Source organism: Heteronotia binoei, chromosome 8 (genome assembly GCF_032191835.1).
Source record: "Heteronotia binoei isolate CCM8104 ecotype False Entrance Well chromosome 8, APGP_CSIRO_Hbin_v1, whole genome shotgun sequence".
NCBI lineage: Eukaryota > Metazoa > Chordata > Lepidosauria > Squamata > Gekkonidae > Heteronotia > Heteronotia binoei.
In genome coordinates, this window is record NC_083230.1 from 9,310,615 (window position 1) to 9,598,972 (window position 288,358).

The 288,358-nt window shown below is 44.9% G+C and overlaps 3 protein-coding genes, 1 non-coding gene and 1 pseudogene across 4 annotated transcripts; 2 read left to right on the top strand and 3 right to left on the bottom strand.

Moving 5' to 3' along the window:
• The first annotated feature begins 11,154 nt into the window (after nucleotides 1-11,154).
• On the top strand, nucleotides 11,155-42,713 carry DLD (dihydrolipoamide dehydrogenase). Its single transcript, XM_060244739.1, has 14 exons — nucleotides 11,155-11,342; nucleotides 15,991-16,063; nucleotides 20,642-20,721; nucleotides 21,885-21,953; nucleotides 25,465-25,534; nucleotides 29,177-29,277; nucleotides 29,918-30,061; nucleotides 31,740-31,841; nucleotides 33,290-33,480; nucleotides 35,593-35,763; nucleotides 38,334-38,523; nucleotides 40,967-41,104; nucleotides 41,619-41,708; nucleotides 42,333-42,713. Exons 1-14 carry the CDS (start codon nucleotides 11,304-11,306, stop codon nucleotides 42,396-42,398), a joined length of 1,524 nt encoding a protein of 507 aa, XP_060100722.1. The 5' UTR covers nucleotides 11,155-11,303; the 3' UTR covers nucleotides 42,399-42,713.
• Nucleotides 40,432-40,504, bottom strand: TRNAT-GGU (transfer RNA threonine (anticodon GGU)). The gene has a single exon. It is a non-coding gene; the product is annotated as a tRNA-Thr (tRNA).
• A 6,786-nt stretch (nucleotides 42,714-49,499) lies between the features above and the next one.
• Nucleotides 49,500-208,427, bottom strand: LAMB1 (laminin subunit beta 1). Its single transcript, XM_060246076.1, has 34 exons — nucleotides 208,005-208,427; nucleotides 195,055-195,154; nucleotides 185,646-185,818; nucleotides 177,533-177,668; nucleotides 168,070-168,143; nucleotides 164,562-164,750; nucleotides 164,413-164,476; nucleotides 161,683-161,885; nucleotides 159,785-159,905; nucleotides 158,457-158,645; nucleotides 149,983-150,162; nucleotides 148,946-149,058; nucleotides 146,828-146,907; nucleotides 139,428-139,563; nucleotides 138,107-138,265; nucleotides 135,366-135,493; nucleotides 135,096-135,216; nucleotides 128,835-129,039; nucleotides 126,732-126,875; nucleotides 126,177-126,408; nucleotides 117,261-117,424; nucleotides 108,885-109,109; nucleotides 105,790-106,007; nucleotides 103,478-103,574; nucleotides 82,429-82,798; nucleotides 73,994-74,178; nucleotides 71,815-72,050; nucleotides 65,403-65,606; nucleotides 64,887-65,031; nucleotides 61,655-61,862; nucleotides 61,277-61,418; nucleotides 54,812-54,988; nucleotides 50,198-50,357; nucleotides 49,500-49,887 (listed from the first exon to the last, which is right to left on the bottom strand). The coding sequence occupies exons 1-34, from the start codon at nucleotides 208,425-208,427 to the stop codon at nucleotides 49,754-49,756; spliced, it is 5,835 nt and encodes a 1,944-aa protein (XP_060102059.1). The 3' UTR covers nucleotides 49,500-49,753.
• Nucleotides 178,053-178,144, bottom strand: LOC132576717 (U2 spliceosomal RNA; annotated as a pseudogene).
• A 32,741-nt stretch (nucleotides 208,428-241,168) lies between the features above and the next one.
• ERGIC2 (ERGIC and golgi 2) lies at nucleotides 241,169-280,505 on the top strand. The gene is made up of 14 exons (XM_060244738.1): nucleotides 241,169-241,275; nucleotides 242,397-242,542; nucleotides 246,770-246,878; nucleotides 251,115-251,161; nucleotides 255,587-255,657; nucleotides 257,216-257,256; nucleotides 258,169-258,270; nucleotides 260,912-261,007; nucleotides 264,300-264,355; nucleotides 266,756-266,854; nucleotides 270,459-270,556; nucleotides 272,597-272,759; nucleotides 275,390-275,469; nucleotides 279,593-280,505. Exons 2-14 carry the CDS (start codon nucleotides 242,437-242,439, stop codon nucleotides 279,656-279,658), a joined length of 1,134 nt encoding a protein of 377 aa, XP_060100721.1. The 5' UTR covers nucleotides 241,169-241,275; nucleotides 242,397-242,436; the 3' UTR covers nucleotides 279,659-280,505.
• The last annotated feature ends 7,853 nt before the right edge of the window (nucleotides 280,506-288,358 follow it).

Sequence of the window (288,358 nt, forward strand, 5' to 3'; positions counted from 1 at the left end):
GCTGGGTGTGTGTGCGTGTGCCAGATTAGGCTCTCCGCACATGACTTCAAATAGAAAAACAATTATTTGTATTAATTTTGCTGGCCTGAATTGTTCTCCCTTGGCCGAGCGCTGTTTTTTTAAGTTGATAATTTTTTATGGCCCGCAAATGATGTTATAAATATCCATATGGCCCTTGGCAGAAAAAAGGTTCCCCAGCCCTGCACTACAGAAAGATTCCAAAGGTGGATCGAATAGTGGTGTGGTAAATATAGGTGGATTTGTAAACCCGTTATTGTCAGCAAAGGGTTCATTGAAGTTTCAAAATGATCGGACTTGTCTTTGTTAAAAACTAAGTTGCATTTATTGATAACTACAATGTTACTCTTAGCATGGATTCATTGGAACTGATAACAAGCAGCTTGAATCATTGGCATTTATGAATACACTTCAAAGGATTTGGGCTTTAAACTATTTCCCATAATAAACTACAGACAGTCTCCGCAAGTAACACTTTCACATGCCCGCTTATCTCTCACAGTTGATGGTTACATCCCCCCTCCTGGTGATGTCCTTGCTCTGCTCAGGAGGTGCCTGGGAAGTTAGCTGAGCACTCTGCACTTCAAAGGCCTCGCTGGCCTCTGGAACCTTGGTAACATCCATTCTCACCCACCCCCTGTTACTATGCAAGGCATTTGGATTAGTAGCATAGAGATTTATTAAGCATTCAGGTTAGTAAGCAGTAAATAATAAATTCAGGAATCAAATATCACTTCAATGAAACATAGGGCGTTTTCGCACTCACCTTCAGCCGGCACGACCCCCCTCTTCACCGCGCAGGATCTGCGCGGATTTCGCACTAAATGCCGCGGAGCAGCCGGAAGAGCCGAAAGCTCCCGGCGCAAAAGCCGCTCAAACGTAAACCGCCAAAAAGCAGTTTCCGTTTGCGCGGCTTTTGCGACGGGAGTTTCTGGCTCTTCTGGCTGCTCCGCGGCATTTAGTGCGAAATCCGCACAGATCCTGCGCGGTGAAGAGGGGGGTTGCGCCGGCTGAAGGTGAGTGCGAAAACGCCCATAGTCTGACAGTTATGGCCAGGGAATGACAAGTCTGAAAAATCACCACTTCATGAATGGGCCTGTGGGCCAACTCAGTTTCCTCCAGCTGTTCCCTCTCTCTGTGACCTTCTACAGAGAGATATTTTCTTAAGTGGGGGTTCAGTAGTTATATTCTGGGTGGTGGTGGTGGATAGTCACTATGACTCTTTGGAGTCATCTTTCAAAAGGGGTTAGAACTGCCTCCTCCCTCTCTGTTTTTAGAATAAGATATAAGTCTCTACAGTTCTGGAAGGCTTTTTGCTGATTTTACTGCTGTGTGTATTGGACATGGATTGCTATAGTGATGTGGATTATGGTTTTATTATTGTTCTTATTACATACACATTGAAGCACATTTTTGTAACTTACTTGGGGTTCCCTGCCACGTAGGAAAAGGCGGTCAGTCTTTTAATTAATAAATAATAAAGCTTATTAAAGCAACTGCAGAAGCACTTTAGCACATCCTCTGTATTGCAGGGATCAACACAACCCATATTACCGAGGTGCCGGTTTAGTTGTGCAGCTTTGCCTAGGTAGTATGATAAGAGTGGAATTATACCAGGCTACTGTGGCGACAAGGAAATGAGGGGCAACGGTACAGAAAGGCTGAACAAAGGCCACCTCTTAAAAATATGGTTTCACAGTTGTAGAACTGAAAAGCCTTCTACTTACAGTGTCCAGTGTAATCATCTACTGTTGAAGAGATGTTTATGGCTCAGTAGCAGTGAGTCAATATCATAAAGTTTGTGGGAAACATTTTCAACAAGCTAACTCTGAGAAGACGTAGACAAAAATTACACAAGTGTCTGAAGACATGTTATCTCTTGGAATTCTTTCCCAACTACTATTTGATCTATTTCTAGCATTCGCAAGATGATCTATTGCTATAAATTATGTTCCTTCACATTCCAATTCTGTTCGCAAATTATGTGCATGTTCACAAATTATGTTCCCTCACATTCAAATGTCAACACCTCTTCTAGCTAGTGCGGGAGAAAATTCATTCCCTCCTACCTACCATATTTTTTGTTTATTTAAAAAAAAATTATTAGACACTTTTTGAGCTTGTGGAACTCAAGGTGGCTTAGCATGTAATTAGAACAATTATATATATATATAAAAAATAAAAACCACAATTTTAAATCACAGTTAGGACTGTTAATAATAAAAAAGCAAAATAGTTAAATGCCATCATAAATAAAGCCATCTTCAACTGCCATACAATCCAACAGGGCACATCCAGCACCATTTCCATCACTATCTTGTTCCTCTCTTCTCCAGAGAAACTGAAAAGGACTGGGGAAATTTTTATCAGTTTCATTAATGATGTTTAAAGGTTTTTTTAAGAATTAAATGAATACTGTACACATAAGTACAGGTGTGAAAAAAACCACATTTCCTTACTTAGAGCTGCCGCAGTACCAATTATGGTATTGAAAAGGGATAGACAGGTAAAAATCTTTCATGGCATTTTCACTGAAGCAAAAAAGGGACAGTGAAGGAAATCTGTATCTGTAAAACTGGCAAGACTTTCCCTCTCATGAACCCTTAGAAGTTAGCATGTGATGAACCCCATTCTGAAGTGTGTACTATTCCATGTGAAAAGTAGGCTTCCCAACCCCCTCACCCTCTCGGGGGACCCCTGAATTAGCAGCTTCCTCCCCCGTTCTCCAAAAATCTGAAAGCGGTGGGGGTGGGGAAACGGGGCCGTGTCTCTTTCCCTGCCTGCCTGCCCCCCTCGCAGGCTTCAGGCTTCTCCCTTCCTCCGGGTCACAAAGACCCGCCCACCGCCGGCCTGCTATTCGCTCCAGTCCGGCCTCCCTTCGCGAGGTGCATGCTGGGACTCGTAGTCCTTGCGTCCTCTCCGGCTGCCACAGGCGTCTCCTCGGGGAGTCTGGCCGGCGGAGGGGGGGGGAAGCTCCACCCCCAGAGGACCATGTGCGTTTCTACCTCTGGAGGCTTCAGTCGCTGATTGAAAGGCTTCCTCTTGGGATGGGGTGTCTGTGTTACTTTGGAGAAGTTGGCAGCAACTCGTGAGTAGAGAGGCCAATCCCCCTTCAGTGTTGCCAGAAATGGGGGGGGGGGGGTCTGCTGAGCACTTCATTATTCTCTATGTGGAGATCGATTCTCATAGGGTATAATGGGGAATTGATCTGGAGGTTTCGGGGGCTCTGGGGGCGCTGTTTTTTGAGGTAGAGGCACCAAATTTTCAGTATAGTATCTAGTGACTCCCCCCAAAGTATCCCCCAAGTTTCAAAATGATTGGACCATGGGGTCCAATTCTATGAGCCCCAAAAGAAGGTGCCCCTATCCTTCATTATTTGCTATGGAAGGAAGACGTTTAAAAAGGTGTGCGGTCCCTTTAAATGTGATGGCCAGAACTCCCTTGGAGTTCAATTATGCTTGTCACACCCTTCTTCCTGGCTCCGCCCTGATGTCTCCTGGCCCCACCCCCAAAGTCTCCTGGCTCCACCCCCAAAGTCCCCAGATATTTCTTGAATTGGACTTGGCAACCCTAGTGACAAGTAATGGTTGGAAGGTGCTCATTTTTATGTGTTCACAAGTTACATACATACACAAATGGAAGCATAAATCCATAGAAAGGTTGAAATGTGATTGTAAATCCATGTTAATGCATAGCTGCCAACCAACTGAGAAACCACATACAAAGAAACCTCATACAAAACTGCACTGCTGTTTTTCGCATATACATGCCAACAACAAGAGAGAGGTTCAAAAGCACTCCATGCGCATCTGCGTTAGATTTTAAAATGCAACTGTGTAGCAATAAAAGCTGATCTCCTACAAATACTTTTTTGTCAAGTCAGTGAGAATGTTGAAATCATGGTCTGTTAATTTTTAGACGCTTACTCTGTGGGTCAATTATTTCCGAAGGAAAAAAGTCAATTAAAACGCTACAGCCCTCATTTGCTGAAACAAATTTACAAAACATCATACAGGTTTGAATATATGAGATATTTGCGTGTATAATTGGGAAAATTTTGATTTTGAGAACTCCCTATAGCATGGTCAGGAGATCTGAGATCTGGCCTAGTTCCAAAGATAATGCAAGAGCCCCATGAGGGAAATTTTGTTATGTTTTCTGTGTAGTAGGTGAAAGAAACACAACAGCAGTCACAGGAGTAGGGAAGAAAATAGCAGAAAGATGTGGAGAAAATCCCACTTCCAAACTTACTCTGCCTTTTAGGTAGGGTTGCCAATCCCCAGGTGGGGGCAGGGGATCCCCCAGTTTGGAGGCCCTCCCCCCACTTCAGGGTCATCAAAAGTGGGGGGGGGGGAGGGAAATGTCTGCTGGACCCTCATTATTCCCTATGGAGACCGATTCCCATAGGGAATGGAGAATTGATTGGCAGGTATCTGGGGCTTTGTGGGGGATGTTTTTTGAAGTAGAAGCCCCAAATTTGCAGCATAGCAGTCAATGCCTCTCCGCAAAGCACCCTCCAAGTTTCAAAAAGATTGGACTGCCGGGTCCAACTCTATGAGCCCCCAAAGAAGGTGCCTCTATCCTTCATTATTTCCAAGTTGGGAAGGCATTTAAAAGGTATGCAGTCCCTTTAAATGTGATGGCCAGAACTCTCTTTGGAGTTCAATCATGCTTGTCACAACCATGCTGGCTCCACCCCCAAAGTCTTCTGGCTCCACCCCCAAAGTCTCCTGGCTCCACCCCCAAAGCTCCCAGATATTTCTTGAATTGGACATGGCAACCCTGCATTTAGGACCCACATGTAAAAGGACTCTATTTTTCTACTCCCCAAACAGACCATGAGGTGGTCTAAGTAAAATGAAAGTCAGCAAAAAATTGAATCTGGGTTATCCTCATGAAACACATTAAAGCTGGTACTTCAGCTTTTAGAAGAATCAAGCAAAAACCACTGCAGATAGCAGATGTCTGCATCTCCTATGTAGTGCAGGTCATTATGCTGAGAAAGTAATTTTCTAAATGCTGCTCGCAGAATTGCAAGATACATGGATACCACATGCTACAGTTCACTGAGGAATTAAGGAGAGAAATAACTGAACAAAAAAAGAAACGAAGAAATGATGGAACATTTCATCATCTTCACCTTGATTTTGTCAAAAAAATTCTTAAAATGGAAGTTACTAATCGTTTGAATTTTTTTCAATTTCTGTGCAATGTTTATTGATATGATTAAAGGTCTCCTAGGATGTGTTTGTGTGTGTAAATCTTATCCTTATTCTTCACTGTAAGTAATATTGATTTATAATGCAGTTGTCTTTTAACCATGGTTTATAGTTCTGTCATTATTAAAGTGACTTTAAAGAAAAACAAGGGGTTTTTTTTTTACACTGGAAATGAGTGAACACTGACACCTTGTGGAAGAGTGCAGCATGTAGCTGAAATAAATGAAAAGATGAACTGCAGAAAGCCTGTTTATATTTTTGTGTTTTAACAATTTATTGATAACATATGTTTACAAATCTTAATTTTAAATTTTCAGTGCTAACCCATATGGCATTTCAATCCCCCCTCCCTCCAATGTTGACTTCCCCGGAGTTATAGATTCAAGTTCAATACTAAAGGTACTTCTAACTGATCAAAGTTCAATATATATATATTTTTTCCCATTAATGCTAAAAAATTGTCCAATGTCTTTTTACGTTCCACTCTTTCTCCATATACCCTTTAAATTTCTTCCACTCCTTTTTGAATATCTCTAAATCAGAGTCTCTTAACGTTCTAGTTAGTTTGTCCATTTCACTCCACGATAAAACTTTCATAATCCAGTCCCATTTCTCTGGTATTTTTTCTTGCTTCCATAGCTGCGCATACAATGTCCTAGCAGCTGATAGCAAATACCAAATTAGAGTCCTGTCTTCCTTTGAAAATTTTTCTAATTGTAATCCAAGCAAGAACGTCTCTGCAGTTTTCTTAAAGTCGTAACCCAAAATTTTGGAGATTTCTTGGGTCGTTTTCGCACTCACCTTCCGCCGGCGCGACCCCCCTCTTCACCGCACAGGATCTGCGCGGATTTCGCACTAAACGCTGCGGAGCAGCCAGAAAAGCCGGAAGCTCCCGTCGCAAAAGCCGCGCAAACGCCAAACTGCTTTTTGGCGGTTTCAGTTTGAGCGGCTTTTGCGCCGGGAGCTTCCGGCTTTTCTGGCTGCTCCGCAGCGTTTAGTGCGAAATCCGCGCAGATCCTGCGCGGTGAAGAGGGGGGTCGCGCCGGCGGAAGGTGAGTGCGAAAACGACCTTGTTGTATCATCTTCCAGTACTCTTTCGCTTTTTCACAAGTCCACCACATATGAAAGAAAGAACCAAGCCTGCTTATATTTTTGACCATGTATTTGAAGAAATGATCTTCTCATGCTCGCAATCTTTTTGACCCACCTTTTTCTGTCCTCCAGTGTTCTTGAAGTGCAAGGAATGTGGAAGAAGTCATCAAGAACAAAAACGTGCAGCATATGGAAAAACTTCTAATATGTGTAATATTAGAACTTCTAATATATGGACATAGGAGGCAAGTGTGAGGTATGGAAGAAAGGAGGAGGAAAGCCCCTGTAAAGGCCCCTCCATTCTTCCTGGGCCCCCAGCTGCTGCTGATTATGAGGATAAATTGTGTGCCATCAAATCACTACTGACTCACGGGGGCTCAGGACAGGGTTGCCAACCTCCAGACTGGTGGGTGGAGATCCATGGCAGCCATTTTGTGATGGCACTCAATCTCTGTTTTCAAAATTCCGAAAGTGCTGGCAGACTCAACAAGACTGAGGATTCCTTGACTATTAGGACCATTATTAGGACCATTATTTTATTTTATTTTATTTTATTTATTTTTATTTGATTTATATCCCGCCCTACCCCACCGAAGCGGGCTCAGGACTATTAGGACTATTAGGACCATACAGCATTATACCTAGGATTGCCAGATCCCCTCTGGCCAGTGGCAGGGGATGGGGGGGGGAGAGGGTTGCCAAATCCAGGTTAGGAAACTCTTGGAGATTTGGTGGTGGAGCCTGGAGAGGAAAGTGGTCTCAGTGATGTACAATGCCATAGAGTCCGCCCTCCAAAGCATCCATATTGTCCAAGGGAACTGATGTGTGTAGTCTGGAGATGAACTGCAATTTCAGGGGATCTCTTGGTCCCACCTGGAGGTTGGCATCCCTACCCCATTGAAGTCCCTCTCCACCTCAAACTTCTTCATGTTGTGGCCACAAAATATCCAGGTATTTCCCAACCCAGAACTGTCAATCTTATCACAGGAAGAGATGAGCAGACGTGGTTTGTCATTGACTTCCTCTGCTTCGCTTCCAGACTATGATGAGATTGGGCTAGTCTGGGCTATTAGATCTCTGTAGTACATAATACAATACTCCAAACAGTAACATTTCCTAGCATAATTCTGACTCTACTTATATTGTTTCTTCCTCCTCAATAGAGCCTGAACTAACGGAGCTGTATGTTTGCATTTTTGGTGATTGGCAATCTCTTCCACTCTGATATATAGAACACACTAGCAAAAACAGAAGAGGTGGGCACTGAGCTGTGTGCCTCATGGATGGGATGATTCATATCCTTGAAGAAAAAGCAGATATTCAAATTGTTATCTGCTTCTACCACACAACCGGCTTCAGCAACATCTACACAGGCTCACACATGTTTTCGGCAAATTTTACTTGCCGGCAGGGCCGACCCATCCACTAGACAAATGAGGCATTTGCCTAGGGCGCCAGCAAAGTGGGCGCACCAAATTTGGCCCTCCCCCTTCCCCATGCCCAAGGCAAATCCCTCGTTTGCCTTGAGGGCTGTGCTCCCACGGCTGCTCTTTCAGCAGTGTTCCTTCCCAGCCCCAGCTGCCCCAGCCCACCTCACCCCCCACTGATACTATGCCGGAGGGCCAGCATAGGAGCCACAAGCCTCGGGCGCCATTTTACCTGCCAATCAACTTTAAATCGCCAAGGAAACCGTGGTGCTCCACCGCCCCTTCTCAGCCATTGAAATGGTGCAGAAGGGAGGGAGGAGGAAGCTGGGGAGCTGGGAAAGGACCCCTGCAGCCCTCGAGCCACTGGGCGCCCAGTTGCTGGTCCCCCATGTGGGTGGCGGGGTGCTGCAGAGGGGGGCGGTGGGCCGAGAGTATGCCTAGGGCACCATGCGCCCTAGGGCTGGCCCTGCTTGCCAGCAACTTTGTATGCTAAATTTCAGGTAGTCCTATGCAGGTTTCTTTAAGTAAACACACTGGTTCTAATGGTCAAGGAATCCTCAGTCTTGTTGAGTCTGCCAGCACTTTTGGAATTTCGAAAACAGAGATTGAGTGCCATCCCAAAATGGCTGCCACGGAGTGCTGGAGCCATTCACAAAAATTGGGAGGTTGCAAGCCAAACATCCTTCTATGATGAAGGCAGATATATTTGAATGGGTGCACCTGAAGACCTATAGGTGATCTATCCTGAGCTTTTTGGAAGCACCTCCTGCTCCAACAAAGCAGAGGAAAACCAGAATTGGCTTCTTTGCTTTGGGGAAGAGATGCTTTGTCAAATAAACAAATCGGCACTAGGAAGCCCATCAGCAGGCACCAAGACACCTATGGGTGCCCACATTGGGGATCACTGCAACAGATTACTTTTTGTATTTTCTTCACTACAGAGACTTTCTTTTTTTTTTTTTGCTGTCAGTAATTTAATTTGCACCCAACAGCATTTTGACAAGGTAATGGATATGGATGCCATATCCAGGATACTATTTGACTATTACAAAAAGTCCACATTTGACAACCAGAATCAATTTATATAATAACAACCGTCACAGAATCAAGTTTGAGTCCAGCAGCTAATTCCAAGGAAGTTTTATTAGGAATGTAAGTTTTTGTGTGCTAAAAGCACACTTCGTCAGACAATGTGTTCTCTTGCTTCAGGCCAACATGGCTGCCTACCTGGATCTGTCACAGAATCCTTAGTTACACACTAATTCTGCTTTAACGCAACCCGAATTCAAATTTAATTGTTTACTATGGAGGTGTCACTGTTGAAGCCAAGGGTAGCCTAGTCCAATTCAAGAAATCTCTGGGGATGGAGATCTTTGGGGGTGGAGCCAGGAGACTTTGGGGGTGGAGCTAGGAGCAAGGGTGTGACAAGCATCACTGAATCCCAACGGGAGTTTTGGCCATCGCATTTCAAGGGACGACACACCTTTTTAAATGCCTTCCTTCCCTCCACCCTCCCCTTCTCTGATTTCACCTCAGAGGCGGAGCGGAGCGGGCGACGCCGCTGCGCTGCTGCCGCCTCTTCTCCGCTTCACCGTAACTGCTCCTCCGAGATGGGCTCAGGCTGAGCCCATCTCGGAGGAGCAGCTACGGTGAAGCGGAGAAGAGGCGGCAGTGCAGCGGCGTCACCCGCTCCGCCTCTGAAGTGAAATCAGAGAAGGGGAGGGTGGAGGCAGGCCAGGAGCGTGGCGAGCCGCGAGTCCGGGTCCTAGAAGGACCCAGATTCGCAGCTCGCCATGCTCCTGGCCTGCCTCCACCCTCCCCTTCTCTGATTTTACCTCAGAGGTGGAGCGGAGCGGGCAATGCTGCTGTACTGCTGCCGCCTCTTGAAGCCAGGGCGGGAGGGTTGGGAAGCCTACTGAAGCCATTTACAGTAAACAATTTTATTGTGAGAATATTAAATGTACAAATAACAGAGGTAAATAAGGTTCAAAACAGGAATAATAACACATTGTGATATACAGACCAGTTTCCCACTCACCTTATGCCGCTCTCACGTTCCTCTTGTCAGCGGGGCTGCCTTCCAATTTCACACCATCTGCCCCGGGGGCTGCAGCTAGCATCAGCTTTTTTGCGCTGCAAACAGAAACCTCTAAAAACCAGTTTCTGTTTGTGGCACGAAAAACCCGATGCTAGCTGCAGCCCCGAGGCTAGGGTTGCCAATCCCCAGGTGGGGGCAGGAGATCCCCCAGTTTGGAGACCCTCCTCCCGCTGCAGGGTTGTCAGAAAGGGACAAGGGGAGGAGAGGGAAATGTCTGCTGGGAACTCTATTATTCCCTATGGAGATTTATTCCCATAGAAAATCATGGAGAATTGATCTGCGGGTATCTGGGGCTCTGGGGGGGGGGCTGTTTTTTGGGGTAGAGGCACCAAATTTTCAGTATAGCATCCAGTGCCTCTCCCCAAAATACCCCCAAGTTTCAAAAAGATTGGACCAGGGGGCCCAATTCTATGAGCCCCAAAAGAAGGTGTCCCTATCCTTCATTATTTCCTATGGAAGAAAGGAATTGAAAAGGTGTGCCGTCCCTTTAAATGTGATGGCCAGAACTCCCTTTGGAGTTCAATTATGCTTGTCACAGCCTTGATCCTGGCTCCACCCCCAAAGTCTCCTGGCTCCACTCCCAAAGTCCCCAGATATTTCTTGAATTGGACTTGGCAACCCTACTTCCCGGCGCCGTTTCCCCCCCCTCCCCCTAGCTCCACCCCAGTGTCACCTGGCTCCACCCCCAAAGTCCCCAGATATTTTTTAAATGGGACTTGGGAACCCTAGTTGTCAGAAAGTGGGGGGAGGGGAGGGAAATGTCTGCTGGGAACTCTGTTATTCCCTATAGTGACTTATTCCCATAGGAAATAATGAAGAATTGATCCGTGGGTATATGGGGCTCTGGGGGGGCTGTCTTTTGGGGTAGAGGCACCAAATTTTCATTATAGCATCTAGTGCCTCTCCCCAAAATACCCCCCAAGTTTCAAAAAGATTGGACCAGGGGGTCCAATTCTATGAGCCCCAAAAGAAGGTGCCCCTATTCTATGAGCCCCAAAAGAAGGTGCCCCTATCCTTCATTATTTCCTATGGAAGGAAGGCATTGAAAAGGTGTGCCTTCCCTTTAAATGTGATGGCCAGAACTCCCTTTGGAGTTCAATGATGCTTGTCACAGCCCTGATCTTGGCTCCACCCCCAAAGTCCCCAGATGTTTCTTACATTGGACTTGGCAACCCTACAGTCAACTCTTGCAACTGGACGGGAGTTCCAAGCTGATAAGAGAGGGGAAACTATTGCTGAAAACTGCTGCACCAGGAGTCCGCCTCCGCCAGGGGGATCCCTCGCAAATGCTGCCATGAGGAGCCCTCCGAGTCTCGACGCTCCCAGACTCCTCCCGCAGCTGCCCCAGGACGCCGCCTCCTCGCTTCCCCGCTCAATGCGCTTGCGCGAGTCCTCCGCGTCCTTGTGGTCGCCGCCCTGCACGGCGGGCCGAGGAGTGGGCCAGGCAAGATGCAGAACTGGAGGCGGATGTGCTGCGCTCTCGGCCAGGTACGGGTGCCGCTGGGGAAAAGGGGGCGCGAGAGGAGCTCGCCTCTGGGGCCTCACCTGCCGCATTGGGCGGCCCCGCGCCGACCTTGGTGGGACGCTGAGGCTCCTTGGCCGCTCTAGCCCGCCTCCTCTCTCTCTCTCTCTCTCACTGGCCGCCTTGTGAGGAGGTGCAGTCGCCTTTTCTGACGGGGCTCCTGTGCCTTTAAGGGCAGGCAGCAGTGCCACAGGTGGGCTTTCTTCAGCTTGCCTGTAGGGTTGCCAAGTCCAGCTCAAGAAATATCTGAGGACTCTGGGGGTGGAGCCAGGAGACTTTGGGGTAGAGCCAGGAGACTTTGGGGGTGGAGCCAGGAGACTTTGGGGTGGAGCCAGGAGACTTTGGGGTGGAGCCAGGAGACTTTGGGGGCGGGGCCAGGAGCAAGGGTGTGGGAAGCATCATTGAACTCCAAAGGGAGTTTTGGCCATCACATTTTCACACCTTTTCAATGCCTTCCTTCCATAGGAAATAATGAAGGATAGGGGCACCTTCTTTGGGGGCTCATAGAATTGGACCCCCTGGTCCAATCTTTTTGAAACTTGGGAGTTATTTTGGGGAGAGGTGCTGGATGCTATACAGAAAATTCAGCGCCTCTACCTCAAAAAACAGCCCCCCCCCAGAGCCCCAGATACCCGCGAATCAATTATCTATTATTTCCTATGGGAATAAGTCTCCATAGGGAATAATAGAGTTCCCAGCAGACATTCCCCTCCCCCCACTTTCTGATGACCCTGAAGCAGGGGGAGGGTCTCCAAACCGGGGGATCCCCTGCCCCCACCTGGGGATTGGCAACCCTATCTACCTGTCATGCACAGGAATTCCGAAGGCCGCTTTGATTTCCCAAATGAGCAGAAATTGAGAAGTATTTTAAAGGCTAGTAACAAGGTTTTGTGCCAGCAGACTTTTTTCTGGAGTATGCCTTTAGATGCAATGTAATGAATATTCGTTCCCCACTGTCTAAGTTGCATTTGATGAAGTTTCCCCTAGTCACAAAAGCTACGCTAGAAGAAAATTTAGGTATTCTTTAGGGTGATGCCTAACCTCATGTACTGTGACAGACTATAACTGCAGTTCTGAGTGGAGTCATAATTCTATTGGGGCAGCCTTTCTAGGGTGTTGCAGACAAAATAAATAGGACTTGAACAAGACTTTAGTCCAGCAGAATCTTTCATAGAGTAAAACCCACTTCTTCAGATGTCAGGCATGCATCCCTGCTATGTAGTTTGAAATTGTTGAACTGGAATGGGTTGAGCAATTTCATACTCCTCTCTGCCCCCCATCCCAACTGTTTCATTGTTGTTAGGTACCTTAGCAAAACCTGAGATTCCCCATCCTTTACAAGTGTTGACTCATGAGCAGTCTCTATTTTTCCTAATTAGGCATGCATTTTACGTAATTACAATTTTACCTTGTACTGTCTGCATTTCATGGTCCCTTGATTCTGCTGTTTGTTTTCTCTTTCCATACCCCCTTTATGAAACGGCTGCTAGTGAAGAGCCACTCACATTGTCTCAAGAAGTAGGGTCTTCTAAGGAGCCACAAGAATCCAGTTCATTTTTATTTGGAACCATGCTATAAAAGGGGGGAAGGCAGCTGTTAGTAAAGTGATTGACCAGTTGACAGGTATGCCAGGTACATAATACGAGAGTCATTCTGACATGTTATAGTCTTTCATGGTGGTTTTTGCCTATTCAGGTAGGAAGCCAGGGCTGTACAACATGGGGGGGCGGGGAAGCAAGGACACAACTGAGAGGTTAGATCATCAGCCAAGCTTAAATTTTTCCCTGCCCAATCACACCACAGATTAGTGTTGCCTCTTTTGCACAGAGGTCACATACTGACTGTTCAGATATTAGTAAAAGACAGAATGAACTTGACATCAGTGTGTGGCTGCAGTAAAGCAAAGTTCTGAAGTCTCGTCTTCTCTGTTGAATATTTTTGCGGTAACAGATAGCTTTTATTTCTGACTTTGATTGCTGAATGCTGCTGCGTTCTTTTGAGGACATCCGTCGCTGCTGGAGGGGTGTGTGTATTCCTTTGACCTCATCAGACTAAGATTTCAGAAACGAAAATGTGATTTCCCCCCCCCCCTCCCCTTCCATGGTACTTTAAATAAAGGGCATTTATGCTTAATAAAACCACTTTACGATAAGATATCTGGCCATTTTCTGGGATCCTCTCACTTGCTCCAGAGCTGTTTGGAACCTGTTAGCCTTTGTGAATCAGTTGGTTTGGATAACATGTTGCTGTATGCTGGTATTGCACCCAAAACCATGTGCAGATCTAATAGTGCAATCCTAAAACGAGTTACTCCTTTTAAAGCCTGTTGACTTCAATGGGCTTATAAGGCTGTGTAACTGTTTGTAAGTGTTGAACAGAAGTAAGTTATGGCTCACAAACTTATCTGCTCACAAACTTGGCTTTGTCTATTGATCATTTTAAAAAATTTCAAATTGCTACTCCTAGTAGCACTATGAACTTCGTTGGCCGGAACTGACAAATTCTTTGCCCATGCGAATGTTGCAAGCCTCTGTCTTTTTAAATCTATCAGCTAGAATTGTTATGCCTATTTATTTATTTTATTACATTAGCTTTATTTCCTGCCCATTCTATGAAGACTCAAGGCGGCAACATAAAATGAACAATATTAAAACAGTAAAACAATCAGGTAAAATCACAGTGGTGCTGCTTCATCTATTCAAGGCAGGATCATATAGCATTTTCTTTTCTCCAAAAGGGCCAGATCCTAGGTGGTTGGTACTAATATGAGATAGATCCAGGTGAGGTGGCAGCCCTCACCTCACCATCATTTAGATGGCATATGCCATCTGAAACAATTCAGTCTTGCAGGCCCTGCGGAACTGCAATAAATCCCGCAGGGCCCTGATGGCTTCTGGGAGGGTGTTCCAGATTATTGGGGCTATCACCGAGAAGGCTCTTGCTCGAGTGAAATTTTGAGAACTTGATCGAAGTGCTCTCTGGGGAACATGTGGGGCAAGACGGTCCTGCAGATAGATAGGTCCTAGGCCATATAGGGCTTTGAAGGTTAATACCAGGACCTTGAAACAGATTTGGTACGCAACAGGCAGCCAGTGCAGTGCCCTCTGCACAGGCTAAATGTGCTCCTGCTAGGGATTCAGCATTCTGCACCGTTCGGAAGTTGCAGCTTCCAAATCTGAGGCAGCCCCATGTAGAGGGCATTACAGTAGTCAGTTCTCAAGGTGACCAAGGCGTGGATCACCATTGCTAAGTCACTGCACTTAAAGTAGGGGACCAACTGCCATATTTGCTGAAGATGATAAAAAGCAGCTCTGGCAGTGGCTACTACTTGGGCCTCCATAGTTAAGGAGGACTCCAGCACTCCCAAACTCTTAACCCTCAACGCTGGCATCAATGGTGCCCCATCGAAGGTTGGTAAAGGGATCACCCTTCCCGGGCTGCTGCGACTTAGATAAAGAACCTCCATCTTCATCGGATTCAGCTTTAGACGACTCAGCCGGAGCCATGATACCACGGCTTGCAGCGCCAGGTCCAAGTTCTCCAGGGTGCAGCTGGACCGGCCGCTCATCAGTAGATAGAGCTGGTGTCATTTGCATACTGATGACACCCCAGCCCATACCTCCTGACCATCTGGGCAAGGGGGCGCATATAGATATTAAACAACATTGGGTAAAGAACCGCCCCCTGGGGCACCCCGCAGATAAGTGGGTGTCTCTGGAACGACAGTTCCCCGATTGCCACCCTTTGTCCCTGACTTTGAGGAAAGAGGAAAGCCACTGTAAGGCAGACTCCCATATCCCTTTGTCGGCAAGATGGCTGGACAGCAGCTGATGGTCGACTGTATCAAATGCAGCTGACAGGTCTGATAGCAGCGGTACTGCTGAGCCACCTTGATCCAGATGTCCTGGGAGGTAGGAACTCTATAGATGAACATTAAGAGTATCACCACTCTTGTCAGTGTTGATCTAGACCACTGATCCCCAGCGTTGTGTACCAAATATTTTAGAAAGTGGGTGTGGCCAGGTGGGTACCTTGCCCAGCAGAGCTTCTGATTGGCCCTTGAAAATCTGTTTGGCTGGGGAGATTAAAATAACTTTGTTTCAATGGCAACTTCCACCAGAGTGTTGGTTTTATTCTCTCTCTTCCTTCTTTCTCAGTGTATTTTTAAAATTACACCTCTTTTCCGTGGACTTGGGCTTCCTCTGCATAGTTGGCTCTGGCGCTTGTGGCAGTGGTTTTATGGTTGTGCCCATCACCCTGTTTCAGAATTCCAAAGGGGCCCATAGGCTCAGAAAGGTTGGAGACGTCTGATTTAGACTTTGTTAAAAGCCAGACTTTCCAAGTTTGATAAAGAGCTGTAGAGAGTTGGTAGATTTTCCCTCCCTAGGACTAAATGGGTGGAGATGGAAACAGAATTAATATTTGAATAATGTTACTCTTACTCATCTTAAAAAAAAAAAAACTTTCGTACAATAAAATAAGCACATTTTTAAATCATTGTAAAATGCACGTAGACTCTGAAATAGTCTGTTCTATCATATCATATACAAATCCTGTAGTATAACACTTTTCTTATGGAATAACTGAAACTTCTCTTTTGTCTGTTATCATTAGAGAAGTCATTTTAGCCGGATCCGTGGCTTACAAGGTATTTCTGTATTGCCTGTAAGGACTTACGCTGATCAAGGTAAATATTATTTAACTTAATTTTTTTTGCAAACTCAAAAATTGCAGTACGTGTTAAAATTGTTTTGTTCATAGCCCCACAATTTCTATCTGTTTTGCAGGATAATATACAAAAGCATCTACTCTATAGAATTGTATCACTGTGTGGAGTAGGGGTGTGCACCCGAGCTGTAAATATACCCCAGAAATACCTTCTAGGTGTTTTCCAGATATATTTTGGCGTCACAAAAGTACCTGGGTTTTCTTGGGGAAACTGGGGGAAAGAATCCCAAGAAAATGCCGGATATATAGTGGCAGATCCAAAAACAATGGAGAGGCAGGAGCAGACGATAATGCCATCTTGCAGCTGTTTGCTGGGCTTCTACTGAAGAAGACAAACCGAGGATCAGCTGTGCTGGGGGGAGCAGACTGTTCTTGCTGGCTAAGCTTGGGGCTGGCATCTGGACAACCCAGCCCCAGAAACCGTTTTGGGACAGGGAGCAGTCTGCTGGCTGCAGAACGTCAGATATTGGGGCCAGCTTCTCCTGCAGCACAGTTTAGAGAGGTTTAAACCACACTGCAGGGGAAGCCATCCCAATTAGGTCTCTCTGTGGCAGGGTGAACTCTCCCCATGGCACATAGATCCTGGGGTCAGCTTCTCCTGTAGCTCCATTTAGAGAAGCCATCCCAGCCAGGTCTGCTTGTGGCAGGGAGAGACCGCGCCGTGACACTGAGATCCTGGGGCCAGCTTCTCCTGCAGCTCAGTTTAAACTGCGCTGTAGGAGAAACCAAGCCAGCCCCAGAATGTGCCCATCACGGAATGGGACTGGCTTAAAAAAAAAAATCAGTATTTTTCTTCTTGGGTCTGTCGGACCTGAAAAAAAAATCAGGGTTTCTAAAAAAAAATCCTAGATCCCAATATCATACCAGTATTGAAATCCAGGATTTTAAGGAAATACAGAAATTTTGGACGCAAACAAAAAAAAACCCAATAAAAAATGCAATAAAAAGTCCCTAGTGTGAAGTCCAGAGGTGGCTTCTCAAGCTGCCTTGTCTTTTGGAATGCAAGTACTTGTACAGAGAATGCATGCACTGTGTGTTGGCTGAGAAGAGTTCATCCATGTTAATGCAGCTTTGTTTTCTTTGAAAGGCAACATTCAGGAATCCAAGTCTTTCTTTTTTTAATTAACAGTTTTCATTTTAAAACCATAAAAGTCTAAGCCTTTCTAATAGTACAGTGCTAAGAAGAGTTACTCCAAGCCAGAGTTACACCAGTTACTCCAGTCTAAGCTCTTTGACTTTAGTGGATTTAAAGGGACTTATTTCTATATAGGATTGCTGTGTAAGTTTCTGCTTCTTTATATTTTGAAATAAAAAATGACTGTTTGCTGTATATATTTTTTTTTCAGTAAGCATGTTGTCTGTGCAGCTGAGCACATGTCATGGACATTTCCCCCTAAAGACTAAATGTCCCATTTTAAAAATATTTTCCTAGAAAAAATTGGCAGTCTGACTTTAATATTATAGGGAAATAAATCAAGAGCAGGTCAGCATTATTAAAGGTGGTAGCATAGCTCATTATATCAGAAGGAGAGTAAGTGCAATTGTCATGGAATTAGGACTGGACTGAAGCCTCAGTCCTCTGTTAAATCTACGCTATTTTCTATGGTAATTAGCCTGTATGGTTGAATCTTTTCCAAGAGGCTTTAGGATGCTTCTGGTGATGTGACCTTCCTTGTACAGATAATGCTATACTTGATTTTTGTGTTTTGGAATGTTTATATACTATCAAGTTCCAAATAGATAGGATATCTGAAACTAGCTTACTGGACTCACTGACTCAACCTTGACTCTCTGGGTCACCCTAGCTTGCCTTGACTTTTCTGACCCCCAGAGATAGAGAGAGGGCTGAACTTTGTCGTGTATATCAGGTATACACCAGATGCTTGGCACTAGACTTGACTGACAGTTACATGAGTACCTATGGATGGAAAAGGTACTTAATGCCTGAATTCAGTCTTGTTCAAGGTTGTTCTGGCCAACCACCCTTCTTTTCTGGGTCTTGATGAGAGCTCCCAAGGATATTCTTTATAGAACTATCGTGCACAGTGTTTAAGTAATGAATCTGAATGAATGTTGTATGCTGCATACTAGATTCTTGATGCAATGGGGAAGCCAATTAATCTCCCTCCCCAGTAAACACAGTGGGGATCGGAGTCCATGAATGGACTCCGGCACTCCCCATTCCGCCAACAACAATATATAATGCTGATGTATCTGCAGCAAGCTTTCTTGTTTTTCATAAATGCAGATAAGACTTTTGGTAAATTTAGAATTAGTGGAACGCTGGTCATCCTGTGTTATCAAAGGCATGTTTGCCACCTTTTTGTGTTAAAAATTCTAGCAGTAGAATATAAAATAAAAGCTGATATTCAAATAAAGGGGGTGGGAATTGCAGACTGTCAAGTTAAGATCTTTATGTATACCTTGGCCCTAGGAATGTTAAACATCATAATAGCTCATTTAAAATGCTGGAAGCAGTGGGATTTGATAAACTCCTTCGTATATTAAAGACTTGTAACTCTAAATAATCTGTCAGATAAATAGACTTTTTATAATTTTTCTGGACTGTGATCTCTGCCTATCTTAATATGGAGAACAATGAGTAGGATTCAAATGAGTTTCTTTGTCTAATGGAACAGGCAGAAAGGCCTCACTTAGTGGTTGAGAGGTACTGGATCCAACCCAATATGCTTGGTTGTATTCATTTATCAGACAGAAATGTGAAAAAAATAATGATAACTTGCTGTTTGGTAGAGTAGATATAAGTATTCATCCAGCTTACTCTCAGGGTTCCTAGTTTAGCAGTTGTTACACAAACAGAAACTTGCTTTATTGTACAGATCACATATGACTGCATTGGTGTGATTATTTACTTCAGATATCTGCACCCTGTCTTTCCTTAAAACGGGCTCCAGATGACTTACAACATGGAGATTGTACGCAAGGGGTCCTCAGCCTTTTTGAACCTGAGGGCACCTTTGGAATTCTGACATGACATGGTTGGCCCAGCAGCAAAATGGCTTCCACAGGAGGCAGAACCTGCCACAAAATGATTGCCACAGCTTAGCCTTGGTAACACAGTGTAGATCCTTGTGTTGTGGTGGCAGCTGCTGCCAAAGCAACATCAAACATGTATGCACAGTTAACTAAATTTCTAGGTGACAATCGGAATTTTTTGCTGAGTAAAAGCCCTGCCTGGTCCCACATACCTCCTAAAAATACTTGGCAGGTCCCCAAAAAGGCGTTGGTGGGCACCAAGGGGCCTGCATGCACCATGTTGAGGTGCATCCATAGAATAACATCAGAAATAAAACCAAAATAATACGACTCAGAAAACAGTGCTGAAAACTAGAACAAAGCAGTAGACGAGTGCACCTTTAAGACCAACTAAGTTTTATTCAGAATGGAAGCTTTTGAATGAGAGCCAGAATGAGAGCCAGTTTGGTGTAGTGGTTAAGTGTGCGGACTCTTATCTGGGAGAACCGGGTTTGATTCCCCACTCCTCCACTTGCACCTGCTGGCATGGCCTTGGGTTAGCCAGAGCTATCGCAGGAGTTGTCCTTGAAAGGGCAGCTGCTGTGAGAGCGCTCTCAGCCCCACCCACCTCACAGGGAGTCTGTTGTGGGGGGAGAAGACATAGGAGATTGTAAGCCGCTCTGAGTCTCTGATTTAGGGAGAAGGGCGGGGTATAAATCTGTAATTCTTCTTCTTCTTCTTCTTTGTATGCTCTTAAGCAGACTTCGTCAGACAAAATGGGAATGGCAAGCAGCAGTTCTTAATATAAGTGGGCAGTGAGTTAGTACGTAGAATCATTTGGATGTTTTTAGCAGATTAAAAGAATCACAAATAGGGATCTGTGTTTGTTAGTGTTAGAACAAAGCGGGGCTGAAACAACACTGGCCATTGGGAAAAAAGGAAGACATTAAAATAAAGTGGCAAACTATAATGTATGTTATAACCTCTCGAGAAACTATGCCCTCTATTTAAACTAACAAAGCCAGAATGTTATCTAGATTTATGGCACTTCGCACCTACGACAGCAGTCTGCTTTTTATCACCCTCCAGTGTTGTTTCAGCCCTGCTTTGTTCTAACACTAACAAACACAGATCCCTGTTTGTGATTCTTTTAATCTGCTAAAAACATTCCCATGATTCTATGTGCCAACTCACTGCCCACTTATATTAAGAACTGCTGCTTGCCATTCCCCTTTTGTCTGATGAAGTCTGCTTAAGAGCATACGAAAGCTTACATTCTGAATAAAACTTAGTTGGTCTTAAAGGTGCACTTGTCTACTGCTTTGTTCTATTGCTTCAGACTGCCTCCTGAGTTTTAAAAACTGTCAGAAAAATCCAACAGTTCTCTCATTTTCTGTTTAGATTTTTTCCTTTATTTAATTGGAAATAAACGAATCTTTATTCCTTCTTTCATTTAATGCTAGGTCATTTAATGTTTATTTGTGCAATAGAAACTATTGTGTTTATTTGTGTTTGTAGAAATTAATTATAATACAAGGTATTTTCCAATATTTTCTGTTAGTAGATGCTGATATTACAGTTATTGGATCTGGTCCTGGGGGTTACGTTGCTGCTATAAAAGCTGCTCAACTTGGCTTTCAGGTGAGGAGGCATGGTCACATAAATCAGGTATTATAGTGTTAACCCAGATAATCTTGCAAAAGGTTCTAGCAATGAGATCAGAAGGCAAAATGCTTCTTAAAGTTTTGACTGCATTTTGAAGATTTTAATTGCATTGAATGCAATACATAAATCTTTGCACATACTGGGAAAGAAAAGTGCATGTTTGAACAAGTGCTGTTGTGCATTTTAAAGCTTTGTGTAAACTTGATGCATAAATGGACCACTTGGCTAAATGCATTTCATATCTGGAGGAAGGGCTCTATGGGTTAGTGAATTGTCTAAGTACTGTTTTTCTAATTCAATCATGTAATGATGTAGCTGGTATTATTTTATGGGTGGTTATGCCAGTGAAGGGGGGTGTCACCCATTCTTTCGACAAGGAAGTCTAATGCTGTTTCTAATAGTTCTGACTAAATTATTTCTATCTTGCCTACTCATAGGATCTGTCAAATAAATGGCCATCAGATAATATTGTCAAGCATTGTATATTCATCTTTTATTATAGTATTCAGATGATAGAATTGTTACTAACCCTGAACTAAACCTATGCACATCAAAGTAGCAACCCCCACCTTTCTTCCCTCGCTGTTACTAACAAATGCAGGAATGTCCTCTTTGAAGAGAAGACCTCTTGGGACTTGTTCTCAGGCGCAGCCAGGCCTGAACCCAGGTTGTGCTAGCTGCAATATAGATAAGGAGCCCAGTGTGTGAATCTCACACGTGAATGTAGGATTGTTTATAGAACCTTTGATGTGCCATTTTAAAGCATGTATTGTAGTGTTACAAAGTATCAGTTCCAATCCCCAGCTCGGCTGAGCCACATGGATTATCGATAAACCAAACTTTGTTTCAATATTCAAGGACTGGTTATTTTTGAGATCTCATGATTGACAAATATGCTTTTAAATAGCCGGGTTCCACATTTAACCATAATTGCAACATTCCCTTAGAGGTGTTCTTGGCATCAGTTGTGAAAACTTGCTTTGTGATACATAGCACGTGGAAACTGCTACCCAGCAAATAAAACATTCACAAATTAAAAGATTATCGTAGGAATCTACTAAGACCCATTTGAGTTTCAGGGTGAAGATTATAAACAAAACCGTCTGTAATTTATAAAAATGCCCTTTTTTCAATTCTAGACTGTTTGTGTGGAGAAAAATGAGACCTTAGGTGGAACCTGCTTGAATGTTGGATGTATACCTTCCAAGGTGAGTACTAGCCTCTCATACTTTCAGGATCACCACTGAATACAGGATGAAAGTATAAAAAATATTATTCTGTAGATGTGCTACTCGGATTTATCTGATTCATGGTAGGGAGCAAAACAAAACGTGGTCGCATCAACATGAGTTGTGAACAGGGATCAGAGTGAGCTGGGGAAAAGGAGGTTCATTGGGGTCTCACAAAGCCCTATATGGCCTAGGACCTGCCTACCTGAAGGACCGTCTCTCCCCACATGTTCCCCAGAGAGTACTGAGATCGGGAACTCAAAGCCTCCTGGTTATCCCCGGGCCAAAAGAAGCCCGTTTAAAGTCTACCAGGGACCGGGCCTTTTCTGTTATGGCCCCTTCCTGGTGGAAGGGTGAGGGCCCTGCGGGACCTTGCTCAGTTCTGCAGGGCCTGTAAGACAACCCTCTTCCAGCTGGCCTATGACTAACTGGCAAAAGAAACTGAGTGTGGTTTTACTAAACTTCTGCTGTTCTTAATGTTTAAATGTTTTAAATGTTTTAACTATTTTACTGTTTAAATGTTTAAATCCTATTTATGTTAGATTCTACGTTGTAAGCCGCCCTGAGCCACTCGCTGGGAAGGGCGGGATAGAAATCATAAATAAATAAATAAAAGCCAGTTTACTTGTGGTGGTTGCACAACTCAGTGAGTCAACTGAGAAGGGATTTAAATCCCTTCTTAGTTCACTTGCAAGCTTGGAAGTGGGGGGGGGGGGGGCGGGGAGAGTGAAACAGACAGGTAAAATAGCTGCCAGCCATTTAAATCTAACAGATGACAGGTGGCCAGCAACCATGAAACTGGTCAGTTTTTCTCCACCCTGCTTTGGGGGGGTGGGGGGAGCAGAGTGTGAGCAAAATGGGTGGGTTTAATGGCTGCCAGTCATTTAAACCTAACAACTGATGAGTGGACCCCTTGGGCTGTCGGGTTTAAATGACTGGCAGTCATTTCATGGGTGGTTTTAAGCTCTCCCTGCAGGCTTGGCTGGGGTTCTCCTAGGCTGCCTGGTTGAAACCAAACTGCATGACATAGCCTGCAAAGGAGCTGATCCTGGGAAGCAGAACTCTCCCTAAGGCCAGCAGAAAGGAAGGGGGGAAATTCTGAGAGCCCCCTCTCTCCTTTCTGCTGGCCATGGCTCCCAAGGCCAGCAGAATGAAAGCGGGGAAGACTTGGGATCTTCCCTCCTTCCTTTCTGCTGATGGGGTGCCCAGCAGAGCCCCAGCTGAGTCTGTGGGGAGAGTTCCTCCTGCTGGATCAGTTGTTTTGTGAGCTCTTTGGGGCAGTCCAGTTTAAAGGGACTGCCCAACAGAGCCCCATCTGAGCCAACAGGATCGGCTCCTTTGTGGAAGCTCAGCTGACAGCTCTGTGCTGCCTAGTCTGGAGCTAACACTTCTTTGTTTAAACTGAGCTGCAAAGAGGAGCCAGCCAATGACCACAGGGGACGGTGAGAGCTGACAGGGTCTGTATGTGGGGGGGAGGTCTCCTCGACACCTGCGGACCCGGCTTGAGGAGCCCACCCACTGCGGAGGCCCAGAGCTATCAGCTCTGCCACTCGGTGCTATCCTGGGCTGACTCCTCTTTGAGACTTCAAACCCGGTGTGTATATGTTGGGGAGAGACTTCCTCCCACACCCCCCCCCAGTAGATCTTGGGGCCAGCTTCTCTTGTCCAATGGTTTAAACCACCGGGCAGGGGAAAGCGGCCTCCAAGCCAGGGCTGTGTGGAAGGGGGAGGGACCCCCCCCGCCCCGATCCTGAGGCCAGCGGTTTAAACTGCCAGGCAGGAGAAGGAAGCCTCCAAGCAGGTCTCTGTGTGAGGGGGAAAGACCTCCCTCACACAGATCCTGGGGACAGCTTTAAACCCCTTCTCAGTTGACTTGTTGAATCGTGCCACTGTGGCAGTGTGATTTTACAAATGAACTGAGAAGGGATTTTAATACTTTCTCAATTTACTCACTGACATGACTCGGTGAGCCAGCTGAGAAGGCAGTTTAAATCCCTGCTCAGTTGACTTGTGAGTTGTGCAGCAGTGGCGTCTGTGGGTCTTGGAGAAGGCATTTAAAGAGACATTCTCTTTGCCTTCTCCAAGCCCCTCCTCCAGCACTAATGTGTCTGCCCACTTGAACCCCCCTGGGAAGTTTGTGGGGCTCATGAGTGTCAAGTCTCCAAATCAATAACGAGTCGTTGTTGAAACAAAGTAGCTAGTTTATTGATGAGGATGTACTTGGCTAAGTTCAAATTGAAAGACTAAAGATCATACAGTACAATGCCATCATATAAGGTACACTTCAAAGGGATTCTTAAGGGAGGGGCACTATGCAGGGCACATTCACACATTGATGTTACAATTTCTTTCTCAGGCCGGCTCTGGCCTTGAGCGTCTCTGGCTCCAACCTCCCCCGATGCCCAGCCTGAGAAGGCACAGATAATTTCTTCACATATTCCCATTTCAAAGCAAGGCTACATAACAAAGAAAAGGGAAGGGGGGGTAGGGAGAGGTTTAGCTAGCAGCATTGGAATACAGAGAGGCTTTACCCAGAAGGCTCTTTGCTTGAACCAAAGTTAAGTACAGGCTTGACCAAGGTTTTACAGAGACTTGACAATGAGGGCAGGATGGGCACGAACTGAGGTTTGCGAACGATGAACCAGCTTTGTTTGAGACAAACTTGCGTTCATAATTTGGTTCATGCCCATCTCTAATTGTGGATTTCAGAACCTGGTAGACAGTGTTGCTTGTGACAAGCACTATGGCACAAGCAGCATAGATTTCCTGGTCTATATCCTGCTCCAAGGTGACTTTTTAAAACATTGAGTGAAGCTGTCTAATGAGCAGCCCAAATCCAGTAGCTTCCGCTGCCCACTGTATGTGGATCTATGTGGATTACTGGCAGTCCACAAGCAGCCTAGGGCTGGATAGTATAGATCTCTATGTACTTCTGAGAAGTTCTTGTGGGTTTTCAACCTACCGTCTCCTGCAATCTCTTTCTTTTGATATCCTTCACTTCCAGTAGGCAGTTAAAGAAGGATTAAATGCTGGCCTGGGAGAGGGAAACTGAATTTTAGAAAACTAATCACTGTGATTTCCCAATGCTGCTAACTAGAGAAGAAGATTAAGAAAGCAAGAATTGTTTTTAGTATCTAGAAATTTAATGTCTGCATTTTCTGGAGCCAGAGTTTTTTTTTTGTAAGTGTACATTTGTATGCAGTGTGTATAGGGGCATGCATGAAACACTGACGGCTGGTGTATACATGCTCATACTCTTGGTTATTGTCATGAGCAACTGCTGAATGTAAACTAGCTCCATTAGAAAAGATTTAAGTGATGCAACTATTCACATATGTAAGCATTGCAGTCATACATATGTCTGAAGTGATATTGATAGCCAAACCAAATTACTGCGTTCTGATCTTATAACTAGCACTCGTGTCAAACGCACGAATGTTGGCTGTGTGGATTGTGTTTAATTTTTCTGCTTGCTTGTTTTGATTTGTAGGCCTTACTGAACAATTCACACCTTTATCATTTGGCCCATGGCAAAGACTTTGCTAATAGAGGAATTGAAAGTAAGTATTCAGTACATTTCTTGGTAGGCCAGCAAAATGTTTGTGTTGGTGGGGGGGTCAACTAATGTTACCTTTAACAATCATTGTAAAACTCCACAGGTACAAGGGGAAAAAATCAGATTCTTTAAAAATAGAAAAATATGAACTATTCTTTGTTTAAATATATATAAAAGTACTGTTCAGCCTACCAGTTAGTTAAAATTCTTCTCACAAGGCTTGGTGTCTGTGTAGAGGTGAGGCTGGGAGAGATCAGAAAGAAGGCCTTTCCAGCAGCAGTGGTACCTTGCTCACGATTTTATTTAGGGAGGTCATATTTGTAATTGGTTTTACAATCTGCTTCTAATCCGAGGAGACCATTATGAGAATAGGTGATGCTTCTAAATGAGTGATACTTGTGGGCTTTTATGTGTGGTTGTGCTTCTTTGTTGGTTGGTCTTTAACTGTGTAATTTTAGTGATACCCCCCCCCCGCTCCCTTCTATGGTTGTGAGCAGCCTCAAGCAAATCTCTGAAGAGGTGGCATGCAAATAATTTAAACAAGTGCTCGTCAATTATCCCAGTGCCTTTAGTCAGGTTATAGAAAGGTGGGAGCAGATTATTTCGTTCTGAGATACCAGTTAGAACATAATGTGTGCTCTGTTTATTTTTCTGTCAATAAAAGAGCTGGAGACTGAGGCTTGGATCCAAAGAACTGTGTAAGATGTTTCCTGTGTGCAGCAGGGCTTTCGTTTTGCTTTAGGCCCTTGAGTTCTCTAGAAACCTCTTGCTGATTGGGACTCCTGTGGAACAGTATGTGATGCCTTGTGGATATGGAGAAGGGAATAAGTGTCACTCAGTGACTTCTGACTCCATCCTGCACCAGCGAAGGATCTTTGAATCCAACACTTACTGTGTGTGAATGTGGTAACGAAAACCCAAACTGAATATTCAGGGAAAAGATCTGTGTCTTTACCACATTCACACACAAGTATAGTTCTGTAAGTAGCACACTTAAAACTCTTTTAAAAACCTCCTGCTGAGGCCTAGGGAGGAAATCATCGCTGGCTTTGTTGCTGGTTGAAGACAGTAATTTCCATGATTTTATCATGTTTTTTTTTAAAAAAAATTGGCTTTAAGAGTTGGGGCATCAGTGGAACCTGATTATCAGTGAAGGATCATTTCTGTTCCTTGTAGTAATTGATGCTTCAGTTTGATGTTTGTCCTGTGTGATATTCTGTGTTATATCTATGAAGAGCATCATAGTTTCAGATGGCTGATTGCTGTAGGATAGCTTCTTACATTAGTAAGAATGATTTAGACCAGTGGTTTCCAATCTGGGGAATGGGGTCTCGTGGGGACCTGTGGAGTTATTGCAAAGGGGCTGTGAATCCACATGCGTATTTCAATTCAATTTAATTTATTATGGTCAAGTGACCAGCAATAAGAAGAAGATGATGATATTGGATTTCTATCCCGCCCTCCACTCCGAAGAGTCTCAGAGCGGCTCACAATCTCCTTTCCCTTCCTCCCGCACAAGACACCCTGTGAGGTGGGTGGGGCTGGAGAGGGCTCTCACAGCAGCTGCCCTTTCAAGGACAACCTCTGCCAGAGCTATGGCTGACCCAAGGCCATTCCAGCAGGTGCAAGTGGAGGAGTGGGGAATCAAACCCGGTTCTCCCAGATAAGAGTCAGCACACTTAACCACTACACCAAACTGGCTCTCAATAACAACATACTTCCGCTTATTTATGGCTAAAAAAGAATATTTTGCTACTGCCTGTGTTACAGATTTCTTAGTCTCTTCCAGTAACTATTTCAGCAGCACAACATCTGCAGATTTCAGATAATTATCTATAGGTTTAAATTTAGAGCATAATGGAAATATTGACTGACGTCTCTCTTTAGAATAGAGCTCACAGTGTAGAAGAATGTGAGTGACAGTTTCAGCTTCCTTTTCTGAGTATATACAGCATCTTTGGTGGATAGGCCAGCGAAGGAACCTTCCTTGTAAAACATTAGAAGAAAAGGCCCATCTGTACTTTTCATACATGATCTTAGATAAATATGGGGCTGCAGCAAATCCAGACCAAGATTTTAGCTTGCTATACATTCTAGGTAAGAGTGCTTCATCAGTTTGGACCTCAATGTCAGTCAAGCGTTGGTGTACCAAAGATCTGGCTTTCTATAAACCTATTTCCAAGAGATTAGTCGGACATAACCCAATTGATCTCAGTTTGTTCGTTATTCTGATAGACCAATCAGGATAAGGGGTAGATGCTAAAAACAAAGGGATAAGTCCTGGAGGCTTCAGATGGATTCTTAGCCAATAGTAAATTGAAACCTTCCAGATTTTCAATTCCACTCCTGGTATCCCAGCCTCTTGTCTTAAGACTACATTGGATGTGCATTTTGGTACAATAAAAAGGTCTCTGAGAAATTTAGATTGTACTTTCTCTAATTCTCTGTGATTGTTACATGCATATTAAGAATTGTTATTTCGATCTTTTTTGTCATTATGTATTTTCTCAATCAGTGGATACTAATAGTATAACAATTGTCATGTGAGTGTCATGGGTCAGTCAGGAGAGAAGGACTCCTCAGGAGGAGAGGAGACCTGCATAACCAGCTCTTAAGCAGGAGAAGCCTGCCAGCAAGAAGAGGAACTGCAGGCTTGTCAGAGTTCACCCACTAATATGTGGAGCCACCAGCCCCTTCCTGCTCCTTTCAAGGGATGAAACCCTGGTGGTTCTTACCAGCCCTCCAGTTTCACCCACACCCTTTGAGTGCTGGAGATGAAGGCTTAGGATGGAGCTCCAGGAGAGACGACAAAGTGCATGTCTCATGGCCTGATGCCTGCTGTTAGCTGATGATGAGTTGGTTGCAAGTAAGACCTTGTAGCAGATGCCTATAAAACCCAGTCAAGGAAGACTGCTTGATGTGGAAGCAATTTGTCACCTCCTGGTGGACTCTGCTTCCACAGCTCCTGACTCTGCTCCACTCCAGTGACTTTCGGATTGTCTTTGGACTTGGATATTGGACCTGCTTGCTATTTTATATGACCTTGGACTGCTAGACCTCACTTTCTGGACCATGCTTTGAACTGGGCTCTGCTCTCGAGTAACTGACCTTCTGGACTGAATCTTGACTCTGGCTTTGGACTCCGACTTTGCAGCTGGACTCATAAGAACATAAGAGAAGCCATGTTAGATCAGGCCAATGGCCCATCCAGTACAACATTCTGTGTCACACAGTGGCCAAATATATATATACATACACACACACACACACACACTGTGGCTAATAGCCACTGATGGACCTCAGCTCCATATTTTATCTAACCCCCTCTTGAAGGTGGCTATGCTTGTGGACGCCACCACCTCCTGTGGCAGTGAATTGCACATGTTAATCACCCTTTGGGTGAAGAAGTACTTCCTTTTATCCATTTTAACCTGACTGCTCAGCAATTTAACTCTGACTGTGGGAGGTCCCCAGAATTTCTTTTCTGTTAGAAAGGGGCCATACTCACTCAAAAAGGTTGGGAACTACTGGATTAGACATATTGCTGTGGTACATAACTGAACTTTAAATTGCCCTTTTGTGCTGAGTGTTCAGGACTGTAAAATACCATCCCCCCTCCCCAGTACTGAAAAAAGAACATTTATAGTTACAGGGCTCCGGCTGAATTTAGAGAAGATGATGGAACAGAAAAGCGGTGCAGTGAAGGCTTTAACAGGTGGAATTGCTCATTTGTTTAAACAGAATAAGGTATGTCTGGCCTCTGGACGACAGCAGCTTGTCTGTTTTTTTAATGCTGGTAAGAAATAGAAATAGATCCTCTTTGTCCTCTAGCATTTTACTTATTTTAGAGATAGTTTTGCGTGAGTTTTTTGCTTCGTTTAAATGACTGATCAGGCTGCCAGGATAACAGCTGTAACTTGCTATTAAGCATGTGGGGATCCTGATGGTGCTTTTGGATATGAAAATAGGGCTAAACTAATGGTGAGTGCTGCAGGAGAGTGTCAGGAGACTGGTCCTTTTTGCTATCTCTTGTCAGTTCAAACAGTAGTTTAGGCCGAGGCCTAGGGAGGAAATCATGGCTAGCTTTGTTGCTGGTTGAAGACAGTAATTTCCATGATTTTATCATGTTTTTAAAAAACAATTGGCTTTAAGAGTCGGGGCATCAATGGAACCTGATTATCAGGGAAGGAAATTTCTGTTTAATCATTGGAAGTAATCTTAAAGATAGCTGCCTGAACTGTTTTACTGCTTTTTTAGATAAAATTTCAAATATTTTTTGAAGGATAAGCTGTTGGGATGCCTTAACTTGCGTATGCTTTGGGGTCACAGTGAAATATTTCTTCGTTCATTTGCTTTAAATGGAATAAATGTATTTTCTTTTGGGAAGGTGACACATGTGTCCGGTTTTGGAAAAATAACGGGGAAAAATCAGGTCACAGCAACTAAAGATGACGGCAGCAGTCAGGTTATTAACACGAAGAATATTCTTATTGCTACAGGCTCAGAAGTCACACCTTTCCCTGGAGTTACGGTATGCCTTGATTTTGATTTTTTTTCTACGAGCAATCTGCTGTTTGTTTATGGGTTGAATTTTTGTTCTTCTTTTCAGTTTAAAAAAACCTTTGTTTCCAAAGCTGGTGACAGCGCTTAAAAACTAACAGAACTATCACTTAAAATACATCAGCTCCCGGAGGAGGTGCGGGCCCTGCGGAACCTTGACCAGTTCCGCAGGGCCTGCAAGACCATCCTTTTTCAGCTGGCGTTTACGGACTGCTGATTCATGATGTTTCAACAAAGGGATCCGCTAATATAGTTCTGTTCAAGGACCCTCGCTATCATGTAAACTGACAGGAATAGCACCAGGAACACCATTGCTACTGTCAGATTAAGTTAAGTTATCTGGGTATTAATTGGGTTTTAAATAATGTTAATTTTAAAGTTTGTATATTTATTGTATTGTATATTTTATGAATGTTGTTAGCCGCCCTGAGCCTGCTCCGGCGGGGAGGGCGGGATATAAATAAATTTATTATTATTATTATCATCATCATCATCATCATCATCTTCTGTGAGGTCTTGATCCAGGAATGGGAGTGCTGCCTCATTCTTATGCTGGCCTTTCTTGAAGAAGAGTTTTTTTATTTAAAAAGGTTACACATACAACAAAGAAAAGAAAAAATAATACACTTATACACATATACACACAAGCATACATACCAAACAAAACACAAGGAATACAATACTACAAAACCCAGTCATACATACCGGGAGAAGGAGAGGTTTAATTAGTCTTTCTTATGGCCAAGGGGTGCTCTCAGCCAGCACCAGGTACAAGAGATGGATGTTTTCTAGGCCTGTAGCTAGGCAGTGGTGGGGAGGGGGTAATGCACCCTACTGAATCTGCTATGCTCCCCACCCTCAGGCCCCCTGAAGGTGGTGCAGCTGTTCCCGAGGTGGCAGCTGGAGCTAAGGGACTCCTGCGGCTTGCGTTTTTATTTTCCAGTGCTGGCGTTGAAGGGTTTTGCGGGGGGGAGGGGGGGGCAGATGCAGAGGGAGTGATGTTTTCAGATATGTAACATGGTATTGTATGGTAGGTGTTAGATAAATCAGTGGCATTTTGTATATGGCTTCCAATAATATACCGAGTTCGGTACAAGGTGCTGGTTATTACCTTTAAAGCCCTATATGGCCTGGGACCTGCCTATCTGAGGGACTGTCTCTCCCCACATGTTCCCCAGAGAGTACTGAGGTCGGGAACTCAAAATCTTCTCGCTATCCCCGGGCCAAAAGAAGCCCGCCTAAAATCAACTAGGGACAGGGCTTTCTCTGTTATGGCCCCTACATGGTGGAATCAGCTACCGGAGGAGGTGAGGGCCCTGCGGGACCTTATTCAGTTCCGCAGGGCCTGTAAGACGACCCTCTTCCGGCTAGCTTATACCTAGTCTACATCTAATCTGATACAGGAAATGATAGGTAGCTTACCACGTAGCTCTGTTATACATATTGTTTTACTGTTTAATGTTTTTAGGTTTTAATTTTCTGAATGTTTTAATTCTTAATATTTTAAATGCTAGTTTAAATTATGTCTAATTCTTTGTTGTGAGCCGCCCTGAGCCACTCGTGGGAAGGGCGGGATATAAATAATTAAATAAATAAATAAACAAACTGTTTTTGTTTGAAGGTGCTAAATTCCTTCTCCGTTTATTTAGATCGACGAGGACACAATTGTATCGTCTACTGGTGCATTATCTTTAAAACAAGTCCCTGAAAAAATGGTGGTCATTGGTGCAGGTGTCATTGGTGTGGAACTAGTGAGTAACATGCCTTGCTGTTCTTAAAATACAAATTTTCCTGCATCTATAAACTCTGTGACCTATAAGTGGCTTGCTGGGATTATTCTCATGGCTTTGGGGCTACTTGTAGGCTCACAGGCCGACTGGGATTGTTCATAAGCACTGGTTGTGTTGCCAGCTTTCTCTGTGTGGGTGCTGCTTCGCACAGCAATTGTAGTCTTTTTAAAAATTTACCATAATTGCAGAATGCATGACAGCTGTGTGTTTACTCCTGACATGCTGGTGGAGCATCGTACAACCCAGACCACCATGTTAGGTTGCCATTTTGCATGCAGGTTCCCAGATTAGTCACTTTTGACCCAGTGAATGTTTGTGCAAGGTAGTTATGTAGCAGGGAATGAGAAGGACAGGAAGGTTTTTAATAATAGAATTTTCCTTTTAATTCTGTCAGTTTTGTGATTTAGTATGCAGCATGTGGCTCCCAAACATTTCGAGTTTCCTTTGTTCTGTAAATGAAATGGTGTAAGAAATGGTGCTTGAGCTGGGATAAAGCAGGCCAGCTTGAGGAGGTAGCCAGGTTTGAAGAAGCCTCATGTGACATACCTTGAGAAGGTATCAAGGGAGAAGTAGTAGCTGTTGAAACAAGGTTGGTGAACACAGGAAGAGATCAACCAGCAATGAGGCTGGTGAAAAGAAGAAAGGAGGCAGCTTTGGAGAAACAGAGGGGAAGAGGAAGTAGCAGATCTGAGAGATGGAGTGGAAACAGAGAAGAGCCCCGGTGAATGCAGCACATGTGCAGAATCTATCAATATATATGAAGCACTTAGCAGTTTTTCAGCCATTCTAGGATTATGGGAGATTGTTTGCATTGCAGATCTTTGTGGGGGATTTCACAGAAACAGTAATGTTTTAAAAATGCAAGAACATTTTAGTGGAAGACATGACAGGGAAAGTAAAGAAGAGAATTATATAGTGATTAAAATCTGATTTTTAGAAGGCTTCAAGACTTCTTGTTTCCAGTGCAGCTGCATATGTTATTCAGAGGATGGCAACTTTATAAACTGCTATTTTTTTATGCAGAAGTTTTGAGGAATTATTTTTTGGGCTGCATCATTTTGCTGAAAAAATGTAAATAACGGCTGCAAAGTGTGGGGGTCGTTCTTGCATCTTGTTTGTGTCTTGTGTGCGAGAACACAGCTGATCTGTTAACTTGCTATTGCATTTAAAGTCTTATGAACTTGACCAGTTAGTAAAATTGTCACTGAAGCATATAGGCATTCTGTAGACAGTGCTTTCCGCAGCAATTGTTACCCTGTTTGAAAATCCCTGTTGCGCTTCTGTTTATCCTTGGTGGGCATTGCTGTTAATGGATAAATGTATAGGCAACGCAACACAAAAGTACAAAGTCGCTCTTTTCCTTTTTCCTGCGAGTTCTGCTTCTTAATCATGGCTTGTGTTGACCGTAGGGCTCGGTGTGGCAGCGTCTAGGTGCTGATGTAACAGCTGTGGAGTTCCTTGGCCATGTTGGTGGTTTGGGCATTGATATGGAGATCTCGAAGAACTTCCAGCGAATTTTACAGAAACAAGGGCTTAAATTTAAACTCAATACCAAAGTTACTGGTGCAACCAAGAAACCAGATGGAAAGATTGACGTTTCGTAAGTACTGAGCATGCTTGTGTTGGGCTTGTAGCAATAGGATTGCTTTCTCATTTAAAACCAAGGTAATCCAGCAATCAGAATCAGAGCTAGAAACATTCCAGAGATCTAGTATCCTGACACCTTAGATATCTATGGCTGGTTGTTAGGATATTTAAAATATATTTTCAGTGGTGTGGAATTAAAAAAAACAAAAACCTTGCAGTCTCTCTCATGGATATAATAAAATTAATATATACTGGGTTGGATCCAAATGACTGTAAGTTTGACTCTGACTACATAATAGATTTTGGCAATATATCCTTTCATAGTAGCTCTCTGAGCCTTCTGCACATCACTCCTGAGAGTGGTGGTACCCCCAGGGTTTCAGCGGAATGAGACATTGGGGAATTGGTTGCATTGGAATGATGGAATCAAGGGAAATTGTTCTGTCTTTTTGCACTGAACTCAACACATACCATTAATATCTTGCTGTTAGTATCAGAGAGAATGAGTAACAACTAGTTAACAGTCTTTGATTAAAGTTACTACTTATGTCAACTGTGTCTGATGCTACACAGATTTACTTCACAGTAAAGTTTCTGATGTTAAAGGAATACATTTGAGTCTTGTTCCTATTTATCCAAAAGTGTGCAAATCCCACTATAATTATCTTCCATCCCCAGCTTCCCTTTATCTTTTTCTTGGCTGAGCAGTCCCTTTTCTTTCTTTTTTGTTTCTCTATCTGTCCCACCCAGTTGTTTATATTGATATATGCTGATCCAGCATAGGAAACTGAGGGCCAACTAAAATCCTTCTTTTGTTTTTAATCTGATAATGGCACATGAGACGCTGATAATAATTCAAAACTAACTACTTTATTTCACTTCTAAGAGGAAATGGTCAACTAGATATCAGGTTTAGGACTTAGAAGGTGAACAGACAACAGGGTTGAGGTAACTTTGTATAAATGTAAACAGTAGATACTTTGTCATAATCAAGTAGCTGGTTATACAGACAGGTCTTTAAAACTGTGGGGAGAGATTTCTTGGTAGTCCCTGCTTAATTAAACAAGCATAAGATTTGTTTCATTTTATTTCATTTTAACTCTGAATTTTTAACTCGCATGAAATTGTGAAATTATGTTGTGTTGTCATGTCATGTGTGCCCTGGGCCCATTTGCAGGGAGGTCAGGATATAAATGGAATTAAATAAATAAAAATACTTAAATTTGAAAAGGCAGGCACATTCACACAAGTTCCAGCTTTCCTTCTTAACCTCTTGATAGGGATCACCCCCCTTTAGTAAGGGCTGTTTTCCTCAGTGGAAGGCTACTCATCCCACTTTCACTAATACAGAGTCTTTCTTGATTTTCTCCCACTGCCTAATTTTCCTTCACTTTTTTCACTTCACCTTCAACTGTCATTCTTAACTGCCACTCTTAACTGACATTGTCAGCTGTGGAGTGCATTTGACTCCCCTGTCACTTAGGGTTCTCAGACTGAATTAAAGCATTAACCATTTACTGTCTGCTACATCCACATATTTTGTGGGATTGTTGTTCTTCAGAACTGAAGGTGAAGGCGATCATACAGGTCTGACACATTAGACAGTTGACTCCATCCCAGCAAATGTTGGTTGGTGGAGATGAGTATGCACTCCTGTAATCTAGAAGCTTCACACATTTGAGGTACATTTAAATGTGGCATGGAACACAGGTGGAAGTGGTATAATACCATCCTGGTCATTTGTGGCACAACTAATGAGCTGCATGCTCAAGACAGGATGGTAATGAGGTGGAAACGGTAAATGTGGATGTATAAGATATTGTGCTTTTTGTGGTGAAGCTCAGGAATATATTTGTTTATTTAACTACTATACTATGCTGGCTCTCACTTCTGTACATTGGCGTAACAAGATTTTACAAGAATGTAAAAAAAATCTTGTTCTCGAATGGCTTAACCCTACAATGGCTAATAACTTTAAATAACTTCCTATCAGATTGCCAATTTATTTTTCATGTAAATATTCTATATCCATTAGAAGGAAGTAATGTGGGTTCAGAGACACATGACACATTAACAGCAGGTAATATCTGTTTCTTAGGACTTTGTTTCTTCTTTTATTCCTCAGGATTGAAGCTGCTGCTGGAGGCAAAGCGGAAGTGGTCACTTGTGACGTTCTCCTAGTGTGTATTGGCCGACGCCCTTTCGCTAAGAACCTTGGCCTGGAGGAAGTGGGTATTGAACTAGATAACAGGGGCAGAATCCCAATCAACAACAGATTCCAAACCAAAATCCCCAAGTAAGTGAAATAATAGGAGGGTAGCTTCCTTTTGGTTTTTATGTCATGTGTTATTGTTTAGAAGTTGGGAGTCTGAATGTAAAATACAAATTAACTTCCTATTAAGAACATAAGTGTGAGAACATAAGCCACAGTGTGTGTATATATATATATATAATTTTTTTTGGCCACTGTGTGACAGAGTGTTGGACTGGATGGGCCATTGGCCTGATCCAACATGGCTTCTCTTATGCTCTTATGTGACACAGTGTTGGACTGGATGGGCCATTGGCCTGATCCAACAGGGCTTCTCTTATGTGACACAGAGTGTTGGACTGGATGGGCCATTGGCCTGATCCAACAGGGCTTCTCTTATGTGACACAGAGTGTTGGACTGGATGGGCCATTGGCCTGATCCAACAGGGCTTCTTTTATGTTCTTATGTGACACAGAGTGTTGGACTGGATGGGCCACTGGCCTGATCCAAGAGGGCTTCTCTTATGTTCTTCTGTGACACAGAGTGTTGGACTGGAGGGACCACTGGCCTGATCCAACATGGCTTCTCTTATGTTCTTCTGTGACACAGAGTGTTGGACTGGATGGGCCATTGGCCTGATCCAACATGGCTTCTCTTATGTTCTTCTGTGACACAGTGTTGGACTGGATGGGCCATTGGCCTGATCCAACATGGCTTCTCTTATGTTCTTCTGTGACACAGAGTGTTGGACTGGATGGGCCATTGGCCTGATCCAACATGGCTTCTCTTATGTTCTTCTGTGACACAGAGTGTTGGACTGGATGGGCCATTGGCCTGATCCAACATGGCTTCTCTTATGTTCTTCTGTGACACAGAGTGTTGGACTGGATGGGCCATTGGCCTGATCCAACATGGCTTCTCTTATGTTCTTCTGTGACACAGTGTTGGACTGGATGGGCCATTGGCCTGATCCAACATGGCTTCTCTTATGTTCTTCTGTGACACAGAGTGTTGGACTGGGTGGGCCATTGGCCTGATCCAACATGGCTTCTCTTATGTTCTTCTGTGACACAGTGTTGGACTGGATGGGCCATTGGCCTGATCCAACATGGCTTCTCTTATGTTCTTATGTGACACAGAGTGTTGGACTGAAGGGACCACTGGCCTGATCCAACATGGCTTCTCTTATGTTCTTCTGTGACACAGTGTTGGACTGGATGGGCCATTGGCCTGATCCAACATGGCTTCTCTTATGTTCTTCTGTGACACAGAGTGTTGGACTGGATGGGCCATTGGCCTGATCCAACATGGCTTCTCTTATGTTCTTCTGTGACACAGAGTGTTGGACTGGATGGGCCATTGGCCTGATCCAACATGGCTTCTCTTATGTTCTTCTGTGACACAGTGTTGGACTGGATGGGCCATTGGCCTGATCCAACATGGCTTCTCTTATGTTCTTATGTGACACAGAGTGTTGGACTGAAGGGACCACTGGCCTGATCCAACATGGCTTCTCTTATGTTCTTCTGTGACACAGAGTGTTGGACTGGATGGGCAATTGGCCTGATCCAACATGGCTTCTCTTATGTTCTTCTGTGACACAGTGTTGGACTGGATGGGCCATTGGCCTGATCCAACATGGCTTCTCTTATGTTCTTCTGTGACACAGAGTGTTGGACTGGATGGGCCATTGGCCTGATCCAACATGGCTTCTCTTATGTTCTTATGTGACACAGAGTGTTGGATTGGATGGGCCACTGGCCTGATCCAACATGGCTTCTCTTATGTTCTTCTGTGACACAGTGTTGGACTGGATGGGCCATTGGCCTGATCCAACATGGCTTCTCTTATGTTCTTATGTGACACAGAGTGTTGGACTGGATGGGCCATCGGCCTGATCCAACATGGCTTCTCTTATGTTCTTCTGTGTCACAGAGTGTTGGACTGGATGGGCCATTGGCCTGATCCAACATGGCTTCTCTTATGTTCTTCTGTGACACAGTGTTGGATTGGATGGGCCATTGGCCTGATCCAACATGGCTTCTCTTATGTTCTTATGTGACACAGAGTGTTGGACTGGATGGGCCATTGGCCTGATCCAACATGGCTTCTCTTATGTTCTTCTCTTATGTTCTTATGTCTGAATGTAAAATACAAATTAACTTCCTATTAAGTTAATGACTGGTTAAGAATATAGTTTGAATGTGGAAAGCTTTATAATTTATGAAATCAGTTGCTGTGCTCTTTTCTTTTCCCATTCTACTCTGCACAGCACTGTATAGATTGAGTATGCTACTACCTGTAAGAATAATTTATATCTGCTGTGACAGCACAGAAAGGGCAGTCCAGAGGGATCTATGTGGCCCCCTCATTTGCCTGCTGGTTACAGGAATTTTGTAACTACATAGTGCTTCTTTTATCTTGCTCGTTCTGTCCTAGAAAACTAAAGTTTCAAATGAAGGTTTCAAATATCAAAGATAGGACCCTTCAGGATATTGCTTTTTGTTAACTTGGCCTGTTCCAGCTACAAATGCATTCATGTCCCTAGAGCTCTCAGGGCTTATTTTCCTGTACTTAAGCAGCAATATTTAACTTGGTTTCATTTCCCTGGCAGCATCTACGCTATTGGCGATGTAGTGGCTGGACCTATGCTTGCTCACAAAGCTGAAGATGAAGGGATTCTGTGCGTTGAGGGAATGGCTGGCGGTGCCGTTCACATTGACTACAACTGTGTGCCCTCAGTGATTTATACACACCCTGAGGTTGCTTGGGTTGGAAAATCAGAAGAACAGCTGAAAGAGGAGGTACCATGCCTGCTTCCTTTCACTCACAGTGCAGTTGTGGGATAAATACGAAGTTCTTAACTGTAGATAAAGCATACATAACTTAAACTTGGTTTGCAGTTTGAGAACCGTTTTGCTGGCTCTGTTTTGTTTTTGTTCATAAATTTGGCTTTTGGCTAGATTTTGTACTGACTAGCAGTTCCATGTGCGGTTTGGGGCGGGACGAAGGGCTTGCTTGAAAATGCAAACTGCCTTTTACGGAACTGACCTGGCAAAAGGGGAAATGAACCTTCAGTCAGGCACACTATCGATATTGGAGCCTGTGGCTAGGAAGGCAGGATGCAGAGAGTTAAGCCACAGGTGTGGTGGATTCTGCATCCTAACCCAAATACCCTTTTGTTGCTTTAAATTAAACTGCATCCATTGCTTTTAGGGATTTTTGAAAGATCGTCTTACTCCGATATCTAGTATCTCCGATACACTGCAGCATAGATATACATTTAGGCAAGCTGAAGGTGGGGACTCAAAATGATGTATATACATATGAAGCTGCCTTCTACTGAATCATACCCTGGGTCCATCAAAGTCAGTATTGTCTACTCAGACTGGCAGCGGCTCTCCAGGGTCTCAAGCTGAGGTTTTTCACACCTATTTGCCTGGACCCTTTTTTGGAGATTCCAGGGATTGAACCTGGGACCTTCTGCTTCCCAAGCAGATGCTCTACCACTGAGCCACTGTCCCTCCCTAAAGTCAGTATTGTCTACTCAGACTGGCAGTAGCTCTTCAGGGTCTCAAGCTGAGGTTTTTCACACCTATTTGCCTGGACCCTTTTTAGTTGGAGATGCCAGGGATTGAACCTGGAACCTTCTGCTTCCCAAGCAGATGCTCTGCCCCTGAGCCACAGCCCCATTCATGGCTCTCCAGGGTCTCAAGCTGAGGTTTCTCACATCTATTTGCCTGGACCCTTTTTAGTTGGAGATGCCAGGGATTGAACCTGGGACCTTCTGCTTCCCAAGCAGATGCTCTGCCACTGAGCCACAGCCCCATTCATGGCTCTCCAGGGTCTCAAGCTGAGGTTTCTCACACCTATTTGCCTGGACCCTTTTTAGTTGGAGATGCCAGGGATTGAACCTGGAACCTTCTGCTTCCCAAGCAGATGATCTGCCACTGAGCCACAGCCCCATTCATGGCTCTCCAGGGTCTCAAGCTGAGGTTTCTCACACCTATTTGCCTGGACCCTTTTTAGTTGGAGATGCCAGGGATTGAACCTGGGACCTTCTGCTTCCCAAGCAGATGCTCTGCCACTGAGCCACAGCCCCATTCATGGCTCTCCAGGGTCTCAAGCTGAGGTTTCTCACACCTATTTGCCTGGACCCTTTTTAGTTGGAGATGCCAGGGATTGAACCTGGGACCTTCTGCTTCCCAAGCAGATGCTCTGCCACTGAGCCACAGCCCCATTCATGGCTCTCCAGGGTCTCAAGCTGAGGTTTCTCACACCTATTTGCGTGGACCCTTTTTAGTTGGAGATGCCAGGGATTGAACCTGGGACCTTCTGCTTCCCAAGCAGATGCTCTGCCACTGAGCCACAGCCCCATTCATGGCTCTCCAGGGTCTCAAGCTGAGGTTTCTCACACCTATTTGCCTGGACCCTTTTTAGTTGGAGATGCCAGGGATTGAACCTGGGACCTTCTGCTTCCCAAGCAGATGCTCTGCCACTGAGCCACAGCCCCATTCATGGCTCTCCAGGGTCTCAAGCTGAGGTTTCTCACACCTATTTGCCTGGACCCTTTTTAGTTGGAGATGCCAGGGATTGAACCTGGAACCTTCTGCTTCCCAAGCAGATGCTCTGCCACTGAGCCACAGCCCCATTCATGGCTCTCCAGGGTCTCAAGCTGAGGTTTTTCCCGCCTATTTGCCTGGACCCTTTTTTGGAGATGCCAGGGATTGAACCTGGGACCTTCTGCTTACCAAGCAGATGCTCTACCACTGAGCCACAGCCCCCTCCAGGGTCTCCAGCTGAGGTTCTTCATGCCTACTTGCCTGGATCCTTTTTAGTTGGCGATGCCAGGGATTGAACCTGGGACCTTCTGCTTCCCAAGCAGATGCTCTACCACTCAGCCACCGTCCCTCTCCTCATGTGGGCCCCTCATTTGTATAAATACATACATATCTGTCTTCTTCCTTCTTCTTTCTGTTCCATACACACACATGCATATCCATCCCCTAGATAAGAGCAGAGTCCATTCCTTGAGTGTTGTGTGTGCTGAGTAGTTTTTGGAATGCAGGAGTTGTCAGGCACCATCTCCATTCTGACGTGTCACATATAGACAGAGGTTTGCCATCTCAGCAATAACTAAGCTTTCCTGTTGATGTCTGCTGTAGGAAAACCTCTGTCTGTGTAGACTTGGTCTTCCAGGTGCAGACTTATAATAATCTGTAGTAACTTTTTACTGCATTGTTTCAGGGGACAGAATACAAGGTTGGAAAATTTCCATTTGCAGCAAACAGCAGAGCCAAGACCAACGCAGACACAGATGGCTTGGTCAAGATACTAAGTCACAAGTCCACGGACAGGATGCTGGGAGCTCATATTCTAGGCGCGGTGAGTGTGGGATGAGAATTGTTGCTGCTTGAATTTTGAGATCTTTTGTATCTGGGGTTTAACTAAACAGTACTGAGCTGTGTATATTCCTGGCCCCGAAGTCTTGGCGGGCATTGTAGGAATTTGAAATTGGTTTATGTCTCTGAGACAATCCTTGTAGGCCTCTAATCTTTCTCTCCTGTAGTTAGCTCTGCTTCCTCTTCCACCGTTCTTGGTGTTCTCTCTATTCTTTCTTCACATCCGTGAGGAAAGTGCTTAAATGAAAGAAAAAAATCTGCCACAAATTTTATTTTTAAAGACAGAATCTGTTAGCTGTGATTCCTTTAAATTAGTAACAAGCCTAAAGCTTCGCAAAACAAGTGTGCGTAATTTGCGTGGCTTAAAAAGATACATAAAGGTTTCCTTGCCTCATAGTTTTATTTTCTAAAGTAAGTGTTTTGTTAACTTTATTTATTGCTTTGTGGCACTTGACTCTGGGTGTTCTTTGTTTTGTTGTTTGCATTTCTGCTTATAGGGTGCTGGAGAAATGGTGAACGAAGCTGCGCTCGCAATGGAATATGGAGCATCGTGTGAAGATGTCGCTAGAGTCTGTCATGCCCATCCGGTAAGTGGGTAAAGCATTTATTGTTTTGTGGGTTAGTTAAGGATCCAGCTGATGGCTTCTGTGGCTGTTATTCTCTCCTCCTGTCTGCTATTGGTTTTTATTTATTTATTTATTTTATGATTTATATCCCGCCCTTCCCAACAAGTGGCTCAGGGCGGCTCACAACACAAAATTTCACATACATACAATTTAAGCATAAAACAGTTAAAATAATTAATACATTTAAAATTTTAAAACGTTTAAACCATTTAAAACATTAGGGACAGCAGACATCTAGTATAACTACACTTGGTTTCTTGTACCAGCTAGTTATAGGCCAGCCGCAAGAGGGTTGTCTTACAGGCCCTGCGGAACTGGGCGAGGTCCCGCAGGGCCCTCACCTCTTCCGGCAGCTGGTTCCACCAAGAAGGGGTCATAACAGAAAAGGCTCCGTCCCTGGTAGATTTCAAGCGGGCTTCTTTTGGTCCGGGGTAACTAGGAGATTTTGAGTTCCCGATCTCAGTACTCTCTGGGGAACATGTGGGGAGAGACGGTCCTTCAGGTAGGCAGGTCCTAGGCCATATAGGGCTTTAAAGGTAATAACCAGCACCTTGTACTGGACCTTTTTGTTGTTGTTTCCAACAGACTGTATCGGAAGCATTCCGGGAAGCCAATCTGGCCGCATCGTTTGGCAAGGCTATCAACTTCTGAAGGGAAAGGAAATCCCTCATGTATAAAGCACATATTTTTTTGGTGAAAATGGACGGATATCGCTGTGGAACGTTGAGACTGTTGAATACTTCTAGAACTGAATTAAGTGAACTTTTTGTTTAAAACATGGCATCTTCAAACAAATGAGGTTGGGAAATAATGATTTCACCCAGCGGCTGTGTATACAGCACGTTTGTATTGTTAGCTATATATTATGTTCTGCCGAGGACAGACGACAGCCAAGGCATCTTAAGGTTGTGGGCCACCAAAAGGTTCCATCATGTATTTGGGTAAAATATACTGGCTGATATTCTCCAGCGTTGTCGCTCTGTCATTGCTAAGGAACTGGTTCTTCAGCGTGTCGACCCGTTAAAATACGCTACTGTCAACTTTGTACGTTGCAGTTGTGGTTTCCAAACTCTTTTTAGCCTGGAGGCACCTTTGGAATTCTGAAACAGCATGGTGGTCGCAGCCATAAAACGGCAACCATAAAATGTGGGAGTCAGAGCCAGTTACAAAATGTATGCCGTGCCTTAACCTCATGTTGTAGTGGCAGCTGCTGCTGAAGCGACATTTTAAAAATCTCTGCAGCCAGTCAGAAGCCTTGCAGGGCAAAAAACCCATCTGGCCCTGCCTACTTTCTGCAAACAAAGGTGGGTGTCATGATGCCCATGGGCATCGCATTAGGATCCATGTAGTGAAAGGGGTAGAAGAAGAAGATATTGGATTTATATCCCGCCCTCCACTCCGAAGAGTCTCAGAGCGGCTCACAACCTCCTTTCCCTTCCTCCCCCACAACAGACACCCTGTGAGGTGGGTGGGGCTGGAGAGGGCTCTCACAGCAGCTGCCCTTTCAAGGACAACCTCTGCCAGAGCTATGGCTGACCCAAGGCCATGCTAGCAGGTGCAAGTGGAGGAGTGGGGAATCAAACCCGGTTCTCCCAGATAAGAGTCCGCACACTTAACCACTACACCAAACTGGCTCTCCAATGTAATGTAATAACTTTTTTGTTACCTTGAAGTAAACCTAGGATCACGCTATATCACGTACACCTAGGATCACGCTATATCATGGAAGACTTCGAAGAGGCTTATAAAATTGTGCAAAATAATCTCTGATCTTGAAGAAGCAAAAATGAATTAGAAAACGGTTGGGAAGAACCCTCTTGTCTTGTTCCGTTTCGCCTGTGAAACTTCTCAGCTTCATTTAAAAATCCTAAATTATTAGCAAAAAATTGCAAATGAGTCAATAGTGTCATTGGGAGGGCTTAGCGTGCTGGACAAAAGCGAGAGTTACATTTCCCTTCATGCAAGCTATGTTGGCAACATAACGTTAACGCTGTATGATTTACCCCCCTCTCCCCGCCCCAGGATACCGGCCAGTGTTGGGTCGCTGGTCAGAACCTGTAGACTTGTAGCATCGACAGTAAGGTAATAGCTAAAAACACTTGTAAAGCTCCCCACTTCTTTATTTGACGGTCTGCTTCCCTTTTCCTGCATGCTGTGATCCAGGAAAGCAGGAAGTTGTTGAGCCTTATGTGAACCTAAAATACCCACTCCTAGTGGAGGCTGCCTGCTTCACTGCTCCTCAGATCATGCCTTCTTCAGACTTACTGCTTTTGAAGCCACAGCTGTAAATAAAACATAGTGCCTATTAATTGTATAGTTCTTTCATTGTTCAAAGAACCAATTGAGTATATTGTACCTTTTACCCTCAAGTTATATATATGGCCTGAGTGTGTCGATTGGAATCTACAGCCATGCAGTCCAACCCCATGTCACCCTCATGCCAATTTGCGGCCCCTTGCAGATCTTATGGAAGGAAATGCTGACACATACCATGCAGTAGGTGCAACATAATCTGCTTCTCGTTGCATGCAGCCTGAGACAGACAGCAGGACGAGGAGAGCTGCTCAGCAACAGAAAGGGCAGTGACCACTTTCCCTGCAGAAGTGCCTTCTTTCCTTCTCTTTTGGCCTCACAGTCCCTGACCTTTGCTAGTTGGTCCTCCTGTGCTCTGAGTCTATGCACACTTGTAGCGCAGAGCCATAATGAGATCATGACTGACTCCTCCTGTATGACTATTGTCATGTGAGCATAAGAACATAAGAGAAGCCATCTTGGATCAGGCCAATGGTCCATCTAGTCCAACACTGTGTTACACAGCGGCCAAAATTTTTTTTATATATATACACACACACACAGTGGCTAATAGCCACTGATGGACTTCTCCATATTTTTATCTAAACCCCTCTTGAAAGTGGCTATGCTTGTGGCCGCCACCACCTCCTGTGGCAGTGAATTCCACATGTTAATCACCCTTTGGGTGAAGAAGTACTTCCTTTTATCCGTTTTAACCTGTCTGCTCAGCAATTTCATCGAATGCCCACGAGTTCTTGTATTGTGAGAAAGGGAGAAAAGTACCTCTTTCTGTACTTTCTCCATCCCATGTGCTTGCTGCTTGTTAGGTTCTGTATTGCCCTGAAGACTCAAGGGAGGTGGGAAAAAATTGAGATGAGACTTGAACCAGTGCCTTCCCACATCACAGCTTATTTAACCAAGATAGTGCTTGTGTTCTTTCGTCATACAAACTATTTCTAGCAACCATAAGCATGTACCATGTCACCTTCAGAGATCTAAGAAAATAGTTAACCCTGGGGAAATTGGGGAGAATCCTTTCAGCAATGTGTCAATAAAACCAAAGGAAAGAGCAATTGCAGAACAAGGGGTCATATATATATATATATAATCACAGAACCTATATATATATATATATGTGTGTGTGTGTGTGTGTGTGTGTGTGTGGGTGTTCTGTGATAATTATACTAGAGTTGCTGGAATTATGTTTCTTCCATTTTTTTAGCAGCCATTGCCACCACCCCTCTTGTTTACTGCTCTTTTAAAACTTCTGTGAAAGTGGGGTTCCCTCCACTCATGCCTACAAAACCTCAGATTGTGTTCTTTCATCATACAAACTATTTCTAGCAACCATAAGCATGTACCACGTCACCTTCAGAGATCTAAGAAAATAGTTAACCCTGGGGAAATTGGGGAGAATCCTTTCAGCAAAAAAAAAAAAGTCTTGCATGACCTCAGCTGTGTTGAGATAAACACTGGTAAATCTGAATGGCTGGAACTTTTTTTTTTGGCGGGGGGGGGGGGATGTAGTTTCGGGAGTTTTTGCTAGGATAATTCATGACACTCTTCTTGGCTTTTGCTTCATCAAGATGTGGTAAGACAACAGTGCCGCAGGGTGCTTTTTTGTTCCCACTGTCACCAAATGGATGATTATTTATTTAGTACTAAGTTTTACAGGTTCTTTTTTTCAACTGGGGAAATGAAGCAAAACCAAAACAATATGTCCTTGTTCCAAAGAATATTCAGTGAGACTACTCAACATTGACCCAGACTGGTACGGTTCCTTTTCCAGGCAAAGACAAGAGAAACTTAGTTCAACCCCATCCCCTGGTATCTTGTGCTCAAGGTGGCATATCCTCCCTTGTCTATTTTGTCTTCCCAACAACCCTTGTCTGTTTCATCCTCTCAATAAAGACAGTCCTGATTCAACATCAACGAATAAGCATGGTAATGGAAACTGACGCCATGACTCTGGTCCTAGCCCAGCACTGTACTAAGAGAAGGTAGGTTATTGTGCCTTTGACTGTTAATATCAAGAGAGAAAGAGAGTATGTGGAAGAATCCGCATGCTTCAGCAATTGGGAGAGGACTAAGGAGCCCAAGGTTCAAATTCCAACCTTGTGGATCAGTAAAACTTTGCACCATCAGAGGCAAACACTGGCAGTGGGCTTCCTACGTTGATTAGCATCCCGCAGCAATTAAGCGAAATTATTTAGTACGTTTTTAATCTGAAACCAGGTCTATGCCATGTTACAATGATAAAACAAGCTAATTTTTTTTTTAAAAAAACCAAAATCCATAAATACTAGCACCGGAGACTAAAAATTGGGTAGCAGAGTAAAATGCACAACTAAATCATCCAACTTTGTGGAAAAGTAACAAAATGTAAATCTTTCTGACCACTTCCGGAAGGCTGTTCCCTTCTCTGAAGTCCCCGTGTCTGTTTTCAAGTATGTGGCTACCCCTTTTCTTTGCAGAGACATAAGGGGAAATATGCAAGCAGTTTTTGCCCAGATTACATGGGATTGAGTGGGAAAAGGGAAGCTGTAATCAGAGAGGAGCTGAATTGGTTAACCTTGCCTACAGTGTTTCAGCAGGCAGTGGCAGACGGTTGCTCACAATTCATTCAGTGTGGTAGCTGGTTATGAGAAAGTACATCTCTTCAAGCATGTGTACAATGCTTTTCCCCTCACCATTGACTGTTAAGATCCTGGCACATCCCAAAAAACATGCAAATTAGGATTAAGTTTTTGTGTGTGCAGTCACATGGTGAGGTTTCATATCACATTTTTGGTGTTACTTGTATTGCACATCTTACCTAGTCTTTCTGAATCTGGTTTAGAAGCAGCTTGAATACGGGTCAAATCAGCACAAGGTAGAATCTGTTCTGATTTGCTAGATTATAGCCCAAAGGAGCTGATTCAAGCAAGAGGGGACAAGAACACTGAAGACCTGAATTCTAACAATTCAGATTTAAGATGTCTGGGTTTTGTGTTCATCTGATGCCAAACGAGACTGGTCATTTTGGAACCAGAACATTTACTAGCAATTGTTTAAAAGGGGGAGGGGAATAAACTTTGGAGGAAACTTTTTATGAATTGTTAAATTCATTGCTGTACTGAGCCATGAAGAAGATGATGATATTGGATTTATATCCCGCCCTCCACTCCGAAGAGTCTCAGAGCGGCTCACAATCTCCTTTACCTTCCCCCTCCCCCACAACAGACACCCTGTGAGGTAGATGAAGATATTGGATTTATATCCCGCCCTCCACTCTGAAGAGTCTCAGAGCAGCTCACAATCTCCTTTATCTTCTTCCCCCACAACAGACACCCTGTGAGGTAGATGAAGATATTGGATTGATATCCCGCCCTCCACTCCGAAGAGTCTCAGAACGGCTCACAATCTCCTTTCCCTTCCTCCCCCACAACAGACACCCTGTGAGGTAGATGAAGATATTGGATTGATATCCCGCCCTCCACTCCGAAGAGTCTCAGAGCAGCTCACAATCTCCTTTCCCTTCCTCCCCCACAACAGACACCCTGTGAGGTAGATGAAGATATTGGATTTATATCCCGCCCTCCACTCCGAAGAGTCTCAGAGCGGCTCACAATCTCCTTTCCCTTCCCCCCCCCCCCCCCCCGCACAACGGACACCCTGTGAGGTAGATGAAGATATTGGATTCATATCCCGCCCTCCACTCCGAAGAGTCTCAGAGCGGCTCATAATCTCCTTTCCCTTCCTCCCCCACAACAGACACCCTCTGAGGTGGGTGGGGCTGGAGAGGGTTCTCACAGCAGCTGCCCTTTCAAGGACAACCTCTGCCAGAGCTAAGGCTGACCCAAGGCCATGCTAGCAGGTGCAAGTGGAGGAGTGGGGACTCAAACCTGGTTGTCCCAGATAAGAGTCCGCACACTTCACCACTACACCAAACTTGCTCTGAAAAGTAGCAGTAAATGTTTTATATCCCCCCCCTCGCCGCCGCCAATCCAGTCTCCAAACGGGAGCTGGATTCCAGTGACTACCTGCCAGGGGACCCACTGTTGAAGCAGCTGTTAGCCCTCCTGACCTCAGAACCCCCAATCACCACGGAAGGATCGGACATCAGGGGCCAACATGAGGAAGATCCCGCCAGTGTGGCTGGGAGCAAATCAGAAAACCAGACTCCAAGGAGAGAACCAGGGGCCGGCATGCTCACCAATGAAGGAGTTAACCATTTAGCCACCTGCATTGCCCCCAGCCTGCCCCTTCCTTAGGATACTTGGAAGCACCTGTGGGCAAGCGTGCAACTGCCTGGGTGGGGGAGGGGGAAGGGCATGAGGTATAAAGGCTTTGGGGAGAATTCTGGCTGAGGAGGAAGAATGTCAAGCTTACATGTAATGGGTTCAAGATGAGGTGGGGCAAGTAAGAGAGAAGCAGACCTCTTTGAACGTGATCTGGTGGTGGGAGAGGAGGGAGAACGAGTGATTTAACTACCTCCCTCCCAATGTCTTGAGGCCAAGCGATCTTGTTGAGCAGGAACATACCTGCACTCTAGAGCCCTGTCACTCTCCCCGAGATTCAGACACCCCCCTTTTGAAATTTAATTCAGACATCTATACTAAACGAATGTAAGTTTAGGTGTCTGAATTAAAGCAGGGGGTGGGGGAGGGAGCAAAGGTTCTGCTGTCTTTTCATTTTCTGGAATAGCTGAAACAAGATCAAAACTAGCTCCATTTCAATTCTAGCTTCTACAAGGAATGATAAATAAAAGCACTAAGGGGCAGTTGTCAGATACAATGAAATAAGTGTGATTGTATCTCTTTTTAAGATATCCTTTTGACTTTTTGTTTTTCATAACAGAAAACCATGGAGGTTTGATAGCTACATTTCAGTGTTCTTTATTACAGTACATTTTAGAATATGAGAAAATGAAACTTGTGCATTAGATGTAAGTTCTGTAACTCAACATTTAATAAATTTGCTTTTAATGGGGATGTGCCAAATTCACAAGGGTCTTGAACCGGCAACCAACAGTGCATAAAGCGGAGTTTCACCTTAAGAGAGGTAGATTCAGGTAGATAGCCATGTTGGTCTAAAGCAACAGAACAAAGTTGGAGTCCAGTGGTACCTTTAAGACCAATGAAGTTTAATTCTGGGTGTCAGCTTTCGTGCGCATGCACACTTCTTCAGAATGGCATAAACTTTGCTTAGGATGGCACTGCAAAGGCATCTCTCTGGCTCTGTTAGTGTAGTTGGCCGGTGGATGTCCTTGCAGTATCCTGCTCCTCAGGGTTTCACACGGCTAGTTCTCTTCGAGCCCATTTGCTCATTCAAACAGAACTGCCTGTCTTCAACTCCTTGGTGATGCAATGGAAATGCACACCACAGTAAGCAAAGGCCTCTCAGCACAGAAAACTGGTGCATGGCGCCTGAGCCCACAGAATGTAACCCTCTAAACAAAAATTAGCTTGTTAAGTCCCATAATTTGAAGCTAAGATTTTATTAGCAGAATGTTTTTAAAATCACCATTTGGGATAATGAAAGTATCGTTTAAATGAATCGCGCTTTGTTACAAAAGTATTGTTTTATTTTATAAACAAGAGAGAAGTTCTTTGGGATTTTAAAAAAAGATATTAAAACTAGTATTCAGCCTGATTACACTATCCATTTAAGACATGTAAACTTTAAGAGGAAATGAAGGCCTTTTTCTTAAGAGATTCCTTCTTTCCCAATTACTAACAGGTGCTGTAAACAGCAACTTTTTGGCTAATGGCCTGCAGAAGGCCACGGACAGTTTCTTCCAGCTGTACCAACTGTTTGGCCTTTTCTTCCAAGACTCTTTGGTTCTGTTCATATGTATTTTCCAATTCTGCAAAAAAAAAAAAAAAGACATCAGAGTCAGGTTATTCCAACAGCAAGCTCTGATTATGAGATAATCTGGGGGTGAAAGAAATGGAAAATAGAAGCCAGTATTCTTGTACCAGTTGACTGGCCCTTAATAAAGGGAAAGGCTTCTAATAAAGAATAAGAACAGCTGCTTCTCATCATGCTTGACTGTGATGCTGAGGAGATGGGGATGGGGAAGCACAGCCCAGAGCTGTAATTGAGAACACATGTCTGGTGTCTTTGTTTCTGGAACATTTAAAAGCCTTTGTTGTTTTGGGGTGGTTTTTTTTTACCTCTGACCAGCTGAAGTTTGCTGTTTGCTTGATCTAGCAGCACTTTTGCTTCATTCTGCAGTGCTTCTGCTTTCTTCTGGGCATCTGCAGACTCCCCTGTTTTTTTGGCAATTAGGATTTCAACCGTTCTGTACTTGTCGTTGACATCATTGTCCAAGACCTGCAGTATGAGTTTCGGACACAAGATGGAAGTATTTGTCAGACAATGCAAGAGGCATCACTGAAACAATGGAGAGGGGCCCAGTGCTATGAGCAGGGTCTGTAGCATGCAATTGTTCTCTGTGAATCAGAGCATCTTTCCCCTTCCCTTGTCACCTTTTCCTTTGTGAAGGAAAATGCACCAGTTGTGGCACGATATTCCCATTCTTTCAAATAAGTCTGTGAGGGTGCTCCGACTCTCATGAGGAATGCCATGTGTTTGTTTTGTTGTTAGTGGCAATGGTTGACCTAGCAAGAAAATGCCACAGCTGTTTTTCATCTCTGTTTTAGAAGTGTGTTCTTGACAGTGAGGAAACTATAATCATTTTAACTCAAAGGAAAAATGGCATAAACTCTAAAGACACTTTTTTGTGTATTATTTCACTCTTAGGAATGCATAACATATGCAGATTTCTACTGGTATCAGTGTCCTCTGAGGTGCCAAACAAGTACCGTATTTTTCGCTCCATAAGACGCACCTGAACATAAGACGCACCTAGTTTTTAGAGCCGTTTGTGTGAATTTAGAGGCATTTGTGTGAATTTTTTGCAGTATTCGCTCCTTAAGACGCACACACTTTTCCCTCCACTTTTTTGGGGGGGAAAAGTGAGTCTTATGGTGCAAAAAATACTGTACTTGTTTTAATAAGCATTCATCTTGGATCATTTGTACCCACTATCAGAAAAGTCTGGGACTAGCAAATGCTGCTCCCTATAAAGCAAGCAAAAAACTGTGGGTGACTAGAGGAAGTTTATAAATTAGGGATATGCAGTTGTATGTGTATTCAAACAACGCCTTGTTAGTATCTTCTAGAATATATTTGAAGGCTCTATATCAGGGGTGTCAAACACGCAGCCCAGGGGCTGAATCAGGCCATTGGAGGGCTCCTATCAGGCCCCCAAGCAACTGGCTCTTGTCTGCTTCCTTCTCCCTCTCTTGCTTCCTTCTGCATCTCCGCTTGCTTTGCAAGGTTTGCTCAATCACACAGGAGTTACAGAGCAAAACCTCAATTTTCGCCATTGGCTGAGGCTCCTCCCCCTCCTGATCCCCTGGGGTAGGAGGGAAAGAGCCAGAGCTTCTTTTGCCCAGTTCCCTGGATCCCATAGGAGAATACAAAGAAAGCACCTTTACGACCAACGTGCTAATGTTTTAAGCATGCCTTTAAGTTTTTTTTCTTTCAAAAAATCTTTAGTCGCGTTTGTCTGCATCCTTTAAAAAGTTTATATCTCTGCTACCTAATCTTAAATAGGGACACACATGGCCTGGCCTGACTTAGCCCAGCCTGAAAGGTCTCATTTATGTCAGATCCATCCTTCATAACAAATGAGTCCAACATCCCTGCACTAGATGGTATCTGGGATTTCCTGGGATACTAGGAAATGGGTCCCCAAAAAATCCAGGAAATATTGGGATGCAGCATTTTACAGCTCGCAGGCTTTTTTCCCCCTTGAATTTTTCAGTGTCTCTCTTCTCAGTCCCCAGCCCCTGTCCCCCTAGGGCTTGGTTTCAGCTTTCCAGGTTGGTTTGGCATAGATTCTGTGCTCTGGAATTAGTTCTACAAGTCTTGCAACATAGTATTCTTTGCGCAAGCTGGTTTGCGTCAGGACTGTGGTTTGCAGTGGATTCTCTGTTTCAACATTGCCTTGGCTTCTTCAGTTGGATTCCCTAATTTTGCAAGGGTCTTTGGCAGGTTTAGAAGATTCTCTGGTTTGACACTGGCTGGGATTCTTGGGTTGTACATTTGTTGTATTAGGCCTGCCATGTAGTCCTGCGCTTCTGTTGGGATTCCCTGTTTCTGCATTGGTTCTTTGGCTTGTTGGTTCTGTTTGTTGAGAGGACTTTGGCCGCAGGTTGCTTTGCTTGCTCTTGTGTATTTGGTAGGGGTCAGCATTTGGCATAGACTGAATCAACCCCCCCCCCAAAAAAAATTTCCTTACAGGAATTTTTCAGGAATTATTTAAGCCTAATACAGATTGGAAAATCTGATCAGCTACCAGTATAGCTGAGCCCAAACAAAGCTGATTCTCCCCCCGCCGCTCCGCTTTTATTTGGCTATATTCAGATATACCAAATGGCTGGTGGGCTCCTCTTCTGAAAGCCACCCCAACTGACCCTCTCTTGCCTTGCTGCTGCATGCAGACCCCGGAGCCAGCATCTCCTGCAGCACAGCTTAAACTGTGCTGCAGGAGAAGACAAGCCAGCCGAGACTGTGTGCAGTGAGGACACACCTCCCGGCACACACAGATCCTGGGGCTTGCTGCCAGGGGCAGGCGAGCTTTTAAAAAAACTGGTATTTTTCTTCTTGGGTCTATTAGACCCCCCCCCCCAAAAAAAATTCCAGATATGGTATTCAGATCCAGGATTTTTCAGAAAGCTGGGATTTTTTAGGGGGGGGGGGGGTCCAATAGGCCCAAGCTGAAAAATACGATCTTTTTTTGTCACGCCTCAAGTCTTTGGGGAAAAAAAGGAAAGAGAAATACACTAAAAAAAAAGAAGAAGAAAATCTACCTTGTCCAATGTACTAAAGTCAAACTGTGTGATTTGCAATTTGTTACAGTCAGGCTGGAGGAGGTCGCTGGAAAAATAATTCAATGGGACTTGCAAAGAACTGGATATAATTTTATAAGCTTTTAACATTTGCTCTTATGTGGGCGAAGAGAACGATACAAGGGAGTTTAGACCATGTGCATTAGGCAAGAAGCTGATCACCTGCAGGGCTTAGCTGGGAATGGGATCCCATGTCAGTACTCAATCGGCTAGATGGATTATGAAAGGTGAAGTTGAGAGTGTTACTTGGCCACCGCCAGAGGCAGGAGTCTGCACTTCACAGAGGAAGCAATGAATCCCTCCCCCCCGAAGCAACGGAGGATGGCTGAGGGCACTTTGTTCAGGGGCCCACAGAACTGGACCTCTTGGTCTAGTTCACTTGAAACTTAGAGGGCACTTAAAGAATGGGCACGAGCAGCTTCACTGCAATTTTGGTGCCATTTGGTTAAAATAATCAGCGCTTCCAGCCTTCTGGAAAGATTCCCTATAGGAAATAAGGGAGCCAATAATATTGGAATCCCCCCCAAACCCAAACAGCAAACCAGTATTTGGAACCCATATAACTGGGAATATTGATGTTTTCAGCTCCCTGATATCTGGATTTAAAAAGATGGATTTCTTTTCAAAGGTGTATGTCGCTATACTAAATCCTTTCTTAAAAAGAGTACTAACTATTGTTTTAAATCCAGACAGTTTGCATCTAGGTTGAGTTTTACAAGAATCATTAAATGCATTGTGTTGCGTTTTACGCTCCAGCGGGGATTTTTTTAAAATGGTTTGTTAATTTTAATTATTTTTATGCTGTTATAACGTTTTACTGTGTAAGTGCTGTCAGCAGGCCTTTGGAGAGGTAGCGCACAGATTTTGCTGAATAAAGGAATGTTGCCTTTCTTGGCAATTTGAGCACCGACCCAACTTCCTATTTGTCCCTTGTGACACAATGGGCGCATTCACACAAACTAAGTAATCCGCTTTGCAGCTGAATTTTTACAGTGTAAGAAGAGGAAAATGGACTTGCAAACAGTCGCCACGTGAAAGCACCTATTGTCTCTGTTGCAGCTGTCATCTGAGCCTCTCCTCACTGATGCCTAGCCGCACAATGGTTTATAACTATTTGAAATGCTCTTTTTGCTGATGGTTAAAAGCAGAATCCAAGTCCCTGCCTCAAGAAAGCTCACATTCAGGATTATTTCATTTATTCTATTTATACCTCACAAGTGGGCTCAGGGCAGCCTACAACACATAGTAAAACAATAAATAGTAGTTCATAAAACATCACAGATGCATCAGTTAAATCATGGAACAATTCTATGCAAAACTGAGCACACAAATGTTTGGTTTGCTCATGGAATGTTGGGGTGTCAGATGCTTCTTGTTCCCTGGAAGGTTGCCAAGGGGTGTTGGAGCCAAACGAACAACAAATTTGGATCAGGGATCCAATTGTCCTTAAAACATCTCTATGCTGCCTCTCTAGAGAACCTGTTCAAGGTGACTTACAAAGGAAAAGATAATAGCAACACAAAAAAACGAGAATATTGGAAAATACTGTTATCAATCCCATAAACTGTTTCAAAAATCCAGCATTAAAAACTCATAAAACAGAAAACAGCACAGAACATTGAGCAGTTTCAAATGAGTCTCATAAAACAGTTCTTAGACTAGAAGCAGATCAGTGTTGAATGGCCAAACCAAGTCTCCAACAGCCTCAATGATAATAGTTGCTAATAGTTTAGGCCAAAGTGATCTTGTTGAGCTTCCTAGGCTTTGCAAGGGAATGGACAAAGCCTTGCAGGGCAACCTGGAAATGAAGCAAATTTCTTGATGTCAAGATTTAAAGCCCCTCCCAAACCTCAAGGAGGAAGGTCTTACTTTTTTAACATCTCCTGCGGTTCGACTGACAGCAGCGACTGTTTCTTCAACTGCCCTAATGTCCTCTGAGTTTGTAGCAGCTTTTTGTTTAAGCTGTTCCACGTTCCTCTCTAGTTCAGCAATGCGCAAAGTAGCATTGTTCAGGGTTTCTTCTGATGCGGCAGTTTCAGATTCAATCTAATAAACAGTAGAATGAAGCAAGAGAATATTCTTCAAAACTCCAGTGCATCTGGAATAGGCTGATTTATTTCACCATCTCATTTTGTTTTCCAGTGTACCTTACTGGGGCACCTACCAAGAACAGCTCTCTTCACAGTCCACTTTGGTTTAAAAGGAAGGAAGAAAAATCTCAACATGCCGAGTGACAAAAAAAAACAACCTAGAGAGCATTAAATTTGCCATGATAGATGCTTGAATAACACCCTAGGGTGTTTAATAATCTATTTCTGGAGATATCTAAATACATGGATCATAGAATCATAGAGTTGGGACCTCCAGGGTCATCTAGTCCAATCCTCAGCACAATGCAGGAAACTCACAAACACCTCCCCCAAAATTCACAGGATCTTCATTGCTGTCATATGGCCATCTAGCCTCTGTTTAAAAACCTCCAAGGAAGGAGAGCCCACCACCTCCCGAGGAAGCCTGTTCCACTGGGAACCGCTCTAACGGTCAGGAAGCTCATCCTAATGTTGAGCCAGAAACTCTTTTGATTTAATTTCAGTCCATTGGTTCTGGTCCTACCTTCCAGGGCCACAGAAAACAATTCCACACCATCCTCTATATCGGGGTGGCCAACGGTAGCTCTCCAGATATTTTTTGCCTACAACCCCCCTCAGCTTCAGCCAGCACAGCCAATGGCTGGGGCTGATGGGAGTTGTAGGGAAAAAACATCTGGAGAGCTACCGTTGGCCACCCCTGCTGTATATGACAGCCCTTCAAGTACTTGAAGATGGTGATCATATCACCTCTCAGCTGCCTCTCACCTCTCCAAGCTAAACATCTCCAGCTTCTTCAACCTTTCCTCATAGGACTTGGTCTCCAGACCCCTTACCATCTTCGTCGCCCTCCTCTGGACCCATTCCAGCTTGTCTATATCCTTCTTAAAATGTGGTGCCCAAAACTGAACACAATACTCCAGGTGAGGTCTTATCAGAGCAGAGTAAAGCGATACCATCACATCAGGTGATCTGGACACTATACTTCTGTTGATACAGGCCAAAATTGCATTTGCCTTTTTAGCCACCGCATCACACTGTTGACTTATGTTCAGTGTATGATCCACTAAGATCCAAAGGACCCCTAGATCCTTTTGCACATACTACTGCTAAGACAAGTCTCCCCCATCCTATAACCATGCATTGGATTTTTCCTACCTAAATGCAGAACTTTACATTTATCCCTGTTAAAATTCATTTTACTGATTTTAGCCCAGTTTTCCAGCCTGTCAAGGTCATCCTATATCCTGTTTTGTCTTCTTCTGTGTTTGCAACCCCTCCCAATTTAGTATCATCTGCAAATTTAATAAGCATTCCCTCTATCCCTTCATCCAAATCATTGATAAAGATGTTGAACAAAAGAGGTCCAAGGACAGATCCTTGAGGCACTCCACTTGTCACTCCTTTCCAAGAGGATGAGGAACCATTCACAAGCACTCTTTGGGTGCGATACGTCAACCAGTTACAGATCCACCTAACGGTAACAGGATCCAAACCACATTTAACAACTTGTCAACAAGGATAGTATGTGGAACCTTATCAAAAGCTGAGCTTTAGCTTCCCTAACTTCTTCTCTACAAGCACCGGTGATTTGTTCATATTCATCCTTGGTTATAAGGCCCTCCTTCCAATTCCTAAAGGAGTCTTTTTTATTTCTCAAGACTTTAGAGAGCTTCTTTAAGCTTTTTCCATCTTTTCTTCTCATAGGAATCGTCTGTGATTGCGCTTTCAGTATTTCGCTTTTAAGAAACTCCCACCCCTCCTGAACCCCCTTCCTCCTAAGTATTTCTGACCATGGGATTTCACCCAGCATAGTTCTAAGTTTATCAAAGTTTGCCTTTCTGAAGTCCAACCTATAAGTCTGACTATGTTTAGCTTTTCCCTTCCCTAAGACTGTAAATTCCAAAATCACATGGTCACTACTGCCTAGGGTGCCCACTATTTCCACATCTTCAATCAATTCTTCCTTGTTGGTGAGAATTAAATCAAATATGGATCAGGTCCATAATGACAATGAAACAGATTTTCCTACAAACTTGGGGGGCACTCCAGGTTTGTAGAAAAATAAGGTTGACAGAAGGGGAAGGGGAGAGTGGTAGAGGTGGGGGGGGCAAAGAGAAATGAATAAGTTGGTAGAGAAGAGATTGGGGCAAAAGCAATGAGGTAGGCTTGACAGATAAGGGGAGGGGAAGAAAGAGAGGGAAGATTGTTAAAGAAGAGGGAGAGAGAAAGAAGCAAAGAGAGAGAAGGGATGTACCCTCCCCACAAGTTTCTTGCAGGTCCTCACTTGTATATTCTAATAGAAAAGTTGGCCAAATCTGAGGATACTTAAATCTAGTGAACAGAGCTGAATGGACAAGACAGATTATTCTAAAAACTTTAAAAAATGCCCCATGTTTGCAAAATAATTTGAACCCTTAAACCTCCCCTCCCCCCCCCCCAAATACAGGGTTTTAAAACCCCAAAATGATAAAAGGAACACCTGTAGCTTAAAAAAAAATTGATGCCCTCAGCATTCTAGGCTTGATTTCTATCAGTAAAAGGCAGGGGGAGGGGTCCTTCCAGGGCTGTTTGGGAGGACTCATTGGGCCGGGCCGGGCCAGGCAGAAACCACTCAACTTCCCTGGCAAGGGAGATGCCATGATAGACAGACAGACACCATCCAACTTGCATCATTCACCTAGATCTGCCTGCTTGCCACTGTTCAACAGCAGCCATCCTATGTAAACCACTGTGGTATTGGAGCTTCAGCGATGGGTCTGGGAAACCCAGGTTCAGGTCACCATGCTGTCATGGAAGCTCACTAGGTGATGTTGTGCAAGTGACACACATTCAGCCTAAGCTACCTCACAGGGTTGTTATGAGGATAACGAGGATAGGATAATAAAGTCAGCTGCTTTGGTCCCTACTGTGGACAATAAAGGTAAAGAAGGAGGCACCAGATCACTACCAACCCATGGGGTGACGTCACATCAGGACATTTTCTTGGCAGACTATTACAGGGTGGTTTGCCATTGCCTTCCCCAGTCACCTACACTTTACCCCAGCAAGCTGGGTACTTGTGGAGAATGGTGGTGTATAAATGAAGGAAATAAATAATACATATAGCTGAAGATGGGAAGTAGATAAAAGGCAGGTTGGTGAATAGCTGAGAAGAAAAGAATGAGAGAGGGAAAAGGGAGAGCATTCAGGAGCAGCCAGGATGAGGAAAAGGGGAAATAATGTGGGAAGGGGAATACAGGGGAAAGTTAAGGCCCCCCCCCCCCCAAGTTCTTGAGGGATCCCTGGCCCAGCAGCACCACACAACTGGGCCACAGCTTTCCTAGGTAGAAACTCCGGTGAGGGGAGTTGAGGACAGATGGACTGATAGGTTGTCTGTTCGGTGGGAAGGACAGAAGGAGGCAGGAAAAGTGGAGAGGCTATGAGGGCTTTCATGGAAAGGGAAGAGAAGGGGGTTCCCTCTTGTTATACTTATATTCTGCCTTTGCATAGCCCATGAGACTGATCATGCCTGGTTAGCGGGGGCTCCAAGCCCACTTGGCTAGGCAAGAATTATTTAGGTCATTTTTATATTGGTATTGTTGTCAGTAGATAACACACAAAAATCCTATAAATATTACCAACGAGTTGCTGCTAGCCTGCTAAGATGTAACGATAGTATGCAACTGGCTCTTGCAATGAAATTATGCCGGATGTGGCAGCCAATAGTATGTGTATATGCTAACGTGCCAATGTGTCATTGTGACCATTTTGAAAGAAGGTAGAGCAGCTTGGTATCGCAGGCTTTTTGGCTTAGCTCCATTTAAGTGTTTATTAGATATAACTGTCTTGAATGCCATCTGTTGAAGCCAGATATCATCAAGGAGATAACATGTCTGTGGTCATTTGTCCACATGCTGGGATAGTAAGAAACATGACAAAAACTCAAGCAGCAAATACGGCCGACAATACTCAGCTGACTGTCCGCCTTGGCTGTGAAGGATCTCCTCTGTGTCCCCCTGCAGCTCTCTTTCCTCAGTCCATCTGTGCAGAGCTCTTCTGGTTCAAAAAGGGGGTTGGCCCCTTGTTGATGTGCAAAGTCATCAACAATCCAGTGATTTGATTTTTCCACTTTCCATAAATTTTCTATACAAGGCCATATCAAATTGAAATGGTCTGCTGAATACTTTCATGTTAGCTATTTACAAAGGCAAACAGAATGAATTGTGGGATTATTACTGGGAGAACATAAGAACATAAGAGAAGCCATGTTGGATCAGGTCAATGGCCCATCCAGTCCAACACTCTGTGTCACATAAGAACATAAGAGAAGCTATGTTGGATCAGGCCAATGGCCCATCCAGTCCAACACTCTGTGTCACATAAGAACATAAGAGAAGCCATGTTGGATCAGGCCAATGGCCCATCCAGTCCAACACTCTGTGTCACACAGTGGCCAAAAAATTATATATATGTGTGTATATATATATATATGTATATATATATATATATATGTATATATATATATATATATATATATATATATATATATATATATATATATATATATATATATATACACACACACACACACATATATATACACACTGTGGCTAATAGCCACTGATGGACCTCTGCTCCATATTTTTATCTAACCCCCTCTTGAAGCTGGCTATGCTTGTAGCCGCCACCACCTCCTGTGGCAGTGAATTCCACATGTTAATCACCCCTTGGGTGAAGAAGTAACTCCTTTTATCCGTTCTAACCTGACTGCTCAGCAATTTCATTGAATGCCCACGGGTTCTTGTATTGTGAGAGATGAAAAAGGAAGGGGGCATATACTTTTTATTTATTATTTTATTTATTAAAAATTGGTCTCCAAAGATACCTAGAAGCTCTCAACAAGTACTGCCATGCTAATTTGCTTAAAATTAATTATACGAAAACAAACATAGTAATATTTTCCAAAAAACGGTCCCCCTTCAGATGGCACATGGGGAATGTCAAAATCAAACAAGTTAAAAGTTATGAATATCTTGACATCACATTTAACTACCTCAACTGGGCAGCTCACAGAAGTAGGGCTATAAAACTGGCAAGGATCTCCCTTTCGCAACACAAGCCTTTTTTCTTTACTAATGGCAATCAATATGTCCCTGCTGCAAAAAGAATATTTAGCTCCAGAATCCGACCTCAGGTCCTGTTTGGAATCTCTGTTTGGTTCAGTGCCCTCAATCACGACGTTGAGAATAACCAAGCAATTTTTATCAGACAAATTTTGGATGCCCCTAAATTCGTGCTTTATTTTACAATCTGCTCTGAAGTTGGACAAAATCTAACTGAGACCAAAGCCTGGATTTTAACATCACACTACTGGCTCAGGCTCTATTTTAGAACTAAGCCAGGCTCTCTCTTATCTCTTTTGCAAAAAGAACTGCACTTTGCTTCTTGGAACTCCAAGATGATATCTAAATTAAGCCAATTTGTTATCCTTCTCGATGATTTATCATTATCTGAGGCATCTTATATTTCTAAATTAATCAAACGACGATTACTTGACGCTGAGCAGCAAAAACTATTCCCCCACCCAACCCCTTATCTATTCTCCTGCTATGCTCGGTCTCACAAATCACTTCGGGAAAATGCCCCAATATTTTTATAATCTTGATATATATAATCTCCAACACGGAGTCTTTCTTCTGGCAAGGGCTAACGCATTCCCCTCTAGAATGCTCTATGGCAGATACCGTCACATCCCGAGACAAGAACGGCTATGTCCTTGTAGTCTTAACTGTCTGGACGCAATTGAGCACATAATTGTGGAGTGTCCTCTGCATGAGTTACCCCATGAAAAACTGCTCTTAACTTGGCTGTATCCCAAAAGGTATCTGAATACTAAGCTGAAATGTCAATTTCTTTTAAATTTCATTTATTTTAAATGATTTGGTCCCTGAGATTACTAATGCTGTCACCAAATTTCTTATAGAAGTTCTTAAAAATTTAAAATTTTAGATAGCAATGTTCTTTACTATACTTATTTGTATGGAATCGGGTACAGAGACATTTCAAAACCACCTTAATTCAGGAGCTAGCCTCCGAATTTGCTACAATAAAATTTGAAAGATCTGTGTGCTGCATGTCGTCGTTTCACACTTTATCTTATGGGAAAGTAGAGCTGTCTACACTGCACTTGCATTGGGAGCCTCTATAGCCATAACTCAGCCTTCAGAAACGGCTTCAACAACAGAATTCGACAGTGAAAACTCACAGAGGTAAGAAGGTCTTGTGTCCCCTGGATATCTTCATCTGCTAGTTTGATGGCCTTTTCAGCTGCATTTTGGGCTTTTTCAGCTTCTTCCAGAGCCTCTTTCACCATGTCTGCAGTGACTTTAATATCTGTTGCACTTTTACTGGAAGTTGGAATTTTTTTTAAAAAAAAAAATGAACAATGTTAACAGTACTCAAAACAAGGAATTTTCTCAGCATTTCATTCAATGTGTGCAACAGGCTAAGCTTGTCATTTATGTCTAAGCCCTTCGTAGCATTAAGCATTTAGATGAAAGGACAAAGATGTGAGACAACTAGTCCCTTCCATATCCAACTTATGCAAGGCAAGTTCACTATCAATCAGGGCGTAATAAGCTACCTCGTTTGCTTAGCTTCATGCAACAGCATCTTTGCCCGTGCAATATCTCCAGAGCTCTGTTGTAGAACAACCTCAACATCAGAAAGGCTTTCCACCCGCTCCCGAATACTGTCTGCCAGGGCCTGTAGCTGGTCAGGTGTGCTGGGCATCTCCATGGTGAGCACTTCATTAGCAACGGCTTCGATGCTGTCCAGATCAGCACCGTCTTCTGTTAAAATGTCAAAACAAACAAAAAGAGAAGCGAGTATGACATCGGGAGACTAGCAGTTCCTCTGCTGTTATGGTGTGCCAATATGTAGGAAGCAAGAAGATGTTAATTTTCATTTGCCAGACCTGAAGAACTTTATCTTTGATTAACTGGAAGATGCCCTAGGCTTTCTGCAGAAGAAAGGTTCACCATATGACAAAAGGTCAAGAAATCACAACAGGGTGACACATCAAAAATGTTAGTGGGAGAGGGGCTGTGGCTTAGTGGTAGAGCACCTGCTTGGGATGCACACAGTCCCAGGATCAATCCCCTCCATCCACGGCTGGCCCTAGACTGTCTGACACTCTAGGCAAGGCAAACTTCTGGCAACCCCCCTGCACTGATAACTACACCGAGTCACATGGGGGCACCCAATTCAGCGTCCCCGGAAGGCCGGTGCCCTATGCAATTGCCTCGTTTCCTAGTGACAGGGCTGGCCCCGCCCCTATCTCCAGTTAAAAGGGTCAGGTAGCAGGTGATATAAAAGGCCTCTACTGGAGACCCAGTGCCAGTTGGAGTAAAAATACTGACTTTGACAGGCCAATGGCCTGACTCAGTACAAGCCAGCTGTTGTATTCAATGCAGCCCTGTAGCTAGGGGCTATGGGGGAAGGGGGCTGTGGGGGGCCTCAGGGGGAGAGGGCCCTTTAAATTGCGCAGGAGGCTGGTGACTGCTCCTGCCACCCCTGAGTGATTTAGAGCCCACTGGTCAGCTGATTTGTGAGCCCTTTAAATGGCACGGGAGGGGCAGAGGCTGTTCCTGGGCACTCCTCCTGCATTATTTAAATCATGTAGACGGGGGAAGGAGAAAGGCAGCCCTGGGATGGTGACGGCCCCCCAAAAAAAACCCTGTCAAGGGGCCAGGCCCTGTGGGCCCCCTGGTTAGCTATGGGCCTGATTCAATGTAATGTGAGAATTTGGCCCCAAGCATGCAATGAATTCTGATCACATCTACCTACCAAAGATAGTGATCTGGCTACCATTATCCTATGATGGAAGTAATGTGTGCAGAATTACCCACATTCTTTCAGCTTGCATTCAGCCTTCTTCAATATTGGGCTATGCGACAGATCATAAACACTAAAAAAATGGTAAAATTAAGGTATTTTCTGCATACATGCACTGTGCAAAAAAATCAGTGAGGAAAACACAGTCCCTTTCAGCGTCCCATTCCTCAGTGCATCTAAATCTGGGGCAACAAGTGCCTTGCTTACTACACTGTCATTTTTTTCCTCACCAAGTATTTGTTCAAGAATGATGCTACATAGTGGTGTGCAAGGAGGCTCATCCAAGAGTATCTTGGCTAGTAAGAGAAGCTGAAGTTGTTTTATAAACTGTTTTTCTATTACATGCTCTCAGCCAGCCATCTTGGATGCTCTAGCTTAAGTCATAGCAGTATTTTCCTTCCCTGTACAAAGAAAAAGATTTACACCTCATTGGTACTGCTTCATCTAATCCAGCGTCACTTATTTGCAGTTCGATACAAATATAAACACAATTTCTTCTCCGGAGAAATCCAGATTCTCTGGAGTCAGGTGAAACTAGGAACTTCTCATCAAAGAATGACCACCCCTTTGCTATTTGCAGATAACAGATCCCCAGAAACCAATATTTTGAGAGAATGTGACCTTAGCCTTCAACTGGAAATGAGTTTTCCTGTCTGCAAAGGGTAATATTTATGGGAATTTAAGTCACCCTGTCCTGATGTTACAGAACAGTAAAGCAGACATACCACCAAGTCATTCAGACTCTAGAGAAAGGGAAAGATGCAAAGGGACCCAGGAAGAAGAGGAGGGTGAGATTGGGGTAGATACTGTGGAAAGCAGCAATCAGAAGCTGCCATCAGCTAGAAAATGGAGACAAGAATTAGTGGATTAATATTTAAGATGTTCCACCCACCATCTTTGCCAGTAGACAACAAACCCCAGCTTCTTAATATTTTACTGGGACCGAACAAATTCTTAGTACAAAGTGGAAACGCGTCAAAAAATCTGAGCTGCCCATTTCTCTGCAGTCTTCAGAATAGTCATTGGGATTAGGGTTTGTAGAATCTTTCGGGCTCAAGTGCCGTGTTCTACTGGAGAAAGTTTTCCTTCCAGACGTTTCGTTCTCAGCTGCGGAGAACATCCTCAGTGGCGTTGCAGCCGGAGCAGGCGTTCTTGGCTGCTGTGCATTGAGAAGGTCAGAACAGCAGCCAAGAAGGTCAGAACGCCAAGAAGCAGCCAAGAAGGTCAGAACAGCAGCCAAGAAGGTCAGAACGCCAAGAAGCAGCCAAGAAGGTCAGAACGCCTGCTCCGGCTGCAACGCCACTGAGGATGTTCTCCGCAGCTGAGAACGAAACGTCTGGAAGGAAAACTTTCTCCAGTAGAACACGGCACTTGAGCCCGAAAGATTCTACAAACCCTAATGATGATGCCAGCCGTGAAAACCTGAAATCTTTGAGTAATTGGGATTCTTTAATTGAAATGCACAGAGGGAATTAAATTAAACCAATGGGCTATGTCAACAGTGACTAAAATGTGAGGGGGGGGGAATTCTACAGGCCTTTTAGTGAGTGACAAACATCTCCCTCCAGTCCTCTCCCTCCCATGTCCACATGTCTTTTTAAATTTCAAGCTGCTTGGGGAGCCAGTCTGTCTGGAAAGTGGGGCCTGCATGAACACAAGCAAAGGACCTTGGGAAACAGCAAACAGGAGCAGCAGGCCCTGGGCAGCAAGGAAAAGCAGTTTAGAATGGGAGTGGTGCAGAAGGATGAAGGGAAGAAGAGAAGGAATCTGCAGCCTGGGACTGACACATAGCGGCTAGGAGATGCAGGAGTGGATGTTCACCTAGAGATTTGAAATAATCAGTCAAATCTTTGACTGCAGGCTTCTGATAAAAAGCCAGATGCCTTGAACTAATGACTCGGGGGAAAGGAGGAAGAGAAAGAGCATTTATTCAGAACAGAGATGCACCAGGAGTCCAACACTATCGAAACGGTCCTCACTCATCAGAAATTCTCGGATCTGCTTAATAAGGTTCCTTAGGTCCCTGTTGCTTCGGTCCACTTGCTCCCTGGTTGCATTGGTCTGCAGCAGAACTTCTTGCGCGTTCCGTTTTGCTTCGTCAGCCCTCACTTTTGCTTCAGACACCTAAGCAGACGGAGTAAAATGGACCCCTGTTTACAATTTCTAGCAAAAATGGTTTTTAATACGCAAACCCCATACTGAGAAATTTATTGACACTCTAATTGTGTGGGAGAAGATGTTCTTCATAAAACCTAGTAAATGCTCTTAAGATGAGTGTACCCAAAACATCAACAAATCCCTTGAAAAAACCCAAGCTTCTGTAAACAGTTTACAATCCAGATTCATTTTTGAAAGCACTGAGCTGAATGTGGTGTAAACAGAATGAACCGTTTTGTTCACCTCTGTCTAGACTTGCACAAATGCTTTTATATAGCTTATTTCCATTCTGATCGTTAGGATTTGAGTTACTTTTTTTGCGTGTGTGTTTAAGTTACCATTATGGAGAGCAGCTCAACGTCTTCTAGAGCAACAAGTATGTCTCTATCAAAATCCATGGCTTTTTGCCAGGCATTGTGGGCCACAGTCACTAATCCGTCACAGCCGGGTCCTCCGCATTTCTTCTTCCCCTCCTCGGTTACACAGCTCAGGCCGCCACACTCTGAATCAGCACAGGAAGCCCCTGGGGGAGTTCCACATGTCTGCAACAGACAGGATTAGACAGAAGAAAGAGTCAGAGGTTATCACTCTTTCAAAACAGGATGAAAATAATTACCATCAGCACAAGCAGAATGGAAATACAACTGCAGTTACATTCCGGAGGGGACTCCAAAAATGTTTTCGTTTTCTCCAAGCACTGCTTTGAGCTAACAATTAACGACATTCACTCATAATTTATGTAATGTTTTTAATGTATCATTGGGGGTGGTGTATTTATTTCTCAGCTGGCGTTTGACTGTGATAAATAAGAAGATGAAGAAGATGATGATATTGGATTTATATCCCGCCCTCGACTCCAAAGAGTCTCAGAGCGGCTCACAATCTCCTTTCCCTTCCTCCCCCACAACAGACACCCTGTGAGGTAGAAGAAGATATTGGATTTATATCCCGCCCTCCACTCCAAAGAGTCTCAGAGCGGCTCACAATCTCCTTTCCCTTCCCCCCCCCCACAACAGACACCCTGTGAGGTAGATTAAGATACTGGATTTGTATCCCACCCTCCACTCCAAAGAGTCTCAGAGCGGCTCACAATCTCTTTTACCTTCCTCCCCCACAACAGACACCCTGTGAGGTAGATGAAGATATTGGATTTATATCCTGCCCTCCACTCCGAAGAGTCTCAGAGCGGCTCACAATCTCCTTTCCCTTCCTTTCCCACAACAGACACCCTGTGAGGTAGATTAAGATATTGGATTTATATCGCACCCTCCACTCCAAAGAGTCTCAGAACGGCTCACAACCTCTTTTACCTTCCTCCCCCACAACAGACACCCTGTGAGGTAGATGAAGATATTGGATTTATATCCCGCCCTCCACTCCGAAGAGTCTCAGAGCAGCTCACAATCTCCTTTCCCTTCCTCCCCCACAACAGACACCCTGTGAGGTAGATTAAGATATTGGATTTATATCGCACCCTCCACTCCGAAGAGTCTCAGAACGGCTCACAACCTCCTTTACCTTCCTCCCCCACAACAGACACCCTGTGAGGTAGATGAAGATATTGGATTTATATCCCGCCCTCCACTCCGAAGAGTCTCAGAGCAGCTCACAATCTCCTTTCCCTTCCTCCCCCACAACAGACACCCTGTGAGGTAGATTAAGATATTGGATTTATATCGCACCCTCCACTCCAAAGAGTCTCAGAACGGCTCACAACCTCTTTTACCTTCCTCCCCCACAACAGACACCCTGTGAGGTAGATGAAGATATTGGATTTATATCCCGCCCTCCACTCCGAAGAGTCTCAGAGCAGCTCACAATCTCCTTTCCCTTCCTCCCCCACAACAGACACCCTGTGAGGTAGATTAAGATATTGGATTTATATCGCACCCTCCACTCCGAAGAGTCTCAGAACGGCTCACAACCTCCTTTACCTTCCTTCCCCACAACAGACACCCTGTGAGGTAGATGAAGATATTGGATTTATATCCCGCCCTCCACTCCGAAGAGTCTCAGAGCAGCTCACAATCTCCTTTCCCTTCCTCCCCCACAACAGACACCCTGTGAGGTAGATTAAGATATTGGATTTATATCGCACCCTCCACTCCAAAGAGTCTCAGAACGGCTCACAACCTCTTTTACCTTCCTCCCCCACAACAGACACCCTGTGAGGTAGATGAAGATATTGGATTTATATCCCGCCCTCCACTCCGAAGAGTCTCAGAGCAGCTCACAATCTCCTTTCCCTTCCTCCCCCACAACAGACACCCTGTGAGGTAGATTAAGATATTGGATTTATATCGCACCCTCCACTCCGAAGAGTCTCAGAACGGCTCACAACCTCCTTTACCTTCCTCCCCCACAACAGACACCCTGTGAGGTAGATGAAGATATTGGATTTATATCCCGCCCTCCACTCCGAAGAGTCTCAGAGCAGCTCACAATCTCCTTTCCCTTCCTCCCCCACAACAGACACCCTGTGAGGTAGATTAAGATATTGGATTTATATCGCACCCTCCACTCCGAAGAGTCTCAGAGCGGCTCACAATCTCCTTTACCTTCCTCCCCCACAACAGACACCCTGTGAGGTGGGTGGGGCTGAGAGGGCTCTCACAGCAGCTGTCCTTTCAAGGACAACCTCTGCCAGGGCTATGGCTGACTCAAGCCCATCCCAGCAGGTGCAAGTGGAGGAGTGGGGGAATCAAACCCAGATCTCCCAGATAAGAGTCCGCACACTTAAACACTACACCAAACTGGCTCTCCAAATAAATAATTCATTCACTACATTTCCTTTCATGGAAATGTGGAATTTCTTTCTTTAGGATACAACAAGCTGGGGTGAGGTGAGGAAGAAATAATTTCAACACATAGTTCGATAACCAGTTTTGTTTACACTATTCTTTAGAATACTATACTGGTTTCCTTTTGGCCAATACCCACTGAACCAAAACTAAACAGGAATCTTGTGACATCTTGGACACTAACAAAATTTTATTCTCACATAAGCCTTCATGGTCTAAAGTGCTTGGACATGTTAAAAATTTTGTTACATCTTTAAAGTGCCAAAATACTGTTTAGTTTTGCTGCAGCTTTCCTCACCCCTCTGCACTTTTCTCATTGGTCATATAGCTGCTGACTTAGGTTTTCCAAGTCAGATTGAACCCATACAATTCAATGACACCATTGTGGGTCATCTTACTGATGCGCCCCCACACTGGGATTGTGCTGGATAATGAGCGAGTGGGAATTGCTTCTTTTGATTTCTATCAAAGATAAGAAGAAAGGGATTACTAGTGACTCAGGAAGTCAGGATTACAATGAATCCATGTGCCCAAGGAATCAAACTACAGAAAACTGGTCAGCTATATGTTATTTTAATTATGACTGATTTATTAATTTTGATTTCTGACCCACCCTCTCCATAAGCGGGTTTAGGGTAACAACAACCAAAACAATCAAAATACAATTCTAAAAAACAAATCCGACAACATAAAGCAATTACAAAATGGTGATCATAAAACTGTGTTGTCCTTAAAGGCCCCTCACAGCTGGGATGAGTGAGAACTATACAGGATCTGACAGTTGAATTTCAGCAAAGGGCATAAAACTTTGTTTGAGATAACCACATGAGGCAGTTTAAATGTCACCATTTTTCTCAAACTCTTCTTCCTTGGGCTTTGTTCTACAGTCATCCCAGTTTCTCCTGCAGATATATGTGATTTCAGCTCTCCCAATGGAGCAGCTAGAATGCTGGATTAGGGCTTGGAAGACCTGATGTACCACAGTGTTAGGGTGATAATAACAATGGAGAAAAGGAGAACCATGTTATTAAGCCATCCTGAGCTCCCCAGAGGAAGGACAAGATAAAATGTGGATGGCAAGCCCAACCTCTAAAAATTCTCACAGGGGACACTCTAGGATGCACAGAACCCTGCCACCCCCCCCCCCACTGCCCTCCTCCATAGCATCTGCCCTGCTGCTCGCACACTTCTGCTCCCCCACGGCCGCGGGAAAAGCCAGAGAAGGGAGGGGAGGGCGCGTGGCTAGCACGTGGCTCTCTGCAGCACTCTCTGAGGCACCTTGTCAGCTAGCCACCATTGCTCTGCCTCCCTTTCAGAAGCTCCAGAAGGGAGGTGGAGGGATGCCGGCCAGCGTGCAACTTCTCTGTGGTGTTCAGAGAGCGCCTCAGAGGCTATGCACCAATCAGGTGCCCTCCTTGCCCTCCTCTGGCTTTGCCAATGGGAGGGCGGAAGGGTGCAGGAAGCAGTGTGGGAGGGCGGAAGGGTGCAGGAAGCAGTGTGGGAGGGCGGAAGGGTGCAGGAAGCAGTGTGGGAGGGCGGAAGGGTGCAGGAAGCAGTGTGGGAGGGCGGAGGGGTGCAGGAAGCAGTGTGGGTGCCGCAGAGGGCAGCATATGGTGTGGTGGGGGCATTTGTCTATGGCACTGGGCTGGGAGGGGGGAGGGCCCAATTCCCCCCCTGGCCTGGCGCCCTAGACAAATGCCTAATATGCCTAGTGGCAGGGCCACCACTGAATTCTCATATATAGAAACTAGTCAATTTTTCTAGTTGAAAAGGATTGTGCACTCTAAATTATGTAATGAAGAAATACTGTAGCCAGATTTTAATGAAGGGCTGGAGGTCATGGCTGGTTGGTTGAAGCAAAGCCAGCTGAGACTGAATCCATCTAAGCTGGAGGTTCTGTAGCTGGGGAGGGGGGATTCAGGATTGGGGTGCCAACTCCATTAACACTGGTATTTACTGTTAAGGTCAGACAACTGGTCCCCTTCCTGCCTTGCCCTGACCCAGCCACAGTAACCCATGCTTTGGTCATCTCTAGGCTAGACCAATGTACCTTGCTGTAGGCAGGGCTACTCTTGAGGCTGACCTGGAAGTTACAACTGGTCCAGAATGCAGTGGCATGGGACCCCATTAATAGCACATATTCAACTGGCCATCTCCCAGCTGCGTTGGCTCCAAGCTGAATGCCAGATCAGGTTCAAGGTTCTAGTACTAACCTTCAAGGTCTGAAATGGTCTGGGATCAACGTGCCTTTGGGACCACCTCTCCAGTTATGTTCCCCGAAGAGCACTGCGCTCAGCTGAGAAAATCTTCTGGATGTCCTTGGCCTGAGAGACATCTGGTTGTCCTCTACTAGAGCAAAGGCCATAGAACTCTCTGCCAAGCAAGAGCCATGTCCTGTGGGACCTAATTCAGTTCTGCAGGGCTTGTAAGGGAGAGATGTCCCACTACGTTTATGGTTGACGACAACAACAGTTTTCAATCAATAGTTATAACCAATGTTTTTGATCAACTTGGCTGCCTTTTCCATCCACTTCCACCCTGAGTTTAAGAATAATTGTTTTTTAGACAGCTTTTGGAATAACAGGGGTGGAAGCTGTCAAAGGGTCAAAATTACTGATTTTACTGACCAGAACTACAAAAAAGAGAGTGCGCCCTTGCTGGCCACGTGCGCTGTTGGTGCTCTCCTCTGTTGCTGCCACTGCCTTGCTGCTCTTCTGGTGAGAGGGACAGAAGAGCCCGCAAGTAGGCCTTGCTTCTGCTCCCCCCTTTGTTTGAGGATTGTTGTTCTCACCCGGAGTGCCTGCGAGACCTTTCTGCTTCTTCACAGGGCTGGAAAGACCGAGGAAGTCCCTCAGGGACAGGGCCCCTCCCCGGATGGATGGATCAAAGAGACCGACTCCAAGGAAGAGGAGGAGCCATATCCCATCTGTGGAGGACCGCCCCAATCCTCAAACCACCGGAGAAATTACATTTCATGCATTGTCTCCCCAGTTCTGCCATGTCCCAGGGAATGCATAATGGACTATATCAGGGGTGGCCAACGGTAGCTCTCCAGATGTTTTTTGCCTACAACTCCCATCAGCCTCAGCCAGCATGACTGATGGCTGGGGCTGATGGGAGTTGTAGGCAAAAAACATCTGGAGAGCTACCGTTGGCCACCCCTGGATGATATAAATGTGCTTATATCTGCCATAGGCTGACTCTCTGTCAAAATTAGTTACTTCATGAGTTTAGTGGCAGCTTTGTTGACATTTGGTCCATCATTACTTAGCATTAGCAGCTCTGACCAAGGAAGTTGTGCCAAATCCAAAGCACCATCCAGGTTACTGTAAATATCTTTAGCTGTTGCTGAGCCCATAAAAAAGGTCACAATCATATTTTTTGTTGAGTTGAACTGAAAAAAAAGGTCTTCTCACGGGGAAGTCATGTTTCCCCCCAAATGCAGTAACAAAAGCAACCCCCCCCCCCAACAAACTGCATTCATAATACTGACTTTACTGACCAGATTAAAAAACAACAACTGACAAAGTAGTTTTTACTGACCATTTTCCAACCTTGGAGTGATTATTATATTATTTTAAATATTTTTTTATTTATTTTAAATTGTATTTAAATGTTGTACACCATCCTGAGCCCCAAGTATCTGGGGAAGGCTGTCGAAAAATCAAATAGAGAGAGAGAGAGAGAGAGAGAAAGAACTTCTAATTGGTGGGAACTCTGGACTTCTACTTTGTTCAGAGTTCCTACCAATTAGAAGTTGGGTTTTCTATAAACATGTTACATCTTCAGTGTGTCCTTTCCAATTCTGTAATGCACTGAAATCTCCTCAGTACTACTAAGCCAATGCCAAGCTATTTTCAGGGAGCATCTCCCATCCCACTCCTGTCTTGCTGCTCCAATTTATTGTTGTCTCCTCTTCCTTTGCTGCAGCCATTGCCCAGCTGCTTACCTTTTCAGCTACTTCTGCCAGATCCAGACTTTGCAGTTTTCCTGCGAGTTGATCCAAGAGCCGAGACTGTTCCTCTTCTTTAACCTTGAATTCTGTTTCATTGATCAGGCTTTCCACTTCCAGGCGCAGCTCGGCTGACTGCTCTATTACACTGCCCGGAAGAAGAGTGGAGGCATTCACTCTCTCTTCTGCAGCCAAAGACATCTGGAAATATTTGGTGATGCTGTCTAAGGCACCTGCAGAAATCAAACAGTACACTCATCAAGGCTGCTTAGCTTTGTATGACACAATGTAAACCACATACATGCAGAGAGAGTCCAACTGAGGACAAAGGTGCTGTATTCTCACCTATTGTTGACCCATGAGTTAAGGTTGTTTCACAAGCTACATACAGCCTATTCTCACCCTGCTACTGTTATTATCACACAGTTCCCCCAAAAAGCCAGAACTTAGCAGAGCACATGTTTTGCATACACAAGGCCCCAACTTCATTCTCTGGCACCTCCAGTTTAAAAGGATACCAGGTAGCAGGGCTGTGAAGGGCACTTCTCTTTTAAAGAGCTGCACTAATCTCACTCATAATGGATTAGAAGTACTAACCATCTGATTCGGCATCAGACATCTCAATATGTTCAAAATTAAATGGCTTTCAGTGAACCCAGTTATGTACTGAGCCTGCTTCAGCGGGGAGGGCGGGATATAAATTAAAATTTATTATTATTATTACTGATTTGCTGCCAATTGCCCCAATCCATTTAGGGCCTATGCACACAAGGTAGGAAACGTCTACATGTGCATCCATAGACAGCAAGAAAATCTATGCACAAGCAGCTGCCGTACATGCAGCTTCTCTCACTCCCTGATGCAGAGGCCAAGAGTTGTGTACGTGGAGTCCTGTGTAAAAACAGCCATTGTGCCAAATTTACCACACCGCTTCCTTTGCACCATAAATGGTTTCTGAAAACAACTTCAGGATTGGGGGTAGGTGAACATATGAAGCTGCCTTCTACTGAATCAGACCCTCGGTCCATCAAAGTCAGTATTGTCTTCTCAGACTAGCAGCAGCTCTCCAGGGTCTCAAGCTGAGGTTTTTCACACCTATTTGCCTGGACCCTTTTTTGGAGATGCCAGGGATTGAACCTGGGACCTTCTGCTTCCCAAACAGATGCTCTACCACTGAGCCACCGTCCCTCCCTAATTCCCTAGGTGGAATTCTATGTGGACAGTCCTGCCTGGCTGCTACATGCAATTCAGCTATGGCCCTAAGTTTATATTTCTCACCAAGTACTTTATTTATTTTATTTTATTTATTTATAATTTGTATCCCGCCCTTCCCACCAGATGGCTCAGGGCGGCTTACAGCATATAAAATCTAACATGAGAACATAAAAGTTTAAACATTTCATACAATTTACATAATTAAAATATTAAAACATTCTGCAGTCTTATAAAACTACGCTCGATTTCAAATTTCAGTGCCGGTTAGTTGTAAGCCTGCCAGAAGAGGGTTGTCTTACAGGCCCTGCGGAATTGAGCAAGATCCCGCAGGGCCCTTTCCTCTTCCGGCAGCTGGTTCCACCAGGAAGGGGCCATTATGGAGAAGGCCCTACTGTGGATCGTTACTACATAAATATCCTACCACTCTGCTCAGCAAAATCTGACACCTTCCTCCAATATAAATGCTCAGTGGAAGAGAAACCTGTGTCAGAGGAATGGTTCTTAGGCTGAAGGAAGGCCCCAGTCTTTCTTAAATGGAATGAAAGGATTCTGTTCAGGAAGGATAGGGGTAGGAATGACATGTAAACAAGAAGAACAAACTTATGCTGCCACCTTGGTTTGTTTGAGATCAAGAAGGGCCATTGCTCAGTGGTAGAGCGTCAGATAAAATAATCAGGTGTTAGGTGATGTGAAAGGCCCTAAAGGCCTGAGACCTTGAAGAGCACGATACGGAATTACAGAGAGACAATACATTGGTCACCAATGTTCAATTGATTTTTAAGAGGGCTCCCACAACTAACGCTGTACCGCTGATTTAACTAAGAAAACCAAGGACAGTCTATTGCACTGAAATCAATGGGAATTAAACATGTTCACCTTTGGTTAGCTCATGCCCCCAGCTCCTTCACCTTCTTATTAAAAAGAAACATACAAGAGCAATAACAAACATGACAAAACTGACCCCGAATATCGGAGTTTTTCATTAACTCCAGTTGTTCTGCAATTGTCTTCACAACATTATCGACATTCTTTGCATCTGACTCTAGGTCATTCAACTGACTGTCCATGCTTTTGCTTTCTGATGCCACCTTGGATAGTTTTTCTTCTATTTCTTCTATCTTTTCTGTAACATCTGCTGTTAGTTTCCTGTGAACCAAAGACATTCACTGTTACAGAACAAAAACTACTGGCCTTGGATTTATTTTTAAAAATGCACTAAATGATAGCCTAATTCCTTCCTTTTGTTCCTTACAGCATGATTAATTGTTTTGTTACAACTTCCTCAACCTAAAATACTGATTTAGTAAAAGATGCCACTTCTCATCACCATGACTTTATAAACCCAAGACAGCAAAAGTCTAATAAAACAAATGGGTTGTATGAGATTTAACTTGAACTGGATTCCAAAAATACGGTGTAAAGCCTTTAACTGCACTGGTCAGAGTGTGGACCGTTAGAATCCATACATAAGTACCAATATTTTTTTTAAAAAAACCAACCAATTATTTTTACAGACTATAGGGCTGACAAGTTTCAGGGGGGTGGAGATAAGATTCTTTACTTGTGTTTCTGTAAAACACAAACTAAAACAGAAATCTGTGTAATAATTTTAAGTGGTTGCGTGTAAAGTACATTTAACAAGAATGGATATAAGCAATTTCAGACTGCAGGGCTCACATTCGTCTTTAACCCCAGGATTCAGTTCTTAAAGGTCTGTAAATTAAATTAAATTAAATATTAAATTTATTTATATAGAGTCAACCCCATAAGCAGGGGTCATTTTGTAGGAAAATAGGTGGTGGAGCTCATTAGCATAACTCTTTAGCATATAATACCCACCCCCGACAAAAGCAACCTGATGCAAGAAAGGACACCCCCGGGTGAGCAAGACCTGCTTGGGCTGGCTAGAGAACCAGCCAGCCCAAGCAGGCCTCGCTTACCTGGGGTTCTCCTGGGCTGCCCCCCCCCCCGGTCAAAAGGCCAGCAAGCCACCCAAAATTACATGAGGTGCAGAAAGGGTGGCATGGGCTTCTTCAGGGGTTAATGAGGGCTGGTGGGGGTGTGGCAAAGCTCCTGGTGGTTGGTTGGCTGCCCACTCTCCTAATCCAGGCATTGTTATGCAGCTGCACTTATTATTCAATGGACAAGCTAGGTAGTTGGAGAGGAAGAGGTGGAACCCTCAGAAAGGTTCAGGAGCTGTGCTCCTGTGAGCTCCTGCTGAATCTGAGGTCTGCCCATAAGAAAGTAAACAGAATATGAATGTATTTCTGTGGGATAATTACAATGAAAAATACTCTGCTAGCCTCTTTGCCCAAGATGTTGGCACTCTTCTTTTGTAGAGCTATTCTTGAAAATGAAGAATCTACTTACTTTTCAGGTTGGTTCCTACTGACAAACCATTACGCAAACTTCAGCTAAGTTTACAAAAGCAGGCCACAGTCACTTGCTATAACCTGAAGAAAACCAGCTTCAATGTATTATTCTATCTTAAACTTGCTGGTATCATCAAACAGAATCCAGGCCCTGAGATATGAACGCTATTGGTTTCCTTCTTCCTCCATCATCATGTATCATTGGGAAACAACATCAGGGAAGGCTTTGTTCTCTATGCCCTATTGTTGCCCTCCAGAATAACTAGTTGGCCACTGTGTAAAATAGGATGCTGGACTAGATTGACCAGTGGTCTGATTCAGCAGGGCAATTCTTATGTTTGTATGACTGGTTTTGACCCTATGCAAATGCAAAATGGAAGTCTCCTTCTGCACACTAAATTCTGAGATAATCTGGCAGATTTTATTGCAATCTGAAGCTGTACAAAAGGTCAGCTATTGCCAGAAAAATCCTGTTTCTACATGCCCATCATGTCTTACAGCCTTAAAGCATTTGTTGCAATTTCTGAGGAGTTACTATAAGGGCTTTGTAAGCTCCATTGAGTTCAAAACTTCAGAAGCTGAAGGGAATTGCCGGAAATTTTTTTAACATGCCAACAGCTCACAGAGATACTCACTAATGGAGTTCTCTGTTGACTGTTACTACATTAAAAAAATTTTTGGCAATTCCCTCTGACTTCTGAAAGTTCTACACGTTGAACTTCATGGAGTTTACAAAGCCCTTATAGGACACCTCAGAAATTGTAACAAATGCATTGGGGCCGTAAAACCTGATGAAGGCATACAGAAACAGGGCCCTTGTGACCAGCCCCTATTGTCTTGCAAATTTCATTATTGTGTTTTTGAAGGCTGCAATTGTCCTTCATTCTCGTTTTGGGGCTGAGAAAGCTCTTGAGAACTGCTCTTGAGGGAGGAGCTCTGCCAGAACTGCGGCTTGCTCATGATCACCCAGCAGCTGCATGTAGAGGAGTGGGGAATCAAACCTGGCTCTTCAGATTAGAGTCCTTGCACTTAACCACTATTCCAAACTGGCTCCAAACTGAGGGAACGACACAAAACTGAAGAAAGAGGCTCATAACAGCTCTGAAATTCAAGCCATGAGAGTAATGTGGCAGTCCAGATTGGAGACAGGGGAAATAGGAGGATAAGAAAGCAGACTGTTTCCCCAATCTGATCAAGAACATCAGACATAGTAATTAACATGTATGGCATCCCTTTACAGCCAATTCTCTCAGAGCTGTTCTCTCATGAGCAGTTCTCTCAGAGCTCTCTCAGCCCCATCCACCTCACAGAGTGTCTGTTGTTGGGAGAGGAAGGAAAGGAGATTGTAAGCTGCTCTGAGATTCCGAGTGAAGGGCAGGATATAAATCCAATTCTTCTTCTTAGGAGCAGTCATTTTTTAATTTAAACCCCTGCTTTCTGCTTTTCATGAAAAACAACTGAGGCATTGGAAGCTCCCCAACAATCAGCTGTTTGGTTTAAATGGCTGGAAGCTATTTAAACCCCTGCTTTCTGCTCCCCATGAAAATCCATGAGGAGCAGGAAACAAAGGTTTAACTGGTACCCAGCCATTTCACACCATGCTTTCTGCTCTTCCTGGCTTTTTGTGGGGAGCAGAAGCGGTGGTTTTAATGTCTCCCAGCCATTTAAACAAAGAAGAAGAAGATATTGGATTTATATCCCGCCCTCCACTCCGAAGAGTCTCAGAGCGGCTCACAATCTCCTTTACCTTCCTCCCCCACAACAGACACCCTGTGAGGTGGGTGGGGCTGGAGAGGGCTCTCACAGCAGCTGCCCTTTTAAGGACAACCTCCCCGTATATGTAAGTATAATCTATCTATAGTTGTCAGGGCTGTTGTGCTGCAAATCAATCACGTTAGATGAACTAAATGTAGGATATGAAGCAGGGACAAACTTTAGTCCTTTAAATATTTAAATAATGTACTCGAATTTGAATAAGTTTTTCCAGAAAACCCACCTCACTGATGACAGCAATTCCTTAGCCATGAACTTATGTACAGGAGAGTTACTAGCTGAAGTGTATAATGCAATCCTAAGCAGAGTTACGTGCTTCTAAGCCTACTAACTTTAGCAGATGGGGGAGAAGGCTGTAACTGTTTAGGACTGCAGTGTTAATAAGCACTGGATCCTTATTTCTGCAGCCTCACTTGGCCTTTCCTTCATCTGATTGTTTGTTAAAGACCAGAAGTCCTTGTTCCCCTTTTGTAAGATCACTCCAAGAGATTCTTCACTGCTACACATAAAAACCCCCCCAACTCTCTTCAACCATTCAGTGGGGAAGGGACACTGCGTGGAGTATGAACATTTTGCTGGCTCCTAGTCTCAATCTTGCTTTTGTCTTTTAAAGGCTTAAAAAAACATAAGCACACATTTTCTTTGGCCTTCTCAGTGATAATTGTATAAGTGCACACAATTCTTCTGAAAGTTTAAAGAGATTAAACAGTATGATTGAAGACCAGATAGGCAAAAAACCCAAAACAGAGTGGGAAGAGAAACCTATATTGCTAACACCTGGGGAAAAAAACTGCCTTCCAACACACCAACTAATCCAGGTAGGATTTTCTTATAATTTGGTAGCATTCTGAGAACAATGAACTTTTCAGATATGAAAGTCTGCCTGCCAGCCTGGAGAAACGCCACTTGAGCAAGTCTCTGCTGTGCCCGACTGCCAAGCCCAGATACTAAGATTTATTTGAAGCCATAATTCTTTTTTAAAAACCACATAAAATGCAACAGTACTTCACAGATAGCAAAGTACAGATCAGGGTGGGTGCAACTTCTGTCTAGACAACTTCAGCAACATGTCATTCTGGCACTAACAGTTCCAGACAAAACTTCTAGGATAGGGCAGTGGTTTTAAAACTGCCTTCCAGGAAATGTAGGCAATTCCTTTGAAGCTGATCACAGGTTCTTTGGTGAAAATATCAGTAATGGTGAATAAATTTTTTCTAGAGGAATGTTCATAGACCACCATCTGTTGTATCCTACAATGCCCAGCTTCAGGGTAGCACTGCATGTCTTCTAGGGCTGCTTTCAAATGGATCTTATGCTTTGTCTTTGCTTCCAAAATGGACCACTATTTTGGTAGCATCCATACAACATTGTTCTCTAACTGTCCACTTTGCAGGGTTTCCGTTTCATTAGTACATTTTGTCTCAAACTTGTTTTACTATAATCTTTTCTGACAGAACACAGTTAAAGCAGGTATGTATTTTCAAAGGTCCTACCCACACTGCTCTGTAGCCACAAAGGGGCCTGTGGGAGCCCTGCCCCCTGACTTCGGGCTGGAGGCCCCCTAACTCAGGGCCTCCGGCTGCCACTGCCATGGCTGGAGGGCCACGGCAGTCCTTTCTTGGCCCACTGGGGCATCCTCACTCTCCTTCCCCCCCCCCAGCCTCTTGCACTATTTAAAGGGCCTGCTGATCAGCTGATCGATGGCCCCTTTAAATAGCGCAGGATGCCGGTGGCTGCTACAACGCCCTTCCTGCATGATTCCAATCGCGAGGAAGGAAGGGGGAGGAGGCAGCAGCAGCTGCTCTCTCCTCTGCTGTCCCCTCCCCCACGATTGAAATCATGCAAGAGGGGCAGTGGAGCAGCCACTGGCCTCCCATGCTATTTAAAGGGCCCACTGATCAGTTGCCCTGATCCACTGCCCTTCCCCTGCTATATGAATCATGGGAGAGAGGGCAGCAGTGGGGAGACCAGCCGAGAGAGCGGCTGGTTGGGAGCCGCAGCTGCTGCTGCCTCCCCCCCTTCTACTGGGGACTCCCCTGAAAAACTGAGCCCCCCCCCCAATTTGCTAATCCTGGCCGCAGCCCTATACCCACATCAGCACCATTTTTCTTCTGTGAGTCCTTAGGTTGCCATTTTTCTGCTGAACCACTGAAGGGCTTTTTAAGCACTTCAAAAATCATAAATCTTTATAGTGCTACAACACTATAGCAATTACTAATTTTTAAAGCTAGCCTTCTGGTGGCGCAGTAGGAAAAATGCAAGATAATTGGATGACGGAAAGAACTACACAGAAAACCCCCATGTGTACACTCCATGAAATTGTCTTACCTTCCCTCCTGGAAGCATGCCACCATTGTGGTGAGACTCTGGGAGGGAGGGGGAAGCTCCTTCTGCAACTTGGTTACAGTGATCCACACAACAGTAATTTCCAGACTAGACTACTGCAACTTGCTCTATGAGGGCACCCTTGTGCCTGATCCAGAAGCTGCAGTCTATGCAAAATGCAGCAGTGTGCCAGTCGTCTGCGACACCTGTGTGGGCTCACATACAGCCGGTGCAGTGCAGACTGCACTGGCTGCCAATCGAGTTGCAGATCCAGTTCAAGGTGTTGGTTTTAACTTTTAAGGCCCTAAGCGGCCAGGGACCAATGTATCTATGGGATCACCTCTTCCTCACAATCAGCCGACCACCACCTGCTGGTAATCCCTGGCCCAAAAGATGTTTGTCTCGTCTCAACTGGAGCCAGTGCCTTTTCAGTCCAGGCCCTGACTTGATGGAATCAGCTCACCATAAAGATCAGGGCCCTGCAGGACCTGTTACAATTCCACAGGGCCTATAAAATGGAGTTGTTGCACCAGGCTTTCAATTGAGGCAGCGGGTGTCTAACACGATTGGCTCCTCCTGCTCGAGCTGCCTGTTTCAACTATTGACACAAAATGCCAGGAAAATGCTTGTGCCTGGCTTCGATCATTTGAAATCGCAGTGTTCAAACCTGATTTAATAAAACTTGAAAAACCAGCAACCTGGGATCACAGTTGGCTGGCTAATAATGTTTAGTGAAACTTTTTTTTAAGTCATAAACTTTTTGTACACATTATAAAGAAGTACAGCTTCTTTACAAGAAAGGTCCAGCTAATGAGCATCCGGATATAGGCTCATTTCATAAAAAAAAAACTTTCTCAGGAGTATTCCCATTTCCTTCAAGGTTATCAGCCCCTTGCTACAATACAGTGTTAATGCTCTCCTCAACATCTTTCAAAATCTTTCATCCTCTCAGTACTGCTTGTTTATATTTATATTAGGAGCAAGCCATGCCTGAATTTCTCCTCTAACCAGATGCAAAAGCCTTCTGGATTTTGCTGGCAAAATGCTTTCTACAATATTTATATTAGGAGCAAACCGTTCCTTTTGATTGCAAAATGCTCTCAGTTCACGCATTAATTTAGGAGCAAGCCAGTCCTGAACCTTTTATCTTACCAGATGCACAAGCCTTCTGGATTTTGCTGGCTAAATGCTCTCTGAATTATTTTTATTAGGAGCAAGCCATTCCTGATTGATGGCAAAATGCTCAATGCCGCTTAAGTGTTCAGTTTAGAAATAAACCAGTCCTGAACCTCTTCTCCAACCAGATGCAAAAGCCTAGAAGTTTATATCACCTTTTAAAACGTTTTACCAAACATTATTAGCCAGTATATCACAGTGTTTGTTTTTAGTAAGACTTGAAGCAGATTCGGGACAATATGGCATCATCTTAATGGTTTATACTGTTGGTTTGATGTAACTTTAGTTTTTTAGACATGGTTATATCAACTCTTATGTTGCAACCTGCCTTGAGCCCACTTCAGCAGGAAGGGTGGGTTAGAAATTGAATAAATAAATAAATTTGCCGCCCTTTGTGAACTTCAAAACTGGAAAAGTGTGTGAGACTCCATGAGCCAAAAACCTCTATTTTCCTGGTTTGTGCTCATCCCTAACCTCTCTACTTGCAGCGGTAGTGAATGCAGAATGGAAAATCTGTGCCACACGGATGCAGGCTATATCACACTCACAGATAAAGTGTCATGACACAGCAGCCCTGATCAATTGGAAAAAATAGGTTAACCTAACTTGTCTCTCATGTGACCACTGCACAGCAGTTGAGCATATTGAAATGACTGGTGATATCAACAGACATCAGTCTTTGCCTTTTTTCCTTCACTGAATGGAGCTCCATATAACATTTTCATGAGAGACTTTCATTCCATTATCCCTTATAATTATGCCTAAATATGGGGGGAGGGACAGCGGGAGGGCTTCTAGTGTCCTGGCCCCACTGATGGACCTCCTGATGGCACCTGGTTGTTATTTTTTTGCCACTGCGTGACACAGAGTGTTGGACTGGATAGGCCATTGGCCTGATCCAACATGGCTTCTCTTATGTTCTTATGTGACACAGAGTGTTGGACTGGATGGGCCATTGGCCTGATCCAACATGACTTCTCTTATGTTGTTATGTGACACAGAGTGTTGGACTGGATGGGCCATTGGCCTGATCCAACATGGCTTCTCTTATGTTCTTATGTGACACAGAGTGTTGGACTGGATGGGCCATTGGCCTGATCCAACATGACTTCTCTTATGTTCTTATGCGACACAGATTGTTGGACTGGATGGGCCATTGGCCTGATCCAACATGGCTTCTCTTATGTTCTTATGTGACACAGAGTGTTGGACTGGATGGGCCATTGGCCTGATCCAACATGACTTCTCTTATGTTGTTATGTGACACAGAGTGTTGGACTGGATGGGCCATTGGCCTGATCCAACATGGCTTCTCTTATGTTCTTATGTGACACAGTGTTGGACTGGATGGGCCATTGGCCTGATCCAACATGGCTTCGCTTATGTTCTTATTTATAACAGCGCATTTGTTCCATGCTGATCTCACTTAGATACCATGAATATATGTTAAGTCTTTTCTCAAAGACCATTATTTTGGTTTTATGATAATTAATCTCCAGCCAGATCTGTCATTTCTCAACCTCCCTTGCTTCATATAAACAGAATTCTCTGTCTGTCCTGTGCCCAGGTGAATGTAAGGAATCGACGAGTGTGTCTCTATGTTAACTGCTATGCGGACTTGCCATTTCCTTCTAAAACTTTTCATGACCATTGTATGGTAAAGTTTTAACCCCTCTTGCTGTCAGTACAATTCTCATTAAAATTACTACACAGTATTCCCATCGGTGGAAATTTACAAAATTTTACTTACTCTGCTTCCTCAAAGAGATCTGCAATGTTCTTCAGAGGCTGAGTGGCTGGATTTTGAGCAATGATACTGTTAATCTCATTTAGTTTTTCCTCCACAGAGCTGAGCGTCCGCTTGTAAGGACCACTGACCCCTGTGATTTTCAAAGCCTTCACTCTCTCCAGGAACTGCTGTGTCCTATTAGTTAGCTCAGTAACGATGATATCCCAGAGAGCAAAACATTGGTGGCATGGTGCGCAGTCTGGGAAGATGCCAGAGTAGCCTCGGGTGCACTTATCGCATCGGAGTCCTTCAACCCCATCATTACAAACACACTGCCCTGTGGTGCGATTGCACTGTGGGGTCTGAACACCACGGGCATCACAGTCACAAGCTGAAAGAGACAAAAATATATGCTAACAGACAGAAAGACGGATTACAGTGAATAGAATTAGGTAACTCTCCTGATACATATCCATTATTTCTTCAGACATAAACTTGGATCCCCTTTCCAAACTAATGCTACCTCCCATCTGTTTCAGCCCAGCACCAACGATCCATTTGGTAAAGGACTGGGGCAGAGTGAATTCCAACACTGTGTGCAGTGTGACGTGAAGTTGAACTGGGAAGGTCTGAGATCTTTTTAGCTGGTTTTCCCACTCTGGTTCAAGCCAGAGAACAGATGAATATCATTTAGGCTGCTCTGCTTTCATGCCTCTGGATTTTATTGGCTGGCTGTTATAGTCGTTAGTTTTAATGACTTTATGCTTTATGACTTCATCTTTGCGTTGTGAAACACCTCAAGCGGTTCTCTGAAAAGGTGGCATGATGGGAACTTGCTCCACTCTCAGACCAACCTTCTTTATAGGCTTGCTGTGAGGATAAAATGGGATAACCCCACCCATACTGCCCAAACTCCTTGGCAGAAAAGACAAGACACAAATGTATTAAATAAATACATCCTGTGAATGTGCACGCCAGTGTTTTAGTTTGGTCAAAAGAATGTTCCCCTACTTCCTCTTACAATATAATGGTATACTAGTTTTTGTGAGCTGCCTGCTGATAACGGGATATGGGAATTTGTTTTTGGGTTTTTTTTAAAAAAAACATACATTTAAACTACAGTGAGTTATGAGTGCAACATATATCCCATTCAGTCCAATGGCAAAGATCCATAGTACAATGAATTCTCTCTGGCTCACCCTCAATACCTGCTATAGAATATGCAGAACATCCTTTGGGAGGAGAGCATCACATCTCTCAAGACGGCCTCAGAACTACTGTGAAGAAATGCCTCGTCTTCTGGAAGGCCAGCAAGGAGGCTTTCAAACTTTCTTTCCCTGGCAGGCATAACTCAGAAAATAATGCTACATGTTTTAGAACTCATCACTAACCCCAGACTGGTTACAGCGCCAAAAATGTAGCATTATTTTCTGCGTTATGCCTGCCACAGAGACCCTTAGCTTCAGGTGTGATGGTGATTTGTCTCACCTGGGCAAGGATTTCCCCATGCTTTTCCGTTTTGGCCATGGAACTCCCACAATCATCCTGAAGCTGTTGGCCAATTTTGAATTTCCTAGCTTTATTCTCTAATCAGTTATTCCTGCCAGTATAATGTCGTGGTTAAAGTGTCAAGAGTCTGATCTGGGAGACCCAGGTTTAAACTCCCACTCTACCAGGGAAGCTTGCTGTGTGACTTTGGGCCAGTCACACACTCTCCATCTAACCTATCTCACAGGGCTGTTGTGTCGATAACATGTAGGAAAGGAGAAAGATGTAATCTGCTTCAGTTCCTCCATTGTGGAGAAAGGTGGGATATAAATAAAGTCAGGGCTTTTTTTGAGCAGGAATGCACAGGAACTCAGTTCCAGCTGGCTTGGTGTCAGGGAGTGTGACTTAATATGCAAACGTTCCATTGTTTCACACAGGGCTTTTTTTGTAGGAAAAAGCCCTGTGTGAAACAATGGTGATGTCAGGGGGTGTGTTCTAATATGCAAATGAGTTCCTGCTGGGCTTTAAAAACAAGCCCTGAATAAAGTAAATAAGCAAACATGGACAGGCAGGCCAATTCTTTTATTACTAAGATTCGTGGTAACAGCAAGCCAAGTGATTGGTTCGTTTTGTTATATTTGGTTTGGATCAGTGTCATATGGGGAGGCCCCAAATAGACCTGGTCCCAGTTTCTTTCTAAAACATGTCAGCTGCTTATAAAAATATGACTTGCTACAGAAAGGATAGGAGAAAATATCTGAGGAGTGCAAATCTTTTGGAGTTATAGTTCAGGGTTGCCACTAAAATTTTATTTTTCATTTCCCTGACTTACATTTGTCAATTTCCCACAATTTATTTATTTAGTTAGTTAGTATTCCACCTTTTCTCATAAAGGGTTCAAGGCGAATCACAACATAAATTGAACAATACCAGCCTACAATTCAAATTTAAAACAATACAACAAAAACCTGAACAACAGAACAATAAAACAGGATAAAGTGCTTCACAGGCAGAAAGGGCACATTTCACAAAATACGGCAGTTTTGGGCCCAAGAAGAAGTGATGGTGTTTGTAATAAGATTCAGCACCACAACAGGGCTGTGAAGCATGATATCACAACAAGGGAGGCCGACTGACAGAATAGTTGGTGGAACAGGACGCCCGCTGCCTCAACCAAAAGCCTGGCGGAATAGCTCCATCTTACAGGCCCTACAAAATGGCAGTAACTCAGGTAGGGCCCGGATCTCCATAGGGAGCTGATTCCACCAGGCAGCGGCCAGAGACGAGACAGCCCTGGCCCTGGTCGAGGCAGGACAGACATTCTTCGGGCCAGGGCTGGTCAGGAGGTGTTGTGTAGCAGCCAGCAACGCCCTCCAGGGCATATATGGGGAAAGGCGGTCCCTCAAGTATGTCGGTCCCAGGCTGTGTAAGGCTTTAAATGTCAGTACCAAAACCTTGAAGGGGATCTGGTGCTCAATCGGTAGCCAGTGCAATTGGCGCAGCACTGGCCGAATGCTTGCCCATAAAGGCAATGCAGTTAACAGCCACGCTGCCACGTTTTGCTCCAGCTGGAGTTTCCGGATCAGCTCCAAGGGCAAGCCTGTGTAGAGTGAGTTATGGTAGTCCAGCCTGGAAGTGACTCTTACATGGATCACTGTAGCTAAATCCTGGGGGGATAGGTAGATGCCAGCTGTCTGACCTGCCGAAGATGATAGAAGGCTGATCGAGCAACTGCTGTGATCTGGGCCTCCATAGTAAGTGAGGCGTCCAGTATCACTCCCAGACTTCTGAGCTGGCACAAGAGATGCACCCTCCAGGGCTGGGAGTTGGTGGCCCGACTCCAATGCCCCTCAGTTCAGGTACAGGACCTCCATTTTAGCTGGATTAAGCTTCAGCCAGCTTTGTCGCAACTATCCAGCCATAGCTTAGAATGATAGAATCATAGAGTTGGAAGGAACCTCCAGGTCATCTAGTCCAACCTCCTGCACAATGCAGGAAACTCACAAATACCTCCCCCTAAATTCACAGGATCTTCATTGCTGTCAGATGGCCATCTAGCCTCTGTTTAAAAACCTCCAAGGAGAGCCTACTACCTCCCGAGGAAGCCTGTTCCACTGAGGAATTGCTCTAACGGTCAGGAAGTTCTTCCTAATGTTGAGCCGGAAACTCTTGATTTAGTTTCAACCCATTGGTTCTGGTCCTACCTTCCGGGGCCACAGAAAACAATTCCACACCATCCTCTAGATGACAGCCCTTCAAGTAGTTGAAGATGGTGATCATATCACCTCTCAGCCGCCTCCTCTCCAGGCTAAACATCCCCAGCTCCTTCAACCTTTCCTCACAGGACTCCAGACCCCTCACCATCTTCGTCGCCCTCCTCTGAACCCGTTCCACCTAGTCTGGACGCGTGCACCTGGCAGACAGCAGACCTCTCGGGATGACAAGTTCGGTTGGCACACTTTGGGCTCCACCCCTCTGAGCAAGGAGTCTCCAATCTCCACCACTTTCCTCTCCCTATATTGGGGAGCAGAAGCCCCAGGATTCTTATTCACAGGATCCTGAGAAACTTTGTTCAAGCTTCGCAGAGGCTGGAGAAGTAGCCTTTGTTCCAATGGTTCAGAATCAGTTACTGTGGAGAGATCCTGGAACCTATTGCTGAGGAGCAGAGGCTCAGAACATCTCCTGATTTTCTTTCTCCTTTGGGTTACATTTTTCCAGGAACCCTCCTCGTGTGTTGGGTTCTCTTCCAATTGATGCGGTACCACTTCCTCTCCCTCCTCTTGTCCTTTCAAGAGCGCCTCAAGCGTTCTGCCAATAAAATCCTCTCCTTCCTTTATACACTGCAGTGTGGACAACCATGCCTCCAGTCCCTGTATCTTCTCCTCCAGCAGGGCCGCTAACTTACACTTGCTGCAAGTGTAATTGCTGCTATTCTCAGGTAGAAATACAAACATCTTACAGTCTTTACATATCACTGCTACTGCTCCCTCACCAGCCATGCTGCTGCAATCCATTTCAAATCTCTATTTATCTTTTCTTCTCTGCACGTTCCTCTAATGCAGCTGAGCCACTTCTGCCTTTGGCAAGGATGAGCCTTGCAAATTAAAGGCTCAAGCCCCCACCCACCTCAAGTGGGTGACGCACGGAGGTCTGCTCGCCAAGAGCCACCCTTTGTCCTCAACCACGGAGAAAGGAGGAAAACCACTGTAAGGCAACCCCCTGAACTCCAATGTCAGTAAGACGGTGGGTCATTAGATCATAATAGACCGTGTCAAACGTTGCTGAAAGATCTAATAATAACAGCAGCGCTGACCCGCCTTGATCCAGATGCCCTCTGAGGTAATCTGTTTCCGTCCCAGAACCAGAGCGAAAGCCGGACTGGAAAGGGTCAAGGATAGAAGTATCCTCCAGGAAAGCTTGAAACTGCTCTGCCACAGCTTTCTCAATTACCTTGCCCAGAAATGGAAGATTCGAAACTGGGCTGTAATTGGCCAGGACCATAGGGTCCAAAAATGGCTTCTTTAATAGTGGACGTACCACTGCCTCTTTGAGCCTAACTGGTAATGTCCCTGATGAAGGGACAGACTTACAATGTCAACCAGAGGGCTCCAGACATCGACACACCTGCTTTAACAAGCGAAGATGGGCACGGGTCCAGGGGACAGGTGGTAGGCTTCACTGCAGCCAAGATCCTATCTACATATTCCAGAGAAAGTCAATTGAAGTGGTCCTAAAAAGGGCCAGAAGACGGACAGTGGGCTTCCAGTTCTCATCCTGTATCAACTGTGGCTGGGAGCCCCTGGCAGAGAGTCAGGACTTTATCTGCAAAATAAGTTGCAAAAGTCTCATAGCCAATGTCCAATTCCCTAACTTTTTGGTTGCCTGTTGACACTGTTGTTATTCAAATATACCATTCAAATATAACCATGTTAAAAAATGAACAGGTCATTTTGTCTATTGCTAAACAGTTAAACTAGCCTTGCTTTGCAAATGCTACAAGCAGACCTTGGAAATCATGCAGGGACAGAGCTCAACAAACACATTAGGCTGGTTGCTGGGGGTGGAGCTGAGAAAAAGGTGAAGCTGGGAAAGGGCATCATTAACTTTCACTTGGTTGCTGGGGGTGCAGCTGAGAAAAAAGTGAAGCTGGGAAAGGGCATCATTAACTTTCACTTTCACTTGGTTGCTGGGGGTGCAGCTGAGAAAAAGGTGAAGCTGGGAAAGGGCATCATTAACTTTCACTTGTATTCTGCTAGTTCTCTATTCCAGTTGCCACAAGAACAGATAATGCTCTCGCAGCAGCAGATCAAAAATACACTGTTTGAATATATTTTAATCACAATTTCCCTGACTTTCCAGAAAGTGGAAACCCCGTAGTTACTGAAATGTATTTACATTTCTTGGCAGCCATTTAAAAAGGATAATTTGCTGTAAGCAAAATCTGCTGTCTTGGAGAATAGTTCCAATACATAGATGAATACATGCAGACATACAAATATGTTGTCCTACGGTTCAACTTACACTGGCACAATTTAACAGTTGATTATTTGTTCTCAGAATTATATCCCGACACAAGGAATTTTATTTCCATCAAAGCAACCTCAGTATTCTCACAGAGAATTGAGATGCAAAGTAAATCCCCTCAGGCAATTCATTCCTCTTTGAAGGAAGGACGAATGGAAGGAGTCACTTAACCCTTTCCAGGAGTAACAGTTACTGCTGGGAACAGAACACTGTTCAGGGTTGGGGCATACACACTGAAGAGTGTTGCATGCTGCTTGTTTTGAAGTGGGAGGCGCATGGACATGATGCGATCTGAGTGACCTGTTGGAAGGTTTTCGAGTTTGGAGGCAATGGAGTTCCTGACCATGAAGCCAACGCCAGAAAGGCGGCTCTCAGCCTTTGACTTACCCAACCAGTAGAGGGTATAGCCAGCACTGTGTTCTTGAAGACTACCTTCCTCAGGGAAACGGACCTCACTGAGAGCTGCTATGTCGATATTCAACCTGAGAAGTTCGTGGGCAACTAGAGCAGAGCGTCGTTCAGGGCGACCACTGCCTACTGTGTCAAGCATGGTTCTGATGTTCCAACACGCAAGCTTTAGTCTTTGCACACTTTGTGAGGCAGGTGCATGCCTTTTCTTTGTTGTTATTTTTCGACTGCAAGTAAGGATGCCCGTTGACCGCGGCTAGCCAACTGGGGTGGGGGAGACGAGCTTTGTTTAGGCCACCTTTTCTAGGCCCCTCTCCGTGTGGAGCAAGCAGTGCTGTCCCTAGATAAGGCTGCTTGGTCGTTCAGGGTGCTGCCGAAAGATGCTTTCGTCTCCGGGTTAGCATCAGGCGACCAATATCCTGAACCGCCTACATGCAGGATCGGGACTGCGGCTTCCAGTGGCACCTTCCACCTGCCGTTTCGCCCCTTGCCTATCGCTGCAGGACTTGATGCGTTGTGAGTTGTGTGTGTGGATATGCCCTTCAGGCCTGCGCAGAGGAATTTTTTAGGTGAAGCGCAGTGTGCGCGGTACTGGCTCCACCCTTTCACCTGGGGGTCATCTGCCATGGCCCAGTAAGCCGGGACGCTGGCAGTGAGTCCTCCAGGTGGTAGGTGTTACATTAACGAGCTCTATCTGCCCGGGTTTGATGTTAGAGTTTTCCTTCTCTTAGGCTGACGAGGTTGGTGGGCCCAGCCTGCCCATCCGGTTATACCGCCGGACACTTCGGTCGCACCATGACGTAGCAAACTCTGTGAAAACGGGGGGGACCAGCGAGAAGGTGTTGCTACGGATGCAGTAATGCAGGAGAGGCCATTGCAGTGACCATCTGCCAGGCATAGCCAGACAGTGACCACGCGGCATTCACTACACCGGGAGAGGAGAGGCTATGTATTGCGCATGCACTTTCCCTGGGGGGGTAGGATTCCCAGAGGGAGCCCACCCCCCACCACCCCCACTCAACATAATGGCTAATTATTAAAATTCTTCACTGAAGTGCAACAAAAACAGGAGCCAGCTTTGAAGCAGCCAGTATAGGATTACACATTCAACCCATTTCAGAATATCAGTTACCGGTACTTATTTCTGGAATATATCTAAAGCCACAATGTGAAATCAATGGATATATATATAATCATTATATATTTATAGAAAAGGATCAAGATTCCCCCTCAAATAGCTACAACTGTGAGGTACAGCCAGAAAGACCCCAGTAGGCAAAACTTGTTGCCATCTTTATTTACAGTGCCTGTGGAGGCAGTAAGAAAGAAAACCTAGAAATGAAAAGTATTTATTACCGTGATATATATTTTAGGTCTTGCTTTGTGATCAACCTCTAATAATAATTAGAGTAGCCTTTGTAATTATGTCAGGACCCCAACTGTTGGCTTCCAAATAACCATGCAATGACCTGACCCTGTCATATGATCAGGGTCAGGATGCCCGCTGCCTCAACCAAAAGCCTGGCGGAATAGTTCTGTCTTACAGGCCCTAGGAAATGGTAGTAAGTCAGGTAGGGCCCGGATCTCCACAGGGAGCCGATTCTACCAGGCAGGGGCCAGAGATAAGAAAGCCCTGGCCCTGGTTGAGGCAAGATGGATGTTCTTCGGGTCGGGGTGGTCAGGAGATGTTGTGTAGCAGACTGCAACGCCCTCCAGGTTGTATATGGGGAAAGGCCGTCCCTCAAGTATGTTGGTCCCAGGCCGTGTAATGCTTTAAATGTCAGTACCAAAACCTTGAAGCGGATCTGGTACTCAATTGGTAGCCAGTGCAATTGGTGCAGCATCAGCCGAATGCTTGCCTGTAAAGGCAATGCAGTTAACAGCCACGCTGCCACATTTTGCACCAGCTGGAGTTTCTGGATCAGCCCCAAGGGCAAGCCTGTGTAGAGTGAGTTACGATAGTCCAGCCTGGAAGTGACTGTTGCATGGATGACTTTAGCTAAATCTTGGGAGGATAGGTAGGGTGCCAGCTGTCTGACCTGCCAAAGATTATAGAAGGCAGATCGAGCAACTGCTGTGACCTGGGCCAAGAGGGAGAGGGTAGTCAAAACGTCCATTTGGAGCTGTTCTTTTGTTTGGGCAACAACCAGCCAATCATCTATGTAGGGGTAGATGGATATTTGTTGTCGCAGTGCTGCCACCACCACAGCCATACATTTTGTAAATACTCTTGGTGCTGTTGAGAGACCAAAGGGAAGAGCGCGGAATTGGTAGTGTTGATCTCCGATCGCGAATCTGAGGAATCTTCTGTGATGGTGGTTGATGGTGATGTGAAAATAGGCGTCTTGCAGGTCTATAGATGCCATCCAGTCCTGCTCTGGAATCAGTGGTAGGATAGACTGAAGGGTGACCATGCGGAATTTTTGGGGGTGGATGTGAAGATTGAGCTTCCGGAGATCTAATATGGGGCGTAATCCCCCGTCTCTCTTTGGCACCAGAAAGTAGCGGGAGTAAAATCCCGTATGATGGTACTGTGGTGGAACTGGTTCTATAGCTCCCTTGTCCAGCAAGGTCGCAATTTCCAATTGTAGAGGTGCGGATGCTGCGGTAGTTATGAACCTGTACTCTATGGAGTAGCCCCTGTGGATGATCGCCAGGACCCATGAGTCTGATGTTATGGACTCCCACATGGGGTAAAACGGCTGTAGTCTGATGTCTGGATAGTGCTCTGGACGTCCGAGGAGGGTAGGGGAGTCAAAAAGACTGCTTTGTAGTTGGTGTCGTTTTCTTTGATGTTGGAGGACATGCTCTCTGCTGGAAAGGTTGTTTTGGCTGGGGGGGGCTTGCGTCTCCAGGGTTCGGCTTGTCGTGGAGATCGAGAGGGTTTGTGGTAGTTCGGCTTCCAGTTTTTCTGTCGTGTGGATTGAGATTGTGGTTGGGTAACCCCTAATCTCCTAGCCCTCTTTCTGCTATCGTCAACATTGGTCAGAATGTCATCTGTAGTGGCATTAAATAGGCCCAGCCCGTCGAAGGGTAAGTCCTCTATCTTAAACTTTATGCCTGGCTGCAGTGATGAAGACCTGAGCCATGCATGTCGACGCAAGGCGATTGCGGTGGCGAGGGTTCTGGAAGAGCATTGGGCTGCGTGGCGTGCCGTATTAATTTGCTGCTTACTAACTATCGCGAGCTCTTGTAGGGCATGAGAGGCTTGTTTTTGTGCTGCTTCAGGCAGAGAGGGAACCAGGGTGTTGAGTTGTGTAGTTAGATTGAAGGCGTACGCTGAGGTATGCCATATAGTTGTGAATTTTTGTAGTGGCGGTAGTAAGGGAGCAGATTTTTCTCCCAATCGTGTTGAGTTTTTTGCCTTCCCTCTCCGGAGGAACAGGGTGTCTTGTCTGTTTAGATTTACATGGTGAGTGAACTAACATAAAATTCGGTGCAGGGTGATTGAAGAGGAATTTGGACTCAGGGGCATGAACCTTGTAGAGTGATTCGACCCGTTTTGAAGTTGGTGGTACTGATGCTGGTTTGTCCCAAGCCTCTTTCAGGGTTTCGAGGTGGACTGGAAGCATCGGAAAGGAGGAGCCTGCAGGCAGGTCAGCGTGCATGAGGTCGTAGACTACATCTGAGACTCTAGGCACGTCAGTGGTTAATTTAACACTGAGGGAGTTCGCCATGTTGGATAAGAGATCCAGGTAGGATTTAGGTCCCTCTGATGGGGATACGTCAGTCTGTTTTGCGATGAATGGTGAATGGAGACCTAAGGTTGAGGAATGAGAGGAGTCAGAGTGCTCTGCCTCGGATTCTTCCTGGGTGTCTAGGTCCAGAGGTTTGGTAGTCAGTTCTGGTAGCGAGGGCTGTGTCCGTGGTTTGGTGGGACCGATCAAGGTCGATCTGGCTGGTGAAGACGGTCTAGACTTCGTGGTATAGTGAGCAGAGACCTCTCGGTACCGAGGGCGATGTTCATAGTATGTATGTTCTCGGCGTGGAGGGGTCTCACAATACCGAGGACGGTCGTCTTTGTGTGTACGGTCTCAGTATTGAGGCGACTCAAGGTGTCGAGAGTCGTCATGGTACCGAGATTCGTCATGGGTATGTCGATAAGAACCTGTGGATGGCAATCTTCGGTACCTACAAGGGGATGGTGACCTGGACCTCGATGGGGTATAGTAGTAGTAGCGTTCCATGTGACTGCTTCGGGACCTTTTGGCTCGGATACGGATGGGCAGTTCTTTCAGAGTCGACGGCTCTCTTTCAAGGGAGTGTACTGATATTGTCTGTGGAGGTATTGAGACCTCTCGGAGCGCGCGTCCAGGATGTTGAGGCGCTGGCTTTTAGTCAAGTCCGGGGACTCGGTGTTCAGTATCTGCTCTGGTAAAGATTCGTGGATCGAAGGTGACAGAGAGTGGATGCGAACTATCTCAAGGGGCATAATGGCGGGCGTCGAGGTTGCTTTCGAGGTCGGTGTGTCGGAACTAAAGCACCGGAGCTGGCCGCCGGGTGCGGCATGGGAAGCCTTGCCGAAGAAGTTGGGTCCGGTGGCTTATGGCTTGTCTTGGGTTTCTTAGGAGTTTTCGGGGTCGTAGAGTCCTTAGAAGTCGATTCCGAGTGGTGACGCTTCTTGGAATCGTCCGACTTCTTTGAGTGTTTTCCGGACTTAGGCTTACTGGGAACCAAGGCCACGGAAGCTGCTGGTGGCGCCATTCCCTTTTGAGCTAGGGATGGTGGCGAAGTCTGAGGAGCCGAGGCGTGGGACATAGCTGGGCGCAGAGATGACTCAAGCAAATGGCTTCTGAGTCTTGCGGCGCGATTTTTTTTCGAGCTTGTTTGCCGAATTGGCTACAGTGCACGCAAGTATCAATGTGGTGTGCCTCGCCGAGGCAAAAAAGACATAAGGAGTGGCCGTCTGTTGGTGGAATTTTTGCGGCACAGCGGACACACCTTTTAAAAGTGATTTTGTCCTTTCCTTCCATCCTCCCGGAGGGGGGGGGGACGGGAAAAGTTCGAAGAGATAGTAAAAGATTTCTTTCTTTTTTTCTTTTTTTTTTAAACGATACCAGTGAAGAGAAGTGAAGTAGCGAGGAATGAAGACAGTGAAGGAATCGGATTGCGATGAAAAGCAGGAGACTCAGCGAGGAAGGTGTATTCCGGATGGCGGTAAAGAAGAAACTGAGTGGATTAGGTGCCTCCCCTTCGTCCAGACATGCGCAGGCGATGCCTCCTCCCCGGAACGAGGGGAGGGCGCACTAAAATTAATGCTTCAAGATTGCTTTGAATTCTCCGATCCTGACGGATTACCCATATGTGGGACTGCACAGAGGCCACGAAGAAGATCTATGACATCTTGCGATCTGGATGTGTGTGTATGTGCGTAAGAATCCAATTTGCCAAGGAGTCATCATTTGGATGGACATCAAAGCAAAGTGGATCAACCAGGGAGTGTTCTTTATTGCATGGAGCTCAACTGGAGGATGGAGGGGTGAGAACAACTTATGACTACAGTAAACAAGTCTGCTTTATTAGGGTTTGTCATGATGACTGAATGCAGCCTTTGTCAGCATGCTGCTGCTGCTGCCGCCGCTACCACCACGAAAAAATCTGGAAGCTGCCTTGCAAGTATTCATAGGACTTTTTTAAAAGAAACAAGTACATGCCTACATACACCTTTTAAAAACTTGGGAGTTACGATAACTTCTGCTATAGCTTTAGTGACAACGATGGAAAATAATAACTGCAAAACTTTTTCTACCGTCAGTTTCCCCTATATTTGTTTATAGTTCAGCATGGCAAAGAGCCGTATTCTTACTGGGTATCCATTAAATACAGCTGTGCTATTTTAATTAAAACCACACACCAGGTTTTCTTGGCAACATGCCTAATAGTAAAACCAAATCCCTGAATTATTAGCATAAGCATGTCTTCACATGGACTCATTCAGCATGCTCTTCCATGAAAAAGAGGAATCTGGAGGATTTGGACTCTTTAACAGCAAAGTCAGTTTTGCTTACAGAAGAAGAATTCTAATTTGATTCCAGAGCAGTCAGCTACACGCAATATTGTTCTGTATTCCAGCTAATTCCTTATCTGTATGATGCCAGAAAGGACTTTTTGTGCCTTTTCACGTAACTATATCCACTCTGCTTTTATATACAGCTTTTAAGTACTCACATAAATAGTCATCCCATTCAAGAGACTAAATGGAAGATTTTATTACTAATACAACCAGATACATGGTCAGATTATACATTAAATTAAAATCTAGTTTGCTTTTTTAAAGAAATACCTATAGTCGGTTTCCTAACACCTAGTTCAACAGATCCTGTTAGAATGTCAAACTAGAATCGGGAGATCACAGTTCAAATTCCCTCTCTGCCATAAAAGCTTGCTAGGTGATCTTGGGCAATTCAGACATCTAACCTACCACACAGGGTTGCAAGCAGGCCTCAGTTTCGGCCAATCAATGCTGCTCTGGAAGCTCTAATGTCCCCCCCCCCCACGTCCTCCTTACTTACCTCCACTTTGGAACGCTGTAGGGAGGGAGGGCAGACAGAAGCAGCAGCTTAACCCCGCCCCCAGCAGTCCTCAGTCATGCAAGGAAAAGCTGGGGGTTACATGTGGTGCTACCCTCTCTCTGCTGCCACCAGGAGCCAGTCCAGAAGGCGGGGTTGGGGTGGGAGATGGGGCGGTGGGAGGTTTGTTGGCATTTAAGGAGTGGGGGCTGAAAGATGATGACTGCAGATTTATACCCCACTCTTCTCTCTGAATCAGAGACTCAGAGCGGCTTACAATCTCCTATATCTTCTCCCCCCACAACAGACACTCTGTGAAGTGGGCAGAGCTGAGAGGGCTGTCACAGCAGCTGCCCTTTCAAGGACAACTCCTGCAATAGCTATGGCTGACTCAAGGCCATTCCAGCAGCTGCAAGTGGAGGAGTGGGGAATCAAACCTGGTTCTCCCAGATAAGAGTCCGCACACTTCACTACTACACCAAACTGGCTCCCTGGGTTGTGCAAGGCTGGCCCTGACCGTCCACAGGGAGATTGTCCCCAGGCAGCCTGGGGACTCTCTAAGGAGTAGTGAGTGGCTCTTTGGCCTTGTGGGGGCGGGAGGGGTGCCCTGAGAGCAGCCAGGCCACACGAGGCATGCCCCAGCTATCCACGGGGAGATTTTCCCCAGACAGAAAGAGGAAATCTAGGCACTTTCAATGCTAGCCATTTAATCTTCTCTTAGTGTGCATTTCAAAATGACCTTCTACATTAGCTAGCATCTTCCGTTCTTTCTTGCCTTGGAGTTTCTTGTAGGCTCTACATTCATTTTATGTGACTAGAACTCACACCAATTTCAGCTTCCTTTCTCCCCACAGTTTCCAAAACTCCTTTTGGAGTGGACCTTTTGCCAGCTCCATGTTTGATCTGGGTCTCTTTTTAAAAGTCTCTGGGGGATAGGGTTGCCAAGTCCAATTCAAGAAATATCTGGGGGCTTTGGGGGTGGAGCCAGGATATTTTGGGGGTGGGGCCAGGAGACATGGGGGTGGAGCCATGAGCAAAGTTGGAACAAGCATAATTGAACACCAAAGGGAGTTCTGGCCATCACATTTAAAGGGACCGCACACCTTTTAAATGCCTTCTCTCCATTATAAATAATGAAGGATGGGGGCAACCTTCTTTTGGAGCTCATAGAATTGGACGCCCTGGTCCAATCCTTTTGAAACTTTGGGGGGGGGTGGGTGTTTTGAGGACAGGCATCAGATGCTATGCTGCAAATATGGTGCCTCTACTTCAAAAACACCCCCCCCCCCGAGCCCCAGATACCCATGGATCCATTCTCCATTATTCTCTGTGGGAATCCTTCTTCATAGGGAATAGAGTACCCAGTAGACATTCCCCCCATCCGCTTTCTGATTACCCTAAAGTGGGGGGAGGGTCTCCAAACCAGGGGATCCCCTTCCCCCACCTGGGGATTGGCAACCCCACTGGGGGATCTTTGTGGCCCGCCCATTCCGCCTTCCCCTGTAACGTCCTCTCTCTCTTTAGGTTTATGCTCCCTCCCCATTCTGTTTTCTTTCCCTCCTTCTCCAAAGAAAAAAGAGAAAGATATGTCCTCCTGGACAGGCAAACTTGACAACGGTCAGAGAGAACATAAGAATGACTCAGTAAATATAAAAGACTAGAGGATTTCCCCCTCCTGTCCCTTTCTTTTTGCAGAATCATGGAGGGGGGAGCTGAAAGATGCTTTGAGGATTCCTGCTTTGGTTTCTCTTAAAGGTATGCTATCTTATTCTCTCTTCTCATGCCCTGCCAGAGGGAAAGCCACCAATATTCAACCAGGATCCTCTTCAGTTCACCCCTTCCTCATTAATAGTTTTATTCAGGGCTTTTTTTGAGCAGGAACGCACAGGAACACAGTTCCGGCTGGCTTGGTGTCAGGGGTGTAGCCTAATATGCAAATTAGCTCTTGCTGGGCTTTTTCTACAAAAAAGCCCTGTGCAAAACAATTATGATGTCAGGGGTGTGGCCTAATATGCAAATGAGTTCCTGCTGGGCTTTTCCTACCAAAAAAGCCCTGGTTTTATTGATTTTTTTTTAAATGGGGGAGGGGTTTCCTTCCAGCTTCTCTTTCTGCGGTCTTGGCTTTCTGTTTGCTGCCATGGCAGCAGGAACTTTCCCATCCAGACTAGCCAGCTGCAGATCCCCCACCATGGGGTGGAAATGCAGAAAGCATAACCTGCAGAGAGTGATCCGAATCACTCTCATTCCTTATTGTCCTATTGGGGTAAAAGTTGTCTTAAAAGAAGTGGGGGGGGGGGGAAACTGAAATGAAAATTAAAGGTACAAAATACTTGCAGAAATCAGGATAAACCATAGCACTTTGGGGCCAGAACCAAATTTAAAAACCTTTGTGGAAAAGCCCAACGAGATTTTACTGTGGTGTAAACTTGTCTGGACTAGAACCTACTTCATCAGATGCATCTGAACAAGACTTTTTTTTGGTAGAAAAAGCCCAGCAGGAACTCATCAGCCGCACCCCCAGATACCAGTCCAGCCAGAACTCCATTCTTATGTGTCCTTGCTCAAAAATAGCCCTGCATCTGAAACTCTAACAGCATCCAATAAAGTACATTCTATTCAACAAAAGATTAGGCCACAAGGAATCTGTTGGCCTTAAAGGTGCCCAAGAGTATTTTTAATGAATTGTGAAGAAATAATGGGACCCTGGAAATAATTCCTTTTCTGTATGCCACCCAGTCAGGAGACATAACAGTGCTCCAGTGTAAAATGTCTTGGGTCAAATCTTATTTAAAGAAACATACACAGATTGGTTAAGAAATGGTGTCGTTTATAGAACACCGGAAAATGGATTTTTGTGACTTTGTAAGACAGGGGTGTCAAACATATGGCTGGCAGGCCGGATACAGGTCCTTGTACAGGCTTTGTATCTGACCCACAAGCAACTGGCTGTCTCTTGCTTCATTCTCCAGGGCTGCTGCTACCACTGCATTGCAACTCACTTTTGCCTAGTTCCCTCTTGTGCTTCCTGCTCCCTAAGCCAAGCTTCCATTCCCTCAGTAGGCCGAGTAGGAAGGGAGGGGAAGAGCACGAGAGAGTGCCCTTGCATGAGAGAGAACAAAGTCGGAGTCCTGCGGTGCCCTTAAGACCAGAACAAACACACAAACACACACACAGCTCCTGCTTCAAAAGCCAAACCTCCCCTCCCTGCATTGACTGAGGACAAAGGGAGGGAGATGGCGAGCGAGAACAAAGTCTGAGTCCCATATTGCCTTTAAAACCAACAAAGTTTTATTTCAGGTATAAGCTTTTGAGGGAGGGAGGGAAGGTGTCAGTAATGACAGTTATGACCGTTGCTTTCACTGGTATTATTTCCTTTGCTTGTTAATGTTCCATTATCATCATACCATTGCCACTGCATTTATATGATGTACTAATGCCATACTGCAAGTGTATCCACAAATACTAAGCCCACTGATTTTGTAGCTGTTTGGTATTTTGTGTCCTGTGAAATGTTCCAGGTCAGCAGGTGGAAGAAGAGCATGGGGACACACAGCTAATCTACTGTCCCCGGGTAACGCTGAGAGCAGCCAACTGAACTGGAGTGTGTAGGATATGACCTTGACTAGGAGCAACACAGAGGCCTGGGAAAAGAATTTTCATTTAATTCAAAAGACTTTTAGCGGGCATGGGAAAAGGGGAGCCTTATTATGCTGTAACCTATAAGTGCCAAGAGTCTGCCAGGTCAACTCAGTCTGGCAAGACCTGATCTTGCAATGCATGTCATTAGTGGGTGCTTCAAGTCTCATCATTAAAAGCGTCTTTGAACCAACCTAAGGACTCTTGTGATTGAGTTTGGGCAAAACCTAACAGTGGGTGGATGAATTCTTCTGACAAGCACAATTTACATTGAAATTGCTGTGCTCCACTGTTTTCTTTAAGATTTGATCTCTCTCTTTTTCTTTCACACACACATATGCACACACACAGCTCCCTCAGTTGCTGTTTCCTACTTTCTCTTCCCACCACTAGGGCACGCTGCCACCACCTGATCAATTTAGGGGTTCCTGAAAGGAACAGGACTCCCAGTCCCCCTTGCCAGTTCTGTAGCCTCAGGGTTCTCTACCAACTCAGCACCTGGTTAACACAGAGACCACAGTCCTTCTTTGGGAGACCCCTGGAGGATTGGCACCCTTGCCAACTGTATGCCTTTCCTGGACTCCCCTCTAATAGTAGTGTGGTCTAAGGCGGTTGGGGAACCTTGGTGGTACAGAGGGACTACCTTTTGAACAAATAAAACATTTATTTAAAACAAGCAACTATTTACAGGCATTTTTAAATACAGGGTGAACAGAAGTAATAAATGAAAGTAGGGATAAATGCTCCTTCTCTCCCTAATATACAACTGGCCCCGACCATACCATCCAGAACCGACTCACCAGCCTCCACGACTCAAATCAAAAACTCCAACTTTCCCTCCCAAAATCTATAATATAAAACCCCGTTCCCACCCAGGAACTGGCTTACTTCCTTGCAGCATTCTGCCAGACCAGCCAGACAGACTTTCTGTCACTCTAGGAGGTCTCCTCTGAATTGCTGCTCCCAGATAGGAGGGGAGGGGGAAGGAACATAAGAACATAAGAGAAGCCACGTTGGATCAGGCCAACGGCCCATCAAGTCCAACACTCTGTGTCACACAGTGGCAAAAAATGTTATATACACACATACACTGTGGCTAAAAGGAGAAATAGACTAGGCCGAAGCCTTGCCTAGAGTTTAATAGAGTCCTCTAGCCAACTCCCAGACAAGCACAGGCCTAAAATGGTGTTTCTCCACAGTAGCCAATCTTCCAAGAGCTTACAGAGCTCTTATGACAGGGCCTACTGTAAGCTCATGGAGGATTGGCTACATCAGGGGTGTGTAGGCTTGCCAATTCCCAGGTCCCAGTGGGAGTTCTTCCGGTTTCCCGGGCTCCTTCCCGCCCCCAGTCAGCTGGCCAGTGGAGGGAAGCCCCACCCCCAGAGGACCATGTGCCTTTCTACCTCTGGAGACTTCAGTCTCCGATTAAAAGGCTTCCTCTTGGGATGGTGTGTCTGTGTCACTTTGGAAAAGTTGGCAGCAGCTCCTGAGTAGAGAGGCCAACCCCTCGCTTCAGAGTCACCAGAAACGGGGTGGGGGAGGGAAACGTCTGCTGAGCACTTCATTATTCCCTATGTGGAGACCGATTCTCATAGGGTATAATGGGGAATTGATCTGGAGGTTTCGGGGGATCTGGGAGGGCTGTTGTTTGAGGTAGAGGCACCAAATTTTCAGTATAGTATCTAGTGCTTCTCCCCAAAGTATCCCCCAAGTTTCGAAACGATTGGACCATGGAGTCCAATTCTATGAGCCACAAAAGAAGGTGCCCCTATCCTTCGTTATTTCCTATGGAAGGAAGACATTTTAAAAGGTGTGCTGTTCCTTTAAATGTGATGGCCAGAACCCCCTTGGAGTTCTATTATGCTTGTCACACCCTTGTTCCTGGCTCCACCCCCATGTCTCCTGGCTCCACCCCCAAAGTCCCCAGATATTTCTTACATTGGACTTGGCAACCCTAGGGATGTGTAGCCTAATATGCAAAGGAGTTCTTGCTACAAAAAGCCTTGCATTTATGGTTTCATCTGTTCCAATTCAACATGTCCTCCTTTTCCTCCCTCCAACCCCACTTCATTCTCTCTTTGCTTTTTTTAACTGTTTCATTATCATCACTAGCACTTGGGTGGATTTTGCCCAGTCTGAAATCAACACATTATTTCACTAGGAGAGATCCCCCTCTCCATTTTTAACAGATGAAGAGGAGGAGAAAGGAAACCTAATAGTACAGTTTGCAATCTTTATTAGTGGAAAGGAGCAAGAGTCCAGGTCCACCTAACAAAACTTGTGGCAGAGCATGAACTTTCATGAGCCATTTCTCACTTTTTCAGATACAGAGAGTCCATTCTTATATCTTGGAGAGTGGAGTGATATCAGATACCAAATGACAATAATAAGCCTTGGTAATGAGACAGGTCTCATTACCTAGGTCTCAACTCACTTCTGGAGGATGCATTGAGATTCATTATGATTCAATATCAGTTGCAATTCAGCAGTCTCTCTTTCTAATCTCCCTTTGTAAGGTCAGCAACTGAATGTCCTGGAAGGTTAAATGTCCCCCCATTGGTTTCTAATGTCAGACTTTATGTCCATTTAGTCGTTGCATCCTCCAAGACTAAACTGAGACCTAGGTTTCCCGTCTCATTACCAATGCTGGTATCTTCATGCCTACTACCCCTCTGCGTACCATACCTAATCCAATCAAGGCTGCTATTGTCATTCAGCTGCTATTGCTATTCGGCATCTGAAATCACCTTTATAAAGTTTGTATCCCCAGTATTTCATGTTACGTTTTATGGCTCATGTGGCACAACCTAACGATGTGACATTTATGTCAGATTTGGCTCTCATAATAAATGAGTTCAACGCCTCTGCTATATGTTGCTTTCCTTTTATAAAATTAATACACACACCTACACCAAGAAGAAGAAGAAGAAGATATTGGATTATATCCCTCCAAAGAGTCTCAGAGCGGCTCACAATCTCCTTTACCTTCCTCCCCCCCACAACAGACACCTTGTGAGGTAGATGAAGATATTGGATTTATATCCCGCCCTCCACTCCGAAGAGTCTCAGAGTGGCTCACAATCTCCTTTACCTTTCCCCCCCCCCACCCCGCCCACAACAGACACCCTGTGAGGTAGATGAAGATATTGGATTTATATCCCGCCCTCCACTCTGAAGAGTCTCAGAGCGGCTCACAATCTCCTTTCCCTTCCTCCCCCACAACAAACACCCTGTGAGGTGGGTGGGGCTGGAGAGGGCTCTCACAGCAGCTGCCCTTTCAAGGACAACCTCTGCCAGAGCTATGGCTGACCCAAGGCCATTCCAGCAGGTGCAAGTGGAGGAGTGGGGAATCAAACCCAGTTCTCCCAGATAAGAGTCCGCACTACACCAACCCGGCTCTCCAAACTAGTTGCAAGTTTGTTGCAAGTTTGTTCCAGTCTGGACTATCAACCATTTCACAATGTGGCTTGTCTATAATTATAAACTGGTATACTGTATACAGATTTCTACAGCAACCTAATTAATACACCTCAGTCATTCTTGCCAACCTTAAAAAGTCTGTGTAAGTTTGTCACCTGTCATTAATGACATTTTCTTCTACCCCACATACAGCAGTTCACAAACTACCACAGCAGTTTGTTTATGAAAGATGGTGAATACACACCTTGTACTAATGCATGGAACTTTTGGAAGAGATATTAACTAATTTTATTCAGGCTACTGCAGTGGCGCTAACTCTGTGGCTCCTAGAGAACTACATTCACAACAGCGTCAACCAAAAGAACCACATTTACTTCTATCCCTGGCATGAGGCGTGCACCTCAGGGAATCTTGCAGCTTACCCATTCCTCCAGCAGCTGTATTCAAGGTGGAAACTACCTGCCAAACACGTCCCACCGGGCAAGGGCCTTACCCACCGTGCTGGAACATGGGACTGGTGCCACATTAGGGAACAGTGCTTAGAAGAGCCACAAGTGACATACCAGAGAATCATATGCAATTCCCAAACTATTGCATGAGTATCACCAGGATACTGGATAGCTGGTGCTAATCTGGTTGTGACTGCAGCACTTACATCTCTCATTTTTAACCATTTTATAGTATATCTGTGTGTGTTTTGAAACCACTTAATCAAGCTATCATTTGTTACAAAACTTCAACAACCTACTTTGTAACCAGCTAGAGCAAAATTAAATTTAGCTTCACTAAAATAGTGCTAGAGAAAAACCAGCTAAGATCAATGAGCTTCATTGTTAAGTACTGTAGTTACAAATATTGCAACACGAGGGCTGCTGAACGCCCTACAGAATCTTGTTCTCTCTTGTTCCTCAAAGCTTTTTCTCAAGTAAATGTTGCTTTGTTTCTTTCTATGTGCACAAGCATAAGGCAAGCTGGCGAGTTATCTAGATTGTAGATGACGCAAGAAGTTACAATAACAGATAGAGATATTCAGCAATCGGATGAGATCCTTCAGACAGCATAAGCAATGAAACTAAACTGCTCACCTTGGCACTCAACACTGGGGTCACCCCAGTAAAACTCCTGGCATTCACTACACGTGCGCCCTCCAAATCCTGGCATACACTGGCACTGTCCAGTGAACTGTTAATGCAGAAAAAAAAAAACACAAGGAAATAGTATTTTGCCAGATGAATACATTGCAAAAACTTTATCAAGCCTTGGAAGTACTTTGTCATCTGGATGATCACTGCGCTATAGTATCCGAAATGGTAAAAACGTGATCAAGTCAATATTCGGCAACTTTAACTTGCTGATGTTTTCAGACGGAGATTCTGTGGTTAGTGGGAGCTGGGCTGGAGGTGGAGCATCGACTGCCAGCTCTTGATAGGACTCTATTAACAGCAGCACCAGCCGTCAAGAGTCTGGGAGTGATGCTCGGCCCCAAGGCAATTGACTCCTCTCTTGTCCCACTCAGACCACAGTAATCCCTGCAATGATCACCTCTAGATTAGACTACTGTAACTTGCTCTGTGCTGGCCTGCCCTCCGGTCTGACCCGGAAGCTCCAAAGGATCTAGAATGTGGCGCGCGTCCTGACAGGAACGCTACAGACACCACGCATTTATCCTGCGCTGCACCAGCTACGCTAGCTTCCAGTTGGCTACCAAGTCAAATTCAAGGTTTTGATTATGACCTTCAAAGCCTTTCGTGGTCTGGGACTGATGTATCGACAGGACTGCCTCCTCCAATCTGTTCCAAGAAGGGCATTACAATCTAGCGGTTAGAATTTGCAGGTGATCCCTGGCCCTAAAGAGGTCAGGCTGTCCTCTAGAAGGGCCAGGACTTTTTCAGTCCTGGCCCCGACCTGGTGGAATGTTCTGCCAGAAGACACCAGGGCCCTGCGAGATTTTTTTACAGTTTTACAGGGCCTGTAAGATAGAGATGCTTCACCAGGCTTTTGCCTAAGGACAGTGATGGTTGCCAAGCTGGCACCTCTTTCCTTCATCCCCTTTTCAGGGGTCCCCCCACTCTCGATGCAGTGTCTGGGAATCTGGATTTGCAGCACACGAATAAGGCCATCAGGATTTGTATTTGTTTTTAGCTGGAGTAGTTGTGCTGGTTAAATGACTGTATTTTTATCCTCTGTTGTACATCACCTAGAGCCCAGCACTAGCTGGGATAGAGTGATTCATCAAGCTGAATAAATAATAATAATGCAATAGCTCTGTCTCCATGACAGAACTTTCTCTGTGGCTTTGGGGACTCAAAAGGCCACATACAGTAACTGAACCCATTCCCTACAACCCGGATAATATTCCCACCTTCCCTGGGTCAAAGTACTCAAAACTAATATTCCAGACAGCAGGCACAACACAGAAAAGATGATGCCCGAGCACACCGAAAGAGGTGACTCAAGCAAATGAGTCAAACCACATTAAGAGCTGGGAAATTCAAGAAAAGTCCCCTGGTGGTCACCGGCCACACTGACGTGCAGGAATAAATACAGCAATTCACCAAAACTGCCCTATGCAGAAATGCAATAAGCACCCACTACACGCCATTCAGTGCAGCTTTTGCAGGGTTGCAGCCAATACCCCTTCTAATTTTTTCTCTCTACTGAGCAGAGCAGTTGACATCCTGAGCAGCATATAACTGCTGTAATCTTCAAATGAGCAAGACCCTGTGGGGCTCCAGACTGCTGCCGAGCGGGGCTTCCTGCGTTAATGAGCGGCCACTCAAGCCATTCCTTCAGCAGCTTGCCTTGAACCCCAGTGGGGAGACATGAGAGGAGGGTGTTTGGGGTAGCCAAAAACCTTGAACCATTGCTAAGGTTATTAACATTACCTATTTCTCCAGCTATTACAGTGTGGTGCCTGGATCAGATGGGCAGCTGCATACACCTTTATTAAACTGATAGGAGTACAAAATGCAGAATATCTCAGAGCCAAACTAGACATGATGGCATCCTCGTGCCTGCCATGAGGTTACTGCCACCATTTAAAATTCACTGTGATGCTCATCCCCCCTCCTACATACCTTTTCAAGAGCTGAAGCAGGTCCAGGGAAGAGGACAAACACTCAGTCTGCTGCACCGTAGGTTCAGGCCCTTGAGGCGTTTTAAAATGACTTTAAAATGACTGCGGCATCCTTGGGCTGGCCACGAGGATGTCATCATGTCTAGCTTAACCCAGAGTTACTGTTCCCACTGGTGGCAAAACCAGCGGTATTCTCAGCTTGATAAGATAAACCATACAGATTACTCTTGCTGTACTTCCCTGAGTAACTGGGAGGCTCTCAAACAGTCCACTCTAGCCCTGATCGATCTATGGTAGCAAGGCATCTTGTATACTTCTTACCTCATTACAAGACGAACCGAAGGAACGTTCCATATCACAGACACACGGTTCGCACCCTGTGCCACTGGCTAACTTCCACGTGTTCGGGGCACAGCGGTCACAGTTCTGTCCAATCACATTGGGAAGACACTGGCACTGGCCCGTTTCCTTTTCACATTCACATTCGTTGATGCTGTTGCAACGCTCGTGTACTGTTCCCAAATAATTGCAAACGCATCCTGGAGTGAAAGAGGGCCAAAATAAATTCACAGTAACACGCTTGGAGGAGAAATCAACACACATGGACATTTAGGATATACTTGTGGAGTTCGAGCTCAAAAACTCATTTTTGAACGTTAGCCCTTTCAATTAAAGCGATAAGCTCGCTCACTTTGTTCTGTGGTATAGACACTTGATCGTTTTGATTTGTGAGGTAGGAACTGAGATCATTCACACACAAGTTTTTTGCCCTGACATGGATGATATTGAGAAGCAAGTCCCTTCCCAACTACCCCACAGCATTTATTTATTTACTTTACTTCATTTATACCGCACTTTTCTCCCAATGGGGACCCAAAGTGGCTTACGATATTGTCCCCTTCTCCATTTTATCCCCACAACCATCCCGTGAGGAAGTTGAGGCTGGACGTGTGTCACTGGCCCAGCGAAGGAGGGAAATCAAACCTGAGTCCTAGTCCCATAATCTAACCACCACATCACACTGGCTCAGACTTCCTCCATCTTTCCTGTGATCTTTCCTAAATCTGTTTTGTTGTGATGTTTTGGAACAGATATAACAGCAAAGCCAAGGTGTGTCTTGACGAGGACGGGCTGGTGATGAGGATGGGCTGGCATCGGAGCCTACAACCGGCCCCTCTAGAGCTCAGGAGGTTGACAGCTTTCTGCCAGCAGCCCCCACCCCTGACCCAGCAGCAGAGGAGGAGTAGTGGAACCCGCCTGATTCTCCCCCATTAGTAGTTCAATTAAGGGAATGGCTACGGAACAGCCTAGAGAAAAGACGCACACCAAAGGGGAATGCATTCAATTAGTCTTGAGTATTAGCAGGAGCTTCCCTCCTGTTAAATGGAGTACTACCAGAGTCCCATTTAGCACCTGCTCGGGATTGGGGCCTCTGTGGAAGCAACTCGTCTATCTCGTGACTCGCCGCCACCTCTGTCTGCCTTTGAAACCTGATCCTTCGGCTTCTTTACTCCTGCCTTCGAATGACCCCGCTCTCGGTTTGGGTTTTGAACACTGCTCTCTTGGTTCCTGTTCTACTCTTTTGATACTGATCTTGGATGGACTTGGACTCTGTGCTTTGGACTTGCTCTTGAGTTCTCTCTCTGCTTTCTGACTAAGACCCCGGTCTCTTCCCCTGCCTGCACCCTAGTGCATGACAAGGTGCCATCCATGTGTATGGAAAGGTCTAGATCTTCCCAGCCCCACTCATAACAGCATCATTGTCCCTGGCCCAGTTGCATCGCAGTGCCCTCCCGTGCCACCTGGAAGCTTTTGTGTCGCTTCTTTTAAAAATGATAATTCTTGTGTCAATATAGTGTTTCATCAATATGGCAATTGCTGATTTCTTTTAAAAGCTCTCCAGGGTGTAAATGGCCGCTCTGGGAAACTGGAGCAGGGAAAATGTGGCAAAATCTGCAGTGTGGAAGTCCCACAACTACAGGAGGAAACAAGCCCACTGCCACATGGAAAATAGCTAAAAGATATGGTGGTGGTGGTGGTGGTGGTGGTGGTGATGATGATAAATAATGCATCCAAAGGCCATGTCTGCAATCACACACACACTAAATACTGCACTTTCAATCCACTTTTCAATGCACTTCCCAACTGGATTTTATTGTGTGAACTGGCAAAATCCAGTTGGAATGTGCACTGAAAGCAGATGGAAAGTGCATTAGCTTGTGTGATCCCGTCACTAGAAAAAGCAGGAACCACCATCGTTTCTCACTGTTCATTGCCTCCGTGCCTAAAATGAGAGTGTTACTGCTCACAGGACTGTTTCGAAGGATAAAAGAGTGAAGGAAATGTTATCTACTGTCTTTAGGGATGGGCATTCCATATGTTTAAACAACGGTTTCAGAGTTACACCTCACTGTATGGAAAGAAATTGCACAACAGCATTTAAAAGTACGCAGCAATTCCTTAATGTATATAAATCCCTCAACGTAGGCCTCACAAAGGCCTCAGTTCTTCATGATATGCTAAAGCTAGCCATCTTCTTTCTCCCCACTATTGAGCCTTTTCATTTAAGTATCACCATTTCTAAACATTGTGCACATCTAAGATTGCCTCTAAGTGATTAATTCCCAGGGTCAGGGCCGGCCCTTCCACTAGGCAAACTAGGCACCTGCCTAAGGTGCTGGCCTGCCGGGGGTACCAAATTGGGTACCCCCCATGTGACTTGGTGACATTATCAGTGCGGGGAGGGGGAGGCAGAAGTTAGCCTTGCCTAGGGTGCCAGACAGTCTAGGGCTGGCCCTGCCCAGGATATTAGGTTAAATCAGAAGAGGCTCACCATCTGCAGTGGGCCTATTCAAACTAGGCTTGAGTTTTCTTCCCATATGCCCCCCCAGAGAGTGCTGCGATCCGGCTCTAGAAACCTGCTTGTAATTCCTGGGCCAAAGAAGGCCCGGTTGAAGTCAACTAGGGACAGGGCCTTCTCGATCACAGCCCCTTGCTGGTGGAACCAGTTACCGGAAGAGGTCAGGGCCCTGCAGGACATTGGACAGTTCCGCAGGGCCTGTAAGACAGTCCTCTTCCGGTTGGCTTATAACTGACCGGCATTGAAACATTGAAATATTCTGACGGAAGACTATAAGATAGCACACTGAGACTGATTGATGTGTTGATATATTAGTTGTTTTAATTATGTAAATTATTATTGTATTTTAATTCTTGAATTTTATTGTTAGAATTTTTATGTTGTGAGCCGCCCTGAGCCCGCTTTGGTGGAGTAGGGCGGGATATAAATGAAATGAAATGAGTTGTCATACTGGCATTTTCATTTGCAGATTCATGACATTTGGTGCTCTAAAAATGCCCTAAAACTTAAAAGGAGACTAGCAAGGTTCAGAAGCAAAGGCCTTCCCTTCACTTACTTCTACAGTCCTGCTGAACTGCCCGTCCATAATAGCCATGTTTACACAGTTGGCAGTTTTCCCCCTCTGTGTGATACAAGCACTTCAGGCACAACCCTGTCTTTTTGTCACAGGCCTCTGGATCGGTCAGTTCAATGTTGTTGTTACACTGGCAAAGCGTGCAAGCCCCTCCAATCTCCTCAGGGTTTCCAAAGAATCCAGAAGTACATTCATCACACCTGCTCCCTGTTCAACAAGCCAAACACAGAAGAAATCGTCAGCATTTTTTTCAGCTCACCATACGATAAGTAATTGGCTGTGAAGGAAGACCAAGCCATCCGCTGAGAACATATGAACATATGAAGCTGCCTTCTACTGAATCAGACCTTTGGTCCATCAAAGTCAGTATTGTCTTCTCAGACTGGCAGCGGCTCTCCAGGGTCTCAAGCTGAGGTTTTTCACACCTATTTGCCTGGACCCTTTTTTGGAGATGCCAGGGATTGAACCTGGGACCTTCTGCTTCCCCAGCAGATGCTCTACCACTGAGCCACCGTCCCTCCCTAAAGTCAGTATTGTCTACTCAGACTGGCAGTAGCTCTCCAGGGTCTCAAGCTGAGGTTTTTCACACCTCTTTGCCTGGTCCCTTTTTTGGAGATGCCAGGGATTGAACCTGGGACCTTCTGCTTCCCAAACAGATGCTTTACCACTGAGCCACCGTCCCTCCCCCGGCACTAAACACGGCACTAAATTACCACAAACAAGGAAAGTTCAAAAAAAGGCAGTTCTGGTCAAATAACAAGGACAAACAAAGGGAAATTCAACCATGCTCAGTAGCCAATTTCCAGGGGGTAGAAAAGTCAAATAATGAAGGGTTGCCAATCTCCAGGTAGGATCTGGAGATCTCCCAGAGTTAAAGCTGATCTCCAGACTACAGAGATCAGTTCCCCAGAAGAAAATGACTGCTTTGGAGAATGAACTCTGGCACCCCATTGCTACTGAGCTCCCTCCCCTCCCCTCCCCAAACTGTACTCTTCTCATGGTCCGTCCACCAAATATCCAGGAATGCCCCAATCCAGCCATGGGAAACCTAAACCCATGGCAAGTGAGCATGCAGCTTGCAGTGGCCATCATTATAGTGAAGAGGACTGAGATGAAGACCTGGAACATTTGACTGCTTTCCCCCTTTTCTTATTGCTGAAAACAGAGATGGGGTCTATTCCCATCCTAGAACTTTATTACCTGCCACTATTTTAAATCTTTTCTCTACATTTTTGTGTACTGGCTTAATACCCTTAGATCATTACCGGTGTTAAGATGTTCTCTCCTGGATTTTGCGATGGATGCTTCATTTCTGTAAACTGCTTTGGCCACTGATCATGACTGAAAACTAGGTTATAAATTTAATAAATAATTCACTCTTTTCATTGACTGCTGTGTCCCAGAAAGGCCTTTGTGTCAGTTTAAGTGTTACAGGCCTTGCATGGTAATAAAATAACTGAATTCTACAGTGTTCTCTCCATCTTTCTCCCCAGTGAAGATTCAAGCAGCTTATACTGTGGCTTCTCTTCACAACAGCACTGTAAGGTACATAAGAACATATGAAAAGCCATGTTGAATCAGGCCAATGGCCCATCCAGTCCAACACTCTATGTCACACAATGGCCAAAACCCAGGTGCCATCAGGAAGTCCACCAGCAAGGCCAGAATGCCACAAATCCTGCCACTGTTGCCTCCACCCCCAGGCACCAAGAATACAGAACATCACTGCCCCAGACACTGTGTTTCATCTATACATTGTGGCTAATAGCCATTGATGGACCTCTGTTCCATATGTTTCTCTGTTTGATTGATTTTCCAAAGTGGAAAAGGGGAAAGGGAAATGGAAAATAAAGATTAACGTTATCATTAAAAAAAATTTGTAATCCAGTCTGCATGTTGACAAGTCTTTCAAATAAAATACCGCTGATATTGTTATTCATTTTACACTATATCTTCCTGATCTATAAAAAAACATTATGAAGATTGTAAATCACCTTAGGCGGGCAAGGCAGTTGGCCCCCTTCCTGGAGCGCGACGACCTAGCAACAGTGATCCATGCTACGGTCACCTCGAGGTTGGACTACTGTAATGCCCTCTACATGGGGCTGCCCCTGTCCCGAACTCGGAAATTGCAGCTGGTGCAGAATGCCGCGGCCCGGCTGTTATTGGGCCTCCCAAAGCGGGAGCACATTCAGCCGGGTCTTCGGACTCTGCACTGGCTTCCAGTGATATACCGAGTCCGGTACAAGGTGCTGGTTATTACCTTTAAAGCCCTATATGGCTTGGGACCTGTCTACCTGAAGGACCGTCTCTCCCCGCATGTTCCCCAGAGAGTACTGAGGTCGGGATCACAAAACTTCCTTACTGTCCCTGGGCCGAAAGAAGCCCGCTTGAAATCCACAAGAGAAAGGGCCTTCTCTGTTATGGCCCCTACATGGTGGAATCAGCTACCGGAAGAGGTGAGGGCCCTGCAGGACCTTGTTCAGTTCCGCAGGGCCTGTAAAACAGCCCTCTTCCGGTTAGCCTACACCTAGCTTGAGAATTTTAATGCAACCTGCCAGATCTCTGTATATATTGGAATATTTATTAATTTTTATGGTTTTATCTGTTTTATCTGTTTTAAAGTTATTCCCTTACATGTTTAAATATTGTTTAATTTATGTTGGAGCTAATGTTGGAAGCCGCCCTGAGCCACTTGTGGGAAGGGCGGGATATAAATTCTAAATAAATAAATAAATAACTTAGATTATCTATCTAGCCATATTGGATTACCTTTCCACATTTTAATGTACATCGTAGTGGGTTAAAAAAAAAAAAAGAATAAGAGTTCACACCAGTATGATTTACGTGTCTAACCACGTATATAGCTTCTCCCAGTACTTCTTTGCTTCTTCCTTAGATTTACTAGTCAACAACTGGGATAGATAGTCTGTCTCCGCCGTTTCCAAGATTTTCCCCATCAAGTCTATTCTCTTGGAGATTTCCTGAAGTTTCCATTTCTGTGCGAAAAGGATTCTAGCTGCTGTATTGATATGAGCTATCAAATGTCTCATCTCTTTTGTATAATTACTGGGAAATATGTTCAATAAAAATAGTTCTGGCTTGAATGAAATCTGTGTCTTCAAAATTTTCTGAAGGAGTTCATGGACCATCTTCCAGTATTTCCCCACCACGTCACAGGTCCACCACATATGGTAAAACGACCCCACATTCTTCAGACATTTCCAACATTTATTAGACATATTAGAATACATTTTAGACAATTTCTGGGGAGTCACATACCACCTATAAAACATTTTATACAGATTCTCTTTGAAAGCCACGCTGTAAAAAAGGAACATCTGTGTATGATGAAATGTGTACCATGTCCACCTGGCTATATTCCATAATAGAATCTCGATTGGCATGTTCAAAGTCCTGATACTTTACGGTGGCACCAGTCAGGCATCTATTTGCCTTTCAAGTAGAGTGGAAAGACTGGTTATTGTACATATTTCTGGATCATCTGCTGGGATGATTAAATTAGAATTAAAGTTCCTTTTTTCAGTTGTTATAGTTGGTTCCAAAGATGGACCACTTGGCCTGACTAGAGGAGAGACTCCTTTGTCTGGAGACTCTTCAGGGTTAACGGGATTAGGATTAGTATCTATGTGCAAAGTCTTTTTTAGACCTTTCAGAGTAGATACTAGGAGTTCTAATCGCTCTATCAACGAATTTTGCTCGCCAGATGGTAATACTGCAAAAGACGAAATCAATTTGGTTCCCACCTCCTCTTCTGGCCAATTCGGGTCCAAACCCCTTAAATTGTTTCTATTATCAGAGCACATCAGTAGATGGTTATCAGGGGCAGAGGGGATTGGAAGACTTTGGTTCCGATACTTCCATCGGTGATGGTAAATTTGTGGGTACTGATTGGTCTAGAATCCTGTATGAATTTGTGGTTTCCACTGTGATCCTCAAAGGATGGATTTTAGTGGCCTTCTTGACATCTGCAGCTCCTGATTTTGATTTTATCCTCCAAACTATATACCACAAGTTAGGAAAGGCACAAACAGGTATAAGAAAAGGCCTGCATGGTTAACAAACAAAGTTATGGAAGCTGTAAAAGGTAAGAAGGATTCCTTTAAGTGGTGGAAAGCTAGTCAAGTGAGATGAATAAAAGGGAACATAGGCTGTAGCAAAACAAATGCAAGACTGTGATCAGGCAGGCAAAAAGGAACCAAGAGGAGCATATTGCAAAAAACATAAAGACCAACAATAAAAATTTCTTCAAATATATTAGAATCAGGAAACCAACCAGGGAGGCAGTGGGGTCCTTGGATGACCAAGGGGTCAAAGGAATACTGAAGGAGGATAGGGAAATGGCTGAGAAGCTGAATGCATTTTTTGCCTCCATCTTCACTGTGGAAGATGAGAAGTGTTCACCCACTCCAGAACCACTAATTTTGGAAGGGGTGTTGAAAGACCTGAGTCAGATTGAGGTGACAAGAGAGGAGGTCCTACAACTGATAGATGAATTAAAAACTAATAAGTCACCAGGTCCGGATGGCATACATCCAAGAGTTCTGAAAGAACTCAAAGTTGAACTTGTGGATCTCCTGACAAAAATATGTAATCTTTCATTGAAATCTGCCTCCGTTCCTGAGGAAGGTAGCAAATGTCATTTCCATCTTTAAAAAGGGTTTCAGAGGAGATCTGGGAAATTACAGGCCAGTCAGTGACTTCCATACCAGGAAAGCTGGTAGAAACCATTATCAAGGACAGAATGAGTAGGCACACTGATGAACACAAGTTATTGAGGAAGACTCAGCATGGGTTCTGTAAGGGAAGATCTTGCCTCACTAACATGTTACAGTTTTTTGAGGGGGTGAACAAACATGTGGACAAAGGGGACCCAATAGATGTTGTTTACCTTGACTTCCAGAAAGCTTTTGATAAAGTTCCTCATTAAAGGCTCCTTAGTAAGCTCAAGAGTCATGGAGTAAAAGGACAAGTCCTCTTGTGGATCAAAAACTGGCTAATTAATAGGAAACAGAGAGTGAGTATAAATGGACAATCTTCACAGTGGAAGAAGACGGTAAGCAGTGGGGTGCCGCAGGGCTCAGTACTGGGTCCCATGCTCCTTAACTTGTTCATAAATGATTTGGAGTTGAGAGTAAGCAGTGACGTGGCTAAGTTTGCAGATGACACTAAATTGTTCAGGGTGGTAAGAACCAGAGAGGATTGTGAGGCACTCCAAAGGGATCTGTTGAGGCTGCGTGCGTCAATGTGGCAGATGAGGTTCAGTGTGGCCAAGTGCAAAGTAATGCACATTGGGGCCAAGAATCTCAGCTACAAATACAAGTTGATGGGGTGTGAACTGGCAGAGACTGACCAAGAGAGAGATCTTGGGGTCGTGGTAGATAACTTACTGAAAATGTCAAGACAATGTGCAATTGCAATAAAAAAAGACCAACGCTATTCTGGGAATTATTAGGAAGGGAACTGAAAACAAATCAGCCAGTATCATAATGCCCCTGTATAAATCGATGGTGCGGTCTCATTTGGAATACTATGTACAATTCTGGTCACTGCACCTCAAAAAGGATATTATAGCATTGGAAAAAGTGCAGAAAAGGGCAACTTGAATGATTAAAGGTTTGGAACACTTTCCCTATGAAGAAAGGTTAAAACGCTTGGGGCTCTTTAGCTTGGAGAAACGTCGATTGCGGGGTGACATGATAGAGGTTTACAAGATTATGCATGAGATGGAGAACGCAGAGAAAGAAGTACTTTTCTCCCTTTCTCACAATACAAGAACTCATGGGCATTCAATGAAATTGCTGAGCAGTCGGGTTAGAACGGATAAAAGGAAGTACTTCTTCACCCAAAGGGTGATTAACATGTGGAATTCACTGCCACAGGAGGTGGTGGTGGCTACAAGCATAGCCAGCTTCAAGAGGGGTTTGGATAAAAATATGGAGCAGAGGTCCATCAGTGGCTATTAGCCACACCATATTATTGGAAATGTCTGGGGTAGTGATACTCTGTATTCTGGGTGCCTGGGGGGCGGGCAAAGTGGAAGGGCTTCTAGCCCCACTTGTGAACCTTCTTTCTTTTCTGGCCACTGTGTGACACAGTGTTGGACTGGATGGGCCATTGGCCTGATCCAACATGGCTTCTCTTATGTTCTTATGTGACACAGAGTGTTGGACTGGATGGGCCATTGGCCTGATCCAACATGGCTTCTCTTATGTTCTTAAACTAAGGAATTTCTAAAATGTCTCCATAGCTTAATCCCTAGCCTGAAGTACCTGCTTGCATTGGCAAACATGTATGAAGGAATTTTGTTTGACTGCAACTGTAATAGCTAACGTTCATGGCATATGGACCCAACAAGCCTTTCCATCTGGATGAGATCAATATGTGATGCGGCAGTCTTGAGAAGAGAAGCCAGGTATCCTTTTACTTTCCATTTTGTACCCCAGTCAATTAATCTCCCCTTTAATGGGAAAACATTTATGACAACACTCTTTGGGTCATACACCAGCTTGTTCTCCATCTTATTTAGGGGAGTCATTGACTTATTTAGGGGAGTCATTGTTTATATGACCAGAATTGTAGACTCCATCCACCTTATTTAATTTTGAGTCCTATATCGTCTTTTTTGATGAGGGGTTTGTCATAAGATTCCCATCTCCCTCCTGCGGTAGGGATAGAATTCATTCTTGTTGATTAAAAATAATCTGTAGAGACTTTGCCATTAAATTTGCCTGATGTACAAGTAACTCCATCTCTTCTGAGCGCCTAATTTTTGATGTTTTTAAGGTAGCATTAGGGAGGGGTGATAGATTAGAAACATTAGGAGCATGAGTTTCCTCAAGAGAAGTTTAGTTTGGTGAGCAATCAGGAACCTCCTTATCCACTTCCAAGCAGCCAAATCTGTTTTGGAGCTTAATTGGGGCATAGAAATAATCCATCTTGGTCTGTTTAGGGGTTGGTGATAAATTCTCCCCTTCAAATGGGTCTGCTCTTTCCTTTTGCCCCATTTCAAACGGTTAACATAGAGGTCCAGGATTAGCCTGGGCAGTTTTCTCTGTCATCCATGCCCAAACTTCACTCTATCTCTCTTGTTACTTGTTTACTGGCCATATGACGAGGATAAAATATATGAAAGGTTTTCCACCCTCCACTTAAAACAACGTACTAGGTAGAGCTAGAAAACACTGGGTTATCTAAAATATTTTCCAGCACACAAGTAAGAGCTCCAAGTTAAATCAGCAGTTTAGCTAATTAGTAGAGTCTCAATCAACAGTTTTTCTAAGGCTTGGCAAATTGCCTGGCTGCCCAGCTGTTCCAGTTAGCAAATATCACTATTTCAGGGACGAGATAGCAGTATTAAAAAGAAAAGAAGCTTGTTTCTAAAAAGCCTTTTAAAACCTGAAGGAGTCCGAGCGCAGAGAACATGCCGTCAGCTATCGTCCACACCCTGGAGTAATTTTTCAGTGAAGGTGAATACATTGTCTAACTTTGTTATTAGTTGCAATTCAGCAGTTTGAGTTGCCTTAATTAATTTCTGAAGAATGATTTTAAGAAGGTAGTTGGTGGTATGATACCTAGAGTTACAGTTCCATCATGTTTAAAGTATTTTATCTTAAAGCTTTTCATTATTTTTGCATTGAAAGGAGGCCTTAAAGCCTGCAAGAAATGTAAAGTGGGGAAGAGGTGGGGGTGGCAAGATATAAAGCTGTGTATTTAAATTTAAATTTTGAAAGAAGAAAGTGACTTCAGTAAAAGAGGCGGGCTTGGGAGAGTGCCCTGAAAGCGACATCATAGGAAAGAGTGGGTTTTTGGTGCAGTGTGCTGGAACTGATATAATCAAAAGTGGGTGGAGCTTGGGAAGTGCCATCACTTGACCTTTGACCTGGAAGTGACATCGCAGGACAGGACATGAAAAAAGTAATGTTACATCCTTGCTAGATTCTCCTCCCCCAAACTCTCCTGGCTTCACCCCCAAAGTCCCCAGGTACTTCCTAAGTTGGATCTAGCAACCCTTGAGAGAATGAATGGTTGAAGATAACCCAGCGAGCTTCCATGGTATAGTGGGGATTCAAACCTGGTTCTCCCAGATCCAAGTTGACACTGACGTCTTTGTTGTTTTATTTTTGTGACTCTAACTTATATTCTACATTTTGAAAACTAGCTTCTTCAGATATAAGCATATTCTTTCCTTGCTCTGTAGAATCAACCTGGTTACCAAGAACTTTGATTAGGACACATGAGAAATTGTCCTAAAATACTCATTCACCTCTGTTCTCTCTCATCTCCCTGAACAGACAGATAACAGTATTGGGTCACTGAATTCACCAGATACTTTACCTCTATAGCCTTTCTCACAGACACAGACCACCTGCAGTGTGATAGGATCTTGGTAACAACCACTGGCAAATTGGCGGCCACTTTCCGGCCCATCTGGACAAGGGCAAGGGCGGCAGTGATCTCCAGATCCCAGGACAGGATCACCATAATAACCACCAAGACATCTAATTTTAAAACAAAAGATCCATTAAGAATACTAAAGGAATATCATGCACATATCTGCATATCCAAATGGACCAGTGGCAACTGATTGCATAAAAGGGAGTCAGAGTTGCCACTCTCCAAATGCTATCTAAGCAAAAGCTGAATAGCAGGATTTTACAGATGTTTGACTTGGCTCTTTACTAGTGTTAGCGAAAAAATGCCAAGCCTCATGTTACGTAAACACACTTTCATTCACAAGTTGATATGTATTCTGGAAGGTTTCACAGAGAGAATTTTTTGTTGAGGAAATCCAATCACAATACTTTTTAGCAAAGAAATTTGGATTGGATCCAAAGAACCGTAACCAGAAGGAAACATTCACTGAGACGATCCTCTGAAAAAGTGTTGACGCAACACTTCAAAGGCATAGTCTGTAGACATTCTCATACTTTTGGTTGTACAAGAGACTGCAGAATACCTTGCATGTGGAAAAACATTTTTGCTGTTAGTGTCAAGTATAAAACAGCCTGTCTATGAGTGAACAATGTCTTCCACATACAGAAATACACCTGTAAATTCAAACTGGAGGTGGTGGGGAGAGTGTTATAGCATCTGCATACACCACCATGGCACACAAAGCTAGAATAACCTCAGCATCCTTAATGTCCCATAGTTGACACATGGACACTGTGCACAATCAGCTGTAACTGAGAACCTTTTCCTTTCTGTATGTTTGAGACTGACCAAGAGAGAGATCTTGGGGTCGTGGTAGATAACTCACTGAAAATGTCAAGACAGAGTGCGATTGCAATAAAAAAGGCCAACGCCATGCTGGGAATTATTAGGAAGGGAATTGAAAACAAATCAGCCAGTATCATAATGCCCCTGTATAAATCGATGGTGCGGTCTCATTTGGAGTACTGTGTGCAGTTCTGGTCGCCGCACCTCAAAAAGGATATTATAGCATTGGAAAAAGTCCAGAAAAGGGCAACTTGAATGATTAATGGTTTGGAACACTTTCCCTATGAAGAAAGGTTAAAACGCTTGGGGCTCTTGAGCTTGGAGAAACGTCGACTGCGGGGTGACATGATAGAGGTTTACAAGATTATGCATGAGATGGAGAACGCAGAGAAAGAAGTACTTTTCTCCCTTTCTCACAATACAAGAACTCGTGGGCATTCAATGAACAGATAAAAGGAAGTACTTCTTCACCCAAAGGGTGATTAACATGTGGAATTCACTGCCAGAGGAGGTGGTGGCGGCCACAAGCATAGCCACCTTCAAGAGGGGTTTAGATAAAAATATGGAGCAGAGGTCCATCAGTGGCTATTAGCCACAGCATATTATTGGAACTGTCTGGGGTAGTGATGCTCTGTATTCTTGGTGCTTGTGGGGGGGGGGGCAAAGTGGAAGGGCTTCTAGCCCCACTTGTGAACCTCCTGATGGCACTTGGGGGTTTTTTTGGGCCACTGTGTAAAAACAGGTTTCCTACCTGTAACTGATGATCCTCGAGTAATCATCTGTGCATTCACACTCATGGGATGAAGCGCCAGTGCTGATCCCTGATCGGTAACTCCAAAGTCTGGGATTTTTTTGCTGCCCGACCCCGGTAGGCATGCGCGACAACCCCAGTGCACATGCCCACCAGATGGGCGCAAATATCCCGCCAGTTCCTTCCTGCCGTCATCTATCAAGAGTACCATGACTGACAGCAGAGGGGAAGGAGGGCGGGTAGTGTGAATGCACAGATGACCACTCGAAGATCATCAGTTACAGGTAGGAAACCTGTTTATCTTTTTCGTGGTCTCTGTGCTTCACACTCAGGGGAGATTAGCAAGCTAGGGTTACCTGGAGGGGGAGCTGGCGGTTATGCAGAAGTAGCGGCTTGAAGGACCAGGGTACCCAGCTATGCTCTGCAACGCTTCCGGAAATCCAGGGCATAATGTCGCATGAAGACATGAGGAGATGCCCAGGTTGCAGCCAAACAGATGTCCGCCAAGGAAGCACCCTTCAGAAATGCTGTGGACGTAGCCATAGCCCTAGTGGAATGCGCACAGAGTGGCCCTGGCAAGAGACGCTTAGCCAACAGGTAGCAAAGTTTAATGGCTTCTGTGATCCACTTAGAAAGTCTCTGTGCAGAGATCCTGAAACCCAGCCATGGGGCCGCGTAGGAGACAAACAGATTGGGATCCTTCCTAAACGGCTTGGTGCGATGCGCAAAAAACAACAATGCCCTCTTAACATCCAAGGCGTGCAGACGTCTTTCTTCTGCAGAAGGAGAAGGGTAAAAAGTAGGCAAAAACACTTCCAAATTAAGGTGGAAACTAGACACCACCTTAGGGAGGAACGATATGTCCGGGGCCAAGGACACCCCATTACCCTGAAAAGAGATGTATGGAGCATTACACTGTAGAGCCACTAGCTCACCTGCCCTCCTGGCCGTAGTGATGGCCACTAAGAAGGCAGTCTTCCAGGCTAGAAGATGCAACGGGCAGGTAGCCAAGGGTTCAAAAGGCTTACTTGAGAGCCGGACCAGCGGTAGATCCCAAGCAGGAGGAGGAACCTTAGAGGCGGGTGAAACCACAGAAGACCCTTCAAAAAACGTTTTGTATGCTGGTGTGTAAAAACCGATGTGCCATCCACAGGGTCGTGATGAGCCGAGATGGCAGCCAGATATACTCGAATCAAGGAATGATTAAGTCCAGCATCAAGAAGAGACAGTAAAAGCTCAAACACAAACTCAAGACCAGCAGAACGTGCACTGATACCTTTGTATATGGAGCAGAGGTCCATCAGTGGCTATTAGCCACAGTGTGTGCGTGTATTTTGGCCACTGTGTGATACAGAGTGTTAGACTGGATGGGCCATTGGCCTGATTCAACATGGCTTCTCTTATGTTCTTATGTCCCACAAAAAAGACAGGAACTTAGCCCACTTTCCCGCATAGGAGCGGCGAGTTGACAACTTTCTACTGTTCAACATCACATGTTGCACTCTGTCGGAGAATTCTAGAAGCTGACCCTCCAAGCCGTCAATTTGAGGTGAGGGATGTCGTGGTGAAACAGGCGGCCTCCTTGAGCCGAAAGGAGGTCTGGTTCTAATGGAAACCTGTGGTGACAGCCCCCTGCCATGGCTAGGAAGACAGGAAACCAAGTCTGTCAAGACCACCACAGAGCAACTAAGATGCACTCCGGATGCTCCTGGGCCAATTTGTGAAGCACTATGGTGAGAAGAGGCAATGGTGGAAACAGGTAAAAGAACTTGTCCACCCACAGAAGTAGAAGATGGTCCCCTAGGGACCTTGGGTCCGTCCCTCCTCTGCAGCAGAACTGTTCGCACTTTCGATTGTTTGCCATGGCAAATACGTCTATTCTGAGATGACCCCACTCCTGGAACAGAGATTTGAGGTATCTCCAGTTCATCTCCCATTCGTGATGGGAGATGTCTCCCCTGTTCAGGGAGTCCACTTGAACATTGAGCTCCCCGGGCAAGTGGGTGGCTACTATGAAGGTCTGAGAAGCTATGCAGGTCTCCCAAAGCTGCATCGCCAATGCACACAGCTTGATGATTTCTATAACTGACAGCCGTCGTGTTGTCCAACATCACAGCTACGGTCTGACCATTGATTAGGGGTAGAAATGACCACAAGGCCAGATGAACTGCCATGAGCTCGAAGAAACTGATGTGATGGTGAGCCATTGACAGGGGCCATGGGTCACCTATGCAAAGATCTCCGAGGTGCACTTCCCATCCCCACAGCGAGGCATCCATTGTTACCGTGAGCGAGGGGAGGGAGAAATGAAATGGAGCTCCTCCGCAAAGATTGGACTTCATCCTCCACCAATCCAGAGAGCGTAGCACCAGCGATGGAACTTGCAGAATCTTGGATGGGAGATCTCTTACCAGATTGTAAGTCCTGATGAACCAGAGCTAGAGGATTCGCATCCTCAGCCTCGCGAAGCGCAGAACATTGCTAGTAGCTGCCATGAGGCCCAAGAGACATTGGATCTGCAGAACAGAAGCGCATCTCACCGCCTGAAGGAGTTGAACCAGGGAGATGATATCCAACGCTCGGGAATCTGGAAGAAACACTAGGTGTTGGATGGTGTCCAAAATCGCTCCTATAAATTGAACTCTTTGCGCTGGGATCAGATGAGACTTCTTCTCGTTCACCAGAAGTCCTAGTGCACTCAAAAAGTTGAGAATCACTTGTGGATGCGCTCTGAGAGAAGCTTCGGACACAGCAACCACCAACCAATCCTCTATGTAGGGGAAAAGGATGATACCCTGGAGACGAAGGTAAGCCACCATAATAACCATGGTCTTTGTGAAGACCCTGAGGGCCATAGAGAGCCCAAAAGGGAGCACCTGGTATTGAAAATGGTGTGTCCCAATGGCAAACCGAAGAAACCTCCTGTGACTGGGGAGGATGCTGATATGGAAATAGGCATCCTTGAAGTCCAGGGTGGCCATCCAATCTCCCTTGTTGATGAATGGAAGGATGCTTTGTAGAGTCAGCATTCTGAACTTCTGATAAGCGATGAATTCGTTCAGGCCCCTCAGATCCATGATCAGACGAAGTCCACCATCCCGCTTGAGAACCGTGAAGTACCTGGAGTAGAACCCCTGACCCTTAAGATTATCGGGAACAGGTTCTATAGCTTGCTTGCTGAGCAGATTTTGAACTTCCTCCAGTAGAACCACTGTAGGGTTTGTGATCACCAATCTGGGATAAGAAGGGGGCTGAACAAATTCTATCGCATAACCCTCCTGTATGAAGGACAAGACCCACTTGTCAGTGGTAATCTGCCGCCATGATTGCAGAAATCTGTGGAGACAGGTGGGCCCAGAGGAGGGAAGCCAAAGTCAAAGTCCCTGCTTGGGATTCCTGCCAGTATGAGACTTTCCCATGTGAGAGGAAAAAGAAGAAAACCTGGTTTCCCCCTCTGCAGCGAAGGAACTTTTGGCCTCATGCTGTCCCGTATGTGGCTTCCACGAACTCTCAGGGGATTTGGTGTGGTAGGGCTTCTTAGGCCATTGTTTGGACCATGGACGAGACTTGCCAGGGTGAGGGGAAGATAAAGGTACCCCCAGACTACAAGATGTCTTAATGCTCTTGTCCATTTCTTGTAGAACCGCATCCTTAGTGGAGCTGAATAGACCCTCCCCTTTGAAGGTGAGGGTCCTCTACCCAGGATCTGGTGTCTAACTGGAGGGAGGTGGCTCGAAGTCAAGAATGACGACGCAACGTAATGGCCGAGGTAAGCGTCTTAGCTGAAGTGTCCACCATATGTTTTGAAGCCTGCAGCTGTTGTTTTGCCAGGAACATTCCCTCCTTTTGGGCCTTTTTGGCCAAAGTGCACTTATTCTCAGGCAGAGAAGCTAGGAGCGGTGAAAGTTGCTCCCAGAGGGTATCTCGCCATGCAGGCAGATTAGAAATTTTAATTCCAAGAGTGCCCGCAGAATAAAAGTGTCTGCCAAAAGTATCAATCCTCTTCCCTTCTTTATCTGGAGGTGAGGCGTGGATCTTCTTAGCCTTGGACGAGGACGACACAACTACAGAGTGGGGCGTGAATGGTTAAAGAGAAACTCTGCACCCTGTTCCTGGATCCTGCACATGTGATCCATACGCTTGGAAGAGATAGGGGTGGAGGCAGGCTTGAACCAAGGATCTTTGATGGCTTGCAAGATGACCTTAGTAATGGGTAGGACTACCGCTGTCTAAGTGTCCTTCTACATAATGTCAAAGACTGTCGTCAATGACCGGTTGAGGCTGGACCACTGGCAAAGACAAGGAATGTGCCATTATTTTAATGAGCTCCCCATAGAATTTCAAATCCTCAGAAGGAGAGATTGGAAGATCCTCTGCTATCCTGGATTCTGGGGACGATACCTCCTGGTGATGGCCCAACTATTCCTCCCCCTCATTGTCGGAGGTCAATGACGATGAAGATGCGCTCTCAGCTGATGGTAAACCTGGGGCGTCAATGGCAATTCTAGTCGAGGAGGTTTTCTCGACGTCGGGACCACTGGCTTTCTGACCAACTTTGGGGTCAAAGTTGGCATCGATGAATCTCGACAACGTGATGGAGAATGCACCGAGACCCTGGAGTGGTGCGAGGCTTCCGAGTGCTGATCCCACTCTGGGTTCTGAGGAGGGTACCAAGGGTATGGCGAATGATAGGGATAGCCCCCAAACAGATAAGCCCATGGTTGCGGGTCCCAGTTGGGCAGAGGATGAGGACGTCTAAAAGGGTCCGAAGGCTCCCCAAATCTCTCAGGCTGGATCAAGGGCATCTTCGGTGTTGAGCGGTCCTTCGGCTGCGAAACTTCTAAGTCCGATACCAAACTCAGATCGCCGCCCTCCTTTGAGTCTGCTGATCGTTCTGTAGGGTCAACCACCTGGTCAGAGCCAGAAAGGGAGGTCTGCGGAACATACGTCAGACCCGAGGGGCTCTTCAGTCCAATCAGTGAAGCGAGGATTTTTTCCGGAGGCTCCCCCAAGACGGTCGCCAAGTCTTTCAGTGGCGGATAAGGGGTCTGCTTGTCTTGGCGCCTCTTTTTCTCCTTATGTTTCCTGGGCTCAGCAGAATGAGAGTCTCGAGCCCCTTTGGCCTTCTTGGCCGGGGTCGATGGTTCCGACTGGGATGCCGAGCCCGCATGCTTGTGGGGGCGGTCGGCTCCTTGGAATGATTGGGCCGGTTGGCTCAATAATGAGACCGGAACCGATGTCTATGCCGGGGTGGCCATAGAAGCACTGGTCGACGCCAGTGTCGACATCTGCAGTGCGAAAGCTGATTTCACCAGCACCGCTGAAAGCCTTGCAGTTCGGGTTTTTTCTCGTCTGCTTGGAAAATTTTGAGCAATGATGTCAGGATTCCACCCGATGACTTTCCCCAAGGCACAGCAGACAAAGAGAATGTCCGTCTGGAGGAGGGATCTTACTCCCGCACTTGAGGCACTGCTTAAAAAAAAAACCAACGCTTTTCCATAGACAGGGATGGTGGGAGAAGGGCAGGGGGGAAAGCCCCAAAGGGTAGAAACAACCAACTAATAGTCTCTCTCTCTCTCTCTCTTTTTTTTTACAACAGGAACGAAGACAAACAAAGAAAAAACGAAGAGATACCCGGAGAAGGAAAAGGTGAATAATTACCGACCGGAGAAACGAAGAACAAGTCTATCCGACATGGCGGTAAAGAAGGAACTGGTGGGATATTCGCGCCTGCCAGGTGAGCATGCGCACTGGGGCTATCACGCATGCCTGCCGGGGTCAGGCAGCAAAAAACCCCAGACTTTGGAGTTACAGATCAGGGATCAGCGCTGGCGCTTCATCCCACGAGCGTGAAGCACAGAGACCATGAAGAAGATCACAGAGTGTTGGACTGGATGGGCCATTGGCCTGATCCAACATGGCTTCTCTTATGTTCTTGAGTTTTTTTCTATCACACCAATCTAAAATTCCAAATTTATCTGCCACTGACAGCAATACTGCAACCAAATTATACTAATATATTTTTTTCAGAGTTACTTCTTGTATCCTCTACTGCAAATGCAGAGCCTGAAAGGCAGGAGGAAATACTGGGAAACTGTATGCAAAAATTATATTATTTATTTAGCACATTTCTGTCTCTCCAGACAGCTAATCAAGTCATGGTTAACTCTCACACTTACTATTCTAGCCTTCCCTGCCCACTTCTTCTGCATTCACTGCTCTGGCCTACAAACCTACCGTAATAATTCTTAACACTCCTTTTCAAACACCTTCCCTATACAAATGACAAAGATTGGGAAGGCGCAGGGCCAAGGAGGGAAAGCCAGACTACAGGTGACAATGAATGTTAGTCTCAACCTAAGATCAGTGAAAGAGAGATTGGAAGGAATTGATATGAATTGAGGAGCACTGAAAATGGCTTGCAATCATTACTGCATCCAACCAGAAAATACGTGCCATGCAAATGCCCCTATGCTCTGCCATGACAGCTTCATTCATCTGAACAGGGCCTTCTGAAGATGCCAACCTGCAAACATACACAATCAGCTACTGCCCATATGCTTTCTTTGTTGTGGCTCCCTTATGGAAAATGCCTGCCAACTATGCAAAACTGAATTATTTAAGGGCCTTTTTGCACAGGCAATAGGGTTGACCTGCACAAAATGATTTAAAAACTTACTTGGATATATGATTAGGGACTGTGGTTTGTACTACTGTGTATTAGGATCCTATTATGTAATTCTGGCACAGCTTAATATGTCATGTTAATACTTATGCTATGCTTCAGTTCCACCTTTTAGACTTCTGGTAGGTTCCAGACTTCTACAATCGGAGTATATTGTTTATTGAACATCCCACTTTGTTGACTGTACTGACTCACTCTGAGTAATCTGCCTTGAGCCCCTGTGAGAAAGGGAGACTATAGATAACGTAAATAAATAAATAATACAAGTAAAGGGGAAGGGTAGAATTGCATTGCAGAGGACAGGATACTAAATATTTCATTCAGTGGCTTGGACCCCACAGTAAATCGCTGTTGTTGGAAGGAGTTTCCATCATCAGAATAGGACTTTGTTCCCCTCTACCACTGCAGCCCAAAACAATCCCTCAGAATGCAGCTAGGGGAGAACAGAGGGCCACCAGGAGAGGGGAGCAAGAGGCTGACAGAGATGGGGAGGGAAATCAGCAAAACTTGCTTCCCCCTTTCCCTTAGCGGAAATTTCCCATGGGATCCAACTCAAGGAATGCACCAGCCAACCAGATGTCAAAAGAAGCAGTACCTTTCACAGTTGTGTCCAGTGGTGTGATCCTGGCAATTTAAACATTGTCCGCTATATGGGTCACAATCATCTGCATGGCCATTGCACTGGCAGGCTTGGCAGCTTGGAAATCCCCAATAACCCGGTAAGCATCTGTCACACTGACGGCCATAGAGCCCATGGAAACAGTGGCACTGCCCAGTCTCTGGGTGGCAGAAGGGGTTGACAGAAGCTTGGACATGACACTCGCAAGCTAAAGAGAACACAGAGACACAACTCGAATAAAATTAAAAACCAGACTCTCAATCACAAAGTTATATCACTAGGACCTGAAAGCTAGAGTGTCTTAACCATAAAACACCTGGAAGATGAGTGGTTTTTACTTCAGTTCATAAGAACTTTTACAGATTTACCAAAATAAAAGCATCCCCCCCCCCTCCCCAGGCAGTTTTAGCTTTCAATAAGCAACAACCGATTATTTTGATTACTCGCATCTTTATCCTGCTTTTCCTCCAAGAAGCTCAGACTCTCCCCTGCCTATCTGCAATTCTAAGTTAGGACAAAATAACGACATACATTTGCATCCACTAGGTCCGAATCCAAAAGTGCCTGGAACGCATCTGTCGCATCTTCTTCCGACCACATTAGGCCGGCACTGACACTGGCCTCCGTTAGGATCACACACAGAACTTAATGAACCTTGAGGGTCACATTGGCAAGCTAAAAAAAATTAAAAAGGAAAGAAAACAAAAGTTTGGAAATACAAAAGGGCAGATTATCTCGTCGACAAAACCACTGTGGAAATTACTGTTAATAGAGGACTAATGTTATCAAAGATTTCAGATTTTCACGGCTGGTAACATCATTAGGGTTTGTAGAATCTTTCGGGATCAAGTGCCGTGTTCTACTGGAGAAAGTTTTCCTTCCAGACGTTTCGTTCTCAGCTGCGGAGAACATCCTCAGTGGCGTTGCAGCCGGAGCAGGCGCTCTGACCTTCTTGACTCAATGCACAGCAGCCAAGAAGATCAGAGCGCCTGCTCCGGCTGCAACGCCACTGAGGATGTTCTCCGCAGCTGAGAACGAAACGTCTGGAAGGAAAACTTTCTCCAGTAGAACACGGCACTTGATCCCGAAAGATTCTACAAACCCTAAAGAGGACTAATGCTTAGAGTTCTGATATGGTATATATTAGTGATGTGAGCATTACATTACAACTTTAGATTACACATGCTACTGTATGTTTCAAGGACTCTTGTATTTATGTGCTGTTATTTTATCCTTCTAGCATCCCAATGAAGTTATTTCAATGTGTTTTGGGGCTGCTATTTTTATCCTGCTGTATGAGTTATTGTTGTTTTTTTCTGATTTCATTTTTGGTTGATTACAGTTTTCATTACTATAAGGCACTTAAAGCTTTTTTTTTTTTTTTGTCAAGCAATAACTTTCAAAAAATGAATGAGTACAGGGGTCAGCCCAGAAGCTAACCAGAACAGAAACAATGCCCAGGATTTAGAGAAGTTAAACAGCTGTTGGCATTAAGAAGAGATAAAAGTAGAATGTGTTACAAAATCCATTCACTGAACTAAACATTATTTGGGATTTAAACATGAACAGTGTGGAGAAATGCATTTTCTCCTGGTGGGAGGTTGGCAATGAGCAGGGCTTCCCTTGCAGTTTACCAAGTTTCTTTCCTTCACACAAATGCTAAGTCATCCACCTCCTCCCCCCCCATCTGGAAGCAGGGAACAGAGGCTTACAGGACTTTTTGCTAGACAGGTAACAGGAACTGGCTTCCTGGAGACAACAAGGAAAGAAGCCTTGACCCGGGCTGACCGGGGTCAAGGGAGAGGAGACACAGGTTTGTTAAAACCACCTTGCAAGGGGAAGGCAGTCTCTCTTTTCCTTGGGGTGCTGAGCTGAACAGACTTCTTGTCTGAGGATGGGAGCAGGCAACCTTTTTTGGACCACGTGGTTGAACTTGAGAGCCGGACTAACCCCTCAAAGTAATGGAGGACTAGGACGCCTAAGATAAAGAGCCTATCCTAATTTGAACATCTAGCAAAGGCATGTTTGAGAGAGAGGGGCAGAGGATTTCTTTTGTTTTCCTGCTCCAACCTGGTATGGTGCTAAAAGTATGCTTGTAAACATTTTTCTTTTTCATAAAATATTTTAAGCTTTTGTTGCTGGAAGCAATTTTGTGTACAACACAGAAGCCACTGTTGCAGGCACACTAGGATGGGGCAAGCAGCTGGCTATTCCTGCAAAGGCACACAAGGCCCTGTAGCAGGCAGGCACTGGGCTAGTGGGAGACACTGAGGAAAAGCGTCTGAGCTTGGAAGGGGAGCCGAAGGTCCTGATTCCTTCAGTGGGAAACTCCTATATCAATAGAGAGTTGGGAACCCCCTAGGAGGGCAGGGCAGAATGGGGTTTATAGTTCAAAGAGGGCATATTCTGCCACAACCAGCTTCTAATGGATTGTAGCCCATTCCCCTAAGCACCTCATGTGGCCAATGTTTGTTTATTCAGCTACTCTGTTTTCTATATGCTAGAACTGCACTCCACCTTCTCAGGTGAAGCCAGAATGGCTGAAAAGGGAGCAACACAATTTCCTTATAGTTATCCCCAATTGTGCTTTGAATCCCACTTTGAACTATCTCGTCCTAAGTTATATCTACTTACACAATGCTGTCTCATGCAACAGAGCGGAGATGCTAAAAATCATATTCCTGCAAACATCCGTCATAGGTGTTTTAACGACACTCCGGCTGTTCTCTAGGCACCGGTATCTCTGAAACGTTTCCCAGGCACTGTTAGTCACCAAATCATCATCTCTCCCACCAATGGAGAATATGTCCAACGATTTGCAAAAAGGCATAAGGACAAGCTGGGGAATGGAATAAGGTTGAATGCAGCAAGATTAGTATTCAAATTTAAGCCTGGTCTTGTACAAAAGCCCACTGTGTTTCAGACATATACATAATAAAGCTTAATTCAAAATATCAGATTGTAGCTTATTTCATTTATACACCAAACACAATAAGAACCATTTATAAATGTCCATTAAACCTTAAAAGTATATCAATGTCTCCGCAGAAACTGCTTTCTAAAAAAGTTCTATTTTACACACTCTGAATTATTATACTAATGTGGGAGCCTTCCTAACTTCATTGCATAAGTTACTCCACCACAACAGAGAATGCTTGGGAACAGGAAGCCACTGATCTTAACCATCTATGGGGCAGCATGTTCAAAAGACCTCACTCAGCTCAACATATGGTTTCTGTTACAAAGAATGCAGTCCAAAAAACTCCTACTACAGTTTTTTCCCCTCCATCTCAACTTTCTGCACTGTAGTGGGACCAGCTCCTAAAACTTTGAGTTGCTCTCAAGCGAGGAGAATTCTGTAGTTCTGAAACATACATATTTTTAAACAAATATACCAATTATAACCATATGTAAATCTAAGCAATAACCACAAAGAAAAACAGCCCTGGGCAAAATCCATGTCTTCTCATACATGTACTTCTGTGAGTTGTATATCTGGGAGGGAATCCCCAGAGGGCATCTATTCTTCTCTTCCTTCCAGTAACATCTGAGTGAGCAGACAAGTGAGCAGTCAGTGTTACATCTAGCCATCATCACAAACATGAAGACTTTATGTCCCTTGTGGGGAGTGATCAACTGACCTTCCTTCCTTCCAGTCTGTTCCACAACACAAGCACTTTATGCTAAAAACCGTGCTAATAAGAGAAGACAGATTGCATCCTCAGCCCTGTTTTTTTGCTGTTCAGTTTTAAGGACAGGAAGCAACACAACCTTTGTGGATATTAGCCAAAAGAACGAGACTGGGAAAGATGGCAGATTCTCCTCCACATTGTTAAGGAGAGATAAGTTTGTATTTGTTCTTTTGCTCTCTCATACCTGATACTTTCTGTGACAAGATTATTAGATTTGCACTGAGTGCTTCCCCATTTGGTGGGAGTTATTTATGTGTGATAAGACTGGACTTTTGCCTAGGAAAATGCCATAAAACTGTTTTTTACTTGACTGTTAAGAGTTTACCTGGGATTAAAACAACTCTTAATTTTTGCCTCTGGCAGTGATTACACTGAATGAAGAGAACAAAGGGTGGACTAGGGAAAAGGAATAGAAATATCTCAGACCCTGACGTATCTCTTCCCCCTGGCCTTAAAGCATTCAAACAGTTGCAGATGGATAGACTTTTTAGACCCCGCCCCCCCCCCTTTGAGGAGCCCCGTGGCGCAGAGTGGTAAGCTGAAGTACTGCAGTCCAAGCTCTGCTTATGGCCTGAGTTTGATCCTGGCGGAAGCTGGGTTCAGGTAGCTGGCTCATGGTTGATTCAGCTGTCTATCCTTCCGAGGTTGGTAAAATGAGTACCCAGTTTGCTGGGGTAACATGTAAATGACTGGGGAAGGCAATGGCAAACCACCCCATAAAAAGTCTGCCGAGAAAACATTGCGAAAGCAACATCACCCCATCAGCGGAAATGACTGATGCTTGCCAAGGGGATTGCCTTTACCTTTATGAACCCTTTAGTCACAAGTAAGATGTTTGATATTTTGGTGTTTGAGACCCAAGGAAAAGAGATCTCTCTCGTTCGAAGTGCTGAAAATGCAGGTGCCTTGGACAAGGGGGACATTACAGCACAGCTTCCTAAGCTGCCGATGCCTTTTCCAGATAAGCTGATAAACTCCCTCCCACTGGATGCTCTTGATGCGGGACCGAAAGAAAATATTTTAAAACTAATTGGCGATTAGTGCTTACTTATAGCCAAAACAGTAATTGAGATATCCCAACATATTAGTAAGATAGCAAACCAGCTTGACGTTATTCTGAAACTTATTGTGAACCCAATGGAGAAAATTACAGCGGGCCAATCAGGAAACTCTCAGAAGCAAGAGCAATGAGGCTGGTAAGAGTCATGAAAGAAACATGACAAAGGGAAAAGGCTTGCAAAATCTACAGCCTAAAAGTAGGAAACTTTTGCTTATTACACCCATAAAGCAAACGAAGACATACTTAATATTGCCAGCGGACAGACAGACCGATCTTACATGGGGAAAAAATAAAGATAGCTTTGGAGGCGGCTCAGACTTCAATAAATCATGGCCACTGGACAAATAAAAGAAGATCCAGCTCCTTGAGTATACTCCTTTAAACTGATCCTGTGGCTATTGACTTATCGGAAGTTGAAAGATTACCCTGCACAGGAAATAATTGTTTGTATAAACAATTTTTATTAGTAACATATGGTAGCAGAACTATATCTACAACTTATAAAAGCTTAAAATAAAAGAAAAACCTTTCTACCCCATATCTTACTTTTCCCCCACCCCTCCCCCCGTTACTTGACCCCCGCCAGTGTTATTTACTTAAAGAAAGCAAATATTAAAGGTACCCTTAACTATTAAAAAAACCAAAAAAAAACCCAAAAGTTATATTCTTATTTTAAAAACCTTAATCATTATCAAAGATTGTCCAATGTCCTTTTATTTTCCACTCTTTTTCTACGTACAGGAAATAATTGGAAACTGGTTTTAAAGTTTCGCCAAACCACCATTCCCCTTATGTTATTAAAGATTTTTTTTAATCCTTTCAAATTTGGCCGAAAAGAGTGTTTAGGGAATCTATAAGAAAGGTTTTTCCCCTGACTAAACCAAGAGGGAGATGTTCTGTCAGGTCCCAAAATGATATGGAGGATCTTACGGACCTTTCTATTAATATGCCACATGACCAGACAAATGCACTCAGGCTACCAACTTATTCAGAGAACTACCATGCGTTACTACACACATGAAACAATGATTGCCCACTCTAACCCATTATCCTTATTAAAGCCTCTAATACCCATTAATAAAGATCAGATGGATGCCCTTTCCCTGTCAACTGGATTGGAGAATCCATTAAGAGAAGAAAGATGACATGAAGACTTGCCTTTTCCAGATATGCTGTCCATAAACAACATGGCAAGTAATGTGCCAATGGAGGGTGAAGAATTACCAATGAATTTCATGCAAATTACACTGCCTGTTACTTCAAACTGCCAGGATAGAGACTGTTGTCTCCCTGCAGACCACAGATGTCTGAGCAGAGATATGGACTCTCCCCAGTGCCCTGCTAAAGAAGAGGAGCAAGCAACGCTGGGATCCAGTGGAGTTAAATGCCTAATTATCCATAATATCTCTTTCATTATTTTATTTTTCTGACCTCTAGATCTAATAAGTTGCTCCCTTTCCCTCCTCCAAACTGCATCTTTGATCTGTTTCCTTATGTCTCTTGAATATATTTCTGTAGGTGAACCATTCTTGTTTCGCTTTAGAGAGTTTAGCCTATATATATAGTCAATTTCCCTCTTGGCTTTTTTTTTGTTCTTTCTCCAACATGGGGCCAATGTTCCCACTATTGAACAAGATAAATTCTCATTTATTTCTTCTGGTATGCTTAAAAATCTTGAAATATATTTTACCTTATCCATGTCTGATCTAACAATCCTATTCTCTGTTTCTTCCTGTTTAATTTCAAAGTCTTCTGTACCTTGCTCCTTTAGTATTCATTTTGTATCAATAGAATTTTTGGTTTGCCTCAAGTTTGTCGTATCTGTGTCCTTCAATCCATTTTCTAATCCATCAAGCTTAAATTTTAATCCTCCTGTTTGTAATGCCCCCATAAAAAAGACTTCAAAAGATGACTGAAATACCTTGAAGAGCATCCTGTGACAACATGATTCCCTCTACCATTAGGTTAAGCAGGGGAATTCCAAATTATCTTATACTAATACACACCAATCCAGAGATTTAATATCCCCTTACCAACTACGTAGTTTAAATCAATTTGTTCCCCAAACAATGACAACGGTTCATATTCAATTGATTTCAATTATTATTATTATTCATTATTTGCTTTCCTCTTGTACTACTTAACCCCTTCAAACACTCCACTCACTACCTCTTACAGACTACATAACTACTCACACCTTTATTCAGTCATTCTCCATCCAATCCTTTCTAATTAGCCATACACTTCTGCAATTTAGACACAGTTATAGACAAACAGCATTCAATTTCTTGCTTTCCCTCTCTTCCTTCTTTCTTCCTTCAGTCCTTGTTTTCCCTTTCTTCCTCTTCTTCCATTTTTTCCCTTTTTGCCTTTCTAGTCTTTAAATTTCTTCTTCCAAGTTACTTATATTATATTACTTATATTAATCAAATACAGTCTTTTAATGAACTATTCACTGCCTTCTACAGCTCTCAATCCAAAAAAGTAGTCTACCTAATCCTTACTATAAATCAAATCTTATCTGACATTATATATTTTCTCCTGTCTGGTCTCCACTACAGATAGCAATATTTACACGCAAAGTTTTGAATGAGTCTTTAGCTTCAGGCAAGTTTCAAGAATGTTACTTTCTAACTCAAGGTCTTTCCACTCTTGTAGCTCCAAATACTCATCCTCACTAACAGGCTTGTTGCTTTCCACCTCCTCTCTTTTCCATGCCCGTCGGCTAGAAACACAGTATTTTAAATCACATTTCAGCGTTCTTTAACAAGAAAAAAGTAGAATACTTCAAAAAGGAATAAAAATATCAATTATGGTGCTTGTTAGCCACGGAGAGGAGGTGAGACAGGGAAAGAAAAAGTCAGTTTGTTCCCCCGGCGGCAAATCTGCTGCTGCCATCACTGCCCACCTCCTTTCCTCCTTCCTCCAACTTCGTTCCTCCGCTCCTCTTGTCAGCCACACTCCACATACACCACCAAGCCAAGCCAAATTTGCAGTCAAAACAAAAAGCGCCTTACTTCAGGTATATACTATCCATTTTTACTTTTTTGTCTCCTCTTAGTCTTCCGTTTTTGGGTTACTTTTGTTTACTTTCATCAAACGCCCTCCACCTCTGTCTCCGGTAGCTGGGACTCTCTTGCCTAAATGGGGCAAAGGGAGGGTAGAAAGGCCAGGAATCTAGAAGTTCCCCCGTGCCTCTCCCCAAGACCCTTTCAGCTAGCAATGCTCCTCCAATGGGAGCTAGGACCCCCAACCCGCTCTCTTCGGCCCGTTTCTGCCCCGACAGCTTGGGACGCGACTGCGTTGTCTTGCTGATTCCGGAAGTCTTTGTCTCTACTTTTCTGAAGGTGCAATGTATACTAAAAGAACCTTTAGCTATGGCCTTATTGCTGAAATGGAAGGAAGGAAGCCTTATTATTATAAATGTATATCTTCCTCCTGTAACTAAAAAGTCAGATACTTAGGGAAATTGATCTGAGCCGAACAGCAGTGAACATCCCAAAGTGCAAATTCTTCTGGCAGGTGATTTTAATGTCAGAATGGGCCCTAATGATAACTATCTAGCAAGTAAATACAATTTTCCATTGTGCAAATTGAAACAGGAGACTACAGGACTACCATTTACTCTATCAGTCAAGGACTGTAAAGCCAATTCGATGGACTATGTTTAGCTAAATTGGCATGCAGACGGGAGTTCCACATTCTTAATGGTGCATTCTATGGAGACTACCCAGGCAAATATATATAATAGGAAATAGAACTAGTACCACTGATTATATGATGGTCTCTACTACTCCAGGTTAAAAGTTTTCAAGTAATCCCCTATTTAGATGGCGATCACCTACAGCTAGATATACAGGTATCATAAAAATTTGCCAGCAGCCATGCACTCATCTAGGGTTTTTATCCACGGGCTGAAAAGCTTGGATGTAAAATAAAAGTTTTTCAGAATTCAAAGAACCTTCAGAAATATATCTCATTATTCACTAATACAAATACCAATGAGGACCAATTAGATGTTTACCAGAATTTAACTCAGGAGATCACTTCTATGCTGATAGTATCTCAGGTGGAACCTACCCTTCTCTCCCCATGCCCCCTGCAACTGAAATTACAATGCAACTGAAATTACAACACACTTACTGAGTCAATAAGAGTGTATGGATTTTCCACTTCTGTATTGTAGGAGTACTGTGGCAGCTCCAGACGAACAGTGTAATTCAATCCCTTTTCAAAGCATACTGGATGTGGAAAAACTACATACCTGCATTGACAATGGAACACAAAATTGGAAAATGATCCATTCCAAGTGGTATAAAAATAATTTTCAAAATGTAGTATACAAGGAGCAGTATGATTACAATTATCTGGAATTCATTCTACCTCCCAGCCGCATGTGTACTGTCAACTCACCTTGAACCTGGAGATAATGAGACCTCTTGGTTATCATCATCAGGAACTGTATTCCCACATCTACTGCCGCTAGGAATCATGCCTGGGCGAAATACAGTGATAACAGCTTTTTCCCACTGATCTGGTAACTGAGGGGAGGAAATCGGTCCACATTAATACAAAATATATACAAGATGCCTTGCATGGATATGGACTTAGTTTGGTGACACAGGATCTGGGTTACACATAACGTGTAGTTGCGGCAAACAGTGTAGTTGCAGCAAATGGCCAGTGTAAGTAGCTTTTTATAACGGGGCCACACTGCAGGTAGGTAGAAGGGTGAATACTTCAAAGGGGGAAGGAAGGAAGGAAGGAAGGAAGGAAGGAAGGAAGGAAGGAAGGAAGGAAGGAAGGAAGGAAGGGAGGGAGGGAGGGAGGGAGGGAGGGAAGGGAAGGGAAGGGAAGGGGAGGGAGGGAGGGAGGGAGGGAAGGAAGGAAGGAAGGAAGGAAGGAAGGAAGGAAGGAAGGAAGGAAGGAAGGAAGGAAGGAAGGAAGGAAGGAAGGAAGGAAGGAAGGAAGGAAGGAAGGAAGGAAGGAAGGAAGGAAGGAAGGAAGGAAGGAAGGAACCTTTGAACTAGGTGACAGTCCTCATCTAGGATGCAAAAACAATAGCCACATTATATTTTTTATTACGTTCAACCAAAATGACTCCCAATATCGCTCAAGCTTTCTCCAGAATTCTTTATCAGTGAACCTCAAAAGCTCACACATTTTTTGTATCATCTATTCACTTAAGTTATACCCCATCTTTCTCCCTAGTAAAGACCCGAAGCAGCTTACATCATTCTCTTCATTTTATCCTTACAACAATCCACGTAGGTTAGGCTGAGAATGTGTGTGTAACTGGGCCAAGTCAGGTCACCCAGCAAGCTTCCATGGCAGAGCGGAGATTTCTGGGCCTCCCAGACTCTAGCCTGATACTCTTAACCACTACTCCACACTTGCGGAAGGAAGGAAGGAAGGAAGGAAGGAAGGAAGGAAGGAAGGAAGGAAGGAAGGAAGGAAGGAAGGAAGGAAGGAAGGAAGGAAGGAAGGAAGGAAGGAAGGAAGGAAGGACAAAGGCAGTGCTTTCAGCTGCCATGGAGAATATATGCCTTGATGGTGCCAGACTTCCTGGAGTAACAGACCAGAGTAGGATTCTGAGTAGACCTGCTTAAGAGCCAGAGTCACTGTCAGCTTAACCTACCTTCACAAGTTGTGAAGATAAAAATGAAGGAGAGAACAACGTTGTGAGCCAGTTTGAATCCCCACTGGGGAGAAAGGTGGCAGGGTGTATATATTAAGAGCCCCATGGTGCAGAGTGGTAAAGCTGCAGTACTGCAATCAATCTCTCTGCTCACGACCTGAGTTCGATCCCAGCAGAAGCTAGGTTCAGGTAGCCGGCTCCAGGTTGACTCAGCCTTCCATCCTTCCGAGGTTGGTAAAATGAGTACCCTGCTTGCTGGGGGAGGGGGGAAGTGTAGATGACTAGGGACGGCAATGGCAAAGCACCCCGTAAAAAGTCTGCTGTGAAAACGTTGTGAAAGCAACGTCACCCCAGAGTCGGAAACGACTGGTGCTTGCACAGGGGACTTTACCTTTTTTTTTTTTAAGTAATAATTGGGGGGAAAGTCACAGTGCTGAATTAGGGCTGCTGTCAAGGAGCTGGAGTTCTCTGGAAAGACAACTGATCTCCAGAATTTACCCAGAGTAAATGTCACTTTCAAGGGTGGATCTAGGGATCCATTCAGCTCCTCTCTGCCCAAAGCACAGCCCCCAGTCTCCAGAAATTTCCTAAACTGGAACTGGCAAACCTACTAGGGCTTACTCCCAAATGAATGGGGGGGAGGGATAAGATTGCTTCCTGCTGAACTCCAGACTGAGCATTTTAAATCCTGGACCTCCCACTTTTTATTTTACAATGTCAACCTTTCATGCCTATTCCCAGGCAGGCTAGACTGGCCCTTTTTCAAGATAGTTTTGGTCAATGAGCCACAGGCACAGAAAATTCCAACTCGGCCAATAAAGTCCAACTCCAAAAAAGAGCACCAAGCCCAAGGGACGGGTGCATTCCAAGGCCCCCCCTAAGTTTCCCTTTCATACTGTGAGGGAGCCAGCAGCTGCCGAAGCAGCGGGAGGGGTCCAGGACGGAGAAAGAGAGGTCCTATTTAAGAAGGCAAGCAAGGGCCAAAGAGGCTCAACATCTAACCAATGAGAGGGTGGGACAAACTGCTAAGTGCATCTGAGTGAGATAATTCTCTTAACCCTTTTCCTCCCAGATCCACTTGCATGCAGAGTTACAATATCCAACACATGCACCTTCCTGCTCCCCCCCCCCCAAAAAAAAACCCTACTCCAGAGGGTTGGGTTACCCTCAAGAACAACGTGGGTACAGTGCAGAAGGCTATAACTGTAGGGAGAACCAGCAGCTGAAACCACCACACTGCCCTCTTGCAAAAGCTTTTGCTCTTTGTTGAAGAGTTCACATGAGACAAGGGGTAGGGGTGGATTTTTCCAAAGAATCTTATACCCTTGGGAATGGCTTTTCTGGGAAAGAGAGGGTTTCAGGAAAAAGAAGAAGAAGGAGACATCCATTCTGAAGCTTAAGCCATTTACAGTCCAACTAATTCCACTCGCTGTCTTTCACCTGATTGCTCCACACAGAAAGTATGACATGGTTTTTGTTTCCCCCATTCAAAAGCAGCTGCAAGGTAATGATTTACCTGTGGTTCATAGCGAATCAAAACATCATACTCCATAGAATACGGAATATTGTCAATGTAGAATTCCAGGTATGCTCCTTCAGGAACTCTGGCAAATCCTATTCCAGTCCACGAAGGCGTACGCTCTTGAGAGTATTGACGCTCAACTACACTCACTCCCTGTAAATCACAGGGGAAATTATTACATTTTTGTGCAAGTCAGACCATTTGTATTCAAGGGGCAAAAAGACACAGGCAAAGAAATGCTAGGAACAGTGCGGTATTAAAAACAGCACTCTGCTCTCTTTCCATCTGCCTGTCTGTCTCTCTGTTTCCTTCTTCCCATCAAAATATGCTTATGTTACTGCTGGTATGTGCCAGTTATGGGTTAGGACCTATCAACTGAGGGCCAGTGAACTACATGAACCATAAGCTTCCAGCCCTCATGCTGACCTGAGCTAGCCACTTACACTGGAAGTGTTTACATGTTAAACAGCCTATACAGCGCGGAAGACGGGAAGCCTAACATACCGTCACTGCAGATGACTAAAGGGTCAATCCTGAACAGGCCTCAGAAGTAAATCCCGTGTTATTCAATGGGGCTCCCTCTGAGGAAAGTGTCCTTAGGGCTGCAGTCTCATCACACTTATTAATTAATTAATTAATTTATGATTTGTATCCCGCCCTTCCCACAAGTGGCTCAGGGCGGCTCCCAACAGTTAGTCAAACATGAAATTAAACAATTATTTGAATAAATAAACAATTAAAACATTTAAAAGAGATAAACCTTAAAACCAATAAACATTCCAAGGCTATGTGAGCAGGAGTCTGGCAGGCTACATTGAGTTTCTCGTCTCAGCTAGGTATAAGCTAGCCGGAAGAGGGTCGTCTTACAGGCCCTGCGGAACTGAACAAGGTCCCGCAGGGCCCTCACCTCCTCCGGCAGCTGATTCCACCATGTAGGGGCCATAACAGAGAAGGCCCTGTCTCTAGTGGATTTTAAGCGGGCTTCTTTTGGCCCAGGGATAGCGAGAAGATTTTGGGTTCCCGATCTCAGCACTCTCTGGGGAACATGTGGGGAGAGACGGTCCTTCAGGTAGGCAGGTGTGGACCATTTGTGCACTAGATGTCTATTCGTTTTTTAAAGCTTTCACACTGCCTTTTCAGCCCAGCCACCCCAATACAATTGGTATTTGATATGATTCGTTTTTGGCAGCCATGCTATAAAGTCAAAAGGGTGGAAACAGAACAGAATGTGTGGACATTACAGAATACTGTTAACAAAACCAAACAAATCCTATGGTGATTATCCTTCCATTGATCTCTAAATTGTGATACTCACAGGGCCAAAGATGGTTTCCTCTGCTTCATAGACATAATGGTCCAAAGAAATAAAATAATAACCCGGTTCCACTTCACTGCATTGTCGGCCAATCATATGAGGCCGGCATTGGCACTGGCCAGATTCACTTGAGCAGCTGAAACGGAAAATGAATGTAAATTGCAGGTCAAAAGAAGAGAAAAGAGGGAAACAAAAACCTTAACCCAAATGATTGAATTAAGAACCTGGACAGTTAAATAAATAAAAATCTGAGGGCCAATTCCTAAACACAATCAATGTAAAACAGAAACCTTAAAATACTGCAAAATTATCAAAAAAAATGCATGTATTTATTACACAATAACGGTATATACCATTACAGTACATTGGCTCTGAATTGCTCTTGAGACTGTGGCCATTTTCCCACTGAGCTTACCTCGGAGCAACGTCCCTCTTCACCGTGTAGCGTCTGCGCGGATTTCCCACCAACTGCTCCAAGTAACCAAGTAGAGTCACGGCTTTTGCGTCGCTAACGTAAACTGGTTTTTAGCGGTTTCCATTTGCGACACAAAAGGTCGGGAACTTCCTGGTTCCTCGGAGCAGTTGGTGGGAAATCTGCACAGACGCTGCGCGGTGAAGAGGGACATCGCTCCGAGGTAAGCTCAGTGGGAAAACGGCCTGTATCTTCTGGATCAAAACAGGAAGGCATAGAATTGAAACACTACCCAGGTTATTTGCTCCCGATTATGACACAAGGCGATATCATATCAGTGTCAGGTACAAGACCCTGACGACAACATTTTCCGCTTTGGAGGTGTAATGGGCCATACTGATTTTCTTAAGGGTATTGTCATTGCTTATTATGAATCAACAATCCACAATCTTGTAACAAGTGTGTGTATGTATACATACACATTCATATATTAAAAAATAGACAGATTAATGGAAGACAGGTTCCTCAATGGCTACTAGCCATGGGTTGTATAGGAAACACTGATGTTCAGAGAAAGTAAACCTCTGAAACCCAATGTGAGGAGGCAAGATCTATGGAAGGCTTTGGACTCTGTGCTCTGCTGGTTGGGTCTCCAGGGCCACTTTGTGAAACAGATGCTGGACTAGATGGGCCTGCAGAACTCTTCTTATGTTCTTGTGCGGAAATGACATTTTGTTTGCGTTTAACCGTGGGGTGGATGGGGAGAGACAACCAGCTGGAGGAAGACCTTGGCCTAGTTACCTCCTTATTCCACCCTTCCCCTCCTGTCTGTAAGCAGTAACTTCTGGAAGTCCATTAGAGATCTGTCCCAGAATGCTGCAGGAGGGCGAGTCAATTCCTGTGCGGGACCTGCAGTTGATATTGTTACATTTTGGGCAGGAAGGCAGAGTTCATTGGTTGAAGCGTGCTATAGAAGGAGGCAGACACAGCTCTGCTCCTGGGCCACAGTCCCAGAGTCATTCTGGAGATCATGTTTGACCATCAATTCCTGAGTAACTAAGTAAGGTGATTGCCACACAAACCATCTAGTTAGGGCATGAGTTTGAACAGAGAGAGAGATGGAGCATTTTTGCCAACTCTGATGTAATTATTCTGTTCATTTATGTATATGCCTGTATATAGTTATAACCTTTAAATAAATCATTGTAATGTTAAGAGACTGAGTCCCTCTGTACCACATAGTTCCCCCAACCACTTGAAAACGCTAGGAGAAGGCCAGGGAATCCCTAGGGTGGAGAAAGGTGGTGAAATGGCCAGTTGCCAACTCTCCAGGGGTGCCCCAATGATCCCTGGGAAGCCTTGAGGTGGGTTCCTAGTGACACGGGAGGGAGGTTAGGAGGCTGCCCTTCCTAACCAGAGCCCAAGACAGTGACAGTGGGGCAAAGTGACTGAGGAAGGGCCCCTTCAGGTCAGAATATCAGGAGAGAGTAGGCAGAGCCAGGGCCCACCAGCTGACATGGCCAGGTCCACCACAGTTCTTACAAACAATTGACAATGGAAAAAAATCAATTTCTCCCCAACATAAAACCTTTTCCTCAAGCCTATATTTTTTTTTTTACGCAGAAAGCTATTTGCTGAAGAGCTAAAAGAAGCTGCAGTATTTTCCAGCGTCTGCCCAGAAGAATAGCTCTTGAACAATGGGACATTAGCCATTCCTGAGCTGTCTCCATGGAATATCCAGGAAGTTATTTATCCCAGATAGATTTTAACAAATATGGGAAGCTTCCCATGTTTGACAAAATGACCTCATCCTCTGTACAGCTTTCTTGACTGTATTCCAGCATTCAAAACCACAAAGCAGACTTTAAGTAAACTTGCGCATTTCAGGGACTGTGGCAAGCCATCTTGATATATGCAACTGGGAACCTGCGGACAGTCACCTTGCTTTAAATACCAACTTCCCACTCTTGCAAACAGGCTGCTGTAAGATTTGAAAACTGGCTAGGTTTTCAACTGCAATGGTTTTAAAGCGGACACACTTCTGAATGAACCCATTCTCTTGGGACAGCCAAAAAGGAAAAGCAAATTTGCTTGATTTCTGCTATCAGTGACACCCATTTCCAGATGTTTTTGCAATCACTGCTGTTAGAATATCCACAGGCCAGGCAGTGACGCAGTTCTACCACCACTGCAAAGTCCTCTTAAGAACTGTGTAGCTGATTCCTGTCTGGGGAACAGAATAACTTCGGGGCAAATAATCCTGGGTATAAATATGAGCCTGGGCAGAATCTTCTTTGTAATCACTTTGGATATATAAAAGCGTAGAACTACTAAAATGCAAGAAAGCTTTGTTGGGCTTAGCAGGGCCGGCTCACCCACTTTCACTATTCACCTATATACAGTATGTCACAGAAGTGAGTACACCCCCTCACATTTTGTAAATATTTAAGTATATCTTTTCATGTGACAACACTGAAGAGATGACACTTGGCTACAATGTAAAGTAGTGAGTCTGCAGCTTGTATAACAGTGTAAATGTGCTGTCCCCTCAAAATTACAAAATGAAACTAAGTCCTCAGGGCCTGATGAACAGCATCCAAGGGTTCTAAAAGAGCTTGCGGGTGTAATTTCTGAGCCTCTGGCTATTATTTTTGAGAATTCTTGGAGAACAGGAGAGAGGTGCCAGAAGATTGGAGGCGGGTGAATGTTGTCCCCATCTTCAAGAAGGGGGAAAAGGAGGATCCAGATAATTACCAACCCGTCAGCTTGACGTCTATACCTGGAAAAGTTTTAGAACAAATCAACAGTCAGTCCTGGAACATTTATAGGATTTGCCGCTTAAGCTCTGTGTTGCTTCTGCTTCCTTAGAGGCTGGAAAAAATCTCTGATCCCTCAGCAAGCAGAAACAACGGGGCACTTTCAGCACCCAGCACTGAAAGTTAAGCTCCCTGTTGCTTCTGCTTCCTTAGGGGCTGGAAGAAATCTCTGACCCCTCAGCAAGCAGAAACAACGGAGCCCTTTCAGCGCCCAGCACTGAAAGTTGAGCTCCCTGTTGCTTCTGCTTCCTTAAGGGCTGGAAGAAATCTCTGACCCCTCAGCAAGCAGAAACAACGGGGCACTTTCAGGGCCCAGGACTGAAAGTTAAGCTCCGCCTTGGGCTGACGTTGGGCTAGAGGGCACCTGCAAGAAGAGACCATTCTGGCCTTCAAGTGGGGCGGCGGGGGTAGGGAGCGGATGGCTCCATTGCAGACTTTCTCTGCCAGACAGGGCAGGGTAGGGTAGGCTGGTGCACACAAGTGGAGGTCCCGGCTGCAGTCTGGGGCTGGGGATCAGTGGAGAGGTGATGTTCGCCTGCAGGGGTTTTCTGGCCTGGTCTCGCTGGCCACCCGAGTGAGGGTGGGAACTGCACTCAGGCAGCCTTGGCTCGCCCTCCGACAGGAAGAAATCCAAATCAGAGGTCTTGTAGCCCCCGAAGTCAGTTGCGACTTGGTGGCGCCTTCTACCACCCCCTTTTGTCCCGCCAGGCTTGCCTAGCTGGATCATGCTACAGGTAAGGGCAGGAGACCGTGCGGCACGTATCTAAACCTCTGAGTGGCTCCCCACCAGAGCTGCTGGAAGAGGGGTGGAAAGGGATCACCTTGGGGCAACTGTGGGGAGGGGGGGAGGCTGTATGGCAGTGAGCTGGCAGCTTTCCTCCTCAGCAGTGGTAGGAGAGAAGGCCATGGAGGTTAAGGCCACTATATGCCCCCTGAAAAACATCAGGGCCCCCCCAATTCTTCAAATCCTGGCTACAGGACTGTTTGGTACTGACATTTAAAGCCTTACACAGCCTGGGACCGACATACTTGAGGGACCGCCTTTCCCTATATACGCCCTGGAGGGCATTGCTGTCTTCTACACAACACCTCCTGACCACCCCTGGCCCGAAGAATGTCTGTCCTGCCTCGACCAGGGCCAGGGCTGTCTCGTCTCTGGCCCCTGCCTGGTGGAATCAGCTCCCTATGGAAATCCGGGCCCTACCTGAGTTACTGCCATTTCATAGGGCCTGTAAGATGGAGCTATTCCGCCAGGCTTTTGGTTGAGGCAGTGGGCGTCCTATTCCACCAACTATTCTATCGGTTAGCCTCCCTTGTTGTGATATCATGCTTCACAGCCTTGTTGTCGTGCTGAATCTTATTACTAACACCATCACTTCTTCTTGGGCCAAAAACTGCCGTATTTTGTGAAATGTGCCCTTTCTGTCTGTGAAGCACTTTATCTTGTTTTATTGTTCAGGTTTTTATTGTATTGTTTTAAATTTGAATTGTAGGCTGTTATTGTTCAATTTATGTTGTGATTCACCTTGAGCCCTTTATGAGAAAGGGCGGAATATAAGCCTAATAAATAAATTAATTGTGGAGAATTGACAAATGTTGGTCAGAGAAAGTCAGGGAAATGAAAAATAAAATGTTAGTGGCAACCCTGAGCTTACAACCTTCTTTACCTTCCTCCCCCACAATAGACACCCTGGTGGGGCTGAGAGAGCTCTCCCAGAAGCTGCCCTTTCAAGGACAGCTCTGAGAGCTATGGCTAACCCAAGGCCATTCCAGCAGCTGCAAGTGGAGAAGTGGGGAATCAAACCCAATTCTCCCAGATAAGAGTCTGCACACTTAACCACTACACCAATCTGGCACGTATGTATCTTTAAATTCCTTCCCTTCACTCCCTGAGTTGCACTTGCCTTGCTAAAGAAGCTGAGGGGAAAGGTGATGGACTCGCCAAGCATGTCTCCAGACCTAAACCCTATTGAGCATCTGTGGGGCATCCTGAAACGGAAGGTGGAGGTTATTTTTGTACAATGAAGTTGACAGCTGCATTAAATTAGGCCAAGGCAGCCTAATAGGTGGGGTGGAAGCCGGGTGCCCAAACCCGTGGAGTGGGAACAGAATTAGGAAAAGGAGATAATTTTTTACTTGCAGTTGGCGCCAGGAAGATACCTGCAATTTGTTTTACTTTGCTGTTGAAAACAACCCTCCTCAGAAGCCAGAGCGAGGAATCTGCTAACGGCTTGGAATTGTTACAAGTGATAACTACTGGGGAAGTTACTTGGACCGAATATCCTTGTTGTGCCCTTTTGTTTTCTTTCCCCTCTCTTCTTTTGGTCCTGGAAATTGATTCAATAAAAATGAACTGTGTATCCTTTGACTCAGGAGTTCCCTTCCTAGTGCAGTAATTACGCCTGTAGCCAGGTGGGAGGAACCCTACCTGGGAGTGGCAGTCTCCTTTACAGCAAGGTCTCTAACATCCACCAGCTACGTGACGTCATCATGGAGGAGTGGAAGAGGACTCCAGTGGCAACCTGTGAAACTCTGGTGAACTCTATACCCAAGAGGGTTAAGGCAGTGCTGGAAAATAATGGTGGCCACACAAAATATTGACACTTTGGGCCCCATTTGGACATTATCACTTAGGGGTGTACTCACTTTTGTTGCCAGCAGTTTAGACATTAATGGCTGTGTGTTGTGTAATTCTGAGGGGACAGCACATTTACAGTTATACAAGCTGTACACTCACTACTTTACATTGTAGCCAAGTGTCATTTCTTCAGTGTTGTCACATGAAGAGATATACTTAAATATTTACAAAATGTGAGGGGGTGTACCCACATACTGTGTATGTATATATATATAGATAGATGGATATAGATATATAGATATAGGTATAGGTATAGAAGAAGAAAATGATATTGGATTTATATCCCGCCCTCTACTCCAAAGAGTCTCAGAGCGGCTCACAATCTCCTTTACCTTCCTCCCCCACAACAGACATCCTGTGAGGTAGATGAAGATATTGGATTTATATCCCGCCCTCCACTCCGAAGAGTCTCAGAGCGGCTCACAATCTCCTTTACCTTCCTCCCCCACAACAGACACCCTGTGAGGTGGGTGGGGCTGGAGAGGGCTCTCACAGCAGCTGCCCTTTCAAGGACAACCTCTGCCAGAGCTATGGCTGACCCAAGGCCATTCCAGCAGGTGCGAGTGGAGGAGTGGGGAATTGAACCCGGTTCTCCAAGATAAGAGTCTGTACACTTAACCACTACACCAAACTGGCTCTATAGATATATAGATACATACATACATACACACACACACACACTTCCTGTGGGCCAATACCTATGGTAGTCAAGTGTCACTTTTGAGATAAGGCACAGTGATCATGTCTGTGAGCTGGGAGCCTCCCTTTCTAGTTGGTCGGCCTGAAGGCAAGCCACTCAGGTGGTGGCGGTTGCAAGCATAGACAGCTTCAAGAGGGGATTGGATAAGCATATGAAGCAGAGGTCCATCAGTGGCTATTAGCCACAGCGTATTGTTTGGGCAAGTGATGCTCTGTATTCTTGGTGCTTGTGGGGGGGGGGGCACAGTGGGAGGCTTCTAGTGTCCTGGCCCCACTGGTGGACCACCTGATGGCACTTAGTTTTTTTGGCCACTGTGTGACACATAGTATTGGACTGGATGGGCAATTGGCCTGATCCAACATGGCTTCTCTCATGTTCTTATAAGGTCCAATGTCAAACAGAAGGTAGTATGATTACCTTCTATTTGGGGGCCCCCACCTATGTGAGCTCTCAGTGAAGAAAGTATGGGCAGTAAAGCATATCTTAGTTTTATCAGTTGGTTGGATGAACCCAGAGTCAGAAATGACTGGTGCTTGCACAGGGTTACTGAATACATACTTCAAACACACTTGGATCCCACCTATAATTTCAATGGGTGGGGGGGGCAATGTTTGCCAATTCCTTTTCCTGCAGCAGTCCCAAACATCCCCAAAATACTTCTCCTACGGGTTCCAGGAATAGCTTGGGGAGGGGGGGGATAAGAGGTCTCCTGACACCGCCTCCCATGGGAATTCTAAGCAGGATTCAATCCATTATCATTATTTTACTAACCATAACCAAGGTGCAGAGTGAGCATATGTGTTTGAAGCAAACAATTCCAAGAGTGAGTCTTACTTATTGTTCAGTGCTCCTCCTTGATCGCAGTCACATGGCCGGCATCCATCCATATCATTGCTCAGCCCCCAGTGTTCAGGCTGGAAGGTAAGAATAGATCATTATTAGTAGGAAAACTTGAAGAATTTCAGGTAGTGCAAAATGCCAAAAGAGTTCTGAGCACTGAAAGCGGAACCATCTGCCTTATGGGATATTACATATGAAGCTGCCTTCTACTGAATCAGCCCATTGGTCCTAGGGATGCCAGCCTCCAGTTGGGACCTGGGGATCCCCTGGAATTACAGCTCATCTCCAGACTACAGAGATCAGCAGGACATATCTGACTCCGCTGGAGAAGTCTGGAAGGTGATCCTCCAGGCTATCAATTTGAGGTGAGGTATGTTGTAATGAAACAGGGAACCACCTTGTGCCAGCAAGAGATCTGGTGCTGGGGGAAACGTGGTAATGATCCTTTGCCAATGCCAGGAGGATTGGAAACCAATTCTGCCATGGCCACCAGGGGGAGATCAGGATACATTCTGATTGTTCCCTCGACAGCTTGTGTACAACTCTGGTCAGAAGAGGCAGAGGAGGGAAAAGGTACAGAAACTTTCCCACCCATGGTAGTAGAAGGCTGTCCCCTAGGACATCTAGTTTAGAATCATTAGGAGCATCCACTTGCCTTTGGAGCAGTTGTGATTTTTTCTCTCCCAGTGGTCACACAGTCCAACAGCACAACACCTCTTTCCCCTTCAGTTCCTTCTGAGCTATCACAAGCATCTGATGATGCGAGCTCACAGAAGGGCAGGTGGAAGTAGGAAAAATATATTTGGATAAAGTGTGTGCCTGCACAGAAGACCTCGATGAACATCAGTTACAGGTAAGTGCAACCTTGTTTTCATCTTCATCTTCTGTGCAGTCCCACATTGAGATTTTTGCAAGCTCAGCACTCAGAAGGTGGGATGAGCTCATCAAATAGCACTTTATTGAAGCACAGACTATAATAAAGCTTTGCCAACTGCTGCTTCTCTCCTTGCATCTAGATCCAATGCATAATATCATGAACATGTCAGCAGATGACCATGTTGCTGCTCTGCAGATCTCCTACACTGAAACTTCCTGAGGAAGGCTGCCAATGAGGCTTGCAACCTATTTGAATGCACATGTATCACTAACAGACAAGGTACTCCTGCTTCTAAGTAATACAGTCTTATAAGCTGAAACAATCCATTTGGATAACGTCTCAGTCAAGCCTTCTTTCCTTTCAAAATTTCTGCATAACGAAGATTTATCTTTTCTAAAACCCTTTGGTCTATCTCCCCCTGCAATCTGGTTTTCCTAGACACAATCCGTCAATTTCTCTCTTGAAGCTAATGCAAAGTGATGAGAATGCTAGAAGACAGACCTACTCTGTCGCAGTGAAGAAGGAACTGAAGGGGGAAGAAGATATTGGATTTATATCCCGCCCTCCACTCCGAAGAGTCTCAGAGCGGCTCACCATCTCCTTTCCCTTCCTCCCCCCCAACAGACACCCTGTGAGGTAGATGAAGATATTGGATTTATATCCCGCCCTCCACTCCAAAGAGTCTCAGAGCGGCTCACAATCTCCTTTCCCTTCCTCCCCCACAACAGACACCCTGTGAGGTGGGTGGGGCTGGAGAGGGCTCTCCCAGCAGCTGCCCTTTCAAGGACAACCTCTGCCAGAGCTATGGCTGACCCAAGGCCATTTCAGCAGCTGCAAGTGGAGGAGTGGGGAATCAAACCCGGTTCTCCCAGATAAGAGTCCGCACACTTAACCACTACACCAAACCGGCTTTGTGTCATTGTCCAGAGTCAACACTACTCTCTTTTAGGCACCAGGGGAAACATTTCTGCTCACCCAGGCTTTTATAATAAGGAGCTGATCTCTTAACGTTATTTTTTAGTCTGGAAATTGTTTGAAGCTGCTCACGGTTTGCTTTCAGGGTCTGAATGGGTTTCTAAACTTCTAATGTATTTATATCTTTTTATTATGCTTTATTTTGTAAAATTTCTCTAAATATATAAACCAATGAACAAACAGTTCTGGATTTCTTCAGAAAGATATGTACTGCTTTAATTGTAAGGATTTTCAATTAAGTTTTATATTAGACAACTTACCAGGCATTCATCACAGCGCCTTCCTGTAACAAGACGCTTACAGTAGCAGCTTCCTGTCTCCGAGTCACAAGGATTCCCTCCAGGAAGTGTGCCCAAGGGATTACATGCACAAGCTACGTTAGGAAACACAAGCATATAAACCAGAAGCTAGGTGTTATATTTGTCATTTGTACACCAGGAAGTGCAGAAGCTTACTGGTAAAACGCTTTACATATGCAACCCCTCCCCCATGGAGAAATACAAAAATTACAACCCACTAATATGTGATCAGACCAAAGATGGTACAAAAAAAATGCACAATTAACAACAAAAAAACCTACAAATAAACTAAGTGAGCCCATACTCAGAGAAGGATAGAGAGTGGCAGGAGAAGTAAATACAAAATTAAATAACCCTTACTACTCAACTACTATATTTCATATGATTCAGCTTAATGCTATTAGTAGCAAGATGTTATTAAGCTTTAATGTAGCTGCCCAATGCCCAAGTGCTCGGGAACCGTACCAGTGCCTTGTGTATGGCTGATAGCTCTAGGTTGGGAAATTCCTAGAGAGGCATCTCCTCGTGGAGCCCGGGGAGGGCAGGGATTGAAGTAGGGGAGGGTATAATGTCTCAAAGCAGCCATTTTCTCCAGGGGAACTGAACTTGGTCATCTGAAAATCAACTGGGAAAGTGGGAGATCTCCAGGTGCCACCTGTAGGCTGGCAACCCTATGATGTCTGCATTTTTCTCCTTTTATACTGCTAGAAGAAACAGGTTCCAGACTTTGCTGTTATTTAAAAAATTAAAGAAGAAAATTCAGGAAAGGGAATTGAAATATTCCAAACTCTCCTCTCCCACAGCCCCCTCCAAACTTTAAAAAACCTAAGACTATATAATACATATTTATAGAAAATTTACATCCTGGTCCTCTGTACAGGCTCTTCTGGGCAATAGATTTACAAAGCAAAGTAACAGTTTTTGTTGAATTAAATTCATTTAATAAAATCAAGATATGCAATGTTAACTGTTGAAATCTGTTTTTCATTTTCACTTACATTGACAACCGAGAGTATTGGCTCCACTTAATCCAAAGAATCCTTCTTTACAGATATCGCAACGTTCCCCTTCCACAAATAATTTACACCGGCACTGGCCAGCAATAAGCCCAGTGGAGAAGTCAGTGTAGCGGTCACATATCCCACCGTTCTGGGAGCCGACTGGATCACAGTTACATGCTAAAAATAAAAAGCACAAACACTTTAGTCCACAAACCACTGAACAGAGGGCTGGATCCCGAGTATTTTTTTTCTGCAAATGGGAAACACTTCTGGTAGAATTTTCCCGCTTTCCCTCCCCCATTGCAACCCTCTGATTTCCCCAAAGTGCTGATTCTGGGGGACAGCAGACCCTCAGGAATGGCATGATGGGCAATTTCCGGTGGAAGGGGGAGTTGGTAGAAATAACATGAAAAGAATGTTTAGCCTGGATCCAACACAGAGAATATATTGCCGCCATCATCATCATTATTAAACTTGAATAATCACCCCATCCCGGCCAGTGACAGGCTCTGGGCGATGTACAACTTAAAAACAAAATACATATATCGATACCAATAAAATCAGTCACATTAAAAAAAATTATAAACCCCGATAGCATCTCATTTAAAGTGCTATTGTTCAATTTCAGTTTCCAGTCATTAGCTAGAGACAGCTTTTTTGTCAAGCCTTGGAACCTTTCTGTACTGAGTTTGTAATCCAAAAAGCGGTGGCTTTAACAGATGGCTATGAAATGGAATGGATGAGCTGGCAAACGTGTTGAGCATTTAGGGAAGTATGTTTTCATACAACAATTTTCAAGAGGACAGACTGGAATGAAGACCATCGGGGACACATATAGGCGGTGACGGTGTCATTGGGAATTGTGAACATTTGGTGTCTTTACCAGTGGAATTGCTACAGCTTTTGATAGACTGAAATCTCTATGAAGGACATTTTTGCACAGTCTGGTTACTTTCATACGTAATATCTCATGTATATAGGTTTCAAAATTATTCTTAATAATCAGACACAAATGACTACCTTGACACCAAAAGACAGAAAAGGCTAAGCTCTGTTGCGTATGTCAGATGCTCATCACAGAGTTGATTGACAGTTACAATGGCTCCAGTGGATGGAAAACAGAACTTATTCTCATTCCTTGTTCTGGCGTGACACCTTGTGTTATAAGACTTGACAGAATAACCAAGATATATCCTTTATAAAATTGCAGTGCACTCTAATAGCATGTAATTAATTTGATTGATTTTCTATGCTGCGGCCAGTGCATTGATTGGAGTGGGCTGTAGGAACCATATCACTCTCGTCTTCTTTCATCTACACTGACTTCCAATTTGCTTCTGGGCTCAATTCAAGGTGCTGGCATTAATTTTTATTTTTATTGTAACAAAAACTTTTGTTTTTTTCTTGTAACTACATTTTTATTATCATTATTAAATAGGAAATGGGATACAGGGGGGAAAAGGGGTATTATAATTAGAAAATCATTTATCATCAGCAGCTATTATCTTAGCAGCTATTATCTAAGAAGGCAACATGCCTTCTTAGGCTTGCCAATTCCCAGGTCCCAGCGGGGGTTCTTCCACTTTCCCAGGCTTCTTCCCGCCCCCAGTCAGCTGGCCGACGGGGGAGGGGGGGAGCTCCACACCCAAAGCCACCATGTGACTTTCCACCTCCAGAGGCTTCAGTCTCCTATTATTAAGGCTTCCTCTTGGGATGGTGTGTCTGTGATACTTTGAAGAAGCTGGCTGCAACTCATGAGTAGAGATGCCAATCCCTCGCTTCAGAGTGGCCAAGAAATGGGGGGAGGGGGGTTGAGGGAAGGAAATGTCTGCTGGGCACTTCATTATTCCCTATGTGGAGATCGATTCTCATAGAGTATAATGGGGAATTGATCTGGAGGTATTGGGGGCACTGTTTTTTGAGGTACAGGCACCAAATGTTCAGTATAGCATCTAGTGCCTCTCCCCAAAATACCCCCAAGTTTCAAAACGATTGGGCCAGGGGATTCAATGCTATGAGTCCCAAAAGAAGGTGCCCCTATCCTTCATTATTTCCTATGGAAGGAAGGCATTTAAAAAGGTGTGCTGTCCCTTTAAATGTGATGGCCAGAACTCCCTTTGAGTTCAATGATGCTTGTCACACCCTTGTTGCTGGCTCCACCCCCAATGTCTCCTGGCTCCACCCCCAAAGTCCCCAGATATTTCTTGAATTGGACTTGACAACCCTATGCCTTTTACTTCTTTACATTTCCAGCAAAATCCTTTATAATCCTTGTCCATTTTGTGTATGTCCACTGGAGTAAAATACCATTGAAAGAACATCTTGTAAGAATTTTCTCTTAAGGCCTGACAGGCTGTAAATTTAATACTATTCTGCATCCATTTTATCATGCACACTTCAACTTATTCTGTCTCCTTATCATATTGGAGTAATGATTTGTAAAGGCATCCTAGTGTCACGAGCTGGGGCTGAGTCAGGCAAAGTCCAGGGGCGGTCCAGGGTCTGCAACTGGTGAGCAAGGTGGGTCCAAGGCGCCAAAACAGAATCGTAATCCAGGTATCACAGGTCAGAGGTTCCAAAGCCGAAGTCAGGGGGTCCAGAGGTCCAAGCCAAAGTCAGGAATCCAAAAGCCAAAGTCAAGAGCCGGAGTGGATGCTAGGATGTCAGGTATGTGACTAGTTGCTTCCACAAAGCCTCCTCCCAAAGCCCACAGCTATATAGCCCTCTGCTGCCTGTTGCTCATTTGGGCTAATTGCTGTCTCAGAGCAGCAGCCAGGATCCTGCCGAAACTTAAGCATCCTCACACTTAGAAGGGCCAGAATCCTTTCAACACTCAGGGCTCAGGGAGCGTCTTGCTTGTGAGCGTGCCGCCCTCCTCCGATCCCTGAGGTCCCGACGAAGGCGGTCACGCACACGAGCCACCCGAGAGGGCGAGGCAGGGGGGCTTGGATCTTCTTCAGCAGGAGGCAGGGGCACTGGTGCAGGTGGCAGGGGCACAGTTCCTTCTGCAGGCTCGGCTTCTTCTGCAGGGTCCCCAGCACCCATGACACTATCCCCCCCCAGGGCCCCCCTCCGTCAAGGGGCCTGGGAGGTCGGGGTGGTCGCTGTGGAATCGTTGCACCAAGTCCGGGGCATGAAGATTGTCCACAGGCTCCCAGGACCGGTCTTCTGGGCCGTATCCCTCCCAGTCCACAAGGTACTGGAGGACTCCACGATGGTACCGGGAGTCCAGAATCTGGCGCACCTCATATTCTTCCTCGTCATCCACCAACACTGGTGGTGGCGGCGGTGGGGAAGGAGTCCGAGCTGGGTCAGGGGGTGCAGCCGGAATAAGGAGGGAGCGATGAAACACGGGGTGAATGCGGAGGTGGGGTGGTAACTGGAGCCTGAAGGCGACGGGGTTTATTTGTTCAACGACGGGGTAGGGTCCAATGAACCGTGCATCCAGCTTGTGAGACCGACCAGGCCGGCGCAGGTAGCGAGTTGAGAGCCACACCTGATCCCCCGGCTGCACTGGAGGGCCTTCTTGCCTCTTTCGGTCCGCAGCCCGTTTATATGCCTCCTTGGCTTGCTGTAGCTGCTCTCGGAGCAAGTCTTGGCTGGCGCGGAGTTCTTGCAGGTAGGCATCGACGGCGGGGACATTCGTGGGTGGTAGGATCGCCGGGAAGAACCGAGGGTGGTACCCGTAGGTTGCAGCAAACGGGGTCATTTGGGTGGATGAATGGACCGCGTTGTTGTATGCAAACTCCGCTAGGGGCAATAGAGTGGTCCAGTCATCCTGCTGGTAACAGGTGTAACAGCGGAGATATTGCTCTAGCGTGGCATTGGTGCGCTCTGTCTGGCCATCTGTCTGTGGGTGGTAGGCTGAGGACAGGTGCACTCGAGTACCCAGGCTGGAATGGAGGGCTTGCCAGAACCGAGAGGAGAACTGAGGGCCCCGATCGGAGATCAGATGGGCTGGGAGTCCGTGCAGACAAAAGATGTGTTGCAGGTAAAGCTGGGCCGTCTCCTGAGCTGTGGGGAGTTTCGGGCATGGAACGAAGTGGGCCATCTTGGTAAATAGGTCGACGACCACCCAGATACAAGTCTGACCCTTGGAGCGCGGAAGTTCCGTGATGAAGTCCATCGAGATGGTATCCCAGGGTCCTGAAGATGTGGGCAAGGGCTGTAGCAACCCTGAGGGTTTGGCTGGGATGTCTTTGGCCCGTCGGCAGACGTCACAGGAGCTGACATAGCGGGCAACATCAGCGCGAACTCGTGGCCACCAGAATTCCCTTGTCAGCAAGTGGGTGGTCTTATGCTGTCCAAAGTGCCCGGCGGGTAACGAGTCGTGGGTCAGGCGTAGCACTTCTGCCCGCAAGGGCCCGGGCGGCACATAGAGGCGTTCGCGGTGTAGCAAGAGGCCGCCTCAAGTCGTGAACTCCCCTGTTGGGTCATCTTGGAGAGCCTGGAGGTGTTGCTGGACCCAGGGATCATTGGCCTGGCTAGCCCGAATGTCCTCCACGAGTGCTGGTGAAGTGGAGGTGGCTGCAAATACTGAGGGCGGCAGGATTGGAGCAGCGGGCGCGGTCTCAGTTGAGGCAGGGGCGTATTCCGGTTTCCGGGAGAGCGCGTCTGCTTTCTGGTTCTGGGTATGGGGGATGTAGGAGATCCGGAAGTCAAAGCGAGAGAAGAATAGGGACCACCGGATCTGGCGCTGGTTGAGACGGCGGGTGGTCTGGAGGTGTTCCAAGTTCCGGTGATCGGTGAGCACTTGAACAGGGTGGCGAGCCCCTTCGAGGTAATGTCGCCAAACCTCAAACGCCGCCTTGATCGCGAGCAACTCCCTCTCCCAGATGGTATAGTTCCTCTCTGCAGCAGTGAGCTGGCGCGAGTAATAGGCGCAGGGCTGGAGTGGCTGGGACAGCACTGCTCCCAGGGCCACGTTGGAGGCATCAGCTTCCACCGTAAAGGGAAGCTGGGGGTCGGGGTATCTCAGGAGTGGCCCGGTGGCAAAGCGAGTCTTCAGGGTGGAGAAGGCGTTATCGGCCTCTGGGGACCAGCGGAAGGGTTCTTTGGGGCGGAGTAGTTGAGTCAGGGGTGTGGTCAGGGATGCGTAGGCCGGGATTAATTGCCGATAGTAGTTGGCAAAACCGAGGAACCGCTGCAGGTCTTTGCGATTCTGAGGAGCCTGCCAGGTCAGAACCGCTTCTACTTTTTTCGGGTCCATGAGGATCCCCTGCGGTGACACAATGTGCCCAAGGAACTCGACGGAGTGCAGGTCGAAGTCGCACTTCTCCAGCTTGGCGTAGAGGCCATGGGCTCGTAGGCGCTGCAGGACCTGGCGGACGTGCTCGGCGTGCTGGGCAGGATTGCGGGAGTAAATTAGGATGTCATCCAGGTATATGATCGCGACGCAGTCGAGCAGGTCCCGGAATATGTCATTCATGAACCTCTGGAAGACAGCAGGGGCGTTGGTCAGTCCGAAGGGCATTACCAGGTGCTCGTACTGCCCGTATCGGGTCCCAAACGCGGTCTTCCATTCGTCTCCGGGCCGTATGCGCACCAAATTGTACGCTCCACGGAGGTCCAGCTTGGTGTAGATTTGGGCCCCCTTTAGGCGATCCAAGAGTTCAGGGATCAGTGGTAGAGGGTACCGGTCGCGGATGGTGATCTTGTTCAGGGCCCGGTAGTCATTGCACAGCCGGAGCTCCCCACGTTTCTTTTTCACGAAGAGCACTGGAGCAGATAGGGGAGAGGTTGAGGGTCGGATGAATCCGCGTTTCAGGTTCTTGTCCAGGAAGTCTCGCAGAGCTGCCAACTCAGGCTCCGACATTGGGTACAGACGCCCCACCGGGAGTGGTGCCCCAGGTACCAAATCAATGGCACAGTCATAGGGCCGGTGAGGGGGAAGCTGATCAGCTCCTGTCTCTTCGAAGACATCAGCAAAGTCCACATACTTCTGAGGGAGCTGAGGACCACCACTCGGGATGCCGGCTGCTAGAGTGGTGGGAGGAGTCAGATGGGGGCATGGGTCTCGGAAGCGTAGTTCCTGCTGGGCCCAGTCCACGATGGGGTTGTGCAGCTTCAGCCAGGAAAGGCCTAGAATCAGCGGGAAGCGAGGCATGCGGGTGACATCAAATCGCAGCTGTTCTTGGTGCTGCTGGACGTGGAAGGTGATGGGACAGGTCTCCTGGGTGACGGAGCCAGAACGGAGGAGGCGCCCGTCAATAGCCTCCACCAGCGACGGAATCCCTTTTGTCTGCACAGGGATCTGGTGCTGCTTTATGAAGGCGGTATCTATGAAACAGTGGGCCGCTCCCGAGTCCAGCATGGCATACACGAACAGCCAGCGTTCATCAGGCAGACGGAGTTTGACTGGTAGCAGGAATGGCCCTGGGGTATCAGCCCGCTGTTCGGAGGACCCAGCTAGTCGCCCCAGGCTGGGGGGTCCACTTGCGCCTGGGGCTGCCCTTTTGGCGGCGGTGGCAGCGAAGGTCCGGGTATCCGATGCTTAGAAGGGCAGCCAGAGGCATAGTGGCCTGCCGTGCCGCAGTAGAGGCACAGATTCTGCGTGCGGCGTCTGGTCTTTTCCTCTGGGGTCAGGCGGGGTCGAGCAGCTTCAAGCTGCATAGGCTCATCCTTGGTGCTGGTACTAGCTGGGGACGGGCGAGGAGCCAGGTAGCACGGCGCAGGGAGCTGGTGCCCTCTGGTCTTGGCTTGGCGGCGACTTTCCAGGCGGCCATCAATGCGGAGGCAGAGGGTGATAAGTTCTTGGAGCGAGGGTGGCTGCTCCACTCTGGCCAGTTCATCCAGGACTTCCTCTGCCAACCCCTCGGTAAACTGGTCCATCTGGGCAGCCTCATTCCATGCCAAGTCTTGGGCCAGGAGCTTGAATTCGGTGGCATACTGAGCCACCGAGGATTTGCCTTGTTTCAGGGCCCTGATTTGCCAGTTGGCTGTGGCTGCTTTGACTGGGTTTGAGAAGGCAGCAGACAGGTGGGCTTCAAACCCCTGGTAATCAGTCAGTAGGGGAGAGGACGCAACCAGCAAGGGTGTGGCCCATTTGGCCACCTGCCCCTTTAACAGACTGATGATGAAACACACCTTGGTTTTGTCGTTGGGGAAGTCCCGAGCTCTTAGTTCGAAGTACAGCCGGCACTGCGCTAGGAAAGCAGGAAATTCTTCCACGGCACCCCCAAATCTATCAGGTGGGTGAACTGGGCACTTGGCTGGAGCACTGGCCACAGGTTGTTGCTGCAGGTGTACTACTGCCTATGTCAGCTGCTGTACCTGGGCTTGGAGCGCAGCCAGTAGTCCTGTGGTTCCACTTGCTTCAGCATCCATCCTGTGGAATGGGTGTTTGTTGTGGGTGGAAGCAATCTGTCACGAGCTGGGGCTGAATCAGGCAAAGTCCAGGGGCGGTCCAGGGTCTGCAACTGGTGAGCAAGGTGGGTCCAAGGCGCCAAAACAGAATCGTAATCCAGGTATCACAGGTCAGAGGTTCCAAAGCCGAAGTCAGGGGGTCCAGAGGTCCAAGCCAAAGTCAGGAATCCAAAAGCCAAAGTCAAGAGCCGGAGTGGATGCTAGGATGTCAGGTATGTGACTAGTTGCTTCCACAAAGCCTCCTCCCAAAGCCCACAGCTATATAGCCCTCTGCTGCCTGTTGCTCATTTGGGCTAATTGCTGTCTCAGAGCAGCAGCCAGGATCCTGCCGAAACTTAAGCATCCTCACACTTAGAAGGGCCAGAATCCTTTCAACACTCAGGGCTCAGGGAGCGTCTTGCTTGTGAGCGTGCCGCCCTCCTCCGATCCCTGAGGTCCCGACGAAGGCAGTCACGCACACGAGCCACCCGAGAGGGCGAGGCAGGGGGGCTTGGATCTTCTTCAGCAGGAGGCAGGGGCACTGGTGCAGGTGGCAGGGGCACAGTTCCTTCTGCAGGCTCTGCAGGCTCGGCTTCTTCTGCAGGGTCCCCAGCACCCATGACACCTAGCAGATGGTCTTTTATTGTGTAATTATTTTTTAAAACTCATTCAAATCTCCCATTCCTTCTCTTTCTGTAAGAAGGTCTTTCTTAAGTCTGGAGATTAATTTAAGGTAAACTAGCCATTGTATATTTTCTTCTTCTTCTTGAATCCTTTGTCAAGATTTGATTTCACCTTTGGCATTTATCATTTCTTTGTAAGTTAAGAAATCATTATTTCTTCTCTCAAAACATTTCCATTTACTGCTTTTTGAACAAAAATGAAACAACAAATCTTCAGAATCACAATGATTAATTGATTTTATTTTTTTGATCGTACCGTTTCATCAATGCACATAGCAGTCTACACCAAAGAAGACAGACCATTACCTGAAAGCACTTACAATCTAAAATTAAACATAACGGAGACATCATGAGGGAATGGAGGAGGGAGATAAACAGGAGAATTAAATGATGCCTTATGGGCTGTGTTTCTCATTGACTGAGACAGGCCACCATTGTACTTACGTTCACAGATGTTGGGGTCCCGGATATCTCTCTCTGGATGCTGGAAGTAGAAGGGTTTGCATTGCTCACAGTTACGCCCCACGGTGTTATGCTGGCAGTCATCACACACTCCTCCACTGCTATTTCCAGTTGCCAGGTACACAGCCATATCAAAATGACACTGTGTAGAATGTTCATTGCAATTGCATTCTAAGGAAAAATGACAAACTCCAGGTGACGACCTCTTACTTTAAAATATTAAGGAACTGCATTTTTTTAAAAACTAACAAATGGCTGAGTTGCTTAACTATTAAAGTAACAGTTATGTAGGGTTGAATATATATTTACCCTACACAACTTAAGGTAAATATATATTCAACCCTACACAACTTTGTCATTCCTTCCAAGTTGCTTTGTGTTAAAATAGAATGAAGTAGACTAATTTAAGCAAGTGCAAATTTCTGAAGCACAAATTTTGTCTACCTTGCTGCTGTTAAGGGGGTACAAAACTGATAAATTTGGGAGATGCTTCCAAACTTATATTATTTGAAATAAACTGCTGCTCATTTAATTAAAAGACTTGCAAGGCAAGCGTAAGAGGGAATGAAGTTAATGGATAGGACTGCAATTCCTGAGTCACATCACCTGTGCTTGATTGATGGTATTGTTGGTGTCCATATCTCCAACAGGAAGTGAGCTAAAGGAATTTTTTTTTCCAGATATCCCAGATATTTCTACTTAATATCCTTCTACACACAGATTTTCTCACTAACCCATTAGAATTATTTAGAAACAATGGCTTCTGAAAATACAAGGTAATGTCTGACTGTAGTAGCAAGACAGGAGAAACACAGCGATCAGAGTCAAGATTCCAGGAATATGAAATGGACTAATGCATCTTGAAAAGCAGGTTGCTATTAATTACACCTTCTACACCAACCTCCCAGGCGCAAAATGAGCATTCTTGGAGACAGCTTTCCCTAAACAGCAAAGCCTGCCACATTAGCTTCAGTGTTGAAAAATGCACTAGAGTTCTGGCTAATATTAATAGGGCTTTCCCCCCCCTGATTGAGAGTCCTCAAGTAGAAGAAGCAGGTCAAATGTATAAATCTTTACTACTATAGTTATGCAGCAGCACAAGTTAAAAGTTGACATTATCCTTCTCATTTATAAGTACAAGAATACAACTTCTCAGAAAAGTTCCATCAGAATAACAATGCCGCTCTAAGCACTGTTATACTCTTCTAAAACCATTGAAGTCAATGAACTTAGAAGCGTATAACTGCACTTTGGATGGCTCGGTAGATACAGGAGGTATTTTGTTTTATATCTTAATCCATCGCACTTACTTTTGCATGCATTGCTGTTGCGACCTTCAGCGGGCCGCCATGGTAGATCATGGTAAAAGTCCAAGCACTGTTCACAGTTTAAGCCTTTGGTGTTGTGTCTACACATGCAATGTCCGTGGACCTTTGATTTAAAAAGAGGAATATATTAAAATATATTTACAGAGAGAGACACAACTTAAGAAAAGATCATTTCCTTGGTCACTGATCCTGTAAATATCTTAAGATAGAAGATATTCGATCACTGCAGTACAATAGCAAGGCAACACAGACATTCCCTCTCTGCTATCAGGTGTGGAGAGGACCTAGACTGAGGATCTGAAGGATATCTCTGGCTGTGCATGTCAAGTATAGATGTCCCACAAGAAGATGAAGACAACAGCCTTCACTCACTGTTGGCCTCTAGAAACTGGTAAATGTTGGCATCCTACCTCTGCTTAGCTACCACGGCTAATAACCACTGACTGAACTATCTTCTAAGAATAATTCTTTTAAAACTAAGACAATGGCCCTCGCTATGTTTTTGCCAGTTAATTCCATGTATTAATTATGCGGTGTGTGTACAGTATTTTCTTCAATCTGTCCTTTTTATCAGATGACCCCAAGTTCTAGAATTGAGAAAGGGGCTTTCTATTTAAGTTTTCCAGTCCATACAAACTGTACCAACTTTACCTACTAGACACTTTTCTCTTTGTTTATTTCTACACTAATCAGTCCCAAGGAAAATGGTCTAAGCTTTTAAACATTTTGGTCATTTTTTCCTGCACATTTTCCAGTTCCACAATATATTTTTTTAGAAGAGCAGCCAGATTTGTACAAATACAGCCACAGCATAGGTTTATATCAAGGTGGTGTGACTTGGCAGTTCTATTTTCAATCTCTTTTTTAATAACCCCAGGATGAAATTTGGCTTTTTATCACTGTTGCATACCAAGTTGACCAGATATCCACCACAACCCCAAGACTTTTTCATGAGCAAGTCACTGCCAGATCAGACCCCATCAATGTATATATTTGGAAAGCAGGTTGATGTAGTGGTCAAGAGGGTCATCTAACAGCTGCATTACGTCTACAAACTCTCTCATATTCAGCCAATCTGGCATCATTATTCTTTACTTTTGTATCCTCAAGGCTAGACTGTTTGAACGTCTCAGACTAATCAAGTTCCTCTTAGCAATGCAGAGAAAGAACCACTTTTAGTTTAGATTTTTTTTTTTTAAAAAAAAAAGAGGTATTGCATGCAAATATAACAAATTAGGAGTGAACATGCAATGTGACAAAAAAGGAGTGAACAAGTGGCTTTCAACAAAATAGTTCCTAAGTCCATACAAGATCACGTTTTGCTAAATTTATTGGTATTGCCCAAAACAAATTCTTTATAGAAGGGAACTTGTTAGTGTGTGAACCAGGCCCTGAGTTCAGCAGGAGCTCACAAGAGCACAGCTCCTGAACCTTTCTGAGGGTTCCCCCTCCTCCTCCCCACCTACCTTGTCCATTGAATAGCAGGTGAAGCTGCATGGCAATCCCTGGATTAGGAGAGCGGGCAGCCAGCCAGCCCCCAGGGGCTTTGCCACACCCCCAGCAGTCCTCATTAACCTCTGGAGAAGCCCGCATCACCCTTTCTCCGCTTCTTATGTGATTTGGGGCAGTGGGTGGCTTGCTGACCTTTTGTCTGGGGGGGTCAGCCCAGGAGAGCTCCAAGCGAGTGAGGCCTGCTTGGGCTGGCTGGATCTCTAGCCAGCCCATGCAGGCCTCACTCACCCAGGGCTCTCATTCTTGCATCGGGTTGCTTTTGGCTGGGGGGGCAGGCATATACTAATGAATCATGCTAATAAGCTCCACCACCTATTTTTCTACAAAAAAAAACCCTGATGTGAACCAAAATAAGCGTAAATGTTTACCATTCCTTCGACCTCTTCATCATATCCATGGACTGGTGCACACTCGCTAGCATGTCCGTAACAGAAGCAATTCCCACGAACCACCATGTCATAAATAGCGTAATAATATTTTTCTCTGATTTCCATTCTAGAATCCAGAAGGTTGTCTCCCAGTGTATGCAGCTTGGTAAATTTGATTCTCAAGTTTGTGATCTTTAATAAATCTGAAAAAGCGAAAGACAAAAAATCTGGGCTGTTGTTTTTAAATCTAACAAAACAAGATATAGAACAAGGGAAGAAACTGAGGCAGGTACTAGTTGTCTCTGATGATAATAGCTGTGACAGGCCTGCAGATTTTGTATTAAGTGGAACCTGGAATCTTGCACCATGGCCCACTGAAATAAAGATCCAAACTGAAACATACAGAAATGTGAGTGATCAGAAAAAGATGATCTCTCTTTTGCATTGTTATTGCTATTACATAAAACTTTATTTTGGCTGATCCAAGCACTGTGCTTCTTGACATTTCATGTATTTTGTCATTTTTGATATGCCAGTTAGTATGATTTAATGCATGCCTAAATTCAAATAGGAAGGTTTTGTTAAGTGTAAGTGTACTACTCAAAATGCCAATAGCACATGGCTAGGCCGCTGCTATCCATACGCCTGAAAAATAAAGAACCCTAGTTTAAAAACTGCTGTAGACAGGCTGAGGTTATGTGCTATACAAATGCAAAGTATCATGCAAATATTTCAGTTACATTGGTTTTAATAAAATGGGACCTCTAGGAGATGGAGAGAAACAGGCTCAAACAAACACACAAATTGAAATGGAGGTCATTCACTAGGAAGTGCTTCATCAGCTTCACCCTGCAATAGCTAATACTCTGAAATGGAAGAGTCCAATTTAACTGAAAAATGAGTATTTCAGCTACAGGGCAACAAACCCCCCAGTTTGCTTAGCAGCAACACTAAAACAATAATATTGTGTGTGTGTGTGTGTGACTGTTTGGATTCTGCCAGCTTTTAAATTCAGCCTCATTCATTCCCTCTCATTACCACAGCCTCCTGTTCTCATAGCTTTTGTCCATGTCCCATAATCCTCAGCGTAACATTTTGGTAGCCCTTTTCCAACAGTGGAAAAGCTAGCTGGATCCAACCCATTTTTCTTAAATGCTCAAAGAGCTTCATGCTTTAAAATTTATGTAATTATTATTACAAACTCTAACCTGGCCGGCCCACACTAGACCAGCCGCATCAGATCTCTGGGAAACACCAAGGAACTCTAGGGTTGCTATGCGGAGGCAGGCAATGGCAAGCCACCTCTGTAAGTATTTTGCCTTTAAAAAACCCTTAGGGGTTGCGGTACGTTGACTGTACCTTGATGGCCCTTTCTAGCACCAGCAGTTATTACAACAACCAGGTAAGGTAGTCCATTATTATTTCATTGTACAGATGGGAAAGGAGAGGAAGACAGAATAGCTTATCTAAAGCCACCTGCATTGCTCATAATTGATGCAATAAGATTTACATCGAGGCACTGCTGTTGAAGACACAGCTGCGCTTGGCAGGGCATATTTCTAGGATGGAAAACCACCGCCTTCCCAAGATTGCTCTGTATGGCGAACTTTCCACCGGCCATCGAAATAGAGGGGCACCAAAGAAGAGGTACAAGGACTCCTTGAAGAAATCCCTTGGCACCTGTCGCATCAACCATCACCAGTGGTCTGACCTTAGCCTCAGATCGCAAAGCATGGAAGCACACCATCCACCAGGCTGTCTCTTCCTTTGAGAACGCACGCATAGCTGGTCTTGAGGACAAAAGGAGATTGAGGAAGAATCGCACTGCTACAGCACCAACCCCAAATTAGACTTTTCCCTGCAGCCACTGTGGCCGGACCTGCCTGTCCCGCATTGGTCTTGTCAGCCACCAGCGAGCCTGCAGCAGACGTGGACTACTGCACCCTTCTTAAATCTTCGTTCGTGAAGTCAAGCCGAGAGAGGGGGAAGATTTACAGTGCAATCCTAAAAAGAGTTGCACCTTTCTAAGCCCACTGATTTAAAAGGGTGTAACTGTCCCTAGGATCACAGGAGCACTGTTAACTAACATCTTATGCTAATTCATACTCTTCACCATACATTTGTTCTAATAACAAATTAACACACACACATGTTTTAGTAGGTCAATCCAGCAGTGAATTTTCAGATGAAGAAAATGAAAACCATGTAAACCGGATTTTAAAGGCTGTGTGTGTGAATAAAGCACACAAATCCTTGTTCATGCTGGACACGTGAAGGCATTTCAGCAGCTTTTCAGCAGCTCAGCAGCATGAACATTACTTGTTCCTTTAGTTACAGTGGGGAATTCCGTCTGGTATTAATGGGAAGGCAATCAGATATATATTCAGAGCTCACATAAAGACTACTCTAAAGAATGGAAATAAACCATCCCACATCTTATCACAGGACTGCAAGTTTTGTTACCCCACTGCACTATTTTTCTTGAATGTATAAAATGAAAGAGAAGTTATGCTATCAGCAGAATGCTAAAATCTGAGTCTGAGAGATCAGCATTCAAATACCAACCCAGTCAATGAATTATTGGCTCCTCTTGTACGTGTGTCACTATTTCTCTGCCTTAGCTCACCTGCAAGAGGGGGTGTATCTCTCAGATATATGAGGGAATGACTGTAAAGTATTCTGTGCAATTATTACAAATTAAAAGGAAAGGAAAAGAGATGGCATACATACTCTGAATCCTTGGGCTGTATGGGTCCTCAATTCTAAAAGCAGGATCTAGAGCACGAAAAATGACCTGGAACAAACACGGGGAATCATGAGGAGTGTAAAAATTTCTACATCATTCATAAGGCAGATCCATTGTACGTGAAACTACCAACCTCTCCCTCAGTTGAAGGTTCAATATCAGAATACCGGGAATCACAAATAACATCATCTACTTTCTTCATTGGTCCAGTGTTAACTCCTGGGAAAGTGTTCTCACAGTCATAGGCAAAATATCTATAAACTTGCCAGGTTTTCCCAAAATCTGAGGATCTTTCAATCAGCATTGCAGATGGGCGAAATGTCTAAGAATCAGAAGCAACAGAGAGTTGGACAGAATTTTGAACTGCTATTATCTGGGCTTTTCCTAAGTCAAAACAATTTGCAAACTTTTATTTCCCAAGTCCACTTTGTTTTCTGTACCTTTTCCCCCTACTCCCCCCACTTCATACAATGTGGACTATGCATGCTAATCTACAGCATATATTTAAAGTAACAATAAGCCTCTTGTAACTGCAGGTGTTCAACCAGGTAAGTACATCCATGAGCCAATCAGCATGTTAATAGCGATGAAGGCCCATCTGCAGTGCACCAACAAAATCACCCAAAGATATAAGGATGGTGTTGCTTGGTAGATGGAAAGGAAAGGTCCCCTGTGCAAGCACCAGTCGTTTCCGACTCTGGGGTGACGTTGCTTTCACATTTTCACAGCAGACTTTTTACGGGGTGGTTAGCCATTGCCTTCCCCAGTCATCTACACTTTCCCCCCAGCAAGCTGGGTACTCATTTTACCAACCTCGGAAGGATGGAAGGCAGAGTCAACCTTGAGCCAGCTACCTGAAAACCCAGCTTCCACCGGGGATCGAACTTAGGTCGTGAGCAGAGCTTAGGACTGCAGCTTTAACACTCTGCGCCATGGGGCTTGATAGATGTGGTACCCACAAATGTAAAGTAAGGGTAGTTCAAAATGTATCGGTAAAAATAAGGGTGCACATGCTTAGTGACATCTACCTATCAATGACAAAGCATAACTATGACCATGTTGTACAGAGCCTGTGAATGAGACACTGATCTACAACAATAAAAAGGATGTGTTTATCTCTTGCTTGATCTCTTTTACTTCCATGATTCAAAAAGTCAGATTAAAAGGATCCCCCTGCTTTGATCATTTTTTTGCTCTTGTGAAGGATCTGTAGGGTAGCCAGGTCTGTGTTGGGAAATTCCTGGAGATTTTGGGGATGATGCCTGAGGAGATTATAGAGGGGAGGGAATTCAGCAAGGTACAGTGCCGTAGAATCCACCTTCTAAAGCTGCCACTTTCTCCAGGGGAACTGATCTCTGTAGTCTGGAGATCAGGTGTAATTTTGGGAGATCTCTAGGCCCTTCTTGGAGGCTGGCAACCATAAGGATTTGCTAGATAAGGGGAAATAACCATGCAAAAAACTCTGCGGTTGGAAGGCTGGAAAACAGGCTGAAGTTGTGCATTACTATATATAGTAAAGTTGCAGTTAGAGAACTCAGCATAGCACAGGAAGGAAGAGATACCTAGCATAGCAAAGAGATTAGTGTCAGACTAGAATTTGGGAGACCTGGGTTCAAATCCCCTTCAGTCATAAAGTTTTCAGTGACTCTGGGCCAGTAAGTCTCCTTCAGCCCAACTGACCTCAGATAAAATAGATATGCCAGCCTAAACTCTCTGGAGGAATGGCAAGCTAAAACTGTGATAACTAAAAACCACGAGTGCTTGGTATGCCCAGTGAAACCACATATATGGAAAAAGAAGTAAGCAATCTGCCAGCATGTTGTAGTAAGAGTGTCAGAGCAGGGCCTGGGAGAAACAGGTTTGAATCACCACTCTTCCACTGGAAACTCACTGGGGGACCTCGGATTTCTCAAGCTAGCCAACTCACAGGGCTGTAGTTAAAAAGAAAAGATGGAGGAGGGATGCTATAAGCCACTTTGGGGGTACACAAGCAAATGTTTAAATGAATACTGAAATTTCACTAAATATTCTAATTGTGCTCTTTGCGCTACTACAATGGAAAGTGAAGAACAAATGTGAGCCACAGCTTTGTAGGAGTCTACAGGGAGAAAATTCATGTGTTAAGCTTTTCGAAATGTATTCCTGGAAATATATTTAACCAATTAATAAGCTGCAAAGTAGGTAGGTACAAAGTTTATTATTTCTACAGAGAATTAGGTATTTATCATTTAAGAACAATGACAATATTCTTTAGTTTAAAAAAATTCTCAGAGTCATAAATTTAATCAGCAAATCACTTTCACATAAATTATGTATTTAACCTTAATGAATACAATCCCAGTAGAGATTTTCTGAATAAAGTCTAAGTACAGCCAAGCTATGATGTACCTCCTCAACAAAATATATTTCGAGCCATATGGTACAACTGTCCTGCCAGGACATCTGTTTAGAAGGAAACAAAAGTACTTTGTATACAGATGTTCATTTTTCCTGTAATGATGTCAGCGGTCAAATGTAAAAAAGTTCTAAAGCCAATATTTCTGTTGCCTTAAAGAATCTTACTGTGAAGGTGGGGACAAATTTGAGTAGAACTGAAAAAAAAAAAAAATCAGGTGCCTTTAACACTGTGATTCGAAGTAGAATTAGAAGGGTATAATTCCGGTTAGGACTACACCGTTAAGCAGCATTATGTTGCTCAGCACTTTCTCAAAGTTACACTGCAAGCAACAAAAAGGAAAAGACACAATACAATCTTGGAAGCATCAATTTCAAGATATATTCATGCTGTCGTCTTATTGCTTATGAACTGCAATAACTTCCAAGAAGATTTATGCGCCTTGTCAAACACTCAGGACAACATGTGGGCCTTGTTCTCTGTGCCTGCCGTCGCTTCACAGTGGATGGGGTTTTTCCAGCAATGGTTTTGCTCTTAGGAAATGCCTTCCCACAGGAGATTCACCTGGCCCCATTATCAGAGGACAGCAAGAACGAGGCTATTTAGCAGGGTTTTGGAGTTAAGTGCAAGCTGACTAGCAGTTTTATTTTCCTTCTGAAGGCTTTGTTCTGCTGTTCCATGGTTAAAGTAACCTAACTTCTACTGCATTTTAATATAAACGTGTTTTATATTAAGTGTTAGTCACACTGGAGATCTGTTTGACGCAAAAGCAGGTTAACTTTTTTCCAATAAACTAGCATTAGGATGAAAAAACTGACAGAAATCTTACTTAAAATAGAAATGTGGCATTTTCAAAAATCAAGGCAACTCTTAAGTGCTGCTACAGAGAACAAACATGAAGAAACACAAAATCTCTTTTTGCCTTATTAGTGTTTGAGATTTACTCAAACCAGGAATCTACAGGATTATCTACAGGAAAAGCTAATTAAACTGCATCTCAAAACTAACAATTTTATGGTCTGTTTTCCCTCTTGCATTCCAATATCAATAGGGGGGGGTTTTCCAAGAAGGGGGAAGGGAGAGGGAAAGGAAAGAGGAAGGGGGAGAGAGAGAGAGCTCTTCAAATCAGGAATGCTGCTTGTCTTATTTTTAAATAGCTAGTTGTGTCTCTGACCGCCATGCATGACCAGTACCCGACTGCACAGTTGCTCATTTGTGAATTGAGAGAATGTTATGGATTCTTTACCTTGAAGGTCATGATGAGATGAGTGAAATGGAATTCAGCTTCCAAATCCAGCTGGATAGTGACATTTTCCAACCCTACAGAACCAATAGAATAGACAGGATGTTGTTACACAGTAAGCAAGAACACTGGCCAGGGTTCTAATGTCATCATTTTCCCCCCCTCGAGGGATTCAATCTGGACAAAAATGTGTTTGTTTTTTGTTTAGAGGCAGCCTATTTTGAATGAGGATCCTACAGCTTAATGTTTTACCAAAAAAAAAAATGGCTAGTTGTTGAAGAACCTCATAGTGCAATCCTAAACAGAGTCACCGCCTTCTAAGCTCATTGACTTCAATGAATTTAGAAGGGTGTAGCTATGTTAATGATTAAAGTCTGCCTTTAGCAGCTTCTAGAGCTTTTGTGACTAGACTCTCAACATGAAGATACCCTCAGTCTGAAGGCATAATCTTTACGTTCGTTTTACTAAGCACGTGTATTTAGAAGCAAGCTCTGTATTTAGGATCAAGCACTAGACATCAGGTGCATTCACACACACTAAATAATACACTTGGGAACTGGATTTTTACTGTGTAAGAATAGTAAAATCCACTTGAAAACAGCTGCCATGTGAAAGCACCCAATGAATTACAAAATCAGCAAAAAAGCTTTGAAATATTTTCAGCAAGTAACTTTATAACAGTTTGCAGTTTTTACTTCACTCCACAACTATTTTTTCAAAGCAGCTAAAACACTGCCTATATTTCACAGGATTCTTACTTCATTTATTTATTTAGAAAGTTACCGTATATGCTACCTTTCCAGACCTAGCTCACAAAGCAAAGGCAATGCAATAAAATCATTCGAAACTAGCAAGGTTTATTGATAATAAAATTGCACTACAGAAGGTTCTATATATTCTATTATTAGTGCTTGGTCATATACCTCTATAACCAAGAGTATTTGTGATAATACCAGGGCAGCACCAGGAAGACTTTATCCAATGCACAAGTTTCACAATTACCAGGACCATTCCCTTGGTACACTAAGTAAGTTAGATCCTACAAATCATAAATATTAAGAATTCATGGAATGCATCGTTCTCCCCTGTCCCTGGAACTTTCTACATCCCCTGAAAATCTGGTCCAGATGATTGGGGAACCCTCAAGAACACAATGGGATGCAGCGTTCTTGAGAGATGCAGCTATACACACATGCACACGTGTAGAAATCACCCTCCTCTTTCTTTCATGAAGTTTTTCAAGAATGGATGAAGGTCTCAGTTAAGGATGTGGGGGTGTTCATTCACTCTTCCTGCGGCAGCCTCATGCCGTACTCCTCTTTCTTTTTGAGGATCTCTAATCTTTTGAGAGTAGTTTTTCAAAGGATGCAGGAAGCAGAAAGAGGGAAGATCCATTCTTTATCTTTCCATTCATGGTTCATAGGATCTGAGTGTCAGTAGCCATAGAGGCAAGATTAGGAAGTCTTCACACAATGGATCGAGCTTAGCAATCACGAAGATCATTCATGCCATGGTTCACTGGGTCTAACCCACTGCCACTGAGCGCAGCGGAACAACTCTTCACACAGAGCATTTATGTACCTAGTAATATTACCTTCTCAATGCTGCCCCTGCATTGCTAGACCATCTCACCTTCCCCTCTTTCTTCTTTCTCCAAATCATCTCATCAAACATTCCAGAACTGAGATGGATTACATAACCTATAGGGTTGGATCTTATCAGGTGAGAGTGGAAGAGAAGTTTTGTTTAATGCAGGCGCTACTGTAAGATCGAGTGCCTATTTTTAAAATTTCTGACCACTGTCACTGTGTACAAAAAATGAAAAGCAAAAGCCTATCTGATGCACTCATTACAGCCCAAGTAGGGAATGCAATCTGATTTCCTCAAAGGTGATGGGGGAGGGTCTACCACTATGTCTTGCACAAATGCAAGTGCAAGATAGAAGACAGATGAGTTGGTTTAGCTCAACAGCTAGTTGCTCTACAAGAATGAATGGAAAATCACGGAGTGGATCCCATGTAATATCTCTGCTCTCTCAAGAGCTCTTGTGCAAACAGAAACAAGGGTTTCTGTTTGCACAAGAGCTCTTGAGAGAGCAGAGATATTACATGGGATCCACTCCGTGATTTTCCATTCATTCTTGTCAGTGTTTCTTGAGCTCATACTCTATAATTAAGTATTTACATGATAAATACTCTGGATGATTGTCAGAGTGGCATTATCATGTTTGTGAGACCCTGAATTGTTCAAAAAGTATATTTACTGTCTTTCCCTTACCTCCATCTCTTTCTCTGGGCGTATCTCATTCTTAAACAGATGAGAGACCAATACTAAGAATTTTCAAGAGCAGCGACTCGATTCTAGAAGCTCAAGAAGCATGACAGTGCTCCATTCCCGTTGCCTCCAGCATACAGCGTTCAAGGGTCCAGTGTAGCTCTCCATAATGATACTAACTACTGTCATGGTCAGTAACTACTTTCGTGAACAGGAACTTCTATGTACTGAGGCAGTACTGCTCTAGATATTAAATAGCCATGAGAGGCACAGGGAGCAATTCTAAGCAGAACTAAACTCAGGAGTAATCTCAATTTTATTCGCTGCAGTTTGCCTCTAGGAATGTGCTCTTGGAGTGCACCGATAGAGACTCTGCTCCTGTTATTGCATCAGTCCTTGATGAAAAGCACAGCTTGCAACTTACAAGCTTAATGAATGAATAATGTGCCACCATCAAGTCTCAACTGACTCAAGGCAACCCTTCTGCAGGGTGCTCAAGGAAAAAGATGAGCAGAGGTAGTTTGTCATTGCCTTCTTCTGCATAGTAACTCGTCTTCCTTGGTGGTCTCCCATCCAAGGACGAGACTAACCCCAGAGCCAACCCTGCTTAGCTTCCGAGTTCTGATGAGCTCATTAGCTGGGCTGTTCAGGCTGCCACAAGTATACCGGGTAGTAGGGTTGCCAAGTCCAATTTAAGAAATATCTGGGGACTTTGGGGGTGGAGCCAGGAGACTTTGGGGGAGGAGCCAGGAGACATTAGGGTGGAGCCAAGATCAAGGCTGTGACAAGCATAATTGAACTCCAAAGGGAGTGCTGGCCATCACATTTAAAGGGACGGCACACCTTTTCAATGCCTTCCTTCCATAGGAAATAATGAAGGATAGGGGCACCTTCTTTGGGGGCTCATAGAATTGGAATCCCTGGTCCAATTGTTGTGAAACTTAGAGGATATTTTGGGGAGAGGCACTAGATGCTGTACTGAAAATTTGGTGCCTCTACCTCAAAAAACAGCCCCCCCCCCCAGAACACCAGATACCCGCAGAACAATTCTCCATGATTTTCTATTGGAATAAATCTCTATAAGGAATAACAGAGTTCCCAGCAGACATTTCCCTCCCCTCCCCCTGCTTTCTGACGACCCTGAAGCGGGGGGAGGGCCTCCAAACTGGGAGATCCCCTGCCCCCACCTGGGGATTGGCAACCCTACCGGGTAGCCTAGGGGCCTTTAAAAATAAAAGCTTAGACTTTTCAGCTCTGGCCAGCCCATGTCAGATGGTTGATGCTTTTCTTTGATGGAAAAATGTGACTACGGTGAAAATTGTGAGCACGAATAATTTGTACCTAGAACAGTGCACCCAAAACTGTAAAACAGCTATAATTTTAACTAAAACAGTAATAATTTAAGTTAAAACTTTCCTGTCTCATATATATATATATATATATATACATACATACACACATAAGTTCAGAGCAACTTGAAAATATTGAGAATACTGAATAAGAAACACAAGAGATAGCCTGACTTAGTTTTGTAGACTAAGGCAGTGCTCCAAGTACATTCCCTTAAAAGTAAGTCCCACTGTACTCAACAGGACTGGCTCCCAAATAACTGTGAGCCGAACAGGACTGTAAAGTTTTGCAACAGATTTCAGAATTGCCTCTAAATTAAAGCAAGATAACCATAACTTTCCCCATGCAACTACAAGACAGCAGCTACAAATACCAATGTCTTTTACTGGCCAAATGAAACCCAAGTATAACATGCTAATACAATTCAGTCTCTGAATGTTGCCATTGTCCAAAAACATGGCACTAGCATTTGTCTGAGGAAGACAAAGAGGCCTGTGGCCAAAGTACAGAAGTGGGAGTAATGGCATTTTAGATTCTCTAACAGTTTGCTGTAGGCTTTCTGAATGGCCTGGCTAAGCTAAGGCACAACTCTGCTCTCAGTAAAATAAAACACTTTTGTCATCAGTGTCATAGGCTATAGTATCTCTCTGCTTTAAATTCCTCCATTTCAAAAACTCTTATACTCATGATGGTCATTTTCACAGCAGTTGTGGTGGTATTAGAAGCTATAATAAATGCTTTCGTGATCCAATGCCAACTCAGATACAAGCAATGTTTAATCACAAAACAGGAACGGAGCTAAAGGATAGGTTACAAAACTAAGTCAGCCTGTCTCTGTTTCTTATTCGAAATACTGCTTGCTCAAAGGCAGCACCATGCTCCAGAATAACCCACACATTTCCAAATTAAGTATGTCACTGTCAAGAATTGAGTCTTGCCATGATTGCATTCCTTATGATTTTACTCTGATTTTGCAATGTTATCATGTCTAGAGTACTTTTATGCTTTGCTTTGATTCTGCCTGCACTCTTTGTAACTTTGTATAAGTAACCATTCCACCCTAGCTGGCTACACACATTCCTTCTCTAGGTGGTGAAGGTCACCAGTTATCTATTCAGCAAGAGAATTTTAACTTTCGCTTTTAGAAAAGCAGTGTGAACTCTGTGTGTGTGAGACTGAAGGTGTCTGTCTTTAAATATTAAGCCTGCCAGAATTTAGGCGCTTAAGGCCTATGTAATTAACAGTCTTTTGTAATCTATAAAAGTGTGACCTGTTCAGTACAGGTCAATTCTAGCAAGTCTCGCATCAAATCAGTGAGAGAGGTTCTTTTCATCCTGTAGTAACACAAACTGTTTGCCAAACTATTGAAATAAGAATTTCACAAGTCAGAGCTCAACTTCTTGGGCTACTGGGTGTCAAAGCGAAGGCTGGGGATGGACCCAGAAAAAGCTAAAGTGGTGCTTGACTGGGAACCCACCCACCCCCAGAACACAATGCCAACAACAATCTTTTTTAGGATTTGCAAACATTTACAGAATTTTCATTGAGAATTTAGTTCAGGTGGACCTACCACTCACTGATCTCTTAAAAACGAAAGGGAAAGGGCAAGAGCATAAGTTGCCAGGCACTAAGTTAGAATGGATGGCAGAATGCCAAGGGGCCTTTGGTGTGGTGGTTAAGTGTGTGGACTGTTATTGGGGAGAACCAGGTTTGATTCCCCACCCCACTTACAGCTGCTGGAATGGCCTTGGGTTAGCCATAGCTAACACAGGAGTTGTCCTTGAAAGGACAGCTGCTGTGAGAGCTCTCTCAGCTCCACCTACCTCACAGGGTGTCTTTTCTGGGGAGAGAAGATATAGGAGATTGTAAGCCACTCTGAGTCTCTGATTCAAAGAGAAGGGTGGGATATAAATCTGCAATCGTCTTCTTCTTTGACCACTTGAAAAAAACTTTTTACCACTGCGCTCATGCTACAGCACCGTGATGAAAACAAATGGTCCGATGTGATGCTAGTGATGTAGCCCGGGGGGGGGGGGGGGTGTCTGTTACAACCGCCCATGCACTTTTATATCAAAGATGTTTGACTCCACAGAACGCAATTGGTCAGTGTGGGACAAAGAAGTCTCCACCATTAACTTAGCCTTAACAACTTGGCGGCAATGGCTGGAGAGCATGGAAGTGCCTTTTGAAATTTGGACAGACCACAAAAACTTAGAGGTGCTTAAACTGGGAACAAACTGGGAACGAAGCAGTTGAGGTTCTTTCCCAAGTTTAAGTTCAATCTGATTCACCTCCCAGGGAAGTGCCGACACCTTATCCTGCCTCCCTCAGCACAAAAGCCAGCGTGAGGAGACCGCTGACACTATGTTCATGCCCTCACAGATAGGAGAGGCTGTTATTACTCACAGCTGAGCTAAGCGAGGTCCACCTCCTGCTTGGTATGGACAATGAACTGTTAGAAAAAATCAAGGCAGAGTCACTGGTGGAGGGGGAGGTGGACTTTAGAAAAGACCTAGAACAAAAAGAAGATGAGTGTCTGCACAAAGATGGCAGACTCTACATTCTAGCAAGCCTTCGAAAAGATATTTTGCAAGGATTTCATGATAGTAAACTGGCTGGTCATTTTGAGGATGTGAAAACATTGCATTTAGTTCAAAGACAGTTTTGGCAGCCAGGTATGAAAAGAGACATTTCTCAAAATGTTGCCACCTGTCCTGTGTGTGTTGTGGTAAAAAAAAAGAGGGAGGGAACCCCTGGCAAACTGCAACCACTAGAAATAGCAAAGAGGCCATGGCAGTGATTTCTATGGATTTTATTACTTATTTACCCCCCCCCCCCCCCAGCAAAGGAAAAACGGTGATCTCAGTGGTAGTAAACACTTTTTTAAGCAAACCCACTTTATCCCATGTGCCAAATTAACCACTGCTAAGTCGTTGGCTAAGCTATTCCTGAAACACACTGTGAGACTACATTCCTTCTCTGAGAAAATCATCTCCAACTGGGGTCCTCAGTTTGTGGACAATTTCTGGAAAGAATTTTGTAAGCTAACTGACACCGAGCGGGGGCTAAAAGTTCAGGCTACCACCCCCAAGCTGACAGTCCATACCATACCATAGACCTTTATTGGCATTAATACAAGAATGCAGTATACTTTGTGACACTATAGAATATAATAAAACCTTAAAAAACCAGCAAAAGTTAAATGACATAAAATAGCAGTAGGCTGTGCATGAGTAAAAGCCTCTCTGATTTGGATCGCAAGCTGTAAAAAGCAAGCAACGTGAGCGGTGACAAAGTTGTGTTTCCCGTGGAGTAAAAAACGAACCTTGGCATTGTCAGAAAGGTCTTGGTGGTCAGAGAGCAGTGCATCTAGGTATCTTGCACGTGGACTGCTATAAAAAGGGCAGTCCAAAAGAACATGAGGGACCGTTTCGATGACTCCTTGGCTACAAGGGCATCGTCTAAGATTGCGGGGGATTCTGTGGTGTCTTCCGAAAAGGATGGCCGATGGTAATGCATTAAATCTAGCCAGCATGAATGCTCTTCTTTGGTGAGGATCAGTTAAAAAGAGGAAATAGGGAGCTAAAAGCCCAGTCAATTAGAGAGAGTTAATCAACAGTTGGAATAATTTTTGAGATGTTTTATAAATTTTCAGGAGGACAATTGGGTAGATTTATTGCCTTTTGTTGAATATGGTTATAATAACTGTCTGCACAGCTCCACTCAAGCTAGCCCTTTCTTGATTGTAAATGGATATGAAGGGAAACCTTTCCCAGATCCACCAGGAGGCAGCCAGAAGGGTGACAAACTTGCAAACATGGTGGGCTGATTTAGTGAAACATCCAACTGAACCTTAATAAAGCTAAAGAGACATACAAATAAACTGCATGGCCCCATGTGGGACTTAAAAGTGAGTGATTTTGTTACATCTCTACTAAAAACTTACCAAGTTGCCAACAGTAAAAAAAACCTGGGATGGAAGTACTTGGGTCCTTTCCCAGTTAAGAGACTGATGAAGTGACAGTTGAAGTAATTCTGCCTAAAACTCTACAAAATGTGCACCTGGTTTTTCATTGCAGTTTGCTGAAAAGGGACCTTGGCAACAATGTGACGCCCAAAGACAGCAGTACCTCCACTGATTATGATTGGGACTCAGCCTCACTATGAAGAGATTTTGGATTCAAAAATAAAAAAGGGGGATGCTATACTACTCTGTGAAATGGACCCATTTCCCACTATCGCATAATGAGTGGGTCTGGTGATGAAGGCATCTAGACTGACTTAGAAATTTCATAAACTGTATCCAGACAAACCAGGGGAACAGGTGAATAGATTTTCAGAGGGGCAGAATTTCAAGAACTGAGTCTTACCATGATTGCATTACTTATGATTTTACTCTGATTTTGCCATGTTGTCATGTCTGGAGGACTTTTATGTTTTGCTTTGATTCTGTCTGCACTCTGTAACTTTGTATAAGTAACCATTCCACCCTAGCCGGCTACACACATTCCTTCTCTAAGTGGTGGTCGCCAGTTATCTACTCAGCTAGAGAATTTTAACTTTCGCTTTTAGAAAAGCTGTCTGAACATTGAGGGGGGGGGGAGAGACTGAAGGTGTCTGTCTTTGAATATTAAGCTCACCAGGACTTAGGCACTTAAGGCCTACATAATTAATGGTCTTTTGTAATCTATAAAAGTGTAACCTGTTCAGTACAGGTCAGTTTTAGCAAGACCCGTCTTTACTGTTGACGTGCTCATCATTTAAATAAAACCTAATTTGATTTACATCAAAGAGGTGGACTTAATGATTGCTGCACAGAACCTGAAAGTCACAAGCAGACAGCAGCAATACCAACTGTCTGCTGGTTTAAACATTTACAATAGCCATTCAAGTTTGAAAGTCACAGTAAATATGGTGTTGCAATACAGATTTATGTGGTAAGAATACTAATGTAACACTTGGGTACTTTTCTTCACAGGAGTTGCACAGTCATGTTAAATCTAGTACTCTAGCGTCTGAGTACCATAAGAGCCAGAAAATCCTTTGTTCATTCATATAGTGTCACCTTATACCATGAACCTTCCCAGACAACACTCTGGTGAAGGGGCTTAATCCAGGAACCTGAGGATATCTACCAAATGTAGAAACCCTCAGGGCTTGCTGCTCCATCGAACACCTTCACCCAACCTCTTCTCCAACAGCCGGTAGCTACCAGCAAGGCTCAGAGCAGTTGAGGCTAGTATGCAAGCATTCTCCTTCCTTCTCTTACCTACTCTCCCCAATTCTAGTTCTCAAGGGGTGGCAAAGTGAGAGGGAAGAAGAAACAAAAGGGCAGAAATCCCCATTGAGGTGTAAGGAACAGCAGAACCTATACAGAAATATCTTTAAAGTCTTCTTTCCCAGTTTCAAAGTTCGACAGTTCTATATTGGAAAATCACGTTATAACACATGCCATAAGCCACTGTATAACAATGCATCAAAGACCTGAAACAGGGAATATTGTACCTGTTCAGCAATGGAATGATTCCGAGTAAAACATTTCCTCACATTCTCAGAGGAGAAAAAGATCAGGGCTAGTGTGTGAAAGCTATCTTTCTCGATAATATCTTGATCTGTTGTTTCCCCCACAAATACTTTGTATAGAAAAATGTTGCCTGAGCAACTTAAATTACAGGCTCTAGTTTTAAACCCCCCCCCCAAACAAAAAAAGCTCTTTTGTGTTTAAGACAATGAAAGTAGGAAGCGGAAGTCGTAATTACAAGGCAGAGATCATTATGAACACACAGAAACCAAGGGCAACCTGTTTTGTTCTTGGACAACTATTTCCACACAAACAGCTTACCGTTCTCTGACTGCCACCACAGTTTGAGCCGGTTTGGAGCAAAGGTAGTAACCACATTTTCAATTCGGTGGCTGTCAGGATTGATTGTCTCATGGAATGGATCCCGTGAATCACATATAAAACATTTTTTATCCTCCTGTAATTAAACAGATTCATCAGTCAGTCGTGTTGAGGCTTTCATCCTGCTCCACACAATCCGCCAGCTACACAATTCAAAACTGCATATTTGAAGAACCTTTTAGTATATGCCATCTGGACTTAGTGACATATTACTTTTTATTTTGTCTACAAGCTCTAAGACTCAGCTTCCGGCATATCTATTTCACTTAATACTTGATATGCCCTTCCTGAAATAAAAAGGAAGAAAGAAAGATTGTCCAACATTTTTGTCAGTGAAGCCTGAGGTAAACTGATAAGAACAGACTGACTTTATTTAGAGAATGTTTGTCGCTTTAAAGGCAAAAATAAAGAGAAAGTGAATAATAAGGATCGTGCATAGCCCCTAATTACCATGCATGATGTAGGATCCAGAGAAGAAGAAAGTGAATAATAAGGATCATGTGTAGTTCCCAGATACAACACTTGATCTTAGCCAAAAGGCCAAGAAGCGACTGAGGTAAAGATTTCATTCAGCTTCTGTTCAGTCTCTCTATCCTCCTTTGGCAATTCTTTGTTCTCCTGTAGTCCAACCACCTCTCTGACTGACTTCCCACTTTTGATGAATGTAAATAAATAAAAAAAATGTTTGCAACATTTTTTGCACCACAGACCTCAGATTCTTTCTTTTGTAAACTAATCTGCTCACTGATTGTGCTCTTTTTGGTTGTCTTCATTTGGGCAAGACTGCTGCTTTTTAAAGGAACTCTTGCTACTTACTTATGATAGCTTAACTTGACTGTACTCATGAACCAGACAGTACTGCTGAATTTCTACTACTGTTGTTCTGAACAGCCTATTTCTCTCCCAACTTTCTTTTAACTCATCCAGTCTTTTATGGAAGTATCACTTTTTGAAATTATACTCAAGCAAGTTGGACTTTCTGGGCAATTTTCTACTTGAATTTACATGTTGAATTGGACTGCACAATCGGTTCATCAACAAATGCAACTTCCAGAAGAGGGTGGGCCAAACTGTGGCTCGGGAGCCACATGCAGCTTTTTCACACACGTTGTGTGACTCTCGGAGGTCAAGGATGAACTTAATGCAGGCTTACTCTCAAGTAAGTGTGCTTAGCATTGGGACCTCAGTCAGTCTTTGTCCCATAGGTAGGCGACTACTTCCGCCATGTTGAAGTGGGGAAGGAGGAGGAAATACTCAAGCTTGCAAGCTCTTCTCCTCCACCACAGAGGTCACCTGAGGCCTAGAGCAGGGAAAGACAGCACAAGAGTTGAGGGAGTGCCAGTCCACTAGAAGAAGTGCCAGCCAAAATGGTAATTAAAGAGGGTGGCATAGGGTTCCCTCTTAGTTTCATAGCTCTTGTAGAAGCTGTACTTACTAAAGCAAAGAGAGATGCATAATATTGTTAATGGTGGTCAGTGATTTATATGGTACAAGTGTGTTTCCTTCTCCCTCTGGTACAAAAAAATAATTCCCTAACCTTTCCTATGCTGGTCTTATGAGGACTATTATACCCAGCTTTTGCTTTTTAAAACATCTCCTTCTAGGACAATTGTGTTGTATACTGCATTCATATGTATTTTATCTTTCTGTGCAAAGAAAGTATTAAGAGCTTTAATAAAGTGTGTGTAATATTTATTCATGTCTTGTGGCTCTCAAACATCTGACATAAGAACATAAGAGAAGCCATGTTAGATCTTGAAGGTGACCATGCTTGTGGCCGCCACCACCTCCTGTGGCAGTTAATTCCACATATTAATCACCCTTTGGGTGAAGAAGTACTTCCTTTTATCCGTTTTAACCTGTCTGCTCAGCAATTTCATCGAATGCCCACGAGTTCTTGTATTGTGAGAAAGGGAGAAAAGTACTTCTTTCTCTACTTTCTCCATCCCATGCATTATCTTGTAAACCTCTATCATGTCACCCCTCAGTCGACTTTTCTCCAAGCTAAAGAGCCCTAAGCGTTTCAACCTTTCTTCATAGGGAAGGTGTTCCAGCCCTTTAATCATTCTAGTTGCCCTTTTCTGAACTTTCTCCAATGCTATAATATCCTTTTTGAGGTGCGGCGACCAGAACTGCACACAGTACTCCAAATGAGACCGCACCATGGATTTATACAGGGGCATTATGATACTGGCTGATTTGTTTTCAATTCCCTTCCTAATAATTCCCAGCATGGCGTTGGCCTTTTTTATTGCAAACGCACACTGTCCTGACATTTTCAGTGAATTATCTACCACGACCCCAAGATCTCTCTCTTGGTTAGTCTCTGCCAGTTCACACCCCATCAACTTGTATTTGTAGCTGGGATTCTTGGCCCCAATGTGCATTACTTTGCACTTGGCCACATTGAACCGCATCTGCCACGTTGACACCCACTCACCCAGCCTCAACAGATCCCTTTGGAGTGCCTCACAATCCTCTCTGGTTCTCACCACCCTGAACAATTTAGTGTCATCCGCAAATTTGGCCACTTCACTGCTCACTCCCAACTCTAAATCATTTATTTATTCTATGCAGCTCTTATGTTAAGCGAGTTTGGCCACCCCTGTTCTAGAAGGTTCCTGGGCACCAAGCAGGATTAAATCTAAGGTTGCTGCTTGTTCTGTTGACTCCATGACTGGTCCAGGGCATAGACATTTATCTAGAAACTTTGCCTTTTTGTTGCAATCCAAAATTACATTTACTTAATCTGTGTGATGGTGTTTTTAGTCAAAGTACTACAATACTTTCTCCTTTGGCTGCCTCCCTGATTTCTTTATCTATCTCAAGAGCAGCAATCCCTTCTGTTTCAAAATGCTTTTGATATGCATTGATATGCACACAAAGAACCCTAGCTTCTTCATATTGGCTTCTAGCATTAGTAAATAAACTCATGTATATTGCATCCCACTGCATAACTCCTGTGTGTATGCAATTTCTTCTTTTCACCTGTTTAAGCAGTTATGATTTATTCCCATATGCACCAGTTCTAGCCCTATTCCTATTTAGGTGGCATAAAATATTTACATCATCATCCCTAAGGGATGAGACATCCTCAACCAGATGTTTTCCAGCTGTTCTTAGCCCCACCCACCCTTAGAAGTTCTCTGCCTCTTTCTTTGATTTTTCAGAAAAGTAATGTTTCTTTCTGATTTGCAAACCAGATACATTTCCTTTCTTATGGTTATTTTCTACTGGATTATATGATGCCTATCTTCTTATACAAGGTCCTAGAAAAAGAATTCACTCTTTCAGCTCTATATCTGTAACTATAATGAAGTTGCTAGAATATATTAAGCAAGAAATTGGATGAGGAAATAGTCTAGACAGAGTTCATACGATGCTTTGGGGAGAATAAATCCTGGATGTTTCTTACTAATACATTTGGACACATTGTGCACAGTAAGTGCCCTGTAACACTCCTAAATTAAAAAAAAATCAACAAAAGAATATCACAGTGCAATCCTAAACAAAGTTGCAACCTTCTAAGCCCATAGAGTTCAATACGGACTAGAGTACCTCTGTTTAGAACTTAGAAAATAGCAAGAGCCCAGTAGCACCTTTAACAACATTTGTGGCAGGGTAAGAGCTTTTGTGAGTCGCTGCACTTCTTCAGAGAGCGGTGACTCATGACAGCTCATACCCTGCCACAAATTTTGTTAGTCTTTAAGGTGCTATTGGACACTTGCTATTTTTTTTTACTGCTACAGACAAACATGGCTACCCATCTTGATCTGTCTGTTTAGACTGCACCATAAATCGCTAGCACTGAAAACTTTGCACGTATTTGCAATTCAAAGGGACACAGTTGTGATTCGTGCCACATCTTCATATACATCTGAAGACTTCAAGGTGAACTATGAGTTATTTATAATCTGTCGTTGTTGCTGCCATCAAATCACAACTGACAATGCTACCTCACAGGGTCTTCAAGACAAGAGACATTCAAAGGTGGTTTGTCACTGCCTGTCTCCACATCACGACCCTGGTATTCCTTGCTGGTCTCCCATCCAAATACTAAAGGGCCAGCCCTGGTCAGCTTCTGCGATCTGACAAGATTCAGGCTAGTCTAGGCTATCCAGGGCAATTTACTTAGAATACAGATATTTATTTATAATACCTAAGCAAGCAGGCCAAAATTTGACTTCAGCATTATGTTCAGAGGCCCCAGCTCACACTGAAGGATACAGTGATGAGGATGGCCACCTTCAAGAGGGGTTTAGATAAAAATATGGAGCAGAGGTCCATCTGTGGCTATTAGCCACAGTGTGTGTGACACAGAGTGTTGGACTGGATGGGCCATTGGCCTGATCCAACAGGGCTTCTCTTATGTTCTTATGTGACACAGAGTGTTGGACTGGATGGGCCATTGGCCTGATCCAACATGGCTTCTCTTATGTTCTTATGTGACACAAAATGTTGGACTGGATGGGCCATTGGCCTGATCCAACATGGCTTCTCTTATGTGACACAGAGTGTTGGACTGGATGGGCCACTGGCCTGATCCAATATGGCTTCTCTTATGTTCTTATGTGACACAGAGTGTTGGACTGGATGGGCCATTGGCCTGATCCAACATGGCTTCTCTTATGTTCTTATGTGACACAGAGTGTTGGACTGGAGGGGCCATTGGCCTGATCCAACATGGCTTCTCTTATGTTCTTATGTGACACAGAGTGTTGGACTGGAGGGGCCATTGGCCTGATCCAACATGGCTTCTCTTATGTTCTTATGGATGGATGAGATGATCCTTCTTGTTCTAAGTACACGGGAAACTGAAGTATAACTGGAACTTAGAGATGTCTCAATGGGAGCATGGGGTAGCCCTACACTGCAGTCCTAAGCAGAGTGAATACCTAGGGGTGGGCATGAATTGGCCCATGAGCCAAGATTCAGGCTGAACTTGGGCTGGTTCAGAGCTTGGGAACTGATGTGCAGGGAAGGTGCATTCCTCAAATACTTATCAGACCTTTGGCCAGTCTGGCTGTTTGGGGCTTTGGTCTCTCTCCTCAGGCTCAGTTGTCTTGGGCTGCCTCGCACAACCCTTTTAAATGGGCTTCACAAGGGAGCTCGAGACAGCTGGGCCAGCAGAAAGGAGTTTTTAAAATAAGTCATGGTTTTTCCGTTGTCATTGTAAGCTACTCTGAGTCCCCACCAGGGAGAAAAATGGGGTGCAAATGAAGCAACAAATATACACTCTACATTTGGTAGGCCATGTCCTAAAGTGTTTTAATTAAAATTGTTACATTAGAGTCATCATCTGTTCAACACAGCAATACGACAGGATACTTGTTCAATATGGAAATCCAGTTTGGTGTAGTGGTGAAGTGTGCGGACTCTTATCTGGGAGAACCGGGTTTGATTCCCCACTCCTCCACTTGCACCTGCTGAAATGGCCTTGGGTCAGCCATAGCTCTGGCAGAGGTTGTCCTTGAAAGGGCAGCTGCTGTGAGAGCCCTCTCCAGCCCCACCCACCTCACAGGGTGTCTGTTGTGGGGGAGGAAGGTAAAGGAGATCGTAAGCCGCTCTGAGTCTCTGATTCAGAGAGAAGGGCAGGGTATAAATCTGCAATTCTTCTTCTTCTTCTTCTTCTTATTTAAAAGGGAGTAAATACCAGGCAAAAACTATACAACATAGCCTTATTTAACTAAGAAATGGGCCAAAGGGGCTTAACTGTATGGCTTTATACTCTTTAATTACTCAGTTCTTAATTCTACCATAATCAACGACACATTATTTCAGAGCTCTAAAGGAATCTATTTTGGAATAAATAATCTGTAGATTAACTCCTCATGGCAAAGGAGGAAAAATTATGCATATACTAGCTCCCAGCTACAAATACAAGTTGATGGGGAACTGGCAGAGACTGACCAAGAGAGAGATCTTGGGGTCGTGGTAGATAACTCACTGAAAGTGTCAAGACAGTGTGCAATTGCAATAAAAAAGGCCAACCCCATGCTGGGAATTATTAGGAAGGGAATTGAAAACAAATCAGCCAGTATCATAATGCCCCTGTATAAATCGATGGTGTGGTCTCATTTGGAGTACTGTGTGCAATTCTGGTCACCGCACCTCAAAAAGGATATTATAGCATTGGGAAAAGCGCAGAAAAGGGCAACTAGAATGATTAAAGGTTTGGAACACTTTCCCTATGAAGAAAGGTTAAAACGCTTGGGGCTCTTTAGCTCGGAGAAACGTTGACTGCGGAGTGACATGATAGAGGTTTACAAGATTATGCATGGGATAGAGAAGGCAGAGAAAGAAGTACTTTTCTCCCTTTCTCACAATACAAGAACTCATGGGCATTCAATGAAATTGTTGAGCAGTCAGGTTAGAAGCTGACTGGTGGCCCCTGGCCAGCAAGGCACACTCTGCTGCCATGACTGTAACCACCCTAGGGCTTCCAAACCTCCGATCCGGGTGGGGGTTCCCCCTCCAGGGAGGTTCCCAACCCATCTTGACATCGTGGGCGTGAACCTCCCTTGACATCGTTGGTTTTCTATGGTTTTCCCGGATGCTCTAGCCATTTGCAGGGAAAACTCTATGGCGGGGTGGCCAACGGAAGCTCTCCAGATGTTTTTTCCCTACAACTCCCATCAGCCCCAGCCAGCATGGCCAACGGCTGGGGTTGATGGGAGTTGTAGGCAAAAAACATCTGGAGAGCTACCGATGGCCACCCCTGCTCTATGGTGCAACAGGCACCATAGAATTTTTACCTCCCAAATGGCTAGGGCATCCAGGAAAACAATAGTTTTCTCAGAAACGCCTAGAGCGGCCACGAGAGCTGTCGCTGGCGTGATGACGTCACTTCTGGGTGACATCACTGCATCGTGCACGTCCTCTGTACATGTGTGAAAGTCCCCTGCTGGAGAGTGGAGGGGACTTGGCAACCCTAAACCACCCAGTGCCCAGAGGCAGGGGAAATGGGGGGGCACTACAGATGAAAAAGGGGGTGGACCTCCATGTATGCCGCCTGGCTGGCTATGGCCCTGCAGATGATTATCTGTGTTAGTGGGTAGCAAGAGAATAAATAGGAGTCCAGTGGCCCCTTAAAGGCTAACAAAATTTACTGCAGGACACATTATGCATTTTATTAAGTGACCTCTGACTCACTAAAGCTCATGCAGGAATAAAATTTCTACTTTTTAAGGTGTTACTGGATTCTTGTCTTCTTATGATTTCCCCCCTTGTTATTCTGAAGTAGAGCTCCATTTGTGCACCAATGCACTGACAGAACTCTCTTCACTTATACGGAAGACTAACAATAATTTGTGGGGCATCTATGTGCCACTGCAAAGCATCCTGGGATACACTTGTAGCACTGCACGTGGCAGCTTTTTGGGCATCAAAGAACCTTGGGATAGCATTGTCCAAACAAACAGAAGCATAACTATGGCAGAAGATTTTATCACACCTTACTGAACTTGCTTTTCTTCAATACTGAAAAAAATGCAACAGATGAACGGGAGAAGTTTCTACGACAGCACACCCCAAAGGACACATATTTTGTTACAGCTTGAAAAAAGTTGTGTATTTTTCCCTAGGACTATCTGTATTTTGGAACAGAACCCCAAGGAGTTTGAGCTCAGAGTTTTTGCTGGTATCATAGAAAACTTCCAGGGAAGAGCGTTTACACTCCTAATAATCCTGGGAGACAGTGGTTTGATGCACTTAAGGAGCAAAAAACAAACAAGAGCAGGAAACTGCAGGACACAAGCAACTGTACAAACAAACCAAGGCCTGAGGGATGCCGTCTGCTTCCTCTCAGCCCCTAGGCAACACCAGATGTTTCTACTTATCTAGAGAGGGTGTGGGGCTGCTTGGATAGTGAAGGGAAAAAGGGAGGAGGCCGCAACACAGTGACCAATTTTACTTGCATTATTAGAGATTGTGACGATGGGGGAAGGGGAGAAATTTGGGGAATTTCCCCCCCCCCTTTCAAAATTTCTGGTAATTTTACATTTCTAAGTATGCTTAAACGACACTGTCCTCTGAATGTCCAGCTATGGCTTACCTGGAGGTGACTCACAATACAGTATGGTTCAGGTTTTTGTAGCCCACAGGTGGAGGTGACAGAAAGTTCGGAGGCTCGCCCAATTAGCAAGTCTCCTGTAGCCGGATAGCAACTCCCCTCAGCACATCCATGGCTGAATTCTGGTTGCTGACTTACTACAGCAGTCCAGAGGCCTACAAATATGAAAGAGAACCAAGAGCAGATTAGCAGCACAAAGGGAAAACTTTTCAACAGTGGAGATTTCATGATTACAGTCAGCTTACATTTATGTTGCTAGATGTTCTAGATTAAGGGATATCCATTATGTTCTAGATCAGGGGTGGCCAAACTGTGGCTCGGTAGCCACATGTGGCTCTTTCACAACATATTGTGTGGCCCTCGAAGCCCCAAGCGCCCCATTGGTGAGCTTGGAGAGGGCTTGTCTGTTTAAATCACTTCTCCAAGTCAAGGCTGCCAGCAGTTTGGAGAAAGCTGAAGTTGCTTTCTTTCCACCTCTCACTCCATCCTCCTCTCCCACCATCTATTTACTTTCTTTCCACCTTCCTTCTTTTCCTCCTTCCTTCCCGTCCTGTGGCTCTCAAACACCTGATGTTCATCTCTTGCGGCTCTCAAATATCTGACGTTTATTCTATGTGGCTCTTACGTTAAGCAAGTTTGGCCACCTCTGTCAAGTCAGCTGGATTCAATAACGAGTCCTTGGTTGAAAACAAGCTTCTAGTTTATTGAAAGCCGAAAAGTAGACCATGATAACAATTGAAGGACTAAGGTACCAAACATGAACCAAGCATTTTTAAGGTGTAGATCAAAGGATTCCTACGGGCGGGGTACACTAAACAACAGGTTTTCACACTAGGATGTTAATCTCTCATTCTCACACCAAAGCCGTGGCACTCTGTACTCCCACAGCCCTTTTGGTCTGAGAAGGCTCCAACATCTCATTCCCATATCAGCATTTCAAAGTAAACTACCCAACAAAGGCATAGCTAGGAGGAGGGGGGGGGGAAGGAGAGTTAGCTAGCAGCATTCGGTGTTCAGTATGGACCCAGAATCCCTTGCTTCTGAACCAGAGTTAGAAAATATATTCCCAAAAATACAGCAGACTTGACATACTGCCCCCCCTAAGCCCCCCCTACGGTGCGGGCTCGAGGTTGTTCTTGATCATGCTTTCGTGCTTTGAAGCCTGGGGGGGGGGGGCTCTGCACTCCCCCGACCCGAGAGGGGCGGTGATTCCGTTTGATGCCAATTGGTCGAGGTTGGGCTTCGACGCAGCAGGCTGCAATGAAACACAGGGTGAACTTTACCAAGGGCCGGAGGCAAATCTAACTCCACAGTTACTGGGTTAATCACTCGTTTGATCTTGAAAGGCCCTATGAACTTAAAGGCCAACTTTCTGGATGGTTGGGAGAGAGGTAGATTTTTCGTTGACAGGTACACTGAGTCCCCAACCTTTAGTTCCCAGACTGGCACATGAGACTTATCATATTGCTTCTTGTAAGCCTCCTTTGCTGCTTTTAAGTTCTCCTGGATGGAGGGCCAGTATTGGCTAGGTCCTTGCCACCATTGCTCAAACGCAGAACCCGTTTCTGGGCTCTCCCCCCCCCGGCAGCAGCGGGATTGGCTTTCCCTCATATCCCAACACCGTGGCGAAGGGGGAGGCTTTGGTGGAACTGTGGGCGCTGTTGTTGTAGGCGTACTCTGCAAACGGGAGGAGGTCTACCCAGTCTGCCTGGCGTTGGCCCACAAAGCATCGTAAATACTGTTCTAGCACCCCGTTCACTCTCTCCGTCTGTCCATCTGTCTGGGGGTGGTATGCTGAACTTAACCCCTGCTCCATCCCTAATAGTTTGCAGAACTCCCGCCAGAAGGTGGCAACGAACTGAGGCCCCCTGTCACTAATTACTTTGTCTGGGATTGTATGGTGTTTGGCCACGTGATCGAAGAATAGGATGGCCAGCTTCCTGGCTGTGGGTAGTTGGGCACAGGGAATGAAATGGGCTTGCTTGGAAAACGTGTCCACTACCACCAAAATGACCGTCTTCCCCCGTGAAGAGGGGAGCTCTACTATAAAATCCATCGACACAATGGCCCAGGGGCGTTTGGCTGTTTCTAGCGGCTGCAGGAGACCAGGGGGCTTCCCCCCCCTCTTCTTCGCCATTATGCACACTGGGCAGCTGGTCGCGAATTCCGACACGTCCCTTCGGAGGGACGGCCACCAGAACTGCCGGTTTACTAGGTGCAGCGTCTTTACATAGCCAAAGTGGCCCGCCAATTTAGATGAGTGGCAAAGCTGCAAGATTTCTTTTCTCAGATTCATCGGGATGTACAGTTTCTCCCCTTTATACCACAGTCCATCCTTCCCCTTCTGCACCCCCTCAGGCCGCCCGCCTCCCTCCCTCTCGGCCTCTAGAGCGATGCGTTCCCGACTGATTCCGTCCAGCTCCCTCCTCTTTTGCGAGCGGGTGGTGACCATGGCTGCCACTTGTGTGGGGGAAATTAAGGAGTCGACCACCTCTTCCCTCTGGCTTTCGTGCTGCGGGAGCCTGGACAGGGCATCAGCCAAGAAGTTACGTGTCCCCGGGATGTGTTTCAGAATGAAATCGAACTTGGAAAAGAACCCCGCCCATCTGATCTGTTTCTCACTGAGCTTTCTTTTCCCCGTGAGTGCCTCCAGGTTTTTGTGATCCGTCCATATTTCAAATGGCACTCTAGCCCCCTCCAGCCACGATCTCCATGTCTTTAGCGCAAACATGACTGCGAAGGCTTCCTTGTCCCACACTGACCAGTTCCTCTGCTCATCTGAGAATTTCCTTGAGATGTAGGCACAGGGTCGCAATTTCCCCTCCCCATCCCTCTGCATGAGAATGGCTCCTACGGCGACATCGGAGGCGTCGCACTGGACCACGAAGCCCTTGAGCTCGTCTGGGTGACTCAGGACTGGCTCGCTAGTGAACAGTTGCTTGAGCCGGTCGAAAGCCGCCTGGCAAGCGGGTGTCCAGTTAAGCTTCGACCCCGGTCGCTTTGCGTCTTCCCCCTTCCCCTTTGTTTTGAGGAGGTCCGTCAGGGGCAGGGCGATTTGAGCGAACCCCTCAATGAATCCTCTGTAAAAATTGGAGAATCCGATGAAAGATTGGAGCTGCAGCCTGCTGCAGCATTGCCACCCGCTTCAGGTTGGTCTCCACCTCTCCCGCGAGCTGGATCCACCCCACTAGCGTGTCTGGGTGGGCCTGGGTTAGCGCCCGGTCCAGGATGCTGGGGTTCAGCCCGTTGGTGAAGTGTTCAATCTTCATTACTTCGTTCCAATTCCGGGCCCGGGCGGCGTTAGCCTGGAAATCCGCCGCATACTCCCGGATGGATCGGGCCCCTTGCTTCATATTTCGTAGCGCCGAAAGCGCCCTGGCCTCTTGCAGGGGGTCCTCGTATTGGGTCAGTAGAGCTTGCACGAACGTGTTCACGAAGTGCAGGATCGGACTGTTGGTCTCACACAGGCTCACATACCACTTCTTGGCGGCCCCCCGCAACTTCGAGCCCAAATAGTCCACTCGGCTCACTTCATCGGGGAACAGATCTCCCCAATAGTACATGTAACTATTCGCTTGGATTGCAAAATAGTTCACCTCCTCCGGATCCCCGTCGAATGTTGCATCCAGCTCCCGGCTCCCCCCAAGGTCTCGCTGTCTGACCGGGGCGGGGCCCGCCGGCGCTTGGGGCGCCGCCGGCGCCTGGGTGGCCGCCACAGCGGCGGGTGGGGGTTGGCTCGGTCGGCCGCGTGGCCCCCCTGGCCCCGGCTGCTGTTGGCGAGTCCCGGTTACTCCCAACGCTCTCCCCAGTTGGGCGGTCAGGGTCTGTAGTTGGTCCTTGAGGTCCCTCACTGCCCCGTCGACCTCACGGCGCACCATTGACTGGAACATCTGGAAGTCCTCGTCGTGCGGGTCCTTGGGTTTCAGCCCCCCTTCGTCCTCCTCCCCGCACTCTACGCTTTCGCTCCCGCCGCCCGGGGCTTGGGTCGCGGTCGCCTCGGCTCCTTCCTCCGGCTCTCCCGGGTTGGTAGCCGTGGCTTCGGCCAGTTGAACCCGCTTGGTGTGGCGGGTCATGATCGCCTCTCGGCGGATCGGTGCCTGGTCCATCAACGTGGTCGAGGTCCTCGGCTGGTATTGCCGGGGGGTGCCCACCAACTGGAACTGGGGAGGGGAAGCCGCGGTCCTTCTGGCAGTGTGGATGTGCCAGGGTGTCTCGGCCCCCTCCGCTCTGGCTGGGAGTTCCCCGTTGTCCGGAGGCTGATCGGACATCGCCTTTTCAGTTGCCGGAAAGGTTGAACTCCAATAAAGGGAGTCCTTCAAAATGTCAAGTCAGCTGGATTCAATAACGAGTCCTTGGTTGAAAACAAGCTTCTAGTTTATTGAAAGCCGAAAAGTAGACCATGATAACAATTGAAGGACTAAGGTACCAAACATGAACCAAGCATTTTTAAGGTGTAGATCAAAGGATTCCTACGGGCGGGGTACACTAAACAACAGGTTTTCACACTAGGATGTTAATCTCTCATTCTCACACCAAAGCCGCGGCGCTCTGTACTCCCACAGCCCTTTTGGTCTGAGAAGGCTCCAACATCTCATTCCCATATCAGCATTTCAAAGTAAACTACCCAACAAAGGCATAGCTAGGAGGAGGGGGGGGGGGAAGGAGAGTTAGCTAGCAGCATTCGGTGTTCAGTATGGACCCAGAATCCCTTGCTTCTGAACCAGAGTTAGAAAATATATTCCCAAAAATACAGCAGACTTGACAACCTCTGTTCTAGATTAAGGGATATCCGTTATGTACTACAGAACAGAGAAAATCCAGAATAGTAAACATCACCTTAAAACACTCTATCTGGCAATGCTTTTATGAGTTTGCTACCAAACACTTGACTGGAGTCATCAATTCCTGTCCTATGACAGGCTGAAAGCATTCTCAGCTCCATGGCTATTGTGAAACTGGACAACCAGCAACAGCCATAAAATCCACAACACATGACACTGGGATATCTTCACAACCAGACATCCATCTTAAGGTGGAAGAGCCATGACTATAAAATTAATTTGAGTGATGGGAGAAACAGTAATTGGAACCGCCCCATCATTCTAGGGCGCTGCACGCAACCTCATTTCCTCTCCACCTGTGATGAGGGGGATTTTTGCCACCACAGACAAAACTAAGATGAAGAAATAATCATGTTATCACACAGCCATCTCCCGCTTCAGAATACCATGGTCAAGACTCTGAAAGGGGCACATCAAATAGGGAGCTCGAGCCAGTACCTCACCACTGTTTGATCCACAAAAAAAAACCCTCAAAAAACCTTGCCAGAAGTAGCAAAGGAACTCAAACAATTGCTGGGCTGAATCCCGTTGGTGGCCTGCCCATCTGGTTCTGAGGGCTTAATACCCTTGGTCCAGTTACAAGACGAATGAAAGGTAAAGTGTGTCCACATTATTGCCCAATTTGAGTTTTGTAAAAAATACTAGAAGAAAAGGAATAGGCCTAATCTCTCCACACTCCCCCTCCAATTCTGCAATATATATTTCATAACTCAGGGATTATGTTGTCATCCTGGTGACAGCTGTAAAATGGTCAGGAATTCAACTGGTGATGCTTTTCCCGCTATGGAGATGCAGGGGCAAAGAGGGCATAACCCAGGAAATTTCAGCCTTTCAGCATTATGAATCTCTGTTCCAAAACTAAATGCCCTGGGTTTTAAACCCAGTTAAGGTTGGGGGGATTGCCTTCCCTACACAACTGCACACTCCTTTTATTTGGGAATTAACATGGTTGGATGGAAGCAGTGGCTGGCCCACTGCATGAAACCAGATATTGGCCTGAAGGACTGCTAAAAGTTTGAAACAGCACACTTGTTCTTGGGGTTTTCTTCAGGCCCATAAGGTGCACAGCACTAGTCTAGCCACTGGGGTTGGTTGTAATAATTCCAGGGAGGGGGGCAGAACTTCTCTCTCAAGGGGCAGAGGTAGGAGAGACTGGACTTTCAGAGGGGGAAATGGCCTTCAAATAGGGTTGCCAAGTCCAATTGAAATATCTGGGGACTTTGGGGGAGGAGCCAGGAGACATTGGGGTGGAGCCAAGATCAAGGCTGTGACAAGCATCGTTGAACTCCAAAGGGAGTTCTGGCCATCACATTTAAAGGGACGGCACACCTTTTCCATGCCTTCCTTCCGTAAGAAACAATGAAAGATTTTAAATGTAATAACTTTGCACTCTGTTTATTGTTTTATCGTTTGTTGTGAGCCGCCCTGAGCCATTTTATGGGAAGGGCGGGATATAAGTCATAGAATAAATAAATAAATAAATAAGATAGGGGCACCTTCTTTTGGGGCTCATAGAATTGGACCCCCTGGTCCAATCGTTTTGAAACTTGGGAGATATTTTGGGGAGAGGCACTAGATGCTGTACTGAAAATGTGGTGCCTCTACCTCAAAAAACAGCTCCCCCAGAGCCCCAGATACCTGCAATCAATTCTCCATGATTTTCTATGGGAATAAATCTCTATAGGGAATAAGAGTTCCCAGCAGACATTTCCCTCCCCTCTCCCCGCTTTCTGACGACCCTGAAGCGGGGGGAGGTCCTCCAAACCGGGGGGGGGGGATCCCCTGCCCCCACCTGGGGATTGGCAACCCTAACTTCAAAGCCCGCAGTTCCTTCTCGTGGGGGTGCGGGGAACACAATCCAGCTGCGCCCGGGATCTTCCAGCAGGCAGTTAAAGCCATACGGCGCCAGACGCCTCCTCTCCCCAAATGGGGGGGGGAGGCACGTCTGCAGGCACACAGCCTCGAGCAGTGTTCTGTTCACCAAGAAGAGGCAGAAACCCGGCAGAAAGGCTCATGGCGCCAGACCTCTTCTTCTTCAAATCTGGGTCAAAATTACCTTGGCTTCATATTGGAAACAACCAGAAACACCTCCACTCCAGAACTGGTGCTTAAAGGTGTGGGATGTCCTGAAACAGGACAAATTAACTACTACTATTGCTATGCTAGATGACACTAAAGCAGGAGATCGGTTTATACAGAAGTGGTTCTCCTTCCTTAACTATGTAAACAATGCTGATACTGTATTTGGAAAACTGCCGGCAAAATATATGAATTTTATGATTTATTAACCTGGAATTAGTTGTAACTCATTGTTATACGAATTGATACTTTTTTGTACTCCTTAAGGATGCCTCTTTCGAAATAATATGTGGACAATATCAAACGGGATGGTACATGTAAAGCAATGTTATGGACCCCTGGTTGGGGTGAGTTTTTGGTTATTGTATTGTTAATTAAAAATTTAATAAAAAAAATTTAAATTAAAAAGAAAGGCTCGTGGCAAACCAAAAGGCTCCACAAGAGGGGTGCATTCGGAAGGTAGCTCCCGGGGAAACGAGGATGGATGTTCTAGGCTCCCAGAAGTTTAGGATGGCTTCAGAGAAACGAGGTTTGCAAATCCAGCTGAGCTGAGCTGGGCTATAGACTGGGTCTGCGGCCGCGCGCCCCCGCCTTCCCCAGGTTGCAACGAGAAGCGCCTCCCTTCCCTTTCCCACCGGCCGTTTCGAAGGGGGCGCGCGCTGCCCAAATCCAAGGGATCGATCTTAGCGCGCGGGTGAGATGAAAGCAAAAGGCGCTCTTCCTCTTCGCCGGCTCCGGCACTCGTGTTTGCTGAAAAGCGGGAAATGCCGTCTCCAAAGGGGGGCAGGAACACTGTACAGGACAGCCCCCACCCCCCCACCCCGCCAGTACAAAAATATCAAAAATCTTGTGCAAGACACACGCTCTTGAAGAGTTTATACAAAATTCAGTAAACTGTATTGTGTCATATAATGAACAGCCTACAAAAGTAGGCATCCATTCATACAAGCAGAAATTAAAGCCAAGCCAGAGTCTCAAGTACAGTGTTTCAGGTAGGCTTCCCAATCCCCAGGTCCCAGCGGGGGATCCCCTGGTTTTACAGGCTTCCCCCCCCCCCCGCCCCCAGCCAGCTGGCCGGAGGGGGAAGCCCTGCCCCCATCTATTATTCCCATAGGGAATTGATCTGCGGGTATCAGGGGCTCTGGGGGGGGGGGCTGTTTTTGAGGTAGAGACACCAGATTTTCAGTATAGCATCTAGTGCCTCTCCCCAAAATACCGCCCAAGTTTCAAAACGATTGAACCAGGGGGTCCAATGATATGAGCCCCAAAAGATGGTACCCCTATTCTTCATTATTTCCTATGGAAGGAGGGCATTTTAAAAAGTGTGCTGTCCCTTTAAATGTGATGGCCAGAACTCCCTTGGAGTTCAATTATGCTTGCCACACCCTTGTTCCTGGCTCCACCCCCAATGTCTCCTGGCTCCACCCGCAAAGTCTCCTGGCTCCACCCCTAAAGTCCCCAGATATTTCTTGAACTGGACTTGGCAACCCTAGTTTCAGGGAAGAGCCCTCGGTCTCTTCATTTTCCAAATAGAGTATTAAGACTCAATAATAAAGTTGAGTCAACTTGAGTGGAACTTTATTATTGAGTCTTAGTACTCTATTTGGAAAATGAAGAGACTTGTGAGGGCTCCTCCCTGAAACACTGTACTTGAGACTCTTGTTTGGCTTTAATTTCGGATTGTATGGATGGATGCCTACTTTTGTAGGCTGTTCGTTATATGACACAATACAATTTACTTAATTTTGCATAAGCTATTCAAGAGTGTGTGTCTAGCACAATATTTCTGTATTCCATATATTGTGCTGCCATTGTTCCTTTGCCCCCCCCCCCAAGTAGGCAAAACAGCAATAAAGCAACCTAACACACACCCACACCCCACACACATTTTCAGTGCAATCATATGCCGAGTTGCTCCAGATTTCCCTGGGGATAGACCGGATTCTCAGAACAGGGTTGCACCGTTACAGCCTCGACAAGCGCGTGCGCGAGATTGCAGCCCTGGTCCCAAATGCAGCTCAGCGGCACATCCAGGCAAACGTGCTGAGGACTAGCATCCTTACGGCAGCGTGAACTTTGAATGCAACGCGTTAAAAAAAAAGTCCGCGGTCTGAGCGGTTTGCAGATGAACCTACACCGGAGCGGCAAGCCCGTGCCCCAAGGAGCCTGCAGTGTCAAGGGGGGGGGGGTGTTAAAAGACAATCGAGACGACGAGGAAGGCACGCAGCTGAACAAAACCGACTCCCCCCCCACCCCCGCTGAACCAGAACCCCTTCGCGCGCCGTCCCCCCCTCGCCTGCTCCAGTCATTTCTTTCCCGCAACGACCCCCACTTCTCTACAACTTTTCAATAGTTTGCAAAGGGGACGGTGGGGAGAGAGACACAAGTTCTTCTTAAACCAGAGCTCGCTCTCGGCTGGGATCCGCCGCCGACATTCCAACAAGCCAGCAGCAGATGAGGGTTTTTTTTACCTAGGAAGCAGCAGCAGCAGAAGTGCACCTGGAAGAGGAGCCCCATCGCCTTCCTCCTGCTCGGGCAGAAGAAAGTCGCCGCCCAGCTCCGCTCGCCTTTCTGCAGAAGAAACAGCCCGCGTAAGTCGAGAGGAGAAAACGGCGAAGCAAGCGGGACTTGCAGCTCCGCTCTCCTGACGCTTTAGCGCCTTCTCCTGCGTGCAGCCATCCAGGCACTGCGGCCGAGAGGGAGGCTCCCCCCCCCCCCCCCACGCAAGCTGCAAGCCAGCCCTCTCCAGGGGCGCAGGCTGCAGAGACCCTCCGGGGCTGCCCGAGGACGCCTGGCCTTTGTCTCCCGACAGCTGTTTACTTCCCCCTCGGGCGAGCTGCTCCGCGCCTGCAGGTTATTCCTGGTCCAAATGTTTAGATTGGGCGCCTCGCTTTGCCGTGCTCGTGGGTTGGGTCACACTTCCGAGGGAGCAGTCAAGCGGCGTCCAGCGACACCTGGAAGACAAACGTTTATCCCAACGCGAATTTAACAGACTGAAGGACCTCTGGTGTTCTGGAAGGTGGCGTGTAACATATGCTGCGTTTCCCTGTTCCAATAGAATTTAGCAACCATTTCAACATGTAACAGGATGGAATTTTTTTTTAAATAGTTTTGCATTTTAACCGTTGGATATTCAGAACATCTGTAGTAATTTCACCATTATACATCATGCGATTGCAATGCAGTGTGCGATTGCAATAAAAAAAAAGGCCAACGCCGTGCTGGGAATGATTAGGAAGGGAAGTGAAAACAAATCAGCCAGTATCATCATGCCCCTGTATAAATCGAGGGTGCGGTCTCATTTGGAATACTGTGTGCAGTTCTGGTCGCCGCACCTCAAAAAGGGTATTATAGCATTGGGAAAAGTGCAGAAAAGGGCAACTAGAATGATTAGGGGTTTGGAACACTTTCCCTATAAAAAAGGTTAAAACGCTTGGGGCTCTTTAGCTTGGAGAAACAACTTGGGTGAAATGATAGAGATTTACAAGATTATGCATGGAATGGAGAAGGTAGAGAAAGAAGTACTTTTCGCCCTTTCTCACAATACAAGAACTCGTGGGCATTCCATAAAATTGCTGAGCAGTCGGGTTAGAACGGATAAAAGGAAGTACTTCTTCACCCAAAGGGTGATTAACATGTGGAATTCACTGCCACAGGAGGTGGTGGCGGCTACAAGCATAGCCAGCAGCTTCAAGAGGGGGGTAGATAAAAATATGGAGCAGATGTCCATCAGTGGCTATTAGCCACAGAGTGTGTGTGTATAAAATTTCGGCCACTGTGTGACACAGAGTGTTGGACTGGGTGGGCCATTGGCCTGATCCAACATGGCTTCTCTTATGTTCTTAAAATATTTTTGCAAGCAGTTGTCCCACCCTAACTTCAAGAAGCTCAGGGCTGCTTACAAATCTGTCTGCCTATCTTACCCCCAGAGGGTTGTTATATGGATAAAATGGAGTAGGGGGAAACCATGTGTCCCTCTGAACGCATTGAAAGAAGGATAAGATTGAAATGTATTACATATTTAATAATTAAGAGATAAAAACAGTAACAGCCACTGCTATGTGGAATGGCTCTTCTCTGAAACTTTGAGATGGGTAGCCATGTAGCCAGACTTGCTTAATGTAAGAGCCACATAGAATAAATGTCAAATGTTTGAGAGCCACAAGACATGAACAAAATATTACACACACATTTTTATTAAAAATCTTAATACATTATTTGCACAGAAAGATGAAATACACTTTATGCACTTTACAACACAACTATGCTAGAAGGAGACTTTTTTAAAAAGCTGGGAATAACAGTCCCCATAAAACCAGCATAGGGAAAGGTTAGGGGATTATTTTTTGGCACTAGTGGGAGGAGGAAACACACATGTACCATATAACCACCATTTGTATCATTATGCAGCTCTCTTTGCCTTGACACCAAGGTTAGTAAATACAGCTCCTACTTGAGCTATGAAACGAAGGGTGCCCTGTGCCTCCCTCTTTAATTCTGTCCCTCCTTCCAGTGTCTCCCTAATCTCTTGCACTTTCTTTCCCTGCTCTAGGTCTCCAGGCAACCTGTGTGGTGGAGGAGAAGAGCTTGCAAGCCTGCCTATTTTCCCCTCCTTCCCCGCTTCACATATGATGTCACCTACATATGGGTCAGTGTTCAGAGGCTGACTGAGGCCCGGATGCTAAGCATGCTTACTTGAGAGCAAGCCTGCATTAAATTCCTCTTTAACTTTCGGGAGCCACACAATATGTGTGAAAAAGCTGCATGTGGCTCCAGAGCCGGTTTGTCCACTACTGGTCTATAGCATCAAAATAAAATAGAAGTCCAATGGCACCTTCTGTACATATGTGCCACCAAGTTGCAGCCAGTTTATGGCAACTCCAACTAGGGATTTTCAAGGCAAGTGAGAAGCAGAGGTGATTCGCTATTGCCTTCCTCTGCAAAGTCTTCTTTGGTAGTTTCCCTCCAAGTGATAACTCTACTTAGCTTCCAAGATCTGATGTGATTGCTCTGTTCTCTCCCCCAGTAGCACCTTAAAAGACTAACAAAATTTACTCCAGTTTATTTGTGCTATGAACATAGTTCTTCTAAGTGGTAAGGATCCATGCACATGGTAGAAATGGGGATGTTTTGAGGCTTTAATTTTGCCTGTTGTGTTTTATATTTTGGAACTCACATTTGTAATTGGACTGGGTCAAACAGATGATTATAATAAAGTGCTTTGCTTGGAATTTTTTTTAAAATTATGTTATTTATAGTTTGCCTTTCTCATGGGGACTCAAGGCAGATTTTTTTTTAAAAAACTGTAGGATGTTTTATTTATGTTATTTATTTAATTTGATTTATATTCTGCCCCTTCCCCAGCAATCGGGACTTAGGGTAGTTAACAACATAAATACAAAACAAATACAAAACATAAAAATATAAATATTCTATACAATAATTTAATACACTGGCACTCTGGCATGATAATCAGAAAAGCTGATGATAGGTCCACTAAGATTGCCTCAATGGAGGAATAATTCTATCTTACAGGACTTTCCCAAAACAGGCCCCGCAGGGCATGAGTCTCTTAATGACCATGTTGGGCATTATTGCTTGTGTACATGAATGTGTACAGGTTCTGTCTTCAGCTTGAAGAACACTTCATTCTGATTGAGTAGAACTGGGGGGTAGGGACTAAAGAACCAGTAGTCCCACTAGGATCTGGGATTTGAATCTCCATTCTGCCATGATGAAACCTGAGCCAGTCCCATGCACCCAGCCTAATCTACCTCACAGGGTAGTTGTGAAGATAAAATGGAGGACACGAGAACAATGTAAGCCACAAAGGTGGGGAAAGAAGGGAAGAGAAGGGAGGGGAGAGAAGAGGAGAGGGGAGAGGAGAGGAGAAGAGGGAGGGAGAAAGGAAGGAAGGAAGGAAGGACGGAAGGACATATCAAGTTTGGGGTTCTAATCTCAGCTATGATTCCAGGATGTCATTCATGTTGCAACTAAGAAACCAGAGTGCCATATAGAATAGAAGGAGAAATTGGTTTGCCAAGTCCAATTCAATAAATATGTGGGGAGTTTGGGGGAGGAGCCAAGAGACTTTGGGGGTTGAGCCAGGAGCAAGGTTGTAACAAGCATAACTGAACTCCAAAGGGAATTCTGGCCATCTCATTTAAAAGACTGCACACCTCTTAAATGCCTTCCCTCCATTGCAAATAATGGATAGGGGCACCTTCTTTTGGGGCTCATAGAATTGGACCCCCTGGTCCAATTTTGAAATTTGGAGGGTATTTTGGGGAGAGGCACTGAATGCTATGCTGCAAATATGGTGCCTCTACCTCAAAATATAGGCCCCCCAGAGCCCCAGATAGAATGGAACGGATCAATTCTCCACTATACCCTATGGGAATCGGTCTCCATAAGGAATAATGGAGTTAAAAAATAATGGAGCTGAAAGCTATGTTTTATATACCTGGAGACCTGCCACAGCTTCTACAACCTGGTTAGATGGTCTGGGGCGGCATCCAAATGGCCGTCCATCAGCAGATAGAGCTGGGTGTCATCGGCATATTGGTGACAACCCAGCCCAAAACTTCGGGCAATCTGGGCAAGGGGGTGCGTGTAGATGTTAAACATCATTGGTGAGAGAATAGCTCCCTGTGGCACACCACATTCAAGTGGGTGCCGCCGAGAGGTCTGCTCACCAATTGCCACCCTTTGTGCCTGACCACGGAGAAAGGAGGAAAGTCACTGTAAGGCCACCCCTTTAACTCCGATGTCGGCAAGGCGGTGAGGCATGAGGTCATAATCGACCGTGTCAAATGCTGCTGAGAGATCTAATAGCAATAGCAGCGCTGACCCGCCTCAATCCAGATGCCTTCTAAGGTCATCTGTGAGGGCTACCAAAGCAGTCTCCATCCCGTGACCAGAACGGAAGCCGGACTGGAAGGGATCGAGGGTAGAAGTATCCTCCAGGAAACCTTGAAACTGCTCTGCCACCGCTTTCTCAATCACCTTACCCAGGATCAGTAAGTTCAAGACTGAGCAGTAATTGGCCAGGACCATCGGGTCCAAAGATGGCTTCTTCAAAAGCGGACGGACCACTGTCTCTTTAAAATTAACCTTCCAAGGAAAGGTTAATAATATCAGTTAAAGAGTCTTGGATGCCCCCTCCACCTGCCTTAATAAGCCAGGATGGACCTGGGTCCAATGGGCAAGTGGTTGGCTTTACTGCAGCCAGGTTCATACAACAACCCTGAAAGATAGGCCAGCATTGTGATGTCCATATTACAGATGGGCTGAGAAGAGAAAGAGTGGACATTTGAATTTAGGACCTCTTGATAAAAGTTTATATACTTAATTGCCGTGCTAGCTTCCTCAGCGTGAAACACCATTCACACATCTTATATACTTAGTTGATTGGTTATTTATGAAAATAGATGCCATAGTAAACCCCTTCATATCAAAGGCACCTCTGCAGGTTGTGTTCCACAACTCTAGCGATATTGCCAAATGGCCAATATGTGTTTAAAGGTTGCAGTTAAAGCTTGCACTGATAAATAGATGCTTGCTATCCTAGCCTATGTATTTTAAGATCACGTTTGAGGCAATAGCTGAGCTATTATAGAGACTGGCCAAAATTGTTTGTTCCCTGCTCCTAAAGCCAAATTTTAGCAACCCTTCCGTAGGATACTAGAATGCAGCAAGTCCAGTAAAGTGAGCCCCTGGGATAAGTATCTGCCTGCTGGGTGCATTTCTCCCCCCCAAGAGCTGTTTATGGTGTGGGGGAAGGGTGATTAGCCATTGAGGAGCCACACACATTTGTAAGAGGTGAGTCACCAGAGAGCACTGAAGGCTTTAAAAACTGTTGGGCAGGATTTTCATTTAACCCTTAAGGAGACAGGCAAGAGACAGAAGTGTTCTGTACTAAAAACACTTCACTTCCTAAAATGTGCACAATTGATCCAGTCTTGAGATCATAAAAAAACGGCTTTGGCAAAGACAACACGTCAAGTATCCCAGTGTATCTTAAAAAGCTACATTTTAAAAAAACAATGTAAAATCCAGCCTCTGGAGCTTGTATTCCGGGTGGAGGTCTGGAGCTTGTATTCCGGGTGGTCTTCATAAAAGCCATTACATGGAATTATGAAGTCTACTCTTACGTGTCTGCAAACAGTGTTCTGCATGTTTATCTTCAGCCCAATAGAGATGCCTTCTCAAACAAGCCTTGAATCAGGCTGGGATGGTGACATAAATTTATATAGGTTAGACTAGAGCCCGGAAGGGAATGTTGCATAGTATAGCCCCGATTTCATCACATCTCAGTAGAGTCAGTACTCGAATGGTAGACCCTGGAAGACTCTGCAGAGGAAGACAATAGCAGCCACTTTTTCTGACCTGCCATGAAAGCTCCTTGCTGTGTTTGCCGTAAGTCATTCGCAGCTTGATGGCACTTTCACATGTAGACTAGAGCCTACATCATCAGTGTGGTGTAGTGGTTAAGAGCAGTGGAGAACTAGGAGAATCTTGAGAACTAGGCTGGATTCCCCATTCTTCTGCATGAAGCCAGCTGAATGACTGACCTTGAGTCAATCAGTTCTCTCAGAGCTCTCTCAACCCCACCTACCTCGCAGGGCGTCTGTTGTGGGGAGAGGAAGGGAAAATGATTGTTCTTTTTACCATAACCTCCGTAAAGGTTTATTTGGCAAGCTTTCTTTTCCCCCAGATTTGTCTATTCTGCCACCCTGTTATTATTTATTGAGTGATACTGAGGGGGTGGTTAGTGAGGCTGTGGCAAAATTTCTGGCTGACATCCTTAAATTTAATTCTGACCACGTTTGAGCGCATCTGCAAGCTCGGTTTCATTTTGATTTTATCTCCAATGTTTAAATTTTTATATTCTGTGTGTTTTTATTTGAATCTATTATGCCATTAAAGGTTTAGTATGAGGGAAGATGATTCTAAGCTGCTCTGAGACTCCTTCAGGTAGCGTAAAGCAAGGTACAAAAACCAACTCATTCTTCTGCTCCTGTCGCTCCTCCTCCTCCTTCTTCCAGTTAAAACCCAGCAAGAAAGATAACAACTGTGATGCTGCTGGAATTTCCGTTGTTCACTACAGATGCCTTGCTCCAGTTTATCTTTTGGAGAAGAATCCTTTTAGAGGCAAAATCTACCTTTACTGCTTGTTTCAGAGGCGTAGCCAGGCTCCTCCGTTGCGGAAAAATAAAAAGGAATCTAACAGCACCTTAAAAGCTAACACGATTTTATTTCACCATCACTTTTTAATTAAGTGAGTGTATTTGTCTGTCTTGGTCCCTGCTCTGTCCTCTGCTGTAAGCCTTTTGGGAAAGCTCTCGATACTGCACCTAATATACTGTTGCTGATAATGAATCTAGAATAAAACAGAATGAAGGGAATGTTTTATTGATACATGTTGACTGAGTCACATACACATATGTCCTAGATCACTTATTATTTCATCACTCAGTTATTTGTCACTCTATGACATGCATTCTGAACATGTGCAACGCTGCTAGAAACTAGGCTTGCCAATCCCCAGGTCCCAGTGAGAGTTCTTCTGGTTTCCTAGGCTCCTTCCCGCCCCCAGAGGAATATGTGCCTTTGGAGGCTTCAGTCTCCGATTGAAAGGCTTCCTCTTGGGATGGTGTTTCTGTGTTACTTTGAAGAAGTTGGCAGCAACTCGTGAGTAGAGAGGCCAATCCGTCACTTCAGTCGCCAGAAACGGGGTGGGGGCGGAGGGAAACATCTGCTGAGCACTTAATTATTCCCTATGTGGAGATCGATTCTCATAGGGTATAATGGGGAAGGTTTCAGGGGCTCTGGGGGGGCTGTTGTTTGAAGTAGAAACACCAAATTTTCAGTATTGTATCTAGTGCCTCTCCCCAAAGTACCCCCCAGGTTTCAAAACGATTAGACCAGGGGGTCCAATTCTATGAGCCCCAAAAGAAGGTGCCCTTATCCTTCATTATTTCTTATGGAAGGAAGACATTTAAAAAGGTGTGCTGTCCCTTTAAATGTGATGGCCAGAACTCCCTTGGAGTTCAATTATGCTTGTCACACCCTTGTTCCTGGCTCCGCCCCATGTCTCCTGGCTCCACCCCCAAAGTCCCCAGATATTTCTTGAATTGGACTTGGCAACCCTACTAGAAACACACTGTTAACTGATTGCACTGAAGAAGGTGTTTTCACACCCAACCATTTAACGTCTATGCATCTAAACTTGGGAAACAAAGCAGCTAAGCAAATAAATTGGGGGGGGGGGGGGGGCAGAATTGTCTTGAATGTAGCCTGGCTGAAACCTTGTCATGAATGGATAAACCTGTACCATGCTGGTCCAGCTTCAGGCGTCATGTTTTATGATGTCCCCCCACAGTTTCAGTCTTTTGCTCCACTTTTCTGAATGTGAAAACAAATACTCCCTCAATGGTCTAGCCCAGAAAGCATATCGCTCTATGGGGAAATGATACAACGAAGGACCAAAATGATGCGAACAAATGTGAATATACGGATGCAACCTTGTTACACAGGCCTCAGTCGCTTTGAAAGCTGGATTCTTACATATCCTAAATGGCTTCATCTTCAAGCATAAATAGCAAGAGGTCTAAAATACATTTTTAATGTAGGTAGATCCAGGTGAGCAGCTGTGTTGGACTGAAGCAATAAAACAAAGTTGGAGTCCAGTGGCACCTTTAAGATCAATGTTTTATTCAGAATGTCAGCTTCCATGTGCAGGCACACGTAGTCAGAAAACGTACACTGTACCAATTTCCCCTCTAAGCTGCAGTTTTGCGAGCAAAATTCTACTTTGTGAGCTACTGGCAGGGGGTGGAATTCTAGCAGGAGCTCCTTTGCATATTAGGCCACACACCCCTGATGTAGCCAATCCTCCTGGAGCTTACAAGGCTCTTTTTTGTAAGCTCTTGGAGGATTGGCTACATGAGGGGTGTGTGGCCTAATATGCAAAGGAGCTCCTCCTAGAATTCCACCCCTGGCTACTGGTATTAAAGTTGTGAACTACTGCATAAATTAGTTTGCTCCGGGGACATTTTTCCTGAGCTAAGACAAAAATGTGTGAGCTGGAGGCTAAAAATCTGTGCGCTAGCTCACGCTAACTCAGCTTAGAGGGAACATTGCACAGTACCCCATTTCATTTTCTGACAAAGTGTGCATGCACAATTAAGTTTACATTCTGAATTAAACTTTGTTGGTCTTAAAGGCGCTACTGAACTCCAACTTTGTTTCATTTTTAATGTTTGTCAAAAAGACTCTGGCACCAAGATGGCAACCGGGTGCTGACAGAACTTTGTTATAGAAGACAGCCAGTGGTATTTTGGCATTGACCAGACTTAGGGGGATGTAACCCCAACCCCAATTTCCAACTATTTCAGTACTATAGAATGAAACACAGTGCAGATCATGCATAGTTCTATTTAAAATTATTAAAAAAAATAGGGTGCATTTTTCTGTTCCTTTCCCTGGACTTTCAAGAAAGCATATAGCAGGAGTGAATTTATTATGAAAGGGGCTTTTTGCCTTCTCATCAATTTATCTGAGAACTGAAGCGCACATGAGGGGGAGATGACTGTGGGTGTGGGCGACTTGCCTCTTCTCAGTTTCTCCTCCTCCTCTTGGGCCTAATTATTAAACTCTCCAGGTTCTACAAAGAGGCATATGGGTTTAATCATTAGGCAATGAGGTTAGAGTATTAGTGAGAGTGGAAAGTGGTACTGTGGTAAATAAATGTTGGTAAGTAAGGCCATTATGCAAGATAAAAATATTTCTCTCCTGCTGGGACTTTCTGGAAATTAGCAGGGAAAGGAAAGATTTATAATGGGGGCAGGGAGTATGCTGTGGATCCTGAGAGTGATTGTGTGTGAAAACGCCAAGAAAACTAACACCAGGTGTTCAAAAACCACGATCTAGGAGGCCTTGAAAGCATTAGGTCACCTGAAAGGTCATGAGAATCTTTTGTAAAACAATGTATTCTCTTTATATATTGCCTTTTTATCTATTTAGCATAGGGTTTATCCAAACAATCAGTTCAAAGTGTGCCTTTACTGTATGTGCAGGCTAATCCAGGAAGCCCTAATTCAAAATATCCAGCTGATTTCTATGGGTAAAGGAGGAAACTGGATTCAGAGCAGGAAACCTTGACCTGGAGAAGGACTGGCCAAGGAAGTGAAACTGATGAATCTTGAGGCAATGTGGCTAGGGTTGCCAAGTCCAATTCAAGAAATATCTGGGGACGTTGGGGGCGGAGCCAGGAACAAGGGTGTGACAAGCATAATTGAACTCTGGCCATCACATTTAAAGGGACAGCACACCTTTTCAAAGGCCTTTCTTCCATAGAAAATAATGAAGGATAGGGGCACCATCTTTTGGGGCTCATAGAATTGGACCCCCTGGTCCAATCGTTTTGAAACTTGGGGGGTATTTTGAGGAGAGGCACTAGATGCTATACTAAAAATTTGGTGCCTCTACCTCAAAACATAGCCCCCCAGAGCCCCCAATACCCGTGGATCCCCATTATTCCCTATGGGAATCGTTCTCCATAGGGAATAATAGAGTGCCCAGTAGACATTTCCCTCCCTGCCCCCACGCTTTCTAAAGCGGGGGGAGGGCCTCCAAACCAGGGAATCCCCTGCCCCCTCCCTCTCTCACACAAATACTTACTGGGTCTTGTTCCTGCAGAACTTTACTTGATCTGAAAACGAAAGCAAAACAAAGGGAGGGGCCGTTCTCCGAAGCCCTTCCTGTTTCCTGCTTCCTGCTCAGCCTTAAAGGCACATCTTTTAAAAAGGGACCTGCAGGAGCTCTAAAACTACATGGTGATTATGGGGGGAGGGGCTTCCCCCGCCGGCCAGCTGGCTGGGGGCGGGGAGAAGCCTGTAAAAACAGAGAATCCCCCGCTGGGACCTGGGGATTGGGAAGCTTACTATGGGGCCCGTTCGCCAGTTGAGTCTGGACAGCCACTTACCATGCTGTACCCCAATAAAGAGCTTGTTATCCCTACCACCTCGATTCTTTGATGATTAGAACCCACAATATTATAGAAACATATTCCAGAAATTTTCTAAATGGTTTGATTTTTTCAATATACTGCTGCTGAAGTATGACTCTTCTTAGAACTACACCCAGGGTGGCCAAATTGCTTAACGTAAGAGCCACACAGAATAAATGTCAGAAGTTTGGGAGCCATAAGACATGAACATCAGGTGTTTGATGGAAGGAAGGAAGGAAGGAAGGAAGGAAGGAAGGAAGGAAGGAAGGAAGGAAGGAAGGAAGGAAGGAAGGAAGGAAGGAAGGAAGGAAGGAAGGAAGGAAGGAAGGAAAACAGATGGGGGAAGGGAGAGGTGGAAAGAAAACAACTTTAACTTGAAATGCATTCTCCAGGCTGCCAGCTAGCTTGGCTTGGAGAAGTGATTTGAAGAGAGAAATGCCTTCTCCAAGCCAGATGATGTGACAGTGGGGGCTTTGAGAGCCACACAATATGTGAAAGAGCCACATGTGAAAGATGTTTTTCTTAAAGATGCCACTGGACTCCAACTTTGTCCAGCGGCACCTTTAAGACCAACAAAGGTTAATGCTTGGTATAAGTTTACATGTGCATGCACACTTCTTCAGGTACACTGAAACAAGACTTCTTCAATCATCACATATAGACAGAGAGAGGGTGTGGGGACTAGTTGACAGGAAGAGTTAATTAGTGCTAAGATGCATAAGTAACTGAGAGATAAGTATAGCTAAGATTGGGTTAGAGCAGTTCGTAAAACCTGTGAATGAACTTGAGATGGTATATTTCAGGGGTGGCCAAACTGTGGCTCAGGAGCCACATGTGGCTCTTTCACACACATTGTGCGCCTCTTGAAGCCCTCACTGCCCCATTGGCTGGCTTGGAGAAGGCATCTGTCTCTTTAAATAACTTATCTAAGCACCCCAGCTGCTTGGAGAATGCATTTAAAGTTCTAGTTGTTTTCTTTCCACTTCTCCCTCCTCCTATTTGCATTCCTTCCTTCCTTCCTTCCTTCCTTCCTTCCTTCCTTCCTTCCTTCCTTCCTTCCTTCCTTCCTTCCTTCCTTCTTGCCTTCCTTCCTCCCTTCTTGCCTTCCTTCCTTCCTTCGTGCCTTCCTTCCTTCGTGCCTTCCTTCCTTCCTGCCTGCTTTCCTGCCTTCCTGCCTGCCTTCCTTTCTTCTTTCCTTCCTTCGTGCCTTCCTTCCTTCTTTCCTTCCTTCCTTCCTGCCTGCTTTCCTTCCTTCCTTCCTTCCTTCCTTCCTTCCTGCCTGCCTGCCTTGCAGTTCAAAAACATCTAATGTTCCTGTCTTGTGGCACTCAAACATCTGACGTTTATTCTATGTGGCTCTTATGTTAAGCAAGTTTGGCCACTCCTGCTATAGATGATGTTACATCTCTGAGTGCAAATCTGGCTTTGTTAATCTGTTTCTTGACTTCATCAGCTGGGTATTTCAGAACTTTTTGGAACAAAAATATCCACCTGAACTCGAGAAATAGATTAACAAAGCCAGAACGGTACCCAAAGAAAACCTATTGCAAAACAGGCCCCAAAGAGACAATAACAGAATACCAAGCAATTTCTTCAAATGCATTAGCAGGAAACCAGCCAGGGAGGCAGTGGGGCCCTTGGATGACCAAGGGGTCAAAGGATTACTGAAGGACGATAGGGAAATGGCTGAGAAGCTTAATGCATTTTTGCCTCCATCTTCACTGTGGAAGATGAGAAGTGTTTGCCCACACCAGAACTGCTGATTTTGGGAGGGGTGTTGAAAGACTTGAGTCAGATTGAGGTGATGAGAGAGGAGGTCCTACAACTGATAGACAATACATCCAAAAGTTCTGAAAGAACTCAATGGTGAACTTGTGGATCTCCTGACAAAAATATGTAACCTTTCATTGAAATCTGCCTCCATTCCTGAGGACTGGAAGGTAGCTAATGTCGCCCCCATTTTAAAAAGGGTTCCAGAGGGGATCCGGGAAATTACAGGCCAGTCACTCTGACTTCAATACTGGGGAAGTTGGTGGAAACCATTATTAAAAACTATAATATAGTGAATTCAATGCAAGGAGGAGATGCAGTTCCAGTGATCATAGCTCTCTTTATTAGTTACAGCATGGTAATGGCTGAACTAGAAGACTGCAGAACTGGACCAATGGGACCAACGATATACAGTTCAAGGTTCCCGCACTAGGGCACCATTGGATCATTCAAACCAGAAAGGGGGCCCGTGATTAGAGCAGGGCAGTAGGGATTTGGATTCTACTACCCATTGTTCCTGAGTCCCCAAGCTCAGTCCTACAAGCTCCAATGAGCCAGGCAGGAACACTAGTAATGCATAACGTTAGTCCACATACACAACATCCCTCCCCCACCCCCACTTCACAAGCCTTAGCATACATAGTCCCGGAGGTAGGCAGGCTTGCAGTGCTCCCGTGTGGACTGCCTGAACCCTGGAATGGGCGGAGGAGCAGTCATCGCTTCAGGTGCAGCGAGTGGAGGGGCCGGTGATGTTGGAGTTTTGGCTGGTGTTTTGGAGTCCTTGGTAGCCACTGGCTGGGCCCTGGGAGTGGGAGCTGGGGCCTCAGATTCAGCTGGCTCAGTCAATAGAGGTGGTGAAACAACCGGCTGGTCATCGTGGCTGTAGCCCTTGACCTCATCTTCTGGGGCCGCACAGGACCTCAGCTGGTTGATGTGCTGCCTAAGGGTGGACCCGCCTTCCGTGGTCACCTCATAGGAGACCGACCCTAAAACCCTGGTGACCCTGGCCAGGATCCAGGCTGGGCTGCTCCCAAAGTTCCTTGCATAAACCAAGTCCCCCATATCAAACCCACGGGGTGCCCAGAGCACCTCTGGCAGCTCTTGTAGGTCCAGGGCTCAGTCTAGGTGCAACCGGTCCAAAAAGGTGGACAACCGCTGGCCCATTTAGAGTTCCCCCCGGCTATGGATGGCAAAGATGCAGGGGATGGCATGCTGGGCCAAGAGAAACTTGGCAAGATGGGCCTCCCAGTCCCATTGGATGACGTAGTGGAGTGATTTCTTAGTCGTCCGCGCCATCCTTTGTGCCTGGCTGTTCACGGCCGGGTGGAAGGGGGCTGACCTGATGCGTCTTATCAGCTTCCGGGCACAAAAGTCTCGGAACTCACCCGATATGGAAGCTGTCCCATTGTCTGAGACAAAGGGTGTCCAGCAGACTGTGTGTAGCAAAAACCCGGCAGAGGGCTCTGATGGCAGCTCGGAAGGAAGTTGATGCCACAGGGACTACTTCCAGCCACTTGGAGTGTGAGTCCACGATGAGGAAGAAATTCTGTCCCTGGAAGAGTCCCGCAAAATCCAGATGCAGGCGGGACCACGGGTTGCGGGTGGACTCCCAGTGTTGTATGGGGGGCACGAGATGGTGCCGTCGGGTCTCCTGGTAGGGTTGGCAACAGGCAATCCAAGTCTCAATTGCATCATTGATCCTGGGCCACCACACATAGCTACGGGTGAGCATCTTCATCTGCACGATCCCCGGATGGGTCTCGTGCAGCGCAGTTAGGACTCGCTGATGCAGGGACTTTTGGGAATCGGCGCCTCACTGTAGGATGCATTCGCGGAGGCCACTCCATTGAATGGTCCTGAATCGGGTGATTTGATGGCCCCCCTTGGCAAATGGCTGGGCAGGAGACAGTGGATCGAGCAGCGGTTCAGTCCTCAGGTCTTCAGCTGTCACGAAGCTCCATCGCTCAGAACACCATCTTGGGCAAGAGGTGACTTCCGACTTACTTTCAAACTTTTCTACTACGACCTGCATCTTTCCAACCTAAACTTCTTGTCTTTATAAGACTGAACCTCCTAACTTATACCTTGCTTATGGGATTTACAATTTAAAGAGGATAAACTTCGTTAAGGGGGAGAAATTGAGACATCTTAGAAAAAGGGGAAGAGGGAGGGGTTTCTCTCTTCCCCGACTCTCTTGGCTTTCAAATGTACCCAGTGCTGGCTTTATATAATCTGAAGAAGCTTCCCCGTATTGCTCTCCTGTGCTCTCTTCAAGAGGTTAAAGAACTATTAGGAAAGCGGTGAGGGAGGAGTTTTTAAGGTACGCCCAGCACTTCCCTCACAAAAGATGGGTATTTGTGCACTTATTGGCTGGCTGTGTTAATCTCTGTCAGTTGCATTGTTTTCTATTGAGCTGTTCTAATGGAAGCACTGACTTTTTTTTCTTGTGGATTACAGTTTTATTCATATCCCTATCCAAGGATTATAAGGATTATAAGATCTGGATTTCAGCTAAAAGCCACAGGTTTTTGGTGCAGCCTATACAAATGTGGATACCTATTGGTTGTTACTCTGGAACTTTGATTTTCTGCAATCTAGTATTTTGGGGATAGATATTATCTCCTTCTGTCACCCATTCTTTCTATGATTGGAGTTGAACTCATTTAAAGGCAGATCCTGTAGGTGAGACTGGTTTCTGTTCTATTCCTCTGAGTAGTCAGTACAAAGGACTCCCCCCCCCCCTTTTTAGGTTCTTTCCCAAATTTTGGGCTACCTGACAAGATCTGCAGGTTTTAATATCGGTTATATTTGTGGCTGGTCTGTTTGGGTTTGCAGCTTATTGGCTTGTATTCTACTGGTGGGTAAATATTGTTGAATCTAGTACTATGTTTGCTTAAAGTGGGTATTTTGATTGTGACAGTACACTGTGTTACATAACAAGCTTGTTTAAGAGTAAGCAATTTTTGCATTGTGGGAATCTTTCTCTCTTAACAAAAAACAAACGAACCATAATAATAATAAGATTCTGTGTGGCTCTTAAAGCTCCTACTGCTTTGCCAATGTTTTTCCTGTGTATATTGAATTGCTGATCTTTGCCATAATAAACAAAAGAGGTATGAACTGTGGAACAGATTTTCTAATGAGAATTCATGCCATTTATTCCCCTCAAACAGCAAAAGTTGTAATAACCACAAATATAATAGATATAACAGATATTAAAACCTACAGATCTTGTTAGGTTGCAGAAGGTCTCAGGTTCAATCCCCGGCATCTCCAAAAAAGGGTCCAGGCAAATAGGTGTGAAAAACCTCAGCTTGAGACCCTGGAGAGCCGCTGCCAGTCTGAGAAGACAAGACTGACTTTGATGGACCAAGGGTCTGATTCAGTATAAGGCAGCTTCATATGTTCTTTTGCAGGCATGAGAGGAGATAGTTTTAAAAAATTAAGTATGTAAAGATGGAAGTCCATGAAAGAAGTAAAGAAGTTTTGGAAACAAAAAGAAATAATGTAATTATGATTAAAATAAGAATTAGGATAAGTGGCACGGGGATCGGGTGAGATCAGGTAAAAAAAAGAAACAAGAGAAAGAGAAAAGAGTTTATTTATTTGTTGTTAATATTCAGTTTGATTGGCAGAAGACAATAAACAAAAAATGAAGTTTATTTATATGAGATGTATAAATATGTTGATATATGCACACTTAATAAAATATTAATTAAAAATTAAAAAATGGAATAAATGGGGTTTTAACAGATACTATTGAGATTCAAAAGGGTACAAGACAAGGCTTTATCTCCGCTACTATTTATTCTAATGTTGGAAACACTGAACAATCGGATTAGAGAAGATTCTAATATCAAAGGACTTTCATTTAGAGGCGAACCTTTTAAGTTAAGAGCATTTGCCGATGATATGGTCTTTATTTTAGAACAACCTGCTAATTCCATTAAATATCTAGCCCTGAATCTTAAGCAATTTGGAGAAGTGGCTGGCATGAAGATCAACTATAGAAAAATAAAATTTCTAACAAAAAATATGACTGCAGAACAAATTAAAAACTTCCAACAAGAATCAGGATTTGCATATGGGAAGAAAGTTAAATATTTGGGCATTCAACTCGCTAACGAAGTAAGTACCTTATATAAAGAGAATTATGAAAAGTTAATTAAAGAAATAAAAAAAGACTTGGAAGCATGGAAAGATTTGAGCATTTCTTTAATTGGAAGAATAGCAACAATTAAAATGAACATACGACCAAGGATATTATTCCTTTTCCAAATCATTCCTATAGTGCTACCAAAGGTGTTTTTTCAAGAGCTAAATAAACGAACTACCAGTTTTATTTGGCAGAATAAAAAACCGAGAATAAAGTTGAAAGCATTACGAGAGACTAAAGAAAGAGCTGGATTTGCCCTTCCAGACTGGCAACTGTACCATAAAGCTTGTGTTCTAACTGGGGTGAGAGATTGGATACTATTAAAAAATAGGAAACTGTTAATATTAGAGGGCCATGATGTTACTAGGGGATGGCATTCATACTTGTAGTACCAGAAAATGGACACTTAAAGAAGTTTTAACACCCATTTAAAAAGAAGGTCCCTTAATCAGGTGTGATCTTGGTTAAAACCAAAAATTTACAATAAAGTTCCGAAGTGAACTTTCTCACCAACTGAAGCCCTTATTCAACCAATATTATTGACGCCAAATATGATACTTACATATGAAGAATTGTTAAAGGCCAATGACGAACTGAAAACACAAGAAGAGTTCATGGCCTACAACGTCACCTTTGATTGGTGGACCAGACTTCAGCTAGAATCAAGATATGCCAGAGATAAAGCAACTGGATTTACTACAGAACAATATGGTTTTGATAAGATTATTCTGGGACCATACCAACAACTAATTTAAAAAAAATTATTCAATGCTCCTTCAAAATGAAGCTACAAGATGAGGAAGTGAAAGACACTATGATAAAATGGGCTTAGAATCTGGGCTACAATATTGAAATAGAGGTTTGGGAAACATTTGGAAGTCACACATAAAACTTACTAGAGCCATGACCCTTAAAGGAAATATTTATAAAATGTTTTATAGATGGCATGTGACACCTGATAAATTGTCTAAAATGTGCACTATTGTTTCTAATAAGTTTTGGAAATGTATTTCTCATGTGGGCAAGTTTTTTCATGTGTCGTGAACTTGCGAGGCCATGAAAAAAGATTGGATTATGGTACATTAAATGTTACAAAAGATACTGAAAACTCATGTCCATTTTAAACTGGAATTGTTTTTATTGAACATACTACCGATGGACCTTTCAAGGCAGAATAAACATTTGATGATACACATTATTACTGCTGCAAGACTTCTGATAGCACAAAATTGAAAACACCATGAAGCTCCCAAGAAGCAGAACCTAATCGATAAAATACTAGAGATAGCTGAGACAGATGTTCTTGCACTTCATCTTAAGCAAAAAGTAACACGAGATGAAGAAAATCCTTGGAAACTTTTTTGTGAATGGCTTAATGCATAAACATGAATTTTGTATATGAACTATGGCACTTTCTTGCAAGTTATTTTTAATTAATTAATTAATTAATTTCTGTAGATTTATAGGCCGTCCTTTCCCATACTGGGCTCAGGGCGGCTTCCAACATAATAAAACAATCAAAACAAATTAAGAACAATTAAAACAGTTCACAATTAAGACAATTAAGCCACAGCTCACATTAATTAAGTTAAGGTGGCATGGATGGTGTAAACAGATCAATTAGGCATACTTGTCTCAACCTAGATGTTCAAAAATCTTAGCTATATCAGTTTTAAACTATCAGTGCAATCAGTGCAGTGGGAGGGCGGTTTAAATGATAAGGACGTCCGTCTGCCTCAGCCTCAATTCTGTTCCTCAGTTCCTCAATTCTGATATAAAATTTATACTAGCAAATTATTAGTTATAATCTATAGGTTTTAAATTTTTATAGACCAAGAGTACCTTTTGTAATCTAATGATGCAGAGTATGTGTTGTCAAATTCATTTTACTGTATTTCCTTTTTCGCTTTCCTATTCTGTATCCCCTTACCCTGTCCCTTTTTAAATTTCAATAAAATATATAAAACCAGGACTTGCTGATGCAGGGCCGGGGGCAGCACCACCCTACTCCCCCACAGAAGTTATCCCTTGTGGACAGAAAGTTTGTCCCGGTGGGACGCGTAAGCTGTAAAATCTGGGCCCACCCAAGTGGTGGGCCATCCCCTCCACACCCAGTCCAAAACATGGCAGAGGATCCAGTCCTTGGATGACAGGCATGCAATATCCTTAGCGTGAACTGGCCGGTCTGGGAGGGATTCGAAGAGGAGGATCTGGCACGCTGGGGCAGGATCAGGGTCCTCCAATGGTGGCAGCAGGCGGCTCAGGGTGTCTGCATGACCCATCGCTTTCCCTGGCCGGTACTGGAGAACATACTGGTACCCGGCCAGAAAGATGGACCACTGCAGGACTCGGGGCACGAGCATCTGGGGCATCTGGTGGTCTGGGGTGAATAGCCTGAACAAGGGTTTATGGTCTGTCAGGATGGTGAAGGGCCGGCCATAGAGGTAGTTGTGAAACTTTTTTACCCCTGTCACTATGGCCAGACCCTCTTTGTCAATTTGCACATAGTTGTGTTTCAGTTTTTGCAGAGTCCCTGAGTAGTAAGCCACCGGGACCTCACGGCCGTCTGGCAGCAGATGGGCCAAGACAGCACCCACCCCATAGGGAGAGGCGTTGCAGAAAAAACAACAGGCAGCCGCTCGTCGAAGTGTGCCAGCAAGCTATTTGAAGTTAGAAGGTGCTTTACTGCCTGGAAGGCGGCAGCTTGCTGGTGGCCCCAAACCCAGGGAGCCCTCTTGTCTAGCAGCTGGTGGAGGGGCTTGGCCATGGCCGCGTTGTGGGGGAGGAAGGCATGGTAGAAATTCAAGAGGCTGAGAAATGCTTGTAGCTCTGCCTTGTTGGTTGGGGGCGGTGTGTTGCAGATGGCCTGGATCTTGTCTTGCGCTGGGTGGATTCTGCTGGCATCCACCGTATAGCCCAGAAAGTCAATTTTCAGGAACCCCAGGAGGCACTTTCCCCTTTACCTTCAGCCCGGCTGAGTCGAAGCGCTGGGGCGCTGGAGCACAGAGCGCTGGAGCACAGAGGCGGAAGGCGAACTCCTCCTCTGTGGCTGTGGTGATCAGCACATTGTCGAAGAATGGCTGGACCCCGGGGATGCCTTTTAAAGGAGAGTCCATTAAGTTCTGAAAGATCCCCAGGGCCACGCTGACCCTGAACTAGAGATGCTTGACTCAGAAAGCACCCCTGTGCGTCATGATTGTTTGGGCCTCGGTTGTGGTAGCGTCCCCTGGAAGCTGCTGGTATGCCTGGGCCAGGTCCAATTTTCTGAAAATCTTGGCCCCCGCTAGTGAAGCAAGCACATGTCTGACCACTGGGACTGAGTAGGCATGGTCCTGCAGGGCCCTATTTATTGTGCATTTGTAGTCCGCACAGATGCGGATGCTGCTGTTCAGCTTCACCGGGGTAATCATGGGGGTTTCCCACTGTGCATTGGAGACCGGCTCTAAGACCCTTTGTGCCATGAGGTGATCCAGTTCCTCCTCAATTTTAGGTTTAAGTGTGAAGAGAACATGCTGGGCCTTCGGTCTTATGGGCTGCACGATGGGGTTCAGCTGCAGGGACACTGGAGGGCTGGTGTAAGTCCCCAGGGTTCTGTCGGATACAGCTGGGAATTCCCTGCAAATGCGCTGAAAATCCATGCCTTCAGGGACCTGATGGATGCCGGTTACCCGGATCCCTAAGGGATTGAACCAAGACTGTCCCAAGAAGCTACAGAGGGCCCCAATGACGACTAGCAATGGTAGGGCTCCCTCATACTGTCCATATTTTACCCGGAAGAACCCAACCCCTTGCACAGCAACCTTCTGTTTCAGGAAGTCCCAAATGATTACCAAGGAGGGGTATAGATGGGGTCTCCCCCAAGGGCACAGTTGTTTAAGGGTCTGGGTCGAGATTACCATTAAGGTGGCTCTCGAGTCTATTTCCATCCTACATGGAGCACCCTCTATGTACACAGTAGTCTTTAATTTGTCCGGTGAGGGCATTGATAACTGGCATACCTGGCTGGTAGAGGCGGTGAGGGCGTGCAGCTCCTTGATGATGGCAGCCTTGTGGCATCGACCATGTCGCTGGGTCGCTCCCCCTATGTAGTTCGGCTAGACTTGGATCTGCACACTCGTGCCAGATGGCCCATCTTTCCGCACAGATGCCAGACTGCATCCCTGAATTTGCAGGAGCGGTGCTCATGGGGCTCCCCACAGCTAGCACACTCCTGGGCAGGTGCAGTTACATCGCATGAGGTGGCGGGCGTTTCTGGGCCGAATGGTGAAGCTTGAGAGCATCATCACCGCCTGAGCCTTCCGAAGCAGAAGATGTGGTGGCCTGATATGCGGTGGCCGCAGGTCAATCCTTTTGGGATTTCTTGCAGGTCGTTGCCTCCTTGACTGCCTTCTGGAGATCGTTGTCAACCTGGCCCATGAGCTTCTGCTGCAGCATTTTGTCCCTCAGACCGAAGATGAAACGATCCCGTAAAGCCTCTTCCAGGCGAGGAAAGTCACATCATATGGCTAGCTTGTGCAGGGCAGTGACATAGTCCCCTGCTGGCTCGCTGGTTCCGCTCCAAAAAATCAAAACAGCAGGCCAGGATAGTGGGTTGCGGCACAAAGTGTGCACCGAGCACAGTGATGAGCTGGTCAAAGGTTGCATTCTTGAGCGTGGTGGGTGCGATGAGGCCCTGGGCCAGCTGCGGGATGGTGATTCCACAGGAGCTGAGCAGCAGCGCCTACTTGACCCCTCCGATTTTGTGGAATTCAACGTAACACCGCAGTCATTCCAACCATGTCTCCCATAGCTCTGGGCAGGCCATGTCAAACTCGGGCAGTGTTCCTGGTGCAGCAGCCACGTCAACGGCAATGCGCAGAACTGGATGTGGAGGCAGCAATTCGTGATGTGGTGCCAGTTGCCGGGGCTCGCTCACCAGGATATCATCCTCATCGCCACTATAATATAATGGGCTCAATGCAAGGAGGAGATGTGGTTGCAGTGATCATAGCTCTCTTTATTAGTTACAGCATGGTTGAAGTAGGTTGCAGAACTGGCCCCATTGGCCCAACTATATACAGTTCAAGGTTCCCGCACTAGGACACCATTGGATCATTCAAACCAGCAGGGGGCCCGTGATTGGAGCAGGGCAGCAGGGGTTTGGATCTTGCTACCCATTGGTTCCTGAGTCCCCAAGCTCAGTCCTACAGGCTCCAATGAGCCAGGTAGGAACACTAGTAATACATAGCATTAGTCCACATACACAACAAAAAGAAAAGTTATTGAGGAAGACTCAGCAAAGGGTTCTGTAAGGGAAGATCTTGTCTCACTAACCTGCTATAGTTCTTTGAGGGGATGGACAAAGGGGACCCAATAGATGTCGTTTACCTTGACTTCCAGAAAGCTTTTGATAAAGTTCCTCCTCAAAGGTTCCTTAGTAAGCTCAAGAGTCACGGGGTAAAAGGGCAAGTCCTCTTGTGGATCAAAAATTGGCTAATTAATAGAAAACAGAGAGTGAGCATAAATGAGAAATTGTCTCATTGAGGGTGGTAAGCAGTGGGGTGCTGCAGGGCTCAGTACTGGGTCCCATGCTTTTTAACTTGTTCATTAATGATTTGGAGTTGGGAGTAAGCAGCAAAGTGCCTAAGTGTGTGGATGACACTAAATTGTTCAGGGTGGTGAGAACCAGAGAGGATTGTGAGGCACTCCAAAGGGATCTGTCAAGGCTGGGCAAGTGGGCGTCAACGTGGCAAATGAGGTTCAACACGGCCAAGTGCAAAGTAATGCACATTGGGGCCCAAAATCCTAACTATAAATACAAGTTGATAGGGTGTGAACTGATGGAGACTGACCAAGAGAGAGATCTTGGGTCGCTGTAGATAATTCACTGAAAATGTTGAGCCCATGTGCGACTGCAATAAAAAAGGCCAACACTATATTGGGAATTATTAGGAAGAGAATTGAAAACAAATCAGCCAGTATCATAATGCCCCTGTATAAATTGATGGTGCAGCCTCATTTGGAATACTGTATACAATTCCGGTCACCGCACCTCAAAAAAGATATAGCATTGGAAAAAATCCAGAAAAGGGCAGCTAGAGTGATTAAATAGTTGGAACGCTTTCCCTATGAAGAAAGATTAAAACACTTGGGGCTCTTTAGCTTGGAGAAACATCAACCGAGGGGTGACATGATAGAGGTTTACAAGATGATGCATGGGATAGAGAAGGTAGAGAAAGAAGTCCTTTTCTCCCTTTCTCACAATACGAGAACTTGTGGACATTCAATGAAATTGCTGAGCAGTCAGGTTAGAACTGATAAAAGGAAGTACTTCTCCACCCAAAGGGTGATTAACACGTGGAATTCACTGCCCAGGAGGTGGTGGTGGCTGCAAGCACAGATAGCTTCAAGTGGGGATTGGATAAACATATGGAGCAGAGATCCATCATTGGCTATTAGCCACAGCCAGGGCCAGCTCGCCCACTAAACAAACTAGGCGGTTGTCTAGGGCGCCGGGAGGTGGGGGGTATCGAATTGGGCTCCCCCCCCCTCCCGGTGCCCATGGCAAATGCCAAGTTTGCCTGCCTGCCTGTCTGCCTCCTTCTTGTCACCGCCCTCCCTCCCTTTGCAGCACTGCAAGCCAGCACCGTGCTCCATCGTGCTACCCCCCCCCCCCCGGCGCTGCCAGGGCTGCTCCTTACTGACTTCAATGCAGCTGGCGCGGCTTCTAATCCTTTGAAGAGCCTGCAAGAGGAGACTTCGCTTCCCCTCACTTCTGTTTCCGTGCCAGCCACATCGAAGCCAGTAAGGAGCAGCCGCGGCGTGGGGGGTGACGGACCGTGGTGCTGCCTTGCAGTGCTACAAAGGAAAGGAGGGCGGTGGTGGTGGCCAGCCTCGGCAGGGGGGACCAGCCTTGTCAGAGGGGCAATGCAGCGACGGGAGACAAAGGGAAGGAGGGCAGGGAGCCTGCCTGGGGCGCCATGCACCCACGAGCTGGCGCTGGCCACAGCGTATTGTTGGAACTCTTTTTCTGGGGCAGTGATGCTCTGTATTCTTGGTGCTTGGGGAGGCACAATGGGAGGGCTTCTAGTGTCCTGGTCCCACCGATGGACCTCCTGATGGTACCTGTTTTTTTTTGGCCACTGTGCAACACAGAGTGTTGGAGTGGATGGGCCATTGGCGTGATCCAACATGGCTTCACTTATGTTCTTATGTACCACTAGTGGTCACATACAGCTCTCAACTCAAGACAGTTCAGTGTGTCATCAGCAATTACAGTCCCTATTGGCTAATGACAGTTCTCTTTCACAAGTACTGGTGGTCAAACCTTTTCTTGGGCACAGGTAGCCCTCCAGTCTCAAACAACGCCTCACCCACAACAATACAACATAGCATGGAAACACGGACACTGGTCGCAGAGCTTGCAAGAAGCCCAGATGTCAGATGCCACACACACCAGACAACACGGTCACTGGACCTAACAGCATCAACCATACCATCTCAGGCACATTCACTTGCTCACTTGGTAACATTGGATATGCCATTAAATGCCAACAATGACTTTCAGTTTTCTACATTATAGGACAAATGGGTCAAACTCTACACCAAAGGATAAATGGACACAAGTCTGACATCAAGAACCACAGAACTGAGAAACCTGCAGGAGAAAATTTAAACCTCCCAGTGCACTCAATGGGGGACCTCAAAGTAGCTGTTTTATTTAATTGGTTGTGGTACAATTTAGGCTGGAATGGGAGTTTGCTGGAATGGGACACTGCTGAATTACAAGTTATTACGACACACAGGTTATGAACATATGAACATATGAAGCTGCCTTATACTGAATCAGACCCTCGGTCCATCAAAGTCAGTATTGTCTACTCAGACTGGCAGCAGCTCTCCAGGGTCTCAAGCTGAGGTTTTTCAGACCTATTTGCCTGGACCCTTTTTTGGAGCTGCCGGGGATTGAACCTGGGACCTTCTGCTTCCCAAGCAGATGCTCTACCACTGAGCCACCGTCCGTCCCTAAAGTCAGTATTGTCTTCTCAGACTGGCAGCGGCTCTCCAGGGTCTCAAGCTGAGGTTTTCCACACCTCTTTGCCTGGACCCCTTTTTTGGAGATGTCAGGGATTGAACCTGGGACCTTGTGCTTCCCAAGCAGATGCTCTGCCACTGAGCCACCATCCCTCCCTAAAGTCAGTATTGTCTTCTCAGACTGGCAGTAGCTCTCCAGGGTCTCAAGCTGAGGTTTTTCCACACCTCTTTGCCTGGACCCTTTTTAGTTGGAGATGCCGGGGATTGAACCTGGGACCTTCCGCTTCCCAAGCAGATGCTCTACCACTGAGCCACTGTCCCTCCCCTATAATGGAAACCCCTGGGCTTAATAGAGATATGGAGTTCTACACATGCTAAGTCACTCCGTTTTCATTTATACCCAGAATTAAAGGTGCCACTGGATTCAAGCTATGTTCTGCTGCTTCAGATTAACAAGGCTTCCCACCTGAATTCTTCTTCAGGTAGAGTTTGTATGTGAGGTCACCTAGTTATTGATGCAGGAAAGTTTGTGGCATTCCTTAGAGTGTTTGAATGAGTATGGTCTCTTTTTCAGCTGCTCTGATGTGGTCTTAATTCACCACCACTGTGTAATTCACCACCACTACCCTTGTAGTGGTGTGTAATTCACCACCACTACCCTTGAAATCCAGGGCTTTTTGTGAGCAGGAACTCACAGGAATGCAGTTCTGGGAGCACATATAGCCGGGGCTGCGTGAACTGCACTGGCTGCCAGTTATATGCCGGATTCACTACAAAGTGCAGGTCATTACCTTTAAAGCCCTATATAGTCGAGGACCTGCCTACCTTAGGGACCATCTCTCCCCGTACGAACCCCCAGAGATCACTGAGGTCAGCAGGGAAGAACCTGCTGACTATTCCCGGGCCAAAAGATGTAAAACTCCAGAGCATCCTTACTCGGGTTTTCTCTGTTATGGCTCCACAGCTGTGGAATCAGCTTCCAGAAGAAATGCGGGCCCTGCGGGACTTTGAACAGTTCCGCAGGGCCTGCAAGACCGTTCTCTTTCGAATGGCTTTCATTGACTAAAACCGCTAAGTAAACTCACCATCTGTATAATAGCACTAACATATTAATGTTAATTTTATTGTTTTTAGAATTTTAATAGTTTTTAATTAATTGTAGGTTTATGCTGTTAGTTATAACACAATGTATGTATTGAATTCCTGTTGTTAGCCGCCCTGAGCCTGCCTCGGCGGGGGAGGGCGGGATATAAATAAAATGTGATGATGATGATGGCTGGCTTGGTGTCAGGGGGTGTGGCCTAATCTACAAATGAGTCCCTGCTGGGCTTTTTCTACAAGAACAAAAAAGCCCTGCCAAAATCTCTGCATCGTTGAACTGCTTCAGGTCAGGGTAGTATTCAAGCAGGGCTAGCTGTGATAAACTTGAGAAACCTTTGTGTCTCAATCTATCCTATGTAGGGTTGCCAATCCCCAGGTGGGGGCAGGGGATCCCCCGGTTTGGAGACCCTCCCCCCGCTTCAGGGTCATCAGAAAGCGGGGGGAGGGGAGGGAAATGTCTGCTGGGAACTCATGATTCCCTAAGGAGGCTTGTTCCCATAGAGAATAATGGAGAATTGATCTGTGGGTATCTGGAGCTCTGGGGGCCCTGTTTTTTGAGGTAGATGCACCAGATTTTCCATATAGCATCCAGTGGCTCTTCCCAATATACTCTCTAAGTTTCAAAAAGATTGGACCAGGGCGTCCAATTCTATGAGCCCCCAAAGAAGGTGCCCCTATCTTTCATTATTTCCTATGGAAGGAAGGCATTTAAAAGGTGTGCGGTCCCTTTAAATGTGGTGGCTAGAACTCCCTTTGGAATTCAATTATGCTTGTCACACCCTTGCTCCTGGCTCCACCCCAATGTCTCCTGGCTCCACCCCCAAAGTCTCCTGGCTCCACCCCCAAAGTCCCCAGATATTTAATGAATTGGACTTGGCAACCCTAATCCTATGCATTTTTGTGGGCTAACTGGAGCTTTATAATGTTCTGTCCTTGGCTTTGGATCAACGAATGTTTCACGAGTAAGAGCATTATCACCTTTCTACTCCTCTTCCAGTTCTTTTCCAGGAGGGACCTAAATTGTACCACAACCAAATAAGATATGTTCTACTTGTTAGGCTACATAGTACTCTTTTCATTTGTGGACCAATAGGCCATTTTTTCAGTTTTGATCTCAGCATGATATTTCTCTTTATTTTTGGTTTTTGACCCCCAACCAGTATTGCCATTTGGAAAGGAAAGCAGGCAGAGGTCAAGAGAGGAAACTTTGAACAGTCTGTAAAGCCTGATCAATAGGGGTTTTTTTTTTTTTGGGGGGGGGGGGTGTTCAGGGCTAAATGGATCAGCTGAATATCCCTGGGCCAAGGGAGGCCAGATTGAAGACCACCCGGGATCGGGCCTTCTCCATTGCGGCCCCACTGCTGTGGAATCAACTCCCGGAGGAGGTACGGGCCCTGCGATGTTTAGACCAATTCCGCAGGGCCTGTAAGACCTACCTCTTCAAAATAGCCTTCACCCATACCGAGCTACGATAGTGTCACTGTATATGTTTTTCCCACTGAATTTATTTTAGCACCTTAATGTTAATTTTAATGTAATTTGTAAATTGATTTATGATGATTTTATTGCTATGTATGATTTTATTGTATTGCATTTATACGTTGTGAGCCGCCCTGAGCCTGCTTGTGCGGGGAGGGCAGGATATAAATAAAAAGTATTATTATTATTATTATTATAAATTGGAACTATCTTTAAAAATAGGGAGTTACAGTTCAGCATTCAGCCTAATTTTCAGTAAAGCAATCTAAATTTCTTTTTTTCTCTCTCAAAATTTGCATTGATATTCCTTGTTTTAGCAACTTGGATGTTTAGAACTTCTGGTCATTAGATAAAATAGGAGTTCTGGATTCTGATCCTACCTATCCCAGCCAGGTCACTATTTGCTCATGTTCGGATTTATAGGGACACCGAGACTGCGCAGGGGTGAGTAATCTCTTAAAATGATCCACTCCCCAAGTCAGATGGATCTAAATGGTCTCTTGACAGCTTTAGGGGATTTTCCTGTTTATATGGTTGGTGTTCCTATGAATGCTTTGGTTTACTTTTGGAGCGAAGAATCGTCTCTGCAAATGGACATGGTTGCTCCTAGGCCCCCTCTCTCAGATGCTGGAGCCCAGGTAGCGTAAGCAAAATTGCTGGGGTCTACTCTTTTGATGGGGGAATTAGCAAAAAGTAGACCAGAAGTAGAGCTTAGGAGGGATCTTTTACCAATTTATGGAGGCGCAGTTTCACAAAGAAGACTCCAAAATAAATATATTCTAAAATGTTGACTAGAAAATATGTATTCAAGCAATCAAACGCTCATAAACAAGAGACTAGGAAGTAAAGGGTGAGGAATAGAGATTCTTAGGAATCATTGCAGAGGGTGATACTACCTTTTCCAGGGATGGTCCATGGATCTAAGAAGCAGAAGGCATGAATGTGGAAAGTGGCCCAAACAGAGTTTGGGGGTACAAGTCTGTGGTGGGGTGAGACGAGACACACTGAACTGGCCGTGAGATGGCCTTGATATAACCAGATTTGTGCCCTCAGGTAGTAATGCCAGGTGACGTGACATGTATGTCAGATGACCTGTGACACTTCATGATACCTCTTACGCATCACTATTGACATCACCAAAGGGGCAGGCTCCCCAGGAGTTTGGCAAGATTACTGAGCCATGATGAGTTTATCTAAGGTAAACTATCTTAAACAAAGGAAAGAACCGGTCAACTGAATTTAAAGCCACATTGTAATCTACTGTAATACCACAGCTAACACAATGGGGATGGTCTGCATGACAGGATTATGTCCTCAGCAAGGATCTTTCTCTTAGGCTTCTTCTTTGTCTCCAGCAATCTTCTAAATGGACGACAGAAATAGTCTTTGTTGCATGGATGGGCATAACAGCAAGCTCTATTGTTTTGCGGCCGGCTACTTCCATTTGCATCTGCATTGGCACACCCGGAGGATTTGACGCTCCTGCTTTGCTGGATTCAGGTCTTCTGCTGCATAAGCAGATGGCAGCCCTGGCCACTTCCCTCTAAGCGGTGTTCTTGAGCAGCTGCTCATTAACACAGGAAGCCCCACTCAGCAGCAGTCTGGAGCCCTAGAGGGTCTTGCCCTGCCCAGTGCCTATTTGAAGATTACAGCACAGTTATATTCTGCTCAAGATGTGAACTGCTTTGCTCAGTCGGGGAAAAACAGAGGGAATATTGACCAAGAATCCCTTTTGCCAGCTTCAGCTGGTTAGCCAGCTATGGCCATTCCTGGGAAGAAAAGGTCTGGCCACTGGGGTGTGTATTCTGATGAAATTTAAATTATATAACTGCAACATGTTCTACACGGCTGCCTGGAAAAGTATTTGGAAACCATCAATAGTGCTGCTCTTGTCTTTTCAACCAAATACATTTCAGAAAAGTCGCAAATAAATTAGTCTTGTACTCTGGTGTTGTTGTTTTTTTAAATGTGGGAAATTGCAATAAACTTTCAGCCACACATTCTTTGAATACCTCCACAGAAAATGCATTGTTAGGAGTTATCAAAGTTTGGTTCTAAGGCTTTCAATACAACAAAGCTAATAATGCATACTGTGCGTTGCCCCAGGAGGGGACATATCGCCTGAATAATTAGAATTCCTTTAAAATCCACCATATGCCAATGCCCTGTTGTAAATTCTCTTCAGTTGACTACAGGCAAGACGAATACCATCTTGGCTTGTAAACCTTCCCCCTCCCATGCTGACTTGTGAACATTTTATCTTTTTTGGATCAGAAATATGCTTATTGTGTGTTTAGGAATGTTCCCTGCAACATTCCCAAGATTACAACTTGTAGGAGGAGGCAAGAAACTTTTGTAGCCTTCTGAATTGCATTTATGGGGGAAAATGCATTTATGGGGGGAAATGCATTTATGGGGAAAGGATTACTGACAATTGGGTAACTCATTTCTGAACAAGTCTGGAGCGATTATAATGGTTTAAAATTGTCAGCCAAGTCAAAACAAGATCCAGACTAGGACGCAGATTTCCAGTCCCTCAAAACTGTGGTCCCCAACCTTTTTTGCCCCAGGGCCAGCCTGCCGACCGTGGCCCCAGGACCAGCAGAGTGGGGGCACCCAATTCAGCCTCCCCCGGCCCCCCACAGCACCTCCTCCTCCCATTTTCCTCCCCCGTTTCCTCCTCCCTCCTTCGCCCCCCACGCAGCCTCACCGCCTCCTCCACCTCCTCCCTTTTCTTCCTCCCTCCTTCCCCCTCACGCAGCCTCACCGCCTCTTAAAGGTGCAACTTCACTCCTACTTTGTTCTACTGTTTCAAGCCAACATGGCTGCCCACTTGGATCTATCGTCCTCCCCCCATTTTCTCCTTCCTCCTTTGCCCCCTCCTGCACAGCCTTGCTGCTTCCCCCTCCCCCTGTTTTCACTATTTTAAGGTCAGGGAAGGGGCCTCCCAGGCTGACCCTCCCCCCAGGAAGGAGGCAAGGGCAGTGCCCCTTGCCACCGCTGCAGTGGTTTTCCCAGCCGATCAGCTGATCGTGGGGGGGGGGAGGTTGGCTTGGGAGGCGCTTCACCGCCCCTTCCCCGGCCTTAAAATGGTGAAATTGGGGAGGGGAGGCGCAGTGCAGGGGGGAGGCTGTGGGGGAACGGGGTGGTGAGGCTGTGCGGCCCATTGCAAAGAAATGGGGACCCCTGCCTCAGAAAATCCCAGCCTCATAATCAGGGATAATGTTGTAGGTGCTGGAGTTCATTAGCACAACTCATCTGCGTACGCCACGCAGCTCTGACGTCACCGGGAGGTGTACTCGATTATATCAGCTCAGCGTCCACCCAATCATATCAGTTCAGCTTCTTGAATGATAACTGTCGTAATAAAACCTTACTCCCATCCCACTTTCAAAATTACTTTCCCCTATGTGGCCACAGTGGCATGAGGAAGATTTCCATCTGTAGTCTGCTTTATATGTTTTGGTTGTTTTCCCATTTTTTTTTTGTGGGGGAAAATATTAGAAACGTAGAGTTCAGCAAAGCTCTCGCAGGGGGTTTGAACAATGAAGCCCAGAAGCAATGGGGGGGGGGGGACAAGAAAGAAAGAGCACAAAGAAATTTAGAGGTTTTGGAGCGCTGCTCCTGTGAGCTCCTGCCCAAATTGAGACCTGCTCATAATGACATAAATTACTTAAAGTGGGAATGGGTGGAGGAACAATGTTTTTGGAATTCCCACCCCCCACCCCCCCAAAATAGGATAACTATAGTTTCATTACCATTCTAGAAATGGTTATGCCTTTAGGGTCATCAGGAGAGGTCACTCACTTGCTGTGCTACAAGTTTTAAAAGGAGCTAGGAGTACTGGCTGATTGGTTTTGGTTTATCCTAGATGTTCTTGGGGGCGGGGAATAGCCATATATAAGAGTAATTGATCTCTTAAACAATAAGCGTTTAAGGTGCCCTTGCCTTCTGAGGCTAGGTGTGAGGCAGCTCAAGACAGGGCCTTTTCAGTTGTGGTTCCAAAACTGTAGAACTTCCTCCCCCAGGGATATTAATCTCTCCCCATTTATCATTGTCTTCTGCCAGCAGGTGAAGACATTTTAATTTTGCTGCAGCCTGGAATCCCGGGAAGCATTTGAGAGGCGCGGACAGGTGTGCTGGTGAAAATCAGAAGAGACATCATGATACAGGGGAGGGGGGAAACACTCCAATCATAGATTTTAACCATAGTTTCTGACAATTCCTGGAGTGAAATTGGACAGAAACACAATATCTCCTTCTGGATTTTCTTCCTCGTTCAAATTGTTTAAAAAGGACTGTGGCAGAGCTTCTTATCTGTCCAAAGTTACTTTCTTCAGTCTTAGAATGGCTTTAACATCTGTGTGATTTCAAACTATGCCTTTTGCCGCTTTAGAAGATCATTATAGAAAAACGCTATTCATTTGTGGAGCCTTGATCCCAGAAGATCTTCCGCTTCATATTTTGTTTTGCCCTTTGTATAAAGAGCCCAGAAATAAATTTGTTTCTGACATTCTAAACCGTATACAGTATACAACGCCATGCCCTCTGCCATTCTTTATGGCAGATTTCACAAGACAGCCTACTCAGTCAGATACTGTCTCTGTAAGCAAAAATGTGTGGAGTCAGTGACTCAGATTCTTCTTTATTGTAATTTGTATACAGATCTTCGTCACAAGTATTTAAATCCTCTTTTCGTTAGCATGGTTGATTGTTCTGATGCACTTGTCTATAGTCTTTTGAACGATACTTCATCTAGTGTCACTGAGAAAGTGGCTAAGTTTCTTTATTCTGTTTTAAAGGCACGTCAGAGGATCTCATAGAAATAGCTTATGTTTATGCTTTTCCTGATGTATATGTATGCAATCGTTCCATTTTATCTTTTTTTTAAAAACCAATTTGCTCTGATATATACATCTATATCTTTTATGCCAATAAAGGCTAACTTGACTTGACTTGACTTGAGTATACATTCTTCTCCTGTGGAGGAAAAATTAGTCTTCATTCTTTCTGATTCAGATCAGTACATCCCTTACAGAGTGGCACAATTTACCGTGGCAGCCAAGAAAATATGGGCCACATGTGTGTCTAAAGGCTGAACTACTTTAACTGTATATTGTGAAGGTGTTTACATGTTTTTAATTGTGCTTTAAAGAGTTTTAACATTATTATGTTCTTGCTCGTTATGTTCCTAGAGCATCCCCCATACATCAAGACTTCATTTTTGGTTGTCACTGAATTTGCTGACATTTTTCTCTCACCGGCCTTTCAGGAACCAGTGGGCAACATCGAGCTTTGCTAGGAGGTCTCCTGACATAGCAGGAGACTTGACAAGCCAAGTTTCTTCGATGATCTTTCCTGCTCCCTCTCATGTTTCAACGGATGTTTCTGTGTTTTTGTATATATATATATATATACCGTATATTAATTCTGGTTTTAATTGCTTTCATAATGCTGCGTTTGGTGGCCCTGTCTGGGCAGAAGGGCAGGATATATATTTCGTAAATTAATTAAAATAATTTCTGTGAAACAGACTATGTCTTGAGATCTTCTTGCAGAAAACTCTTCATAAATGATCAGCCTAAGAAAGCTTGAACCCAACCAGGTAGGCTGACATACCACTCACCCATTATAAAGGGCTTGTTCTTCAGGGGCAATTCAGATTACTCACAACCATAGGAATAAACAGATTTCACCTACTGTGTAAGCCGCAAGATAGAAGAGGCCAGGCCTCAGATTCGGTGGGAGCTCACAGGAGAGCAACTCCTGAACCTTTCTGAGTGTTCCTCCTCCTCCTCCTGAGAGTTCCACCTCCTTGTCCATTGAATAGTAGGTGCAGCTGCATAACAATCCCTGGATGATCACCACCACCTATTTTTCTACAGAACAACCCCTGGAAGAGGCTATGAGACAGCAGAAGATGAAACTCCACCAGCACAACTACTGCCCAGCTGCAAAACCGCTCTGCAGTGGTACTTGAGTGGGCTGTTGAATGGCTGATCCGAGGTTCAGTGAACTTGGCTGACAATAAGGGTAATTCTGTCTGCTGAACATGTTTTCTGTAAAGTTCTTAGTATCCCTAGATCTATCTATGTACCACTACTATTTCTAAAGAAAAACACAATCCCTGTTAGTGTTTAAGAAGAAGAAGATGATATTGGATTTATATCCCGCCCTCCACTCCGAAGAGTCTCAGAGCGGCTCACAATCTCCTTTCCCTTCCCCCCACCCACAACAGACACCCTGTGAGATAGATGAAGATATTGGATTTATATCCCGCCCTTCACTCCGAAGAGTCTCAGAGCGGCTCACAATCTCCTAACCCCCCCCCACAACAGACACCCTGTGAGGTAGATGAAAATATTGGATTTATATCCCGCCCTCCACTCCAAAGAGTCTCAGAGCGGCTCACAATCTCCTTTACCTTCCTCCCCCACAACAGACACCCTGTGAGGTAGATGAAGATATTCGATTTATATCCCGCCCTGCACTCCAAGGAGTCTCAGATTAGCTCACAGTCTCCTTTACCTTCCTCCCCCACAACAGACACCCTGTGAGGTAGATGAAGATATTGGATTTATATCCCGCCCTCCACTCTGAAGAGTCTCAGAGCGGCTCACAATCTCCTTTCCCTTCCTCCCGCACAACAGACACCCTGTGAGGTGGGTGGGGCTGAGAGGGCTCTCAGCAGCTGCCCTTTCAAGGACAACCTCTGCCAGAGCTGTGGCTGACCCAAGGCCATTCCAGCAAGTGCAAGTGGAGGAGTGGGGAATCTTAAAACATTAGCACTCAATGGTCTTAAAGTTGCTTTCTTTGTATTTCTCCCATGGGATCCAGGGAACTGGGCAAAGGAAGCTCTGGCTCTTTCCTTCCTTCCCCAGGGGACCAGGAAGGGGAAGAGCCTCAGCCAATAGAAGGAAGAGAGGCTGGGCTTAATAGCTCTGCTGTGCGATTGAGAGAGCCTGGCAAAGCAAGCTCTCCCTCCCCCCCCTTCCTCCCCAAGGGAGGAGCCTCAGACAATGGAGAAAATAGAGGCTTTGCTCTGTAGCTCCTGTGAGATTGCGCAAGCCTGGCAAAGCAAACTGGGATGCAGAAGGAAGCAAGAGAGAGGGAGAAGGAAGCAGATGACAGTCAGTTGCTCAGGGGCCTGATGGGAGCCCTCTGGAGGCCTGATTTGGCCCCCAAACTGCATGTTTGACACCCCTGATATACCCCATTTGGAGGCTAGAGACACACTGGAAACTTTTAAATTCTAGATCACATTATGATACGCCTGCATATTTTCTAAGGGTTTTAACTGATGATTCTAGAACATAACTACTTCAAATATAAAGAACAATGTTTATACAAGTCAAGGGAATAGCAATGGGCAGTTTTGCAGCCCTATTAATAGTAAATCTATTTAAGGTTGCTTTAGAAGAAAATTAAGATTAATTCATATTTTTGTGACATTATAATCTATGCACATTTTATAGCTGCAACAGTCGAGGTCTGAAGAGTGAAATTGACCAGCAGTTAATAACAACAATGACCCTTGGAAAAGGATGTGGTCAGATACGGAAGGAAGAGAACCGGCCATCCACTGGGTCAGAACTAGTTGTTTAGCCGGACTATGGTTCTTATACAGCTATAAAGCTGAAACACTGCCAGATATTTCTCTAAATGGGGGACGATTGTCACTTATCGATGAATGTTGTATTCTCTATACTGTTAATTTCTCAATACGATGGATATCAATTTTGTAGTTTTGTATATTATTTAGAAATAATCTTATTCATACACACACGATTTCTATTTATTGGTTAAAAAGTTTTTTCATGATATAGTGCTTTTAATTCAGATAATAGATTTAATGACAAATATCATAGCAAAACCACTGGCCACTATAACCTACTATAAGCAGAGGGCCTCTAGAAATGGGCCAAACTAGACCTTGCCTTATTTATTTTTAAAGAACTTTGTAGTCCAATCTTGGCAATCAGTTGATCTTAAAGTCAGCTTACAGTGACAAAGAACCTACAATGTTCATAGACAAACAATACAAGAAAGATAGCTTTGTAAGAAGCAGGGCTCTTGTCTCATCTCTCCATGGTTGGACAGGTGGCCGGGTAGGGTTGCCAATCCCCAGGTGGGGGCAGGGGATCCCCTGGTTTGGAGGCCCTCCCCCCGCTTCAGGGCCGTCAGAAAGCGGGGGGAGGGGAGGGAAATGTCTGCTGGGAACTCTGTTATTCCCTATGGAGATTTATTCTAATAGAAAATCATGGAGAATTGCTCCACGGGTATCTGGGGTTCTGGGGGGCCTGTTTTTGGGGGTAGAGGCACCAAAGTTTCGGTATAGCATCTAATGCCTCTCCCCAAAATACCCACCAAGTTTCAAAAAGATTAGACCAGGGGGTCCAATTCTATGAGCGCCCAAAGAAAGTGCCGCTATCCTTCATTATTTCCTATGGAAGGAAGGCATTGAAAAGGTGTGCCGTCCCTTTAAATGTGATGGCCAGAACTCCCTTTGGAGTTCAATGATGCTTGTCACACCCTTGTTCCTGGCTCCACCCCTAACGTCTCCTGGCTCCACCCCCAAAGTCTCCTGGCTCCACCCCCAAAGTCCCCAGATATTTCTTGAATTGGACTTGGCAACCCTATGGCTGGGATATGGCTTGGAGGGGACTCACATAATGTTAAGGCCCCTGCCCAAACCTCTGGCATTCCTAAGTATTAAATACTGGGTTCGATGCATGAGGGGGTTCTTGCGTAGTGATTGAAGCTCTTTATTAATGATTCAGCATGACTACTAAGTGACTACAAACTACTGCTAAGCACCGGAACATATGGCAATATATACAGTAGGGGCAGGAGAAACCCAGCCCCCAAGAAGCAGAAACTCTCCTGTGATTGTGCCCTTTTAGGATCCTTCATTAGAATATGCATCCTCACTGGCAGATCCTAGGATCCTCTGATCCTGCCTCCTGATTGGCCAGTTTGAATCATGCAGCCAACCGGGTTGCAGATCTTTGGACCCTCTCAGTCTATTACGTTGCGTCTCAAGCTCAGCGAACACGATACCCGACATTTCCAGGCATGCCTTCGCATACATAACACTGAGACGGTTACTGCTGTCCTAACATGGGCTACAGTGAGCTCGGGAAAATAGGCACTTGGAGAATTCGGCTGCCAAGCAGCACCAGTGGCCATTACCTCTAGAAGGTGGGGCTTCTCATCCTGAAGCAATAGGATCCCCGTTTGTTTCTTGGTCGGGGTCATGTGATTGTAAATAGTTTCTGCTGTCCAAAATGGAGACTGGAATGCTTTCAAGCAGAATTGGTTATAATTTCCCTTGCATTTGCCTATGTTCCCCCTGCCCCCCACAAGTCCAATTCCACAAATTGTGTTAGGATTTTTCAATTAAAAAAAAAAAAAGTTCTCGTTAAAGATTTCACAGTTCAGTTGGGCATGTGGAAGAGATTTAATAGTTTTCTATACAGTGCGCTCCTTGAGTTTTTCACATCCGGTTCCATTAATTTACGCTGAAAGACCTCTTAGTCCTAAAATGCTGATTTTTTTAAAAAAGGAAGAGATCCCTAAATAAGAAAACTGGCCTTGTAGAACATCCTAGATGGAGTGCATTTTTAAACAGGCACCTGCTGCCATCTAGTGGATATACAGAAAGTTGCCATTAAGTGTATGAGTGACCTGACAGGCAGTTTACGTGGGGGGGGGGCATGGAGAAAGCAGTATGTCCATCTCTCTGGGGTCTGTCATTTCCAACTACAGGTGCAGGTGGGTGGGTCATATGATTGAATGTTCCTCTATTCAAAATATTCCCTAGACATAGATAACTAGATAGCATGAAGAAGGTTTCTGCTCTAAGCCTTCTCCCTGACATCTTTATAATTATAAGAGAAGGAGATCCAGATATAGGAACGCTCGCTCCCCTTCCAGTTCTCTCCTCTGCATGCCCTACTACTCGTGTGTTGGATTCATTCACATCCAGGCTGATGAAGGCTTGCTGGGCAAAGCTACAAGATCTTCTCCAGGTGTTTGTCGACAGATCCCTTTTGGAAGAGATCTTTCCCACACCTCTCAAGGAGGCTATGGTTTTCCCCTCTTAAAAAAAATCGTCAGACCCTAAAAAACCCTGCAACTGTGTCATCACCGCCTACTCTATAATCTTACTCCAAAAGGGTAAGTTCAAAACTGGGCGATAGTTTGCCAATTTGGCCAATGTTGAACTTACCCTTTTGGGGTAAGATTATACAGTGGGCGGTGGTGACACAGTTGCACGGTTTTTTAGATCATGCTTCTGTTCTGAATCCGTTTCAGTCTGGCTTTCGCCTGGGTCACAGGACAGAGATGGTCCTGGTTGCCCTCTTAGATGACCGCCTTCTGAGCTATTCAAGAGGATCCCCTGTAATCTTCATGCAGTGCTACATTGCCACCTACAGGCTTCATGTGAGCATTACATTTTATTTAGTCAGCTTCATAATATTCTTTTGTGTTTGCTTCTTTGGTAAGTCTCAAAGAAGCCTGCCCAAGCTTTTTAGATGGTTATCCCCTGTAGGTTTCTACACTTTTCAAGCATTTTATATGGTGGTCCCCTGTATTATTAACACTATACCTCTCTTAAGGCTTTTTGGCCTATATGTATCTACTGGATTTCTTATAACAAAGTGGTCTAGGTGGGTGCATTTGCTATATTCTTATTTACTTTGGATATGGCAGTATGATACTCTTGCTCTTGTCCTAATGTGTCTTTTTTTTCAGCTAAGGGTGAATGTCCTCAGGTGTCAGCTTGTATACATTGAAGTTCGCTTTATGACCTGATCTGTTTATTTGCTATTAACTAACCCCATGCCTTTTACCATACTAACCATAGCACTGTAGTGGAATGTGGAGAATGGCTGGGAGGTGGGAAGCCGAGGTGCCAAATAGCTTTGAATTGTAAAACATCTAGCTGGTTCCCAGGCGCCAGCAGGAACAAGCGGAGCCGAGCAAGGCCATCGCAGGGGAGGAGAGGCCGCTCTGTCAGGGGGAGATAACAGATAGGCGCCCTGGCTATTCTCAACAGAGAAGCCCTAGTTTTTATTATGGGAAATGATTTAAACCCCTAGCCTTTGATGTGTATCCATATATGCTCATGCTTGCACCCCTCTCGTTATTAGTATCAATGAACCTGCGTAGTGAAATGCATTGCTGTAATCAATAAAAGGAAACTTTGTTTTTAACAAAGCTAAGCCTGTTCGTTGTTGAAACTTCAATGCCCTCCGCTGACATCAGGAGCTTAGCTTTAATATATACATGAACATATGAAGCTGCCTTATACTGAATCAGACCCTTGGTCCATCAAAGTCAGTATTGTCTTCTCAGACTGGCAGCGGCTCTCCAGGGTCTCAAGCTGAGGTTTTTCACACCTATTTGTCTGGACCCTTTTTTGGAGATGCCGGGGATTGAACCTGGGACCTTCTGCTTCCCAAGCAGATGCTCTACCACTGAGCCACCGTCCCTCCCAAGCTTTGATTTCCATTGTTAACTCTCCTGAGCTATTCAAAAGTGGATCCCCTGTAGTCTCTACGTACTGTTATATATCCACCTATAGGCCTTTTGAGAACATTACTGTCAAGCATGTGGTTTCAAGGAACGAGTCAAGCGGATACAAAACTACGTTTATTGATAGACCAATATGCTCTCCTGGTACAGGTTCTTGAGAGTGATACTAGAAATACATTGATACAATTCTTTTAAGACATACTTCAAAGGATTCCAAAGGGAGGGGGCGAGGGATGCTCTCTAACACATAAACTATCATAAATGTCTACATTCTCACAATGTTATCAGTGTCTTGTCCTTGCTTTCCTCAGATGTCTCACACACTATTGCATTATTGGAACAATACGTCCCAGCTTCTTTCTTTTGCCATTAAATGTTGGTTCTGCTTTGGGAACCCCAGTGTTTGATTAAGTGTCTAGTGTAATTAGCTAGGCAATTTAAATTCATGAGTTTCAAAATACTGTCAGTGTCTTAGCAACTGTGCCAAAACTGGAATCACTGGGCAGGGGAGAGACGGAACAGGTAAAGAATCCTAGAAGCATCTGGCAAGGTGTGCTTTTTCCTTCACTCATTTTGCCTAATACGTTTCTAAAGGTAATTTGGCAGCTGCTGATAGGCTGCAAAGAAACAGGTGTGTATTACAAAAACACAGAGCAGGATTTACTTTTTGTTATTTCAGATGAAAAGGGCATAGCCCAAGTTTTTATCTTTTATAGGTAACCACAATAAAAATATTTTAATGGCCTTCAGTACGCCACTTGCTATCTTTGTAATGTGTTTATTTGCTTTTGCACTCTTGTATGACTCTAGCTAGAGGAGCCCCATGGCGCAGAGTGGTAAAGTTGCAGTATACCTCCCAAGTTTCAAACTGATTGGACCAGGGTCCAGTTCTATGCGCTCCAGAAGAATATGCTCCTATCCCTCAATATTTCCAAATGGAGGGAAAGCATTTAAAAGGTGCGCAGTCCCTCGAAATGTGATGGCCAAACCATCTTTTGTTGTTCAATCATGCTTGTCACACCCTTGCTCCTGGCTCCACAAAATCTCCTGGCCCCACCCTCAAAGTCTCCAGATTAGGGTTGCCAATCCCCAAGTGGGGGCTGGGGATCCCCCGGTTTGGAGGCCCTCCCCCCCTTCAGAAAGCGGGGGGAGGGGAGGGAAATGTCTGATGGGAACTTTATTATTCCCTATGGAGATGTCTTCCCATAGGAAATAATGGAGAATGGATCCGTGGGTATCTGGGGCTCTGGGGGGGGCTGTTTTTTGAGGTAGAGGCCCCAAATTTGCAGCATAGCATCTGGTGCCTCTCCCCAAAATACCCTCCAAGTTTCAAAAAGATTGGACAAGGGGGTCCAATTCTATGTGCCCCCAAAGAAGGTGCCCCTATCCTTCATTATTTCCTATGGAAGGAAGGCATTTAAAAAGTGTTCAGTCTCTTGAAATGTGATGGCCAGAACTCCCTTTGGAGTTCAATTGTGCTTGTCACAATCTTGCTCCTGGCTCCACCCCCAAAGTAGGGTTGCCAATCCCCAGGTGGGGGCAGGGGATCCCCCGGTTTGGAGCCCCCCCCCCCGCTTCAGGGTCGTCAGAAAGCGGGGGGAGGGGAGGGAAATGTCTGCTGGGAACTCTGTTATTCCCTATGGAGATTTATTCCCATAGAAAATCATGGAGAATTGATCCGCGGGTATCTGGGGCTCTGTTTTTTGGGGCAGAGGCACCAAATTTTCAGTATAGCATCTAGTGCGTCTCCCCAAAATATCCCCCAAGTTTCAAAACGATTGGACCAGGAGGTGCAATTCTATGAGCCCCCAAAGAAGGTGCCCCTATCCTTCATTATTTCCTGTGGAAGGAAGGCATTGAAAAGGTGTGCTGTCTCTTTAAATGTGAGGGCCAGAACTCCCTTTGGAGTTCAATGATGCTTGTCACAACCTTGCTCCTGGCTCCACCCCTAATGTCTCCTGGCTCCTCCCCCAAAGTCTCCTGGCTCCACCTCCAGAGTCCCCAGATATTTCTTGACTTGGACTTGGCAACCCTACTCCAGTTATTTCCTGACTAGGACCCGGCAGCCCTATGGGCAAGCAAGCCAGCCTCAAAACTAAACATGAGGAAGATTGTCTGAACCAAACTAGGCCGCCGCCCCCTCTTCGAAAGCGGGAAACCCCGCCCCCTTCCTCCCCCCCCCTTAACGCACCACTAGGCACACTCCTATTGGCGCCTGGAAGATCGCATTCAAGCAGAGGGACCGGAAGAGGAGGAGCCAAGCCTACCACAAAGAGCCTTAGGGAAGAACGGCGCACGCGCGCGCGCTCAGACATACCTCACCGGTTTCCTTCTCACGCCTTCCTTCCCGGTTCTTTATGGTTTCCGGAAGTGGGAGGAGAAGCGGGGAAGGCGGTGTAGCTGTCTAATAGCTCCGGGTAGGTACGCTCGCCTCCCCCCTCCCTCGGCGCGTGTCAGCCTTCCCTCGTTTCAAAATCTTCCCCCCGCCTCGCTTCTCCCCTTCCGAAGGTTCCGCCGGCGCGCCGCTTCGGTTTCCGCCGCCCGTCGGAGGCTGTGGGTGGCCGCCTGGGAAGAGGGGCGCGGAGGATGCGCGAGGCCTGCGCCTGAGCCCTGCAGGGGCGGCCAGAGGTAACGGCCTCCCGTCCCCGCCCTGCTCCCCTTTCACCCATCTGCGCGTCCGCACCTTCTCCCAGCTGGCTTGCCCGCTTTGCAGTCCAGGCGCCTCGGGGGCCTTTCTGAAGTGACCCATTCGCACGTGCCGTTGGCTCTTTTGTACGCGGGGATGCTGTTCCAGAGAGCTAGAAAGGGGTGCTTGGAAACCCTTAGGGTTGCCAAGTCCAATTCAAGGAAAATCTGGGGACTTTGGGGGTGGGGCCAGGAGACTTTGGGGGTGGGGCCAGGATACTTTGGGGGGTGGGGCCAGGAGACTTTGGGGGGTGGGGCCAGGAACAAGGGTATGGCGAGCATCATTGAACTCCAAAGGGAGTTCTGGCCATCACATTGAAAGGGACGGCACACCTTTTAAAATGACTTCCTTCCATAGGAAATAATGGGCCTTCTTTTGGGGCTCATAGAATTGGGCCCCCTGGTCCAATCCTTTTGAAACTTGGAGGGTACTTTGGGGGGAGGCACTGGATGCCATATTGAAAATTTGGTGCCTCTGCCTCAATAAACAGCCCTCCCGGAGTCCCAGATACCTGCAGATCAATTCTTCATTATTTCCTATGGGAATAAGTCTCTATAGGGAATAATAGAGTTCCCAGCAGACATATCCCCCCCCTCCCCCCGCTTTCTGATGACCCTGAAGCGGGGGGAGGGCCTCCAAACTGGGGGATCCCCTGCCCCCACCTTGGGGATTCGGAACGCTACTTCCAAGCGATAAGTGTGGCAGTGGAACGTGTTTGGGGACAGTTTCCACACACGAAGCCCCTCCTTTGTTTCTGTATTTCAACATCTAGCCTGGTGAAGAATTCTCGTGAAACTCGAAAACTTGTACTCTGTTTTGTGTTATTTTAGTTGGCTCTCCTAAAAGGTATTATACCGCTTTGGAGATTGGATTTTGCCTTGACTAGGAGTAAACGTGGTTACAGAGGAGTTCCTGACTCCCATATGTTGTATTCCAGATACTTCTGTTCTTCGGTGTTTTCTTGTTTTTATCTTTTTTCACATACTGTTGAGATAGTGCTGCATAGAAGCCAAGTAGATGGTTGGTTGGTAGTTAATTCTTCCTTTTAAGTTTAGTATTCTGCCCTTCCTACAAGGAATTCAGGGTGCTTTTCATGGTTCTCCCCTTTGTTATGTGCTAACAGCATCCCTGTGAAATAGGTTAAACTGAGAAAGACTGGTCATCTGGAGAGGTTAGTGGTAAAATAAAGGTTAAACTTTGAGCTCCAAATCCAGCTCCAACACACTTCCCACCACACCACACTAGTCCTTTAGATTCAGTATGCTGTTTTTGCAATTTGTTTCTGATATGAAATCAACATGATTTGCATTTTTCACAATATAAACATTTGCAATGTAATATTAAAGCGAATACATAATGTTTTAGTTTCTTCTATGCCTGTCACTTATTCTAATACATTAAGTATTCTAATACATGGACTGAAATTGCAGTATATTTCTGTGTGCACTTACTTGGGAGCAAGTCCCACTGAACACCATGGAAGTTACTTTTGAGTAAACATGTATAGAATCAGACTGCTAAAAATCTTAATAGTACCTGAACATCTGATGTGCTTTCTCATACTTGGGGGATGCCTAACACTGATAGCCTTACTCTGGAATATTTAACGCAAACTATTAGAGTAACCAGGTTCTTGATGCATTTTAGCTAGGCAATTTAAATTCATGAATTTCAAAATCCTGTCAGTGTCATAGCAACTGTGCCAAAACTGGAATCACTGGGGCAGGGGAGAGACGGAACAGGTAAAGAATCCTAGAAGCATCTGGCAAGGTGTGCTTTTTCCTTCACTCATTTTGCCTAATACGTTTCTAAAGGTAACTTGGCAGCTGCTGATAGGCTCTAAAGAAACAGGTGTGTATTACAAAAACACAAAGCAGGATTTACTTTTTGTTATTTCAGATGAAAAGTGCATAGCCCAAGTTTTTATCTTTTATAGGTAACCACAGTAAAAATATTTTAATGGCCTTCAGTACGCCACTTGCTATCTTTGTAATGTGTTTATTTGCTTTTGCACTCTTGTATGACTCTAGCTAGAGGAGCCCCATGGCGCAGAGTGATAAAGCTGCAGTATTGCAGTCCAAGCTCTGCCCATGACCTGAGTTCAATCCCAGTGGAAGCTGGGTTCAGGTAGCCGGCTCAAGGTTGCCTCAGCCTTCCATCCTTCCGAGGTCGGTAAAATGAGTACCTCGCTTGCTAGGAGTGAAATGTAGATGACTGGAGAAGGCAGTGGCAAACCACCCCTTAAAAATTCTACGATGAAAATGTCATGATGCAACGTCACCCCAGAGTCGAAAATGACTGGTGCTTGCACAGGGACTACCTTTACCTTTTTTATGAAGCTAGCTAGATTCCAGCTAGATTTTTTTGCTGCATCACAGAGAGTTGTATAAGGGAAAGAGGAAAGCTCCTGGGTTTGGTAGGACCTTGCAGCCCATCTTGCTCTTTGGCTACGGCTACTGCATGGCAAACAGTTGCTTCAGATGCAGCAGTTGAAGTGGCAGGACGAGAGGCCAGAACCACCTGTGTTCGCTGTGGGTCATGAAGGTATTGCCATCCATCTTTCCTCCCCTCTTCCCTAATCTGCCCTGTTTTATTTCTCCATTGCTGGTGAAGGCGTAGGAGATACTACCATGGAGTGGGGCTTTGCGCAGCAAGGAAGTGATGGGTTCCAGAGATCAAGGACAGGGAGTGCTTGACTTTATGTTCCACTGTACAGCAGGCCATATTAAATCTCCTAGGATTTCTCAACCGTATTTATTATTTATTCCGTTTATATCCTGCCCCTCCCGCCGAAACAGGCTCAGGGCGGCTTGAATAAGTAAAATTTAAATAAGTAGAATTTAAAGCAAATCTTATTTCAGAATGTTGCAGTCTAAAAGTTCTTTTAGGAATTTTTATATAAACCCAAGAAGATAGATTCAGGTGGGTGGCTGTGTTGGTCTAAAGCAATAAAACAAAGTTTGAGTCTAGTGGCACCTTTAAGACCAACGAAGTTTAATTCTGGGTATAAGCTTTCATTTGCACACATACTTCTTGGCATCATCATTGTCTAGAGAGCCAGCTTGGTGTAGTGGTTAAGTGCGTGGACTCTTATCTGGACTCTTATTTGGGAGAAACAGGTTTGATTTTCCACATGCACCTGCTGATGTGACCTTGAGTCAGCTACAAGTTCTTGCAGAGCTGTTCCTCTCAAGAGCTGTTTCTGTCAGAGCTCTCTCAGCTTCACCTACCTCAGGGCGTCTGTTGTTGGGAAGAGAAAGGAAAGGAGATTGTAAGCTGTTCTGAGAGTCCTTCAAGTAGTGAAGGGCAGGGTATAAATCCAATCTCTGCTTAGATAAATGATTCGTTGTTAAGTATTGATGAGATAATCAAACAGGTGAATCTAAAATTACAGCCCCAAAGAGAGGAGAAGAGAAACTAAACCAACTAAGCAAAAACCTCCAAAGGAAGTTTAGACTACTAAGGGGCTCGAGGTTAAAAGCATCAATAGTTGTAGACAATGTACACGTTTATTACAAAAAACCTTGTAGGGGCCCAAATGAAGCCTCATAAAATCATCAAAGTGACACATGCCCATGAAATATATGTGTATGACACCCCCCCCCCCCACTTCTTTTTTTGCTTTGCTTGCAGCCGGCACTGTTCCTTGTTGGTTGACTAAGGACCGAATGCTTGTGGGTGTTTTGTTACAAATGTGGCACAAAAGGCAGGGGGGGGGGTTGTTGACATTTTCATAGCGTGTAGGTACTTGTAGGTACTTGTGCTCCTCATGCATGCCAGTTAGATAATTAATGGGATGGGGCAGAAATGGAATGGGTAGAAAAAGAGTATTTGAAGACAAGGTGGATTTGTCTGTTTCAACACCCTGTGTAGCATGCACAAAAAATGATGAGGCGAAGGTAAAGGTGAAGAGGTTGATAGGTGAGAATAAAATCAATTCTGTTACTCTTTCTTCTCATCCTTCTCTCCACCTCCCTTCACTTCCATACTTCCATACCTAACCTTAAGAAGGGGAAGCACCTCTCCTTATGAATTCACGCTAATTGCATTCTTCATAACCAATATTTATGGGCTGTACTTTCTGTAAGAGTGGCGTGGTTTGCTGTCAGCCAGTCTCAGGCCTTCTTGGGGATGGGTTTTCTGGGGAGATCCTTCATGGGTTTTCTGGGGAGATCCTTCATACCTTCAGACAAACAATTGAAAATATTGTTTGCTAACAGGCATTTTTGTGAACTGAATTGTCCTTGTGGGCTTTTGGGGGGGGGGCATGGCTTTGTTGTTTTACATTCTAAATTATAGCAGTAGCTTCCTTGGACTGATAGCTAAAAGGTTAAAAATATTTTAGAATAATGAAAAAGGGTTGCCAAGATGGAGCATTATATTGCATGGTATGAGTGTAAAAGTGTGAGGTCAGAAATTATGGATAATGTTATAGTTCTTAATTTTTCTGACTTTTAGTTAGCATTTCCCCTTTTTCTTGCTCTCTGATTCCTCCCCGGCATCTGACAATCTAAAGCATTCTGCCTCTGACCCTGGATGTCCCATTCTGCTATCATAGCAACAGACATCAGTTTGTCCAACCACCTTTGAAATCTGTCCAAGCCATTGGCCATCAAATCTTGTGGCAGTGAGTCCCACAGGTCCCTCTGTTCATTGCGGGACTTCCTTTGTTTGTCTTCTATCTACTGTTGATATAGGATGACCCTGAATTTTTAGTCATAAGAGAGAGGGAGAGAAAAGTTTCGGTCTCTCCACTTTTCCCATGCCAGGCATAATTTTATAAACCTCTATCCTGTCAGCTTTGTGAACTTTAAAAAAAGAAACCGCATAATTTTGATCATGTCTTTCTTCAGAATCCCTGTCCACAGACTTGCTTTGCTCTGCAGTCTCTCCACGATACTGAATAATACCGGCAAGAGGGACGTAACATCAAGGTAAGATAGCTGATGTGTGAGGGTTTTTTTTTTTTAACCTGTCCTTTCATGAGTGAAATTGTGTTTGGGTTTTAATGCTTGCGAATTCCCAGAGAAATTTCAAGTAAAGTGCTGCTCGGCCCAGTTTGATTTATTGTGAATACTTGCTAAGATGGAACACTTTCAGTATTTAAGTCATTATGTAATATTCAGGGAGGAACGGCACAGTGACCTCCTGCAACAGGTTATTCCCAAGCCAGTGTTTTGGCATAGAATGCCCCTGCTGGATCGATAGGAAGAGCATTTGCAGGGGAGAGTCAGCAAGTGAAAGGAGCCTGCTTAAACTCATCCCCTTTTTCCACATTGTTGGCTTTTTTCACAGGTTTTAAGAGCAGATATGAAACCGGGTTGGTGGAAAGAAATAGCTGGCGCAAAGGGATTGTGAGGAAAGAGCCACGTGAGTGTTACGTAGTCGTCTTTCTGCTTGCTGGTTTCCCCAACAAATGCCACTGTGAGCAAAGATGGCTTTGAGAATGTTACTTTTGCCCAATTAAATGTAGTTCCAGCCTCAGTAGCAAGAAGGTTACGCTTAATTTTATGCAGATACCACCACAGCTGTGGGAATGCTTAAATAGTAGCACTTTGTTCAGTGGATTAGCAATGCCATTCTAAGTAGAGTTGTATCATTCTAAGAGCATTGACTGCAATGGACTCAGAAGGTATAACTCTGTTTAGGATTGCACTGTTAGTTATATATCATTTAGACGAGTTAAAAGTTGCCTTTTTGATGTCTTGTAAATGTTCACTCCTTGGCTGTTCCATTGCTGAAAATACTGTGGACTCAAAGGCTATTGATGTTGGCAGACTATTAAAAACAGGCATGCAGTTGGCTTGTGGGATCAAACAAGGTTTGATCTTGATTTAATTTAACATTAAGCCATTAATAGTTACTTGAGCAGAACCAAAAAATAACAGTTGATGTTCTGATATCCTAGGGGTAGGATGCATTTTTCGGTTTGGTAGCTTTATAGACCTGGAGTTTCTGAGCCTGATCGCATCGTGTGGTTTCAAATGTAGTTACAAAGCTGAAAAAGGGCATTTGTCACTTAACTACATTTGGGTGTTACACTCTCAAAATACAGAGTGAATATATGAAGGGAAACATTGAGGAACCTGCTGAAGATGAGGCGCCTGAATCGGAAGAAGACTTTGAATTTGATGAAAGAGTTGGATGCCTTTCCAAAAGTTCCTGAAAGTTACATTGAAACGTCTGCAAGTGGAGGAACAGGTAGAGTCAAAGTAAATATTTGAGTCTGGTGACTCATAAGCATGGGGCCGAGTTATAAGAATCACATTTAATGAATGAATGTCTACTGTGAAAAATATCTCTGAAGTTAGACCCCTGTGTTGAATGGTTCTTTGTTGCCCTAGAAATCTGGCAAAAAGGGGCTGGCCAAGGGGTTCCCAAGTTTCTCATGAAGGAAAGGCCCCCATCCATGTTTTGATTTGAGAGGAGAGTGCTCTCACATGAACACATGAAGCTGCCTGATAGTTAATCAGACCCTTGGCCCATTAAAGTCAGTCTGGTCTACTCAGGCTGGCATCAGGGTCTTGAGTGGAGGTCTTTTGTATCACCTGCCACCGGATCCTTTTAACTGCAGATGCTGGGGATTGAACCTGGGACTGTCCGCTTGCCAACCAGCTGCTCTACCACTGAGCCACAGGTCCTTCCTTCATCCAAAGGGGTGTTAGTCAGAACTCCACCCCTTCTGCTCCCACCTGCTCTGCTTGTGGTGGCTGCAGTCTGATTCTCGGATGCTGCTGATGTCCCTTGAGAGTCTGCAGGAAACTGACATCGGAGGTGGTGCTGTCACTTTTTTTTGGTAGTCAAATAAAGATGTCCTCATGGTCATTTGACTAAAGATTCCTTCCAAATGCTGATGTCATTACGCCTGAGACCAGTGTGGGAGGCTGCTGCTGCTGTAGCCGGAAGGGAGCCTTGACCAAGGAGGTGCCGGAGCAGTCCTTTGTCGCAGCAGTGATGGCTCGCTGCTTGTTTCTGCACGACATCTTCAAGGTGCCATATTGAGACTGCGGCTGTTCGCTGGGGAGTCAAATCTAGCTAGCCCTGACGTGGGTGGCCCAAACGAGCCTGGTTTTGGAAGCTACGCAGGGTTGGTCCTGGTTAGTACTTGGGTGGGAGAGCATCAAGGAAGTCCAGGGTCACTACAAAGAGGCAGGCAATGGCAAAGTACCTCTGAATATCTCTTTCCTGGAAGGGTCACCGTACACTGGCTTCATTTTGACAGTGCTTTACACACATGCAAATTTTTTTTTTATTTATTTGTAATTTGTATCCCGCCCTTCCCACCAAGTGGCTCAGGGCGGCTTACAGCATATAAAATCTAACATAAAAATATAAAAGTTTAAACATTTCGTAGAGTTTACATGCTTAAAATTTAAACAGTTCACACAATTTACAGAATTAAAATATTAAAACATACAGCAATCTTATAAAACTACACTCGATTTCAAATTTCAGTGCCAGTTCTGAGTGCAGCGGGCTTGCTCCTCAGAGTGCACATGCGGTGTTTTGCAGCCTCAGATTTCTCTCTGAATGTTGTTACGTTTTGGCTTGCGTGCATGATTGCACCATTCATGAAAGGATTGGCTTTGGAAGATCTGAGCTGAACATACTGTACCTGAGGAATGGCCTCCAGTCCGTGTTTGGTTCTTTCCTGTTTGTATTTCGCTCATTAATGGGCGAAACGTAAGTGGAGGATATGCTTTTGAAAAGAAATCTGCCATCAGTACAAGAAGATCTCTCTGGGCCACGCAGGCCAGGGCTATTGCGCTCCGGGAACAGGCTGATCTTCTAGTTTTTACGACATGGGCCCAGAGCCCGTTTCCCCCCAAATGTTCATAATTCTTTTATTTGAACAATTTATTCCCGTATAAAACCTCTGATGCTGTGCTCTTATGCTATATACGGTACTTTATTTACCAATATGTATGTTCCCTTTGCGCAAAGCTCGTGGAGGCTCACAGCCTCTCTTAAAGCAGGTTCATTGAAGAAGTCCCCAACGGCGCCTTGTCATGACAAAAGCCCCCCCCCCCCCAAATTGCCATGACAAATGGGAGAGTCAGCCCAAAATCCCAGCAGCCAAAAAGAGCAAAAGCAGGCCTACCTCAGGGGCTGAGTCAGCCGATGGGCCCCTGTGCAAAAGCACCCGCCTTCCTTTGCAGTGGTACTGAGAGTTTGTCTTTTGAGCCGCTTCAATAAAGTCATTCCACAGGATCAGGGCGGCAGCAGAGAATGCCCGAGAGAGAGCTGTGGGCACAGAGGAGCGCATCTGGAATGCGGGCATGAAGCATGACAGCACTGTCCTAGGTTTTGAAGGGCCAGCGGCAGTGGCTTTGGTGCTGGGAATACTCTTGCACGAGCCCCAAACCTCCGCAGTGATCTAACCGGGCAGTTATTCAAATTTAACAAGGTAGGATAGGATGGGGAGAGGCAACTTGCTTCAGAGGACTTGGCAGGTATGGGAAGGGAACCCCTGTGTTCATTTGAACAAGAGAGCCAGTGGATGCTTCAGCGCTGAGGAAATTAAGCTTGTTTGCAAAACATATTTACTCCATTTTTGTCGCACCTCTCCTCCAAGGAGATTAGGTTAATTGACATCACTATATTATCCTCACAAGCATCCTTATTTCATTTCCTTTATGATGCACCTTTCTCACTGAGATCAAGGAAAAGGAAAGGAAAGGTCCCCTGGGCAAGCACCAGTCGTTTCCGACTCTGGGGCGACGTTGCTTTCACAACGTTTTCACGGCAGACTTTTTACAGGGTGGTTTGCCACTGCCTTCCGCAGTCATCTACACTTCCCCCCAGCAAGCTGGGGACTCATTTTACTCACCTCGGAAGGATGGAAGGCTGAGTCAACCCCGAACCGACTACCTGAAAACCCAGCTTCTGCCGAGGACCGAACTCAGGCTGTGAGCAGAGCTTAGGACTGCAGTACTGCAGCTTTAACACTCTGCACCACGGGGCTCTCTAGCTGAGATCAAGGATGAATACAAGATGAATACAAAAATGAAAAACAATTGGGTCAGACAGCATTAGACATCCATTGAACTATGCAATAGGACTAGAGTTACAGACTTACGAAACAATGAAAGCAAAAAGCTATCCTAAGTTTTCTGACTGTCTAAACCTGTGAGATATGTTGGCTTGTAGATCACCTAGCAAGCAGCTGAACATATGAACATATGAAGCTGCCTTATACTGAATCAGACCTTTGGTCCATCAAAGTCAGTATTGTCTTCTCAGACTGGCAGCAGCTCTCCAGGGTCTCAAGCTGAGGTTTTTCACACCTATTTGCCTGGACCCTTTTTGGAGATGCCAGGGATTGAACCTGGGACCTTCTGCTTGCCAAGCAGATGCTCTACCACTCAGCCACAGCCCCATTCATGGCTCTCCGGGGTCTCAAGCTGAGGTTTCTCACACCTATTTGCCTGGACCCTTTTTAGTTGGAGATGCCAGGGATTGAACCTGGGACCTTCTGCTTCCCAAGCAGATGCTCTGCCACTGAGCCACAGCCCCATTCATGGCTCTCCAGGGTCTCAAGCTGAGGTTTTTCACACCTATTTGCCTGGACCCTTTTTGGAGATGCCAGGGATTGAACCTGGGACCTTCTGCTTCCCAAGCAGATGCTCTACCACTGAGCCACAGCCCCATTCATGACTCTCCAGGGTCTCAAGCTGAGGTTTTTCACACCTATTTGCCTGGACCCTTTTTGGAGATGCCAGGGATTGAACCTGGGACCTTCTGCTTCCCAAGCAGATGCTCTGCCACTGAGCCACAGCCCCATTCATGGCTCTCCAGGGTCTCAAGCTGAGGTTTCTCACACCTATTTGCCTGGACCCTTTTTAGTTGGAGATGCCAGGGATTGAACCTGGGACCTTCTGCTTCCCAAGCAGATGCTCTGCCACTGAGCCACAGCCCCATTCATGGCTCTCCAGGGTCTCAAGCTGAGGTTTTTCACACCTATTTGCCTGGACCCTTTTTGGAGATGCCAGGGATTGAACCTGGGACCTTCTGCTTCCCAAGCAGATGCTCTACCACTCAGCCACAGCCCCATTCATGGCTCTCCAGGGTCTCAAGCTGAGGTTTTTCACACCTCTTTGCCTGGACCCTTTTTGGAGATGCCAGGGATTGAACCTGGGACCTTCTGCTTCCCAAGCAGATGCTCTACCACTGAGCCACCGTCCCTCCCCTAAGCTGATCAGCAGTTTGAACCCAGGTTTCCCTGCTGTATGTCCAGCATGCTGTCTACTACAGTGGACTGGCTCTTCAGATGAGGTTCTAAAATGGTGGGATGCAGACGTATGAGCAAAGTTTTATGTATACTGTGTGCGCAGTTATTTCCCCCCACCCCGTAAATTCAACAAACTGATGCCATTTTAAAAAATGTGTTCTTCTCACACCTTTTTTTTCCCCTTTGAAATGTTTCAGTTTCTCTAATTGCATTTACTACTATGGCTCTTTTAATTATCATGGAGTTTACAGTCTATCAAGACACCTGGATGAAATATGAATACGAAGTCGATAAGGATTTCACTAGGTAATGTTTCTCTTTCTAACTTGCTTTTAAAACTCGTGTTGCTTGCCTGCTGCATTGCTGTTTTTCTTTTTCTTTTTCCCTGCTTGTCTTGAGAGGATCTCTTCATTTTTTTAAAAATTGCTAATTCCATAAGCAGCAGCACCCAGGTGCTTGAGAGGCTGCAAAACAAAATAATCAGCTATCTCCTGAGAGAAGATAAATTAAGGAAAAAGAAACAGGCAATGGAGGATGACAGAATCCAGGGCTAAGCTGTTAAGAGGGTGCCGGCTTGATGATTTTCTTAGGGCAAATTAATTCATTACCCCGATGCCTCAGAAAGCTCTCTCCTTGTGCCTGGACTCCTCCATACTCCAGTAACAGGATTAGGTAACTGATGTGACTATAAGAACATAAGAACATAAGAGAAGCCATGTTAGATCAGGCCAATGGCCCATCCAGTCCAACATTCTGTGTCACACAGCGGCCATATATATATATATATATATATATATATATATATATATATATATATATATATATATATATATACATACACACACACACACACACACACATACACACTGTGGCTAATAGCCACTGATGGACCTGTGCTCCATATTTTTATCTAACCCCCTCTTGAAGGTGGGCATGCTTGTGGCCGCCACCACCTGTGGCAGTGAATTCCACATGTTAATCACCCTTTGGGTGAAGAAGTACTTCCTTTTATCCGTTTTAACCTGTCTGCTCAGCAATTTCATCGAATGCCCACGAGTTCTCGTATTGTGAGAAAGGGAGAAAAGTACTTCTTTCTCTACTTTCTCCATCCCATGCATTATCTTGTAAACCTCTATCATGTCACCCCTCAGTCGACGTTTCTCCAAGCTAAAGAGCCCTAAGCGTTTCAACCTTTCTTCATAGGGAAGGTGTTCCAGCCCTTTAATCATTCTAGTTGCCCTTTTCTGAACTTTCTCCAATGCTATAATATCCTTTTTGAGGTGCGGCGACCAGAACTGCACACAGTACTCCAAATGAGACCGCACCATCGATTTATACAGGGGCATTATGATACTGGCTGATTTGTTTTCAATTCCCTTCCTAATAATTCCCAGCATGGCGTTGGCCTTTTTTATTGCAAACGCACACTGCCTTGACTATCTCTGAGGCTATGGTTGCTCCTGTGTTAGGAGCCAATGCCCATGTCAGTTACCAAATTCTTGCGATGACTCCAGTGATATCTGTCGGAAGTAATATAACTGGCATGTGTATGGGAGTGTGTTTCTCACCAGTGTATGCATTGGCCTTTTGTACGTAAAGGCCTTGACCGCTTCAGAACTCAGGCATCTTAAAACTGCTTGTTCTAGCTTTTTCCGCCAGCATCCGGTTTGGCTGCTAAGACTGTAGGGCTGCTGTAGCTCCTCCCGTAAGGGATTAAGAAAGGGCCGCAAGGGGCTGTTCTCTCGGTCTCCCCAGTGCGAATCCCCACCCCAGTCCAAAGCCAAGCTTAATCCAGCAATAACCTGGGATATTGTGAATCGTGGTCATCGTGGATGCAAACGTATTCTAAGGATGTGATCACACTTGGAATTTGCTGCATTTGTCTCCCGCCTTTGAGAATGCCAGTGCTCTTTGATGCGTGCTGCAGCAATCTCACAGCCTCTGCCTTGCTGCTGGGAGAGGTACAGGCTGCCCACATGCAAGAGGAGCATTCAGACTGCTCCTGTCCGTGTGGGGCATGTGCATCGCATGCCTCGGCTGTTCAGACAGCTGGGAAATGCACCATGCATGCGCTTTGGAGATTTGCTGCTGGGAAGTATCCTGTGGCTGTTTAATCCTGTCCCTGCCCATCCTATGACGAGGTAAGGATGGGCGGGACGCAGGGGGAAGATGTGTGCGTGTGATCAAGCCCGTTTCATTCAGAGGGGAGGGGTGGCGAGGGTGGACCAAATTTCTCTTGTGATCACACCCTTAAACTTCTCCATAGTCAAAGCTGGCAGGGATAGGATGCGAGGGAATTGTCGCTCGAAGGAGGGAAGGGGCCTGCCATTCCTTGGCTTGTTCCCAGTCTCTTAACCATTGTTAAAGGCCAGATCTTATCCCTTCCAAGTGGGGAGGTTTGGTGTATTTTTTTCATTCAGTTCTGTGTGTGTGTGTGTGTTCGCTCCGTGCTTTCCTGCTTTTTGTTCACTTTGGGCATCACGAACTTCTCGCCTCACAGTTGGAAGCTGAGGCGATCTTAACACTTTGGAAAACAATTGCTGTTGTATATTTTGGAGCCTCGCTTTGTTGTCATGGAGATAATTGGTGGATATACTAATCAGGTGCTAGCAAGGAACTGTTGTGCCCTCTTGGTAAGCAGTCCCTGGGCAAAAATGAGTCTCTTTCAATTTGTTGTTATCCTTTCTCAGTTAAATTTGGTGAGGCTGTGTTTCTGGACGAATGCCATAAATCTTTTGGCTTGCTGAAGCTTCTCTTTCTCTCTCTGCATGAATGAAGGGGATCTTAAGCGCTTAAATTTGCAGACTCATCTAAGGCTCCGCATGTTTCTCGCTATGCCTTTGAACATGTGAACAAGTATGAACAGTGTGCTGATATGCTCCCAGCCGACTTAGTGCTTCCCTGACTGGTGCTACAATTTGAAGTACGTTTACTAGGGAGTAAGTCCTCTTGAGGGAGGGAAGGTAGCATGGCATAGCCTGATTTCATCAGATCTTGGAATCCAAGGGAGACCACCAAGGAAGACTCTGCAGAGGAAGGTGATGGCACACCATCTCTGCTTTTCACTTGCTTTGAAAGCCCCTTGCAGGGGTCACTGTAAGTTGACCGCACTTGATGGCACTTTACACACACACAAGTTCCCTTAAACTCAGGGGGATTCACTTCTGAGCATATACATGGTCGGGATCACACTGTTAAGTCTTCAGCTGGCATCTTGAGTCAGTTGTGCTTACAAATACCTTTGTGCCTGGAGAAAAATGTACATATGCAAAAATGTCTGTTATCTTCCTTTTTAAATAGAAACGGAAACTCGGTTCCTTCTTTCACTTCTTCTTCAAGGGGTGACTGGAAGCAGTGATGAAGCAAATTAAGCTGCTTCATGTTCAGATAGTCTAATTAAGGCTTTTGGCAAGGACTAGCTACTGCTAATGGCTTGGCATTAAACCGTGCTTAGCATCTATAACATTGTCTGGAGATTAGTTATAGAAGACTAAACAGAACATTGTTGACTTGGAATCCAGAGCCAGCAATTTAACTTGCTGGTTTGGGGATATCTATGGAGAAGAAGCTGGAAATTCATGCTTACACAAACGAGGTTGTTCACTGTTCTAGAGCTGTAGTATAAGGCTTGTCCTCGCTGGTGTTTTACAGCTAAATTTTCTGCCTTTCATAGTAGATCTGACAAAACATACTCTTTCCTGGAGGCTAAACCTCTGAGCATCTACCGAGTTGAGATTTGTACGTTTGAATCTTGAGCCCTTGGATTTCCTGTGTTATTGGCAAGACAATATACTCAGTTTCTCTTTTCTAGTCTACATACAAAGTTGAACATTTTTCATTCAAGAACTGTAATAGTAGTATGCATTAGTCAATTATATAGGTAGACTCCTCTTTGACAGTGAAATTACACTGTAAGGTTTCAAAGGGATGGTCAGTGATACTTGGTAACAAGGACAATGTTTCGCTTAACTGTACAGTCCTAAGCAGAATTATCCTCTTCTAAGACCATTGACCTTAATGCTTTTAGAAGGCTGTAACGCTACTTAGGATTGCACTTTAAATCTGCTTTTCTGGTGCTCCTCACTACAAACTTTAGAAGAAGATATTGGATTTATATCCCGCCCTCCACTCCGAAGAGTCTCAGAGCGGCTCACAATCTCCTTTTCCTTCCTCCCCCACAACAGACACCCTGTGAGGTGGGTGGGGCTGGAGAGGGCTCTCTCAGCAGCTGCCCTTTCAAGGACAACCTCTGCCAGAGCTATGGCTGACCCAAGGCCATGCTAGCAGGTGCAAGTGGAGGAGTGGGGAATCAAACCCGGTTCTCCCAGATAAGAGAGCTATGGCTGACCCAAGGCCATTCCAGCAGGTGCAAGTGGAGGAGTGGGGAATCAAACCCGGTTCTCCCAGATAAGAGTCCGCACACTTAACCACTACACCAAACTTTAGTCCATCTCAAGTGCTTGTAGCTAATGCCTTTTTACACTGTTGTACAAAGCTCCAATGAACCAGAGTTTTAATATATTTTCCTTGTTTATTTTCTAGTAAATTAAGAATCAATATAGATATCACCGTTGCAATGAAGTGTCAATGTAAGTATTTTTTTTAATGTGTAGCTACAACTTCATTATTCTGACAGTGCAATCCTATACAAAGCTTTGCATTTCTGTGTCCATTAAAGTCAGTGGGATTTAGAGTAGTGTAACTCTGCTTTGGATTGCGGTCAGTCATGTCTTGGGGTTGGAATTACGCACGACACTAGGTTGCAATTGAAAATGGAATCCCCATGTCACGTTCCCCTCAGAGCCATTGGGTGGAAAGGTAGAATTTTAGAATGCTAAATAAATAAAATAATTTACCCCAGCTTGTGCCATCAGCAACAGACAGGGCTAGGAAACAAAGGCAGGAAAATGCTTAAAGTGACATTATGACATGGGTAGGTGATCCTGCATGTTACCGAAGAGAGAAGGAGAACCCCCACCCCCCAGGGGTGCCAGAATTCAAATGTAGTGAATGGGTCCATCTCCTGAACCAGTTCAGGCTATTGTGGAGAGCCTTAGATTAGTTCTCCCTGCAGCTGAATACACACCAGACTTTAATCTGGGCTGCTTATTTAAATATGCTACCATTGTAAGATTGTTGTAGCACCTGTAATATCTTAATGTTTTTAATGTATTATGTCTGTTTCTAATTGGTTTTATGTAATGTTTAATGGGTATGTAAGCCGCCCTGAGTCTGCTTCAGCAGGGAGGGCAGGGTATCATTCAGATAAATAAATAGAAATGTCCAGTCATTGAAACATCCCACCCTGTGGCAAGCTTTCCCTTCAGGAAGGAAATGTTTTCATTGCACTTTGGCTTCTTTCCACTTGCAAGAAGATTTAAAGAAAATGGAAGGCTGCCTTTAGTAGCTTCTAGAACAGGGGTCCTCAAACTTTTTAAATAGGGGGCTAGTTCACTGTCCCTCAGACTGTTGGAGGGCCGGACTGTTGTGGTGGCTGCCGTTACTGTACAAGGCCGCGGGCCGTCAGTTCTCCGTCTTCTGCATCTCTCTCCCTTCCCGACACCACACACCCTAGCCTGGGAACTCACCTCACCTCGGTATCGCCTCACACTCTGTCTCTGCCGCCTCAGCCCAGTGCCGGAAGTGTGCATTGCTAACGTGAGTTTAGGTCGAACATCACTTCCGGTCTGATTTTGCCATAACCCGGCGGGCCGCATAAACGTCCTCAGCGGGCCACATCCGTCCCGCGGGCCGTAGTTTGAGGACCCCTGTTCTAGAACTTATGTTACTAGACTCTCAACATGAGAATACTCTCAGTGCCTGAATGCATAATCTTTAATATGGCCTGGGACCTGTCTACCTTCGGGACCACCTCTCCCCATATGTGCCCCAGAGAGCACCACGTTCAGGGTCCCCAAATCTCCTTCAGATCCCCGGACTGAAAGAAGTTCGATTGTCCACCACTAGAGCCAGAGTGTTTTCGGCAATAGCCCCCGCTCTGTGGAATGCCCTTCCCGAAAACATCAGGGCCTTGCTGGGCCTGTAAGACCGAGCTATTTAAGCCTGCCTTCAACGGTTAAGGGGAGGTAGCAAATGCCCCACAGTACTGACAGTCCCACTGGACAAATATAGATATTGAGAAACATCAACACGCATCTTGGATTTTTTGGTTAAAAATGTGTGGAATTGATTTTTTGGTACATTGTTTTTAATATTCTTATGTGTTTTTTAACTGTTGTTAGCCGCCCTGAACCCATTAAGGGAGGGTGGGATATAGATTTGATAAAATAAAAATAAATAAGTTTGTTACGTTAAGCACATGTATTTGGGAAGCAAGTTCTGTATTTAGGATCAAGCACTAGACATTGAGTTACCTATATGTTTAAAAATATTTTCGCAAGCAGCTGTATAACAGAGTTTACAGTTTTTACTTCACAACTGTTTTTTCATAGTAGCTAAAACGCTGCCTGTATTTCACAGGATTCTTATTTCATTTGTTTATTCAGAAAAGTTATATACCTCCTTTCCGGAAGCAATGCTATAAAGTCATTAAAAAAGCAACATAAGAATTATTAATAATAAGATTTCAGTGTAGATGGTTTTATATGACCAAGCAGTAATAACATACCGTAGTATATAACAGTATACCTCTGTGACCAAGAGCATTTGTGGTAATACCAGGACTGCGCCATTTTACTGCGGAGTTAGAATAAGGCAGCACAACATGCTCATCTTGGATGTTTTCAATCCTCCTCCTTCTGAGACGGCTTCATTGTGGATTTAAGAAGAAGAAGAAGAAGATATTGGATTTATATCCCGCCCTCCCCTCCAAAGAGTCTCAGAGCGGCTCACAATCTCCTTTCCCTTCCTCTCCCACAACAGACACCCTGTGAGGTGGGTGGGGCTGGAGAGGGCTCTCACAGCAGCTGCCCTTTCAAGGACAACCTCTGCCAGAGCTATGGCTGACCCAAGGCCATGCTAGCAGGTGCAAGTGGAGGAGTGGGGAATCAAACCCGGTTCTCCCAGATAAGAGTCCGCACACTTAACCACTACACCAAAGTGACTGCTTTGAAAAAATTGATGGCTCATTTAATTGTATTGATTATAATAATCAATTTTGCGTATTGGTGGCGATGTGTAGAACTTCAGTGAGTGAGGCATGCTATCTTTATTTTGGAGGCAGGGAGGAAATGTTGATCCTCCTTTGTACATTAAATATGTTGTTGCATTGGTACTTTCCCACTTTCTGCAGGCAGGGTTAAAACTGAATTGCCAGATTAAAGATAAACATATTTTCCTGCTTTTTTCTCTCATGTAAACTCTTGTTTGCCACTGTTCTGCATTAGTCTCTTTCTCCCCCCCCCCCACCCCTGCCCCTGAAAAATTATGTGCCTCGTATCACACTGGACAAGAAGAAATTCAATTGTTGGTGCATTCTTTTCACATTGCTTGTAATTTTAAAAAATTTCTTTCAAACTAAAGGAGGGGCTGTAACCAAAGTTTTCAACCAATTGTTCATATAGATAATGTAAACTGGAATATATGAAACCAGGTGCTCTGGGGGAAAATGTCATCTTTTTTTTTTTACATTTTATTTATATCCCGCCCTCTCCGCCAAAGCAGGCTCAGGGCGGCTCCCAACATGAATTCAATATACAATAAAATCATATAATTCAATAAACACTACTTTTTTATAAAACCATCATTTAAACCAACACTTCTATTAAAATTTAAACATTTGTGGTGCTATATTACAGATCTTTGATAAATTTAATGGCGAGATACGTCTACAGCGAATCTATCTTGGTTCAATGTTAGGCGAAGGCCATCTTAAAAGGAGTAGTCTTGCAGGCCCTGCGGAATTGGTCAAGACTCCGCAGGGCCCGCACTTTGTCCGGAAGTTGATTCCACAGGTGTGGAGCTACAATAGAGAAGGCCCGTTCCCGTGTGTTCTTCAATTTGGCCTCCTTCGGCCCAGGGATGTTCAGCTGGTTCTTTCCCGCTGACCTCAGTACTCTCTGGGGTTCATATGGGGAGAGAGACGGTCCCTCAGGTAGGCAGGCCCTCGACCATATAGGGCTTTAAACGTAATAAAGTTCTCTTTTATGAGAAGAAGAAGAAGATATTGGATTTATATCCCGCCCTCCACTCCGAAGAGTCTCAGAGCGGCTCACAATCTCCTTTATCTTCCTCCCCCACAACAGACACCCTGTGAGGTGGGTGGGGCTGAGAGGACTCTCACAGCAGCTGCCTTTTCAAGGACAACCTCTGCCAGAGCTATGGCTGACCCAAGGCCACTCCAGCAGGTGCAAGTGGAGGAGTGGGGAATCAAACCCGGTTCTCCCAGATAAGAGTCCGCACACTTAACCACTACACCAAACTGGCTCTCCATGAGCTCACAGTATAGAATTTGCTCATTATAAATTCTAGCAACTAAACAGCTGCTTCTCAGATTTAGTTGCAGGCAACAAAAAGGCAAAGGATTTCAGTTGCTGTTATTGAGCATGCTGAATCATAAGTGAGGATGCTCAGTAGCGTTTAGCTGCATAATCTGACCAGCAGCTGTTTTTATAGCAAGGCTGGCAGTAGTGATTCTATAGTGCAAGGAGCCACCCACTGACACAAGAGGCTCACTGAGCTTCTCAAGTCAAGGAACGGGCTCCACATGCCAGCGAAACAGCACTACAGTTAGCCCAGTAGATCTGCAGGATCCATACCCAATACGTTGGTTTTTTAATGAGCCATGACAGTTTCAAAGGATTAATTAGGGAATGGCACGTTGCTTTGTGCATGCTCTGCATTTTATATGCACTTGGTTGGTTCGAACAGTCCATGTTTTGCAGCTTGTTTCCTTTGTGCGGCGGTTGAAGATTGCGGCGACACGTTGGAATCCAGTAAAAAGAAATGGGTTGCTTCCTTCCACATCTCTTATGAGAAGAGCTGTCGATATCAGTTTTACAGGCCTGTCCTTATGCTTCTCTGTCTTGCCTTTTAATGTTTCGTTTTGGAAACAGACATCGGGGCTGACGTGTTGGATTTGGCAGAAACAATGGTGGCCTCCGCTGACGGATTAGTTTACGAGCCAGTAAGTTTGCTCTATTTGTTTATGAAAGGTTCTGCTTCCCGCTGTCTTGCTTTGCACTCCGCTGGAGTGACGTTGCTTCCTCCTTCCCAGAGCGCCGTGAGTACTTCCTGAGCCAAGACTGAAAGCTGTGGGAGTAGACAATGTGGCTGTGTACTGACAGAGGCAAAATGATACAAATTTGTGTAATGCAAGCCCAAATCGTTCAGGTCATGGCTATTGGCCGGCCTTGATAACCAGCCAGATTGTTCTTGCTTGTAATCCCATCTCTCCACCTTCAAGCCCAGGAAGGTCAAATCTTTTCGTGGGGGAGCGGGGGTGATCCCCTCCCCTCCTCTTCAGTTGAACCTTCGAGACACTCCGAAACACTGTAGAGCTTTCTGAGAGTCTCCAAAGTCAGGATTGCAGGAAAGAGAGTCCCTGCCATTCTCAAGGCTCTGGCAAATAGAATAGGTTTTCTCTGGATGAAAAGATTGTGCTCACCCTAGCAAGTGCCTTGATGGCCCTTTTGCTAAACATTTAGATTGGGGTTGGAAAGAGTTAGTAAGGAATAAAAGCAAGCAAATGCGGTTAGACAAGTTTCTGCTAAGTTTCAGTTGAAAAGAGGGCAAAACCCGAAAAGCAGTGGAAAGTGCAGGGTTTCTGGCACCTCTGGCGTGTTGTGTGTGCATGTGTGTTGTCAACAAAAGCGCACAGGCCGTTTGGTTTTTCTTGATCCGGACTGCTCCCCCGCTTGGTGCAGAAACTGAGGTTCCTGGCCGTGATTGTAACGGCAAATGAAGGAATTCTGTGTTTACCGTTGAATGTTTGACTGGATCTCTTAGACTGGAGGTTAAAAGGATGGGGCTTGATGGAGAAGATCCGAGCATCCTGTTGGAGACGGAGCAGCTGGTCTGCAGTCCTTTCAGCACAGCTGTGACTTCTCGCGGCGTCACATTCTTCTTATAGCCTCATGTTGATGCGGTTGTGAAAGGTTGCTACTGAAGGAACAGATGTCAGTGCAACAACCGCCATTGTGGACTGCAAGCGGTGCATAAGTTGGGGGAGCCCGACACAATGTTCTTGCGAGAAGTGCAGATGACTAGTGAAGACGCAGGGGATTCCCTTTTATTAGAATATTTGCAAATTGGTGGCTAGAGCTTCTCAATCTCACTTTGAGATGCTGTTATTAGCCGGGACATGGGTACTTCTTTTTGGCATTCCCCGTCGACAAGAACCAGCAGCCTAACAAAGAACAGAGAGCCAAGGATAAGGGAGGGATTGACTTTCTTCTTTTTTTCTCCTTTTTAAAAAATTCGCTGAGAATCATGAAGAATTGTGTGCAACTCAATCAGCAGCTGCCATCTGTCTTAGAATACAGGCTCGCATGTGCCGAGGTGGTGGAAAGTCTTTATACCTCAGGGGCAGTTTGCCATATAACCCATTGTTGGTGCTGGAGCTGCTTGTCCAGTGCTTGCACAACGCCATCTGTGCCAGCAGGTGCCTGAGGGCAGGTGGGGAAGGTTGTGTGTAAGAGAAAATGGGCTGAGGCTTGACGCTTGATCTTCTTCCTTTGTTGTAGGTAATATTTGAACTCAGTCCCTTGCAAAAAGAATGGCAAAGGTAATAATCAAAGAGCGTACCTGCATCCAAGTGGGAAATAATAGTGTGTGTACATTTGTGCGCTTGAGTTAGAAATTTGGCTGCTGCTAAGTGTTATCAGATAAAGCTATGAAATTAAATTAGCCATGTTGCCCAACGCTCTTCCCCGTTTTGAGCAGTCGTTAATCCCTGCTAACTACCGCACATATGGACTATACATGTTGGAGTTTTTTTTTTAAAAAAAGGTTTGACTATGGACTGTACTTTGTAATAAAAAGATACATTAGATCAAATTCTAGGAACCTATACCTCTATCAGTGCCAGTGTCTACTGACAGAAAATACTCCTTCTGGCTCTTTACTTCAGTGGAAAATCGCCACACTAGTGGAATGGATTCATAGGTCCTGATCAGTTTTTTTCCCTCAAATTCATTTATAGATTTATGAGAGCCATTTATAGTGGAACAGTGTAGAAGAGTCTGGGCAATCCAGGTTCTAATCCCCACTTTTTGGGTGATCTTGGTCCGGTCAGAGACTCTCAGCCTAACCTACCTCACAGGATAGTTAGGATAAAAGGGTGGAGAGATAAAGAACGGCAGCTGGTTTGGATCTCCACCTGGAAGAAAAGGGTATAAATGAAGCAATAAATCCTTATTGTTAAATATGTGCCATGTTCAGCAGTCAAGCCCTCACGTTTGGCAATGAGCAGCTGTCTTTCTTGAGTCTCACGTGGCCCAGCTAGCAAAAAAACAGAAAGGGTGTGTGCGTTTTCCGTTAGCAGCCGGTAAAGAAGAGTTTGCAAAGATGAGTCTTGATTTTTCTTCTGCCTGAAGCTGAACTTCATCCTACTTTTTGTGGTTTGCCAAAGTCTAGTTTGGGAGGGTTTGCCAAAGTCAGTCTAGGAGGGACTGAGCTGTTTCTGTTCAATTTGTAGGGTGCTGCATACAATCCAGAGCAAGCTACAGGAAGAACACTCGCTTCAAGATGTAATATTCAAAAGTGCTTTTAAAAGTGCTTCAACGGCCTTACCGCCCAGGTAAGTGGGTGCTTTCTCTCTCTATGTAATTGATTTTATTAATCCTTTTTCTTCAAGCATTTAATTTAAAGCAAAGAACACTTGTCTAGGTTTTTAGCTTGCCCAAGCTAGCTTATTTGGAAGCAAGTGCTTTTGTAACCGAAGCACACTCAGCAACTCACCTGGTCCTTTGTGATCAGGGAGGGAAGAGTTTATTTTTGCCCACAGATGACTGATACAGGAGCCTATGGATTTTCCCCCAAGGTTGCATTTCCTTCAAGACAGGTTCCATTGCAGTTGGGAAGGGCTAGAAGTGTAAACAGATGTTTTTAAATTGTGCCCCATGGCGCAGAGCGGTAATGCTGTCCAAGCTCTCTGCTCATGACCTGAGTTTGATCCCAGCAGAAGCTGGGTTCAGGTAGCTGGCTCAAGGTTGACTCAGCCTCCCATCCTTCTGAGGTCGGTAAAATGAATACCCAGCTTGCTGGGGTGGGGGGGAAGTGTAGATGACTGGGGAAGGCAATGGCAAACCACCACGTAAAAAGTCTGCTGTGAAAACGTCATGATGCGATGTCACCTCGGAGTCGGAAACGACTGGTGCTTGTACAGGGGACTACCTTTACCTTTTTTTGCTTTCTTTTTTTTCCCTTTTGAGACCCAATGCGACGCATATGGCCCAGATTTTCTTTGACTCTAACAGTATGATTTTTTTGGTGCTACATTTTATTTTTAAACTTAGTCCTTTTTTTTTTGTGGCTCATAAAACCAAAGTACTCGAAATTAACAATCCAGTAGAAGCCCAGCTATATTTGAATAAAACAGCTAGAGCATAAAACCAGCACAAAACGTTTAGATTCCTAAAATGATCTCCATAAATAGTCCTCAGGCTAGAAACAGACCGTAAAAGCAATTTACAAAGACCAACAGTGCAATTGTATGCAGTGTTAGTGCAGTCAAAGCCCATTGGAATGAATGGACTTAGGCTGGAGAGGTTGTCCTTAGGATTGCACTACAGTCCATTTAAGTAAAACCCTGGATAAAAATTAATGTTTTGGCCTGGCTCCTAAAAGGGAATAGGCTCTGGAAGGGTAGACACCAGGCAAGTCTCAAAAGGGAAGGCATTCAGTAGGCAAGGTGCCACCACCATTGAGACTAGTTGCCACCGGTTACCATCCACCTCACCTGTCCAGATGGGGGCACAGAGGGTTTATAAAGAGGATCTTAAGTGGTGTGCTGGGCCTCTGGCAGTAGCCTCGCTATTCTTTTCTCTCATATTTCAACCCCTTTACGGCTAAGGAAGAGAGCAAGGATTTAAGAGGCTGTCGCACCTTATAAGCTAACAAGTCTATTATAGTGTGAACTTTCATAGGCTAGGTGTAGGCAGTTGCCAGCATGGGCAGCATGGCAGTTGCCAGCGGAACAGCAACACCCCAGACCATTTTGGTCAGCACACAGTATTGGGGATTGCCCAAGCTACGAAGATCAGCCCCCTGAGGTGGTGGCAGGGTGCCCCTGTAGCCTCTGAGGCGATGATAGTGCTGTTAGGGCTCAACTTACTTCCATTGTGCCTAGGCTTCCCAACCCTCCCGCCCTGGCGGGGGACCCCAGGATTTCCACCCTCTTCCCCTGCTCCCCAAAAAAATGGCGGCGGGGGGAGGGGGGGAAAACGGCGCCGGGGAGCATGGTGAGCCGCCCCATCCCGAAGCGGGCGAGGCCGCCGCCCCCTCCCCGCCCACCGCAGCTGCTCTTTCGAGATGGGCCCAGGCTGAGCCCATCTCGGAGGAGCAGCCAAGAGGCGGCAGCAGCGCAGGCAAAACTAGGGGAGGGTGGCCAGGAGCATGGCGAGCCGCGAATCCGGGCCCTTCTAGGACCCGGACTCGCGGCTCGCCACGCCCCCGGCCCGCCTCCACCCCCCCCCTCCGATTCCACCCCAGAGGCGGAGCGGGCGAGGCCGCCGCGCCGCTGCCGCCTCTTCTCCACTCGCCGTGGCTGCTCCTCTGAGATGGGCTCAGGCTGAGCCCATCTCGGAGGAGCAGCCACGGCGAGCAGAGAAGAGGCAGCAGCTGCACAGCGGTGTCGCCCACTCCGAGACGGGGCGGCTGGCCACGCTCCCCGGCGCCGTTTCCCCCCCTCCCCCTAGCTCCACCCCAGTGTCTCCTGGCTCCACCCCCAAAGTCCCCAGATATTTCTGGGGTTGGACTTGGCAACCCTAATTGTGCCTCCTTTTCTCCTCCCCCCCTCCCCTTGTTTCTTAGCATGCCAGCATCTTCAGAGGAACATACTGGGATTTTATGTATTTTTTTAGGGCAAACACGTTCCTTAGAATACAAATTAGGAATTTCACAACTTGTCCCCCATTGGGTATTTTACATGTGCTGACTGATTTGACGTGGGACTTTCAAAAAAGGCAAACCGTATGTTATTTTTAAGCGGCGCAAGATGTCCTTTACCAAGTTCCCTCTTCCTGTCATAATTGTTCTTCATACTTTCTGTGATTAAAAGTGCAGTTTCTTTTACTCAGCAAATGTCGGCTGAAGTAGATGATGGTGCTAAATTCCGTTTTTTAAGATCCAGAACGTTAAATATTTGCATTCAGGGACTGTTTGCACATTAGGCTGGGATACTTCTTCATAACTATGATCAGTTTCTTTCTTAAATACAGGGAAGACAACTCCGTGCAGCCCCCAGATGCTTGCCGAATTCATGGACACCTCTATGTTAATAAAGTTGCAGGAAACTTTCATATAACTGTGGGCAAGTATGTTCATTTTGTTTACTGCAAACCATTACAAAGCAACCGTCCTCATCAAAGTTTTGGGTATACTGTTCTGGGCATCTGACCACCATGTCTGTTCTTTGAGTGGCTTCTGATTGAGGTATTCACATAGGAGTTAGCTTTTGCTGAAGAGAAACTGATGGTCTTTAACTAGACTGGCAGCCGTGAAAGGTTCATGCCTTCTGTGTGCCTTTTAGCGGCATCGTCCAACAATACAGTTTATCTATATTGTACCAGATCTCTTTGTTTTGGCTGCACAGAGAATGCTGGTGAAGGAAGCCTTGAGGTGGCTGGTCCCAGGAGGTGCTGCCTGCTGTATCCCTCAGTGAGGCTGTAGTTTCTCCCAGCCACAACCCCCCCCCCCAGGCCCTTCCTGGTTTTTCTCCTTCCCAGCTTCCTGTCTGTTAGTCAGCTATTTCTCCTAACACTTTGTCCTCTTAAGGTTTTTCATCCCCCTCCCTCCTCCTGGCCATTTCCAATCCCTGCCTCCCTTGGCTTACTCCTGAAGAGACCCTTTCTCCCAAGGAGACCTCTACACCAGAGGAGGCCTTTACTGCAATGCCCTCTACATGGGGCTGCCCTTATACTACTGCAATGCCCTCTACATGGGGCTGCCCTTATACTACTGCAATGCCCTCTACATGGGGCTGCCCTTATACTACTGCAATGCCCTCTACATGGGGCTGCCCTTATACCGAACACGGAGACTTCAGGTAGTCCAGAACGCGGCGGCCAGGCTGCTGGAGGGACTACCACGGTGGGAACCTGCGCGGCCTGGGCTGCAGGATCTGCATTGGCTGCCGGTTGTGTACCGTGTTCGCTATAAAGTGCCGGTTATTACCTTTAAAGCCCTATATGGCCGAGGACCTGCCTACCTAAGGGACCGCCTCTCCCCATATGTGCCCCAGAGAGCACTGAGATCTAGCTCTCAGAACTTACTAACAATCCCTGGGCCAAGAGATGCTAGGTTGAAGGCTACTAGGGAGCAGGCCTTCTCAGTGATGGCCCCTCGTTGGTGGAACCACCTTCCAGAGATGGTGCAAGCCCTGCGGGACCTGAACCAATTCCGCAGGGCTTGCAAAACATTTCTTTTCCAGCTTGCTTTCGAGATAGAACCCGATTAATCTGACGTGTGGACATCTAGCCATCTTGTGGATATTATGATTACAGTATTTTAGCACCCATTTTATACATTTTATCTATTCTAAATAATTTATTATGCAATTGATATATTTAAAATTGTTTACATTGTTTTATATGAATCATGGGATCTCCATGTCTGTTAGCCGCCCTGAGCCCGCCTCGGCGGGGGAGGGCGGGATATAAAAATAAAGTTATTATTATTATTATTATTACTCCACAGGGAGCTAATGTCCCCATATCTGTTCTTTAGTTTCCCTTGCAGACCAGCCTTGTTCTTTCCTCTGCCTTCAACTGTATTGTTGCCTCCTGTTGGACTTTCACCACTGATCCCCTCTTCTCCTCTGGGGTCAGGGCTCTCCTGGGTGTGCTAGATCAGCTCTCTCCCCTAGATGCAGGGGTCTCCAGGGCGTGCCAGAGCAGCTCTCTCCCTTCTCCTCCGGGGACAGGGCTTTCTGGGGTGTATCAGACTGGCTTGGTAGATGTGAATGATTTTGGATCACATTAACATACTTCTGCTCTGGTTGAGATATCAGAGGAGCATCCCTGCCTTGTTCTCAATCGTTGTTTTCCCTGTTTCGCATCCTCTCTGGAAGCATCACCATTTCTTTAAAAGCTGTCCTAGAAACCCTTGTCCCCACCTTGCCTGGCACTCATTGGTCTCTCCAAATCTGAGCTACTTATCTCTCCTGTCCTATTTCTTTTGTTTTATCTCCATCAACCCATTACTTGTTCAGCCTGTTTCATAACCATGTTTTAGATTTTTTAAATGTCCTCGGGCAGGGTTTTTTTTCCTAGGAAAAACCCAGCAGGAGCTCGAAGAAGTCACACCGCAGCGTGGCTCAGCCCCAGGAAGTCACGTTGCAGTGCGGCTTGGTTCCGTGAGCCTGGCTGATGAGCATTACTGGCCTGGGAGCATGTGGCTGCCCTCTTCTGCTGGAGCCCTGGCCATCCCAGGCAGAGCTGTGCTCCAATGGGCTCCAACACAAAGTTCTGTCCTCGGGGATTATTTTTTTTCATTAAGGAAAAAAGAAAAAATGTTATATTTTCTGCCTCTGCAGCTGAATTCCTTGATTTTTTTAAAAAAATACTTCCTAATATTGGATTCCTAAGTTTTATAAACTTACACTGAAGCAACATGGAAGTTACCCATATATTTGATGTGATGGTCTAGGCTTTAAGCCCCATCTCTTCCTTGGGCTTTTGCATTCTAAATCCTGTATCTCCCCCTCACTTCTTTTGCTGCTTTCCAAGAACAATATCAACTGCAGAGCCTGCTGTATAGCAAGCCATGTGCCTAGCCAGCATGGAACCTCTTTAAAATAGTTCTGCTGAGTTTAATGAGTGAAGTCACAGAGCAGTTTTGGCTTGCAGTGTGGATATTAGACCAGGCCCTGTTGAGGAGCTGAATTGCTTTGTTTTGATGCTGTCAGACGATGGGATCTCAAATTGACCAGACCTTCAATGAGTAGTTTCCGGCGCCCAGTGAGAGCCTCTAGGTTTTTGTAGTCCGTCCAGATTTCGAACGGAACCCTCGCTCCCTCTAGCCAAGACCGCCAAGTCTTCAAGGCAAAAGTCACTGCGAACGCCTCTTTATCCCAGACCGGTGAGAGCGTCTAGGTTTTTGTGGTCTGTCCAGATTTCGACCGGAACCCTTGCTCCCTCTAGCCAAGACCTCCAAGTCTTCAAGGCAAAAGTCACTGCGAACGCCTCTTTATCCCAGACCGACCAGTCACGCTGCTCCTGTGAAAACTTTTTAATGTAGGCACAGGGTCTCAGCCTCCCTTCTGTGTCCCTCTGCATTAATATTGCTCCTACGGCTACGGATGATGGGATCTCAATTGACCAGACCTTGAATTGTTGCAAAGTTAGGCTTTATTTGATAATCCATAAGCATATTTTCCTTCGTTCCGATGCTTATGGATTATCAAATAAAGCCTAACTTTGCAACAATTCAACGTCTGGTCAATTTGAGATCCCGTCGTCTGACAGATGCATTGCTGTATAAATTGTTAAAAGAAAGAAAGTGGCTTTGTGGAGAAGTGTTGTCCTGAAACTGCTCTGAAAAATTTATAAGCAGTCTGTTTCATAGCATTCTTTGGTTTTGAAACTCTGCTCTCTCTCTCCTCCTCAGGGCAATTCCCCATCCAAGAGGCCACGCGCATTTGGCAGCCCTGGTGAGCCACGAGTGTAAGCCTTCTTCGTTACCTTGCAAAGAGACATTGTTAGCAATGGGCTCTTCCAGGCTTTTAATAGTAGCCAGAAATGTTGCACATTGTTAAAGTGCCCTGCAGTGTTGCAGGCAAAAATAATACTGTATGGTTCTTCACATGTAGAGGCATCAGGATGTACAGTGCAACCAAAGCCAGTGTTTTGGGGGTTGAGTGGTGGAATCATATGCATCTTCCCCTGTGCCTTTCCTCTGATTCCCCTCCGTTCCGTTTTGGCGTTATGGCACTAAAATTATGGAGAATGGGACAGGAGAAGAAGGGAGGGAGGGAGGACGCTCTCATTTATTCATTTACAATGTGTGTTAGCCACTTCTCTCAAAATGTCCTAAGCAGCTAATCATTTCCTTGCTTCCAAAATTCCCCTTTTCTATTTCTTTGGCTGGACAGTCCCTTTTCTTGTTCTTTGTTTTGCTCTCTGTACTACCCAGTTGTTTAGGGGAGGGATGGTGGCTCAGTGGTAGAGCATCTGCTTGGGAAGCAGAAGGTCCCAGGTTCAATCCCCGGCATCTCCAAAAAAGGGTCCAGGCAAAGAGGTGTGAAAAACCTCAGCTTGAGACCCTGGAGAGCCGCTGCCAGTCTGAGAAGACAATACTGACTTTGATGGACCAAAGATCTGATTCAGTATAAGGCAGCATCATATGTTCATATGTTTAAATGTACACAGGTATATGCTGACCCAGCCTGTGGAACTGGGGGACCAATTAAAAACCATTTTTTTTTAATATTTGCCTGATAATGGCATACAAGAGACCGATGGTGACTCACCACTAACAAATTGCTTCATTTCACTTTTCTGAGGAAATGGTCAGGTGGGTATCAGGCTTAGGAGGGTGAGCAAGCAACCAGAATGAGGTAACTGGTATTAATATAAACAATAGATAGTTTGTCACAATCATATATCTGTTTGGTTATACACACAGGTCTTTAAAACTGTGGAGAGAGATCTCTTGGCAGTCACTGCTTAAATAAACAAGCATAAACTTCTTTGCCTGAGAAATACTTAAGTTTGTGAAGGCAGGAACATTCATGCAAGTTCCAGTTTTCCTTCTTAACTACTTGGTAGAGATCCACCCCCCTCCCCCTTTACTAGGAGCTATTTCTCCCAGGAAAGGGCTACTTGTCCTACTTCCCTAATGCAGGATCCTCCTTGATCCTCATCAGATTAACTCTTCTTCGCAGTTCTCGCGCCACTCTCAACTGTCATTTTTAACTGACACTCTCGACTGCAGAATTCCATTTGAATCCCCTGTCACTCAAGGTTCCCAGACCTGGTTAAAGCATTAACCGCTTACTGTTTCAAGCAGCTTACGAGAAAACAAAGATGCAAATACACAGACACACATGTACATGGAAGCCAATAAAATAAATAAATATCTGAAACCAACATTAGAAGCAGCAGCAGCATAAAACCGCATTCAAATAATTCAGCAGGCAGCCCAGTTTGAGTTTTATTTTAACAGCCATAGATCAGATAAAAAAGCACAAATATATCAGAAATAAAAAAGTAAATGTACAAATCTATCAGAGGTACTGTATACTACTAAAAACATGTCCATATAGTATGGCAGCGTTAAAATGTAGATGAAATTTTAGTACATAGCAGTAGTCATTTGTAATAGCTCCACAAAGTCTACACCAAAAGAAAAAGCTCCTATTATTTAAAACTATTCTTCTGTATGATCACTTGGGCACAAAACCTAACTGCCGGTATTTCATCAGTCAACAATTTCCCCAGAGATATCTTATCCGCAAGCAGTCCATAAAATTAACTAAGACAATTTAGTCACAATTAGTAAAACCATTTAAATAAACTAAGACAAGAGGCCAAGCTATACTGTATTCTTTACTACCACAGAGAATGCCCTGATCATTATCTTACCGCAGAAGGACCTATATTATACACCAGGGCTACAAAGACCTATTTCCTAATCCCTGATTTTAGTTGTAGGTCTGAACTGTGCCATAGAATATTATGCAGTTTTATCCAATTAAATTTTAAAGAAGAGCAATAGACCTTTGTGAGAAAATAACCCAGTATTTTCACCTGTTTCCTCCTCTCTCCCATCTTGGGTGACTGCACACATTTCTGAACGTCTTCAAAAGTATGGATAATAATAGAAGTCTTGCTGTCTTGAAATGAATTATTAAAACTTGACTGGTTTAGGAGAATATCAGTGCAGTCCTAAACAGTATTATATCCTTCTAAATTTATCGAAGTCAGTGGATTTAGAAGGGTCTAATTTTGTTTAAGATTGCACTGTATAACTCTTGGTATATGCCCATAAATTGTTATGGAACTATAGCTCTCCTGATTCTTGAGCTTTAATTCTGTGGTTTTTTTCAACATTTTGTATTTCAGCATACAACTTCTCCCATAGGATAGATCACTTGTCTTTTGGAGAGCTCATCCCAGGGATTATTAATCCTTTAGATGGTACAGAAAAGATTGCATCAGATCGTAAGTATTTCACACTTTAGAGGAGGAGCAAGTCTGATGTGTTGTTCGCCTTTCTTGTACAGCAGGAATGCATTTTTCTAGCATTGAGTGTGTATTTTGTTTTTCAAATGTGTTATGAACATTGCCATGTGAAGCTGTTTAATTTTTGCAGAAGGTCGTCTTTGTCTCCTAGACTACAACCGATCTGCAGTGTGCCTCCTTCCCTTAGGCTAAAGGGCAAAGCGCAGCTTTGAGCGGGAAATAAATCAGGCGCACAAGGCCTGCCCCTCCAAAGGAAGGTGTGCTTATCCTCCCCACTGGCCACTTCCACCATGGTCATGTATGCCATCCAGAGAACATTTCCTCACATCTCTGTGCCCACTGCAACACTCGCTGTCATCCCCAGGGACACTCCATGGAGGTCTTTGGAGTTCCTTCTGCTTTCTAACCCCGTGATGTCGAAGGGGAAGCAATCAAAAGCTACCTGGCTGCATTCTCTACCACTCAGGGCAAGCATTCAGCTTCACAGGTGTTTCCTGACTTCCTTTACAGCTGAATTCTTATATAGGTACCTCTAATCAAAGTTCCTGAATGGTGTTCTGCACCTGTACCGTCATTTCCAGTGTGTTCTGTCAGTAGCTCTGATGTCTCAGTCAGGGCTCCAGAGCATGCTGCTTTATGTGAAGTTTCATGGAGAGCTAGGATCTGACTGATTCAGGAAGGTAGTCTTTAATATTATGTATTTATTTATTGTACCTGCCACCATTGGCCTGATCCAACAGGGCTTCTCTTATGTTCTTATGTGATACAGAGTGTTGGACTGGATGGACCATTGGCCTGATCCAACAGGGCTTCTCTTATGTTCTTATGTGATACAGAGTGTTGGACTGGATGAGCCATTGGCCTGATCCAACAGGGCTTCTCTTATGTTCTTAAGAGCCCAAGTTCACCTGGCACCCAGGGGATCATGCTTCTGGGTTTTATACCAGCAACAGGTGGGGGAAAGCAGCCAGGAGGATTCAGCTGGCAGAGATGTTCCTCCCAACCTTTCCCTTCTTGCAAACATATTGTGTACAGCACATGTTGCTGTAAACCCTTTGGTTCTTTTTTTTTTTTTTGAAATTTAAAGGGTTTTTATTAGAAAAGGAATTAACACACAAAAAGTGAAAACACATTGACACACAAAAAATGGACATAAAACAAGCACAAATACCATCCACATATCAAAAATACAAACACAAAACATTCAAGAACACATCAATGCGTAATACATTGAAAAAAACAGAGCATTCATGACACTTCAATGCACAGTACATTCAGTACATTCAAAACACAATAATAAATCTAACAACTATACAGCCACCCACTCAAGCACACTAGGAGATGGAGAGGGTTTAAAAAACAAAGGGAAAGTATTGTTACTCCATGCCAAAACCTTTACTTTTAACCCATTTATAGATGGGGTCCCATTCCTCCTGACATTTTTGGACATTACCATCTCTTAATCTTGTGGACATTAGATCAGATTCTGCGGCGTCCAACAGCTTGTTAATAAATTCATCTCTGTTAGGAATTCTGTCAATCTTCCAATACTTGGCATAAAGTATTCTGGCGATAGTAACTATGTACAGTAGCAGTTTCAGTTTTATCATAGGAAAGTTTTGTCTACAAATGTTCAGGAGATACAACTCTGGCACATGGTTAATATGTATATTCAAGATTTTTTGAATCCATATATTAACTTGGGTCCAGTATTTTCTTGCATCTTTACATTGCCACCAGATGTGAAACAACGACCCTTTAGCTTCACGACACTTCCAGCATTTGTTTGAATATGTGGGATAGATTTTAGCCAGTCTGTCTGGTGTAAGGTACCATTTATATACCATTTTATATAAATTTTCTTTGAGATCTGCTGGTTTTATTAATTTTAAGTTCTGTTTCCATAGTTTTTCCCATTCATCTAAGGCTATATTGTAGCCGAAGTCCTTCAGCCAACGGATCCATGTTTCTTTTACAACTTCGTCTTGCATCTTAACTTGGAGTAACCAATCATACACCTTGGAGATTATCTTCTTTTTAGTCTCTAGAATAAGATCCAATTCAATTGGCTTATTCGAAAAGCCCTTTTCCTTGTCCTTCTGAAATCTTGATTTCAGTTGACACTGTAACCACCAGTTTAGCTTAGAGAGCTCTTCCTCAATCAACTCATTCTGACTATTCAACAGATAGGCATAATCTTGTGGGTTATCCCAATTATACAAATTAGGATGAGTCAAGGCTTCTATCGGGGATAGCCACTTTGGAGTATAAGTGTAATGTACTTTGATTTCTTCCCAAGTCTTATACAAGGATCTTCTTATTTCGTGCCTGAGGAAACGGCCGGTCTTTATAGGCGTGTGATACCACATATAGTTATGCCAACCTTCCCCCAGACCCGCGCCCTCGATGGTCAGTAATCTTTTATTGTCTAGCTTACACCAGTCTCTTAACCAGGCAATACAACTAGCCTTATAGTACAAGTTCCAATCCGGAAGAGCAAGACCGCCTCTTAGTTTACTGTCTTGTAGAACTTTCAGTTTTATTCTGGCCTTCTTGCCTTGCCAAATAAACGTCTTAGTCATAGAATTAAGTTGCTGGAAAAATAGTTTGGGTAAAATAATTGGGATTGTTTGGAAAAGAAATAGAATTCTTGGAAGAATGTTCATTTTTATTGTGGCAATTCTACCTAAAAACGATATTTGAAGGTCTTTCCAATTAGTTAAGTCATTGCGGATTTCTTTCAATATTTTTTCATAATTATCTCTATACAAAGTCTTTGAGTCACTTGTCAAATAGATTCCGAGATATTTTATCTTTTTTTCGTGCTTAAATCCTGAAAGTTGTTCTAAGGATTCAATTTGGGCTTTCACCATATTTTTTGCTAAAATTTTAGTCTTGGAAACATTCAGTTTAAAACCAGATATTTCTCCAAATTCTCTCAATCTTTGTTTCAAAAAAACTATCGAAGAAATGGGTTGTTCCAAAGTAAATACTAAATTGTCCGCAAAAGCCAAAGTCTTGAATTCCACGTTGTTTATTCTAGTTCCTTGAATTTGGGGATCTTCTCTAATCTTCTTGATTAATGGTTCTAACGTCAAAATAAAGAGCAAGGGAGATAACGGGCATCCCTGCCTAGTACCTTGTTCTATTTCTGTTGAGTCGGACATCACTTCATTGAAGCTCACTTTCGCCGCCTGCTTCGAATAAACCGCTTCGACCATTCTGCGATATCAACCCTTTGGTTCTCAAGGGCTTTGCTAAATACACTGTTTGGTGTAGCCACCAGAAGATTGGGCCTTGGCAGCTGCTTATGTTGCTCTCATTCTGGGAAGTTCAGAAGGCCATGGATCTTGGGCACACAGTGTTCTGAATGCAGGATGAAGGTCTGATTAGTTGTAGTTGTATGTAAGTATGATTGTTTGGCCCATTTGTCAGCTTGGAAATTATTGAATTTTTTTGCATTTTCTTCGCAGGCATGTTTATGCTTTTGAAAATGTCAGACAGCAAACAAATTGTTGTTGGTCTGCCACTTGATATTGAACCTTTTTTTTTTTTAATTTCTGGTTTTTTCTTTTGCCTTCAGACAACCAGATGTTCCAGTACTTTATCACAGTTGTGCCAACAAAACTTCATACATCTAAAATTTCAGCAGAAACTCATCAGTTTTCAGTGACAGAAAGGGTAAGGACAACCCAAGGATGACTGGCAGTGCTTATTCACTTACTTCTCCTGCCTTCCCCCCTGCCAATTTTTATTTTAAGTTTTGCATTATGAATCCAGAAGAAAAGAGAAGGACAGAGATAAAATTGTGTTTAGAGCCAAGACTGTATGTTTCCATATTTGCATTCACTTATCCTGTGTTTAGTGCACTATGTGTATCATTTCCATGTGGATATTTTGTGTTGTTCTCCTTTTCCCATAGACTTGTATGGCTTTGTTCCCTTCCTTCCTCCTGTCAGGCATGGTCTCTTCCCCATTTCCTCTTTGCGGGAATGTCTCTAGACCTTTCTAGATTTTCCTACTGAATTTGTGCCAATAGAAGGCTGGAATGTTCAATATTTCCCTTTCTCCTCAACTCATTTAAGGAGGTCTGTACAACTGTAAAGACAGAGTACAGAGGGCAGTACCAGAGTATTCTGTTTGTAGTTCTGTTATCCCAAGAAGCCAACTCCCCACTCTAGTGGATGCCTTAGTAGGGTAAAGAATAGACATCCTTAGGCCCATGTGGGTCTAAGTCCTTCCACATATCCCATCCCATCGAAGGTTTAGCAGAGATCCACCACATTCACTGTTTAAAATGTCACACACAGGGATTTATTTATCTAGATACATCTACTGTGGAAAATTGGACAAAACCACAAGATAAGCATCTAAAGTGACTCTAAGATAAATGGCATGATAAAAAGCAATACTAAAAACAAGGGGAGGAGACAAGATGGCATCCTGAGTAGACACACTGGCGCAGTGCCCCTGCCTATATTGTGGTCTAAATGTCACGTCATTTGTAATTTGTCTGTGGACTGTGTGATCTTCCTTTCTTATTATTGGACGTATTTTTCATGATGGCTTTGTATTTTAATACTTCCTGTAAAAATGACCAATTTTTATTGTTTTTCAAATTTTATATTCTTGGACATTTGCATTTTACTTTGTATTCTTGCTATGGCTTTTTTTTCCCCCCAACGTAATAAGGACTGGTCAATTGATTGCTAAAAAATACCTCAGGTACATTTTGGCAGAATATTCTGTTCCAAAAAAAAAAATATTAACAACAGAAAAGTCCTGACACTAGGCAATTATTTTGTATAAATAATTTATACAAAAATTATACAAAATTAAAGTCCCATGCAGGTTTCTCTAGCCCAGAGTTCCATATGAAGACCCGGGTTTTTTATTTTCTCCATTTCAGTCAGTGAATTCTAACATCAGTGGTCCAGTTATTTTTAAATCGCTTATCTTTTAAAGTACATTGGACGCCCAAAAAAAATCTTCTTTATTGTTGTGTTCACTTTGTATGTATCCCTTTCCTGAGCTTCTAATGGAAAGCAAGTCCTGAAGTTAGAGGAAAGGGGATGCATACCAAGTGAACAAAGATAAATGAAGATAAATACAAAGATAAATGAAGATTTTTTTGGTATCCAGTGTTCTTTAAAAGGTAAGAGACTTACAAATAACTGGACCATTGATGTTGGAATTCATTTAATGAAGCCTTAACCACTGTAGAAGATTCACTGATTGAAATGGAGAAAATTAAAAAACAAAACCAAAAACGGATCTTGTAGAGAAACCTGCGTGGGACTTTAATTCTGTATAAATAATTGCCTTGTGTCGGAACTTTTCTGTTGTTAATCTTGTATACCATTATTTATATTGTTTTCCAAAAAAAAGTATGTCAGCGTTTCATAAACATATTACGTGTAGGTGTTTGTCAGCAGTAATGTATTCTACCATGACATCTAATTATTAAATTCTATGCATTAATTCTTAAATTACAGGAATCACATTTTAAAAGTCCTTAAACTCAAATTTCTGTTACTGTACTTTGTCTGATTAGGCTGGATACTAGTCTTAAGACTGTAATAACAACATTCTAGCTTCTCTTTAACCATTCCTAAGGAGATGGAATTTTCCATTTTGAAGCCCCTACCTTTACGTGTGCTTGATCTCATATCATATGTTTGTGTCTGACTTATCTATCCTCCCTGTTGTGTTACTCTCCAGGAAAGGGTGATCAACCATGCAGCTGGCAGCCATGGGGTGTCGGGGATTTTCATGAAATATGACATAAGTTCCCTGATGGTGACAGTGACTGAAGAGCACATGCCCTTCTGGCAGTTCTTGGTTAGACTTTGTGGTATTGTTGGAGGAATCTTCTCTACTACAGGTAATAGATTAGGCAATACTGCCAAAAGTGAGTGCCATGGCAACAGGGAAATGCAAGTAAAACGAGTTACATACTAAAGGAAGAGTTGAACATAAGAACATAAGAGAAGCCATGTTGGATCAGGCCAATGGCCCGTCCAGTCCAACACTCTGAGTCACATAAGAACATAAGAGAAGCCATGTTGGATCAGGCCAATGGCCCATCCAGTCCAACACTGTGTCACACAGTGGCCAAAAAAATTATATATATATATATATACACACACACACACACACACATATATATATATACACACTGTGGCTAATAGCCACTGATGGACCTCTGCTCCATATTTTTATCTAACCCCCTCTTGAAGCTGGCTAGGCTTGTAGCCGCCACCACCTCCTGTTGCTTGTCTGTCTGTGCTGTAGTTCTATGGGTGAATGTGTCATTTATGTAGACATTTATTTATTGTATTTATAATCCACCTTTATTGAGACTCAAGGCAGCTTGTGTCAGTCAGTGCAGTCAACAGGATGAGACCTCTAATAAGCAATGTGATAGCACTAGGATTACAGAAATCTGAACTCATGCACAAAAATGGAATTACAAACGTATTAAAACGAAGTAGCGAGACTAGAAGAATAAATACTAGTCCACAGTCCCATTTCCTTTTTAAAAGCAATTTTCTAAATGATTCTATTATAGCCCTAGTACCTTTATAAAAAGGCCCTCCTGAATAGGAGTTTGCGGAATGGCAGAAGCGTGGGAGCCTTCCCAAGCTCTTCAGGCTGGACTCTCAAGTTGATTTCAAAGGCAGACCCTTGCAAAGTGCATTACACCAAGGCATGACTCTTGGTGGCTAGATTGGCCAAGTCAAAGTAGAGTGCCATCTTTCAGGCTTAAAAGAAATTTTTTGCAGTTGCATTGGCTTTCTTCTCCAGTGGTAACCTTGGATCCAGTGTAACCCCGAGGCTCTTAAGTGAGTCATTAATGATCAGCTTATATCTTATGTATTTTTGTAGTCAAGCCAAGGCAACTAAGAATAAAGCAGAACTTTAGCCTATAGCATTTGTGACATGTCCTGGTGCTTCCAGTGAAATTGCACTCACTGATCATTCATCCCTTGTCACTAATGCCTTTCCCTTGGCCTGTTGGGCTCTAAAACTGTAATCTAATTGGAGCAGTAATCCATCTTCCATTAGGTCACTGTGTCAAGTGCCATGTGCATTGATGCCACTATATAAGATGGAGAGGCTTGGACTCTGTGGCCATGACGTAGTGATTTTATTGTATTGCTTAGTAAGTAGAGGTTCATAGGTGCTGGTGCAGCTGTTTGCTGATATGCTTGCTTCCCCTTGTGTAGATGCACTGCTGCTGAGCACACAGATTTCCCTTTTGCCTGTTTAAAGTGTACTAAGAGTCCAGTGTGATGGCCCTCTTCTCTCTTTTTGCTCTTTGACCTTGTCTTCCACAGCTCAAACAAAAGAGATCTCTGCTAGGTGAGACATCTAAGCAAAACGAGCGATCCCACACAGACCCTTAGGTTTTAATTGGGGCGGTAACAGAATATGTTATTTCCTGCAGTTGTGGTTATTATCTAATAGGGTACAGGCAAATATAATAGGGTACAGGCAAAAGCCATGGGAAAGCATGAAGGCCATCATGTTTTCTAAGGGCCACTTGGCGCACTCTCTCTCTCTCTCTCTTTCTCTCTCTCTCTCTTTTTAAAAGATGTACACCCAAATGTAAGTGTACATCTGAAAATGTAGCGTGTGAATATGGTGCATGTCCGTTTTTCAGACATTTAGTTAGATCTATTGTCTATTTTCTGACAGTGATTGATTTGCAATTTGTTTTTAAATTGATGTGAGTTTGTATTTTGTATTTAGCTATCACTCTTGGTCACTTTGAGTTTTTCATGGGAGAAGTATGGGCTAAAAATCTCTTCAATACAGTGTTTCCCCGAAAATAAGACGCTGTCTTATATTTATTTTTTCTCAAGAAGACACACTAGGGCTTATTTTCAGGGGATGTATAATACAACAATCTACATTTATTCAAATACAGCGAGGCTGGTGCTAGTGATGCGTGAACTCCGTTCCCCTAGCCCTTTGCGCGTGCACAGTAGGATGCCTGCGACCGCGGTTACCACACGCGCACCCGCGCATGCGCGAACAGCTAGGAGAAAGGAGTGATGTGGTTGCCACTCGCGCACCCGCGCAAGTGCAAACTGCTCGGAGAAAGGAGTTGTAGCAGATAAAAGGTATTTCAGTCTTCCTTACCGCTCCGCGCCGAAACGCATGGCGTGGCTATGCAGATACGCTGCATAGCCACACCCATCACTAGGTCTTATTATCGGGGTAGGGCTTATATTTAACAAATGCATAGAAATCCTGCTAGGGCTTATTTTTTGGGTAGGTCTTATTTTCGGGGAAACAGGGTACATACATTCAATTATACTCTCTGGGAAATTGGGACTGGTTTTAGTTCCCTGTTGAGTGTATACTGTGTGGTTTGCCTCTCTATAATGTGCGGGAAGATAGTCCACCTTGTGATTCCAAAACTCTGTCAAGAACAAATACGTTATCTTGCCTCCATTTTTAGAACTGAGTTGTTGTTGTTTTTATCAACCTGTTCTCACATTGCAGGAATTTTACATGGCATTGGAAGATTCATTGTGGAAATCGTCTGCTGCCGTTTCAAAATAGGCTCTTCTAAATCTACGCCTGTAAGTATATTCACGCTGAAAGATAATGAGGTGGTGGATCTTATATGATATGAGTGGAAGGGCACTTAAACAAGCAATATTTCCTGCCTCCTCCTTCCCTCTGCAGCTTGCTTTGAACCCTGAAATTGTGTCCCCAGAGTCAGGAGCCTTTGGGAACAATGTGGGGGCAAGGAAGGGAGTCTGCAGTGGGAAGGGGGAAATCAGTTAAATTGTCCCACCCCTGTTTCCGCTAGTGGAATTGAGATGGTCAGGAGTCACATGGGTTGCATATGGGGGAGAAGATTAAGGAAGCAGATCTTAAGACTTAGCGCTCCTTGTCTGTTGAAGTCTGTCTCAGAGAGAACATGGTCCACAGTTTCCCTAAATAGTGTGAACCCAAACTGACAACAAAATGCAAGAAGGAAAATCAGATGACTCAGTTACTTACATATGTTAGTTAGCATCCTTCTGTTTTCAAGGTTAGTTTTAAATGAACTCGGGATCTTTGGCCAGAACAACCAGAAAAATGAGTTTAGTAGAGAATAGGGCCATGGGGCAGGCAATAGTAGTCGCCATGGGAAGGAGATAGAAAGTAGCAATTATGACCAGTGAAACCAGTATCCATTCTGGTCATATTCAAGCTCTCAACCGTCACCAGCCACTGCACTCAGGTTTCTAAGCTCTCCTCCTTCCTCCGCTATTGTGAGGGCTAGAAACGTATGACTGATTCTTACGGTGCAATCTGCATACCCCCTGAAGCCAGTTGCAAAGCTTTTGTTGAGTCTGGATGGGAATCATAGTTTGTCAAAATTTCCATAACTAACTATACACCAGTTATGAGGGACTGTGAAGCATCTTAATAGACAACTAGGAGCTTGATGGATCTCAGAAGATGGAACATATGAATCAAGTTTATACCGAGTCTCACTATTGGTCCACTATTAAATTGAAAACAAATCAGCCAGTATCATAATGCCCCTGTATAAATCGATGGTGCGGTCTCATTTGGAATACTGTGTGCAATTCTGGTCACCGCACCTCAAAAAGGATATTATAGCATTGGAAAAAGTGCAGAAAAGGGCAACTAGAATGGTTAAAGGTTTGGAACACTTTCCCTATGAAGAAAGGTTAAAACGCTTGGGGCTCTTTAGCTTGGAGAAACGTTGCCTGCGGGGTGTCATGATAGAGGTTTACAAGATTATGCATGGGATGCAGAAGGTAGAGAAAGAAGTACTTTTCTCCCTTTCTCACAATACAAGAGCTCGTGGGCATTCAATTAAATTAGCGTTAGAATGGATAAAAGGAGGTACTTCTTCACCCAAAGGGTGATTAACATGTGGAATTCACTGCCACAGGAGGTGGTGGCGGCCACAAGCATAGCCAGCTTCAAGAGGGGGTTAGATAAAAATATGGAGCAGAGGTGGCTATTAGCCACAGTGTGTATATATATGTATGTGTGTGTGTATATATATGTGTATATATATATATATTTTTGAGCCACTGTGTGACACAGAGTGTTGGACTAGATGGGCCATTGGCCTGATCCAACATGGCTTCTCTTATGTTCTTATTACTAGCTCAGTATTGTCGTCTCCAGTGGTCTTTCATGGACCTTTCCAGACCTTGAATCCACTGATCTGCAAGCATGTGACAGGAAGTCACATGGCATATGACATGCTGAGGGGGGAAACCCATGCTTTTTCCATGGCAAATTAGAGTTATGACCTCACAGACCTCAGGGTCAAGACTATGAGCAGGAAGCAAAAAGAAATGGGTGCAGGGAAAACAAACCAGACGCAAGAAGATGTACTGTGGTGAGCAGGGATGTGCACTTAAAAAAAAATGGAATTTTTCTGTTTCAGATATCGAGAAGGGTATGAATACAGGTATTCCTGGTTATTCAGGTCCCTTAATACCATTTCAGAATTTGGATTCAGGCAGGACTAGGATCCCTACAATTTTGTGACATTTGTTTCTAAAACAGCCACTCCAGCCCCCTATAGGGAATAACCACCACCACCCCCCCCCCCAAAAAAAATTCAGAATTCCAAAAAACCCAGAATTTGGATTCAGGGTTTTTTGGAATTCTGAATTTTTTGGGGGGAGGGGGGCGTGTTATTCCCTATAGGGGGCTGGAGTGGCTGTTTTAGAAACAAATGTCACAAAATTGTAGGGATCCTAGTCCTGCCTGTCCACTAAAGACTCTCCAAGTTTCAAGCGGACTGGATCAAGGGGTCCAGTTCTATAGGCCCCTGAACAAGGTGCCCCCAGCCATCCTACTTGTCTCCATTGCTTTCTACAGGGGAAAAAAACCCCCCATGCTTTCCCCAGGGCAACTAATCTTATAGGAAAACACACACGAACAAATGTGTAAATCTAACCAACAAGCTCAAGAGAGCTAATGGCATACCAGAGAATCCCAGGAGACCCACAGGCTAATGTGGCAAGCCCAACACAGCTAGTTCCAAATCAGAGAATCCAAGCTAAACCTCCTTAAACAAGGCATGATTTATTATTTATTTATTACGTTAAGCTTATATCCCGCCCTCTCCACAAGCGGACTCAGGGTGGCTCACAACATCACATTAATTCCATTAAAAACCAATAAAACATAATTACATATTTAAATTACTTAAAACATGGTGCTGTATTAATACAGTACAATATAGCGGTTCTGAAAGTTCGATGGTGACCATCGGTACTCTGCATGGAGCTCTATATAATGTCCAGTGGCAGTTCTCTCACGGTTAAATGTCGAAGGCCTGTCGGAACAATTCGGTCTTACAGGCCCTGCGGAATGTAGACAAATCCCGCAGGGCCCTTATGGCCTCCGGGAGAGCGTTCCAGAGTTCTGGCGCTGCCACCAAGAAGGCCCTGGCTCGTGTTGTACGCAACCTGGCTTCTTTTGGTCCAGGGATGGACAATAGATTTTTCGTCCCTGAACGCAGTGCTCTCTGGGGAATATGTGGAGAAAGGCGGTCCCGCAGATAGACAGGTCCCTGACCATAACAGGTCCCTGACAACAATGGATGTTGCAAGCCCAGCAGAACCAATGTCAACCGGAGAACCCAAGTCCCATCAGCCTGGCAAGCCAGTGCCAATGCAGCCAGCCAGACCTGACAAGACAGTTAACACAGACATACTGTAAAATTGAAGAAAAAAGGCCTGGGACCCTAAAAATGTTGGCTGCAAATATTCCCAGATTCCTGAATATTTCCAGAAAACGTTGGGATATAATTTTCGATATTCTGAAAAATCCTGAGTGATGTCTGGATACCAAATATATCTGGAAAATATCTTACTGGCATTTTTCAGATACACATTTGAACTGGAAATAACTAAGTGAACATCCCTAGTAGTCAGAAACAAGCTAAGGATAAGAGTAATGTTGTAATCCTGTCCCCCACTGAGTGACCTCCCAGTCCTGCTTTTCTTCTCAGCTAAGACAGGCAGGAAGCATGGTGTCCTGGCTCTCTGTGCAGCAAGTCTTCTCCAAAGGGAGCAAAAAACCCCCACCAGAAATGAAACGGCAGCTCTATAGGAGGTTGTGATCTGACAGACAGGGCGTTGTGATAAGGGATGCCAGCTTTGTTTATTTAAACAGCTGTTTAATCCATCTGAAATTGTGCCCTATATATTCTTACATATCATCAGATCTGCAACTGATATTCGTTAAGAAATGTTACCGTGTTAATGTGCTTTCATATTTGACTTGCGCATGGACTGTGAACGGTAAGGATGGTCCTCGAACGCATAGGAAACCCTTCGCTGGTTTTCCGACACCTGGAAAACGTTTGCTGCAATATATAAACGGTAAACAGATCCCTGTCATTTAAACATTTAATGTTTGATGTCCCGGCTCCGTGACCACCTGAGGGTTCTGACCCATGAGCTGAAGTCCAGGGGTCTCCTTTAACTGGCGGTGGATCTCCGGGCTTTCAGGGCAAAGAAAAGGCTGCCTCAGTCCTCCTTGCTGAGATGATACTTCTCACTGGAGCTTAAGCCTGTGATCTTTACCGTACTCTGCACTGAATCATAAATATTTGCATAGAGAAAGATTGGGTGGACAGCAAGTTGTTAATGGCATGAATTAACGAGAAATTTCAATAGTGAATTCTCTTTTGTTTTGGTCTTTCTTTGATAGGTCACGCATCAAGATGGTCATGTAAACAACCATGTACCTCTTACGACGGATGACACTATGCATTAGCACCTTCTGCAAAAACTGGTTTTGCTTTCTTCCTGCCTGATGGAGAAGACATTTTTTATAACAAACAACGTTGTGCAATATGTTGAGAGTGCTTGATCGGAAGCAGGAAAAAAACAAGCCCTTTTTTAAAGAAAAAAAACACCTACCTGTGTGATGTGTTTCTCCTTTCGGAATTCAGACGCAGGCCAAGAAATCCCATGAGATCAGTCCTCTCTTGAAAGAATAAGGATCATTTTTGGATGCGGTTAACCGTCAAAGCAGACAGTTTCAGAGGAAATGCTGTTGGTGATTGAAATAGCAACATAGACCATTTTCCCGATTTCTCGTGCTACAGACTCCCATGAAAGCTAATGTACAGAAGAGTGGAGAGGGGTGTGTGTGTTCAGCATGCAGTGTGGCAAAGAAAATTACCAGGAACAGCTACTGAACATCTTGTGACTATGTTTTCAAAACTAGGGTGTAAGATTTGTTTGTTTGTTCCTGTTTTGCCCATAGAAATGTAAGTTCTATGACATAAGTATGGGAAAACCCAAAAATGGAAAAGACACAAAGAAGCAAGGAAGCTAAGGTATAGTATCAGGGATAGATTGTGTGGATGAAGTTTGTACATTTAAAAAAAAATCAGTTTTAGCATATTTTTAAACAAGTCAATTCACATACAGGAGGGGGGAGGAACAAGTAGGGAAAGGAATACCCTTGTTTGCTTGTTAAATCCTCCGTTGTAAACCCTCGAGGGAAACTGTAGGTTCTTTCCTTGGAAGTCGCACCAGCATTTGTTGAAGTTAATTCAAATCTAGGTCATTCTGTCATTTATAAAGTCATATGCCTAAAGGTTGGCGGTACCTTCCAACTTCTTGTAAAGCCACCTCCTTGAGCTACTTCCTTCTCCTAACCTCTGTTCCCCTAAATGCACCTGAAGTTATTGGTGGACTTCTAGGTGTTCACAAAGTGGAATGATAAAAGTTCAGAATACAGGCAGTTTGGTGGGGCGGGGGGGGGGGGGGGTTGGGGGGGGAGGAACTTCAGTGGATCTGAGCATGCTGGATGGTGATCATGTGCCCAAATTCAGCAAGGCAGATACATTCATACATTGGTGCACCTGCCAAATTTCACCCGATCTTCACTGACCCTAATATAGCACATCCCTGTTGAGGGATATGTAATGAATTAAGGGTTTGATCAGTGTTTTCCCAAGAACCTTGACTGAAGGAAATACAAAATGGAATGGTGGATGGATTCTGCAGGCTGGCGACAGCGTCCCCCGCATTGCAGGAATTGAAGCTGCTGGTGGGAAATGCTGCTGTACCACACTTAGTGCATAGCAGCTTGGTACTTTATGAGCAGAAAAGGGACACAGTCCTTGCTTGAAATAATTTTATCTCCTATGGTCAGACCATAATGGAAAGGAAGACCAGGGCTTGATGGGCTTGGAAAAGAATCAGAAAGTGGAAATGTAGCCAAAGTGAAGGTCTAGAGTTGTGTAGGAAAAGGTTTTTCGGATTTCAAATTGTCCGTTCAAACATAGGGGCTTCTTGGAGTTGCTTCCTTGTGAAGGATGGCAACCTTTGAAAGCATCTTTGTCTTATGATCTTTCTCCCTTAACAACCCAAGTAGTGATGAGGCCTGTACAGTGCTGGTGTTGAGCTTCTATTACCTGGTTTCATAGAGGCTGGGTGGGAGGCTTTCTTGTAGAAGCTGTTTCTCAGCAGCCTTCCAGGGCCATGCCATACAAAGGAATCTTCAGTCACCCAGTGCTTGTCTTTTGTGACCGCAGCTTCTGAGAACAGCGTTGCTTTTGGTGAATAGTGTTGTCTTGGTGAACAGAGGTCCTTTTGGTGAATAGTGTTAGACTTAGGCCTGAGAGAGGAAACTGACATCCCAGCCTAGCTCGACTTTGTTGGAGCTTGCCAGCTAAGCAGGATCGGCTACATGCACAGGAGACCACCAAGGAAGACCAGGCCAGGTTGCCACGCAGAGGAAAGCAATGACAAACCACCTCTGCTCATTTCTTGCCTTGAAAAGCCCCTGTCCCTGGGGTCACCATAAACTGGTTGCAACTTGATGGCTCACAATTACTAGGCCTGAGAGACCTGGTTTCAAATATCATCATCATCATCACCATCATCATTTTATTTGTATCCCACCCTCCCCGCCGAAGCAGGCTCAGGGCGGCTAACAACATTATGTCTGGAGTTGCAAGATTACTAGAATGCTCATTTGATACCCTGCATAATGAGCTGGTTGTGGAAATGTTTTACATAAGAACTTGATCAAGAATGCTTTTTTCTTCTTCTTCTTCTTTTAAATGGAATTACTCCAAAATACGACAAATGTTCATTTTATCTGTAAGGCCGGTTACAGCAATTCCGCTAGAAATCCTCCACACATACCCCTTGTGACCGATCCCTCTTGCTGCTACAGTGCTTAAAAGTGGTCTCGGCATAGATCCTTTCTGAAGCTGCCAGGTGTGGTCAAAGATGGCCCAGAGACAGTGCGGTGCCCCTGAGGCTCCTTGGAGACCCACTTCCAAAGTTGCGGCAGGCAGAATGATAAGCAGGGAAGGCGTTCTGGACAGCTGGTGCTCTAACCCCTAAAAGTGGAGTGGAGTCAACTTAGGAAGGAAAGCCTTGTCCATAGGAAGCACTGTGAGACTGGTGCTGTGTAGGCATCAAGTTCAAGTCCAGCACTGCTCTTAGCTTATAAAATATGATGGGCACACTGCTTGTCCTTCACTGGCTTAGGAGCATCTTTCTCAGGGAAATAATGGGCTGTATCCCACGGGGGGGCCTTCCTCCAACACAAGGCATGCTCATCTGGCGCAAGAGGGTGTTCTGCCAGTGAAAGAGCCTGTTGTGTCAGGAGAAAGCACCTTGTCCTAGAGGAAAAGTGCTGAATGGACTCACGGGATTCAACCCAAAGCATAAAAAATTGTTCAGCGTAGTCACATTGATGGTATGGGTATAGAGCCCATTTCCCAGCCCAGTCACATTGGGGTAGGTGTCATTGCACAGTTTCAGGACCACTATTTTAAAAAAGAAAGATGTGTGGGAGAAACATGTTTGGGCGAGCCTTCTGACTTCTTCGCTAAGGGTGTGAGAATTACAGTTGCAATACCGATGAAGGTGCAATGCAGTAGAGAAGTGCAGTGGACACTTTTGTGAAAGTCATTTCATAATTCTGATTTTTTAAAAACATGTTTCATTAAAGAATTTTCATCTCTGTATATTTAAAAAGCCCATTAAAACAAAAAGTGATTGATTGTGGAGTGCTGATTGTTTGGAAGGTCAATTCTTCTCATTACCAGAAAGGACAATTGTGGTATCCTGCAAGCAGGAGGTAAAGACCTCCTCACCTCTAAGACTTCCTTGACTTTCTGAGCTTAGGGGATGTTCACAAAGAAGTTCTTTGTAGTGCTTGTGCATAAAATTCTGTAATGATGCAAAGCACCAGAGAAAGGAAGAAAAAGAGCAAAACAGCTTGGTGCAAGTTTACAGCCATGGGCTAAAAGCATTGTTTGCTGTACTGATGTTCAAAATAAATAGGACAAAGTGGAACAGGAGAAGATTTACTGAAGTGATGGTAGCTATGAAGTGTAAGTGTTTTTCTATTATGACAATTTTAGTGACGCTTTCCCTCAGAACCTAGCCATAAGCCAAATACCCATTAATGGTAGTATCCAAAATGTGCAGATAAATTGAAGGTCCATCAGTGGCTATTAGCCACAAAGTATAGATAGAACTCTCTGGGGCAAGTGATTCTCTATATTCTCAGTGGGTTTTTTTTTTTGGAGGGGGGCAGCAGTGGGAGGGCTTCTAGTGTCCTGGCTCCACTAGTGGACCTCCTGATGGCACCTGGTTTTTTGGTCACTGTGTGACAGAGTGTTGGGCCACTGGCCTGATCCAGCACAGCATCTCTTATGTTCCTAAGTACTAGATTTAATATTCAGGTAGGGGCATACTGGGAGATAAAAACAGCCCTGGAAAGTACCCCGCCATGTTTGGATTATTGCCCGTTCAGTAACTGGGCAAACACATGTTCCGATTACAAGAAAGAACATTTCTGTATGCTATAATGAACTATACATTTAAATAGTTGTACAAATGATTGTTTGAAAGGCTCGCTGCACATATTTTTCAGCCTGTGTGTGTGTGCGCGCGCGTGCCAGAACTCTTGATTTTTCAGCTCGTTGCCCCTTAAAAGTCTGCCGTGAAAACGTCATGTCACCCCAGAGCCGGAAACGACTGGTTCTTGCAGAGGGGACTACCTTTATCTTTTAGTGATAGCATATGGACTGACAGTGGTGCAAAATGCAGGGTCTATATGAAGGATCTTTAGGAAAGAGGCTGAGAATAAAACTGCCTGTATTGTAATGCTCTTTTATAGATCCACGATGTGGCACAGTTGGGTGATTATTTACATTTCAGGTTAAAAAAAAAATTGCAGAGCTGGCAAACAGTTATCAAATTAGGCATGGTGGAATGAAAGTGGATATAAGGAGCACCCCCTCCCCCAGTTCATGTAATACTTGGAAGCATCCAACAAACTTGATAGGCAGCAGCTTCACAACAGGACACCTGCACATACTGCGTCATTACCTTATGAAATTTACAGTCACAAGTTATAATGATTGTCATTAGTTTAGACAGCTTTAAAAGGGGACTGAGTTCTTGAGGATGGGTTGGCCAATGGCTAAATGGAACCTCTGTTCAGAAGCAATCGACCGATTGCTAGGCCAGAAGGAAGCCTTGACCTCTGCATTCTGCTTGTAGTTTAGAGGGGAATCTAGTCGATTACTATAGAAACAAGATGCTAAGAAGATCGGCTTCCTTGATTGGTTATTAATCGGCTATCAGCAGCTAACTCTTAGTGGCCCCTTCTCTAGTAGTGACATTTTAGGGGATTACAGCTGAAATTATAGCTGCCCAAATAGCTCTGACCTGATCTTGTCAGAACTCGGAAACTAGGGAGGGTCAGTACTTGGATGGAGACCACCAAGTAAGACTGGGGCTTTGAAAACTCCACGAAGTAGCATTTCATGGGGTTGCCATGAGTGGGTCGCAACTTGACGACACACTACCTTTCATGACTGAAATCACGTATATATGGTAAAGTGCAGGATGGCTGAACTGTGCACTTTATTGTGTCTGCATCCTGATACAAGTGCATTTACAACTAATTCTCACAAATGTGCAAGCATATTTAAGATTATTTTTCTGGTTTTCACACTTGCATACTAAGCAACAGGAAAAGGCAGTGAAAAGTGTCTTAAGTGGCATGTATGAATTTGGTCAATGTGGTTTCCCAACCAGCTTCCCCTTGCCTGGGTGATTAGTACTGGTGGTGCATTGAGGCATTTCTGTACATCACAAATTCAGGTAAGGTCGTGGTAGAGAACTCACTGAAAATGTTAAGACAGTGTGCGATTGCAATAAAAAAGGCCAACGCCATGCTGGGGATTATTAGGAAGGGAATTGAAAACAAATCAGCCAGTATCATAATGCCCCTGTATAAATTGATGGTGCGGTCTCATTTGGAGTACTGTGTGCAATTCTGGTCACCGCGCCTCAAAAAGGATATTATAGCATTGGGAAAAGAGCAGAAAAGGGCAACTAGAATGATTACAGGTTTGGAACACTTTCCCTATGAAGAAAGGTTAAAACGCTTGGGGCGCTTTAGCTCGGAGAAAGGTTGACTGCGGGGTGACATGATAGAGGTTTACAAGATTATGCATGGGATGGAGAAGGTAGAGAAAGAAGTACTTTTCTCCCTTTCTCTCAATACAAGAACTCGTGGGCATTCAATGAAATTGCTGAGCAGTCTGGTTAAAACGGATAAAAGGAGGTACTTCTTCACCCAAAGGGTGATTAACATGTGGAATTCACTGCCACAGGAGGTGGTGGCGGATACAAACATAGCCAGCTTCAAGAGGGGGTTAGATAAAAATACGGAGCAGAGGTCCATCAGTGGCTATTAGCCACAGTGTGTATATGTGTGTGTGTGTGTATCAATTTTTGGCTACTGTGTGATACAGAGTGTTGGACTGGATGGGCCATTGGCCTGATCCAACATGGCTTCTCTTATGTTCTTAAGATATGGTTTAAGAAAGATGGAAAAAGGAAAGGTCCCCCGTGCAAGCACCAGTCGTTTCTGACTTGGGTGACGTTGCTTTCGCAACGTTTTCATGGCAGACTTTATGGGTGATTTGCCATTGCCTTCCCCAGTCTTTTACACTTTTCCCCCAGCAAGCTGGGTACTCATTTTTTTTAATTATTATTATTTTTTTAATAAATATTTTTATATTTTATGGACTCTAGTAGAATTGACCATTACAACGCATGAATGTTGGAATTACAAATAACCCCCCCCCCAACCCTCCCCATCTTCTCTTAGTCTTTCCCCCTCAGCCAAGGGCACAAAGTCTTGATCTTCCACTGAATGTCCTTCCTTGTTTCTCCTGAGATCCACTCTAAATAAGGGTTCCATCTGGTCTCGATTTCCTTGACTTTATCTTCCCACGTGGAATCCTTATTGATTGTTGCCACGATGTCAGACTGTATGTAATCAAACAAATAATTGTGCCAGATTTCTATTGACCATTTACTTTTATCTTTCCACCCCAAAGCGATGACCGCCTTCCCCGCTAGTATGATTGCCTTGACAAGGTTTTGAGTGGGTCTACTTAGTGCCGGATTTCCTATTGTGGTTAACAGCATCATATTAAAGCCAATGGTTAATGGTACATTGCAGACTTTTCTAATAAATTGAGTAATTTCCCCCCAAAAGGGTTTAACCTCTTCACACTCCCACCACATATGTGCAAACCAACCCTTAAATTGTTTGCAATGCCAGCACTTGGAACTCACTCCTGGGAATGTATTGGCTATTTGAGCGGGAGTTTTGTACCATTTTGTGAAAAATTTATATTCCAGTTCTTTAAATTTGATTACTTTAATCCTTTCTAGTCCTTCCAAGATTTTCCCAGCCAACCTCTCTGTTAACTGACCTTCATGACTCCAAATCTTTTGTAAATGTACTATTATTTTATCTTTATTTGAAATCATTTTCCTGTATAGTAACCCCACTAGACCCTTCCTTTGTTTGACCATTACTTTATATATCTCTTCCATTGGAGCGTCTAACCAGAGCTCTCCCTTTTCACTGATCTTCTTAACTCTCTTATGCAAGCCTGCTATGTTTAACCAGTATTGATTCCCTAAATCTTCTATAATTTCCTGTAAGGGTTTTAGTTTACCACCCCTAAACATATCGTCCACTCTAAAATAGCCTTTGTTTTTAAGCCTTTCCCACCATTTTATAGCATGCACCTCCTTAACAACAGCTTCTAGGGGGCTCCACCTTGAAACCTTCCCTAGCCACTGGGGGTACCATTTCATCCAGGTTTCTAATGCTACTCTTCTGGGCCCTGTAGCTAATTTTAGATCTTTTGTCGACACTGTGGAAAAAATTCCAAATCTTCCAATACCACTGTTGACTGCATTCTCAAAATTAATCCACTTCTGTACCTTATCCGCATTCCTAATTCGCTCTGCTAATTGCTCTATAGCTATTATAAATATGAGCGGGGATAGTGGACAGCCTTGTCTTACCCCCCCTTGAATTGGAAACGCTTGTGAGTGGACAGTGTTGACTCTAACTTTGGCCTTACCTCCGTTGTATATTTCCTGTATAGCGTGTAAGAACCGTTCCTCTAAACCTATCCTCTTTAATAATTGCCACAAGAATTCATGTGAGAGAGTATCAAAGGCTTTATAAACATCCAACTTTAACAGCGCTATTTTTTTCTTTTGGGCATGGTGCAGTACATTTAAGATATTTCTAATAGGATGGGCAATAGATCTACCCTCAATAAAACCGTATTGGTCCCCTTTTATGATTGACGGGATAACTCTCTTAAGTCTATTTGCTAAAACCTTAGCAAAGATCTTATAATCTTGATTAAGTAAACTAATGGGCCTATACGAACCTACTTCTTCCGGATCTTTCTGGGGCTTTAATATCAAGATTATTTCTGTTTCCTTCCATGAGTCTGGGGCTTTCTTTCCTTCCAAAACTTCGTTAAAAACTACCTGCAATTCAGGTGCTATCATTTCTACCATTTCTTTATAGAAATCAGAAGTAAAGCCATCCAGCCCTGGTGATTTACCTTTTTTGAGCGCTTTTATTACTTCCTTTATCTCTTGGAGTGTAATCTCAGCACCCAGTGAGGCTTTTGCTTCCTCCTCTATGATTAACTTAGGTGCGTCCCACACCTCCGTTATATTCTTTTTCATATATAATTGTTTATAGAAGTCTTCAAATGCCTTAGTGATTTCCTTAGAGTTTTGAGTTGTATTATTATTAATTTTAATACTTCTAATTGATTGTTTTGCCCTTTTAACTTTCAGATAATTAGCTAACCTTTTTGCTGTATTAATGCTATTCCTCTGGAAGTCGTTCCTAACCATTATTTCCTTTTTCCACATTGTTGCCATATCTAGGGCCTCCAACTGTTTTTGAATCTCTTTAATTCTAATCTGTAAACTAGGATTACACTTTCCCATTGTTTCTTTTTGTAACTCCTCCAATTCATTAAGTTTTGTTTGCCTTTTTTTATACCATTCTCTTTTTATGTCTTTTTCCTTCCTAACCAAATGGCCCCTTATTACCGCTTTAGCAGCGTCCCATAATATATTAGTTGGC

What these genes read in the sequence shown, in the direction of transcription:
- ERGIC2 (XM_060244738.1), top strand. Translation starts at nt 242,437, where the DNA reads ATGAGGCGCCTGAATCGGAAGAAGACTTTGAATTTGATGAAAGAGTTG. An exon ending in GTCGATAAGGATTTCACTAG is followed by an intron (nt 246,879 to 251,114) that starts GTAATGTTTCTC and finishes TTTATTTTCTAG; the next exon opens with TAAATTAAGAATCAATATAG. An exon ending in TCAACGGCCTTACCGCCCAG is followed by an intron (nt 258,271 to 260,911) that starts GTAAGTGGGTGC and finishes TCTTAAATACAG; the next exon opens with GGAAGACAACTCCGTGCAGC.
- DLD (XM_060244739.1), top strand. Translation starts at nt 11,304, where the DNA reads ATGCAGAACTGGAGGCGGATGTGCTGCGCTCTCGGCCAG. An exon ending in AAGAACAGCTGAAAGAGGAG is followed by an intron (nt 38,524 to 40,966) that starts GTACCATGCCTG and finishes GCATTGTTTCAG; the next exon opens with GGGACAGAATACAAGGTTGG. An exon ending in GAGCTCATATTCTAGGCGCG is followed by an intron (nt 41,105 to 41,618) that starts GTGAGTGTGGGA and finishes TTCTGCTTATAG; the next exon opens with GGTGCTGGAGAAATGGTGAA.
- LAMB1 (XM_060246076.1), bottom strand. Translation starts at nt 208,427, where the DNA reads ATGGGGGACTTGGTTTATGCAAGGAACTTTGGGAGCAGCCCAGCCTGG. An exon ending in CAATACTCTCGGTTGTCAAT is followed by an intron (nt 149,059 to 149,982) that starts GTAAGTGAAAAT and finishes TTCCTAACGTAG; the next exon opens with CTTGTGCATGTAATCCCTTG. An exon ending in ACTGGACACAACTGTGAAAG is followed by an intron (nt 117,425 to 126,176) that starts GTACTGCTTCTT and finishes TTTTAAAATTAG; the next exon opens with ATGTCTTGGTGGTTATTATG.